The 288358-nt window shown below is 36.9% G+C and overlaps 3 protein-coding genes across 7 annotated transcripts; all 3 read right to left on the bottom strand.

The window, feature by feature from the left end:
• Positions 1-67279: 67279 nt before the first annotated feature.
• LOC115411738 (vasoactive intestinal polypeptide receptor 2-like) lies at positions 67280-129499 on the bottom strand. The gene is made up of 13 exons (XM_030123958.1): positions 129047-129499; positions 120362-120461; positions 113854-113961; positions 109196-109293; positions 85113-85210; positions 81941-82079; positions 80069-80219; positions 75525-75585; positions 72937-73006; positions 72391-72482; positions 71630-71768; positions 69749-69790; positions 67280-69673 (listed from the first exon to the last, which is right to left on the bottom strand). The coding sequence occupies exons 1-13, from the start codon at positions 129101-129103 to the stop codon at positions 69500-69502; spliced, it is 1329 nt and encodes a 442-aa protein (XP_029979818.1). The 5' UTR covers positions 129104-129499; the 3' UTR covers positions 67280-69499.
• Positions 129500-134732: 5233 nt separating this feature from the next.
• Positions 134733-218874, bottom strand: LOC115411281 (disco-interacting protein 2 homolog C-like). Of its 5 annotated transcripts, none has more exons than XM_030123354.1 (39): positions 218447-218874; positions 197338-197409; positions 196668-196772; positions 194546-194671; positions 191456-191752; positions 189961-190083; positions 186680-186826; positions 184460-184579; positions 183593-183790; positions 182761-182852; positions 179082-179192; positions 175629-175752; positions 173313-173422; positions 171919-172021; positions 171767-171831; positions 168838-168931; positions 168619-168738; positions 165162-165276; positions 162921-163060; positions 158911-159047; positions 155245-155453; positions 151279-151393; positions 150333-150534; positions 150153-150253; positions 149528-149608; positions 148414-148537; positions 148193-148314; positions 147980-148091; positions 146581-146690; positions 146118-146248; positions 144682-144850; positions 142235-142405; positions 141251-141312; positions 140513-140570; positions 139187-139261; positions 138520-138694; positions 138312-138435; positions 136562-136843; positions 134733-136531 (listed from the first exon to the last, which is right to left on the bottom strand). In XM_030123354.1, the coding sequence occupies exons 1-38, from the start codon at positions 218523-218525 to the stop codon at positions 136591-136593; spliced, it is 4872 nt and encodes a 1623-aa protein (XP_029979214.1). In that variant the 5' UTR covers positions 218526-218874; the 3' UTR covers positions 134733-136531; positions 136562-136590. The 5 variants fall into 5 exon arrangements, with proteins under 5 accessions (XP_029979214.1, XP_029979213.1, XP_029979211.1 ...); XM_030123353.1 differs by having other exon boundaries at positions 136566-136843; XM_030123351.1 differs by having other exon boundaries at positions 134733-136843.
• A 21990-nt stretch (positions 218875-240864) lies between these two features.
• On the bottom strand, positions 240865-287954 carry LOC115411628 (gamma-aminobutyric acid receptor subunit rho-3). Its single transcript, XM_030123825.1, has 10 exons — positions 287409-287954; positions 272701-272813; positions 249877-249944; positions 248416-248639; positions 247340-247422; positions 247052-247189; positions 245631-245783; positions 244905-244966; positions 243182-243313; positions 240865-242289 (listed from the first exon to the last, which is right to left on the bottom strand). The coding sequence occupies exons 1-10, from the start codon at positions 287543-287545 to the stop codon at positions 241987-241989; spliced, it is 1413 nt and encodes a 470-aa protein (XP_029979685.1). The 5' UTR covers positions 287546-287954; the 3' UTR covers positions 240865-241986.
• Positions 287955-288358: the final 404 nt, after the last annotated feature.

Below are 288358 nucleotides of genomic sequence, written 5' to 3'. Positions count from 1 at the left end.
TAATCATTACACCTGGTCAAAGGTGATTACTGATGTGTATAAATACGAATAAAAACAGGAATGTGTCTGAAAATAAAATTATTCCAACTGTTTGGACAAATGTATTATGAAAGTTCAGCTGTGTTGTTTCTAGTCATAACTGTGGTGATAGACGCCTGAAACTGCATTTATACAGGTCATAATGTTAGGTATGGATAAGTGTGATAAGAATATGGATATCTGGAATAGCTTTTCATGTTGTATATTTGATAGATATTTTATTTTTGATTGTACTTCTTCATAATGAGATTTCTAGATATCAAAAACGACCTTATGGACATTTAATATAGACAGATGGTTAGAAATATCATTTATCCCTGGAGGAATTATGTTGTGTTCAAGCCAATCTAACTAATGTACAGTATGTTAAGATGACAATACATGAGGGTATGAAACCCCCACCACGTCACAACAAACCTGAACATATATGGACATACAAGACACAAAACCTGCTACCTCCAGTGTCCAGAGTCTGTCATCACTATTTCCACTTGACACCAGGGGTTCCTCTTTTTCTCTGACCGTCCTGCATATAAATAAACCCACATCTCTCAGCTTCATTTATCTTTTGACTTTGTGGAGTTAATAACCGAACAAAGAAACCAGCTCAGCCCTCTGATCTGTTCTGTTTACTTCTGGAACTTTTGAAGATGTCGACTCTGTCTGCCAGTCGTTGGATTTTCCTGCTCAGCCTGGCTGTTGTGATGCTCTTCTCTGTATCACCAGGTAAAACCATTGGATTGTATGTTTCATCACCATTACACTATGTGACTCTTGTTTTTTAATCTTTATTAGGGAAAAAAAGATAGTTTAACATCTATAACAATGAGAGCCACCACTATTTAACTGACTGATAATTCATGTAGACCTGTTTTGGTGATCAATTATTCAATAATTATTAAGAAAAAAAAAGGCTTTTGCAATTTGCTGAATCCAGATAATTAAATGTAATTTAAAATTTTATGGTTTTGTTGTGCCGTTTAATTGTAAATTAAATATCACTATCATAGTTTTAGGCTCTAGAAAGTAATAAACAATGTTGTTAATTATATTTTATGGACAAATCAATTCATTACCAATGTGTAAAACAACCAGCATATTAATGAAGCAACTATAATACAGATATGATTATTTTGGGATTACTACACAGGTTCTATGAATAGGCTTGATTTTATTAATGAACTACCACCACTGATTGGGTTTTATGTAATGCTGATTAATTCATATCTTTTTGTTGTGTTGCAGTGCAGTCCTCTGTTCCTGGTGTTGATCTTTTCTGCTGTGGAGACGAAGAGCACCCAATTGTGAAGACAAAAATCCACCAAGACTTCATAAATGAGTGTTACGAGCAGAAAAGGCGTCCAGACTGTGAACACAAAGCCTTCGTGTAAGAATGAATGCTAAATCCTGATGAACCCACAACAGAATTGCACATATGTGCCCATTATTACAATCAGAATACAAAACATTTAGGTTTTTATTTTGTCTCTCCAGGATTATTACACCGAAGAAAACATGGTGCATCAGTCCTGAAGTAAAGTGGATCAAAAGCAGGCTAGCAAGTGTGAGTAATACAACATCCACAGTCCATCACATGAATAATGACTAAACATGTCTGGCTTTATCAACTCAGAATTAGTCTGAATTTAGCCACAGATAATTAATCTGTCATATAATGTTATAAAGAGGTCTTTGTAGATTCAAGCTGAGAGAAAAAGCTGTGATTTTCATGACGTATAATGAAGCAAAACACGAATGAAGCCTTTTCTCCCCTAATTTAGTCTAAAGGAAGCATAGATGTAAAAACAAAAAAAGGGAGGTCAAACTAAATCTGAGTGAGAACTGACAAACAAAAAATGAGTAAGAGGATGTTTGATAATTACCTCAGGTTCAAATGATGAATCTGTGAATGGAAATTTTAATATTAACTTTAACTGTGAGCTGCTGTTCAATATTCTACATGTTTTACTTAAGCTTTATTTTAAATGGATACTCGAACTAAAACTCACAATAATATGGGTGGGATGAGTACTTGAATAAGGTTTAATATATATACATCTTCAATTTCCCTGACTTTTATTAAACTTCACTTGTGATGATGTTCTTTTTTCTTTACAGGGAGATCTAGAGTGTCCTCCAGATATCCAGTGAATCCACTCCAGCAGCTCCACAAACCACGCCACCAAAGCAGCTACACAGTCTTTTCTCCTTATCTTCTATTTATTTATTTTATGTTAATATTTATTTAAGGTTTATTTAAAAATACTGTTATTTAGATTACATTATTTTTGTTTTCAAGTTTTATAGTTTCAAAATCATTTTCTGTCCTTACAAGTCCATTACAGTCAAACAGATGCTTTATTCTTGGAGATGATCCTGCAACTGAAAATAAACGTGTCATGGATGTAAAATGTGCTTGTTTTTTCTACATATACTGTGTTTTTTCAGTAATCAGTACAGGTAGTAACTGCTTAAAAACCTAGGCTATTTTTGTGGTGACTTCCAAATTATTTTTTCCTCTATATTTAAACTTTCTTGAGGGATTTACCACCATTTATTTTAACATTACTCTCTGCATTTAATATTTTTCAGTAAAAATGAGGTACTTTCCTTGATTTAATTTGATTGATTTTTACAATTCATTTCATTTAATTATGTAGATGTTCATTAAAGCTCTGTGTAAATTCAAAGGTTATTATATCAGAACAGAGGAAATTAAGTAAAAGTGGATTATTCAACAAAATATACCTTTAACTCAGCGGTTCTCAACCTGTTTTGTACAAACATCAGCAGCTCCTGCCTGTCACTGTTTTCCAGGCCTGTTAGTGATTATTGTGCTGTCATCCCAAGGCTAACATTTATAACAACAACAATCATCTAGATTCTAGACCTTCACCTGTACAAGGAACAAGTATCACACAACACCAGCTAAGATCCAACATCAGGGCTACTTGTTATGTAGTCGCTATTCAGACGACAGTGGCTAGTAGTAAAAACACACTCCTGAGGCAGACAAAGGCCAATCTAGGAAAGTGAACAAACATACACTTATGTGACACAAACAACTGCGATTACTAGTGAGTTTGCCCAGGGTGCGATTTGTCAAAAAAATAGAAGGATGTGTGTGTGTGTGTGTGTGTGTGTGTGTGTTTGTGTGTGTGTGCACACGTGTGTGTGTGTTGTTTTTTTTTAATCATGAAAAAACAAGCAATCAGCAGGCCTAATTCTTTTTTAAGCTAACGGTAGGCCCTATTACATGTCGAACAATTGGGCATTCCTCTTTAATGCAAACTAAAAATACATTGCAAATTGCACTTTTCTTGCTTGCCGCTTTGTTGTTTGATAGTTTTGATATTAAACTTTTTATATGTCACTGTGCTTGTGTACATTTTGATTGGATGTGGAATTTTAACCTGTGTATGGTTGTGCTGTCAACCATCAGGAGCCATCAACCCCTCTCTGCCCAAAGACTCTAGAGCTCAGGCAGCGCTGCATAGGAGTTTGTTTAGGGGTGTTTCTATGGAGATAAAATGCTGGTAGTAGGAAAACCAGAGCAATACACCCAGACTGTCCTTGTCACCGTTGTCTGTTGTCTCACTTACTCAGTAGCACAGTGAAACATCTGTCCCCCTCTGTGCTTTTACAAGTGCGTTCACCTAAAAGCCAGTTGAACTGAAAGAGTCAAACATCTTTCTTGAAGGGGTGGAATTGGATTTGGTCAAAGAGTTCAAGTACCTTGGACTAACCTTGGACCACCATTAACATTTAAGAAACACATAAAGTGACAGTAAAAGACAGTACATTTTTATGTGCAAAATTTTAAAAAGGTCAGACCTTTTTTTGGCCCTATATGCTGCTAAGATGTTTTTGCACTCTATTTTTTTCTCTCACATTAAATACTATGTAACTTCCTGGTCATGTGCAGCTGGCACAACACTCAAACCCATAGAATCACTTTTTTTTAAAAAGCCAAACAAAAATTTTGACAAAAAAACATTTAGTTTTCACCATTCCATTGTTTTCGATAAACATAAATTTCTTAATTTTAATAATTTTGTGAATTTCAAAAATGCTTGGCTGATATTTAAAGTCTTGCATGGACTCGCATCTCCTCCCTTGACAGATTTGATCAAATCTCGGTCTGTCAGTGGGAGGGGCCACAGCTCCAGGAGACTGTGAGGTGCCACGCAGGTGTGCTACTGTTGAACAAACTACACTTTCTTTCACTAGGACTGAATATTGGAACAGTTTACCACTCAGCATAAGAGACTCACAATCATATGCCTCCTTCAAATCCCAGCTTCAACATTGGATGAAGGAAATCCAAGCCTGTGACCATCAGTAGATTGTCTTCACTGTGTTGTTTTGTGTGTTTTTATGATGTGTTGTCTTTTGTCAGTTATCTTTCTTGTCACCTGCCTAGGGATTACAGATGGAAATTGGCACTGTTGCTACAGTCTGGCATATTTACAGCTGCAATTGTTTAAGATGTTCATTAATGTGCACTGTCCATAATAAATAAATAAATAAATAAATAAATGATCCATATCCTCAGTTAACCATTGGGGCACATACTATAAATCGTGATCAGTTAAAAAGCAGTTTAACAGTTTTCCTGCAGCATCAAATATGACCCATTTGGACGTTCAGAGGCTCTGTAGTGAATATGGAAACACTGTCGTCTTCTACAACATTGGTTCACCAGTAAAACTCATGTAGCCAGATAAAAACAAGTGTCTCCAACTACTGTGATTTATGTTCAGTTAAAGGTATATTTTGTTGAATTTTAATTAATCTAATTTAATTTAATTCAAATTAGTTAATTACTTAATTTTTACTGAAAAATGCAAAATGCAGATAAATGTTGGTAAATCCCCTCAGAAGAAGACAAAAAAATAATTTGGAAGTCACAACAAAAACTAGGTCTTTAAGTAGTTATCACCTGTACCAATTACTGAAAAAACACAACATATGTAGAAAAACAAGCACATTTTACATCCATGAAACATTTATTTTCAGCTGCAGGATCATCTCCAAGAATAAAACATCTGTTTGACCATAATAGACTTAATATTTAAGATAAGGACAGAAAATGGTTTTGAAACTATAAAATTTGAATACAAAAATAATGTAATCTAAATGACAGCATTTTTAAATAAAATTTAAATAAATAATAATGCCAAATAAATAATTAGAAGATAAGGAGAAAAGACTTTGTATAGCTGCTTTGGTGGTGTGGTTTGTGTCGCTGCTGGAATGGATTCACTGGATATCTGGAGGACACTCTAGATCTCCCTGCAAAGAAAAAAGAACATAATTAGAAGTGAAGTTTAAAAAAGTCAGTGAAACTGAATAAGCACATATATCAAACCTTATTCAAATACTCATCCCACCTATATTATTGTGAATTTTAATTCTAGTTTCCATTTAAAAATAAAGCTTAAGTAAAACGTGTAGAATATTAAACAGCAGCTCACAGTTAAAGTTAAATTTACATTCACAGATTCATTTCCAACTTAGTCATTTTAACTTTAAGTAATGATCAAACATCCTCTTACTCATTTTTTATTTGTCAGTTTTCATTCAGTTTCAGTTCGGCCCTCCTTTTGTTTACATTTATGCTTCCTTTAGACTAAATTAAAAGGAAAAAGCTTCATTTTGTTGTGTTCTGTTTCATTATACGTCATGAAAATCACAACTTTCTCTCTCAGCTTGAATCTGCACAGACCTGTAAATAACATTATATGATGGACTAATAATCTGTGGTATCTATAGCAAAATCCAGGCTAATTCTGAGTAAATAAGGCCAAACATGTTTAGTCGGTTTTTCATGTGACAGACTGTGGATGTTGTATTACTCACCCTTGCTAGCCTGCTTTTGATCCACTTTGCTTCGGGACTGATGCACAATGTTTTCTTTGGTGTAATAATCCTGGAGAGACAAAATAAACACCTAAATGTTTTGTATTCTGATTGTAATAATGGGTAAATATGTACAATTCTGTTGTGAGTTCATCAGGATTTAGCATTCATGCTTACACAAAGGCATCATGTTCGCAGTCCAACCGTTTTTTCTGCTCGTAACACTCATTTATGAAGCGTTGGGGGATTTTCGTCTTCACAATTGGGAGGTTTACACCACAGCAGAAAACCTCAGTAACAGGAGACAAGGACTGCACTGAAACACATCAACATTCAAAAAGAGATGGATTAATCAGCTTTACATAAAACCTGTTCCATGCAGTAATATTACTATAAAATGACCACCTCACTTTGGAAAGAGCATCATTATTTTCAGATTAGAGGTACCAGCGTGAGCAATTTCAATTAGTTTTATCATTATTAAACAGCCTTAATGTGAGATAATCATTAGATTTTAACTGTAGATATCACAATTTCTAAACAAAACCAAATAAAAATGCAAAAAAGAATATACCAGAAATACTCTACTTCTTGTTCAGTGGTGGTAGTTTATTAATAAAATCAAGAAAATTCATATTTTTTGAACCTGTGTAGTAATTCCAAGATAATCATATGTGTATTATATTTGCTTCATTAACATGCTGGATGTTTTACACATATTTGTCTATAAAATATCATTTTCAACATTGTTTATTGCTTTCTAGAGCCTAAAACTATGATAGTGATATTTAATTTATTATTAAACAGCACAATAAAAGCATAGAATCTGAAATTACATTTAATTATCTGGATTCAGCAAATGGCAAAAGCCTTTTTTTTCTTAATAGTTATTGAATAATTAATCACCAGAACAGGTCTACATGAATTATCAGTCAGTTAAATAGTGGTGGCTCTCATTGTTATAGATGTTAAACTATCTTTTTTTTTCCCTAATAAAGATCAAAAAACAAGAGTCACATAGTGTAATGGTGATGAAACATACAATCCAATGGTTTTACCTGGTGATACAGAGAAGAGCATCACAACAGCCAGGCTGAGCAGGAAAATCCAACGACTGGCAGACAGAGTCGACATCTTGAAAAGTTCCAGAAGTAAACAGAACAGATCAGAGGGCTGAGCTGGTTTCTTTGTTCGGTTATTAACTCCACAAAGTCAAAAGATAAATGAAGCTGAGAGATGTGGGTTTATTTATATGCAGGACGGTCAGAGAAAAAGAGGAACCCCTGGTGTCAAGTGGAAATAGTGATGACAGACTCTGGACACTGGAGGTAGCAGGTTTTGTGTCTTGTATGTCCATATATGTTCAGGTTTGTTGTGACGTGGTGGGGGTTTCATACCCTCATGTGTTGTCATCTTAACATACTGTATATTAGTTAGATTGGCTTGAACACAACATAATTCCTCCAGGGATAAATGATATTTCTATCAATCTGTCTGTATTAAGTGTCCATAAGGTCATTTTTGATATAAGTGCAATCAAAAATAAAATATCTATCAAATATACAACATGAAAAGCTATTCCAGATATCCATAATGTTATCACACTTATCCATACCTAACATTATGACCTGTATAAATGCAGTTTCAGGCGTCTATCACCACAGTTATGACTAGAAACAACACAGCTGAACTTTCATAATACATTTGTCAAAACAGTTGGAATAATTTTATTTTCAGACACATTCCTGTTTTTATTCATATTTTTACACGTCAGTAATCACCTTTGACCAGGTGTAATGATTACATACTGAGTCCCAGTAACACTTCATCAAGAACTAGAATCACTCGGAGAGCGCAGACCTCCGCCAAGGCTGATCAGTGGCCCCCCCCCGTGGGCCCCCCCACGCCAAGGAGGTTATGTTTTTGCCAGGGTTTGTTTGTCTGTCTGTTTGTTTGTTTGTCTGTCTGTTAGTGTGCAACATAACTCAAAAAGTTATGGACAGATTTTGATGAAATTTTCTGGTCTGCGCCCCCCCCGTGGGCCCCCCCACCCCCAATCACCACCAAAATTTAATCATTTCTTCCTTATCCCATTTCCAACAAACCCTGAAAATTTCATCAAAATCTGTTCATAACTTTTTGAGTTATGTTGCACACTAATGGACAGACAAACAAACAGACAAACAAACCCTGGCAAAAACATAACCTCCTTGGCAGAGGTAATAAATCACATTGTCACAATCATTTCATGCAAAAGGGTAAAAGTGTACATTTATGGATATCTATTAAAATATGGACACTTCTTTTTTTTTTTTCCTTGTTCATTTAATTTCTATGAATGGTGTATTTTGATAACCTTTCTGTGACCTCCATTAGAAGACATAAGGATCCTTTTTACAGAGTTTCTGTCCTGTTCAGTTTCATAAATTCAAATCTGTCCTTCAAGCACCTGACTTTCTACACATACCTACGTACGTCACTACTTTTTGACTCAGTGCAGCATCTACTTCCACTTTTTGTAGACTTTTGTTCTATGGATTTTTCGATTACTGAAATTTAGTTTTGACTGGTAGGATCAAAATTGTTCATATCTTGAAATAGATATTGTCCTTTATTTCCCATTCTCACTTGTAAGAATACATTGTTGACAAGGATCATATTTTTAAATGTAAACTTATTTTGAGATGATCAACTGTGATGAGGTTAACTTTTCTTACCCTCTAAGGAAAATTCAGTTCACCTCTAGTACAAGTAATTACTACTATATTTGCAGAATAGTCACTGTAACAAGTAGAATATATAGTAAAGTTGGAGAGGTGAAGCAGAGTTTTAATGCTGACATTATGGGCACCTCCTTATTCCAAAATTCCTGCAAATTTCATTGTGACATTGATCAAAACTCAGTAAATTGCTTTTTCCTGATCTAAGTGACCCCTGTCAATTTGTTTTACAAGTTTTGTCTTAAGCATTTTGTATGTTGTTTAATTACCTCCGCCAAGGAGGTTATGTTTTTGCCAGCGTTTGTTTGTTTGTCTGTTTGTTTGTTTGTCCGTTAGTGTGCAACATAACTCAAAAAGTTATGGACAGATTTGAATGAAATTTTCAGGGTTTGTTGGAAATGGGATAAGGAAGAAATGATTAAATTTTGGTGGTGATCGGGGTTGGGGGGGCCCACGGGGGGGGGGGGGGGCAGACCAGAAAATTTCATCAAAATCTGTCCATAACTTTTTGAGTTATGTTGCACACTAACGAACAGACAAACAGACAGACAGACAGACAGACAAACAAACAAACCCTGGCAAAAACATAACCTCCTTGGCGTGGGGGGGCCCACGGGGGGGGCGACTGATCAGCCTTGGCGGAGGTCTGTGCTCTCCGAGTGCTTTTCTAGTTATTATCTGCTCTTATTTTTTTTAATATACCCTTACTTTAGTACAGATATGGTAATAATAACAGTTCAAAATGATATGAAATATATCCTCTATTATGTTTCATTGAAAGGAACGACGCACATATTTTTGTTTGTTTTTTCTGTAGTTTCCAGATGATGCAGAATTAAGACTGTAATCTAGAGAAGGTATGTATGATAGCAGAAATATTTCTTCAGTTACTGCATGTCTGTGACATTATTGTTGTTTAATGTCTCAGACAGCAGCTTCTGCTTTTCTTATTATTATGTTTGAGCTGTAAGAGGGGAATCACCTGGACTCAGAGCTACACTAAGAATAAACCTTTGAGTATTTTTAGTGTCCGTTTCCATTTTTAACTAAGAATCATGACTCGTTCATGGTGGCGTGAGACGCTGCTGGAAACTGTAAAAGAGGAAATAACTTGTGGAATGCATGTGAACTAGTTAAACTTCAGTCATGTTTATTGGACATTTCAGTTTTTCTGGTAGGTTCCACTAATCCTAATATGCTGCTAATAATCAGAATAAAAACATGTATGTCAGAAGAGACTGGTCTGATCAGAAAAGTTTTCAGTTCCACTGAACTGGATAATGTTAGCAGCTAATGCATATGTAAACATTCTTGAAGTTTCTGTCTAGTTGGAGTAAATCTATTATTCTTTTGTTTGCCTCATGTGGCAGTAACATTAGATGACAAGTAGCAGGAACAACAGACACATGATGGTAGAAGAAAAATACTGCTATGTTTTGTTGTTTGGAGACCTTAAAAGATGTTAAGGTTTAATATAGTAGACTCATTTCCACTTATGTAAAGTTTGTGAGGGGGGACTGGTCATTTGTTGACTTTTTGTTCAGGTTACTCACTTTTTCAGTCTTCGTTAGAGTTTTCCCACAATTTATGCAAACAGAAAACACTGGTAAGGCACAGAATTACATGGAAAATAAAACATTATAGACAGAAAAGATGTTAAAGCTTAGCTAAGGATTAAGGCAACCGTGAAATAACTAAAAGATGTTCTTTCTTCCACAATTTCATGAAGCATTAACCAGTTACCGATAGAACAGTAGATGTATTGAGGCACCATTAATGGTGTAATATTTTATGAATTTATAAATCAGTGTACAGTCTGTTATTATGAATATAGGAAATGAGGCAGTTATTAGTTTAGGAGTGGAGTTAGAGTACTGCACAAATGTTTTATTTCACTTTTTAACTTAGTTATTTTAGCATGGATCTAATGAACATCTCAGTGTTTTTTCATCAGAAACACTAGATGTACTTGAACTCACACAAAAAAATCAAAACTGAATGCATTCTACAGGCTAGTGATCAGTGTGTTCAGGTGACAAAAAGTTGCCTAAACAACAGGGTTCCCCAAAAAAATGTATACACACTTTAAATAATTGTAAAGTAGGTGTTTATTAAAATTCATTTAATTTTCAAAATGTAACAGAATTTACAAACATCATTTTATTGTTTTGTCACCGCCTGTTCTCCAACTGGCGTCCCTTCTGGTCCAGACACTGCTGACAACGCAAAGCAATGGAATCGCACACATCACAATTCCCTTGTATTTGCATGCATTCACGTTCAATGGCTGCTCTCAATTCGACTGTTGAAGGTCTCATAGCGTAGACTTTGTCTTTTAGGTATCTCCATAAAAAAAAGTCTTGCAGTGTGAGGTCTGGTGAACTTGCCAAACAGGTGGATTGGACAGAGGGGTTTCGTTTAATACCCTCCACATTCACCAGACCTCACACCACTAGACTTTTTTTTTTTAAATTTATCTCCTACTTATATACAGAATATTTTCTATTTTATATATTCTACATATTCTTGTATAAATTCTTATTCCCTTATTTATTATTTATCACTGATTTTTATTTCAGAGTTGCTTTTATCAGAGTGCTTGTGATGAATGTGATTAATGCTGCTGTAACTCCTGTAATGGCTCATAAGTTATTAATGTCGATTGATCAGTTGCTTCATAATTAATCAGCAGTAGTGGTGTGTTTGGTTACTGAACAGACTATTCCTAGGTGAAAATGTGGGGTATTTTTATCCTCAGTGCTGCCAGAGTGGAAAGTCCCGGCTGGTGGTGGGTAATGGGGTGTGTCTGGAGTGGAAACAACACGAAGACACAACATCTAAAAAAAGAGGAGGAAGAAGGAGGATGGTGATGGTCATAAGGTCAAGAAAAGATGATTTCAGTGTGTGTGCATTATGCAAGTGTAACAGCTTTCCTTTCAGTGTCTTTGAGTGGGTGTGTTTTGTAGGTATTTTTACAAATAAACAGTGACAAGTAGTTTCCTATTGAGTGTGAGTAGCCATTGTCACATTCAAGAAATCAGTCTGAGGTGACATGAGCTTGGTGATATGATGCTGTAAGTTGCCATTACACCATTAGACTGCTGTTGACAATTAGATTTGACTCAGTGGGATGACTGACAACACACATATATTCTGATTATGGCTGCTGTGTACTTTTACAACAGCAATGCATACATTATGTGTGTGCTATTTCTGGGTTTTCTTGTTTAGAGGAGATTCTGTAGAAATAATTTTCCAGCTAGTTTGTGCATCCAATCAGACAATAATTATGAGGCATTTTGGCACATTTTTCCTCTTACCTGACTGGAAGAAGCTTCAGTGTGTCAATCAATAACATCCAGTCTGATTCAGCGGATCTACCGTGTGGTGTGCCCCAAGGCTCTGTCCTGGGGCCAGTCCTGATCTTGCTTTATGTCCTCCCCCTTGGCCACATTATACGACAGTATAGTGATGTCTCCTATTATCTGTTTGCGGATGACATCCAGATGTACTGTTCCTTTAAGTCTTCTGAGCCCCACAAACTGAGTTCCTTAACCAACTGCTTATCAGAGCTAAAGCAGTGGCTAAATGATAACAGCCTCCAGCTGAACTCCAGCAAAATGGAGACCCTCATTATTGCCCCAGACAGTGCTATTCCAGGGATTAAACAGCACCTTGGTGACCTGAGGGCTTCCGTGAAGACCAAACTGAGGAATATGGGTGTCATCTTTGACCAGGCCATGTCTTTAGACCACTACTCCAAACACCTGGTGAAGAACAGTTTTTTCCAACTTCACAACATCCCCAAACTCAGATCTGTGGTGTCCATCAATGAGCTTGAGATGATCAACCATGCATTTGTGTGTTTTCAATGGTACTTTAATGGTGTTTTATTTGTACTGTTTATTTGTACTCGCACTGTAAAGCCCTTTGTGACTCTGTCTGTGAAAAGTGCTCTATAAATAAAATTTACTTACTTACTTACAATAAACCTGGCAAAGTAACTGGAAAGCACTAGGAAAATGTTCATGTGGCAATGTGATGTCATGTGAAACTATAACATGAGCTGGATCAGATCAGTGTCTTGTGATCAGTAGTCTCTTAAATCCCCTTTTTGTGACTCAAACAAGGTGAAGAACAGGCAGCCAGGAACAGGTAAAAGTCAGCTGTAATGTCAGTTTACCATCCAGAACCTATTAATCATTCAGACAATGACTGGGTATGTCACATTTTATCTGAATTTTATCTTATTTATTGATTTTTTAATTTATTCAGTGAAATGTGAACCTGAGAAGAATGAAAAATCTATCCACAGTCAAAAAAGTTTATTAAGCTAGGAGGTAGTTAACACCACTGTGCTACACAAGGTGTACATAGCCTTTATTTATGTTATATCTGTGTAAACTACATTGTTCAACTTTTTCGTCAAGGAATTTCAATATGTTTGACTTAATTTCTGGAATTTTTTTTAGCCAATATGGAAATATATGAGGCTACATTTTCTTTGGAAAAGTTGACCAGTATAAAGCCAACTCTTTTATGTAATATTCTCCATCGTAGTGTTTTCAGGAAACTTGCTAATATTAAATTACTCATCATTTCAGCATAAACTACTGAAGAACTAGTCAATGTTGTATAAATACTGTGTGGATTACTATTTTCAAAAAGGAAGTTATTGTGCAACAAGAGAGTTCCACTGTAAGTGCTGAGTAAAAGTTTAATGTCATACTGTTGCACAATTTAGAAAATCCTAAAGAAGACTGGGTGTGCTGCTGCTGCTGGGAAACACTGAAGAATAACAGAAAACTGCAAGCCATGTGAAAATTGATAACGGTTGGTTTTGTGTTTTATTGCGAAAAGGAGTTGTTTTGTTTTATTTTTTAAGTTTAGGACATATTTAGAATATTTTCACTGCTTTTCCTTGCTTCAGGCAGTCCGTATGGATATTTATTCATTCATTTTCTGAACCCGCTTTATCCTCACTAGGGTCACGGGGGTTGCTTGGAGCCTATCCCAGCTACATAGGGGCGAAGGCGGGGTACACCCTGGACAAGTTGCCAGTTCATCGCAGGGCTGACATATAGAGACAAACAATCACTCTCACATTCACACCTATGGGCAATTTAGATTAACCAATTAACCTATTAGTGCATGTTTTTGGATTGTGGGAGGAAGCCGGAGTACCCGGAGAGAACCCACGCAGACACGGGGGAACATGCAAACTCCACACAGAAAGGTCCCACCCCCCGTCGACTGGTGTTGGAATCGAACCCAGGACCTTCTTGCTGTGAGGCACGAGTGCTAACCACTGCACCACTGTGTCGCCCCTGGATATTTATGGTTAAATTAAATTTAGTTTTTGTGAGACTTTAGCGTTTTAACATATTTGTTCAGATCCAAACTTATAAATTAATAGGGATATTCACAGTTTACCCTTGCAGCAAAGTTTAAATCTAAAAAACACAGACTTTCTGTCACTTATGTCTTTGTACTTCTGCTTTTTACAGGTTAGAGCCTTGATGTTTTGATATAGTTTAAATGGTCTTATGTAGAATTTCCAGTCTCAGAACACAGCTATGGCTACCAAAACCACCAACAAATTAATATTACATCTCTACAAAGTGTATCACTCATTGAATAAAGTGTAAAGATGATAGCAGCTGATTGTTTACATTATAGCTCTGTTAGCTTAGATCTGTTTTTAGACAGAAAATAACCACAGTAAAACCACAAACTACCTCCATTTGTGTATGGTTGTGAGTCAATAGCTTCACTAAAGATCTATTAGTTAATCCACAGGTTCAGATTAAAATGTGACAGTTCTGATCTTGTTTGGATGATTCAAACACCAAGGGTACTTCTAGATTTTATCACTTTGTTATTTACTTGACTGTAAAGGTCATTTCTTAGTGGTTTTCATCTCATGGTCCATTTCTGACACTTCTGACACCCTGTTGAGCCGCATTTAATGTGGCTTAACACACCCCCAACACGTCACAACAAACCTGAACATATAAGGACACGCAAGACACAAAACCTCCCACTTCCAGTGAGTCTGAGTCTCTCTCTTCACTGTTTTCACTCTGACACCAGGGCTTCCTCTTTTTCTCTGACCGTCCTGCATTCATCCATCATATGACTTTTAACCGAACAAAGAAACCAGCTCAGCCCTAGGATCTGTTCTGTTTACTTCTGGAACTTTTGAAGATGTCGACTCTGTCTGCCAGTCGTTGGATTTTCCTGCTCAGCCTGGCTGTTGTGATGCCCTTCTTTGTATCGCCAGGTAAAACCATTATATTGTATGTTTCATCACCATTACACTATGTGACTCTTTTTTTTTTTTAATCTTTATTTGGGGAAAAAAGAGTTTAACATTTATAACAATGAGAGCCACCAGTATTTAACTGACTGATAATTCATGTAGACCTGTGTTGGTTATAAATTATTCAATAACTATTAAGACAAAAAGGCTTTTGCCATTTGCTGATTCTAGATAATTAAATGTAATGTCAGATTTTATGCTTTTTTGTGCCATTTAATTATAAATTAAATATCTCTACCATAGTTTTAGGCTCTAGACAATAATAAACAATATCGTTAATTATATTTTATAGACAAATAAATTCATTACCAATGTGTAACACAACCAGCATATTAATGAAGCAAATATAATGCACATATGATTATCTTGGGGTTACTACACAGGTTCTATGAATATGAATTGGCTTGATTTTATTAATAAACTACCACCACTGATTGGATTTTATGTAATGCTGATTAATGTATATCTTTTTGATGCATTGCAGTGCGGCTCTCTGTTCCTGGTGTTAAACTTTTCTGCTGTGGAGACAAAGAGCACCCAATTGTGAGGACAAATATCCCTCAACGCTTCATAAATGAGTGTTACGAGCAGAAAAGGCGTCCAGACTGTGACCACGATGCCTTTGTGTAAGAATGAATGCTAAATTCTGCTGAACACACGACAGAATTGCGCATATTTTCCCAAAATTACCATCAGGATACAAAACATTTAGATTTTTATTTGGTCTCTCCAGGGTTATTACACCGAAGAGAACCTTTTGCATCAGTCCTGAAGCAAAGTGGATCAATGGGACGCTGGCAAGGGTGAGTAAAACAAAATCCACAGTTCGTCACATGAAAAATGACTAAACATGCTTGGCCTTATTTACTCAGAATTAGTCTGAAATTAGCTACAAATACCAGATTATTAGTCCATCATATAATGTTATTTACAGGTCATTGTAGATTCAAGCTGAGAGAGAAAGCTGTGATTTTCATGGCGTATAATGAAGCAAAACATGACAAAATGAAGCTTTTTCTTTCTAATTTAGTCCAAAGAAGCATAAGTGTAAACAGAAGGGTGGTTAAGCTGAAAGTGAGTGAAAACTTACAAATAAAAAATGAGTAAGAGGATGTTTGATAATTACTTCAAGATGAGAGGATTAAATTGGAAATGAATCTGTGAATGGAAAATTTAACTAGCTCAACTATGAGCTTTTTCTCCTATATTCTACATGTTTTCCTTAAGCTCCCTTTTAAATGGAAACTATAACTAAAACACAACAATATGGGTGGGATGAGTACTTAATTAAAGTTTTATATATATATATATATATATATATATATATATACACATACTTCTTGGATTTCACTGACTTTTATTGAATTAATTGTTCAATTTCTTTACAGGGAGATCTAGAGTGTCCTCCAGATATCCAGTGAATCCATTCCAGCAGCTACACAAACCACACCACCAAAGCAGCTACACAAAGTCTTTTCCACTTATCTTCTATTCTGTGTTAATATTAGTGTTGTCAAACAATTAAAATTTTTAATCGGATTAATCACAGGGTTGCTGTGGATTAATTTCGATTGATCAAAATTAAATATCATTTATTTTTAAACTATGTTAATCATGTTTCATTTTGCACGAGCAAATAGATTCAAGAAAGAAGGGAATATATATGCACCTAACGTGTTTGTAGCAAGCTGGGCGATGCGTTAGCCTAAGTGCTAGCAGAATCTCTGTCTAATGTATGTTTCATGTTCATGTGGTACTTGAAGCTGGAAGTGCTTTGATGAAAATAAAACTCCTTCCTGCAGAGTGTGTATAATACTTTATGTTGGTCAACTGTTACGTCTTGGTTTTTTTGTCCTCATATTTCCATCCAGAGGACCAACATGCTGTTTAACATCTTCCATCTTTATGGGTTGGTCCTGCTGCCTGTCACTACCACATTAACTGTCCATTTGCGCATGTGTGACGATTTCTTTAAAAATACTATTATTTAGATTACATTATTTTTGTATACAAATTTTATAGTTTCAAAACCATTTTCTGCCCTTATCTTGTCCATTATAATCAAACAGATGTTTTATTCTTGGAGTTGATCCTGCAGCTGAAAATAAATGTTTGATGGATGTAAAATGTGCTTGTTTTTTTTTTTTTTTTTTTTTTACATATGTTGTGTTTTTTCAGTAATTGGTACAGGTGATAACTGCTTAAACACTTTTTTGTGTGTTGACTTCCAAATGATTTTTTTCTTCTACAGTATATTTAAACTTTGTTAATGGATTTACTATAATTTATTGTAACATGCCTGTTTGTGACATGGTGTACAAGTTGTCGCTGTACTGTATTGCAGAGATATCTAGAACAGTCACAGAGCTCCATCCTGTCTTATGTTATTATATCACTTTGTAAAACTGATTTCATATCCAAAATGTAGAACCTGCAGATGTATCTTGTAATACTGTTGGCAGTCATTGAGGTTGTCTCCCAAAAACCCTCAATCCCACTGACTTACATTAAACTTCTGTCTAAAAATACTAAGTCAGTCATTCTGGTCTCATTCATGTTATTTGGATTGTCTAGTAAGTGGTCCATAGTTCATTTTTTTTGACCATTAATAAGATCTCAGGTGAAACCAGACTTTAATGTCTGCCGTGTCAGATTTGACTGACAGGCAAGTCAATGCAATTTGATTTATATAATACAATTCACACACGGTAATTCAAAGTGCTTTACAAAATGTTTCTGGTCTAGATTTGTTGTCCACTTGATGGCTCTACTGTGCATCAAGTGAAAAATAAATGAAACAAAGGCAGTGATTATATTGGCACCACGGCTTTGGTGTGTGAAGCTTTCAACAGAATTGTGCTTAAATGATGATGCCAATAAACAAATAACACACTCATTAATATAGTGTGTGTTTTACTGATACAGTGATGACAGAGGGGAAAGTAGAAACTATTCAGTCTAGGAGGGTTGTGAATGTGATTATGTAAATAGGGTGGTTTTGAAAACATGAGAAAGATTTATTCATTAATTGTACATATTAATATTTTTATTTATTGGGGCATTTTTTCATGGATGCTTTAGAAAAAAAAAATATGGAGAGATAGAAGGGTATATGATATGTAGAAAATGACAAAGGCAGACTCAAACCTGTGATCTCTTCTTTATGTGACATCTGCTGTACTTAATGCACTGGAAAATTGAACATTTTGAGCTGCTACATAGACATTACAACAGTGTTACACACTGCTTAACCTTGACCATTTATCCGGTAGACAAAGTGAGTATACAATTTATATGTTAGTATATGAAATGTGGTGACAGTGCCACACTATTAATATATGAAATGTAAACAGTCTAATGGCAGGCAGGGATCTGAGAGTCCAACTCCAAACCTTCCAGCTGTGAGGTGGAAGAGGAAATGCTAACCACTACACCACTGTGCCACCAGCATCTTAAACCATAAAGACCTAAACATCTAACACCAACCAAAACCATCTACTGATCTAAACTATTTAATGCCTGTTGATCCACTAATCCTATCAATACATGTAAATAATTGGTGTAATATACAGTTTGTCATCTTTTCATGGTCATCAGATATGACCCATTTGAATGTACAGAGGCTCCGTAGTTACCATCGAAACACCGTCATCTTCTACAACATTGATTCCCCAGCGAAACCCATGGAGTTGGATCAATGATAGTGGATGGAGACGCTTTGTTTATGTTCAGTTAATGATAGATTTGGCTGGAAGTCACTTTTTCTGCAGTTTTCTCTGCTTTTAATATAATAACCTTCAACTTTAATCTGGGCTTTTATGAACATCTACATGATCAGTAAATTAAATGCAAGAAAATACCTGATATATACTGATAAAATGCAAAGTACAGAGGCTAATATTATAAATGGTGATAAATCACTTTAGAAAGGTTAGATATAGAGAAAATTCATTTGGTAACTGACATAAAAGCCACACTGGGTCTTTATGGGATAATTTAAAGACACTTGATGAATCACTGCAAAACTACTAACAGTGTTTCAGTCAGAGGGCTTCATGTAGTGTAGCTCCAGCTTTAACTCATGGGTGGTGACCAAAACTTTGGTTGTGAGTCTTTTCTGAATGGGCAGCAGATCTGATGTCAGACCTTTCTGTTGACAAGTGCTCAGACTGACTGAAAATATGGTGATGCCAACATTTAAGTTAAAGGTGACAGGCTTAGTTTAGGTTTTATTTGTAGGATTAAACTGAATTGCAAATGTGACCATGATTGGCATAAACATGAATTTATGTCCCTATGATAAAAAAAAGGAACTGGAACACCCTAGTTTCTCAAACAGTTTCCACGTCTGTTTAGTTAAACCGGCCCAATTAGTAGACTTTCCTTATTTTACACGTAGACACAGTTACAGTCATTAGTTTATTCATAAAAGTCTTTTATGAAAAATCCAAACATCATCTTATATCTTCTAACCTTTACTTATCCTAAAAGTATTTTCATATATAATGCAATTATTACACTGCAAAATAAGTCCAATTTTTGGAGAAACATCAAGTGAGACCAGTTGAGAACCACTGACGTAGCTTGACTATTTCAGCAGTTTGCCAGTGGACACTAACACCTCCAGCCTCTGGTAAAATGCTGCCCCCCTCTGATGACAGTAGGAGATAGTTTATGAAGTTCAGTTTTATAACCTTAACCTTTAAATGATGAACTTTGTGTTTTTGTCACATAATTTCCAAGGAATGTTTTCTTGTTGGGATCTAGTTTTTAATAACAATGAAATTGACATTTTACACTTTTACGCCTGAGATAATTACACATGTAATTTAATTAAGGCCAAAACAATATGGTCTTTCTGCTATGAAGCAATAGACAGTGTTTAGGAACTGTTATGCTGCTCTACTTTCTTGAGACAAGGCTCTTTTCTAAAATACAGACATTTGGTTGAAAAAAAATGGATGCTCTGACATGTTTTTGTCATTTCATTCCAAGGTTAGGGTTAGGTTTAGTAACACTGCCACAAAAGCTGGATATCTGAACATAAAAAATGTATCATTAGAGTGTTTAGAATAAAGGGTCCTGATGTCAAAGAAACCAGTGCAATGAATTGAAGAGATATGAACCAAATATATTTAAACCCATGAACCACTGGAATTATGTGACCACTAGTTAACCTTTATAAAGTGTCAGAAAGAAATTAAAAGAATGGAATCTGATGCTGTAATGGTATTATGGTTTAATTATGAGGCTTATGAAGGTACAAAGTTAGCATGTGATGTTATTATCTTTACTAAGTTGCTGTTTGTTGACCCACTGTTGACTAAATAAATTATTTCTTTAAAAGACTAGGATCAATACTGGTAGTTGAGATAAGGACATGATTTACCTGAATTAAAATTAAATATGTATTCTCTTCTGTTGTATATGTAGCAATGATTACGTTGAAAATTTTGTTTGTTTCTTTTCTTGCAGAAACATTGTGTTAATTGTAAATAGGGTTGGGCAAAATAAGTCTTTACTTCAGCCTAAACCCTTTCGGTCGAATTGTATATGGAACAATGGATATGTTGTTTTGGTTTATTGTTTAAAGTAATTAACAACCAAATAAACTAAACTAAACTACTACTACTACTACTAAACTGTGACAGTTCTGACCCTGTTTGGACAATTCCAGACAGATCTTTAGTGTAGCTATTAACTCACAAACCATACAGAAAACAGAGGTAGTTTGTGGTTTTACTGTGTTAGTTTTCTGTCTGAAAGTCTGAATGATTTTTATAATAAACTTTGCTGCAATGGTAAATTGTACATATTTGGACACTACTTTTTCATCTATATATAATATCATAAAACAGAGCAAATTAGATAAACAAGAAAAGCACTCAGAGAGTGCAGACCTCCGCCAGCAGAGATCTGCCCCCCCCCCCCCCCCCCCCCCCCCCCCGATCACCACTAAAATCTAATCATTTCTTCCTTGTGCCAGTATCAACATTTCCTGAAAATTTCATGAAAATCCATCTATAACTTTTTGAGTTATCTTGCTAACAAACAAACAAACACGCACGTACACAAAGCAAAGCGATCACAATACCTCCTGGCGGAGGTAATCAGATGCTGGTCTAGAAATACAAAAGAAGTACAGAAAGTGTGTATAAGTAAGCCAGTGTTATTTCGTGAATGAATTAATATCTAGTCAGTTTCACGAAAATTAGAAAACCACATAAACTGGGCATCATTACTATGAAAAAGGATAGACCTTGATAGATGTGATAATCATTAGGAATCACCTTTAAAACATCTTATTACAGGTTAGTTTTTAAGATGAACATCTCTGCAAACAGCATCATCATGAGCAAAGAGGAAGAACCCAGAACCTGCATCAGCGATGTAAACGTGAACCTATGAGGACATTTCTAGTCTACCCACTGTACATGAGACTGTTCTTTTTCATCTCAGCAGTAGTTCCTCTTTAACAAAAAGCTAAAATATGCAAGATCACGCCTTGCTTCTTCATTTTGGGCTAAACAAGTCCAGAAGTTAGTAGCCTAACCGAATAAACTCAGTTTCAGAGTCCGTTTCTGAGCAGCATCTCAGGATGTGGACGACTGTCTCTGTCAGCTGTCGGATTTGTCTGGTGGCTTTGGTTCTTGGAATGCTCTTTGCTCCAACAGAAGGTACCATTCTTATTATTGTAATGTTTGTTGTTTGTTGTAATGTATTGTAGCTGCAAATTAATAACAAAACAAGAAAATATGGCACTTACTCCAGGGTTTCTTATTCCCTAGTTACTATGTACTCCAGGATATGAGGCAAGTACAATTCATATAACTCTAAATATGAAATGTCTTTACTATTATCATGCAAGAAACAAAGAAAACTAATTCAAAGATGAACGTCTTTATGGTCTAAAATCAGAAGAATCTTCATTTGGTGGAAGCTTATTCTCGCTGAAACATCTTCAAGCGTTTCATTTTCTCAATTATGATCTTAAGACTGTGTCAATACTACTACAAATAATTCAAGTCATAAAAGGGCCTCATATTTCTGCAAACAAATAAATAAATATTCAAAAGCCATCATCAAGGAGGGTGAGAGTTAAAGTTGTTGCAAGCTACAACTGCTAAATTACCGCAAAATACTACTAAATGTTACAAATTGAACCTTTAATCGCATTTTTACATTTCTGTTAAAGCTACGTCTCCTCAGCTTAGTCTTCCCTGCTGTAATAAACGCGCACGTCCAAAACTGATTGCGGATATAAAGGAGTGCTATGAGCAGACACACTGTAACCAACATGCCTACCTGTAAGTCTTCAAATGAAATACATTTAAAAAAATTCATTTTCTCTCACAATTAAACACAAATACATTTGTTTTCTTTCTACGTATCTGTCCTTTCCTTTTCTAGGGTTTTACGCAAAAACAGTAAAACCCAAACAGACGAGATGAAGTGTCTCGACCCGAGTATACCGTGGCTCAAAGAGCTTATCAACAAGGTAAGAAAAAAACAGCAACAGTCAATTTATTCCTCGACCTCTTTTGCTTTTATTTCCATCTTATTTTCTTTTTTCAGTAACTCATGTTCTTTCTTACTTTCTTTTTTCACAACAGAAACAGTTGGATTGTCCTCCAGAGATTTCAAAACGCATGCTCCAAATGCAAGACGATGACATGGAATAAGGCAAACTCTTTTGCAAAGCAGCTGCAGCAAAAGTATTCCCGTTGAGTCTCCTGCTGAAGTTTTTGAGCAATTTTTTCTACAGCTTTTTAAGTCATTTTGTGGCAGTGTTTTGCAAAATTATCAAATAAAGCATTTACAGAATAGACAAAGCTCCTCTCTGGAAAATTAATCTAACAACAAAACATTTAAAATGTGACTGAATTCTTGTTTTTTCATGTTTAATGTTGCATTCATTGCAGTGTTTGTTACTCATAGGGTATACAATTGTGTAGAAACAGTGAAACTAGTTTTTATTTACTAATTCACTTGTTTTCAAATTTTTAAATTTTAGTTTTAGTTACAAGTATGGGAAATTTTATGTTTACTCTGAGGAATTCACCAGCTTTAGTTGAGTATTATAAGCAAAGCCCTGAGGTATTGAGGTTGAAAAATGAAACATGACCTCAAATATAATTAACAAAGCTATTGTTTATTAAAGGTCCTGTTTTTTTCTCATATTGTTTGGCCATATAACCATTCAGTTGGTGAGGTGTTTTGTACAGAATGTTAAGGCCTTTTGAGACAAATCTCTGATCTTAGGTCCAATAAATATCAATGAATTAGAAAGTGTTTCCCTGTAAAATGTTTGGCTTTGTTTAATTTCACCTTCAAAATCTGAATATGTAGAGTTTACAAGTGTGGAGACAAGTTACATAATCACTTTATTTCTCATGTTAATGTATTTTAATTTTCAAATTGTTCCCAAATATAATACAAGAGGGTAGCACAGCGTTAAAGTGATGAACCTCATTTTGACATCTTTATTTGTGCTCCTTTAGAAAAAAGAGCAATAATGCAAAAACACATTAGAAAATAAATGCCTTGTTTACACTGATCAGTCATTACATTCTGACCACTGACTGACTGGCAAAGTGGTATAAATGTTGATTTTCTCAATAAAATGGGACTGTGAACATTTAGTCCTGGCACTTGGAGTAAAATTGTAAGAGTCTGGATCTGAGCAACTTTGAAAAAGGAGAAATTGTGATGGTCAAGTTACTGGATTAAAGCATGTCCCGATTATATTCATTCCCATTGTAAAGTGGTTTATACTGGCCAAAAGTATCAAACAAACAACCAGATCTCAACCAATCCAGCATCTAAATAATAATAATAATAATAATAATAATAATAATAATAATAATAATAATAATAATAATAATAATAATAATAATAAGCATTTATAAAGCATTTTTCATTTGGTGGAATCTCAAAGTGCTACAGAGAGAAGACAGACCAATAAAAAATAAAATGCTATATCAAGAATAAAAGACTAAACAAATAAAATAAAGCATCATGGTGGGCCATAAAAAGCTTGTCCAAACAAGAACGTCTTAAGTCCCTGTTTGAAAGGGTCCAGTGACTGTGAAGCTCTGAGGTGGTCAGATACGGGGGGCAGCAGAGGAAAAGGTCTGGTCTCCCATGGTCCAAAGTTTAGTTCTGGGGGGAGAAGGAGGTTGGTGCTGTGAGGCCGGAGGCTGCGGGAGGCAGTGTGAGGGGTGAGGAGGTCCTTGAGGTAATTGGTGGCATTTCCATGGATGCATTTGAAGGTAATGAGGGCTGTCTTATAATTGATTCTGAACAGGACTGGTAGCCAGTGGGCTCATAACATTATTACCATCTGTCTAATATTGTGCAGGTCCCTTTTTTCCACAAAAACAGCTCTGACCCGAGGATTAGACTCCACCAGACCACTGAAAGTGTGCTGGTATCTGAACCAAGACGCTAACAGCAAATCCCTGAAGTCCTGGAAGTAGAGAGGTGGGTCACCATGGACCGGATTTATTTGTCCAACACCTCCCATGGATGATCAAATGTCCTGATATTGCGATGTCCTTCCTTAGTCCATTTTTCATCAGTACTATCCATTGCAGACCAGGAACACCATACCTGCAGATGTAGAGATGCTCTGACCCAGTCATCACTGTTACAATATGGACCTGGTCATAGTCACTCATTTCCTTATGTTGCTTTTTTGCTGCTTCTAACACATCAGCTTCAAAGACTAAATGTTCACTTATTGCCTAATATATCCAACCCAGTAAAACAAGTCATTGTAATGATATAATCAATATTATTAGTCTACCACTTCTCCTGCCGGTGGTCAGAATGTTGTGGCTGATCAGTGTATATATCAAGACAATTATTCAACTGTGTGAAAAATAGTACAATATAATAGACACAGAACACTCGGTATATTAGAAAAAGAAAAACAGCTATGTTTACATTTGGATACATCTGTACATATTGATTGCTCTTTTTGCTAAATTAAACTTACCAGTCATATAAACCCATGTAAACCAGTAAAAAATTTAACTGAACGGATCATAAGTTTTGCAAATTTCCTGTAGAGATAATAGCAAGCCAGTTTGATCTAGGATCTGGTCTTTAATGTCAGCAGTTCAGTTTATCAAGTTATGTGTTATTTTTATTTAACCATAATCTAACCAAGCAAGTTGGTGGAAACCAATTCTCATTTCCAAATACGATCTGGCCAAGAGGCAGCAGCATGAGGAAAATTATACAAAAAAACCACAAGGATCCCTGTACAAACCCACTCATAAAAAAATCCAAAACAAGAAGACTACTCTAACACAATTCTGTTACGTCCCAGCCTAGGGGTTTACTGAGCCGTACATAATGCACTCTCTTGTCCCCTCCCGACTCCCAAACACATAGGTCAGTCCAAAACTAAAGTTCATATATTTATTATTAAATAACCAAGGGAGGGTTAGGGGAGGGCTCAGCTAAAACAACAAACAAAAAGTCTTCTTCAAGGTTCAAACTAAATTATCTAATCCAAAACAAAATGCAAGAAATAAAATACATTCTACTAACCTAAACTCCCTAACCAAAAACAGGAGAAAAGGTGAAAACAAAAGAGCCACCCTCCCCTACCAGAAAATAGGACTGATTCACAAAAATTCACTATTTACAACTATTTACAAAATTACACAGACACACTCAAATACACACGACGACTGACGGCCAAACACACACACAGGATCTGGGTTGTTGGGAGTTGGCAGGGAGCAAAAAAAGAGAGCGAGCTGGAGGATCCAGTGCCATTTTTAAAAGGGCCAGGTAATCTTACTCCCCCAATCAGCTTCCTGCATGAAACAAAACAGACACAAAAAGACACAGCACCCCTACAGGGCTGGGGGGAACACAATTGTTACAGAAAATATACACATAAATAGACAAATTATGACCCAGGGTCATAACAATACATTCACTGCATACAACAAGGAAATCCATTAACAATCAGAAGCAAGTATGCTGATCAGAAGCTATAGTTCAAAATGAGTCATTGACTGCCGATAATGGTATGACGGTATAAAGCTTTAATGTTTTTTGTAACTCATTCCAGTTGTTACAGTGAAACAAAAATGACATGCAGAACTGTTTGCATTGGGTCAGGTCAGTGAAGGATGTTGGATTAGTGAAGCTGTGAGTGCATTGCTGGGCACAAAACTAGTCCCTTTACCTATTCAGAATGTGAAAGTTCTGCTCTACTCGCTGTATAAAAAGGAAGACAATAATAATTCCTCTGTCCGTGTGTGATTGTGATGGTAACACAACTTTAAAATGGCAGCAACCCTCACACACACCTTTTTTCTCAATTTTTATGTTATAATTTAACACTTTACTCTCATATTGCACCTACATAACATAAATGATTACACATAGATCATAATTTCATACAATATTTTATTGTATTTATTGTTGCATACATTTGGTATATATTTATTGTGTTCATAGAGCTAAGTATGAAGTTTTATTTCAGGCCTTGCTGTGTTTTATTATTTAGCTGCTGTGACAGACTGAATTTCCACGACGGGATATATAACATTTCTAATCTTATCTATTTGTAAGCATGTACTTTAACTTTTGTAAAGTCATCTTTTATAGTTACTTCAATATAACATTAGTTCTAATCATATTAAGTAAATTTATGTTATGTCTATTTTTGCGACTTAAGTAGAAAGCAGTGAAACCTTCAAGGATTACATGTTACATTACTTCAGGACGGACCTCTGTTTAACCTGATCATCTGTGATAAGGTAAACCGTTAATGTTACCATGTGATACCATCTGTTAAGAAAAGCCACAGGATCACTTTGTCATGATGAGATGGTGTTTGAGGCAATTAAAAAGAGAAGATGTGGTTTTTAGGTAGGTTTTAGTTTAGTGTACCATGATGTGAACACACCCTGAGGCGGTAGATAAGGAAATTGTGTAATATTAACTGATGCATGAATGTACTTTTATACTGAAGTATCTGAAAAAATAAGCTGCATGATTTATGAAAGCAATGTTTTTTAATAGTTTAATTCTAATATTTTTCATTGTTTTTAATTACAATAGAAGCTGGGTGTAGCATTTGCAACACCTTAGTTCTCAGAAATGCCAAATGTACTTTCTAGGAACATTAACTTTCAGTATCCTTCCTTCAGTTTTAGATTTCAGTGTGAAAAAAGCTTTACTGTGTTTAAGAATTCCAACGCAGCAAGTACAGATAAGGTGGTATATTCTGTTCTTGATAATATGCACAATATTATTCTGGTGTTATTCCAAATATGATAATATTCTGAATTAGGTGTCATGTTAACAGCATAGCACATCATTTATTCTGATCTGCTTATTCCTTGTGAGGGTCACAGGATATTCCATTTACATATTCTGAAATAGGTATCTATGAGGATTCTTTAAAAATATATACACAGCAAGGAACAAAAGATGGAAGCTGAGTTGCCACAATGGAAAATACTGGAAAAAACACTTTTTTTTAAATCAACATGTAAATGGGAATTAAACAGGAATATTAACAAAATATCTATTCACCATGTAAACAGCTACTCAGATATTTTGTGCATGTAAATGAAGTCAGTGACAATGAACATGAGTATAATATAAGTTTTACTCAAAGGTCTCATTACTGTAAAAGAAAACCAATAGTGGCCAGAAATAATGTTGCACATACACTGATCAGTCATAATATTCTGACCACCGACAGGAGAAGTAACAATACTGATCATAGAATGGGACCTTTCAATGGGTTGGACATATTAGACAGCCAAGTTTAGTGAATAAACACAAGGAAAAATGATCTGATGAACATTCTGTGGCATATACTTAGTATAATATGAGCCAAAGGAAATGTGACTTGGAAGAGTATTAGCTTCAGATTTGTGCTCTGTTAAAGATGTATTATTGATATAGACCCTACTGCTCTAAAATTATCTCTTTTGTTATATTTGACACTGAATATTCGCACTAATAAACATTAAAAAAAACCAAACCAATGGATTTACGCAGGTTTCTCTTTACCCACTAGATAGCGGCAGAGTTTTGATGAACAGACATAGAACTATGACAGGTATAAGTGGAACGTTTCTGTTTTGAGTATGCCTGCAACACAACTTCAGAGAATTTGTAACAGGAAAAGATCATAAAATTAAACAGTTAAAAAAAAACCATCAGGTTTGTACCTCAAACATGTATGAAATTAGCTTTACTCATTTATTATTAAATATGTCTCAATCACAAATGACTCCTCTTAAATAGTTTTGAATGTGTGAGGTTATAGGCTTAAGTTTTCATCTATAAAAACAGAAGTAGCCTATCGGTATCATCTTCACATCACAACTGAACTGTGGAAAATAAAACGCAGAACAAACTCTGCTTGTAAAGTTAAGAAAAAAAAAAAAATGTTCAGAAGGGAATCAATGATAAGGTTGTGTTTCTGAGGCTAAATCTATTCTAATGATCCAAACTGGACCAATTAGAAAATTCCTTCTCATTTCCAGCAGCTATTTTTAGAAAAGCCCTTTCAGTAGATGACGTTGATACCCTTCCTTTTGGGAAAGTTCCTTTGTATCCTCTGGTACAATTAGAAGATAAAGCAGAATATTTTAACAGTCACATATGCACCATGTTTTCCTAGACTGATGAACACTTATGATTAGTTTTTGGTTTAGAGTTTTCAGCTTTTGTTAGTAGTGTTAAACAAATAAAAATGAACTCAACAAGACAGGAACATATACAACACATTATCTTCTCAATTCCTTGTTTTTTGCCTTTGTGTTACCTTTTGATCAGTTCATTTATTTGTTATTGTTGGGTTCAGCAGTTATTTTATACAAATGAAGCACTACAGATCAACTATGTTTAGTTAGATAGTTGTTTCTCTCGTTATTTTGTCATTTGGGTATTTTTCTGATCATTCACAGCCATCTCAACGCCCCTCTGGCAGTTCTCTGAGGCCCCCTAGTGGACCACAGCCATAGATCTGACCAATAGACATTCAACAGCCCCACAAGACATTTAGACTGCACGTTACCCAGAATGCAACACTCTGGGGCCACCGATGCTAGATATACACTCATCTGTAATCCAGAATATCTGAACCCGCTACCTCATTTCCAGGAAAACAAAACTGGGCAAGAAAACAAACAACAACAAACTAACAAACAGGAAAGATTTTGTGGTAATGTGGTTTCATTCTGATTCTCATCCTCTGTCACAATGAGGTGTGGACATGATGAATCGGGCTGTGTATAGTAATTATTTATACATTTAGTCACTGTGTCCTGGTGCAAAATTGCATTTTTAAGAAATAACTCAAGGAAGTCACTTTAAACAGACTAGTTTTACCCACACCTTGACTTTAATGACTGTATTTAATTGATTCTTTGTGATTTTGCTGTGTACTAAATCATATCACATGATCCTTAGGAGTGGTTAATGGAGTCATCAAGTCTGTTTCCATGACAACACAGGAAACCAACAATTGATTAACACCACATGATACAATCCAGTTGGTCAACTTATTGCATTCTCTGTCCTGTCTGTCGAAATGATCCACAAATTGCCCAAATATTTACTTCCCACAGGCGATCTACAGTATCTCAAGTAAAAAATACATGTTTGTTTAGGTTTCATAATTTAACAGATTTTCTGCTTTTAATTAAGTCCTGAAAATGTTTTTTTTTTTTTTTTGTTTTTTTTTTACAATTTCAAGCCATTTATCAAAAAACTATTATCTGATAAGTTAAGAAATACATGCCAATACAATGCTGTTGCACTAATTTGTGTTATGTGATTAACTTAGTTGGATAAAACAAGCAATTTGTAGACATCACCCAAGGGTATATTTGTCTTGGGTTAGATGCTGAACAACTGCAGAATAATATGTCCAGACAGCAAAATTAAACACATACATAAAAATTAATGGTGAACCACAATGAGAGCAAATACAACATATTTCACTAGATTATTGTCCCGAAAATATATAAAATAAATTATGATTAGGAAAACAAACAACTGAGCTCTGTTGATTTTTTTTAATCTACTCCTCCTCCTCCTACAACTACTACCACCACTTAACCTAATCACAGCAATATAATCCATAAAAACAACTTTAACCCATAAAGGTCCAAACATCCACTGGTGACCAAAACCATTCACTGATATGAAATGTTTAACACCTGTTGATCTACTAATCCTATCAAACCATGTTAATAATTGGTGTAAAATACAGTTTGTCATCTTTTCATGGTCATCAGATATGACCCATTTGGACATTCAGAGGCTCCGTAGCTACTGTAGAAACACCGTCATCTTCTACAGCATTGATTCACCAGTAAAACTCATGGTGTCGGATTAATGACAGCAGTTGGAGACAGTCAACAATATATTTAGCAGAAAAAACAATGTTTTCTTCAGTTTTCTCTCTGTTGGATGTAATAACCCTCAATCTTAATCTGAGCCTTAATGAACATCTAGATAATTACTGAATTAAATATAGTAAAATACCTGATTTTCACTTAAAAATGCTAAATACAGTGTATAGTATTAGAGTAAATGGTGATTAATCACTTGAGAAAGGTTAAAAATAGAGAAAAATTCATTTGAGAACTGTCACATAAATAGCACTGGGTATTTTAGAACAGAATAAAATGATCAAAAGTATTAAAAACAAAAACAAGTAGAGTTTGCTGATGGACATGGGAATAAAACAGAGCTTTATGTGATTAATTCTACATCTGCGAGGTTTCTATTGTTGACCTGAGTAGAGGGAAGCAGCTCATATTCAGAGAATAAGGTATGAAAAGAATGATCTAAGATCATTGGAGTCAAACGACTGTAGGGAGCTGCAGTGTCATCTACTCATTAACACTGTTTCTAATCAGCACTGAATCATGAGCTGTCACATCTCTCTGGTCAAATAATATTTCTTTTGTCTTTTTAACATTAAAAACAAGTTTATGCTTGTCTCACTATTCCTTGAAGTTATCAGTCTTATTCATGTATACATAGGGATAGTATACATCAGTGGTTCTTAAACTTTTACACACTCTTGTCTCTTCCGGTACCATCTTTAATAACATCATTATATACAATAGAACAGGCCGGAATTATTCAGCTGGGTCAAACAAGAGGCAAATTTATTTCCTCACAGATCCCATTGGCTGTGTTTTTGGGATTTTCATCATGTTACTACCCTCCACTTGTTCTCTTATCGCCACAGCTTCTCATTGATTAAAGCAGTGGTTCCCAACCTTTTTTGGTTTGACCCCATTTTAACATCACAAATTTCTGGCAAACCCAGACATTCAAAACAGAGACGTTTTTGCTAAAATTTATTTGTTTTTGATCATGTGATAGTTTGCTATACCATGTTGCAAATAAATGTTAATTTTAGATGACATTTAAACTATCTAATGTATTGATTGATGTATTTATTTCAAATATGAATGTCATAAAAGAAGAAATACACAAACAAAACTTTTAAACATAACACATACAATACATTTTCAAAAAGGAGTAAGAAGCACAACTCCTACCCCTTCTCCTCACATAATTAATAACAATAATAAGCTTCCTAGTCTAAACATATCTATACTTATACTATGCTTAATGTATATTATAATGGATGGAGGCAGAAAAGCCAGGTGTAGATTACTGCACAAAGTGAGAATTTTATTTTCTTTGGTCAGGATATGTACAGTCAGTCCAGCTTGGATTTACAAGGCTGGAAATTAATACTGAACAAACAATACCTCAAACTATGAATTTTGAAAGAGCTGCAGCTGTTTTTAATCAATTACCAGAAATTCCAGGTGACCCCATGTGGGGTCTCGACCCCAAGGTTGAAAAACACTGGATTAAAGACTGATATACAACAAAAAATATTGAAGAAAAGTTATTTTAGATCCGACATAAAGGATCTTATGATTGCAGTATTTTTATTCATGGTAGGATTTTCTTGTCATGCATTGATTTGATTTCATTTTCCTCATAAAACAAAAGAGGAAGTCTGAGCAAGAACTGCAAGTCTAGATCATATTTTTACAGACAGACATGGTTAATGAGGACATCTAAAGACTGGATGTGGTTAACCAGAAAAAATGATTAATGTGAAAGATAGCTGCTATGTAGGAAACCTATTAAACAGCCAAACAACCCAAAGCATCTACTGATCTAAAATGCTTAAGGTAAACTAATATAGGGTAAATAGTTCAGGTAAAATGTACTTTTACAGCCTTTAATGGTCACTAGATGTGACCCATTTGGACGTTCAGAAGCTCCATAGTGAAAATAGAAACACCATCATCTTCATTCAACATTTATTCACCAGTAAAATTAATGTGGTTTAACAAATGACAGTGGTTATAGATGCTTGTTTTATGTCAGTTAATGATATATTTAACAAAAAACTCTATCTGCAGTTTGCTCTGTTTTGATACAATTACCTTTGAATTTACTCTTTACTCTTGAGCTTTAATAAATATCTGCATTATTAGTAAATTACATACAGGAAAATATCAGATTTTCACCAAAAAATGCTAAATCATGAGGATAATATTCTAATAAATGGCAATGAATCAATTAGGAAAAGTTAATGTCAAGAAAAATTCATGGATTCAAAAAATTCAATGGAAGTCACCACAAAAGTAGTTCTAAGTCTTTAAGGATCATTACCATTACTATTTTTTACATTTATCTTTAATCTTTTACAGGATCATATTCCTAAACACTTGCTATGTCGACATACTGTTAACAAAAAACTAGCCATCATTTCATCAGATCCTGTAAGACTGAGTGTGACACTGTGTTTAGCGATGAATGAAAACCTTTTGTTCTCCAGAATATAAGTATTAGTAATGGCCCTGTTTGCTGATATCATCATTAACCTGCATGACACAGAGGTGTGATCGTTATGGCACATGATCCAGCCATCCTTCCTGTTCAAGAAGAGTTCAGAAGGTCTAACTCTGCATTATTACTTCCCCTTAAATCTGATACTAGACACAAGACAGGAAGCAATTGAGAAGTTTTAAGGAGATGGTCTTTCCTATCATGTAGAAACTATGAAGTCAGATTTTCCACTGAGTTAAAAACTAACATCCTTACCTACAATGTTGTTTGCTTAGCTGGGAAATACTTTTAAATGCAACTGTTATTCATCTGTACATAAAATTTGTAACTAAAGATTCCTCAGAAAACCAGAGCTCTGAGCCTGTAAAACTTCAATGAATCAGTGAATCAGAGGCTGTGTCATTTTACTGTCTTCTTCCTGTTTCCAAACTTCACATGATTAAACCCAAGTTAGAAAAAGTCGAGACGATACAGAAACTACAAGCAGTGATATTAAAATGACTTGTATTCCATTAACACAACGTCTTTCATGTTTTATCTGGTTGATGTGATTTCATCTGTAAATATACATTTCGTTGACAAATTCAAGACAGTTGACACAGGTACAGGAATTTAGGGCCATTCCCACCAGATCCCTCCAGCTGCCATTTTGTATTAAATACATTAAAGTTTCTACAACAAAACTTTTGTCAATAATAGGCATGCTATAACTTGTTGGAGAGCTTAGATTCTCTGCAATAGAGTCACTAAGTTTATTTCACAGTATTCCTGAGTACCAAAACATAATAAGAGAAAAAATAAAATCACTTGAATAGAGATAAAAACCTAATGGGTCTTCCAACCTGTTTCATGGTCATAAGGTCACATTATTGGTTTATTCCATGATTAATTATATTCCTATTTAACAATGGGAAAGAAAAAAAAAAAGAAGAAAATCCTGGTGGATGGATTTTTTTTTTTTGCTATTCTACTTCTATTCTACAGACTGTAAGGCTACTTAATTCCACTACTAATGTACTTACTCTATGTAAATAAAATGTTCAAAAGCAACAAAATGAGCTAAGTAAGAGTCAATGTAAATGACCAAAAAAGCAGTAACAAGAAACAGGCCTTCAAAGAAAAGGTGAGTTCAAGTTCTGCAGCTGAAACTGAAAACTGAGAAAATTTAATGGCCAATATTTTCAGTATATTGTCTGTGTTAAACATTTTTCACATTATTTTAATACAATGTGAAGTTCTGTTTGTGTTGCACAGAAACAGCCTGTAAAAATGTCAGCAACCAAGCCATTTCAGCCCCCACCTAAACCAAATACCTGTAAAATCGATATGAAGACCATCAAACTGACTAAAATTGCCTCACATCTAACAATTGCCAGAGCATAGGGGTTTTTCTTTTTTAGTTTTTTCCATGTTTTGGATTTCCCAGTTTCCCAATTTTGTGCAATTATGTGATTATAAAAGATACAATTATATATTTATAATTGAAAAATCTAAGATTTTCTTGTGGAAGGACCTTTAGTCTGTACCACTATGCATTTGAGTCTTCCACAAATACTGACAAACCACACACTTCCACAAGTTTTGAGTATATCAGAGCTTTAAATCAAAGTTTGCACTTTTTCACTTAAAGAAAGAGGTTAAAGGGTACCTGTAGTGAATTTTGATCGATAGCCATTTCAAAAGATCACGTATAATACCAGCAGTTCTGTCCAGTAATTTGCGTTATAACCTGTTGTCGAGTACGTGCGAGTCACTGCTCTGTCATATAACCTGTTGTCGAGTATGTGCGAGTCACTGCTCTGTCATATAACCTGTTGTCGAGTATGTGCGAGTCACTGCTCTGTCAGTCTGACATGGTCAGTGACATGTTGCCTCCTTCCCGGGCTGTTCCAGCTTGTGACGCAGACTCAACACATTATCGGCAAGTGCAAAGCTTATGACTGCATAAACAACAAGCACAAACACATGCTTTCCACTCAATCTGTCTCACTAGCTTGGTTTCCATTACCCTCAGAAATGCACAAAATGTAAAATGCGCAATAGAAAACTGGTAATGGAGACACAGAAATGGCGCAAAAACTGTCAAAGATCGCAAAAAAAAATTTTTCGCTCTCATGAGGCGGTTTTTCAGACGTTTTGATATGGAAGTATTGTGCAAAAGTGTAATGGAAACACATTTTGCAAATTTTCACTAGTCATGGGCATGACAAGTCTGGTGCCACAAGAGGTTCAATACGGGTCATTCGGAAATTCTGGATCCACAACTCGGTGAATTCTGCACAATTCTCTCCCAGAAATTCATTATGCGTGGCTGTTGCCATATATAAGGACTTTGCCTTGGGACAATCAGGCACATCTACAGAGTGAAATCATGAGGTACGCATGGATGGGGGGGGGCCCCACTACAACATATCACAAGAGGGGTAGATGGGACTTTACTAGAATAACGCATCAGAAGCCAAACACTCTTCAGTGGAAACACCTACAAGTAGTAATTATACTTTGTCAAAACTGTAGAAGTATCACTTTTATTTTGTGGGAAGCTGTAATGGAAACCCAGCTATAGACTGCTGCTTGTTTACTCGCGTTCGATCACCAGGAATCAACGTGGGTATGTCACTTGCGGTCGGCAATGGCTGCTCCCGTAGGTTCTGCCCCCGCCCATAATTCATGTAACAAAATGGTCCAGTGTGGTGCATTTATGGTGCATTTTTACTGAATTTGGGCATCCCTTGCTTTTAAGTGATGCACAAAACACAATTAATACTGTAAGCATGACCACTACAGGCAGACCTTAAAGCAGTTCTGCTACTTTTACCACAGTGCCTACACTTTTACGTGGTTGACAAAGTGCCACCTCTGCTTTAACCTTTCTGCCCACAACACCACCACTGACAAATCACTATCTTATAGTGAAAATACATACACAACTCTCTCAAGAATACTTTTATTTCATGTTTTCAACCACTTACATCTACAGCTTTAAGGAACTTTCCCACCCCCTAAATTACCACATTTTAAAGTACAGGGTCGACTACGTGTTTCTTCACAATAATACGTGCATCACCTCTGAGAGTATTAACACATTAGTGCGGAGAGTGCAGTACTTGACTTAATCTGATCACACAAGCGTCTGTTTTTGCATCACCTCTGCACAAATGGTTAACCACAAGATATGGAAACACATGAAATATGTGAAACATATCTGATAAGGAAGGAAATACTGTCTCTATTCAACGCATCAGTGTTGGTAAAGTATAAATATCACCATTAGATTCTGCAACGTAAGTGCAAGAACAGTGAAATTAACACAGTATGAACTGAGTTAATATACAGACGCACCCTTCAGTGATAATTCACGCTGAACTGATTGAATAAAATAAAGAGCATGGAAAAACCACAGATACCTAAAGCAATGTACAAATCCTGCACTTTGGGGCTCTTTGTAGTATTGATTGTCCAAGCGGGGAGACGTCAGGTACCAGAACACACCCAGGACTACAAAAACCACCAACAAATCAACACTATGTATCCACAGACTCTATCAGCCACTGAAAAACGTATAAAAATCATTGTTTTCTTCTTCAAACTGAAACTCTTAGCCCCTTATTTTCACAGTCCATCAAAATAACACTGTTTCTTATAATCAAATGTGTTGCATCAGCTGATAGTTTACATCATAACTCTGTTAGCTCACTTCTGTTTTTAGACAGAAAACAGCCACAGCAAAATAACAAATCACCTCTGTTTTCTGTTTGGTGTGTGTTGTCAGTAGCTGCACTAAAGATCTGTTTGGAATCAAACAAACAAGTCTTAGTCAACAGCAACTTAGTAAAGATAATAATGTCACGTAACTTTTTACCTTCATAAGCCTCATGATCAAACTCATCTGTGTAAAAGAAACGCTGCCATTTTGGCTTCAAACTCCTTCCATTTCATTTAGATTTGTGTCCAGTGGTGAAAACAACAGTGCTTCTAACTTTCTTTCTGTCTTTTTCTTTGACTCTAAAAGTTGTGTCTTAGAGGTTCCCATCCCATCTGGTCACTTTCTGATGCTTTGGTCAAAGGCCCTGTGCTATTAGCCATATTCTAGAATATAATCTAATATGCAGTTATGATTCTTTTAGATTTTATGTTTGTAGCATCACTGTTGTGTGAAAATTGTATCTAATAAATCAACTTTTCACAAGCTCAGAAAAATAGGCCTGTTTTCAGCTTTGTGATGGTACATTTTCCTCCCTATCCAAACAAGTTTAATTTAAAGAGTAAAACTATGAAACTCAACACATAGAAGTTACCACATCAACCTACAGTTTATCAGAAATATTTCATAACAAAAACATGGAGAAAAGTGACATACAGGAAATGGAAATCTGTAAACTAAAAAGAAACTAAAGAATGTAGAGGAGCAAAAAGTACAATATTTGCCTCTGAAATGTAGTGGAGTAGAAGAAAGGCGCTGATATAGAAATATTCAAGTATGTAAGAGCATATGTAGCCATATTTTCATTTTAAAGGCAACAAACATGAACACAGTGACTGTAGTGAGAGTTGTCCTTTGCAGACTTCATCCCACGATCTCACTCAGATCCAGATTAGCTGATGTCTGCATTCTTGTGTGTATAAAACAGTGTGGGAGTATGAAAGTTTTTAATGATACACATTCCTTCTCTGCTGTTCATATCAAGAATGTATGAATAGATTAGGCTGAAATACCAACTTATACGTAACATTGATGTAAGCGCACATTACTCAAAAACTCCTCTTGTTTTGTCAGCTCAATTTACCATTTGACATTAATTTGTTTCAACTTTAAGAAAATAATGTCACATATATGGATAGTTGAAGAAAAGTTTGCCAGTAGAAAGTGCCCATTCTGCATGTGAAGTCCTGTGAAAAACATCCGATGTGTTGCAACAGAATGAGAAGTGGAGCAGAAGGAAAGTAGGAAGGAAGTCTAGTTTATTTTAATCTTACCATCACTGTGAAGCTAAACCACATCCAGTGGGAAATTTATCAACGAGTGACTTGTCTTAACTTGTCATTTTCTCAACCTGTGCAGAGATTTTTGTCAATTAAGCACGTAAAAACACCAAATATTTAACATTTTTTCTTGTGAAGCTGTAAAAAGTTGATTTTGACCTACTTTGTCCAACAAAATGATTTATTTTTCATCTGCAACGCCAAAATATTTGCCATGCCGCCTCTTTAACCTTTAAAGACCTGAGGAATTAATGAATTTTTCTCTCTATTTTTCCCTTTTGAACTAAATTTTTATCGAAAATATATTTTTCTATATTTAATTGATAGATGTTCATAAAAGAGTAAATTCAGAGGGTGTTTTTTTTTATATCAGAACAGAGAAAACTGAAGAAAATGTGACTTCAGTGAAACAGAATTAACTGAACATAAAAAAAGCATCTACATCCACTGTCATTTGATAAATTACATGTGTTTTATTCATAAATCAGTGTTGCAGGAGATGACCATGTTTCTGTTTTCACTACAAAGCCTCTGATCATCCAAATGGGTCATATCTGAGGACAGTAAAAAGCTATAAAACAGCATTTTACTTGAATTATTTACATATATGAAAAGGATTAGTGATTCAATAGTTATTAAATATTTTAGATCAGTAGATACTTTTGGTGCGTTTGGTTGTTCAGGTCTTAGAGTTTTAATACATTTATTACATCGCAGCTATGTTTCACATTAATCAATTTCTTCTGGTTAACCACATCTGATCCTTAAATGTTCATATTAATCTTGTCTTTCTGTAAAATTATGACCTAGAGCTGCCGTTCTCACCAAGACTTCCTCCTTGTTTAATGAGGGAAATAAAATCAACTCAATGCATGACATGGACATACTAAAAAATAAAAATACTGCTATCATAAGATCCTTCAAGTCAGATCTAAACATACTTTTCTGTAATATTTTTTCTTATATGTCAGTCTTTAATCAATAATAAGATAAACTGAAGACAGGAAAATAAATGGAGGGCACATATATTGATAAGATTAGTGATTCAAAAGTTCTTAAACATTTTAGATCAGTAGATTCTTTTGGTTTACCAGGGGCTGTTTAAGTATTTGAGGGTTAATGATAACAAGATGTTTTCTAGCTTGTGTCAACACTAGTTAACCACGGTGTTATCAACCTCTGTAAGTGCAACACCTCCCACCCAACACTTGTTTCTCAGAAAATCTTATCTCAGCCCTCCACGTCGTGAAATGATGAACACAAATTAATTACTGTGTCTGAACTGAGTACCAGTAAAAGGTGAGGTCAGTCAGGTGACTCACAGGACACTGGCAGCTTAGAACCTGTTCCTCTGCTAATTCTGCAAAAACATACTATAATATAAGAACGATGCCGAGATTAACATACCAGCATGATTTCTAAATGCCAGGAATTTTAGACCCTTAAGTTTTGTTTTGTGGTCAAAAACGTTGCCAAAGGATGGTTTTACTTTTGTATTTGGTCTTATGACAAAACAGACTGAAAGTCTGCGTGGTAACAGTTCTGCTTTTAGTCTGAGGCAGTTCCGTGTCATTTCCTGCCCTCTTCCTTTAATCATTATATTTAAGCTGAATACGCAGTGGGTTTCCTTGTTAAGTGTGTTGTCAGTACTGGGTTTTGACTGAACATGTTTTAACTGCTGTCATTTTTTTTTTTTTTAGATGTATGAGAACAGATGATTTTTCCTCTTATTTAATCATAATAATCATACTTATAACTATATTTTGGCCTGTCATGTTTCTCCATTTTATTTTATGACTCCTTATTATTAAATATGAATATGATAATTTATATCAACCGATTTATATAGAGAGCTGTATGTACACCAGCTTCAGAGAATGGTATGCATTCATAGTGATCTCACAAATTAATTCATGAGCTAGATATAGTATTACTGCTTTCAAATATTAAAAAATGAACTAAAATTATGTTTATTTATAATAAATGTCAAAGACACCAATGAATTGGACTGTAGAGATGAGAACTTAATTTATTTCGACTGATAGACTACTAGATTTATGTGGCCACTAGAGGGAGTAGTGAGTCACTCTGCCGGTCTGAGTTGAAAACTAACACCACAGGGCCTCTGACCAAAGTACTAGAAAATGACCAGATGGGATGAGAACAACTAAGAAACAACTTTTGGAGTGGCATTTTTCCTCTTTCATTTAGATCATCTTTAGATTCTTCAGTGTTGAAGGTGCAGGAGACTTTCGTAACCAGTTTTTCATCAAATCTGTAAAACCTCAGTCATAGCCTAAGTATCATGAATCTGTAAGTCTTTCTGTGATTACTCACCTGAATCTCTTGCATTACGGTGAACAATTTCCAAGTGCCTTCCACCATAAACAAACCACGTGTTTACAAACGGAGCCGGGAGGTAACTCAGGAATCTTCAGAATTTTGTCGCGACATGCATTGTGGGAAAGGGAGGTTTGAAGCGCAAACATATATTATATGGATGAAACAAAACGCGGAAACGGCTGAAACAGCTGGAGGAATATGCATAGAGGGAAGGGAGCTCCTGCCGTTTCTGCGTCGTGTCTGTAGCAGGGATTAAAGCAAAAATTTTTCATCTGACTGAAAATTTTCTTCTGGTCAAAATCATTGGCCACTATTAAAAATGATGCAATACAATACTACTATAGCGTACAAGTTTATATAGTCAAATTTGGCAATACTGTAAAACCCACTGAATGGGGAGAGTGTACAGGTGTAGAATATTAGTAACATGGATAGAAAAAAATGTCATGAGTGGTATTGGTGGGGGGTCTGGGGGTCCTCCCCCAGAAAATGTTTAAAGCTTCAGGTCAATTTTGGTGCTCTCTGGTTAATTTTAAAGGGTATGAAAACCTTTGAAGCAAGTGAAAATAACTAGAAGAAAACCTTACTGCAAAAAATGAGTGAAAAACTTTTTATTTAACAATTTAGGAACTCCGAAAACATAACTCCAACTCCAACAGCACATGAATTTTGGGGGAAATGTCTGTAAATGTAACCCTAACCGGCTAATCTTCAGATACTCAGATTGATGGCGGATCAGGACTTTTTTTTACCATTGGAACCATACAGAATTTTCTTGTGGCAAACTCCGCACATGCACGCACCAGGCTGCTTCATTTTTTTGCACCATGATCTAATTGGAGTTCCATTGTCTCTTCTCATCCAGCCATGCCCACCTCCATCTATTTTTCACGCATCTCTCAATAGTTACCACTTCAGCACCTTCCTCTACAAACGTGTCCATGATGTCGTTTATGCTAGCCAAAATAATCTGTACCTCGTCAAACCTGCGTCCACCCCCCCCCCCCGCCGCCAATATCATGTTCTCTTTTGATTGGAAGAAATTACGTCAACTGAAACAGAAATTATATTCCGTTACAGATACTCTCTGAGGGTATTTAAAATACAGTGGCTTTGCAAATACCAAGGGTGTTACTCATTCATTCAGTTTTATCTTCGTACTGTACCACACAGATAGAAATAAGATGCTAAACGGGTCAAAATAAAGCACTTATGCAGTCGGGCGCGTAACCGCGTAAGGCCGCGGCGCGCACAGCCGCATGCACGGGGGGGGCACATACACACAAACTAGTCATATACCGGCAAGAGGAGATAAGCTATGAACCCAAACATGAAGGTACATGTAGATCAGTTCTGTCTTCTTCCCTTTTCGCTGTGGTTCTTTCATAATGAAAGCTACTTGTTAGCACTAAAGGTAGGCTGGAGGCTGAACTTCGGTAAAGCTGAACTTGTCCATGTGTTTCTGAGGCACACAATGAGCAGCGTTTCCTTCTAAAGAGAAATAGTCATCAATCTCTCCTCCCGACATAAAAATAAAGAAGTCATCTTATTATCATCACTGTTAAACCTATCAGCCCCCTGTGCCTGTGTTAAACACCTGCAGATTCAGGACAGCAGACCCAGGACAGGATCGTGGAGTCACGTGGGGAAGTTACTTCAATATGAGTCCCCCCCCCTCAATTTTTCCATTTGACGGAAATCCGTCGTGGTGACGGAGAACTTTAATCCCTGGTCTGTAGCCACTGCCGGTGTCAGGTGGCTGTGCGAACCTCTGTTTCCCACAATGCATGTCACGACAAAATTCCGAAGATGCCTGAGTGACCTCCCAGCTCTGTTTGTAAACACATGGTTTGTTTATGGTGGATGGCACGTTGAAATTGTTCACCGTAATGCAAGAGATTCAGGTGAGTAATCACAGAAAGACTTGCAGATTTGTGATACTTAGGCTATGACTGAGGTTTGACAGATTTGATGAAAAATTGGTCACGAAAGTCTCCCGCACCTTTAAAGATAAATGAAGACTAAGGCTACATTCAGACAGCAGGTCTTAATGCACAATTCAGATTTTTTGGTGAAATCCAACTTTTTCTATGCTCATTCATATTACACATTAAATGCAATTTCTATCAGTTTTGAGTATGAACTGAATGCGACCCTGAAGTGACCCGCAAGCGCAAAAGAGGTCCTAACATAATACGTGATCATGTAGGCATGCACTGTGTTTACGAAGTGCATATGTTTTTCCTGCCGCTCCTCTTCCTGGGACGCAGAATTGTGACGTTTATCACATTTCAGTGTCGTAAAGGTCAGATAAATGTGACGTGGCCATTGAGACTGAAGTTGCATTGCAAAATATAAGATACGTGTTAAGACTGGTGGTACATGAACTGAACCCAGATGCAAGACCCTCAGACAGGAATACAGTAAAAGGGTATTTATTAAATACAGTCAGAGTAATTGGTTCACACAGGAAAGTAATGGATAATCTTTCAGTGGGACTGTGCTGGGGAATCATTTCGGCTTCAGATTCCAAGTGAACCACTTTACAGCCCAGGTCGGGAGCACACGAGGGGAACCCGACTAGGAGAAAGCAAAGGAGAGTCAGGGGACAGACCAGGTCATACACGGGAGGACAGGCAGACAGGCAAACGTACACTGGGGTAAGGCAGGCTCACATACCGATAATCCAGGCAGAAGGTCGAAAACAGGCTAGGTCACTGAGGCGGATGAACAGACAGGGGTCAGGCGAATACTCAGGTGTGGAGGACAAACCAGGTTGAAGTCAGACGAGCAGGCAGACGAGGATCAGGCAGAGTCGGTGGTCGAAGGGCAAAACGGGTCACAACAGGCAGGCAGGCAGGCAGGCAGGCAGGCAGGCAGGCAGGCAGGCAGGCAGGCAGGCAGGCAGGCAGGCAGGCAGGCAGGCAGGCAGGCAGGCAGGCAGGCAGGCAGGCAGGCAGGCAGGCAGGCAGGCAGGCAGGCAGGCAGGCAGGCAGGCAGGCAGGCAGGCAGGCAGGCAGGCAGGCAGGCAGGCAGGCAGGCAGGCAGGCAGGCAGGCAGGCAGGCAGGCAGGCAGGCAGGCTCCAAAAACGCTGGTACGTAATCACACCAAAAAGGAGGAAAACGAACTGGCACAGAACAGGGGAAAACACAGGGTTTAAATACACAAGAGGGCGGGAAGACAATTGGACACAGGTGGAGACAATCAGGGAGGAGTCAGGTAATCAGAGCAGGTGGAAACAATCAGGGAAGGGAAGTAAAGATACCAGACATGACACATGAGGGAAACTTAACAAAATAAAACAGGAAACGACACACAAGACAGACAAAACAAGTAAAAGTCCGGGGACTGATGTGACAATACCTATCAGATTTAGGACCACATATGAAAGTGGCCTGGGTTGGATTTGAAAAAATCAGATTTGTGCTGTTCAAACTGTCTTTAACAGATTGGATACAGGTCACATATGGGCAAAAAAATCAGATTTGGGCCACATCTGCCTGCAGTCTGAACATAGCCTGAGATTCGTGTTATACTGGTCTGTAAGTAAAATGCCTCCAGAGTAAAGCTAGTGAAACTTTACAGAGTATGAGTCACTTATAAAGAAAAATTAAGTCAAAAATGTTCGTTGACTGTAGTTTCCATGAAGCACTCTTGGGTCAAAATGTGAAATTCTGATCATTAATGAGCGAAAAGGTTTAGTCAGAATGTTTCAAGCTACCAGATTTACTTCAGAACACTGTTTGCACTTGACAATAGATTCCCTGTACAGGTTTTTTTAGTGGAAGATTTATAAATCTACTGTATAAATGTACCGATAAACAATATATATGTAATAACACTTTATCATATATATTGAAAAAGTCAGCTAAACAGCAATTTTGTCATTTGTTTTCCAATTCATCTTATTGAAGTATATAAGATTTAGCACATTTAATCTCTGAGGCAGAAAAAAAAAGTCATTAAGTGTTATTAATGTAACAGTCAGATAAAGTCACCAGTTCTATAAACTGACAAAAAGAGGAGACACATACGCTATTATTTGTCATGAGAAGAAGTGGTCTCGAGTGTGATTAAAGACTTACCTACTAATAACTGAGACATTTTTTCTGATTTACTTCTGATTAGTTTTGACTTGTTGGGTGTAAAACTTCATTTAATTTCATCAGATCATTAAACAAAACCTGTTACTAGTTTTTCCACTGAACTGTGTCAGACTACATCTAAAGACATGACCCATATGTCAGGAGGCAGAGGTGTAAGTTGTGACATGTCCGTGTGTCACCGAGCAGAAATTCATTGCAAATCCATGTTACATTTTGTCCTGCCCATGAGGGTCACCACAACCTTCCCCATAAATGGCATGAAAGTGATGTCCACTAAATGAAAAATTGTTTGTTTGGCATAAATTCAACATGTAACTTCAACCTAAAACAAGGTGGTTTGCTAGAATTCATATAACTTTTTGTTAGTAACGTAAAATTCTTCTGGATTTACGACATCAAAATGACCTCTGGTCTCTGAGGGAATCCTACGACCCCCGCAATCTGGAAAAAGTTACTTAATTTTCCAAACAAACTACTATGTTGAAAGTGTTTCCTGTTCAGTCGTCACTTAACGGAATTCCCCATAAAGCAGCAACAAGAGAGCGTAAAAAAAAAAAAAAAGATAAGAAGATGACTAACCAAGTGAGTGACTACTTCTGTTTTTCGGGCTTTAAGTATCGCATGTGTCCAAGCATCTGTCAGTTCACTGAGCAGTTCAGGAGAAGAAGGACGAACAGCTGACTTTACTCCAAACTTATCTGCTAAACTCTTATTTATCATCTTTTGCTGAAAATGGTCAACTGTGGAAACCTGTTGAAGAGCGCGCTGGTCGCAGTCATGCTGGTGGCGGTGGCCCAGTACGGATCTGCAGGTAAGATGACATTTTAACACAAAAAAAATAATCTTTTCTTCTTATACTTTAGCTTTTAAAATGACATTATTAAACTCCAATTTGTTTCCATTGAACTGAAGCAGAGAAGCTGGCAACCTGCTGCAAGACGGTGACCAATAAGGAGTTACATGAACCCATTTTAGGATACTTGGTCCAGAGAGCAAACCCTCCATGTGTCCAGGCCGTCATGTGAGTATAAACTGCAACACTTTACTGTCTTTTATTAAACTACAACAACAAAACATAGGCCTGCGTTTTTGTTTGTTTGTTTTACATATATTTGCATCATTAGCTCCAATATTCAGAGTAGACTACAAGTAAATACAGTCAAACAAGCAGAGAAAATCAATCAAATCAACTGAATTTTACAGAAATCTGAAAATACGTCTTTTTCTCTACATTTAACATTTCCTAAGAGATTTATTAATATTTATTAATATATTAGTCTCTGCATTTTGCATTTTTCAGTGAAAATCTGGTATTTTCCTGTATTTAATTTATTGGTTGTGTAGATGTTCAGAGTAAATTCAAAGATTATTGTGTCAAAACAGAGACAAATGAAGAAAAACTGACATTTTAAGCAAATTATGGCATTAACTGAATATAAAACAAGTATCTTCAGCCACTGTCATTTGTCAAACTATATGGGTTTTATTGGTGAATCTGTGACGGTGTTTCCATGTTAACTACATAGTCTCAGAATGTCAAAATGGGTCGTATCTGATTATGATGAAAAGCTGCATTTTACCTTAATTATTTTCATGTATTGGCAGGATTATTGGTTCATAAGTTATTACACATTATAGATCAACAGATGCTTTCAGTTGCCTTTAACTTTTTAGGTCTTTGAGGGTTTATTTATTGAAGTTAGTGCTATTCACATATGATATTTTAAAGAAAATAGTGTGTGAAGTGCTTATGTGTTTATTTTTCCTGCAGCTTCCAGACTGAGTCCGGCCTTTACTGCAGTCAGCTGAATGCTCCATGGGTTCGCAGGAAGATTGTTGAATTCAGGTAAGGCTCATATTCATGTGTATTTACTTATGTTGTACTTTTAAACTAAAAATCATTCCTTTCATTTATATATGTTTTTCTCTTTTTATCTTTCAGGAAACAAAAAGCTCAGGCCACTACTCCTTCTTCATCCTCCTCCCGCCTCCTCTCTATCATCACATCCACTGTCTCCCCTCCTTCCTCCTCCTCCTTCCCCTCTTCCTCCTCCCCCTCCTCCTCCTTCCCCTCTTCTTCCTCCCCCTTCCCCTCCACTTTCCAAACGCCTGCCGAGGAAAGCGCTTCAGAAAAGAATGAGTAAACCCACATCTCCAGTCACCGAAAATGACTTCTGAAAACAACTCTTCACCTCTAAAACTGCACTTACAGAACCGTTATTACACCAAACTACCACTTATGTTGAATATTTAGTTTCTTTCAATTGCTTTTGTGTGAAAATATTTATTAGTTTAACTTAACAGAACAGAAATAATAAAAGTTTAAGTATTTATTTGCAAATATATTTAAGGAGTTAGACTTTATCTTGTAACTGTTCAGCTAACCTCAAAAATGTTGAATAATTCAGTCATGAGGAAGTGTTTTGAGCAACTTATTTATTTTACATTTTTTTTAAGAAGGCTGAAGGAGAAGTTGTAAAACCAAGAAGATGTTGAGAAATAAATGTTGCACTTCAACTCTTACATCCTGTGTTTGTGTGCTTTTATGTGCATCTTAGTTTTTGGTTTTTTTTTAGACTAAAGTAAAACAGTGTAAAATACAGACTGTTGGCAAATGAATAGAAACATCACAAGATTCACTTATTATTTTGACAAGAATGAAAATGAATGAATTACATGCACTTTGACTCTTTATATCATGAGAGGAGACCTGCTTCTTCTGGTTTTACCGTATTTCAGAAAATTACATTACAGTCAATGGCGAGACAAGATATTTTTTGTTGCCCTTTGAAATATGCATCATTTATACATAATGTCTGTCAATATATAAGATAATTCAAGTCAAGAATAATGCAGTTTGTTGTAAAACTGTTAAAATATGCAAATGTTAATAGTAGCTACACACCAGAAAATGTGGAGGACAGGTCATAGTAACTGTCTCTGTCCACAGTCTGTTTGGAATTGAGGTTGTCTCTGCAGCCTCAAAATGATCAGACTGTAGTGATTTCACCTCTTTAAACACTTTTTCACCTCACTCTCAAAGTTTGAAGGAAAATGCAGAATGTCAAGTCAGTGGCCGATAATTTGTCTCCTGTCTTTGTATGAGGTCTGCAGAGTTTTGGACCAAAAAGGTGCTATGTGACAGATACATTTGGAATAATAAATTAACCACAGGAGGAAAAAAAAAACAACAGGATATGCGCCGCACTTTTAATACCCCTCGGTCAAATATAGTGTAAGATTCAGTTGAAAGTTACTGCCTTATAATTTACATTAGATTGTCTTTGTGTAAAACTTATTACGTACATATTTATATTTGAAAGTACTCAGATATTATAACTGCACAAGGCACAAGGCCACTTGACCTTGAAAAAGAAGGTCAAGGTCACCTATTTTCAATAGGCTTCTGCTCCATGCCAAGATGCATCCACTGTATAAAAAATAATAATAAATATTTAATAAATAAATTTAAATTTAAATTTAAATTTAATAAATATTTAGTGCAGATACATCAATGTATTCTTTAGATAATGTGATTATGTTGTTGAATGGACAGACAGATGAACAGACAGACAACAAAATGATTACAATACTCCTCGGCTGAGGTATAAGAGCAGAAAAAAGCATCGGTAGTTTTCTTTCTATCATCACACCATCTCACTCATCTTCTGTTCTGGTCTACAGAGGCTGTCAACCTCCAGATATATCAGGTACAAGTAAGTGTGAACATTCTCCCACGTCAGTAGAGCTGATGACAGGTTTGTCATCAATTTTTCTTCACTCTACTTCATCAGCACACGCACACTAAGGTGAGGTACTTTGACACTGATGTAAATGTTGTAGTTTTATTAGAAATAAAGTGATCGAGATGTGATTGAATCATTTGTCCAATTAAATTTGAGCCTCTGAAAATAGAGGGACTTAAATGGTTGTAATGCCAAAATATTTAATAGAATATTTTTGTTAAAATCATTAAATCAAAGCTGAAAGTCCACACTTTAACTACATCTTGATTTCTTCCTTTCAACCCACTATGGATATGTACAGAGGTAAATCTACAACATTTATGTCACTGGCCAAATACTCTATGCAATATTTGACATTAATAAGGCCAGTCAGTTTCTCCTCTGTTTTGACTGCTATCAGTCATTTCAGCTGTTAGTCAATAATATCCAAAAATAAACTGAGTAGAAAAAACAACATGAACCCAAAAAGAGAGAAATCACCTTTAGGATACATCTGTGGCATGTGTATTTGTGCTGATATATGGGTGTTTTAGTTTAAATGAACAGTCAAATCATCCATGTATTATACAGACTGTATATAAAGTAGAAGAAAAATGATCATATGACATTTTTAATTCATAAACTGTACTGAGTTGCTTAATTTTTGTCAAATAAACATGATTATTTGATGTTTAAGAAGCTGGTAGAAGTCATAACCCCCCCCACACACACACATACACGCCTCATTATTCATGACCAGTTTCTCAGCTTCCTCCTCACTGTATGTAGTTTGTCCAGAAGTGGGTGTTTTCCACTTCCTTCTCTAATTAATGCTGACATCAGCCTGCTGAGTCACAGCCAAAGTATCTGTGTCATAAATGAATCCTGAGGCTTTTACAAACCAGGATGTGGCACACTCTGGTGGCAGCTGGGGATGATGGGATATGTGTTGTGGATGAGGTGTTTAAAGCCAATGGCAGCTTTTGTGGTCTCTTTAACTCCAAGATCAATATGATAACCCCAACTTTATGATTACTGATCATCGTAATAATATTTTCAAGCATGAAAAGCACAAATGCATATTATATATTTGATTCAGCGATGATGCTCTTAAGGTCACCTAATGCACAAGCACTTCAATTCACTCTGCAGGTCATTGTAAAGGTATTTAATGTAGCTATATATTCTATTTCTACTTTACAATGTTCAAAAATGACCAAAATGTATCATTTGTCTTGTTGTTACAGAAATCGGTATATTAAATTGCAGAGATATGAGATAATGTACACTTCACTGTGAATGTATGACCACTAAAGTCACTCTGCTGAACTCCCAAAAATTAAAAAAAAACAACAAAAAAAACAAAGGCCGAGAAGAGGTCACACCAAACAGTTTCTAATCAAAGAAAGTGACAAAGTGATCAAATCTAGAATCACTGTTGTTTTCTCCACTAGACACAGCTCTAAATGAAAAAATGGAGTTTGATGCTGAAATTGCAGCGTTTCTTCTACACAGGTGAGTTTGATTATGAGGCTTATGAAGGTATAAAGTTAATATGTGATGTTACTGTCTTTGTTAAGTTGCTGTTTGTTGATCCACGGTTCAGACTATCCAGACTTAAGATCTTTAGTTCAGCTACTGACAATACAAACTGTACAGAAAACAGAGGTGATTTGTGGTTTTACTGGGGCTGTTTTCTGACTAAAAACATAACTAAGCTAACAGAGCTATAATATAAACGATCAGATGTGAAGATTATAAAACAGTGTGATTTTGACTGACTGTCAGAATAAGTAGCTATGAGTTTTAGTTTGGAGTATTGATACTACTCCCTTTGAAGTGAAGCGGAGAGGTAATTTACAATGATAATCAAGTTTTAAAAAATATCTGCAAAATTAAATGTGAATTGAGACCACTTGAATTACCAGATGCTGAAACGTAGTTCTTGAATCTTTGCTCAGTGACATTAAAAAACAATCAAGTACCGCTGTTTTAATGCATATTTCCAACATTGCTTTTACACAACAAAAGAACTGCTCACTACAGATAAACAGATGTCAATGAAATGCAAACAGCCTTTTATCAAACCCTGAAAGTAGAGATACAAGAGGAAATGAGTGCAGACGGATGGGAATGACAAGCAGCAGGTGTCTGAAGTCAACCAGGGAAACCACAGCCTGTTCTTCTAATGTTTTAAGTAAATAAATGATCTGCAACAGGAAACAGCACTGGTAGACATCATTTTATAACCATTTAAAATGACAGATTGTCTGTTTTCTGGTCATCATGGTTTAAATGTGTCAAAGCACAGGCTCCTAGAATAGTAATGCTAGTTTTGTGCACATGCAGAAGTAATAATTTAATGATATGTCAAAGTTTTCCATCTAAGGTTTTCTGCAACATTTCGGTTTACCTCTGATTTACAGTTATTTTAATAATTACTGCAACATCATGACAAAGCATGTGGCATCAACCATGATGTGCAGTATTTTCACACTTTGCTCTCATCTTGTGTCATGTGCAAACTTGTTTCTCAGAAAAATGACGATGGTTCAAAGCCACAAAAAGGGCTAAAAAGATTTTCTGCTGAGGGGCGGAGGTGTGATGAGACCTCGGCCACAAACACGGAAAAAACAAGTCATCACCTCCGAGGCTGATCTAACTATCGCTTTCAATGGTAGGTGGTCGCTCTGAACTTACCCATAAATATCCAAACGTCTGTCAGTTTGTGTGTTTGCAGTCGATCAGTCAGCGAGTCCATCAGAAGGTCCATCGTCCAAAATGTCCAACAGGGTCCTGTCCATCACTCTGCTGCTGATCTCAGTGTGGATGTGCGTCCACTCAGTTGCAGGAAATTGTAAGTACAAGATAATACCATCACATTTAACTTTCAACTATAGTTAATCTTTATAATGCATTAATTTGATCTTTTTGCTCATGATGCCATACAATATGTTGCAATATACTATGTTGCATGTGTTTTGGGCTCAGCAGTGCTTAATGCATACAATATATTCATTACTATGAGTAGGGCTTCAATCATTAAGTTAAACAGTAAATAGAAAGTGTCAGTGAGAAGAATAACTAAACACACAGCCATCAATAAATAGAACTAATTCATAATGCACTGTTATGTAACACAATGCAATCTTACCTAGACTCCTAATGACACTGCACATGATTTAGTATCGTATATGGTCTATCTTGTATTAAGAAGCTTGATCTACTCTTTGTTGTCGGCTTCTATTAGCAACAAGTCAATTAGTTATGTTTTAGCTTTAAAAAAATCCCTGAAAACAGATACGTAAATGCTTTTTGATTGGACTAAAAATTCACAATTAATCGAGTACTTGCCAGTATGCTCTTGTATAGGAGATCTTTCAAAGAGTCTTTCATCATTAAATCAGTCAAGTCAACATGAATAACCAAGCTAAATATTAGACTGTCAGAAACAGATGATTATAACAGTTGCAGTTTTCACATTTTTTTTGCAAGTATTCACTGAAAATTATTTGGTTCTTACCCAGATTTAAAAAAAAAAATAAATAAATAAAATTAGATTTAGAAGTGTTAGATGATTTATATTGTTTAAAGAGTTAATCATACATCTGTCGACATGCTTATTTCTAGATTTAGCAATCTTAATTTAAGAAATCTTCTCAAGTGAAATTATCTTGCTGTATGGACAGATATTTCACTTGTTTTGAGTACCATTTACCTCAAATTTAGTGTTTTTATCTTGTTTTTGGACACCCCTTTTTTGCAGTGTTTTCCCTTAAAGTCGGTCATTCTAATTAAGAATTTAAAAATTCAGCCCGATTACAAAACACTAATATTTTGTAAAACATCCGATCTGCACTGTAATACTGTCAGAAACAAACAGTTAAACTTAACATCTAAAGCCCTATTTTCATATGACCCGCATTATTTTAGCAAATATAGGTATTCTGTGATAAATGTAATCCAGTTGCATATTTTCCAACATAACTCTGGTATTTGTTATCAGGGTAAAGAATTAAAAAAAAAAAAGTTTCCTCTGGATGCTGAAGCTTCTGCCATATAGATGTACATATTAAACAGGGTTTTAATGGTTGTTCTTTAGGCATCAGCTGTTGCTCTACTTGGACATAAATGCATGAAGGTGGGATGCTCACATCACCAAAGAAAAAAAAACTTCCAGTTGTCAAAAAGGCTCATGAAAATAATTTCATCAGGTCAAAGCACAGACGCCTTCATCTTTATTTCAGACACAGTCGTATAAAGACATCATTGAATTACGTCCAGGTCTGAGGTGTCTCCTTATTAAATTATGTTGTATTATATATGTAGCTCACAGTCTAATCTCCATATTAAATCCTCTTGTGGTTTGGATAATGGCCTGATGATACCTTATGGGAGAGCCATCTTTTTTTGACACGACGTATGCTGCATATTTGAAAAACTTGGAAATGTTGCAGTGTTTCTGAAGAAAATTTGGCTTATGATCAGTTATTTTTACATTTTTCTCTTATCAGATTTAATCAACTGGAGATTATTTCATCAGGCCAGAAAACAAAAACTGAATCCATGCATGAATACACATCAGAAAGAAGGAGATGCTTCTATAAGTTGATAAACACTTTAACAGGCAAAGTTTAGTTTGTTGATGAAAGCTCTGGTGCTTTTTTTAAAAAAAACCCAGATATTTCAGACCGTTATGCAGATACATATTTGACTGACATCGGACATGACTCTGCTGATTTCACTTCACTTTACAAACCTTCAAAGTCATACACATACACACACACTTATTTATTATCAGTTATTTTAACATGTAATATTATCACATGTATTTCAGTATAATCAGCCACTGAAAACCCATATCTATCTATCTATCTATCTATCTATCTATCTATCTATCTATCTATCTATCTATCTATCTATCTATCTATCTATCTATCTATCTATCTATCTATCTGATATAAATCCTTCTTACTCTGCCTTTACATTAAATCCAAACAACATTTTCCTTGATATTACAATATTTTTCATAATAACCGCAACAAGATTTTTTTTTTTCCAAATCACACAACTGTAGCACAGACAACCTTAATCTACTGACCGCATCAAGGTCAAGGTAAATTTATATTGCACATTTAAAACAACGCAAAGTGCCCACAATGCATCAGAACATCTCAATGTTCCTCAACTCATTATTTTAACCCTTTAAAACCAAATACTGACTACAGTAATTCTGTCACGGTATGTGATGTTGGAAAAATGTCAACAGTTTCTGAAAGGTGAAACATTGCACTTTATAGGTATTAAGGTGCCATTACAAAAGGTTCACTCACGCCTCTACCTCTATCCCATTTATTATACTGTTTTTTTTTGTGCATTTTTCGTTCATCTTATGACATGCAGTAAATTGTAAGTGACATTGAAACTTTCATGCATTTTGGAGAAATGGGCAAAAGCACATAGAGGACATTTTCTGACCTTTTCTTCCTTTCAGTCCATCATCATATTATCCCTGAATGAAGACAAACATACACATTTATTAATAAACTTTGGATATATAGTTACACTACAGATAACTATGTGCCAATCTGTCAATGAATATACATCTTCTATGATAAGTTCTGGCAGATCTACAGTATCGGTATAATTGATAAACTTTATCCCTCCATCCAATGTCATGCTTCAGCAACATTTAGCCGAATGATGTATCACGCAGACAGTGGAAAGGATGCTTAAAAACTGGACTGATATTTATTTGGGTAATGCCATTATCTTAGCACTCCTCTTTGCTAGTTCTGGCCTGTTCATGTTATTTTGGCCAACGTAGGCAAATCCTGGCTTTTAACAGTGATATGCTGTTGCATCTCTAGGAACTAGTGAAACTAGATTCAAGCTCATAATCAAATCAGTCTTTTAATTAACCTACATCATCCATTTCCTCCAGACCGTCACCACCATAAAAGGTTTCCACCTCCTTGTTGCACTGCCGTCGTCTCTGAAAACAGCACCAGTCAGGTGATTGGGAACACCTATCGCCAACCAAAAGTGACAGCTCCCTGTGTGGATGCTGTAATGTAAGTTTATACCAGCTGATCCACCAATAACCACACAAACACAAGCAAAAAGATGATTTTCTCTTGTTTTTCTCAGTTTCGACACAGCAAAAGGACCGGCCTGTTTTGATCCAACTGCTCTCTGGGTCCAAACATGTAAGTCTTCAAACAGACGCACAACATATGACACACAAAAACAGGGATACTCACTCTTGTTTTCTCTCTGACTTCTAGTAACTGGCAAAATGAAGAAGAACTGAATAATGACCGGCTGTCTGAGAACAATTTCTTGCTGCTGAATAACTGAATGCAAAATCTATTCTATGTCTTTATCTGTTTGTGTTTTTATGTTTAATTCATAATCAAATGAGATTATATTTTGTCACTGACTTACAATTATTTCATTTTCTCTACGCATGTTGCTGAGCTTTTTCTTTTGTACTTATATTTGATTAAATTATATAAAATCAGTACTTCCAGAGTACTTTCAGAGTATTTTTTAAAATAATATTTACATATATTCAGCCTGAGTGAAGAACATGTGCCATTTCAGACCATGTCAGGCCATCACAGTTCATGGAAGTGTTAATAAAGTTAATGCCATACTATTTTTGTTGCAACACAGCCTTCAAATATTTATTCTCAAAGATCTGCCTGGTATTTACATCTATAAGGGGATTCCCTGCTGCATAATTCTATATTTGCACATACAATGGGGGCTTGTGACCCAAGGGTTGCTGGTTCAATTCTACGGACTAGCAGAAAAAGTTGTTGGCTAATGGGGCCCTTGAGCAAGGCACTTAACCCCCCTATTTGTGTTACTGCATGTTCTAGTGATGGGTTAAAAGCAGATGTTAAATTTCAGTGTGTGGTACATGTACTGTATACTGATAATAAAGGATCTTAATTTTCATCTAATCAATTGTCAGATCAGTAAAACACAAGAACACTGACACTGATGAGTCAAAATTTAATTATCTGCTGAACAATAGTGCCATCTAGTGGTGATTTCTGGGACCAAAACTTCAGCGTCAAAATAAAGCACATCTTAACGTATAAAGGCTTTAACCATTGCGCGTTTCCAAGTTATAACAGCAAACTAATAAAAAAAAAACATTACTTAAGGAGTAAAATTACAAGCTGCAGTTGCATGTTTGGTTTAGTTCAGTACTTCTGATGTACATGTAACCGATGTATAATTGTAATAGAAAAATCATGAAATTTCCAAATTTTTCCATGAGGTTACCCTTATTTTTACGTTTTTAGAGGAGCTGTGACGTTATTGCAGGTAGATTCACATATCTCCCTCACTTGGTTTCTGGATTGTGCGAGGAGAGAAAAGGTTAATGAATGTTCCGCTAACGATATGCTCGCTTATTTCAAAAAAATTGCAAAATTCCGCAAAAACAAAAAAAAAAAAGTGCATATTTCACTTAGTAAAGTTCACTCATGTTGTGGGTAGATTAATTTGGTTGATATTAATTAAAAAAAAAAAAAAGGTAGAGGATTTTTTTGTTATATGCTAATAGTCTGAGCGTTAACTAAGCTAATGTAACTTAACAGCAGTTTTTCACTCAGTTTGCTGTATTGTTCCCCTACTTTTTAAAGTGTGCTTGTGGAAAACTGGTCATAAGAAGTTCCTGTAGTGATTTTTATGTGTTTTATACAGAATAAATTCCCCTGTTGGCAAGGCAGCAATTGTCCTCGTCTCATTCCCCACTATCCACAAACACAACGTAGAGTGTCAGCCAAGTTCACACCAGCTCCACACTAGTTGTTTTCAATCATTGCAGAACTTTTAACCTTAATGTTTACATGAGTAGTTTTAGATGTCCTCCTCAGGCTACCATTAACCCTCAAAGACTAACAGCCACCGGTGACAAAATGAATCTACTGATCAAAACTATTCAGTAACCTATGAACCTCTAAGTATGATCTCAAGTGGTTTAGGGAAATAACAGTGAAAAAATGCATATTACATTATGATAATGTTTACATCTACAGTTTCCTTAAAAATGTGAACAACTTGAAAAGTCTTAAGATAAGACATAACAATATTATGCCTCGGTTTGTCATTTACACATGCATTACAACTTACAATTACACAAAACATTTAGTAACAGGCAGAATACTGGTAAAATTGCACTTAAGACATTTCAGGTAGTTCATTTTCAGGTTATTCACATTTTTTCTTAAAGGATAATTGTTGGATGCTTAAACATTCTCATGATTATTTTTACTTTTTTACACTAAAACAAAGAGAAAATTTATGGTTGTCATTTTTGTGGGTTATTATGATAATATTTTACTGGTCTGACCCATTTGAGATCTAATTGGTCTGTATGTGGAACCTGAATTAAAATGATTTTGACACCATTGATTATTAATATCTTCAGTGTAATTGTTGCATTTCACAAATTCATCCCACCGGCCAGATTGGACCCTATGGCAGACCAGTTTAGGCCCACGAGCCGCATGTTTAACACCTGTGACACAGAGACTATGTACAGTCACTGTATATAGAGACTATGACCTTTGAAGAACAAAACCAAGTATGCAGCTTGGTGTGGAGCCAATGACATGACAAAAACAGAAAGAAAACTGTCATCTTAAATGTCAGACTGTATATGTAAGTATGTGAAAACACAGTGACCCAATCCATCATCAACACACGGTGTAGACAGACGGTGAACAGTTAAAAATGTACCTCAGAGCAGACAGATGTTGACCCTCTGACACAATGCAATTTATTCACTCATTCAATGACATTTTAACTTGAAGCCTCTCTGTGCATCTCTGCATTTTTATTCAGTAAACACAGGCATAAACATGATCCCAGCATGTATGAGGTGGTAAGAGTGTAGACCCAGAAAGAATAAACAATGAAAATGATGCAGAAGTAATTAAACTAGAAATTACCTGGTGTTTTTTTATTAGCTTACTGGCCCACAGGCCGTAAGCTATTGTCGGCATGCGGCGCCCGTGTCATCTGTCGTCTGTCGTTGTCGTCCGTTACAAAAATTTCAATCGTCGTCTTCTCCGAAACTACAATTCCGATTGACTTCAAATTTGGTATACAGCTTCTTTATGATGATGTCAACAAAAGTCAGTGAAATGATTTGGATCCGGATCTGATTCTGAATTTGGTGCGACTTTGAGAAATTTCCCCTTTATAAGAGATAGGAAGTGGATCATTGGAATAACTCAGTAAATATAAATGATATCAAGTTGAAATTTCTGCAGTACAGCCCTGATGGGGAGATGACCAAAACATAATGGCCACATGCTGATCAGGATCTTCCTCTGGATCCGGGAACTTACGGAAAATTTAACATGGGCTTTTATGGGGAAAACATTTCAATCGTCTTTTTCTCCGAAACTACAGTTCTGATTGACTTCAAACTTGGTATACAGCCTCTTTATGGTGATGTCACCACAAGGTATTGAAATTATTTCGATCAGGATCTGATTCTGGATTTGGTGCGACTTTGAAAAATTTTCCCATTATAAGAGATAGGAAGTGGATTGATACAATAAATCAGTAAGTATCAATGATATCAAGTTGGAATTTGAATTTTTGACAGATCTGAACAGAATATGACCAAAACATGGGCTATTTCTGTGATATAATACATACACATAACTGGGTGATAATAAATGGCATCTGGATACATTTCCCAAAGCTTTTAATTTGGCCAGTAAGCTACAGGCCTATTGGTCCTATTTTTTTAAAAAATTGTTTTAGATGAGTAAATACTCCTCGATGTCTGTGATTCTATCTTTGTCAGGACCACATGTCTGTTCATTGTCTCTTTGACTATGCTCTCCATATACAGTACTGTATGTAACCCTGTGTACATTTTCTGTATATATGACTCTGTATGTGCAAATTCTACATACAATACCTGTTCTGTGTCCAGGAACTGTAGAGCTTGACAAACATTAATCCTGACACCATAGGGTTCCATCAGTTAAAGACGATAGTTCTTGAAGTGTCAGCCTGAGGGATTGGAGATCACAGCGTTCAGATTAAGCTTGTACCTTTTACACATTCAAATACATTCAGTTATATACATTACATCATACATTAATTCTGTTCTACACTTCAGGCCAAAATATCCACATATCTCACATACCTGTCCACAAACTAGCGATACTCAGACTATCTTTGCTCCTGAAGGACTACACCAGGGGTACTCAAATCCAGTCCTCGAGGGCCGGTATCCTGCATGTTCTAGATAGTTCCCTTTTCCAACACACCTGGTTCAATTAATGTTCAGTTCATTATCAAGCTCTGCAGAAGCCTGATAACGATGTAATGGCTTCCAGGTGTGGTGGAAGAGGAAAATGTCTAAAACCCTCAAGGACCGGATTTCAACACCCCTGGACTAGACCCTTCATGGCTCCATCCTTTAATTGTAGCCTATTATTAGCCTTAAAATTTCTCTCGTCTCAGATTATCCGTGGGGAATGAATGCATTTACAAATAAAATGATGCTGATCTCACAAAACATCAGCTATTTCGTGTTCATACTGTAAAACTCCTTGACATACAAAATGGTGGACTCAAAAGCACAACTCTCTGAAAACTGAAGATTTAGACAAAAGTATTTTAATATTGAAAAAGTGATTTAACAAAATGCACTCCCAAGGAGGATATAAAAAAAAACTACTCAAAAAAAATCTCTATGATAAACAAAAACCCTTACAGAAAAACTGAAGCAAAAACTGACACACATGAAAAAACCTGGTTGGCCACTTGGCATGAACACACTGGCAAATTCAGACAAACTGGCACAAGACAAAGAGAGACAGGACTATTTATACATGAGGTAGGGGAACACAGGTGACACTAATCAGGGGTGGGGCTAACAATCACACTGGCGGGAAAACACACAAAGGGGGTTAGTCAGGGTCTGAAAGGAGAGGGAAGAGATGTGTACAAAATGAAGCAGGAAGTGCAAGACAGGACCAAATGTGAACAACTCTAACTTAACATAAAGTGCCTAATGAAACAAAGTCAAAACACTGAAAATCTAAGACGAGACATGAAAAACTAAACATTAACATGATTAACACATCTGACGAGACATGACACATACTGTTTACAATGAAATATGAAAAGTAAAAAGTCAAAAGACATTTTAACATCACAGCTCTATATTTAAATTTGCATTTTCTAAACTTAAATTTCTTATCTGAGGTTGTAAAATTGATTTATATTGGTCTTTTGTCACAGTTTTAGGTTAAATTCATTGCTAGTCTTTCAATAGGATTAATGGTAGTTTAACCCTTTCATGCATAGTGGTCACTACAGTGGACAGCTATTCTACAGCTGTTCTCTTAAATATTCATGGATTTTGTTGTTTTAGTTCCATATCAGCCAACACAGTGGACGCTTTTGCATCATCTCATACACTGCAATTTATACCATTACTGTAACTTTACAGTTCTTGATAAACCTGATCTAGAGTAACATGTTTAAGTGTAAATCAATTGCTTTTATTGTTATTAGTCTGTAATTAGCAGGTTTTTTTTAAACAAAAGTTGTTGGTTTTTTTGCATTACATCTTCATGAATTGAGTGATGATTGGTATTAGAGTGTTAAAATGTGAGAAAACATTACATTAGCAGCGTTACAAATGTCTGGTAAAGGTTCATACTGTCTTCCACACAAGGGAGTAGGTCTGATTCTGACATTGGTGGGGACACAAAAGTGCTCCAAGGCAGCACTCCTGAAAGTTGATGTTTTTTGCATTTGTGATCATAATTTCACGTCATGTAGAGCTGATCAAACAAACAAACAATCATAGTCAGTCGGTTCTAGCCATTTCGGCACCCTAGGCAAGATATGAATTTGGTGCCCGCCCCTTAAAAAACACATACATGCGCACAAACACACACACATACATATGGGGGGGCACGAAGAGGAGATACATGAAGCATGAGAGGAGATGCACAAAGCAGCCAGCAGTAAACCACATAGAAACATATATCAAACAGCCAACTAGCAGTAAACCATATAGAAACATAAATAAATCAGATAGAAACATTTATAAACCAGCCAACTAGCAGTAAACCATATAGAAACATAAATAAATCAGATAGAAACATTTATAAACCAGCCAACTAGCAGTAAACCATATAGAAACATAAATAAATCAGATAGAAACATTTATAAACCAGCCAACTAGCAGTAAACCACATAGAAACATAAATAAATCAGACAGCAACATTTATAAACCAGCCAACTAGCAGTAAACCATATAAAGCATATATAAACCACATAGAAATATATATAAACAACATAAACATATAGAAACCGGCCAACCAGCAGTAAACCATATAGAAACATATATAAACCACATAGAAAAATTTATAAACCACATAGAAACATTTATAAACCACATAAACATATATAAACCAGCCAACCAGCAGTAAACCATATAGAAACATATATAAACCACATAGAAACATTTATAAACCACATAGAAACATATATAAACCATTTAGAAACAAATATAAACCACATAGAAACATGTATAAACCAGTTCATCAGCAGTAACCCAAACACCTTAGCAGATATCTCATATCTTAATCATCTACAGTTCCATTACTAGCCAACTTTGCTTCATTTCAGTTCAGCTAGCTGTTGCTAGTACCATCAGACGTTTTTTTAACATGATAAAAGATAACAACCCTCTATAATTGGATTATTTTTCTGTCTCCTCTTCTCTCCTCTTCTAAACTGTGCAGCTAAGGCCTTGGAAGGCCTTTTCATGGTGATGAACTCTCCATCCTTTACCTGAATGTTTAGCTCTACATCTCTCTGACTGTCATTCAGCTCAGCTCTGTCTCTGTTACTCACACACACAGTGAGCACCGCTCTGGGAGAGCTCACCTGAGAAATTACTGGGGGAGTTGTTGTTTTGTTTTTTCCCCCCTCTCATTTCTTTATTTTTAAGACAATTAATTAGAAATGATCATGTTATCAGTTATCAGCCTATTCCACAAACCGGCCCTGCACGCACGGACACACATACGCACGCGCATGCAGGCAAACAGACACATGTACAAATGTAAATGTAAATGACACCTCTGATATTCAAATCCGTCTAGCTGACGTGACCCAGGCAGAACAAATGCAGACATGTTGACAACTTACGCTAAGCGGTTGGAGATATGAACTGCCTCCTGTCCGGTCCAACGTTTTTTGTTTTTTGTTTTTTGTTTTTTTTGTTTTTCCTGTCCTGTCCAACGAGCGGTAACGGTAGCTTTTACAAGTAGATGGAGTAACAGCGGGGACGGCCAATCATATCTACGATAGCAAAACCGCAGAGCCAATTGGAGAGTCACAATTAGGTTAGAGGCGGGACTTCTAGCAGAGACCTACTATTAACCCTTTGTGTGCCAGAATCATTGACTAAACACTACAGACAGCGATTGGATTGGTAGGGACAAAATAGTAGTGACTGAATATTGGTAGGGATGTGTCCCTAGCATCCCTATGCAATTCTACGCCCCTGCTTCCACATATAATTTTTGTAGATAGTTCATTTATCGGACAAACTAGTAAAGCAGGTAAACAAAGAACTACCCCTATCTGATAAATGAATTACCTACAATAAGCATTAAAACGTTTTTATTTCATAGTTTTCACAAAATATATCAGTAAATACATGTTTCTTTGCACCAAAAATTAAACATGTGATGTCCAGCTGAGTGGACATTTTTGCAGCTCCATGAAACATAGGTTCATAAGAAAATTTTCTTTAGGCATGTTTTTTTTTTCATGCCTAAAGAGGAATAAAAAAACGCAGGAAAAACAATCGATTGAGGGTCTCATAATTCATGCATGAAAGGGTTAATAGCATTAACCTTTCACAACTGTTTATAATGATGAAAGGTAGTGTGAGTAATACTGACAGTGTAAGGAGAAGGCTCTGGTCTTTCCATCATGGGCATCAACACAACTCTGTCCTGTAAAGAAAATGTCACCATTCGACTTACAGTTGTGCAGAAGGTGTGTGGCTTTCCCCTTTTTCAGTTCTGTCACTTCTTTATTCTTCTTGTTGACCCATTCCTCTCCTTTCCTGACCTTGTTTTGAAGGCAGACATGTGCCTGTCAGCCTCCAACATCTGCCCATGGATAGACATGTCCATGGGGAGAGGGAGTGACAGAGATTACTTATCTCCGCCTCCACTTCCCCCTTCTGCTGATGGAGAGCATTTTTCATCTCCATCAGCTTCATGTTTTTCTTTGCAGACTCTCTCCAAGATCAGAGCCTCTTCCAGGAACAAGGCTGAGCAGCCAGTTTTTCTCCTTCCATCGCTTTAAATCCACAGAGTTGAATCCACAGAGTTACATCCGGTACCACGTTTGTAGTAGAGACTGCAGCTCTGGACTCAGTTTTTTGAAGGGAGGATTTCAGATGGCTTCTTAGGATCCTGCTCCACCGATCAAACATTTGGGTTTTTCAGTTTTGTGACCTCAAAAACTATCAGCTCTTTTAACAGCAGTGGATCATCAAAATCACAGTGATCATCACAGGGTTTTCATTTACTCATGGTTTCTGGTTGTGCACATACATGCTAGTATTATCATTATTACCAATACTGTTTTTATTACTAAAGAACAAAACAACCCAACCATTAAAAAAAAATATATCGATGGAGTAACTAAATCACTGACCAACACTGACTCAAAGCTTTACTGACAAACTGTGTGATTGGCTAATCTGAACACAGGATTTATGTTTAAAGAAAAAAAAAATCTTACAACAGGAAAGCTTTATTTACATAAAAATATTTCTTAATATTTATTTCGCAGCTGCTCCAGGCAATGAAATTCTTCCATATACAGCGCCAAAAAATACAGATAAAGGTAACATAGAAAGGTCAAGAATGAGTGTTCAGCCAACTCAAAATCCTGATTTATTTCGTCTTAATCCAGGAACATGATGAATCAATCAGCCTGAGACAAATAATTCCAGTTAAGGCTGTATTAAAGATTATTAAAAACTTTCCCCTCTCACTCAGACAATAGGATATGATCTGAACTTGTGATTTTCCAGACCTTAATCATAATTAAACATGAGCTCATGATAAAGCCAGGTTTTGTGAGGCTAGATGAGATTATTCAATTGTTGGTACCATTCTGCTGTTATTATCCCACCGTGTTTCTAATTGGTAAGCCTCTTAAAATTAAATATGCTTTTCTCCAGATTTTCTCTGCTATTAATGTCTGCCTTGCAGGTATTTATACCTTTATGTTTACTTCCCTATGAGATAATGTCTACCTCTCAGAAAAGTCTATCTAAGTGCACTCAGCTGAAAAATATGAAGTAAATACAAGCACCTACTGGAGAAAATCATCAGTCGTCTAAATGGTAAGAGCTTCATAAAAAGTTAAGTAGATTTATTTTTAGTTCTTGAAAGGGTTTCACCTCTCATCTAACTGCTTCCTCACTCCTAATTGAATGGTAAGGAATGGATTTTACCTCTACAGGTTCATTGACGCTGTTAATTATGTATGATTTTCAATTTAACTTAAATATAGCAATTAAGCTTCCATTCAGTTGTTCTGAATGAGGAAATTAGCAACGGAGACAAAAAACGCTTTTGGTTCCAGACTGTGAACATACTTATTTCTGCATTCAGGTTAGGCATTTTAAAGCCATGGGAGCTGGGATCAGCGGTAAAAAAAAAAAAAAAAAAAAAAAAAGAAATACACATCTTCCTTCTGCAGCACTTATTTCAGTTGAAATCAAAAGACTCAATATAAACACAACCTGACACTTTTTAACACTGCTGCAGAAAAGTGAAGCCAGTTTTCTAAGCTTCCATGTCAAACCACACAGTAGAGCAGTTAGTTAACATTTACTGAACATCATGTATTTAACCTCCCTGCCTGTGAGAACACCTATGAGCGTCCGAACCTCCCAACATGGGGTAGGTTTTCTATAGCATGAGTTCCGTCAGATTACTTGAATATACAGTTGCAGAAAAAAATTATTAGACCACCCTTGTTTTCTTCAATCTCTTGTTCATTTTAATGCCTGGTACAACTAAAGGTACATTTGTCTGGACAAATATAATGATAACAACAAAAATAGCTCATAAGAGTTTAATTTCAGAGCTGCTATCTAGCCATTTTCCATGGTTTTCTTGATAATAACCAAAATCACTTAAGTTCTTACATCAATAGCTATAACATTGTACTGACAAAAACAGTGCTTTTAGGCATTCCATGTTTTCTTTTCTGTTTGTTTTAGTCACATGACACACACAGGAGTTAGTACTTGATTGCATAACCATTGTTTTTGATTGCCTTTGATGGTCTAATAATTTTTTCAGTGACTGTAGAGATGCACTGGTGTATCAGCCAGACTTTTGTATCACCTGATGTTTGCTGCCATTAGCCAACGTTGCTATCAGCATATAAGAAGTTTTTACACTGATGGCAGAGGCAGATATGCATCTGTTTTGTTATACTGAAGGTTATAATGAAATTTATTTTGGTTAGGGAGAGAATAAAAAACAAAAAGCTAAATACAGAAACCTAAAATACAATTGATATTGGCATCAGCTTTCAGCATCCTGGTGTATCCCTACTTGAATATACAGAGTTATTCGAAAAGAATGAACCAATTTCATGACACATTGCTTCAGTTCTCAAGCATCGTCATAGAATGAGTCAGTGACCATTTGAAAGAGGAGTTTTCTAAGTTTATGTTCCACCGCTACCCACTAACCTTGATGACCTAAAAACATCGAATAACAACAGCAATCAACTCAGTGGATCATGATATGCTGATACGCGTCTGGGACGAATTCTCTTAACGCATTGATGTTGTCCGTGCTGCAGGTGGTGGCCACATTGAACACTTGTAAGACAGCCCTTAAAAGTTGATTATGAGTAGAATACTTGTGATTTGGCTGGAGTTTTCTATTGCTTTTCCTTATTAAAATATTGCGTAACTAGAAGCACTCGGAGAGCGCAGACCTCCGCCAAGGCTGATCAGTGGCCCCCCCCACCCCTGATCACCACCAAAATTTAATCATTTCTTCCTTATCCCATTTCCAACAAACCCTGAAAATTTCATCAAAATCTGTCCATAACTTTTTGAGTTAGTTGCACACTAACGGACAGACAAACAAACAAACAAACAAACAAACAAACAAACAAACAGACAAACAAACAAACCCTGGCAAAAACATAACCTCCTTGGCGGAGGTAATGAAATCGGTTCATTCTTCTTGACTAACCCTGTATTTAGCCCTCAAAAATGATCTGTTGGAAGCAATAAAATGGACAAGAAAAAGGATCTAAATTATCTTGACATTTGTGAAATCATGTTGGGTAGACAGCTGGGTCAGAGTATCTCCAAAACTGCAGATCTGGTTGGGTGTTCCTGGTCTGCAGTGATTAGTAACATAAAAAAAAAAAGAAGTCTGAAGAAGGACAACCCAATTTCAGCTCAACTGAGTATCTGTAAGATGTGCTGCACAACAAATCTGATCCATGAAGAGCACATAAACATCTGCTTCTACCATCATAGGAGCAGATATTAGACCTTCAGAGGTCTTGTGGAGTCCATGCCTCCTATCAAAAGGGGGATCTACATCAGGTAGGGGGTCCTTCATTAGACCCCTTTTGGTAGGTACTAAACACACCCAACAAGATATTGAAGGATCTCAATGTGTTGGGTCTTAACACCTGGCATTAGAACTTTTTCTTAATAGATCACGCAGGTTAATGAGGGTTTGAACAGGATCTGAGAAACTTACCTACATTTTCTCTCTAAACACAACATCCAAGAGCATCTAGCAGCATTCAGTCACACAGGTCCACCCTGGAGATAAAACACACAAACACAAGCTGAGCAGTGATTTACATGCAATCCACTTTAGTAAGGAGTATAAATCCCACTCCACAAGTGCATGGTACAACACAGGAGAACCAGCACCTCAGACCAAAACTCAGCAGAGGAATGAAGGAAGAAATAAACTGGAATGACAGGGGATTTGGTCTGGAGCACCACCTTTCACCCACCTCTAGTGCAGCCCAGACGTCCCTCCTGAAACAGATCAACATTTATTCACACTTTGATTCATACAAGTTTCAGGCAGTAACAACCCTTTAATGACCCTAGAGGTATCGGCAACCCCACAGAGGTTAAATACCTGGAATTCCCCACCGTTCAGCCAGACCTGAGGAAGAACTTTCGACAAGATGTGAAACCTCCAGTCCAGCTACCTTCTACCTAAGTACTCAGGATTTCTCACTCAAGTTTGTTTTACCATTAGAGAAACAAGCTGTGACCTCTGACAGGTCGGCGTCCACTGCTAAACACAGCAGGGAGGGCGTTTACTGTTGGCCAGTGGAAACATAAACACAAGGACAGCATTGGTAGAGATGGAGAAGACCTTCAAACCAGAGATTTTCTTTGGCTGAAACACATAAGAGTTCCATCTGTCCTGTCAAGACAAGCAGCCACGCAGCAAATAGTCTCCAAAATAAATGATATTCAATAAATATACATGAAGTTCTGTGCCAAATAGGCTGAAATAGAAACATTTCTCACAGTGAAATTCAACAGCTACAAACTACAACTTCCAGAATGACAAAAGAGCCACATTAAAACCCAACTGTCAAAAAAAACAAACATTATAACTTGCATGAGTGTAAAATGGTTAATGCATGGTAGTTGTATTGAAAATAACCCGGAAGCAGATGGAAAAAGGTAGCTAACTTTAACACAAATGGCAGCTTTCTTTTATCTTTTCATAGTTCATCCTGAGCTGAGATGCAGTGGTAGTATTTAGTACAACATTATCATATTCATTAATATAAAATGTCAAAGAGCAGCAAAGCTATGAGGGTGCTCTGAGTTACATTCAAGTTCAAGTAAACCAACGAAACACTAAAAACATTTTTGCTGACCGAAATAAAACAATGCACAAAAGACAATGATTGAAATTGTATTGCGTGGTAAGACTAAAATAATTAAACTCTAGAGAAAAGATCTGGGTTTTCAGATCCATATAATCATGCTGATATGAGTTTTATGCTAGTTTGCTGTTGCAGATGGAAGTGCGACACATGTATCCACATCTGGTGTCATGGTGTCTAAAGGCAGGAAAACATGACAAAAACCCAACTGATAAGTACAAACATAAAGCATATTATAGAATAAAAAATACTCAGACTGAACTTTAATCAAAAAATTACTGGAATTGAGCACAAAAAGTGAAAATGAAAAAAATAAGAACCAACGCAAAAGAAAAGAAACCTATTTTATGGTTTACATAAGTGTCACTTTAATCAGTACTGTTGCTATAGTTACCTTGTGTTTAACTCAAGTATGGTATAAGATGGTTATTTTCTTGTATTTACTAATTATTTTAGGACACATGATAATCTGCAATTACATAACACAGAATATCAGACCAAGGAAATTAGATCATAGTAAAACAACATACTAGTCCTCTATTAAATCTGCTAATTCCAAATAGTTTATGAATCAAACACACGTTTTCGGAGGAAAAAAACAAAGAGGGTAGGAAATCATGATAAAAGCTTTTATACATGAAACATATGTGGAGTCACATGTTCATAAATGACTGATATTGAGTGTTTAAAGTACATACAGTAAACAACCATGAATATATTTTACTGTGTATAAAAAAAAACATGACATAAAATCTAAAACAGTAAATCTATATACAAGGCATGTGTGTTTTATTTTTGGCTGTTAGGACTGCTTATTTTCAGGTTTTCACACAACAAAAGGTTGATGAAACATAATATTCTATCCCTGACATTCACATTTTGCCATTTACTGATCCATTTTGGCTTTAAATTTAGTAATTTATGTTATTTAGATTCAGAAAGTTTGGCCACTGAATATATGTGAAACTAGAGGAATTTAAAATGACAAGATACGATGGTGTAAAATAGCTTTTTCCACCTCAAGAACTAAGTACAGGATACATTAATATATAAGGCAGATAAATAGAAAAAAAAAAACAAATGTCAGAGGACAAATTCTGACTTTGGCACTGACTACATAAAAATAAACATGAGCTACAGTGATCTGTAACAAGGGATTATATTTTGACATTTTATGGGGTCATACTTATAAAGATCACAGGGTATTTATTTCCCGGTGGGTTGTTCCCTGATATATCGAACATGAAATAAACACAGGGCTCAGGTCAGCTTACGTTTGCATAGTTTGAAGAGCAGAAAAGACTGGATCTTTAGGGTGTTTAGTTATTCAATTAAGGCTTGTGCAGCATTTCTGCAATAAATATCTAAAAGCAACGAGGCCTATGTTTCATGTTTTCTTGACTTGGGTACATCCAACAATGTCCAAATACAGAGATCTGTAATTATTTACTTGGGCGGTACCTTACCTTACACCTTTACTAAAATTAACATTTGATGTAGCTTGCAACTATTTCAATAGAATGAAACATTTATACTGTATATGTGCTTGATACACTAGAGCTTTAATGTGAATTATAATCCACTTATTAAAGTGACGTCTTGATGTGGTCAAACTCATTCCCTTTGTGAGAGGCTTCTGGAGACCTAAAATCCAAGTCTTCTCACTCATCTGGAAAGATAATGAGATGGTTGACATGCATGGAAACATGTAAAACGGAACCTTATGATAAGCATTAATGTCAATTATTTGAATTTCAGATAAAACACAGATATTATTGATCCTGTACAAATATCTCACATAAAACATAGATGTGGAGGTCACTTCTAAATCACATACAGCCTCTTGGAAATATCAGTCCAAAGCGAATAAGCTCAGCTTAAATGTTGTGAAAATACAAATAAACCACATAGAGACACTGAACAAGTGAAAGACACTCAGCATGAAATACTGATCTTTTTTGCAGAGTGTCACTTGGTGTTAGATATGTTATATTTTTGGGTAGAATGATATCTTAAGTTACATATTGTATTACATACATATAAATGTCAGGGAAGCCACTTCCTGGCCACAGGTCAGTGTTCATGGACCACTCTATCTTTGGTAACTTACAGGAATCACTGCTGAGCCCGACTGTCTTTAACTGAAGCCGATAATCCTTCATTTTCACAGTTTATTCCAACTAAAAGCATGTTGCAGTCCAACCGAAGGCGTGTATTCCAGTGGAAAAGTCATGTCAGTGCATACCCTCTATTTGTTCATGGCTGGTTGCAGTTCCTCATTGTTACTGTTTCCTGTGCATCTGGTTTTGAGTTAACAGAGTTTAAGATCAATGTGGTGACAGCAGTTTGGTAGCAGGTCATTTACTTCACAGGTTCAGTCCCTGCAGCACAGAACGATACGTCCATAGAAGAGTTAGACCTTGCACCGTACCCGTCACTCACTATGGATCACTCTGCACTAGTTATGAAAGTCTTCACAAAACCTCTGCTCCTCTGTCTCCCAGTCAGAGCACAGTGGTCTCAGTCTGCAGGATGGACTGGGCTCGGCAGTTCCTGGGAAGCTGAGCTGAGTTTTCGGTGCCATTTCGGCTGACGGACATGGCATGCAGCCTGTAGTCCCGGCCCACATAACGCTTCAGAGACAAACTTCTCCATGTCCTCCTCAGCTCACTCTGGACCTGAAATAAACTACTGTTTAATGTTGGCACAAAAAAACCTGTGTTAAAATGTGTCGTCTGTGTGTCGCTTCTCACCTCGCTGTTGAGGAAACAGTAGAGGACAGCCACAATCAGACCCTAAAATACAGACATATATGACTGTTACTGATTTAACTCCATGTTAATGTTTATCAGAGGTGGATCTTACATTTTTCAGGCTTGAAACTCAGCTTTGGTATCTGGATGTTAGCCTTCTTTCCAGCCATATGGAGTCAGATTTTTATCTGTTGTATTTAATTAAATATTAAATTTTAATACATTTATAAATATATATAGTTCTGTGCAAAAGTGTTGCAGTGTTGAAAAAAGTGTACATATTTATTTCTCATTCTCTTTTCTTACAACAAGAACATTTAGGAAATATGTGCACAGCCTTAAAAGACACAAAATACTGAACTGACCAGGTTGTAAAGGTTAAAGTCAGTATTTAGTGTGACCTCTGACCCCATGGCAAGAAGTGGCACAAACAGTTACAAACATCTGACATGTGTTGAATGAAACCCAGTATAAAACATCAGAAAAATAATGTAATAAATCCCCTGTTGTCTGAACAAAAGGGTAAAAGACATGTTAAGTGCAAAGGAATGTCCCACTAAATACTATCACTTCGGTTTATAGAAGCTGTTTTTACCCTGACACTTTATTGCTGTACATACTTTACATATATCCAGATTGGACCTTAATACAGAGACTGAGAGATGCATATGTGGCCATTAGAACTTGGCTAAACCAACAAATCTAATGTTGGACAGGGACTTTTACACAGAACTGTATATATAATGACGATTACTGTGTGTGTCCCAGGCACAAAAGATGGGATGAAAACAACAAAAACAAAACATAAACAGATATCAAAACCAGTATCAATATCAGCTATCAGCCAAAATGTCCTGATTATGAATATATCATTGCATTTTTTTTTTATTTATTTTTTTTTTATTTACTTTATTTATTAGGGACCATGTAAAATTTTAAACATAAATGTTGCCATTTGATGCATTGTACCAGAGTTATCTTTGGCTAATTTACATCTGCAGTTTTGTTGCTGTGTGTTTATTTAGTGAATCCTTGAAAACACACCTATGTAGTAACTGTATTGTAAATGCAATAGTCCATGCAAAGTTGTGATTTTACACTGATCTCACATCAGCTAAGGGGCTCAGTGATGCAGAGTAAAACATCGTCTTCTGAGGCTTTTGCATCCAACTTAACAAATAACCCTTACAGATTCACAAGGAATTAAAGATAATTCCTTCCTTAAAATATGGTGCAGTTGAAATCTTTCTCATGGTGATGCATGAACTGATGTAATGACTGCATGAGGTGGAAAAACAGTTTTGGACACCTCATGCATTTGTGCATTAAGAATCACTCCTAAGTCACTGAACTCTGCCAAGTAGTCTTCCATTCTCCAAACCCACATGCTCCCTTCTGCACAGGATTATGAAACATATTCAGTGCATGAAATGTTGAAACTATCAAGAATTTAGTTTTGTTATTTTTTCTTGTTAACTGTAAAAATACAAAAATCATTTGTATTTGTTTGTGTCTTCCTGATGCAGCCACACCTTTTGTTAACAGAATGATTTTCTGCAAATATTTCATGATAGTATTTGCGATTGTGTAAAATTTTAAGGATGTCCAAAACCTTTTTTCCACTCCTGTGGTGGGAGTAACAGGGAATGCAACAAAATTTGAAACCATGTGATCAGCAGAAGACATGTGACAGACCACAGGGAACAGAGTCCATGCTTTATCACAGAAACACATATTAAAGCCAAAAATAAATGTGGTCTTAGAGTCTGTACTGTATTAAATATAACTGTCCTTACCAGTATCTGAAATCTGAAAACCAAATCAAAGTACCAGACGAGTGCATCAGATGGAAACAGACTCTCACAAAGCATCAAGCATTACCTGGAAGGATCCGAGGCCAAGTTCGAAGAAGATTTTGATCTGTTTTAAAGTTTGATCAGCCGGGTCCATCAGATAAACAAACACCATATAATTCACCCCAAACAGAGGGATCAGCAGGAGGGTGGACTTTGCCAAACGCCTGGAAAACACAACAGAACCACACAGGTTAACATTCAGACCAAGGTCAAAACCCACATCACTTACACTATAAACCCGTTATCACAGTAACTGCAGATAATTACTACATAACTAATCAAATACTCTGTACAGCTCTAGCTTCAGTATGTATTTAGTTATTTTTCAGACAAATGTGCTGTTTTCTTTTTTGCCTTTGTCAAAATAAACCGGAATTTGTGCTCTGTAAAATAACTTTTTTCATGATTTTTTAAATTGATTCATCTGTAAAATAACCTGCAGATTAATTAAAATAAGTGAATTTAATCTGCAAAATTTCTGGTTTTAGTTAATTTTTTTTTTTTTTACTGTACTAAGAACAGACCATAAACCTGAAGAGGAAGGAAGCTGATTCTTATTTATTCACTCTGGTAGTTGCTGCAGCTTTAATCTGTAAATGTATATACAAGTAGTAGCTCTCACTTTGGACAAATTGCTAGTGCTCAAATCAGCTAAAATACACAAAAACGTAACATCTCAAGCTCAAAATGCAGCTGCCAAAGGATGCATCACATCACTGGAAACCCCAACAAAAAGTACAAATATCTGAAACTGCAGTTTCAGTGCGCTGTGGGTTTTGTATTTACCTGTATTGTGATTGTTCATTTCCTCCGACATCACTGCAGCGAAGTTTCTGCACCAGGATGTGGATGATACTGATGAAAAACAGGAAGTTGATCTGTGGAAGACAGGACAGACAAATGGATTATTGATGTTTGAACAATGTCAACATTAGCTACTAAAACTAATATGATATTACTGTCATTTTTCGGTCAATCTGGACATATTATATTTGTGTTTGTAACATCTTATGGTGAAGTAACCTGTAGGTTCTAAACATGTCTGGGAAAATACATTATTTCTGGGTGAAGAAAATCATAGCTGAACCCTGATTAAGATTGTTTGAGGTAGAATCAGTACATTTGACAAGAACATTACATGCAAAGAGTCCTTCAGCTCATGATATTGTGCATTTAAACAAATTAACATGTCAAATAAACAGGGAGAGCTGAACACGTGACATTAAACAGCATCTGAATGAACATTTATAATCAGAATACAGTCACAAAACAGAAGGCTCCTCTTGTATGATGTTAATTTTCTCATATGATATTTTATCTTCATTCACTCACAATAACAGACGCCATGATGGGCCAGTTCATGAGTCTGTTAGGAACAGGGTCTTCATTGATCTCCCAGCACCTGAAGACAAGAAAATACACAAATAAGATGAAAGTGTTAACAATAAAGCTCAGTATATGTGTAAGACGCTTTAATTTTTTAATTCTCTCTGTCATATCAGTCCCCGGACTTCAACCTGTTTTGTCTGTCTTGTCTGTCTTGTCTGTCATTTCCTGTTTTATTTTGTTAAATTCTCCTCTTGTGTCATGTCTGGTGTCTTTGCTTCCCTTCCCTGATTGTTTCACCTGTGTCTGATTACCTGTCCCCGCCCTGATTTGTTCCACCTGTGTCTCATTGTCTTCCCCCCCTTTTGTGTATATAAGCCCTGTGTTTTCCCCTGTTTGTCGCCAGTTCGTATTTGCCCTTGTGTGTCTACTTACCAGCGCTTCTTCGGATCCTGTTTGTCTGCCTGCCTGTCTGTTTCTGACCTGGATTGTTTCCTCGACGCCAGAGTTTTTACCTGTCCCCTGTCTGTGCTTCTGCCTCAGTGTCCACTCCTGTGTTCGACCTTTTTGTCCGGATTAACGGTACGTGAGTCTGCCTTTCCCCAATGTCCCGTTGCCTGTCTGCTTGCCTCTCTGTGTATGACCTGGTCTGTCTCCTGACTCTCCTTTGTTTTCCCCTAGTCGGGTTCCCCTCGTGTGCTCCCGACCCGGACCGTGGGCTTTCACATTCGGGTTCGGACTCCGTGACGAATCCACACAGCAGTTTCACTGAAGATTCATCCATTACCTTTATGTGTGAACTGTATTTTCTGACTGTGTTTAATAAACACAATTACAGTGTATTTTTGTCTGTGGGTCTTGCATTTGGGTTCAGTCCTCGTACTACCAGTCCTAACACTCTCAGATCTATGTTGTGTCATCATCTAATTTTCATACTATTAGAATAGAATAGAGCGTTATTGTCACCGTCACAGGAACAATGAAAATCTGTTTAGCAGCAAAAAACACAATAAAAAAATAATTAAAGATAATAAAAATATCACACAAAAATACTGAAAAATGTAGGCATGTGCAAAAGCTACAGGATAAAATATTAAATATACATATATTACAACAGTACTACTGAAATATACAAAAACTAACTATACAACAGATGAGAAGTATGTACAACAAATAAGGATATATACAGGTAAGATTAAGAAAACTAAGTATTATTGTAAAGAATAAAGCTGGATCACGTGTAATAAACGAGACAAATCGGATCATGCTGCTGATCTTATTGTACTGTAGCTTTTGTCTTTAAGAAAAACATCTTATAATTTAGGCAAAACTGCTATCTATTGATGTGTTTATGTCATGGCAAACATCTAGAGTAGCAAGAAATATGTGCTTCTTGACTTAAATGAATTGAGAAGAAAACAGGTTTTAGCAAATCCATTACTAGATTTGAAAATGGAGGTGATTTGTGGTTTTATTGTGGCTGTTTTCTGTCTAAAAACAGAGCTAAGCTAACAGGGCTATAATGTAAACTATCAGCTGATGCAGCCCATGGAGATTATAAACACAGTGTTATTTTGACCAGCTGTTAAAATAAGTGTCTATGAGTATTAGTTTAAAGAAGAAAACTTGATGATACCATAATACAGATGTGTGTAAACAATGAGGTTTATACTTCAGTCACTGAGTGATATAGTGTTATTTCCTTGGTGGCTTTGGCCCTAAGTATGTTCTGGTACTAGACCTCCCTTTAGTGGTGAGAGTTTGTAATATCAATACTTTAAGGCTTCTGATTGGACTGTGTTGTCTAATTGAGGTGGTCACAATGAATGCATTTTCTAATTGGACTAAAAGTTAAATAGAGGTCATGTAAACACTGCTATATTTATAAAAATCTAAAAACATATTTTGGTGAAAAAGCACATTAACCCATAAAGACCCAATGTTACTTTTGTGACAGTTCCAAAATATTATTTTCTCTAAATTTAACTTTTCTTAAGAGATGCATCACCACTTATTTATAATATTTACCTGTGTATTTCACATTTTTACAGGGAAAATCATGTATTTTCTTAAATTTAATTTAATGATCATGTAGATGTTCATAAAAGCTTAGATTAAACTCGAGGGTTATTACACTGAAAAAAAAAAAAGTGACTTTTACAGCAAAGATATCATTAACTGAACATAAACCCAGTGTGTCCATCCATTGTCATTGATCCAACTCCATGGGTTTTACTGGTGAATTAATGTTGTAGAAGATGATGATGTTTCCACATTCACTACGGAGCCTCTGAACGTCCAAATGGGTCATATCTGATGACCATTAAAAGACGACAAACTGTACTTTACACCAATTATTTATATGTATTGATAGGATTAGTGGATCAACAGGTATTAAACATTTTAGATCAGTAAATGGTTTTGGTTGCAGGTGGATGTTTGGGTCTTTATGGGTTAAAGTCAATGTCCACTGGTTTGTTTTAAACTCCATCTAAGAATCAGTATTTAAGTGAAAGTTATAAAATTACTTATTGTGCAGCCTCTATGGTTTAGTGTTCATTAATCCTGGTTGTAGGGCTGTGGTCCAGACTCACCATGTGTCATCCAGGTTTATCCTACATATAATCCACGCCACCATGAACACAAAAGGGATTCCTAAGAGAAAGGGAGAGGAAAGGAGAAAGAGAGGGAGTGAAGGTCTGTTTAGATTCTCATATGCCAGACACAGAACATCCTCATGAGGTGCCACGCAGGAAATATGAGGCCTGCACCCATGTACATTAAACAGCTGGGGCTAAATGGTGATGCATTAGGGAGGAAGTGTTGGTAAAGTGGTGATGGATGGTGATAGGAGGTGTTGCAAAGCAGCAGCTGAGACAGAACGGAAACAGAGGCCAGGGGATTGACTGTCAACGGCCTGAGGTGTCATTTAACACCCTGATCCACCTTAGCAGCACCATCAGTGGATGTGTATGTGTAGACCAGACCAGGAGGACTGAGACGCAAGTCTGGCGTAGTGGGTAAATGACACAACTGCTATTTCCTGAAGTGGTCACACATTTTTAATACTTTAGAGCAGTGGTTCTCAACTGGTCTGGCTTCAGGAACCACTATCAACCCTCAATGATAAGTCACGACCCAAATTAACACTTTCATGCATGAATTATGAGAACCTTAAGATTTTTTTTTTGTCCTGTTTTTGTTACTCTTTAGACATGAACAAAATAATGCTATTGAAATTTTTTTTATGAACCTACTTTTCATGGAGTTGCAAAAATGTCCACTCAGCTGGACACCTTGCGTTTAATTTTTGAAGCAAAGAAATGTGTATTTACTGACATACTGTGCGAAAACTATGAAATAAAACATTTTTAATGCTGTTAATCTGATGTTTTCTCATATTTTAACAGACACTAATAGTTATTACTCACTTCATGGAGATAATATGCAAAAAAAAAAAAATGTGAAAAATTAAACAAAACTGTTAATTACAGTCTAATAACAATTAGCAATTGATTGACACTCAAACATGTTAGTGCAGATGACGTTTATGAAGAATAGCAAAGTTACGGTAATGGTATGAATTACAGTGTATGAGATGATGCATAAGAGTCCATTGTGTTGGCTGATATGGAACTAAAACAACAAAACCTATGAATATACCAGAGAACAGCTGTAGAATAACTATCCACTGTAGCGACCAGTATGCATGAAAGGGTTAATAAAAGTTAAACTGCTCAAATTTATTTAACCCTTTAAACCCTAAGCCTAAAATGGTCTGCCTGGAGTTTTTTTTCTTCTTATTTTGACCATAAAAAGTTTAGAAAATATGCTGTCCGTGAGTCCGTTTGCCCATTTTTCCAGAGCACCTTTTCTCCCCAGATCTTTCAGAATCTAGCAATCATTTACAATTTACTGCATATTGTAATTCTGCTAAAATGGCTTATCTCCAGCTTCTAGTACATGCGTGAGTGAAGTTACCATAATGACCCAATAAAACCTATGAAGCGCAACATCTCAGGTTTCAGAAACTGTTGGAATTTTCCCAATTGCACAAGCAGTGAAAGAGTTACAGCCATCCAAGCTGCATATGCACAGGATGTGTCAGCGATAACACATCAGGTTTTAAAGAGTTAATAAAAAGATGGTGTGTTTTGAACCTGAGATAATACAAAATATCACAGCATGCCAACACAGAAGACAAGTTTAATGATACACTAAACTGACCAGCTGGTGGTGATGCTAAATATGGAAATATTTCCTTTAACACTAAATTAGGTACATTTTAGCAAAAACCAAAAAAGTGCACTGAGTTGAAAATTAAAAGTGCATTCAGTCACTTATTCAAGAATAAAACACACTGAGGTTTTTGTCCTCAATGTAGGTGAAACCAGATCTGATGTACTCATTGTCATACCTGAGTTTCACAGGGATTTGAAATTTGTGGTTCTTCTTTTATACTGTGAAATGCCTGGTGTTAATTAGCATTACAGCACATTATTACCACCTACTGTTGGGGAGTGTGAATGGACAGGGCTGAGTTCCATAAAAAATATAGCACAGGATTGGTTTCTTAACATTATTTTTGCCCAGACAAAGGCCTGTGACCCACTGACAAGAGGCTTCCAACCCAATTTTGCATCCCGACCCACCAGCTGAGAATCACTGCTTTAGAGGCTAAATGATGTTGCACATTTAGTTTGACAGACGTGCACTGACTGAAAAATGAGTGAATGCTATGGGTATTTCACTACCATTTTCTTCCTCTGTTTTATTGTTTTCTTTTTAATTCTGTCTACACAACCTTGCAAAGTATCAACACAAAAATACAAAAACTCTCCCAGAAACCATAGAAACCATTTATGTTAGACTTCGGATTGTAGACACAATCCGACTGGATAATACTGGACGAAGCAGATGCAGAAGCTTTTATCTACCTTGAAGTATGAGCAGCAGCAACAAGTTCAGTTAAAAAATTAATTGTCATCTTAAGTTTATTCTTTACATGATGTGGATTCTTCCAAGTCTCTAAAAGGTATCTGTGTTGACTTTGATCTTCTGCAGGTCATACACTGATTTATACACCTGGATTTGATGTTTCAGGTGAAGCTTCGTCACACAAAGCAAAAACAGACACGAGCAAAATGTGTGTGACTCCATTGTTTCCCAATGTGTTCATTTTCCCTGAACACATGGATACATATAATAATGCACGAGGGACCCAAACATAGAGATAAATGTCAGTTTTTGTAAAATATCTACATTAGTGTGGATGGGGCATAACTTTACACTGCCATTCATAGTAAATATGTACATAGTGCAAATATATGGGTTAAATGCAGACTTACAAACAGCGACAATAAAAAAGGACTGAAACCCCAAAAATATTAAAACTCAATTGTCATTTAGAATCAAAACATACACTAAAAGCCTAATTAAAGTCATGTGAAGAAAATATGTGAATACACTAGTGCTTTTGCCACCTTTAGCCTTGTTTTTGTAGAGTTGTAACAAACATGCATCTTTATTTATCAGTGTCTTCTTTAAGATTCAACAAGGTAATGCAGGAAACATGTAAACAGTATTAAAACACACAAAAACATCAAAACTAAATAACTTCCATAAGGTTTAAGTATTCAGTGTGATCTTTATGTGAATTTAACACATACTTTGGTTGTCATTCTTTTTTCTCTTATGATAATCCCATGTAGATTTTCTCATACCATATGTTTTTCTGAAATATATTTTGGTTTTTACTGCTGTTTGTATATTTTCTGTGTATTCCAGCTGTACCTAAAGCGATGCAGAAATGCCTATAAATGATCATTCCAACCTTGCTAAAAACAACAAATCCAACAGCAGCCGAGGATTTTTGCAGAGAGTTGTATGTTAATTAAAGAACATTTATGTGTGAGCCTACATTTGATGTACATGTTTACTGAGTTTCTGGTCTATAAAAGTGTGTTGTGAGTTGATGGTCATGGGAAAATGTGGGTAAGAACCACCGCCATAGACTGATGACGCCACACACTACAAGACTCTTCAAAGACTTAAACCTCTCACATTTAACGACAATGTGTCGTAAGTCACTGAGTTTATAGTCAGGCATCTCCAACTCCACCAAATGACAGGAAGTCATGTATCTTAAAAGCAGAATTTGACTTAAATCAGCTAATTCTGGCATAAAACACCGAGTCATGCTGCATAAAAATCTGAAACTACTGTATCGAAGGTATTTTATGGCATTACTGATGCTCAGCGAATGTGGTTTCAGTTCCTGTGTACGTGTGTGTGTGGAGCGTTTATTGTAAGGAGTAGAAATGTGGAAGTGGTTTTGTAACATGCAGTTATGATGAGAAGGAACATGAAAGCTGTTTCTAAAAGCCTTCACAGACCAGGCACCGATCAGTTCATCCATAAATGAAATAGTCCAGTGAGGGATGAAAAGGTTCCAGTAGAAAACTAATAAATATACTGACAAGAGCAATAATAAAGATGAAACATTTATGAAACATGAAACAAACTTAGTTTAACTTCATCAAATGTTGACACTTTTGATTCCAATTAAAACGTTTTCCTGTTCATGCGCCTATGATTGAATTCATAATTATTTCTTATGGCAGTGTATGACCTTAATCCTGGAGTAGATTGAACTTTCACATTTTACATCCATAAAAACCTATAAAGGTCTTTGTATCCATTCATTCAGATTATGCATTCATGAATCTGTCAAAAAGAATCTGAAAATAAAAATGAAGGTGTCTTATATTATGTATACTATACTAGAATAATATTTCAATCTTTTATTTTTAGTATCAAAATTTTTACTTCATTATTGTGGAGTGTTGCATGTAGGTTGATTAGAAAATATTACCTGAATCCATTTTTTTTATGCTTGAGAAGATACAGAAACCCTCTGATCACCATGTAAACCGTATTCTGGACATTATGTGTATGTCCAGAAACTTCTAAAATCCTAACATTTGGGCATTTTATATTTAAAGAGCCATGTCTCTAATAAAAATCTAGATTCCTTCCATAAATATAACTCGATTAAATCAAGTTAGCAGTTGATTTATACTAGTTTTATTTCAGACGCTGCCTGTGTAGAGGATAATTGCATTGTGCTGCAGCCTACCCCATCCGATGAGCATGTAGATGGACAGGCGGATGGTGTAGGTGTGGATGACCAGCAGCAGCGTGTGCAGGTACAGACCCTCCACCAGCAGCCAGAAGAAGTTAGCCATGACGAAGTAGTTGAAGAAAACCACACTGGCTTTACAGCCCACCTGAAACCACCACAACAGAGATTCAATGTCTCATATCAGACACCCACACCTACACTCCTAATGGATCATAGTTAATTTCTTTTGTTAATAACCTAATTGTTATCATTAGGTTTGGAATATACTAGTGGAATATTGTGCATGTGATGCTTTAGATGGTTTAGTAACAGACAAAGGGTTTGTAATGAACGAACAAAAGTTGCACAGATCAACTTTTAAAGCTTCAGTTAGTTCCATTCTGGCAGAAAACCTCTTAACTGTGACCTCTTAACCCCTTACATGCTCCCAGACACTGAAATTTATGTGAGGCTATTTTGGAACAAATATGACAGAATGATTAAATGCCAGAGGTTAACTAATGTAGATTTTATTGGCCAGAGAACCACTAAAGGGTATCATCTGCACATTTACTGCAGGAAGTAGTACATTGCATTCCCTATGCTAAGAAACATGCAATGATTAGGTAAAGCAGTGCAATATATCACATTAATTCCATTAATGCTTTCTGAAAGTATTTGCTACCATGCACCATGGTTCTGGAATAATCTTCAAAAAACTGTTGAATTACATATATTCTTCTCTGTTAATGATTTTAAAAGTATCATGGAGAATGCAGTGAAGGTGGAGTGTCACTGTTTTTCTTGAGTGCATTATTGTTGATTGATTGTTATTCTGTTACATTGTTCAGCATACAGCACATACTGTGTGCACTGTCCCTGCACTGGACTGTACATACTGTATTTTACATTTCTTTCTATATACATTGTACATAATCTTAATACACTAATTCTTTAGTATCTCTCATATTGATGTACATATTCATGAGTGTTTTTATATTATATTTCTCTTGTTATGTGTATATAGCTGAGATCTACCTGTGCAAATAATGACAATAAACATTCTTGAATCTTGTTCATTGTGTATCATGTGTTTTAGTCTAGACTTTGTATGGCTGCTACCTTGGCCAGGTTTCCCTTGCAAAAGAGATTTATAATCTCAATGGGACTTCCTGGTTAAATAAAAGTATATAAATAAAAAATAAATAATAAAATTGTGAAAAATGCCCAAATTGCAAAACTGAGATTGTTCCCCTACTGACACCTGTCTTGCTCAACAACTGTAAAAATACCATTTTTTTTTTTGTAATATTTTAACTGTGAATGTGTTTCTCCAGTTGTACATGGCATACAGCTTTAGTGAAGAATTATTTCATGTTTCAATTGTGTTTTGTTTTCAATTCTTATAAACAGAAAACAATACATTAAAATTATAAATTGTCCATAACATTGAAAAAAAACAAACTTTTTTCTATATTGCTCAGCTGTAACTGTTGGTCAAAAAACATACAGAAACTAGTTCGCATCAGATGAAAAAAGAAAAGGAATATTTTTTTGAACTATAGAAGGTGAAAGTTCCTATTCAACAACTGAGTCACCATCCATATTAAGGACAAAAACCTGATTATTTTGTGCATGTATCAGTATTTGTAATCACTCTAGCCTATCTCATTTTAACTCGTTAGCTTAGTTAAATAGGAATCCTATATGTGTGTCACATTTTTCCCACAGGAGTAGAAATGCATTTGTAATCTGAAGTGACATATTACCTCAGATCTGGACGAAGATCTGAATCTGCGCTGGTACTTATTGGTTACTTGTGACTGTGACGGTCCAGACAAATACAGTACAATAAATATTTGTGTCGGTGTAAGAGTATGAGGTCACCAGCGAGGGTTGCGTGCTGCAGTCTGTGTTTTCACCACTGGAGAAGAGCAGGGCGTCTTTGGTCAGGACGGCCACAGCTCGAAGCATGAACGACACAAACAAGTTCAGATGGATGTAGTTCCTGGTACAGTGGAGCCTCCTGCACACACACAAACATACACACACATATACACACACACAGAGGGCTGTAGAGAAGTGTGTTTACAGTGGGCGTCAGGGTGTGAAAGCAGTGAGGGATGTGGTATCTAAACACGCCGATAGCAGACGAGTGAACAGCTGGAGCCGATCCAGGCCGAGCTGCAGCCGTCATCAGTCTCACACATGTCTAAAACAGGCCGACAACACTGTGTGTGTGTGTTGGGACGCGTGTTTGAAAGTAAGCGTTTAACAGTGTGTGTGTTTATCTTATATAACTGGATCATCCTAAATATAACCCAAGTTAAGGTCTTTGCTCACTGGGTCAGTAACGTCTGCATGGCTAAGACTGCACGATAAAATGATAAGAATATTTGTCATGCTGTAAATCAGCGGTGTCAAACATAAGGCCTGCGGGCCAAAATTGGCCGGCCAAAGGTTCCAATGCGGTCCACAGGATGAATTTTTAAAGTGCAAAAATTACACTGAAGATATTAACCCGTTATAGGTCACTCACAGAAATACCCTGGAATTCAAATTTTCAACTTTAGTGTGTTACTGGAGCACATAACAAGACTTGAATTTTTTTGAATTTTTTGACTTGAATTTTTTTATTGTCATGTAGAAAATCAAGGTTAGGGAAGTTACCATATTTGGTTTCTTGCCCGTAAGAGTCCAAAAAAAAAAAAAAAAAAATCCAATAAGTGTATATATAAAAAATACCAGAAAAACACATCAGGTGAGAGGAATGTGTTATAATGTTATAAAAGTCAAGTTCTGATGTTCTAAAATAAGTGCTGATCCAGACCCCTGTTCACATCCACATTATCCCTTTGAACATCATTCCTTACATTAGTACCATTACTTCATGGTACCTAACACAGCAGGTACAATCACTGTTTATGCAGAGGTGGACCTTACAGACCCTGTAGACCACATTGGACCTGAGATTGGTGACTCACTGTCCTCACTTTAACTGTTGATGTCACTGTCTTGTAATGTGTACAGAAATGACCAAAAACAGTCACTTGCCCCATAAAGGATTAACAGTCAAGGGCGTCAAACTCATTTTAGTTCCAAATTCCACATTTTTCACAATATTATGCCTGCTGATACATTTTGTGCCTTTGCAGATTCGATCTGTAATGCACATCTATAAATGATAAGCTGAGGCATAATATTGTTAAAACTGTACTTATTTTTCTTAAGAAATTTCATTAATTCAGCTTATTCTAAGTTTTATATACTAAGACTAAAAACATTATTTTCTCAAGTATGAAGCAAATCTGAAATGGTCATTTTCTGAAATTTGAGGTGATTTATTTTGTGTTTTTACTTGTTGTTACTTAAAATAAGTTGTAATGCACATGTATAAATGATGAACTGAGGTATAATATTGTTAAAATTGCACTTATTTTTCTTAATTAGTTTCAGATTGTTTATGTTATTCATTATTTTTAAGGAAACGTTGTACATGAGAAGGTTTTCATGATATAATTTTACTTTTTGTTTTTTTTTTACAGTTATTATTTTACTGGTTCAGCCCACTAGAGATCATATTGGAAGGATGGATGCATGTGGCCCCTGAACTAAAATGAGTTTGACACCCCTGATCTACAAGGTCTACATGGATGATATGGATGGATGATTATTGTAGATGTGAAAATGTATATATCTATGCCACTGTGTAAGTGTAACTGAAGATGAAACACAGTAAAATCTCCTAAAAAAAAAAGATTAGGTTATATTAAAAACCCTGTTTATAATAATGCTGTTACAGCCTTAGAACCCAAGAAAGAATAAGAATGAAATCTGAGTGTCACCTGTGCAAAGACTGGTGCTAATAAAAGAAATCAGATCAAAATTATAAAACTTTTAGTAGAGAAATTTCTAGACACAATCTAATATTTTCATGTAAACCCAGCCTCCTAAACATGGCATTTTTAATATATCACTGTTATTGTTATGAAAGTTTTACCTCTATATTTGTGAATTGTTCAATTGCTCGTCATGTTTTCACCATAAGAAACAGTTTAAAACCACAAATAACAATCAACACCAACAATCAGCCTTTAAACTTGAAGGAATTTAATTATCTAAAGTTCAGTGTAAATATATTAGTGACTCTAATTGTAAACCCAAACCACCATTTTTCTGTCAGAGCAGAGGGTTTTGACTTGAATTCCAAAGTTATTAAAATAAAATAAGGAAGTGATTTATTATAGGTCTTTAACTCAGTAATCATATTTTGGTAAATCCAAATCAAATCACCACATTCCTGAAAATGTTTCTGCCTGACCATCTCAGATTTACCTTATACATTAGAAAGTATTGCTTTTAGTTCAGTACATATTGGGATACTAGGGCTTTGAAAATAGAGCTTGATGCTGAGATTTTGCAAGTAGTTCAAAGTCTTTATTTTTAACTATTCATGATAGATGCATGAAATTTTGAGAAGGTGTTCTAAGGTACAAGATGTGCTCCACTTCTGTAAAGGAAGATCCGCCGTTCCTTTTTTGCCAAATTATAACTTACTGAAAAATGTATGAAAAAAAAAGTATTGCTTATGCTTCAGAGCAATTTTGGTCCAGTGTTTTCACATTGAAATAAATCAAATCCTCCAAGTTTTAATATTTACTCCTCCTATTTTCTTAAAAGCAACAGATATTTCTAGTTTATGATGTATTAAAAATAAAAATAAAAATTACACTTATACTTCAAATGCATATTGCTCACAAGGTATACTGTAAAAAGAACTATAACACAGGAAACAGCATGTCTGCCATTATACACTGTTGTACATAAAGTTGGAATAGAATATTTTTATATTTTCTCATGAAATGATAATGACAATGTGATTTATTCTAAAATGTAACTAGGACGAAGTATGTAATCATTGCACTTGGTCAAAGGTAATTACTGATAGTATCTTAGTATCTGTAACCAAACTAAATTTAATGGGGTAGTCAGAATAAATATGTGTAACTGAATGCTTAACATACTAACTGGTTGAACTGGTGAGTGTGTGTTTGTTTACCTGAACAAACAGATGATGATGGTACTGGTCAGCAGCGTGATGAGTGACAAACTGTGGCCCACAGTGGACAGTCTCCACACCACCTCATAGAAGATCAGCTGAAAACAAACAGAAAAACACATTAGTTGACCTAAATTTAGTATAAATTAACTGTAGAAGGATGGACCTCTGGAAAAAAAAAAAAAAAAAAAAAAAAAGATACAAATGCAAGTCTCCAACCTGAGGAATGTTATTGATGGTGGAGGTCATGGTCAAAAGCTGTGAGTGAAAATCAGGATTATGTAACTAAATATTGATTTTAGCACCAGTTCCAATAATGATTCTGTTTTCCAGGCTTTAGGCTGATACTGAATACTGATCCAATACCAGGGTTTAATTACTTAACATCTGGTCATCAGCTTCATGTTTCCAGCCCCCTGAAATATACCATTGTAATGAATAGTTAATATTACTACGTCTCCTGTACAGATATTTGTAGATTTATACAATTTTCTGTTCATTTATTTTGTTTGTTGTTTTATTTCCTAATAAATTGATTAAATACTGATAGAACAGGTAGTAATGGGCTTAGTAATTCAATATTAACAGTGATTATTAGGATTTTTATGGTTTTGGACAACTTTTGGGTAAATAAACACGCAGCGGGTCATTCATATCCTGAGAAACAAACATAACAGGAGGGTTAATTAACATCAGGTCATCAGCTTCATGGATCCAACCCAGTCAAAGGTACCATTGTAATGAATAGTCAGTATAATTACCACTTCTCCTGCACAAATTTTTGTAGATTTGTACATTTTTCTGTTTGTTATTGCCAGTGTTCATGTTTCATCATAATTACATTTACATATAAATGCACAGATTATCTATGTACTGCTTAGTAGAGTGTTTAAACGAAGATGTAGGTGTTAAATACCATGAATTCCTGTCTAGTCATAACGGTTACGTGACGACATCTTTCCAGACTTTCCGTTTTTGCTGAATGCTGAGTGATTAATGATCTGTGATGTTTACATTTTTTCTGATGTAATAAAATCTGACTGTTTCCACAAAGAGAAAAAGACTTCACCCTGACTTAAGAGCTCTTCAGTTCAGTAACTTCCAGGCCCGTTTTCCCACAGCATCCAACATCGACCAGACTCGCTCTTATGAAACATGGACCAGATATTATCAGCAGCACTCGTGAAGCTTCTGCCGCCACCTGTTTCTTTTTACAGACTGAAGGAGCTCCTTCAGAATAAGAGCGAGGTCAGGACGAGGATCTGGTCCATTTCAAAACTACCTCTGCTCAAACTCTTTGGTCCGTGGAGCTGGTTTATGCTGCCCTCTGTGTGCTTCTGAGCCTGGTATAAACAACATTCCCCATGTCTGACCCAACATCTGCAAACATGCACACACAGGATGCATACATTTAGACATGCACAGTCACAACCATAAACATTTCAATACGCTCAGACATACCAGCAGAGTGTGCACTTCACTTATGGACACTAATCCATTCACACTGATTTAATGAATATCATAAAAAACCTTATCTTCAATATGATTTAATACACTGATATTTTACTTAAAGAATTCCATTATGGAGACATATTACATTTTTCTTCATTTAAATTTTTTATTGTTCTCTGCTCTATCTTTATTGAGATCCATCTTTCTTTCATTTTTCCACTTTAAAGTTTTGGTTAAAATCAGCGACCAAACAACTTGCAGCAGCATTTAAGCATTTAAGCATAAGCTTAAACCAAAACTATTGAATAAATTAAATATGCAAAAGCTTTATTTTCCATAAACAACTTTTTATATTCTACAAACTAGTTTTTTTTTTGCACAAAATTAGAGAAGAATATTTATTAGATTTTTCGGCATTTTTTTCCTCTGTGGCACAAAATTTACTTAAAGGAGTGATATTTTGCTTTTTTAAATGGAATTATGTATTTTAAAACATTCCCCTGTGGTCTGCATAAACTGTAAATGCTATGCTTGGGTCTGAATTCTTCATTAAGTCAACTCCACAGGTCCATCTTCAACCCAATTTCTGCGTAATGACACCAGAAAGGTTGTTATGAGCGCTGGCCCTTTAAATGCAAATGAGCCACTTCACACCCCACCTCCTCCAGGTTGTTTACCATGCTGCTCTGTCCCGTTCAGCCACTTGTGCTCATTAATACAATGAACAACTGAACATTTTAGGTAATCGGCTCAAAGTTTGGACATATTTTCAGTATGGACTACAACCGCTGTTGCTGACAAACAGTTATGGTGTACTTGGAGAAATGTTCGTTGAAGTCTTGACCTTCTGTGTGCAAGTATTGTGTTGTAACTAGTTATAAAACATAACATATTAAGAAGGAATTAAAACAGGTTGTAGAAATCCACTCAATTTTGGCCGGAAAGAATATAAAGATAGCTTTGCAGCACCTGGAGGGTTCAAATTCAAACTTTTTGAACTATTAGGGTCCAAATACACAAATAAATGAACCAAAGACTAATAAATAGGGTTTAGCAAAAATATGAGCCCTTTAAAGCTACAGTAAGTGACTATTTTGGCTACATGTGATCTGTTTGTAATAGTCTTTCAAGATAATTCTAAGACATATTTGCAGCTCCTGACCTGAAGAACTCAACCTCTTTGCTGAGGTAAGCTGAGAAAAAAAGATACCATATGAGACAGAATATTAAATGATTTTCTGAAAATATTAGTGTGTGAAGTCTATTGATCTGGTACCAGTGTAACAACAAAACATCTGACAGAACGTTACCTTATGGGTAGTTTATAGCATTAATGGTGCTGAGCTAATGAGTGTATTTAAGTTTATATACGTATGTACATACATATGAGTTATTGTATTATGTGTTTATGTAAACTATATTTGTTTGTAATAATATAAAGCCAGAAACAAAATGATTTAACAGTAAGTATCAGGCATTAGAGTATAAATATGTTCAGACTAGGAAGGTTAATATTGTTATTAATCATTTAAGGAGAAGGGGTGGGAGTTTATGGTTATATTTCTTCTTACTCCTTTTTGAATATGTATTATATGTCTTATGTTTAAATGTTTTATTGGTTTATTTATTGTTTTTCTTTTTTTAAATTCATATTCAAAATAAATACATCAATCAATCAATCAATCAATCAATTATTTATGCTGATTCCTTAAAGTTTGTTATCACTAAAAGTGTTTGGTGTTTGGTCCACTGGTTTTTCATAGGTATATTTCCTTAAACGTATTTAATGCACATTATGAAATTTCACACTTCAAAATTTAAAAAAAAATCTCAAATTTTACAAAGTTTTTTGCTTGAGGTGGTTTTTGCAAAAGCATAAATGTGCATAGATGAAATGAAACACCTTTTTTCTAATAAATTCTCACACAGTAAACATTCAACTCATATGATTGATCAGTTATTTGCTGCGTGTTCCCAGATACTCAGATCAAGTGTGAAAACATGTCTGGTACAACAGGCTATTGGGATCTAAACTATTCTTTAGTCTCATTCATTAAAAAAAGGCATTTTAGCCATTTTACAAAAAACACCAACAAATTTATCTTCATGTTCGACTCATTTTTATCAGAGACATGTATGTAATGTAACCTACAGCACCAACTTAGATGACTGACTTCATACAGTTTATGGAAACACATATAATCTGCATTTTTATTTTTACAACTTCAGGTCATGATGACTAAAACCTAGACCAGATCGAGAAAAAAATGAAAAATGTCACAAGTCAGAAAAAACTGGACTGTCAAAAAATAATCTATTCATCAGGTCACCATAGTAACTCAGTGAGCTGCTGATGGCTGCAGATGTACAACTGTGTGGTAATCATGGCTTTACAGCTCAGAAAATATGCTCAATACTAGCGTGTTGAGCAAGTCATATTAATACTGATATCTAGGGACTGAAGTTAGTAAATGCATCATTCCTGTTTTTAACTTCATTTCCCATCATACAGCCTGGTACTGCAATTCTGTTCAACCAAGTAATGTTATTGTAAGACTATTTTATTCCAAAATGACTAATATCTCCCAAAAATATTGGTCCTATCAACTTGTCAAGATATTTAATGCGGAGATGAGACTATTTTTCAACAGTAGGTACCAAACTGGTCAGTTAAAAAGGTCTCAATTTCTCAGAACTGTGCAGATACACACACACACACACACACACACACACACTCTGAGACCTTCCAGTATAATGATATAGATTGTTTACTTCATTGATGAGCAGATTGGTTAATCGAAAAGGCAAATTAGGTTTTCATCATATATGAACCAAAACACCTGTCATACCACTTTAAATAGAATACACACAGTGTAATTTGGTGTTATCTCAAAGATAACAATATCTTTGGTCATGGTTCTAAGTCCTACTGTGTGAGAGATTATAAAGACGGCCGTTGTGTTGAAACCAAAGACCGCCTGGGACAAATTCTGAGAGAAATGTAGGACGACCACCTTATGTACAGCCAGCATGAGCTACATTTACTAACCAGTCAACAGCAACCATTCTGATCAACACATACTGTGTGTTTATTTATGCTAGAAGTGCTTATCCTTGTGCTGTTTTTGCTAAATTATGCTTCTATCTATTTGCACACCAACAGCTACTCTATGAAGGAAGACTGACATTCAACTGGAGTCATGTCTCTGGTTATTTGGTAAAAATAAGTGTTAAAAAATCCAATACACTCACTCTTAGCTTTGAGTTTTTTCTCCACCAAGTGAGAAAAATAAAAGAAAAAGCTTTCTGAACTTTTTCCACTTGGTCTAAATACTCACACAAGTGAAATATGTGATGATATACAGACAGTCGCAGCCTGGCATCAGCGTCTCATTCCTAAGTTTGATTCTCAGGACTTCTGGCTGAGAGCTGATGACCTGCTGGCTCTGGTCTGCTGCAGCCACACTGCCTTCTATGTCCAAACACATCTCCATCCATAAACTCTGGCTCACTTGCCCCCATTTTGTCTTTATGACAAAAGAGAATTGCAGCAACGCTGAACTTTAGGCTGAATGGCTTCCTGGCCATGATAGGAGTCTGGATCCTGTGGACTGTTAAACATCAGTACCAAGGCGAGAATCTACCAGGTTCTCTCTTCTTAGGTCTGGACCACTGGTTTGTTCTGGTGATCAGATGCACTGAGTAAGATTTAGGGAGCAGTTCAGTGAGAATGCTAAGTTTTATATTTAATTTTCTCTGGAAAATATATGAAAAAATATGTGATTGTTGGAGTCTGTACCAACCAAGCTAGAACAGGGCCCACAAACAGCCTAATTTGATCCAAAGCAGCCCTGACCAGTTAAATTAAAGCATAATAACCTGTAAATAATACCTCCAAATGTGTTTCTTTGTTTTAGTGCAAAAAAGTAAAAGTGCAATTTCAACAATGTTATGCTTCAGCTTCTCATTTACACATGTGCATTACGACTTACAGATCAGAGTGGATCTACAAATGCACAAAACATTTAGTAACAGATATGATATGGCTAATATTCCACTTTTTTCCTTAAGAAACTTATGGTTGCTTATGGTTGTGTAGATTATTCACATATTTTTGTGAAAGGATAGTTGTGTAAAACACTTTCATCATGTAATTGTACTTTTTTCACATTAAAACAAAAAAAGAGAAACATTTGCTACTGAAAGTTGTGCTATTATCTTATTTGTCTGACTGTTAATATGACTGTTTTATGACTGTTGACTCTTAATATCTTCAATGTAATTTTTGCATTCCACAAATTCATCCCATGGGCTGGACTGGACCCTTTTGAGGGCCAGTTTTGGCCGGAGAACCAGAAGTTTGATACCCCTAAGCAAGAGGATATGATTAGTTTCTAGGGCACTATAATGTTGTAGTTCTAACAGTATATTACCTTTAACTGTGGGTACTGTACTTGACCATACTGTGTCCGATGCTCATGTTTTTTGTGGATGTATGTGTTTGTGTCTAATGACTCTGAGCCCCTTTCAGATGAACTGTGCCTCATGGAAAGAAGTTGAGGCAGGAAACAGCAGTTAAAAGTCATCTATTAAATCCAGAGTTCAGCATCTGAGGCTTACAGACCACATTCATGGACAAATTATGACCACAAGGTCTTCGTTATCTGCAGACAGATTTTATGCTGTACTCTGAAGCTCTGTGTTTACATTAAGTGTCAGAGGACTGTTCCCTTGGCTTGAAAAGAGGCTCAGTTCTGGGTTTCACTGCCAGCAGAGGGGTCAAGATATTTTAGAAAATAGCCCCATGAAATAATCAACAACATATGGATGAAGCTCCCATGAAGCTGAAACCAGATGACTGACGGCAAATAGAATAGAGACCTGAAGCTCCGCCCCTTCTGGTTGTATTTCATGGGACCTTGTGTAGGAAAAAAAACTGCATTACAGTCAATATGGAGAATGACAAGTAAATTTTCATCCCCTTTGAATGATGCTTTTATTTTCACGTGTGATGTTTGTCAGGTCACAACATAGTATTACAAGTCAAGAAAGACACAGTTTGAGGTAAAACTGTTGAAATATCAGTGAAAATACAGACATATAAAAACTATACACCAAAAGTCATGGTAGTGATCTACTTGTAACCGTCTCTCTCCTCTGTTTTGTCACTGTTGATGTCACTGCAGCTTCAATGTGACCATCCTGCAGTGATTTTCATTTCATTTATATTGACAAATATGTGTGAATGGTGATACAATCCATATGGGATTTAAGAATCACTTGGCCACAGTTGATGTCTTTTTGAAGTTTCATGGGATACAAGAACGGATGGGAAACACTTTAATATGCAACTGATACACTGCAACAAGTCACTCTGGAAGCAGAATGATGTCTGGCAGACAGATGGATATACTTACTCTGTCATTAACCTGCTTTGTATACTTTATTAAGATACACTGTTGCCCGTAAAGTTAATAATTATAGTACTAATAATGAATAATAATTTTGTTTTCAGACACATTTTTTACACCTAGTTATACACATTGTTAATTACCTTGGAACAGGGGCAATGATTACATCCCAGTTACAGCTTCCATTTTCACAGTCATTTTATGAGAAGAGGTAAAAATATCTTTGTCCAGCTTTGTGGACAACAGTATACAAATAAATTGCATGTGCCAATACTCATTTTAAACGCCGTGTCATTCAACATTATTGCTGTTTAGTAGTTTGTTTTGTTTGTCTGATATGTTGTGTTGCCTTTTTAATGTGGAGATTCCTGTTTTTTGGGTTTTTCTTATTTATATAAGATGCCTGCCAGCTGAAACAGAGTCAATCAAAGTCCAATACATTTAAGAGTTTAATGCAAAATAAATGTATCTGGAACTTTTCAAATAAAGAAAAAAGAAGAAACTACCATGAACAGGTTCATTTTGGGTTGTAAACTTACTTCAACATTGAAATTGTTCTATTTATTTATCAGTTTATTACAAAAAGTTATTTGATGAAATTAAAAGGGGGTGTGGCTCAACATGATTGACAGCGTTAATAACCAACAGCTCCATAAACCAGTTGCAGAAGCTGATTAGACTTCCAACAGTCATGCATTTCCAATCATGCATTTCTGTGCACTGTGCAACTAAAACTCATGTGATGCTTCAGTCTGATCAAAATGACGATGAGGAGAATCAGCAGAATGTGTGTGAGTGTGTGTCTGTTGTGTGTCTACGTCTGAGTTTTGGCGATGACGTCTGGTCTTGGCTGAAGGTTTTCCAGACGGAAAACCTCGGTCTGTTCAACAGGAAACAAATAGAGGTTTCACTAAGAGTCAGAGAGTGGGAATCCCACACCTGAGGATCTGCAGAGGATCACAAACTCAGAGTGTGTTTCACTGCCGTACAGTCACAGATCACTTAGTCAAACTGTTTGTATTTCTTGTGTTTTTTTTGTGTCAGCTACACACAAACAAGCAAAAAAACCCTACCATTGTATTGACTAAATAAACCACGTCAACACAGACAGATTCCACTAAATGAAATCATCTGATAAAATGTTTGTTTGCATGCACTGACACATTTAATCACATTTGATAAGTGGTTTCTCCTGCTGTGAAAAATCTAATTTGCAGTAATCATTAAAAAAAATCACTTTTTTCCAGTTTTTCCAGGTGTTCTTCATTTAGACAGTGCTTCCATGGATTAGACCAGGGGTGTCAAACTAATTTTGGTTCAGGGGCCATATTTAGCCCACTTTGATCTCAAGCAGGCCAGACCAGTAAAATAATGACTTATTAACATATAAATAATGACAAATCCAAGTTTTTCTTGTTGTTTTAGTACAAAAAACCCAATTAAATTATGAAAATATTTACATTTTACAAAAAAGATGTGAATAACCTGAAAAAACAGAAATTTCATTTGAAAAATTAGTGCAATTTTAACAATATTATGCCTCGACTTATTATTTATACATGTACATTACACACAGTGTTACATAAACATTTGGTAACAGGCAGAATATTGTTAAAATCTTGGAGTTTGGAACTAAAATTTGAACAATTTCTACAATTTTCCGTCTCTTATTATTAACACAACTACAGATCACAGTGGATCCATAAATGCACAAAACATTTAGTAACAGGCAGAATATTGTTCAAATTGCACATTTCGCGTTGTTCATCTTTGTTTTTATTAATGTACTTATTTGTATTTTATTCTGAAATTATAGTTTTGTAAATGTTAATATTTTCACAGTGTAATTTATTTTTTTTCACTTAAATTTTTTCCACATAATTTTTCACAAAGAAAATTTGTAGTGGTCATTAATTATGGGTTATTGTGTTGTTATTTTGATGGTAGATCACATTGGTCTGTATGTGGAACCTGAACCAGAATGATTTGGACAACCTTGACTGTTCAGGTTCATTTTTGCACTTTCATCCCGCAGGCCAGAATGGAACTTTTGGTGGGCCAGATTTGGCCCCCGGGCCGCATGTTTGACACCTGTGGATTAGACTTTGTTCAACTCTTTATACACTTGCTGTTTCGAGCCTCTTTCAGTCATGTTGTAAGATAAAAGCAATAATGTATGCATTGAATAATCTAAGTTTAGGATGTTTTTTCAGTAAAAACACTTCACTGACCTGGTCCTACATCTCCATAATACTTTATGAAACTCTACATATCCAAATACTTATGAAGGAATCTTTTTCCCCCTGATTTTATCCCATTACAGTGAAATCCAGGATCCATTAATGACAAGGTCTTGTAGATCTTCATTTTCACCATGTCTTGACCTACTTTTTAAAGATGTTTTGTCTCACATGCAGCTGTGTACCAGGTTCAACAGGTATCTATGGGAGGAAAAACAGGCTAAACAGTGATTGTTTCTTGTTGTCGGTGACTGATAATGGCTACAGTTTGTTTAAATGGTGCCATATGAAGCTTTCAAGCTGTAAGATGTTTATGTTAAAGCTAAAACTGCACACATTGTATTGTATTTATAACTTAAAACTTCTAAAAAGTACATAAATCTCATCAAACCTTCTTGGAAATAGTTCAGCTTCACATGCAAGTGTGCAGTTTGACCTTTCTGCACTGACTGATTATAGTTGATATGAAAAAGTCAGTCTGTTTTCGTTGCACAATAGTCAAATAGAAACCACGCTCAGCAGTTTCATCTTTCGGTCAGGAAGATGATGTAGGTCAGACTGAGACACAGCAATTACAATTATACAGTATAAACCAGAATAAGAAGCGGAGATTTTTAAAACAAGATTACAGACCGCACGTGTCCCATTATCAAAGCAAGGGACGGAAATCTGTGATAAACATCAGAGGAAGGTTTTGCTGGTGTGAAATGATTATATGAGAACAAGTTCACACATAATCTAACCATAGGAAAATAATGAAACACAGAAGGACGTGGCAGAAATACTTCAAACAAAGATAAATCCTAAAGGAAACAGTACTAATATGTGTGACAAGAGTCAGGGTTTGTGAAAGGCTGCTGCATTCTTTAGGCCATAAACACAACATTTGTCCTTATGAGTGAGGGTCATTCTGGCAGACAGATATAAAGATGCACTGAAGCAGATATATGTAGTATTTCTATTTAAAATACTAAAAAAAAAACTAAAATTATCATTACAGTGTTGAGAATAAAGCTCTATGATGTTCTGCTAAAGATGCCAATGTACTGGATTATAGAGATATGAACTGAACTTATATACGCTGATGGATTTATGTGACCACTAGAGGGAGTAGTGAGTCACTCTGCCAGTCTCCTGTGGTGAGAAAAACTAACACCATGGAGCCTTTGACTGAAATTTAAGTGACCAGATGGGATGGGAACCACTAAGAAACAACTTTTAGAGTCAAAGTAAGTGACAAAGTGCTGATAATTAGAAGCCCTGTTGTTTTATCCACTGGACACAGCTGTAAATGAAAAGAATGGAGTTGGATGATGAAATGGCAGCGTTTCTTCTACATCAGTTTGATTATGAGGCTTATGGAGGTATAACATTATTATATGATCTTATTATTATCTTTGCCAAGTTACTGTTTGTTTTCCATGGTTCAGACTAAACTATGACAGTTCTGACCCTGTTTGTTGGATTCCAAACTGATCTTTAGTGCAGCTATTGACAACACAAACCGTAGAGAAAACAGAGGTGATTTGTGGTTTTACTCTAAAAACAGAGCTAAGCCAACAGAGCTTTAATGGGAACTGTCAGCAATCGCAGCACATGAAGATTACAAGACTCATATCCAGTTATTTTGACAGTTGGTCAAAATAATTGGATATGAGTTCTAGTTTAACCCATAAAGACCCAGTGCTATTTTTGTGTCAGTTCCTAAATTAATTTTTCTCTCTAACTTTTCTTAAATAATATATCAACATTTATTATAATATTATCCTCTGTATTTTGTGTTTTTTCAACGAAAATCTGGCATTTTCCATTATTTAATTTGTCGTTCATGAAAATTTTCATAAAAGCTTAGATTCAACTTGAGGTGTCTTACATCAAAAACAAGGAAAACTGAAGAAAAAGTGACTTTTTCAGTAAAATATCATTAACTGAACATAAACCAAGCATGTCCATCCACTGTCATTGATCCAACTCCATGGGTTTTACTGGTGAATCAATGTTGTAGAAGATGACGGTGTTTCCATGGTAACTACAGAGCCTCTGAACGTCCAAATGGCTCATATCTGATGACCATGAAAACACGACAAACTATATTTCACACCAATTGTTTACATGTATAGACAGAATTAGTGGATCAACAGGTAGTAAACATTTTAGCTCAGTAGATGGTTTTGGTCACCAGTTTGGGTCTTTATGGGTTAAAGAAGAAAACTTGAGGATACCATAATACAGATGCGTGTAAACAATGAGCTTTATACTTTATTCAGTGAGTGATACAGTCTGTGGATACATAGCATTGATTCATTGGTGGTTTTGATAGTCTTGTGTGTTCTGGGATGTGACTTCTGCTATTGATAGTTTGGAATATCAATGATACATAATAATAATAATAATAATAATGATAATAATAATAATAATCTTTATTTATATAGCACTTTTCATACATTAAAAACTGTAGTACAAAGTGCTTTACATATCAGTTTAAAAATCAGTACCGCCCCCCACCCACACCCACCCACTCACCCGCACACACACATACACACACACATACACACACACATATATGCAAACCCACAAGCTCACACATACTTAAGAAGACTGGCTGAGCACGGGTAGACCAGAACAAAAATATAAAAGTAAAAGTAAAAGAGGAGGCGCTGTCTTAGGGAGCCGTCCGCACCAGGAGGCAGCCGCCGACCCCGGCAACCAGGCACCAGCAACACAGCCCCGCATCCCAACCAGTGGGAGAGGGCCAACTGGGGCCCCACACCCACCAGAAAGGAGCGGACCTCAGTGAGAGAAGACCTACAGTATAATGGTAAACTTCTCAGATTACAGGCTAAAGTCATTTATGCTGCAAGTGTCTTTTCCATTATGCTTTCCAACAGAACAAATTATAGTTGTGCAGAGTTAAGAGGTAGCAAAAACACAGACATGAAAAAAGTTAATGTCATGTCCACACTCATTTACATAATTTACTAAACAAGTATTTTCCATTTCCATTTTTAATAGATGTACTGGTGTGGCAATCTGTGCACACTAGAATGCATTATAACTACAAACACTCAAATTACAGTTTATGTTAGACTTTAAACTGTGGTCCTTCAGATAATATTAGTCATAAACTTGAGCAGCAAAAACTATTATACACTTAAATTAGCATGTTGGTTCAGGTTTTTGAAGTGCATTCTTTATATTTTCTATATTTACATTTGCATTACATTTACATTTATGGATTTAGCAGACACTTTTTTCCAAAGCGACTTACAGGGGAAGATTAACAATTAAGTGCTTTCTCTCTACTTCTTTTGTAAAGCACCAAAATAAAAGAATAAAATACAAGAATAGATTAAAAACATAAAACAGCTGTACAATTAAAAACCGTATCATATAGAAGAATAAAAAAGCAAAGTGATAGAATAAAATACAAGAATAGATTAAAGACATATTTCACTGCTGACATATATTTGTTTCACATGTATGTTCAAGTGCATATTAAGGCGTGACCCCATTGTTTTCTAATCTCTTCATTTTCTACATGGCTACACTCAAACTGGACTCTAACAGTCCTTACTCAGGAAAAAAAAGGAAAAATCTCAGTGGTAGTGGATGTGTGGAGAAGATGCCCAAACAGAGAAAAATACTTGTTTTGCAAAATATCCAAGTTAGTGTGGACAGGGCATCAAATTAAGCACAGTAGTCGATGAAAACCTGATGTCAACAGTATTATGTCATGTTTGGTGTGAGCTCTGGAGTATCATTTTCAGTGTGTTTTTTCTGACACTTGTCGCAGAAATCAAAGTACATTTTCGACACTGCACTGACAAAAACTAATATTTTTGCAGCTTTTGATCCATAAAAACTGAAGCAAATAATTCTTAGATGTTTGTTTTTTGTGTTGTTTCAGGACTGTGTGTATTTAACTTGAGTTTTTCTATTTTTTGCTTCATTATACTTCAACTCCATTGCATCTCAGACTCACTCTAGGTACTTCTTACTCCATTACATTACATTATATCACTTATTATTGCATGTTGTGAATTACTGTGTTCTATGGATACAATAATAGATCTGGATATTCTCTTTAAGCTGATGTTAGTTGTTTATTTAAAGCTCAGAGTAAACCAAAGGGTCTTGGAATGCAGCCACTACCACAAGCAATAACTGGAAAATTCAGAAAATAAGCTCTGTAGCATCACACAGGACGCCTCAGGGGGACGGAGGTTAAGCCTTACAAACACACATGTGCACGGTAAATTTCAGCAGACAGATAACAGCAGCCAACGGGGCCTGCAGGGTCACCTCTCGGACCAAAGACTAGAGGTTTTCTTTTTCTACATTCCCGGGGTCAAATATTCAGCTACTTTATAATCCTCTAAAGAGGCGGCTAATGGGGGGGAAATCTGCGGTTCACCCTTCATCTCGTGAAGACGCAGATATGGGAACAGACGAGGGCAGATTAGCGGGCGGAGAGCACCAAGACCGGGACCTGAACCTGAACAACGCTGCAGGGGGAGCTGGAGGTTTAAGCCGACGTCTCGCCACACAACACACACACTGCACGGTGTATGATGTATACCATGCAATGTGCAAGACTGTGGAAACAAGTGCAACAAGTGTAAGGACTGAAGGCTGGTTGGAAGCTGAGGTCTTTAACAGTAAAGTTCGTTATAGTTCCGACTTGTGTTCTGACAGATTCAGAAAAAAGAGAGAGGGTGGTCAAGCGAGCATTAAACTGAATGGAAAGAGCGAGTACAGCAAGAATAAAAGACATGAAATAAAAACAATACAATATTATTTACTGATTCTGTCACAGTGATTATATTATAATAAAACACATAAAAACACACAGACTTTTGCAACATTCTGAAACTGTGTTTCCCAACTTAGAAATGGAGTTGTTTTTATTGGGTCAATAAATGATAAACGAAAATATAGAGCAATAATAGGATATGCAAATTCATTTTCTGAATTAAAACAGAAAGAAGGGTGTTATTTGGAACAGTTTATACAGGTTAACCTCAATAAAACCATGTAACATGGAGAGAAGAGGTGTCAGATGTAAAATATGCCATAAGTCTGAAAATGGGGATTTTTAGGGGCATATTGATGATCATTTTTCAACTGATTTTTTGAACTATTGTCTTTATACTATTTTGTTGTTAGATCTTGTTGTTTTCTACATTGTTTTTCAATTATATGCTTTTTTACTTTTATTCTTTATTCAATTTACTCTACAGTATGTGAAAGTTAAGGATAAACTGGAGTCAAAGTCCTTGTTTATGTGCACAAACTTGGCCAACAAAGCTGATTCAGTTTCAGATGTAAAACGTTTCAGTTTTGGTTCCTGTTGCAAAATTAATCCAGATGTTTTAATTCAATATAAAAAAAAAAGAAGCTTTTAAAGGTAGACTACATGTTGATATGCATTTGTTGCACACTTTTATTGATTTGATTAGTCAGTGACTGTATTCCAACATTTGTAAAGAAATAACAGACCACTCTTTGGTTTGAGTTCTAAGTAGACTAGGAGATGGAAAACGTATTTTGTCAAACTTCTCTTGTAAGCAGACTGACTTACCGCACATTAACCCTTTCTCATATCATTGCTTCCCTATATACCTTTACATGCTCCTAAATTTTTACATTCAGAATCATATTTTTCTGCAGGATCAAATATCACCTACTCATGACATATTAACACAGTACAGAATGAATATTTTGACACAAGCAAGTGAAAACTATTAGACATACTACACATTATTCATGTATTTAATTTGATTTTAGTACTATTTACATGAATACAAGGTGCAAATTATCATTAAGTTTTATTCATTCATTAGGAATTTCAATTCAGAGAATAAATGAAATGAAATGAAATGAAGGTCCAATCTTCCAACATCCAGAACTAAAAAAGGACTTGGACTGAAGCTTTCACATCTCTAGGGTCTCATGATCAGGTTTTTAAAGTAAATCCAGTCGATGAAGTGTGCAGTTCTAGGTGAGTTGGTGTGGAATGACCCGAATGTAAACATGGTAGGACTCAAAGCACATAACTTATTTTTCTAACACCATCATCTGGTAGTAAGTGTAGAAACATACTCTTCATGCATAAACACACAAACTCAACTCAGGCCCGATGAAAGAAAAGTCAGATTTCATGGTGGTCTGAGTTATTTGTGAGAGACTGACTGATCGGCTGGAGGTCAGAGATCTGTCATCCAATAACCTCATCCTGCTCTCTCCTCACATCTGATGTCTGCTTTCAGCTCTGACCTTCCTCTTCGTTTATCACTGTCACTGCATCATCTCTGAACTGATAAACACGCACAAAGCTGACATGCAAAACTGACACCAAACCAACATCTTATTCTTGGTATTAGTTAGAGTTGTATGAGCTGATCTGAGAACTGATTGGACAATGAGCAGAACAAACTCCAGACAAACTAAAACAATTTCTCACCAAGTTCAACACACAACACCGTCAAAAACATAATATATGGCTGTTGTGAGTCTGGTTGAGCTGTGATATTACACATCTGTAAATATTTGTGTGTTTTGTAAACAGTTTTGGAGTATGTCACAATGGGCCGCGCTTTCGTTTTACACTGGATGTTTTCAGCAGAAGGTCAGTAGGCGGCCGTTTGGAGGACTAGTTCTTGTCTTCATCTGCAAGAAATGATCTAATTTCAACAGATTTGTCATGGATCACCAAATAAATCATGGATATTAGAGGAGTTCTGGAGAATCTGTCTTTGTCTTAGTGCATGTACATAGCTAAGCCTGATTTCAGTAATCAGTACAAGATTTTATCCCAGTTTTGAGGCTGTTTACTTCACATCTTATCCTTCAGAGGTGTTGCACCTGACTTACTCGACCTTTTAATATCAATAATATACCATCATACCATGCATCACAAACAGGTAAGCAAGAATAAATACCATAACTAAAGCAGAAACCCAATGAACACACCTCAGTAAGTCTACTTTCACTGCATCACTTACATCATCTGAAACTCAATCATCAATATTTAGAAACAGAATCAGCTTTATCGGCCAAGTATGTGAACACATATAAGGAATTTGGCTTTGGTTTTTCTTTGCTCACAATGTACAATTTCAACATGAACCCAAACACACTTAAACACAGACCTAATATAAACTAGACAAGTAAAAGCGCAGCCCTCCACCAAGACAGACTCCCCCCCAATCACCACCAAAATGTAATCATTTGTTCCTTGTGCCAGTATCAACATTTCCTGAAAATTTCATCAAAATCCATCCATAACTTTTTAAGTTATCTTGTTAACAGGCAGACAAACACACAGAGAAACTCCAATGAAAACATAACCCACAACCTCCTTGGTGGAGGTAACAAACATTCAACAGGAGACAAGGATTCAGTTTAATGGGCTGAGATTTACAGTGGATTTATATTGTAATATGTACAGAATGCAAATTGGAGTTTTATACAGTGAGTGGATGTGCAGAGTGTGTGTCCATTTACTGAATAAAATGACAAAAAAATACAAATGTTAATAAAAATACATTATATAGTAACCTACAACAGTGCTTATTTTTTTAGTAAATCTGTGACTAAATCCATTTCTTCTCCTCTGTCAGCCATTGTGTGTTGGGAAAACAGCTATTAAATCTAAATTAATATATTTTAGCTTATGCAAATCCCTACAGATAAGGTTTCTATCAAATTATGTGAAAATACCAACGTTATTATCAAATGCCGGCTAGATTGCCCCCATGTGGCCAACATGCAATCTGAATGGTTAAAGCTAGTTCAGTCACAGTGGGGAACATCACAGTGGGCTCATCCTATATGGTGGTAGTGACAAAATAACAGCTGGACATGTTTACCTGTTGATCTGATCTCCCATTACTGACAGTAGATCAACACCATTAAAATAAATCCAGAACACAGTGTTATCGTTTAATAGAACAAAGTATGCTTTAAGACCAAAGTGGTTTCATTTTCTACGGCATCAGTGACTTTAACATTAACCGGCAGCTACTGAAATATCAGGTTAAAGTATCACCAGTACTCATTACACAATACTGAGAATGGCGTATTCATGTTGTACATTTACTCTCCACACTCACATAAACACAGGTTTTAAGTCTTAACATCCTGCTGGTGTCGGTCATTACCACAAAGATTTTAATCACCTTGTTTCTTATTTCACACCTCTTGAGTAATTTTCAACAAACTAGTGTAAAACTGATTTTTTTTTTTTTTCTTTTTTTTTAACATTAACTAATTATTTATTATTATTATTTCACCAATATACTGTGTAACAGCAGTAAAAATGAAAAATCCAAGTGATACATTTTAGAGTGACTCAGAATTTTGTTGAATTGCCTCTACGCTTTAAATAAGTAAGTTAGAATTCAGGATTTCAGCTATATTTGCTGTCATTTTTCACATTAAACTGCAGGGATTTATGCACTGGAAGTTACTACACAATTTAGTAGAGTATATAAATATCAATCCCTCCATGATCACGTCAGAGAACATCAACCAATCAGAGTGCAGTGTCACAAAACGTCAGCCAATCAGAGTGCAGCGTCACAGAATGTCAGCCAATGAGAACGCAGCATCACAGAACACCAGCCAATGAGAGCATAGCATCACACAACATCAGCCAATGAGAGTGCAGCATCACACAACGTCAGCCAATGAGAATGCAGCATCACAGAACACCAGCCATTGAGAGCGCAGCATCACAGAACATCAACCAATCAGACCACAGCGTTACAGAACGCCAGCCAATCAGAGTGGAGCGTCACGGAATGTCAGCCAATGAGAGCACAGCATCACAGAACATCAACCAATCAGAGCACAGCATCACAGAACACCAGCCAATCAGAGCAGAGCTTCACAGAACGTCAGCCAATGCGAGCAGAGCGTCACAGAACGTAAGCCAATGAGAATGCAGTGTCACAGAACGCAAGCCAATCAGAGCGCAGCGTCACAGAACGTCAGCCAATGAGAGCGCAGCGTCACAGAACATCAACCAATCAGAGCGCAGCGTCACAGAACATCAACCAATCAGAGCGGAGCGTCACAGAACGTCAGCCAATGAGAGCGGAGCATCACACAACGTAAGCCAATGAGAACGCAGCGTCACTGAACACAAGCCAATGAGAGCATAGTGCCACAGAGCGTCAGCCAATCAGAGCGCAGCGTCACAGAACGCCAGCCAATCAGAGTGCAGCGTCACGGAACGTCAGCCAATGAGAGTGCAGCGTCACAGAACATCAACCAATCAGAACACAGCGTCATAGAACATCAGCCAATGAGAGTGCAGTGTCACAGAACATCAACCAATCAGAGCGCAGCGTCACGGAACACCAGCCAATGAGAGCATAGCATCACAGAACATCAGCCAATGAGAGCACAGCGTCACAGAACATCAGCCAATGAGAGTGCTGCGTCACAGAACACAAGCTAATCAGAGCGAAGCGTCACAGAACGTTAGCCAATGAGAGTGCAGCGTCACGGAATGCCAGCCAATGAGAGCACAGCGTCACGGAACGCCAGCCAATAAGAGCATAGCGTCACAGAACGTCAGCCAATGAGAGCACAGCATCACAGAACGCCAGCCAATGAGAGTGGAGTGTCACAGAACGTCAGCCAATGAAAGCGCAGCATCACGGAACGCCAGCCAATGAGAGTGCAGCGTCACAGAACATCAGCCAATGAGAGCGCAGTGTCACACAATGTCAGCCAATGAGAACGTAGCATCACAGAACGCCAGCCAATGAGAGCATAGCATCACAGAACGTCAGCCAATCAGAGCAGAGCGTCACAGAACGTCAGCCAATGAGAGCAGAGCGTCACACAACGTAAACCAATGTGAACGCAGTGTCACTGAACATCAGCCAATGAGAGCGCTGCGTCACAGAACACAAGCCAATCAGAGCGGAGCGTTACAGAACGTTAGCCAATGAGAGTGCAGCGTCACGGAACGCCAGCCAATGAGAGTGGAGTGTCACAGAACATCAGCCAATGAAAGCGCAGCATCACGGAATGCCAGCCAATGAGAGCGCAGCATCACAGAACATCAGCCAATGAGAGCGCAGTGTCACACAACGTCAGCCAATGAGAACGTAGCGTCACAGAACGGCAGCCAATGAGAGCATAGCATCACAGAACATCAGCCAATGAAAGCACAGAGTCACAGAACATCAGCCAATGAGAGTGCAACGTCACAGAACATCAGCCAATAAGAGTGAAGCGTCACAGAACGTCAACCAATCAGAGCGCAGCGTCACAGAAATTCAGCCAATGAGAGCGCAGAATCACAGAACTTTAGCTAATGCGAGCAGAGCATCACAAAACACTAGCCAATGAGAGCATAGGGACACAGAACCTGAGAGCTTGATCCTTAGTTTTTCTCTTTCCTCTTGTGCTGTTACACAGTTATAACAAACATTTTTTGTCATAAATAACTTATATATACAAATGCAACGTAGAACAACATCACTTTCATCCAAATACATGCAGTACGTTATTAATCAGTCCCTCCAGGATTTCGTGGGATTTTTTAAAAAATTATTATTGTGGCCTAAAATGCCTGATTTTGCAGCAGCTTTTCCAAAAAGTTGCAGTGAAAGTTGCGATGATTAGAGGCTTCTTTCATTCAAGTCACAGGAACATGGGCATTTGCAAATGACCTAGAACAGACTTTTTGGAGTTTTTAGCCTTAAAAAGCACCAGGAAGCCATGATTTTAAATAAAACAGGCTTTTTTCATTTATTCATTCATTTGTTTTGAGCAGAAGAAAAATTTAAACATTTTTTGTGTACAAGGAACTAATATCAGAGCAAATACATTAATAAAGATGATGAAGACAAAATAACAATTGCCATGTACACTAGTAATAACAAAATATATATATATATATATATATATATATATATATATATATGTGTGTGTATATGTATATATATATATATATATATATATATATATATATATATATATATATATATATATACATATATATATATATATATATATATATATATATATATATATATATATATATATATATATATATATACACATATATATATATATATATGTATATTTAGGGCTAGGGTTAGATGGTTTACATGCACACACACACACACACACACACAGGTCAGCCAAACTTGGGTTGCTTTCTGTTTAACACATAAGAGTAAACATTAATATTAACACAAGTTTAAGGACTATTTTCATTTGTGAGCTCATTTTTTAACTCCACACACAGGCTTGCGCTCGCACTCCCTCATGCGCACACACACACACACACACACACACACAAAATACACAGAAAGGAAAGCATGCCTCCACAGGTTCTTTCTTCTTCTCTTCTATTGCCTTCTAGAGTATATCTGCACTAACCTTGACCCTTTCAGCTCCTGCTGTTGTTCTGGGTCCCACAGCCTGTGTCAGTGGGACTTGTCTCATCTTTCCTCTTCCAGTTTCAGCCGTTCTCCTGCATGTTTTGCTGTTGAAAAGTGTCTGTGGAGCGGCCACTTTCGTTCGTGTTCCACCACAATATTCCAGGCAGTGCAGAACAGTATACTTCCGCTTTTGTGTAACACATCTGGAAACTGACTTGCACAAACTTTGGCAGTGATATTTGTCGGTAAATATGAGTGTTTTGAATCGCACATGTCTTCATCTTCTCAACTGTCAACAAGGAAGTGAATGTGATGACGTACATGTCACGTAGACAGGGGTGGGCGAAAGGGGGCTAAGGTGATTAGTCAAATTTGCAGAAAATTCGCGGTGATTGGACGAAATTGTAGCGCCGCGCAGAATTCGTGGTGATTGGTTGAATTTGCGTTAATAGTTGCGATCACAACATTACGAATTCCTGGAGGGACTGAAATATGAACTACTAGTAAATAAATGAATGACCCTTTATCATTATATGTGTAACTTACAGAAGAAAACCACAAAAATTGAATTAAAAGACCTGCTGGGGTATAATTGTCTGAGATATACAAAGTAGGAGTTCAGAGAAACACTTGTGAATTCATTATGTCTGTGATAAAAAGTTACTTAAAAGCTGCATGAGACAAAGAAAGGTTTCCTCTCCGCACCAGAATGAAACCACCGGTCCCTATTGAAACTGAATCTGTGGTAATTTTGCTGAACAGAGTTATCAAACCGGAGCCTCATGACCCTCGAAACACTGAACACTCAGCCAGTTGCACTTTCTGCATCTTCTCCTCGGCATCATAAACGGAAACCACAAGTATCAAATCCTGCACAGTGTTTCTACAGTTTCACCTTCAGACCTGAGCATTTTTTATTAAGGACAACAGGTTGAAAGTGTAGAAATGTCATCAACACCAATGGAAACTGGAAAGAGGAAGGTCTGTCCTTGTGTTAATTAAATTCTAATTAAAGGAGTGATATTTAGCTTTTTTTAAATGGAATTATGCATTTTAAAACATTGCCCTGTGGTCTACATAAACTGTAAATGCTCTGCTTGGGTTTGAATTCTTCATTAATTTAACTCCACAGGTCCAACTTCAACAATATTTCTGAGTAATGACACCAGCAAGGTCGTTTTGAGCGCTGGCCCTTTAAATGCACATGAGCCACTTCAAGCCCCACCCCCTCCAGGTTTTTGACTGTGCTGCTCTGTCCTATTTAACCACTTGTGTTCGTTAATGCAACCAACAACTGAACATTTTAGGTAATCGGCTCAAAGTTTGGACATATTTTCAGTATGGACTACAACCGCTGCTGCTGATAAACTGTTATGTCGTACTCAGAGAAATGTTCGTCGGAAGTCTTGACCTTATATGTGCAAATGTTATGACGTAACTATTTATAAAATGTAACAAATTAAGACGGAATTCAAACAGGTTGTAGAAATCCATTTGATTTTTGACAAAATGAATATAAAGATAGCTTTGCAGCACCTGGAGGGTTCACATTCAAAATTTTTAAACTATTAGGGTCCAAATACACAAATAAATGAACCAAAGACTAATAAAAGTGGGTTTAGCAGAATATGACCCCTTTAAGTCTAAAAGACTCAGTATATCCTTATTTGTGAAACATAAACTAAAGAATAATATAAGATGCTGTGCATTTCTCATTTTAATGACAGTTCCTCTGATATTCTCCCTTCTTTATGAGTTTATTCTCATAAGATTATGACTGTTTTCTCCAAATGTTATAACTTCTTTCTCAAATGATCTTTTTTTTTTTCCTTCAAGTCTTGGTTCATGTACATGACTATATGAGTCCTCTTTATATTATTAATAGTGAAACATCAGTGCTGGAGCAGGTTGTTCCTGTTGTTTCTGCTGTTTCTCCTGTTGGGTCAAAACACAGTATTCAAAATCTCTCTGACAGGACATTTCAGAGACAATTTGACAGATTAGTGTTGCTATATGACCCACATTTTTACTTTTAAATAAATTTTTGCTTTAGTTGGACCATAAGGGACTATTCAAAACAAGGAGCTACTTTATATTGAAATAAAGGTTGGAATGGAAATCAGTTAAAGTTCACTGTTGGACAGGACATTACTGTGTTTTGACCCTGTTGTTTTCTGTGACATACTGCATGACTTGAACATTGAACTGTGTTAGATGTTTAGAAAGAAAAATTCTCTTTTGGATGAGTTACCAATGTGAGCCGACTACCCACTGGTTTGACCTTTAACAATGCGCTGCATTCTAAAGACTGATCATGTTATCTATTTGGTCAAATTTTATCTAAAGAAGTAAAGCTTTCACAGAAATGCAGCCAAATAAAAAGTACAATATCTGACTGTTTTAGAGTAGAAGTAAAATGGAAATTCTTTAGTATAAATACCTCAGTTCAACACTAGACTGAATGTGCTTAGTTACTTTCCATCACAGATAAAGTCCTGTGTAAAAGTCTTCAGCCAACATTATGTTTCTTGGTTTAGTAAAGTAATAATAACCACATATATGCATTTCTCAGTCTCTGTATTAACATCCAGGGTTTTATGTTAAAAACAGCTTCTATAATCTAAAATGGTAGTATTTAAAGGAGTGATATTTTGCATTTGTAAATGGAACTATGCATTTTAAAACATTTCCCTGTGGTCTACATAAACTGTAAATGCTATATTTGGGTCTGAATTCTTCATTAATTCAACTCCACAGGTACATCTTCAACCTTGTTTCTGAGTAATGACACCAGAAAGGTCATTTTGAGCGCTGGCCCTTTAAATGCAAATGAGCCACTTCACACCCCACCCCTTCAGGTTGTTGGCTGTGCTGCTCTGTCCTGTTCAACCAACAACTGAACATTTTAGGCAACTGGCTTGGAGTTTGGACATATTTTCAGTATGGTCTACAACCGCTGCTGCTGACAAACAATTATGTCGTACTCTGAGAAATGTTCTTCAGAAGTCTTGGCCTTATATGTGCAAATGTCATGATGTAACTAGTTATAAAACATAACAAATTAAGAAGGAATTAGAACAGGTTGTAGAAATCCACTTGATTTTTCCCAAAATGAATATATAGATAGCTTTGCAGCACCTGGAGGGTTCAAATTCAAACTTCATGAACTATTAGGGTCCAAATACACAAATAAATGAACCAAAGAATAATACAAGTGGGTTTAGCAAAATATGAGCCCTTTAACGTGACCTCCAACTAGTACTTAACATGTCAATATTAGATTAATTACATTAATTTTGTGATGTTTTATACCAGGTTTCATTCAACACTTGTCAGATGCTTCTAATTGTTTGTGTTCTCTCTTATCATGGGGTCAAAGGTCACAATAAATAGTCACTTTAACCTTTACAGCCCATTTAGTTCAGTTTTTTCTGTGGATTTTAAGGCTGTGCCCATATTTTCTTGCTGTATCTGAAGGAAAGCGAATGGGAAATAAATATGTATGTTCATTTCAACCCTGTAAAACCAACAACCCCAGATGTGGACTACATGGGGTTAACATGCTGCCTCACCTGACTGGGTTCATCTGTGATGTTTGAGCTGCAGGCGGTGTCGATGATGGGATAGACCTTGGACCACCCTCCGTCCGTGCAGTTCCTGCTGAGGTTACCTGAGACACAAACACTTACTTCAGAGAAGAAAAACAATCTGCAGCATGGAAATAAATTTGATCTAGCATCTTGAAGTGTAGCATTTTTTTTCAAGGTGGTTCTACTGACACAAACACATCATCTAAACATACAGGTACATAGATGCTGATAACTGCACAAGTCGCCCACTCACATCCCCAGATCTTAGTCACTGTGCAAGAAAAACGACCAAAACCCGAAGATACATCAACAATATCAGCACAGAGAGGAAATGAAGGAGTTTATCTTCAGATTACATCACAGATACACACACACTCAAAGTACATGCAAATACATGGACGTGATGTTTTAAGATAATGACCCAAGTAGAGGAAAGAGATCTTAGATATATATATTAAAAAAAATAATAAAATAAAAAATTCCTTGATCAGGATGCTTTTGACATTGATAACAGATGGTTACCCAGTACTGATGTTTTCTGCTTTTATTAGGTTTCTTTCAGCTGTTTGCGATGTGTTGAAGTGGACTTTTTACTGTTCAATCATTCACATTCTCTGTATTAAAGAGGGAAAAAGAATAAGAATAAGAATAAGAATAAGAATAAGAATAAGAGCAACAACATTGAGGATGTTATCATGAGAGAACATTTATTTAACACAGTGGTGTTTCATTGCCGTTTCAATCTACATATTACACACAATTTAACCCATAAAGACCTGGTGCTACTTTTGTGCCAGTTCCCAAATGAACTTTTCTCTTTATTTTAACCTTTCTTCAGTGATTTATCACCATTTATTTTAATATTATCCTCTGTCTTTTGTGCTTTTTTGTGATAATCATTTATTTTCCTATGTTTAATTTAATGATCATGTAAAGGCTAATAAAAGCTCAGAGTAAAGTTGAGGGTTATTATATCAAAACAGAGAAAACTGAAGAAAAAGTGACTTTTTCAACAAACTCTCTCATTAACTGAACATAAACCAAGTGTCTCCATCCACTGTCATTGATCCAACTCTGTGGGTTTTACTAGTGAATCAATGTTGTAGAAGATGATTGTGTTTCCATGGTAACTACAGAGCCTCTGAACTAGACTGGACTAGACCAGTGACACCATTCACTGTCTAATTAAAATGACAGTAATAAAATGACAGTAACTGAGCCCTGACAGTTTCAGGTGGTGTCAGTTGTTGCTCTGATGCTTTGTGGCAGTGATTTCACACCTCATCCATTAACCCATCTCATATGTCATTATGCAGGGGGCGATGACGTGGTCGACCAGGCTGATGACAGACGCCGCAGAGGGAACTCATCATCATCATCATCATCATCATCATCATCATCATGACAGAGAAAAACAAAAGAGGGCCTGGTGTTTGAGCTGACTGATGAATGATGGAAGTCATTAACCCATAAAGACCCAAACAGCCTCTGACGACCTAAACTACTGATCTAAACTGTTTAATACCTGTTGATCCACTAATCCTATCAATACATGTAAACAATTGGTGCAAAATGCAGCTTGTTCTCTCACAAAGTGAGAAAGAGTTTATATTTTGCACACAAAATTTACTTATAAATGTGTTATTTTTTTTTATATATTAAAGTTAAATGTATGTCGTTAAGATACCAAACTGGAAGAAAAACTCCAAGGAACTCTCTTAATTCTTTAGTTTTTTTCCAGTTTGGTATCTACTGTACGAATCCCTTTTTCCAAAGAGCACCTCAAACAAACTCTTTTTTGATCCTGGAACCATTCCTTCCCATGAATTTTTGAAGTACATGTTGTTTATTTACAAAGTTTTGAAAATATAAATAGACACTTTTGGCACAGGAACAAATTTTGCTTAATTTTTTCAATCAAAAATGCTGAAGCGAGAGTTGGTGGTACTTGGCTAAAAAAAGTATATTTCAGGGGGTATCCCACTGTAAAAAGTTTGAGAACCACTGCACTAATGTATGTATATAGAAAGATAAAAAGAAAATGATCCAGACACCAAAAGGTGAAGGTGAGGGTTAAAGATGTTACTGATCGGAGAGGAAAGGGAAGGAGGGATGAGAGGCTCCTGACCCGACAGGATGGAGACGATCAAAGGCAGACACATGACCACCGATCGACATGATGGATGGAGCACGAAGACTTCAATGAAGGACGGGAATTTGTTAAAAATGAACTGTGAAACAAACGGCTGGGAGGAAGGAAACCACACACAACAGACGATGTTTACCCTGAAGGTTCGGTCCAAGATACACTGATATGAAACAACCGACGACCAGTGGGAACACCCTAAACACCTGAACAGGAAGTCACCGCAGCCACTGGGTCATGTTTTATCAGCAAATCTCACATTAAACCACGTTGTTGTTTACTGGTTTTATGTCCACTGCTATTAAACGTCTTTATTTAGCTTCACCACTAAATATCACATACTGAACCTTTAAACCCATTACATTATGGGATCATTTGTACAGATCATCAGTTCAGCCTCAACTCCAGAACATATATATAGGTACACCGATCAGAAATACCATTCTGACCACCGACAGAAGAAGTAATAATACTGATTATTTCAATAGAATGAATGAATGAATCAAAAAAAACAAAAAAACATCACAGATCATTAATTACTGGAGTCATCACATTTTGTTCTGACTACATTGGAATTCAGGATATTTAACACCTAAAGCTGTGCACAGTATGATGGTTTCACATAATTGTGCTGAAACACATCAATTCCGGTGATAATACACAAAATAATTCACAAATATATGAAAATCTGCACAGGAGAAAAGGTAATAATATTGATCATTTCATTACAGTGGTGCTTTTCACTGGGTTGGATATATTAGATAGGTGAACATTTAGTCCTCAAAGCTGATGTGTTGGAAGCAGTAAAATAAACAACGGAAGAAACCGAGTGACTTTGACAAGGACCATATTGTAATGGTGATAACTGGGTCAGAGCATCTTCACAACTGCAGGTCTTGTTGCGTGTTCCTGGTCTGCAGGCGTTAGAAACAACCAAGCATGGACTAAAGGACATTCCAATATGAGGACTACTGATCATCTGTGGGTGGTGTTGGACAAATAAATCTGATCCATGTAGGCCCAGCTTTCTACTTCTGGACTTCAGGGATCTGCCGCTAACATCTTGATCCAGATTCCACAGTACACAATCAGAGGTCTTGTGGTTTAGGCCTCAGGTCAGAGCTGTTTTTGTGGAAAAAAGGGAACCTACGCACTATTAGACAGATGGTAATAATGTTATGATCCCATAGATGCTGGATTGGTTGAGACCCGATTGTTGTTCTTCAGACACTTTTAGTCGGTACTAACCACTTTACACTGGGAGTGAACAAGATCTGGAGATGTTCTGACCCAGTAACTTGATCATCACAGTTACTCAGATCCCTGCTCTTACCCATTTTGCTGTTTCAAACATATCAACTTCAGCGTTCACTTGCTGTCTTACCCACTGACAGGTCCCATTATACAGTAATGAAATCATCAATATTAATACCAGTTTGCTTGTCAATGGTCAGAGTGTCATGGCTGATAAGAGTATAGGTGAAAACAAGTCACTTCCTGTTTATAATATATTCAGCCTTCCCACCTTGATAAACAATCAGAGAGGAATATTTAGTACGACTCTAAATCATGAAATTTGTATGAAAAAAAATAAACTAAGTGTAACCACTTTTAATGACAGGTGTTCAGTCCATCTGTCTGTCAGTCAAACCTCCTCATTCGGTCCAGGTTGAGCCATTTTATTGCTTTTTATTTCAGCTACACATGCTTGTCTATTTAAAATTAATGTAACAATTCAAGACAGCTGTAGTTTGTGGTAAACAATCAACACAGTGCAACACCACAACAGCCATTCCGTCATCATATTTACCTCCGCCCAGGAGGTTATGTTTTTGCCGGTGTTGGTCTGTCTGTCTGTCTGACTGTCTGTCTGTCTGTCTGTGTGCAAGATAACTCAAAAAGTTATGGATGGATTTGGATGAAAATTTCAGAAAATGTTGATACTGGTACAAGGAACAAATAATTACATTTTGGTGGTGATTGGGGAGGGGGGGGGGGGGGGGGGGGGGGGGGCAAGTGGGGCCCACTGATCTGCCTTGGCGGAGGTAACTAGAAGTACTCGGAGAGTGCAGACCTCCGCCAAGGCAGATCAATGGGCCCCCCCACCCCCCCGATCACCACCAAAATAGACATGTCCTACACTGGAAAAAAAAAAATCCCCCTTTAAAAACAAGTTTAAAAAAAAATGCTTCAATTAAGCATAAAAATCTGCCAATGGAACGAGTGAAAATAATCTTGCTAGGATTTCTTGAAATAAGATTTTTAAGATCTATTGTCTAAAAATAAGTTCTTGTATCTCACTGAAAAGCTACTCTTCAGGTGATTATGTCTTATTTTAAGTGTGATGAGATATTTTGACAAGAAATGACAAAAATACATTCAATAACACTTAGATTTTTTCCAGTGTACATTAAACCTACAGTGAATTTTACATTTCTTCAGTTTTATACTCAGGTGCAGGAGATAAAACGTGTCACTGTGCGATGCAGCTCACCGTTTTTTCCAAACAAACGCAGCAGTGGGGAGGGGCAGGACAGCGTTATCACCTCGCCGACCGTCGCACTCTGCCAGCACAAGAAGTTGTCCCACTCGCCATGACATCCTGGACACACAGACACAATGAGTAGAACTTCAGAACTTCCTGTTTGGCTGAGCTTCAATGATCCGATGCGTGCAGCTGTAAAACTATAAATCACAGTGACGTAAAAACACTCCTGGATTTCTGACGTTTTACTTTGTTGGAACAGATGGTGAATGGAGAACCTTAGCTTACTTTAACAAACCTCAAAATACATGATTTCACTGACATTAATCTCCCCACAACCAGTGATGCATTTTGTCCTCTGTAAGGGACAAGACTTTCACAGCTTTATTTAAAAAAAAAAAAGATGAAAAAAAGATGTCCATTGCAAAGGACATTCCATAAAAAAATACAAAATGTAATGTAAAAGATGTAAAACTCTTCTGTGTCAGGAGGTTAATCTCTACTACATTATATTAGATTTTTAATAAACATCTTAGAGGAGCTTTAGTCTGTTCCTGTAATATTAATTCTGATCTTTAAAACTTAATTTATGGAGTATTTAAGTCCTGTTAAAGCATATTATGAGAAACTTATGGCCTGGGTATGACTGTCAGAGTGGAGGACATGTTTAATATTTCCTGTTTGAGACTTTAATTTACACATTTGGGCCTGTCCAAGTGAAAGTGAACATCAGGGTCAATTTCTCTTTTCTCTAAAGCAATATTTTTGATTACTCAACATGAAAGACATATATCTCTTGTTTCTAAAACTGTGTTTATTTAATTTGTACCTGAATTACAACTGGATATATAAGAAAATATATGAGCATACAGTGTAAATTAAGAACAGTAAAGATTGTAAATGAATGTATTCAGCATAAATTCAGAATGTAAATAGCAATGTGTAAATAAATATGTTCAAAATATATGCCTGTGTCTAATCTTATATTTCATATTAATACTATACTATAATACTATAATGATTTTGAATGTTACTTATTATAATAAAAAAAAAACAGCAGAAAGGTGTGTATTAAATATATTAATGAATGTCACCTAAGACTGATAATTTCATCAGTATCTTTTTTTTTTACTTTATTTTTATTGTTTGATTTCAGTACAATACAAAACAAACATGAGGGACATTTGGGATACATTGACCATAATAAACCTTTGTGACTAACAATTGGTTTTAGTAATGTAATATTGAAATGAAAATTGTCCATTTCTTCCATTTATCATGACACTGCTCTTCTTGAGTCCTCAATCTATGGGTCAGAATCTCCATCTCAAATATTCCATTCACAATTTGTAGCCAGTTGTTAGTTGTAGGTGGTTCTAATCTGCACCATTTTCTAATTTCATCAGTATCTTAATAAAATCTTTGATTATTATTATGGTGCATCACTCTGAACAAACACCTCCGTTACTTTTTTGGATTCTTACTCCATTACCATGAATTAATGTCTTTTAAACCTAAAATAAAAACGACATCAGTTTAATTTTTGGATATAATATACTGCCACATTTTAAGAAAAGTGTGGTCTGCTAAATATTTCCACTGTCCTTGAGGAACAGCACTTTTTAGCATTTTTTCCAAACCTTGAAAAACTGCTGTATATTAAACCCTCACTCTGTTACTTTGTCAATGATGATAAATTCATGTTTTTATTAAATATTTGGTTATTATTCCTTAATGGCATGTTAGCGTACTTGCTTAGACCTACAATTTGAGCTATTATGGTTGGTGCTAAATTAATTTTTAAAAACAGATATGGAATGATTAGTATTGATGCCAAGTGTTTTCTCACTCCGTTACTCGCTTGGCCTCACCCATTTGTACAATATAATATCTATGGAACTATATGTGCAACTTATGGATGTTTGCCCTCTACAGACCATGTGTTGCATTTACTGACAGCCAAAAAAATCTGTGCACTTATCGACTTTTGATAAAATTTGATCCTTGCATGTTGTAGATTTTTACTTTTCTGCTACAATTTATTATTATTACAACATATTAATGACTTGAAGCTATAAATTGTTCAAATATAAAACCTCGGGCCTTGTGTAATCTACTTGGAATGTGCGACGGTGATTTGTCCTCTAAGATATGACGCCTGTGAATGTAATGCTGAGATAAAAACAACCATGTATGGAGAGGCGTGGGAAAAACCCACAGTCCACAGGCTGCAAACCGCACAGATAAGATGCTTTTTCACTATCACACGCATGACTGTTGAAAAAGAGCAGGACAGCTGTACATGCATGTGTGTTTATGTGACTGGAGGATCAGACCCCAGAGGTAAATAAATGATTGATAGTGCGAATGTTGAAACGGCGTCCAGACACGCCTTCCTCCTCCACGGTCAACACGCTAAGTGAACAGAGACACGTCCCCTACGCCTTTTCAACACTCAGTTTTATTATTTCAAGACGTTTTCTGACAGAATGGTGATAACACAAGTGTTGTTTATGTGGGAAAAGTGTGTGAATGTAAGATTTATATTTCATAATTCTACTTAGTTGTTGTCTTCTGTAATTTTTAGCCCTCGTTTACAGTCATAGAGACATACTTCTACTATTAATCAGTCTGGAGGAGGCAAAAACTCTATATTGTTTGTATAGTTTGCATTTCTTAAAGAGAATTGCTCATCCTGTTTGTAATGACCTTTAAAAAAATAGTGCCAGGAAGTACTTGTTTTGGTGAATTGACCACATTGACCAAGTGAAAATGCCACATAAGTTTTCAGAGTCGTTGCAGCTCAGAGGTTGTTTTCCTTCCATGTTTTAATGTGGACAATGTGCAGAGAACCATTAGTCACTGAACTCATTTGCATGCACACTAAAACTCTGATCAGTATCTGATTGTCAGATTATTGAACTGATCATATAAACAGCATAATCTGATCTGCTTTATTAGATAATAAAAAATATTATGAGAAATCAGATAAACACACCTGGATATCTTCCTAATACTCTGATGTCTTTATGCATGTATACCCATTAAACTGATTTGTTTTGTTCTTTTATATCTGCAAATCTGTCAAACAGAGAAATTACACAAAATTGAAGTGACATAGTCAAACAATAATAGGAAGTCTGAGTCTACCATCAAGAAATCCGATAATGGACTGAAACATCGAAAATAGAGTCTTTCAGTGAAGCGCATGTAAACACACTGAATATCTGATTATTACAACTATCTGATTCCTAGTAATTGGATGTTTTTTTTTTTAAATAATCCTTTTATTAGGACACATTTTCAGTATACATATCCTCTTAGCAAAGGTATAAGCATGTCCAGTTTTCCGCTTTTCCAAAAACCAACTAACAACAAAAAAAAACTTAAACTAAAAAAAATACTAATAAAAAAGGGGGAATATAGTCCCATCCCCCCCACCACCACCACCACCCACCCACATTGGTCCACATTCACTTAGTTACAAGTGTTATAGCTGTTATTGCATTTTTATGGTCATGTAAATGGCTATTTATGGTGAAATAATCTCAGACATGGATGATGCAAAACAGAAAGACAAAAATTATTTGACATATTTGACAATGACCCGCTGAGTGTTTGGTCCAAAACTTAACCCTAGTAATAGTAAAGGTCTATTATACCAGAGATATTCTGAATACATCTCTGGGAGTAACATGTCAAAGCCTCAGGGTCTTCAAAAGGAGGATGATCTACTGAATGGATTCCTATGGGAGAAGTGGCTCAGTTCTCTGAATAAATATTTTGTGAAAACTGTCGGTTCCATAACAATCAGACGACCTCTGTGATGATCTTTAATGTCTTATCCATAGATTAGCAAAGTACAAAGCAACCTGATATAATCTAAAACTAACTAAATGATCATTTTGTGTGAATAGTGACAGCTTGAGCCCATTTAAAAGTAGATCATGTTGTCAAACCATAAACCAAACATGCTTTTTTATACCCATTTTCTCTTTTGTATTATCAAAAACAAAAGGTAAAACTAAGAAGATTCAACAAAACTATCCCTAATCGTTCCCATCATGGCTCTGTTAAACCATAAGACTAGCAGATTTTAACATTAGGAGAAAATAAAGACGTTTGAGGACTGATACCATTGGCTCCCACTGATACACATTTCCAAATCTGAAGCAAATGAGCAGCAGTTTAGTCATGTTTACATCAGTGGTGAAATGACCAACACTGGAATATTTAGTCCTGTTAGTATACACTGGGTTATACAGAAATAACACACTGTTACTGACCAATCAGAGTGAAGTATTCAGCAACACTGTGCAATAAACAGCACTAACATACAGATAGTAGAAAGAGACTAATGATAGAGGCTTTAATCCCATCAGTAGAGCTGGGAATCATGACCTAAAGATCATATGACAATCTTTAGAAGTAAAATAACGATCCATGAATCTGAATCACAATCTTCTCACCTCTTATAAAACATGGCTGAGTTACAAACTACAACACGGTAATAACCTTGTACATACGTTTCACAGGTTGTAACAAAGGTTTCTCTAATTTTCTCTGGTTTCTTCAGGCCTGGGACAAGGTTATAATAGTTTTGGATTTTTCATTATAGTTTAGTTTTATTTAGTTTTGACTTTTTTTTCTCTAATTCAGTTAGTTTTAATTAGTTTTTAGAGCAGGTTTGCTTGTTTTTATTAGTTTTTGTTATTTTCTAAATGCTTAGTTTTAGTTTAGTTTAGTTTTATTCATATCTTTTATCTTCTTCACCGTCATATTCAAATAAATCCCAGACAGGACTCTACTGCTTTCTCCCAACTTTAGTCTCCAGGTAGAGTGGGGACCAGAAGACGACTCTAAACCACAAGCGACGAGAAGTGACGAACCATTAAATATCATATGGTGCCAGCAGCTAAAATTGCGAAATAAATTGATTTCGTATCAATCCGACAGTGACAAAGATGAAAACGAAGGGAATTTTATCCATAATTTTTATCCGTTTTAGTTAGTTTTGTAAGCACAAAATACAGTTTCAGTTAGTTATCTTTTTTTTTTCCTTTAAATTCTAGTTTTTATTTATTTCAGTTAACGAAAATGTTTTTACAACTCTAGTTTTCGTCATTTTGTTAGTTTTCGTTAATGATAATAACCTTAGTCTGGGATGAGTGTGACGACTTTGTGTTGTTTTTATCTGACTAGAAACTCTGCATTTTTGTATCTTTTTCACTGACTACAGTATATCTAGATAAAGTAAACACTTTCCATTAAGTATCTAGATTGTGTTGGACTACTTTCTCCTGCTGGACTTATATAATGACCTGAAAGTGTTATCACTCCAACATAACTCTTCGTCATCTGTGTAAATCAGACTCAGTGCACGTTGGAGTTCATAAACTGAACCCACAGCTGACACTTACGGTAAGTCTTCGTCATCAAACACTGGAATTGACTGGATTTCATTGCAGAGACCTGCAGTTTGTCTCCTGAAGAGACCCAACCTCCCATAAAGTGACAGACATGACAGCACAGACCACCACACTTAGAAAAAGTCTATGAGGTGTAAGTGGAAACTTTTAACTTCCTTTCAGACCTCAGAGCAATGAGTCCAGATGACCTGGTAGCTGCAGAAAATAATGGTGCACAAAGAAGCTAATGATCAACAAGACCAAGACTTAGAGCAGTTAGGACAGAAAGAGAAGAATGGGAAAGATATTAAGACACCAACCTCTGAGGAAAAAGAAAAACTATTTTTTCAGTTGCATCTAAAATAAAACATTGTCACTTCTCACAGTTTTTAATAAAGGAAAAACACAAAAACAAAACAAAAAAACACCTGTTTGTCACTGTGTATTTCTGTATGTGAATCAGTGTCTTCAGATTCAAATTCAATTCATGTTATTACACAAGTACAAGCATACAGCCATGAAATACAGTTAGCATCTAGACAGAAGTGCAAGAAGCACAAAATGCAGTAAGTACAGATTATACAGTATTAACAATATTTATACTATGTATAATGGAATGAGTGCAAAGAACATGAGAGTAAGTTAACAGGTCAGAGTGAGATGGTGCAAAAGATTCAGCTCATGAATGAATGTAATGGATCAAAGTACTCAGTCCTGTGTGTAAGACGCAGTTCAATGTTCTGCAGTGTTTCTGTGTGTGTTTCATTGTATTTTAGTGTGTGTGAGGGGGGGTTGTGTTGTGTTTCAGTGTGTTTCATTGTATGTCAGTGTGTGTTTCAGTGTGTTTTATTGTATTTCAGTGCATGTTTCAGCGTGTTTTATTGTATTTCAGTGCATGTTTCAGTGTGTTTTATTGTATTTCAGTGCATGTTTCAGTGTGTTTTATTGTATTTCAGTGTGTGTTTCAATGTGTGTTATTGCATTTCAGTGCATATTTCAGTGTGTTTTACCATATTTCATTGTGTTTTATTGTATTTCAGTGTGTTTTATTGTATTTCAGTATGTGTTTCAGTGTGTTTTATTGTGTTTTAGTGTGTGTTTGTGTGTACCTGTACTAGCCGGCGTCTGCAGCTTCAGGATTGCCTGACACTCTCCTTTGGCTTTCTGCAGTTCCCAGTAAAACTGGCAGTGAGGAAACTTTCCATTAACCTGTCGGGATGGGAGGAAATAAATATTATGAATATTATCTCCAACGTGAACAAACGCTGTGCGTCAGTCAAAAGTTCAGCCTCTGCTTCTCCGTGTCTCCATCTGCTTCATCTGTTTGATGAACGTGCTTCAGTTTTCTGGACTAAAGTTCATGTTTCTGTAATCTATTCACCCCCAACATGCTCCCACTACACTTTAAGGAATGTTTTGATAAATTTTTCCTTCAGATAAGAACTTATTATTGACCTTTTGTGCTAAAATTTCTATTCTGTGCACTTTACTGCTGCAAGGTTTCTTTCCTGCAGCTGATTTGTACAACTTCCACCTCTTGATAAACGGCGTCTTCAGGGAAATTTCTGTCAAGCTCTGAATTCTGTCATTGGTAAGTGCAGTTGTTTCATTATTTACACGTATCACATGGATGTGATCATAGCCAGGACTGAGCACTGTGAAAAATGCACAACTGCTTGAGGGGAAGAAAAGAACTGCAATTTCCACACACTCGACTGAAATGACACAAGTTAAACCAGGTTACAGTATCACATTAAAACAGTATGGCAACCAGTTTTATGTCTTTATCAAACAAACACTGTCAGTACATATACCAAAGGTGCTCTGTATGTCACGTATTTAATGATTACCTCACTATTTCCACATCTGTTCTTCAGACAGAAAGCATCATTAGACTAGATTCAATGTATTGTCATTACACACATATAAGAACTCACAAATGAAATGTAGTTTATCACTGAAACTGAGGCTCAAGATAGTGCATGTTTTGGTCTTGAAGAGGAATTAGTGTGATAAATTCTTAAGCTCACAGCAGTAAGGACTAAAATCTTCCCCTTCAACGTCCGTTATCTTTTATTACTGTTTGGTAGCAAAGGATTCTGCATCTTTGATGCTGCACCTGCACATGATGTAAATTCACAGAATGCAATGCATGTTAGAAAATCTGTTTTTTCATGGGGACCCTGAGTTTTGTCAAGAGCTGAAGATGACAAAAAAAAAAATTTGACAGCAGTGGTCACCTTATAATTCTTAATGTAGGACAAAATGACCTGCTTTACAGTGGTCTGTCTACCAGTGGAGAGGACCTGGAGCAAAATATTTAAATGATCTATTTTGGTCAAAAACACAACTTCCTGGGTCAATTTTTGTCTTTTCTGAAGCATTAATCTATAAAGGTTAATCATCCATAGGGTCTGTTCTTATCCAGCGAGCTGAGCAAGCTGAGTAAAGTAATATGTATGAGTAGTGACTCATACATATTCACATAAAAGTCATAAACACAATATTTGGGTTTGAATTGTTTTCTTCTGAAGACATTGTGGTTTATATTCAGATGAGTGGTTTCCTGACATTTTGTATTTGCATGCTGCAAAATGATGGTTTGTACAAAAGGTTGAAGCATCAACTGTTTTTTTAAACAACCCCAATATAGCAGATTTGTAAAAAAAATTTAAAAAAAAAGATAAAAAAATAAAAAAAAATAGATTGCACATCCAACATCTATGAAGCAACAATTATTGAATTAATACGTTTTTCATGTTACATGTTGAACATTCACTTCATTAGCTGTCTGTCTGAAACCCCTAAGGCAGATATTGATAAACCATGTGAACCTGATTGTTGTTAACAATATTTTGTAAACTTCTGCTGATCATCAGGTGGTGTACAATAGGTTTTAGAGCTTTTTTCTGTACCGTTTTGACTGCAACTACAGAAAACACAGCACGGTCTATGCTCAAGATGTGTTGCAATTGAGATCAAATGATATTTCCTCCTCTAGTTTGGAGATAACGTGGTTGAGTTAAATAAGATTAGGATCATATTATGCCAAACATTTCTATAAAATGACATCATCAGTCTCTATTGTGTCCAACAAACAGTGAAGTTTTCATTCCTTTAGGGAAAATATTAACATCCTGAGGGATAAATGAGCCAACACTTCAGGATGATGGTACAGGGATTTTTGTTTTGTTTTTTTACACATCATCTGAGTAATTGATTAACCTGTCATTTGCTAAGGATGACAAATCACTCAAATCTTCAGCATCTGACTTTAGTTGCACCATATTTCCTCAAATAAGGTCCATTACAAACCAGTCAGGGTCAAAGAAAAACAAGCCCATCCTCAAATACAGACTGGGTAAAAAATAGTATGAGTAAAGTTGTGCTGTCAGTTAAGGACAGTGTTCACTCATACAACTTTAACTTAATAAATATGATCATTTAATCCAGTGTTTTTCAACCTTGGGGCCTGGAATTCAAATGGAATCGCCTGAAATTTCTAGTAATTGATTAAAAATAAAAATAAAAACTTACTAAGAAAAAATACATGGTGAGTTGACAGAGACAATCACAATATATAAAAGACATGACAGACTCTGAAGCTGAAACTGAAGCACTGTGGTTCTGTTTATCTGTCAAATGTTCATTGTGGTTGGTTTCAGATGCTGCAGCTCTTTCATAATTCATAGTTTGAGGTATTGTTTGTTCAGTATTAATTGTCAGCCTTGTAAATCCAAGCTGGACTGACTGTACATATCCTGACCAAGGAAAATAAAATTCTCACTTTGTGCAGTAATCTACACCTGGCTTTTCTGCCTCCGTCCACAATAATATACATTATATAGACTGAATGTCGTCTAAAATTAACATTTATTTACAACATCATATAGCAAACTATTACATGAGCTAAAACAAATTAATTTTAGCAAAAAAATTTCTCCGTTTTGAATGTCTGGGGTCGCCCGAAATTTGTGATGTTAAAATGGGGTCATGAGCCAAAAAATGTTGGGAACCACTGATTTAATCCATGATTTTCAACCCTTTGTTGTTCTAGATCACTCATTCGAAGTGTTATCAGCTGGTTTCAGTCTGTGCAGTGAATGTGCCACAGGAAGACGTTTGCACAATAAAACATTACAGGTGTTTGAACAGTTTCTGCCTCTGGATCAACTACTATGTCACTGAACTGTATAGAAACGTAATTTCCCAGAGACAGGATCATGTCGGCGCCGCCTCCGCCAAACTTTCACGCCTCTGATTAATGATGAAGTTACTCTGCCACCGCTGGCTCCAAGGCCGGAGGATGGTACAGCTGACTGTAACCATGGAGACGCACTTAAACAGACTGTAAACAAAGAGGAGGAACGAGAAGAGAAACACTCTCAAACAGAGCGAGTCCATGTGTCGACTGGACTTCATTGATATACTGAAAGTGTGTGTGTGTGGTAGGTCTGTTTACACTGAGCTATGATGCCACGTTCAGCAGCATCTCAACCCTGTCAGCCTGTTTACATCACACATACAGCGTTCAGCCTGTCGTCTTATCACAGAGACCAATCAAATATCGATTATATCTTCATCAGGAGGAGGAAGATGGGTTTAAACATGACGACATCAGCTGCTGGTTTATTAAAAACAGATATTCCTTTCAATCTTTTAATCAGAGGTTACTGCCTATTTTATGCCTACGACTATTTTATTCTGTCTACAAGTGTTTTATGTGTGTGTTTTTAGAGACCGATGCGTCGTCATTTCGTTTTTACATTACATCTATGATGGGAATGTTTAAAAGACTGAATTTATTTATGAATGAAATAAAGAATCTGAATCTGAACTGCACCTGTCAATGCCCAACCCAGATCTGAAAACCCAGATACTTCTTGTTAATGGAGTTTCAAACCAATTTATTTTCTCAATTATTAATAACTTCTGAACCATTCATCAAATAAATACATTGAAATAATTCAAGTAAAATGCAGTTTCTCAGCTTTTTATGGTCATCAGATATGACCCAATGGATGTTTTATTGATTCACCAGTAAAAACCCATGTAGTTTGATAAATGACAGTGATTGTAGATGCTTGTTTAATGTTCAGTTAATGATATATTTTACTGAAAAACTCACTTTTTCCTCAGTTTTGATATAATAACCTCTGAATTTACATCTACAGCAGGGGTGTCATACTCATTTTAGTTCAGGGGCTACATTCAGCTAAATTTGATCTGCAGTGGGCCGAACCAGTAAAATAATAACATAATAATATATAAATAATGTCAACTCCAAACTTTTCTCTGTTTTAGAGCGAAAAAAGTACATTTACATTTTGAAAAGGTTTACATCTACAAACTATCCTTTCAAACAATATGAATAACATGAACGAACTGAAAAAATAAGTGTAATTTTAACAATATTCTGCCTCAGTTTATCATTTCCACATGTACATTATAACTTATAGATCACAGTGGATCTACAAACACACAAAACATTTAACAACAGGCAGAATATTGTTAAAATTGTACTTACTTCTCTTAAGACATTTCAGGTTGTTCATATTTGTTCAGGTTACTCACATTTTTTATGAAACTATACTTTGTTTTAGTGTAAATACATGAATATATTTATATTTACAAAGAGAAAAATTTGGAGTCGTCATTATTTATATGTTATTATGACAGTATTTTACTGGTCCCGCCCACTTGAGATTGAATTGGTCTGAATGTGGAACCTGAACTAAAAGGATTGTTAATATCTTAGTGTAATATTTGTATTTCACAAATTCATCCCAAGGGCCGGACTGGACCCCTTGGCGGGCCAGATTTGGCCCCTGGGCCACATGTTTGACACCTGTGATCTACAGGATCACTAAAGGAAAGTACCTGATTTTCACACAAAAATGCAAAATGACAAGGATGATATTATAATAAATGGTGATAATCACTTAGTAATGGTTAAAGAGAGGGAAACCTTCATTTAGACATCACCACAGCAATAGTTTGAGGTCATAAAGGGTTAAAACATGTCATGCATCCCTAAGGAGGCAGCCACGTTGAAGCATAGTTTGAAAAAAAAGGGGAGGGGGAAAATAAAAGAGGTTGTTCTGATTTCCTCTGAAGGACACGTAGGTCTGATTTGACGAAGGTGAAACAGATTTTTATAGAAACTTTACAACAGGAAGTGACATGTGAGGCTGATTTCTATGCACATCAGTATATTATCAGCTATAATGCATTTCATCACAGTTAAGTCATATAATTCTGTTTATGGTTTAGTGTTTAGCATCTGTTTAACAACTCATACTACACTTCTGCTTAAGCATGAGACCTGTATACTTCTGTCATCACAGTACATTTTATTTCACTGATCTGATTTAGCTCCAACAGTTATTTTCCTTCTCAGTCTTGAAAGATGTAAATAATTCGTATAATAATGCACATCTTATGCATACTAATCTAGGCTCTTGATAGATTAATGCTGAGTTATTTCCTGCTGGGGGCGCTGTAGTTTCACTTGTTTTCTGCATCAGTGTAAATTTCAGACTTTGATTTTATCTCATGTCTTGCCATTTTCTGCTTTCCAAAACAGAAACTAAAAATAGAGAAAAGCAAAGGTCAGAGAATCAACAATCTTTGACCCTATTTAATCCACTGCCGCCTAATAAAAACAATAATCTCAGTCATCTAATGAGCTCAAATACACACAAATACACACAGAAGTACACAGATCCATTACAAGGTAGTGGATAAAATGCTCCAGATTAAACTAAACAAGGGACTGTTTTGTATTTTTGTTTTTTCCAGTTTACAATCCTGAGCCCAGTTTGACCTCGACTCCATTCAGAGAATAATATGAGCATCAAAGTGACATCCCACTGCAGAATGAAAAAATACAGTTTTTGGGAGGGCAATCAAATCAGTTTACTGTATATTGGTCTTACTTTTTTTTTTTTTTTTTTTTTTTTTTGTATTTTTGCTCCCTTATAACTATGAATCGCTTAAACAAGGGGAAAAAATGCTCTTATAACAACTTCAACATGGCCAAAAATTTAAATGTCATTTTTTTCCTATGGTATGGACTGTTTTGTGTCCACAGCCTCCTGAATCAGATGTTTCTGTTTATCTCTGACATTTTTTACACATCTGTGATTCCCTTATGTTTGCAGAAGAAGCATGATGACTGGACTCTTGCACTTGAAAAGCTTTAATACTTTACCTTTAGCACAAGTACATACACACTCAGCGCTGACACATGCTAACGTAAACACAGTTGATATGTTTCTTTTGTGGTGCACTGAAGACGGAACGAAGACGCGTTATACGAGGAACCATTTAAGCATTAAATCTGATATTTTTGACATGTGGGATTATGCTATAGTGCACTTAAACACTGGGATATCTTTGTTCTGGGGGCTTTAAAACGATCAGGTCTGCAAAATGAAGTTTACAATAAGGAAATCCACATAATAAATGAATCTCTGGATCTCCACAAGGCAGACATCTAAATGAAAACAAGAAGGTACACCTTCTAAAATTGGAGTTTAAAGTTTTGCTGCAACTAAATTTAGATTAATCTATTTTGGAGTGAAAACTGAAAAATCTTTCTGTCTGTTTTGGGGGTAAAATATTGAATCTCATCATCTAAAAGTCAAAACACAAACCTGGAACCTGTTGATTGTGATTCATTAAGTTATTTTAGACATTTCCAAAGCTTGAAAACGTCTCCTGTGGCTTCTTGCACCACTGATGCATTTGCAAATTTGCCTTTTAGTGAATGTATGATGCAAAGACAGACACAAAGTCACATCCAAGTCTACTGGGACAGTCCTGGATTTTAGCTCTTCTAACAAGTCATTTGTAAGTTACATAAATAAAGCACTGGCCCAGGCCACAAAGTCTAAATATAGGCATGAACATGATGTAAAACAGGCCTGAATGTTAAAAAATTAACCACCGGTAGCCTGAAAGTGAATGCATAATTCATGCATTCACACTGTTGAACAATAAAAAGTGGTCTGTTGAAGATGAAACTGCTGCACAGTTTCATCCAGACACTACATGTAAAGTTTTATCTTTGTCTGTTTAGAAGTGAAAAGATCCACGACACTGCTGAGGTTATTTACAGCCTCAATCAGCGTTAAATTGACACCACTTCAACCAGCAGTGAGGAGATTTAGGTTAGGACATGAAAATATGATGCACAGAGTCACAAAAAAACATAGAGCTGCAAAACAGCAACAAAATAGGATGCATGAATTTAAAGAAAACTAAATCATACACAAAAAAAACAATGACATTCATACTGTCACTGTCTCTGTCACATCATGTACAGAGTAAAAGTACTTAACATGTAGATTATACTTTACTGTAACTCTTTCAAGCATGAATTATGAGAACCTTAGTCAAGGCTGTTTTCCTGAGTGTTTTTATTCCTCTTTAGGCATGAAAAAACAATGAGATTGATTTTTTTTTTTTTTTTTTTAAATTAACCTTTTTTTCATGGAGTTACAAAAATGTCCACTCATTTGGACACCATGGGTTTAATTTTTGAAGCAAAGAAACACGTATTTAAAATACAATATCAGTGAAAGTGATAAACTGTGTGAAAACTATGAAACAAAAACATTTTTGATGCAGCTAATCTGTTTTCCTACCTTTTATCATACTCTAAAACTAGTTCTTACTCACTTCATGGAGTTACAAAAAAAACTTTTTGTTTAAGAGAACTGTTAATTACAGTCTAATAACAATTAGCAATTGATTTACACTCAATCATATTACTGCAGATCAGGTTTATCAAGAACACAAAGTTACAGTAGTTGTATGAATTACAGTGTATGGGATGGTGCATAAGTGTCCACTGTGTTGGCTGATATGGAACTAAAACAACAAAACCCATGAATATACAAGAGAACAGCTGGAGAAGAACTGTCCACTGTAGTGACCACTATGCATGAAAGGGTTAAGTTAAAGTTCTGCAGTTTTCTACTATTATCTACTATTATCATAATTGTTCTACTATTATCAGCAAAATGTGCTTGAAGTGTGATGAGTCAAAGCAGACATGGTGCAGTGAAATGGTCCCTGTGTTTTATAAAAGATGTTTAATTGTCTTACTGTTGCATCCATATGTATGTTTCCTTCTACTGCTGTATATGTTTAAGGTTGAGCTCATTTGAACCAGTTTATAGACTGTTAGTAGTTTAATCTATACAAGTACAACATATTCTAGAAATTATTGTAATTTCACTGAATTGAGGATCTCAAAACAATTGTTGTTGTTTTTTTAGTTTTGGGACAATTTTACAGTGAATTCAAGGTGGTTTCAAGATTATCTCCAGTTTATAGGTTAAAGTTGTGAAGAATTTCAATCTCAACACTTATAAGAACTCTTTATCCTTAATTTTTTTTTTTTTTACCACTGAATCATATTAGGATTCATTTGTGTGTGCATGGTTTTCACTGGAAAAAGTACTAAAGCTGTCAGAAAAATGTAGTGTGAATACAGAACAATACTTGCCCTTGAGGTGCAGTGGGTGTATAAAGTTATAAATATGCAAATACTCAAGTAAAGTACCTCCAATTAGAATTAAAAGTACTTGGCTGAATTCCACCTCTGGTTTTTTGAATAATAAATCAAATACGATGAAGAAATTCTGTAGAAACACTAAACACAACAAAAGAGAAATGCCACTTCAGCCTAAATCTGAATACTTACAGTTCTTACACATTGTTTCCCTGGTATCTAAAAGTTTACAAGCAAATTGAAAGAAAATGTGAATAAATAAAGGACTGACCTGGTGCGTAAAAGTGAAGCTGAGCAGAAGCAGAGTGAGCCGGTGCGTAAAGGACATGGTGACATCTCATCCAGGGGAGGGTTGACGCACCTGAACAGCAGCTCAGCTCTCACCTGACTGTCATCACAACACGGAAACACGTGTGCAAATGTTGGACCTAATGCAGTCTGGGAAATTAGGCGTGTAAACAGACAGGACGTTTTACAGAGCAGACACTGCGTAAAAGGCGAGTGCGTCACTGTTGATGGATTTACGCACGGTTTCATTCACCGTAACTCAAGTGAGCTACAGAAAAAAAAAAAAGGTTAAAGTTGTTAAAAGAGTGCAGATTTTTGTAAAACGTTCACTCCAGCTGCAGGAAAATGAATCAAAACAATGAATCCACAGTGAAACCATCCAGTTGTCGTTGGAGTAAAACCCTGGACAGACGCTGAGGCGGTGGTCTCCGCACCCTACAAGTTCTTTCTGTCCAAAGTGCGTCCTCCTCTCACGGTTCTACTGATGCGCGCCCCCACCACCTGAACAGACCCATTAGAAACACAGACAGCGACACCTGGTGGACACAGTCAGTAAAGCAGGAAGGCTGCTCATGGGTTTAAGGATGCGTCTAAAGCAGGGGCGTCAGACTCATTTAAGTTCAGGGGCCACATGGACCCAGTTCCAGCTCAAGTGGGTCGGACCAGGAAAATAATAATAATAACATAATAACCTTTGTTTTGGGTAAAAAAGTAAAATTACATTCATGGACATATCCTTAAAATAAATAACTATAATCCTACTGTATAATGCATGTTTTGGCTTCGCCCCTGCGCACCTTTGCCCGACATGTGTTGCAGCATGGGAGGGCATACAGGTGCAATGCTGCTGTTGCACCACGGGAGGGCGGTATCGTATGGGTACAATGCCGCTAGTATAAACAACCTGAAATTTATCAAGAGAAATAAGTGGAATTTTAACAATATTATGCTTCAGTGGATCTACAAAGGCACAAGACATTGAGTAACAGGCATAAAATTGTTAAACTCAGTTGTTCCTTAATGTTTTGTGCCTTTGTAGATCCACTGAAGCATAATAGTGTTAAAATTCCACTTGTTTTTCTTTTCTGTGAAGACTTTTCAGGTTGTTCATACAACGTTCCACATACATTTGGAAAAATTTTGTTTTCAGACACATTTGTCTTTCTATTCCTGTTTATGTACATGAGTAATCATCTTTAACTAAGTACAATGATTACATACTGAGTCCCAGGTACACTTTATCAAGAATAAATCGCATTGTCACAATCATTTTATAGGAGGTAAAATATTTTATTCCAACTTTATGGGCAACTGTATGTGTTCATGTTATTCACATTTTTGTGAAAGGATAATTTGTAAATGTAAAAATTTTTATCATGTAATGTACTTTTTCACACTAAAACAAAGATTAAAGTTTGAAGTTGTCATTAATTATTGATTAATTATGCCATTAATTAATTATTATTGTCAATTTTTATAGTATTTTTCTGGTCCATCCCACTTGAGACTGAATTAGGCTGTATGTGGACTGTAAACATTTTGGACACTGTTGTTAATATCTTCAGTTAATTTTTGGATTTCATATTGTAAACACACAGCAAACAGTAAATCTCAAAAACCACAATTTATTTCGGTTAATGAACTACTGCCCCAGTTTCTTTTAACTTTAAACCACCTTGGTACCAAAAATCTCCGGTTATCTGGACAAAAGGCTGCGTTGCGTGTTCTAGAGATTCTGGGACCAACGGTGGCTCTGGACTACTCCTTTTAGGCTGCTTACCAGAGGGGGGTTCATAAGTTAAATTAACTCACCAGTTATGTTTCGGATGGACGGACCAAACCAGGAGAAATGGAAGAACTCACCAAAAAGAAGGTTTGAGGTTTTAAAAAGTTAAAACAATAGCTTGATTTATTCCTTAAAAAGTTACAAAAGAATCTAGCGTCAAACACACATTTCATCACAGAGAGAAAAAGAAAAAGCCCCCCGCCAAAAAAGAGTTTTCTTTATGACCTTTTTATAGTCTTCAATGACTCTTGGAGACTCCCATTATTCAATGACATCATTCTTCATCTGCTTATTGTTGGTTAATGGTAGTTACTGGGCAGAACATGTCAGTCACTCCATAAGCTAATTCTAAGAAAAGCACATGCTTTTGCATGTGCACAGTTTTTGCTTAACACCTGCACTGTTAGGCTAGCATGTCTGGACCACGAAAATCCTCTTAGTTCATAATCTGGTTTTTCTGCTCGACTCTCTTTACCACTACTACTTTCTAAAGCTATAAAATTAGATCTTTTAGGTCGAATCTGACCTCTTCTCTTAAGTTCACACAGACAGGTGTGAGTTCATCAAAACCACACACACACGAATCAAACCTGACTCTTCAGTACCTCTAAAATAAAAACAATATTACTATTATGTAAGAATATTACTCAGAATATTACTTAGACTTGCAAAAATAAAAAGACTCTTCAAGCAAAACAACTTTGTAATGTAAAGATTAAGCAGACAACTTTAAACATGACATTTCCTCTTCTCCATTTCAGTTCATGATGTATGATGTCCATCTGACATTTTAGAATTAGTCAAAGTCACATTCATTCATCTTCCATTCAACACGATCCGTACCACAATATATTTCATACATTCATCCCAAAGGTTGTTTTTGACACCACAGGTCTGAAGTATGTGGGCCTCAGATGAAGGATTTACCTGTAGTTTTAATCAAGATACTGTTGTTTTTGGATCGTTTTAATGTGCATTTAAAAGGCCATAAATGAAGAGAGGCTTCAAAACAACTTCATGTTCTGTTTTCATCTATTTTATTGTTTCCCTTCATGCAACAAAGTAAAACTGTGGTCACTTACAAATAAAACAAGAGATGGTATAAATGTACAAATACACTCTGTTGGTCTTAATAGTGTCAGTTCAGTAGGAAATGTTTCATTCAGTGCAGGAACACCAGGCATGACCATTTATTTAGTTGTTTTATGATCCAGGTGCAAAAATAACTTGTCAGGAATGCTTTTACCAGTCTGATCAGATAGACCAGAGGACAGAAAATTAGACACAGAAGCCTCACGATCCTGGTTCCAAATGTCATGAAGGTCATAGTGGAAATATCAGAAGGACAGTGAACTTCAATGAAAGGACCTGACACGACAAATAGAGATGGATCAGAGAAAGTTTGTAGAGTAGATAAAACAAAAGGTGTCATCACTGTTTTTAACCCATAAAAGACCCAGTACTACTTTTATACCAGTTCCCAAATGAATTTTTCCCAATATTTAACCTTTCTTAAGTGATTATCACCATTTATTGTAATATTATCCTGTGTATTTTTGCATTTTTCACTGCAAATCATGTATTTTCCTATATTTAATTTAGATGTTCATGAGTACTTAAAGAATATCCAAAGGTTATTATATCAGAACAGAGAAAACTGAAGAAAAAGTGACTTTTTCCTGTAAAATCTCTCATTAACTGAACATAAATCAAGTGTGTCCATCCACTGTCATTGTTCCAACTCCATGGGTTTTACTGGTGAATCAATGTCGTAGAAGATGACAGTGTTTCCACGGTAACTCTGCACATCCAAATCATATCTGATGACCATGAAAAGATGACAAACTGTATTTTACACCAATTATTTACATGTATTGATAGAATTAGTGGATCAAACATTTACATCAGGGGATGGGTTGAGTTGGTGCTGGAGGTTTGGGCCTTTATGGGCTAAAGGAGCTCATGAAAAGTGATGGTTATGCTCCACCAGTGAAAATTTAACTGGATGTTCTGATGCACCAATACCTTTAACACCTCAGAGGGACCAAAAATTAAATATGGACCCCGAGCATTAACAGATATATAAAAAAGTGGTTTGTTAAAAATGTAAAGAAATGACTGAAAAGTAAAGATTAGTCTCTAAACATAAAACTTTCTTTTTCTTTAGGAAACTGTGGAAAATCTTCAAGTGTCAGATTAAACACAATGGAGGACGCATCATACAACCTCCCATCAGTTCACATCCCTCTCCCACACATCAGTCTGAAAAGACAATGACAGATGTGACAAAAATTTCCAATTAAATGTCAAAATGTAAAAAAACTAAACTAAACTTGACAAGTGGTGCCAGGCACAACAAACCCCACCCCTTGTACATATTGTCGCTTATTTTGGCATCGATCCAGCTGATGTCATCATGTCTATGTGTGTGCTGATGTCAGAATATCAACTGCCTCTACATATGTGCCAAGTCTGAAGTAAACTGATGTTTTTATAGACATGAGAAGTGTTGCCCATTTTAAGTGAAAGAGAGACGAAAAAAGATTGAAAAAATGTATTAAAAATTTGAACTTTGACCTACAGGGTGGGGAAGCAAAATTTACAATGAACATTTAGTTGTTTTTTCTCAGCAGGCACTACGTTAATTGTTTTGAAATCAAACATATATTGATGTCATAATCATACCTAACACTATTATCCATACCTTTTCAGAAACTTTTGCCCATATGAGTAATCAGGAAAGCAAACGTCAAAGAGTGTGTGATTTGCTGAATGCACTCGTCACACCAAAGGAGATTTCAAAAATAGTTGGAGTGTCCATAAAGACTGTTTATAATGGAAAGAAGAGAATGACTATGAGCAAAACTATTACGAGAAAGTCTGGAAGATACTATTAAAAAAGAATGGGAGAAGTTGTCACCCGAATATTTGAGGAACACTTGCGCAAGTTTCAGGAAGCGTGTGAAGGCAGTTATTGAGAAAGAAGGAGGACACATAGAATAAAAACATTTTCTATTATGTCAATTTTCTTGTGGCAAATAAATTCTCATGACTTTCAATAAACTAATTGGTCATACACTGTCTTTCAATTCCTGCCTCAAAATATTGTAAATTTTGCTTCCCCACCCTGTACTTTTCCCAAAATGTAATGAGATCTATTCTGGGTCACCTGCAATCTATAAACCAAATTTGGTATGAATTGAACCAATAGTTTTGCTACTGGAGTGTTAACAATCAAAGACACCAACCCAACCAAAAACAATACCCCTTGCCTTCCCTTCGGGGTAATAACGACAACAAACAGTCTGAGTTTTAGCCAATCAAAGCACTTTATTGCACTGTATAGTGTGACGGTGAGCCGATAGCAGGCTCTTATAAAAGTGTCATTTAATCTTTTTATCATGTGTACAAAACAAGTCACACACACTTTTACCGTACAAAATCAACACTATTTACATACAATACACTCACACTCATACACACACACACACACACACACACCATGCAGTCTCCCTCCCATCCAGCCCTGAACACACATATGAGTCCTCTGGGTTTCTGATGGGTTTTCCTTCTTATCCACCATCCTCCACCACACACACACACATACACACACATACACGCACACACTCAGGGACTGAAACATGACCGCTACGCTGCTACCGACAAACCCGAATGTTAGCCAAACAAGCGCTAAGCAACTTCTGATATGCATCAAGATTTGTTTTTCTTCTGATAAAAACGATGACAAAATACAAGACAGAATCAACAAGAAAATAAATTCATGATGACGCTCTGTTTATAAATCTGATAATCAGTACATCACCAGGGGTATTTTGACATGTCATCATATATATTTTATTTTATATATTCTCATTTAAGGATCTTTTTTATCTTCAATTCTCTTTCGCATCCTTGGATTCCCTTTCAACACTAATATTCCCTCTTTTTACATCCACACAGTGCACTCTGCTTCATGGAAAAAAGATGATCTGACAGTTTTTCACAGGTTAAAATACAAATTAACTGAGAAAGATGCTGATATTTAGCTGTTTGGAAGCATTAAATGAACTGAACTGATGGGTATTGCACATTGCACATGTATTCTAATTGGCCCAAATAAAGGTCAAAAAGATTCAGAGTTTGTAAAATGATTTCTTAGCGTGTTTGGAAGTATTTATCACAAGATTACATTATTTATTCATCTCATCTGGAGATAATAAAGTTCATTTTTCTTGTTATATCAAGAAAACAAAAGGCCTAGTTCTCAACATAGGGAGTTAACTGATCTACAGAAAATGTCCTGTTTTGTCAAGATCACAAAGACATTTACGAGGCGTCAAAAATATGTCTGGTTTATTCCTTCAGCGTCTCAGGAAGGATCAGAACTCAACAGTAATTCAAGACATAGATGTGCACTTTATTTTCTACACTTAGAAAATGTTCTTTTATTAAATCTAAAGTCAAGAAGTGCTTGAATATTTGTTCTTTTGAGATACATTAACAAGATAAATTAACCTGTTATCAAAGAAATTAGTTTCTTATACTGAGATAAAAACATGCTGTTTCTTTGTTTCTGTATAGAAAAAAAATCCTGTTGGGGAGAACTTTAATTGTACTTATTTGGTCTTTGCTACACAGTGTGGAAGCTTTAAATGCTTTGACTATAAACAGAAAGCACACACCGTTTTCTGCTTCACTCACACACAAATGCATATTTCTCTGTTTTCTGTGTAAATTCACAGTCAATAAATCTAGACTTTTGTCCTCTTTCTACAACTGAAATTCTCCCAGACGTTCACTTTACAAGCTCTAAATCATATTGGCACCTTTTTGAGCCTTAGTGTTTTGCCTTAAAATGGATCAAAAGTCACAAATATCACAAGAAAAAGGCTTTTTTTTTTAAAATTCTCTGGCTTTTTAAAACTAAAGCAGAGAATTCAGAGAATATGCATTGTTGTTTTTTTTTTTTCCACTGAATTGATATGGAGGTTTTATTGAGTTTCTGTCTGCAGATTAAACACATCTAAGACTCTTATTTGATCAGGATAAAATCTGTTTTAAAAAATCGCATTAAAATGACACAAAATGTCCCTGTCACACATAAGCACAGACAGATGAACACACTCTGCAGACACACAGGGTGCGGGTGGAGAGAGCTGCATATAGGGGCTACTACACCTCATTGTGTTTTAGGTTCCTCTCCATATAGATTATTATGTCTATGTACAATATTTATATTTTTACAATAATCTGGCGGCCCCTGCTCTAACTGAAATAATACCACAAATCTGGGAATTTGGATTCGACCAGTAAAATGATGATGACACACAGTCTCTAGTGTTTTTTCTCTACTTTTACCTCTTAACCTCTGAAAAACGACAGGCGCTCGGCCTGTGCACAGTGTTCCCCTAAGGCTTTCTACAGCGACGATGCCCTGTTACGGTCATGAGATTAAAAGGGGTGCAAAATGGTCATATCACCACCACTGAGCAATCAATCAGTCAGTCAATCAATCAGCCAATCAATCGGCACAGCACGACTTTAAAGAAAACAGACGATTTAAGACCACACCATACGCAGGTTCAAAAATACAGTACATCCTGATTTTGGGAAATAAAGGAACAACAACGGCAATATGCACGGCATACAAACGCATGCTCGCTCACCCTCTCTCTCTCTCACATACACTCACACACACACACACACACACACACACACACACACACACACACACACACAGGCTACATGTTGTAGGCCACATAGATGGGGTCTAGCTGGTCTTGTAAGAAGCCGTCACGCAGGTGCATGCGCTGCTTCTCGCCGCGTGAATTGATGGGGATGACGCCAATGTCGGTCACTACGACCACGCCCACGATCAGGTAGTGCTCCTCGAGCACTGCCTTGGTCACCATGGGAACCAGGTCCAGGGCCTCCTGCTCTGAGCCCTCCAGCTCCACCACGACCACCAGCAGGTTGGTCCACGGGAAGACGGCACTGAGGGCGAGACATTCAGCCAATCAGGTTTCATCTGAGACTCAGAGGTGAGAGAATCCACACACTCTGAACTCCAGCAGGTGTGAAGACAACGATACAACGAGTAAAGACGATATATTAGACTAGTATTCAGCTAATTAACTAATACTTACATGTATCACTGTGAGCCAATCATGTCCCTAAATGTTATCCTACTGTTTATGATAGTCTGAAGTGTGGATAGTGGATTTCTTAGATGTGATAGAACAGAGCAGTGACAGACCTTTAGTTTTGACAAACTGAGGTAGAAACATAAAAATACATGTGTTTGGTCCAAAACTGTAGAGCTGCTGTAAATGGGCCTCACCTGTTGCAAAACCTCACACTGTCACTTGCCTCAAAAAATGACCATCATGTTGATGTTAGATCTTCTCAGGTTGTGTTGTAATTTACTGGTCTATGGATAAGATTCTAGACATCATCACAGAGGTTATCTGATTGTTATGGACCCAACAGTTTACACAAAATAGTTTATTCAGTTAAATGAGGCCATCATAGACACCTTCATTCTAACAGAAAAGCCTCTGGTTTCCCCTCAAAGACTCTGCGGCTGTTACCTGGTTACACCTGAAGATTTGAGTCTTGCCCCTTTAATCTATATATCTATGGTACAGATACTACCTGCAGCTCTACAAGTTCTCATTCATCTGCTTTAATGCAGTAAAAATGAAAGAAGTACAGGTTTTATAAAAGTAAAAATGAGTCTGAAGGACATTTCTACTGAGTCTTTACAAAGGTAACTGAACCCATTTCATAATATAATAATGCAAAGACTGTTTAAATATTCTAACATTAAATAAAATAATGAAAAGAGGCTTAAATCATGAACGTGAACTTCTCTCCAATGTGTAAATCAGTTTCAATGTCTTTTTTCTTTCACTGTCCAGTCTCTTTTTGCTGTCTATTTGGCCCTGCTGCATTTCTAAGCCATTCACATATCAATATTTTTGTCAAATTATTGGTTTCTTCAGTGAATAGACATGTAAGAAGTGGAATAAACATGTATCATTCTGTCACAGTGTATCAGCCAAGACTGAACTTTTTTATTTTATTCAATGATTTATAAAAGTCTGATCTGCTGGTTCTGGATTTCTTTCATTCTAAGATCTATAACTGACAACAAGCAAACATTTTTGGAACTTCATGATAAAACACAGGTCAGTAATGTTTTCTCTCATTCTCTCAGTAAGACTTCAACAAATTTCAAAAGCTTTTTGTGTAAATAGAATCTGAATGAAAATTAACTGCAGTATTTCCCTTCCTGGAACACAAGGTACTTGACATTATTTGACTATAACTGCCCAGAAGTAAAACAATTTGTACAGGTCACCAGAGGTACATGGATTTTTGATATTCATGTGGGAAACATATTAATATACATAAATATAAAAAGATTATATAAAAGCTGTAACACATAAGTGTAACATACCACTCCATGATGCTCTTGTGGGCACGGATGACAGAGGTCTCGATGTCGATGGGATGGTATCTCATCCCTCGTAGCTCCATGGCCTCCTCCAGGGCGCCGACCACGAATAGAGCATCATGTCTCTCTGTTCATAAACATTTATAGACGACATGTTGGTGGAACAGAAGAAACAGACAAAATGTAGCAAAGAAAAGAGGAAAAAACCAACCTCCGTTAGCATCTGTGAGCTCGGTGCGTCTCAGGAAGCCAAGGTACCCGGTCCTGGCCCAAACCGTTTGAGTGTCTCCAAAACTGAGCCTGGAATTAAAGTGATCGGACTGAAGAACCTCCTCGCCATAACCGCTGTAGTAACCGCTGCCGTTATGAGCACTGTGCACCCAGATCTGCACGAATGACACAACAGCAAACACTTAGATCCAAGAAGACTTCAGAACGACAGACATCAGATGTGAGAACAGATTTAGGTCAATTAAAATCACAAAGTATGCAAATAAAACAGTGACAAAATCAGAGATAATACAAAAGAAATTAGAGTACAAGACAAAACAAGGGGATCGGAAACGAAAAGGAAACAAAAGGAAGATAAAGCAAAGACCAAAATGAAACAGAAGGACAAAAAAGTACGAAGATCAAACAAAAAAGGAAAGAAAAATACAGAGAAAGGACAAGAAAACATACAGGTTAGCAGAAATGTAAGAAAATCAAGGGTGTAAAAAAGGGAGGGAGAGAAAGAAAAGGCAACTGAAAAACTGAAAACAATAAAAAGAGGGAGAAGACAAAATGAACAAAACCTGCTAAGGAAAAAGTCAAGAGATGGAACAAAGAGAAAAGAAAAAAAAGGAAAACTACAACTGAGAATCTGCAGTCGTGCTGACCTCCCCAAGGTGCGAGTCTCCCAGTGGGCCTTTGGTTTCCGGGTTGGCAATGATAATGCGGACTCCGGGCAGGATCTTAAAACGAAAAATAGAATCAGTCACCATGGTTACCGCTTCTTTCTGAGTCACATCTTTATATAAAACTTTCCATATGACCAGTAAACATGAACACACATCCATCTCCATGTGTCCGAAGACGTTTACTGATGATGCCTCACTGATGACAGTTCTTTTGAAAATAGACAAATTAATTGTCATGTTGAAGCGATGCTGCCCAGCAGTTCATCTGCGAATGTTTGTCATTATTTCTCCAGTTAATGTGCCAGTAAACTGAACATGTTTGGATTTTTTTGAACATCTGAAGACGTCACTTTGAGATTCAGGAAGGTTTACTTGGCAGGTTCGACTACTTGCTTAGAAAAAACTAAAGAAAACTGGCAAAAAATATGATTATTCTTAAAGATTAGTATGATAAGAATAAAAAAGTACAACAAGCATGTGTAGAATCAGTGTTCTAACATCAATGAGCTCAAGAAAAATGTGATAGTGAAGCAAAAAAATAATCAAAACAAATTCAAAACACTTTACTTTTAAATCATACTCTATAATACATTCTAGGGTCATCACAATAATACATTATCTTATTTTCCTACTTTCTCTTATTTTTCTCAGATCTTATAGCTTAAGTCTGCTGAAGATGGTGTTACTGAACAACAGAGCAAAACACAGACTGAAGAAAACATGTTGTGTACTGTTCCTGTCCTATCGATGTACATTTTATTTTCATTCCGTGTCTGAATTTGACGTGAAGCTGCTAAAGCCTCGATCCATCCAGACAAACACTGTCATGCCTACACAGTCTGTATTTCTATCAATAAACCAGCCGGCACTGTGAGTAATTATCACAGAGATGTTCTGTGATGCTCTCCTCACCCACATATCCACAGACGAACTGGAAAGGGCGGACGTTTCAGGGCTCAAACCTGCTCAGTGTTTTGACTCAGTGGATGTGGGAGGATGAGCAGAGAGAGTCCTCTGACATTTGATGTACTGCCATTTCTGTTTTTGTTTTTATGAGCCTGTTTTAGCTGTGATGCACCACTAGATTTCACTTTAAACACTCACAGTTGATTTTTCTGATACATAAAAACATTAACTTCATATTATGTAGCTAGCACTGGATGTTAACTACTTGACTTTTAGGTGAAGAACATCCTATCAAATAGTAATAGGTTGGACTTCTAACAGAATGTGAATGGCGCTTAAATTTTTACTGAGGTACTATGTATTTTTTCATGATTTACTTCAGCTGTAAATCACACTCACCTTTCCAGACTCCATTAATGGCAGACTGTGAGGAGAACCTCTCTCCACCAGTCGAACTCTGAAACACGTAAACAGCACATGTTAAGGCCAGACGATAAAACCATAACAACAGAAGAATATCAACATAACAAATGTTCGATGTAATGTAAATGCTCTAGTTGCACGCAGAATCCAGATCTACAACACTTCACCACTAGAGGGCAGTAAGACACCAGTGTAACATAAATAGTTTGTCTAATTCACACAGATGAACAAGGTGTAAAAGACAGAAAGGAAATGTGACAAAGAATAGAGTTGTAACAAAATTAATACCGGCATAAAAGGAAAAAAACTATGCAGATGTAATGAATGTAAACAAGCTCATCAGGTGTAAGAATCTTCATTAACACGACCAAATGTTGATGAAATTTGATGATTAATTTGAAAAACTCAAATTGGTTCATTTAGATTCATGAATTTATTTTATAGCTGCCACACATAGACATAATTCTGACTTAAAGACCATATTTTGTCTTTTTATATTTATGCTCCAATGGCTGATGGTTTATTCTACCTAACATAACATGAATATTCCACTTTTTGACATGTGGTTTCCTCTTTATTCAGGAACATACATCAGCCTTTGAGCTTAAAAGAAATAAAGACTTGACAATTATTGCAATTATGTCTTATTTCCCAATCTCAGGAAACGTCCACATTTTGTGCAGTAAAATAAAAGACAGGCAAAAGTGACGGTACCTGTCGTGTCGCAGCGCTCTCATGTCGACATACACAGTAGTGGGGTCGGGTCCTGAAGTGCCCTGCAGCCAATCACAGAACAGAACCAGTGATCATCTGACCAACACCAGACTCGTAGAAGTTAATTCAAAAGAACTGCTTATCATTAAAAACATCCACTAAATAAAGACACAGATACCAACAAAGACCAGAACATTCTGTAACTAGAAGCACTCGGAGAGCGCAGACCTCCGCCAAGGCTGATCAGTGGCCCCCCCCGTGGGCCCCCCCCACCCCCGATCACCACCAAAATTTAATCATTTCTTCCTTATCCCATTTCCAACAAACCCTGAAAATTTCATCCAAATCTGTCCAGAACTTTTTGAGTTATGTTGCACACTAACGATCAGTGCCCCCCCCCCCCCCCCGATCACCACCAAAATTTAATCATTTCTTCCTTATCCCATTTCCAACAAACCCTGAAAATTTCATCCAAATCTGTCCTTAACTTTTTGAGTTATGTTGCACACTAACGGACAGACAAACAGACAGACAAACAAACAAACCCTGGCAAAAACATAACCTCCTTGGCGGAGGTAAAAATGTTGTTTATCACACCTTGATAGGAAATATATGCAGTGTACAACACATTATTATTTTCTAATTTTTTCTGAATATTACTTGGATCAAACACAATACTTAAGATGTAATTGTTACAAAGAAAAACAGTAAAAATCTACCTTGATAATGTCATCAAACTTATCAATCGCATCATTACTGTTGTATTTATATTGGAAAACAACAGAATCATCTATAAATACACACTGCTTCTTAAAATATAAAAGAACTAGACACTAGATACAATAATAATGAAGAAGAAATGAGTAAATTGGTCAAAACACAAAATTACTAAACCACAGTCTTCAAAGAGTTGCTGGTGTTTGTGGATGTTATGGTTCTGAGTATGAACCGGGCTGGTCTTCACTGCAGTGTCATGTGTCGTACCTGCAGACAGATGGCCAGGTTGACTCTGCAGCCGAACGCCGTGCTGACTGATCGAGGGTGAAGGCCGAGGTCTTTGAAGAGTTTGGAGAAGGAGTGTGTGAGCGACATCCTGGGCCTCTCCTCCGCCACCACGACACAGGCTCGAACCCGGGACAGATCCAGACCCCGAGCCTGGAGAGAAGACAACAACACAAGTAAGCCAGAGGTCAAAGGGGCTTTAGATCACCTGTCACACTGTTTATGACGGAGGTTAGTAACAGACAGGAATATTTCTGGTGGGTTAGATTTAATCAGTTAAAGCCAAAATAAAGGTTTGTTGAATATCACAGCATAAGGAAAAGATTGTCTTCCTCATTTTAAGAGTGAGATGATTCATATCATAAGTAAATTTCATAATGCCAAAAATAAATAAGTACAGTGCATTTTGACATTTTTCTAGTTTTAAGGTCCATGATGTTTCTTTTATTCTATCCAACCCTTAAAGACCTAACACTACTTCAGCTGTTATATAATCCTGTGCATTTTCACAATGCAGCTGAAAAGCTGAGAAACTGCATTTTATCTGAATACTTTACCCATAATGACAGAACAACCAATTCAAGTTACTAAACTTGTTAGGGTTACAAACATGTTTTTAGACTCCTGCAGGTGTTGAGGTCTTTGGAGTTTAAAACATCTGAGAGTAACATCTTATACCTAGTAATATCTAGACACCGAAACCAAAAGTTGTAAAAATGATTTAAAACAAGGACTTGCAACTTTATCTGCCTTTCTTCTCAAGAGGAGAATGACTTCTGATTGATTTGTTTGATTAAAGTAAAAAACTCCAAACCAGAATCTAAACATTCTTTCAGGGTTTTACAGTTTAGAGAGGAATTAAAATTAATGTGGAATAGTTTGGTAATATAGAGATAATTATTAAGACACAGAACAATGTGTTTACAGGTATTTCAAATAGATTTAATGACCTTTTTAAGATACAATTTTAATCAAAGTGCTATTATGTATGGACATAATGCAAGTTATATATGTAAGTTATGCTTGTTTTATGGAGAATATGATTATCAGAGTGAGTTAGTATAAAATACAGTGGCATTAACTTTAGCTTTAGGTTTAAAACTTCATAACATCAGAAATATGGACTTCACATTGAATGACTTGTCTCCTTGGTGACAAAGTGTTACCAGGTTATCATCATAATAATGACACTGAGTAGAAACCTGTTACATACACACAGATACCCTCATTGTTAGTACTAAAATACTGGGTGTTTTAAGACCAGTGTTTCTGTGTTTTATAAAGAAAAAAAATCTGAAAAGTACAGAACATGTCTACTTTTACTTGGCTTCCAGTCTCCATGGAGACATACAGAAAGGTAATCACTAAAATTAACTCAGCAGCATCCATCAGTGACCAATCAGAGCCAGACGTGGCCTCAGGCTGAGCAGACGGACACAGATGGAGACAGTCCGACTTTATTACCACCGAGCTCGAGGACGGATGTCTTCTGAGTGAAGTTGCTTCAGACTCTGTGAGTTCATTACTGTTGTCTGTTCTCATGGTTGCTGCATCAGATTAGACTCAGAAATTCTTCAGGTGTTGTGATCGAGGGACATGACAGAAAACACTGACCATCTTGGGAACTTAAACTTGTAACTGCTACAAGTCTGAGGATGTAGATCTACTTTGGTACAATTTGTCTTTGTGGTTGTGTGCAACAAAAGTTTTGCAGTTCATGAGATGATAAGAAAACTTAAGTTTGGCAGCAACTGACAGATCAAAATATAAAAATAAAATGCAAACTGGCTCCATGGTGATAAACCTGGTGGACATGCGATTATAACGCACTGTCTTAATTAACATGTACATCCTAAAGTATATATGTGTACCATATCCAGTAAGTGATTCCAAAGACTGGTCCTTTGTGATGGACATATAATGTGTGTGTTTATCTGAGCTCAGAGTCTTGTGATAAGTTATTTTTAAGTTGCTACGATGCACTGTTGCCATAGGATTTCTGTTGCTGTAAGTGTAAGATGAGTTTCTGTTGATGTGATGGTTGATCAGTGGGTCTTTGTCTTGTGTCTTATAAAAAATACATCCTCTCATCTCACCTTTGAGCAGATTAAAAGAGGTGTTCTGTCACCACATTACACAATATATTTGTTTTATTAGCCATCAGCAATCACTTTTGTGTGCTTTTTTTATTAAGTTTATGACAGGCAGCTTTCTGCCACACTAGTCTTTCTACATCCCAGATTCATTCCACTACAACAAAAATGATAAAACGACTGGTTTTTCTGCTTGATGCTGCTCTTCTGTCTGAACCTGATGCTGAATCCTGGTGTCAAAATTGAGCTAAAGGTGTTTTTATCATCTGAGTCTGATACAGCCGTTTTCACATGTTGATCAAATGTTAGACTGTTTTGTGTCGGTGTCTCGCTGACCTTGAGTGCTTCGGTCTGCAGGCCGAGTCCTTTGGTGCAGAGCTCCATGACGCTGTAGGAGCAGAAGGTGTCTCGCACCCTCAGCTGGCTGACGGCCAGCAGCCACAGCGCCGGGTTGGACTCCAGTTCCACCGGGGGAATCAGAATGGACTGATGGCCTGAATACACGCTGCACAAAAACAGAAACACACCACAGGATGTGTTTGGCATTACAAGTGATTTTAAGGGCTATTTTTAGTGAAGCACAGACATATTGCCTAAATACTGCATTGGCAAACATGGGCTATGTTTACTGACATCAGCTACGTCACCAAAGTTCAGTTGTGTTGTTATATAGTTGTTGAATAAATTTGTGCACATTCAAAGATTTCCTTGTTTCACTTGTACAAAAGGAGAATAAATACCCCCCAAAAAACTACATCTACAATTGACTAAACTGATATAAACATTGGTATTGCTGTAGCTGCAGGTTTTAACCTCATTATAAATCCATTTTAAGACCCATTTCACTCCCAAACTGAAAACAGAATCACACATGACTTTTTACCGTTCATTTTTTGACTGATGACTTTGTACCAAAAGGTCATAATTTTTGCTTTGTCTTGCCAAATTTACATCAGGATTCAAATGAGATAATGGCACTTATTACAATAATCATCATGTTTTTTTGGAATTACTTTCTTTTCACTGTCATCTAAAACACAGGTGTTTTGTTTATGTTGCAGCACCAACCTGGGTTGTGACACTTCCTGTAATTTAGTGCATGTGATAGAGAATTTCTGGTGAACATGTTTAGGTAAATACACCAGACATCTGAACACTCTGACGATCCTCAAAGGACATTCATTGGCAATACAGGCTTAAAGAACTCAATAAAGGATATTGACAATTCCAGTTCTTGAATGTTTCTCATTGTCTACTGCTTAAAATACTATTACTGCAAAAATCCATCATTGGTCCAAATTCTGAGTTAGAGTCTATATGTGACTTTTCAACTGAGTGCAGAATTCTAAACATTTACTCTTCATTTATCAAGTCAAACCTGATTCTAAGCAGTAAAAGGCTACAACTCACCTCAAACTCCATGTTATCTACATGTTTTTGCTACGTCAGAACAAGATGACAAATAAATTAGCCTGATCCTGACTTTTTTTGTGCTCTGAAGAACTAAGTAAGATAAGATAAGATAAGATAAGATAAGATAAGATAAGATAAGATAAGATAAGATAAGATAAGATAAGCCTTTATTAGTTTGACAAGGGGAAATTCCAGAAAAGTCATGTGTACTCCCCGTCGGGGAACTGAACTCCGATTTCCCGCGTAACAGGCAGGGATACTCACCACTATACTAACGAGGAGATAAATAACTAATAACTAAATGACTAAAACATCTAAAATTCAGTTGATTTGAACTTCTTAAAAGAAACTGCACTGACCTGCAGAGACACCAGAGGACAAAGCCGAGGCCGCAGTATGGATCCAGACAGATGGCCACTTCTCTGGACGGGTACAGCTCACACTGCAGCTTCACTGACCGGCAGAAGGCTCCAACGGCATTATGGGACATCTGATGAAAGAGACAGAGGGGAGGACAGAGAGACAACAACACACAAACAAGGAACAAGATCGAGACATGGAAAGTTAATGAATGAGTTTTTCAAGGTGCACTTCAGCTGGTTAGTTCTGCTGCGTGTTGTTCATCCATTGTTTACTTTTTTCCCCTAAACTCAACAAACACGACCATTTTATTGTGTCATTGTTACTGTATGTTCTGTAGTACACATCATCGGTTGTTACTTGTCTTTCTGGACTGAATGTAGTGAATTAATAAATCAAATAAGGAGTGAAAACTGCTCGCCATGCAGTTTGCTGAGTGATGAGGATTAACGCTGAGCTGACCTGAACTCCGGCCAACATGCCGGTTGTTGACACGCTGAAGTCCAGATAGGCCAGGCCATCAGGGTTGGTGGGCTTATACAGGGCTGGAGGCTTCTTCTTTGGCAGGTCATCTGCAGCACACAGACACACAGACACACACACATATACATGCATTTTGTAACAGCAAGACACTACATTCATTTCAACACTGACCTTAAGCTGAACCCACTATTTAATGACAGCAGTTTGAAAAAGAACCAGAATATGAGATATGAGATATTTACTTTATTCAAAACTTCTTTAAAAACACTGTGAAATGTGACTTTTAACACAGATATTCCTCTTTATTTTTATCTTTTTCACAGGTGAAATGACAATATACATACAAAAAAGGTAAAGCTAAGGTGTATTTTAAACTGGAAACAAACCTAAAGACTCTGAAACTACACAAATGTAGTGTTTCCACTGACTGGGGCAGATTTTAGTTTTTGCCACTAAACTACAAGCCACAACACAACACTAAGTAATGACTAAAATCTCACCCGAGCTGTCAAAAGTCACTATTGTCACTAATTCTGGTACCAAATCAAACATGGACGTGAATGATTTCTAAATGAATTTTTCTCCAAATTCCACCTTTCCTAAGTGATTTGTCACCATTTATTATAATATCATCCTCTTCATTTTGCATTTTTCTGTAAAGATCAGGTATTTTCCTATATCTAATTTATTGATTATGTAGCTTTCCATTAAAGTTCAGAGTAAATTTAAAGGTTATTATATCAAAACACAGAAAAGTAAATAAAAAGCTAAATATATATTTAACAGAACGTAAAAACAAGAATCTTCAACCACTGTCATTTGTCAAACTACATGGGTTTTATTGGTGAATTAATGTTGCAGAAGATGTTTCCATGTTCGCTACAGAGCCTCTGAACATCCAAATGGGTCATACCTGATGACGATGAAAAGCTAAATACTGCATTTTATCTGAATTATTTCAATATACTGACAGGATTAGATTACAATTTAGATCAGTAAATGCTTTTGGTCGCCAGTGGCTGTTTAGGTCTTTGAGGGCAAAGTGCAGAGTTTGTTGAGATCCTGGATGAAAAAGTGTCGGGACTGAGTGTCCAGAAGGAACAGAAGGAGACTAAACTAATTTCAGGTAAAGCTGTCCATCCTAATAGCAAAATTTTATTAGTTGTACGTGTGTCTACTGCGTCATGTTGTATAACGTGGCTTTTCATTTCACACCACCGACCTCTTCAGTCCACCATCCAAAGACTTCTGTGGTGTTCTCTCTTCACAAACCAAAGCAGTTTAATATTAAATGTACATGAGTATGATGTTGGACCCTAGCCATAGGGTTTTTAATGAAGCTCTACTGTGTCTGTGTGTTTGAGGGAATCTGCTGTACCAGTGTCCAGGACCGGCGGCCAGTTCCTGATGTCCACTGTGGCCATGGCCTCCTTGGAGCGCAGCAGCTTACAGATGACGGCTGTGGTCATCACACAGGCTGAATGACTCACCTGCAGATGGAGAGGTCAAGGGTGACATATTTCACATTAACATTTCCCTGAAGACCTTGACACTGATACAAATCTTTGATGAAACGTCTAAAACCTCTGACCTCAACGATCATCTTGACAGTGGGCAGCGTGGTGGAGATGTTCTGAGGGTGAGGTGGTCTCACTGTTATAGGAACGCAGCCAGCGTACAGGCAGCCGTAGAAGGCTGCGATCAGGTCGATACCTGTAGCACGTGGACATAATCGATGTGTGAGTGTTAAGATCAAGTCCGGATTTAAATGATGATCTAAATCTGATCTTTTTGAGATACATCAGCTCTGACCTGGTGGGTAGACCAGAGCGACGTGATCTCCTTCCTGCAGACCTCCTCTCTCCATCAGCAGAGCAGACACCCGCTCTGCTCTCTTATGCAGCTGCAGGCAGGTGAGGGAGTTGGACACCGCCCCCTGCAGGACAGGAGAGGAAGGAGAAGTTAGCTAGTGTGCACAGTCAAGAGTTGATTTTCTGTGTCATAAGTATAGTAGCAGGAAAAAAAATTTCAACACCATCTTGCTCATCTGTCAGTGATAATGAAAACCAGCAGTGAAACCAAGATAAAATGATCCACATAATATTTTAACATTTATGTAAAATGATGGCTCTGCAATAAGGATGACTCATGTTGTTAAAAGCCTGTTTCTTCTCTCTTCCTCCTCCAACTTGACTCCTCTGCTCACATCTCAGGTGGGAGGGACTAAGATGTCAGAATAAGAATGGAGGAGCTACAAATTGGGAAATGAGAGGAGGGCTGTGTCTCTGCCCTGAGGATGTGGAATGGTTTAAAAAGCACATGGGCGAAGTTTGCCTTTAGGGGTTTCAGCATGCTGTTAAAAATGATTTATTATCTGACAACTCCCAAACACTAACCTTGGTTTAAACCATGTTTTTTGGCTTAATGAAACTTCAACTAAAAAGTGAAATAGTACGTTAAAGTCTCCCTCAGTTACCCCAGTCTACAGCATGACAGTCTGTGTTCAACTTCTCTACCTGTGAAAGTTTTTACACTGAAGAAACTGTGATTTTGTTTTGTTACTGTATTTAGTAACTTGTCTCCAGAGAAAACACAGGCTATATGAAAGAGTATGAACAGATGAACCTTTCATAACCGTTCAGCAAAACATGAACTGATGGAGTAACCAAACTGAATTAACATCACCATGCTACTGTGTCTGAAGCCTCCATATTTAAGATCCGCTGTTCCATAATTAGCGTAAAGCTCATTTCCTTGCTACTTTTCAGAATGTAGGTTTTTAAAATCTGTTTGAGGATTATTTTTGACTTGAAACAAAATAAGAAGCTATGGTCTAATACTGCACTTGATGATCGAATAACATATCATCAAGTATATGATATATACCACATGTCTTAATAATAAAGTGTAATGTGTGTATTGTTACCCGGGAGCTGAGCAGTGTGTAAAGGACGTGGTCTGGTGTGGTCTGGGCCCTCCACTGCAAAACCTCTGACAGGAACAGGAACTGGGAAGACAGGGAGGAAAACATGAATGAATTTTGGTTTGTCAGCTCTAAGTGTATTTGTGTGAAGTATGTGTAAAGTAAACCCTGATACATTCCTGCTGTAATCTGGTTTTTTGAATCAATAAACCACATGAAAACACAATCAGAAGAAGCTCATTGGGACTATGTTTAGTCTACTGCTGCATAGACTGGAAACAGAATGAAACACTTCTAAGACTTTTTTTTCCCAGTTAATACAGAGAACAATTACCAGACATATGTTTTAACAGCCAAACCATTGCCCACATGTAAACAGCAGTAAGTGTTCTCATAAATGGTGCAGAACTTTTGATCACTTCCATCCACTTTTTCATGTCTATACCATTTAAACTCTTCTCTTGTTTAGATTTGAAAACATGAAACATGGATGATATCTAACAACTGGTGACCTAATAAAAACTGCTCTGTGACCTACTTAGATCCATTTTCCTGTGTTTGAGACAAGTAGCTGTACATGTTTGTTCAGTGTTTGTTTTGCTGTTTTGTTTTTGCGATTGTGTATCACCTGGTCGTTGTCGTCGGTCTGTCCCAGATCTCTGCCACTGGCCTGAGCGATCCTCTTCCCTGACACCAGATTGCCCACCATCACCGAGGCAGGTCCGATCTCTGAAACACAAACACACACATCAGCCGACAAGATGATGGAACACACATCTGTGAGCAGTGATTGGCCGGTCGCTCCCACCTGGCTGTTTCTGCCGCGGTTTGGGCAGGTTGGTAACACAAGTGTGGGGGCACATGAGGACATTGCACGGGTGCAGCCCCCCCTCCAGGTACAGCTGTTTGATCTCTGACAGGTGGATGCCGCCCAGAGGAGTCTTGGGAAGGGTGTTGGCCGGGACCAGAGCCAGGCAGAAGACGCCAACTCCGTGGATACTGTCTATGGCCTGAGAGGACAGAGTGGATTGTGAAGTTAAAGCATCAATTTTAGCAATAAACTTATTCGACCACCAACAAAGCAATGCAGAGTTAAAAAAATTCATAGCAGTGTCAGCCAAATTGGGAAATTGTGGGCCAGAACTGATGTTTAGCATCCCTATTGATCACGTTATGGTAAATGACTGCAATTCATTCGATAGATACAGTATGTAATTTCTGTACATAATTTTGTACATTAATATGTATTGTGTTGAGGTCACACTTGTAAAGTGTTTTGAGGAATTGGAAAAAAACTACATTTTTTTGTGCAATAACAACAACATTTTATCCTGTATAGCCTCTTGTACCTGGCTGCCCCTGGGACCTCAATTCTGCCTGTGTTGCTATGGTAATGCTACATCCATGTAACCAAAAGAATGTCAGCTAAAAGTTTAACAATATCAGTGTTCAGAAAACAGAACACAAGTCAAACAAGCAGCACTTAAATGTTCAAATATCAAAAACAAACTAACTGTCCAAGACAAGTATTATTTCTCTACTGCGGAAACTCACTGGACCAGGGTTTAACAGATTAATGTGAAGTAAGTTACACATAATGCTAATAGTAGAGGCCTGGGTATTTATTACATTGCTTCTGGATAGAAATACAAAGAATCTGTTTTGACAGGTTCTTCCTAGTTTCATGTTTTGCTGTGTTTTCAGTGGTGGTCTATAAGTTAGAGAATGTCCTCAGAGTGCGTCCACTATTGTACCTGGAGGACGCGGCTCATCCACTGGAAGCTGTCCTCCTCTGTGGAGTCGGGTCTCTGCTCAGCCACCACCACGATCCTCTCATCCCTTAGTACCGTCACAGAAAACACAGCTATCCTGCAGAGACAGAGGAGGAAAAACAGCATTTACCACCTGATATTTCTCTGAAGCTGCAGCTGTTACTAAGCAACACACTAAACTCTCAATTTTAGATGAATGTGAGAAAAGTCTGACACTGCACAGAGGAGAAAGAACCTAAAAAACAGGTCAGTACTGAAGGAAATGATGTCCATTCATAATCCAATAACAGTGTATTCCATAGTTTTCATGTTGTTCTTTGATTAAAAACTATGTACTGTCAGTTTTTGAGCTATATTATTATAATATTAAGAAAATGGTCCAAAGAAACCTGAAATAAATCCTGATTACACAAGTAACAGACTCAGCTTTTTGATATTTCTATTCCATTCTACATTTCTTCGAGTTAATGTACTGTTATCTTCTCTCAGCTTTAGCTTCTGTGATGAAAGACGATAAAAAAAAAAACTCCCGCCATAAAGCATATTACTTATATTCAAAGTAACAGGGTGAAGAAGATAATGATAAAGAACTTCTTTGAAGTGTTTGACTAATCAGTCCACTAATGATGGGAATAATAACCCTGTCAGAAAAAAAGCTTCATGTAATTACTTCAATCAGAACAGACCGGACTGACCAGCCAGATTTTTTGGTTTGATTATCTTGTCGATATTGGTACATAATAATGATGTCAACACTCAATTTGATCGTTTGTCTTCGGTTGGGATAAATCTATCATTTCACCATGTTTTGACATTAGGTAATGTAATGAGTTTACAAAAGAGAAAGGAATATGGTCTAAATAAGATTTTGAATTCAATAAAACTTCAAGGTGCTGTCTTTTCATCAACTGAAGTATTATTATTATTATCAAAGTACGGACAGGAAATCAAGTTTGATGAAGGGTGATGATTTTCTTTACTGACTTACTACTGAAAAAATGTCATCAGAACAGAAACATGTCAGTGATTTAGAATAAAAAACTTATTTCTGCTTGCTTAAGGTTGTTTTGCTGCTTTTGCTTTATATGCCCATAAAGAGGGAGCTGAGTATATAAACGATATGGAAACACTTTTTCTGAATAAATTCTGGTGTATTGAACATTTAACTCATGTCACTGGTCAGGTGACTAAACACGGCTGGTACAACAGTAGCGTGGACTGACGAGGAGGCTCAATTATTCCTCTCTCATCCTTATAAGTAGACATCACAGGTATGTTAAATGAAAAAAAAAAAACAGAATGATCTGCTTCTGCTGTTTATTAGAGCCACGTGTATCGTAGCCTACAGCGCCACCTGTTGACAACACAATCCTGCCTATGTTATTCGCTCCAAATCAGTATATGGAAAACCATATCATTTGCATCTTCATTTTCAAGTCTTTTCAAAAGCTTGCTTCACATTCCCTTGACACTCTATGAAAACTCTCTGAATCTTGGCAGCGCTCTTACCCAAAGATTTAAGGATTGCTGAAGGCTTCAATAGTTGAAAGGCTTGAAACAACAAGTTTGAAAATATGAATGTAGCTGAAATTTTCTTTATATTGTCAGAAGAAAAAAACTTCCCCTTCCTCTATTTCCAGGAGATTAGATGCTTCATAGCAGAAGGAAACACTTGCACATGAATTTCTGTTTTCGGAATACTTCTGGACATGTAACAAGTATTTTAATCAAGCTGAAGAAAAACTGTTTCAGACTCACATGTTTGAATTCTACTCTGAGCTTTTAAATGTCAGTGTTAATTGTGTAAAACCATCTGTATTTTTGCGTTTGACTCCAATAAACCTGAGAGCAGATGACGAAAAAGCAGTGAAGACAACAGATGAAGATCCACAACATCTGCTGAATGAGAATCTGTTAAACTGAGCTTCATTCACTTTCAGGAGAAGGCTCCACTGCAGAGGGATTAAAGACCATTTGACGCCCGATTCGCTTCATTGTACTTTTTATTGATGCTGCTTTTATGTGAATGTTTGCAGACATTCAGGATACAGAACAGGCAACAACAAAGCTGCATGTGAACACAAGGAAGGAAGGATGTATTACACATCAAACAGTCCTTCTGCAAACACTGGGCCAGTTCTATCGCAGAATATTATCAGCACACAAACAGCAGCGGCAGACAAAAAACATTAAACTGACACAGAGACAAAGAAACCACACAACTCCTAGGGATCCAGTGCATGATCAAATCCATTAAAATTACATAATTATCTTAGTTAGGACTGAAACTAGTGAATATTTTTACACTAAGTGCATATGATAAATATTTTGTCTGCACCTGGTTAACTGTGTGGGGTATAAACTGTACTAGAATACACTGTAGCTATAAAACACAAGCTGTTTGTTTAATAAAGAGCAAAAGAAACTAAAGCTGACCATAATTAATGCCAAAGAAAATTGATTGTCAGATTCCATTTGCATTGTTTATTTTTTATATTTAAGCTTAACTAAAGGCTCAAACTGGCCACTGACTCCAGTCCTATGATTTAGTGTTTGTTGTCTGCTTTTATTATTGTCCTTTGACAATGTTTATGGTTGTCCTTTAATCTTCAAGACCTAAACAGCCACAAGTGGCCAAAAGTATCTATTGATCAAAAATGTTGAACTTTTCAACCATGAATCCTAACAATACACGGAAATAATTCAGGTAAAATGCAGTTTCTCATGTTCATCAGATATGGTGGATTTGAATGTTCAGAAGCTCCATAGTGAACATGGAAATACCATCATCTTCAGCAACATTGATTCACCAATAAAACCCATGTTTGACAAATGACAGTGGATGGAGATGCTTGTTTTTGTGTTCAGTTACTCACTGACCCTTTTAGTGATTATTGATCCAGTGTTTTTTAAGGTTTGTTGTTGTGTTTATTTTCTTTTTACCATTTTATGATTTTATTCTTGTGAAACACTCTTTACATTATTGCTTTTAATTGCATTGCGTGATGTTGCGATTTCATTCTATTTACTCATTTTTAGTCCTTTTTCTGTTTTTGTGTTTATTTAACTGATTTTCTCACATCTCTGTCTTACATCTTGTGCCTTTCATCTTCTTGTTTTTAATCTTATTTCTTCTCATCTTTTACTTGTTTGGCCTTTAGATTTGGTGTTTTCTGTTCAATAATTTCTTCAGTTTCCTGTTTCTGATTGTCCATCAAAGCAAACGTTGCCATATAAATATTATTAGTTTATAACCTTATTCTGTAAAAAGTGCACCAAACAAACTACTATTGCTGTTATTTCCTTAAACTGTCTAAAATCCAATTCTACAATATATTTCTCTAACAAATGAAAAATAACTATTTCTTACATTTGACAACCTTAAGCCTGTGAAATCTGAGTAATTTAGCTTTAAAAATAACTTGTGGCATAAACAGTTGTTTCTCAATTTTCCTTCCAGTCATGGTTTTATTTCAGCATGTTTCCATGTTTCCAGCTGCTCCATCATCTCCAGCAGCGTAAATCGCTCAGAAAACGTCACTGGGGCCTGTCAGGTAAAAGATGAATTTCCTCCTCAGGGGCCAGGAACACAATTAAACTTCACTCTATGCGATTATGGTTAGAAGTGTCCTGATATGATCTCTAACATAAGGAGAGGTAAGGCTGTTAAACCCAAACTGAGATGTGCTTCTATAGTTCACCTTTTCCTCTGCTTATTTTTGATGTACAGATTTGTTTGTGTCAAGTTGTTAAATGTTCCTAATTCATCTTCTCTGATACAGTTTGTTTCCTCATATTTTACTGTTGCTCATGGTGGATGTGACTTATTAAAAACATGATTAAAAAAATGTTGTAGCTGTAGGTTGACAGGTTTTCTGGTCTGTTTTATATATAACCTGTACAGTCTCTCTTTCTCTGCACACACAAACCCCTCCCCTACACACTCACCTTCCCCTGTAGACGAATTTCATCGGCTCCACTGCCAGTGCTGTGGCAACAATATCGTCGGCGTTGTGTCTGCGCCCGCTCACCATGATGAGTCCATCCATCTTGCCGGTGATGAAGACGAGGCCACCAGGGCCGATGAAGCCAAGGAGTCCGGTCCTCACAAAGGCGTACTCGCTGATCAGCGCTCCGGTGGAGCTCACGGGGTAAACCTGGGTAAACCACACAGGCGGTCAGCTGCACTGTCACCATGGCAACCAGTCAGTGGTACAGATGTGCGACGGAACTGAATTCAGACAGTGCAGTATGTTTAATATTCACAGTGGTAATGTCACGCTAAAGGATAAAATACATGATATGTAGTGATAAAATACCACAGATAATCAAGTTTGAGTGATCTGTGATAGTTTACATTGCACATTATTTAATTTACTTTCAACCACTTGGTCACTGTTGTGGGAAATAAAATGCTGGTCAAATAAATCACAATCATCCATTCTGCTCCAAATCCCAAAGTCCTACAAACCCTTCTATAATATCAGACATTTTAGGACATGATCAGATTAAGGCTTCACAATTATTTAAATTACAAAATCTGAATATTAGCCTGTGGCTAATATTACAATACTGCAAAAGGGTACAATTTAAGAGCCCAGACTCAGGATCACTGAACTGCAGAACTTCAAAAAACATAAATAAATAGGACCTGTGTCTGTTAATGGCATTCTGGATTTAGTGACATTGAGCAGAGAGAGCTTCAGTGTAAAATAAAAAAAATTACAATGTACACTGTACAGTTTTTGTAAGGCAGCTACAGTTTATGTTTCACTTGGAAATACATCAAAAATTTAATTTCCATTTCCTTATTTCTTCATAATCCACAAAGTAGCCTCAAGTCAAAATCATAACCATAATACTGTCTGACATACACATGACATGACTGCTTCATCAAATCATGCAGCCCTAATTAACATCTTCAATATAAAATCTACATTTGAGATGTTCCTACTGCAGCAATAAGAGAACTCCAAAAGTTGCATTCAGTGTTAACACAAACCTATAAACAAAATCCACTTTTGGCTCTGTTTATGGTTTCCTGAAGGAAATATCTGACTACATCATCCACCTGAGGTCTATCCTTTCATGCTGTTTACGTGGTTTTACTGTCTGTATTTTTGTTCACTGATTTTCGAAGATGCAGGTTCATCTTCTGAGTGATCGTCTTTGCCTCCTGATCAACTTTTGATGTCGCTTTTATATTTTCTAACAGATGGTATTTGGCATATTTCCTGCATGTCTGCATGGCTTCTCAATATGGAAACTGTCTCCTCTTCATGGCTAAGTGTCAGGTTGTGGTTTGGCACTACCTGCTTTTGTTAAACATGGCGTTAGAACATCCTCAATGTCAATATGGCAAAAAATAAGGGATCAATCATGATATTAAGTCAAACAAGGTCCAACCAAAAGCTAGGACTCTGTATAGAAAAATTATCCACCTGTGATTTTCAACATGGCCTCTTGAAACTCTCTTCTTGGGATGTTAATTAGGGTTAACCTAACTAACCTAGCTAACCCTAACCCTACCCTATTTATAGCTTATGTTTCATCTGATCCCCTAAATCTAAAAAAAAAAAATAAAAATAATAAAAGTTTTTTGTCATTAATATAAAAACATACATTTCAAGTCTCATTCTGCAGATTGTCACATTTGCACAGATAAATCTCTGATGACTTTACTCATTTATACCACATGACCTTTCACGTGGTCTAATAATTGTTTCCAAAGCTATAATTTCCCATAAACAGCTTCCAAGTCTTAACTCTGTTTATTCCATTTTGTCTAACTTTTATCATTTAATTGTAAAAAGGCTTCTGGTTTTTGTATAGAGGTTTAATGAGTTGTCTGAAGAACAAAAAAAATCTAAATGGTATTGTAAAACTTTGCTCCAAGATAAGTGGAGTCTAGTAAAGAGATCTGCGCTCCCTTTGAAAGAAACAGCTTCCAAAGCAAAGGAATTATCAGCCAATCTGACATGTTTTGTCCAATGAATTCAGGCCCCTGTTTCGCTGCACCTTTAGCAGAATAAACTCCACGACCTTTACTCTCTCTTCTATCAACCTGTTCAACATTGACAATAGTTGTTTTATTTGATTTAATGCTTGTTGTTCCCTCTACCTAGTCATTTTTGAGCATAAGGACAGGGTTAGATGCAAATGAATAGCCCTTCTTTAGACCAATAAAGATGTCTCAATCTGAATGTGAAAACTGTGAATCTGGATCAGCACATTACTGTAAAAAGTATTGATTAGTTTAAATGTTATAGATCAAAAGTAGACATTTTGACACAAACTTTGCCTTAAATGTGATTATTTCTTTTTGACTGTAATATATGTATTCTGAGAGTTTATGTAAGGTGAGCTTTCAGAAGGTGCACATACAATAAAGAAAAACAGAATCTGTCTGTGGTCTGTGTTTGGAGACTTTTGCAAATTTAAGGTCTGTCTTGATTTGAAAAGATGAACAAAGCTGGAAACCACCATCAAAAACTCAAACAATCAGAAAAGATCCAAACCTTCTTCTGTCTTATTTCCAGTAAATTCGACTCTTAAAGGCAGGGGAAACACTTAGCACATGTCAGAAAGTTCTTCTCAGATTAAATATACACCTTATTAGACCACTTCACTTAATCTAATGACAACTGGTCAAATAGCCTTTACTAAGTAGAAACATCGTCATCAGTCATCCACTACAATTCGACCACTGACAGGTGGAGTGGTAATAATATTGATTATTCCAGTACAATGGCACTTTTCAGTGGGTGGGATATATTAAGTATAAGTGACCATTTTGTCCTTGAAGATGATGCGTGAAGCACCCAAATGGGCGGCATAAGGACCTGAGACTTTCATGAGAGCTAAATTGTGATGGTGAGGGCTGGGTTAGAGCACTTCCAAACTTGCAGGTGTTCCCTGTCTGCAGTGGTTAGTACCGACCAAAAATGGACCCACATGATGTAAATGCAGAGTGTAACCAAATTTGCCCTTGTTGCACATCATGAAAAGAGAGGTCACTTACATGAGGTCAATTACATGAAAATGTTTACATTTATCAACTATGATGTCACACAATTGTGAATAACCTGAACAAATATGTTCAGGTTGTATGTAATGTATGTAATTTTAACAATATTCTGCCTGTTACTAAATGTCATGTGTCTTTGTAGATTCACTGTGATCTGTAAGTTGTAATGTGTAATGATAAACTGAGGCACAATATTGTTAAAATTGAACTTATTTTTCTTGAGAAATTTCATTTTTCTTGAGAAATTTCAGGTTGTTTGCACCCGTTCATGTTTATTCACTTTTTTTTTTTTTTTTTTTTTACAAAGGATACTTTGTAGATGTTAACATTTTCACAATACATTTTTTACTTTCTTCATTGTTATTACTTTACTAGTCCAGCCCACTTGTGATCACATTGTGCTGTATACGGCCCCTGAACTAAAATGTGTTCGACACTGCTGATTTACAGCCTAAAATATCCCACCCCTTAAAATATGCCATTGTTACAGGATAATAACCTTGATTACCACTTCATCTGTCAGTGGTCATCATGCGTACATATCCTTATAGGTACAGAAAAATTAATCTGCATGCACTTCATCTTACCTCAAAGGTGTTCTTGGTCATGCCGGTGAGGCCATAGTAGGAGGTTCCGGTGGCGATGGAGCAGACGCAGAACTCACCGATCTCATCAGTCTGACAGAGCTGAGGGACGCCTTCAGGCTTCACCACACAGACCAGACCTGGACGGGCAAGAAACCCAGAGACAAACAGAGAGAGAGGGTGGGGGGGGGCACAGGGTTATGAGAAGCAGGAGGAACAGTGCTCTCTGTACCTGCACCTGTTTTGGAAGTTAAACCAACACATTTTAGTCACAGTTTCAAAATAAGAGTCTGAGCTTAAAGTAGGTTGTTCCGACCCAATTATGATGTCTACTCATCTGCATCTGTGCCGACCCAAAACTAGTAAGTAGGTTAAGACAAAGACAACAGGAGTTTAGGATAGTCTATTCCTAATAACTGGCTGTTAATGATCTATTAGCAATGACTAAAAGAACATCTATAGATCACACTTCAGGACTTTAATTCTGCCACCTCAGTGTTTTTGGGAGGAATCTTCCTAGGATTTAGTAAAGCTCCATAATACTGGCATTCTTTACTTGACTCTCTGTGGAGGCAGGTGTAGTTCTCATGGAAGACACTAGATGGGGTGCGTTCATGGTGTTGCATGGGGAAATCTTTTTCTATCATTGGTGTTTAATCAGCACAGTTTATATGTTCTCCTCCGCAGATCACAGCATTCTTTGCGGAGTTTTTTTTTTTTTTAATGAAATGAAAAAGAAAAAGTATAATGTTAAATTCATGGGGATGAGTTTGATTTTTATTTAACAAGAGAACAGAGAATATGAAAATAACAATCTGAAAACATTAATTAACATTACACATCAGATGCATCAGGTTGTTATTCTGTCACCTACCCAGATGATTTTAGACTGAAAGGACTGTTGTTACAGAAAAAGTTCAATTATTTTTGACTTTCATAAGACTCATTATGAGTGAGCATGGTCTGACTAGTCGATTGGTGGCATTTGTTGTATCTGTCTGCTGTCCACCTTAAAACGTTACTTAATTCAAAGGAACACCATGTAAAATAGTAATTATACAAGCATTCTGAGTTTCTCGTTCCATAGAAAATATGTTATTAACCACCCAGCCAAAATTTATTGATAAAAAAAAAAAAAACCCAAATTAGGTTTCAAACTAAATGAAAAAATAAGCAGTATTCAATGCTCTGAAATCATGTCTAACTACATTTTGCAAATGTCCAACACGACTACAAATGGTCAAATGGATGCTCGCTCTCATTTCAACAACAGGATAGATTTAGAAGAAGACTAATAAAGTCTCAGAAGAAAGTACTGAAGATTAACTGTGGCTGACACTCTGAGATATGGAACATAAACATGATCAACAATGAGAGGTCAAATTTGTTTTGGTTCAAGTGGATCATGGGTAATTTCTGCATTATCTCAATGGTGGAGATGGGCAGGAGCTGAGGCTGAGAACAGAGAAACAGAACCACTGTCTCACAGAACTTACATGGAGACCACAAGAAAATCAAAAACGAGATTGGCCTAAAAAAGTTTGGTGCAGAAAAGGAAATGATGAAGCACGCTGGGAGGATGCTAGTGTTTGTACTAAAGACAGACCTAGTTGATGGAAGAGTGTTGTGGCCTTAAGCACAACGGAGCGTGAAGAGGCAAGGTGAGGTTAGATCCAGCAGCTTTACTGGATCTCTACATTCACACATGGCTGCACAACCAAAGTCAAAATCCAGTTCAGAGTGAAAGGACAGCGACCCAATGAGAATCAACCCCATTTCTCTGAGTCTGCTACTGAATGGGTTTTGTTTTCTCAGTTGTATAAGTTAGAAAACTTTATTACTGATTAGCAAAGCCCAGCTGTGATCAAGCACGAGCACTACTGCTAATTTGCTCACATTTAAATATTACAGTCTTATGGATTAAGGCTAATTACGTCTCTAGTGCATGAAGGTGTCACTATTTCTAACCTGCTCAAAAAAACTCAAAACACACAAATAAGCAAGTTTAACACCACAGATTAGTGTGACAGCTCACAGTCTTAGCAGGTATTTTCTAACATGCATAATGTGTTAAGAAACAAATCTCTCAGTTTCTTTTACACAGACTTTACATTTTAGATAGGACATCCTTCAGATTGATGTCAAGTTCTGTATATGTGTACAATGCCTATAAAAAGTATTACATCTTGAATCCCTTTTTATTGCTTTTATAAATAGAGTCAGTCTATATAATTCGGCGTTTTTCCAGTTACTTGGACAGTTTTTTGTATCCATCCCCCAACATGCACTTTTCAATAACCTTTTCTCAGAGCTACTGGATGGGTTCTTTTGTCTTCTTAGTGTGATTGTACCCAGGAACAGGTGATCAGGTGATCTCCATCTAACTAGTTGTGAATCTTCTAGCACCAATCGGCTGGATCTCTGTTGAATTATATCAGTTACTTTCAATAGAATAGAATAAAATTCCCCTCATTGTCATTATACTAAATGTACAATGAGATTGGAGAGCTTCCCCTTTTTCAGTGCAAACAGGTAATTATAGATAAAATATAAGGTGCAAAATATATAATATATAAGATAAAGTCCTACATGACAGACCAGTTACCTCTATATACAAATATGAAGATAAAAAAGGATAAAAATTGAGAATTTAAAAAATGCAAAAAACTATTGCACAGAATGGTTGAATATTTATAGAATAATTATAATGCACAGGGTGATTAATACTCACAGATGAATAAGTATTACATATGATTATTATTCCCAGAGTGATTGTATTGCACAGATGAATGAATATTGAGGTATTAATATTCAAGGGGCTAAATATTTATGAAATCACTATATTTCTTTGTAGAAATTTGACATTACAGATTTATTTTGTTAATTCATGTCAAAAAGCTAAATTATATTGACCATGATTCCATTTGTAACATCCAACGGGTGAATATTTTTATTGACATCCATTAAATTGTGTGGCAAGCTACTGTGTACAAAGGGATGAGATAAATTACGTTTCATTGTATTCTACTGTATCAGCTGTTTGTTATCAAATTGGGGTGTCAAATATAGGTGGATCACTTGTGTTGAATTCTAAGAAAGAAGCTCTTAGTTTAATGCAGGGTTTGAAGAAGCCAAATTCATGACTTTTTAAGACATTGTTCGAGGTGATTTTGATCAAATTTAAGACCTTACATTTATATTAATAACAGTACAACAGACCTCACCTTTATTGTCTTGAAACAGTCTTGAACCAGTCTTAACCATATTTCAATCCAGGTAATGTTACATTTCCATTTATCCATCATTAATGTTTCTGACACTGACGTTCAAGCTGCTAAAGCTCACACCTGGACCCCTCCACCTATGAATGATTGTTGGAGGCTCCACTAATTCTCATCTCTGTTATGATAAAATGATCATCAACTACAAATTTGACAAATTCATTACAATGATTTCCATAGCAAATATACCAATATCATTTATTGTGTCCGTGGAAGTTTTAAGACCTTTGAGGGTCAGATTTAAGGATTAATTATCAGTTTTAAGGTTAGCTACAGCCCTAATTTAGGACGATCAAATTTAAGACTTTTTAAGGATCCATGGACATCCTTTAACTCAATGTGGAAGCTGCGAGATAATCAATCAAAAATCAATTGAACCTACTTTACTGTCCCCAAGAGGAAATTTGTCTTAGGCAAAGTGTTAAACAACTGCAGAAAAATATGCACAAACAAAACAATTACACACATGCATAAAAACAGATGGTGAGCCACAGTATGAGTGCAAATGCAACATATTGCACTAGATTATTGCACCTGTCCCAACAATTTAGAAAATAAATCATGATTAGCTGACCAAAAATGTGATCATCACATACATAAAATCCATAAAATAACCCTAATCATTTGTTATATTGTAAGACTTGACTAAACTTTGTGTTGCTAAACTGTCTGATGTTACTTCTTTAACATTAGACCCTTAAAGTTCATAAAGGTGACCCAGACAGGGCATACCTCCTGGTGTGACGGTGCCCACGTCCTGCACAGTGAGCACAGACAGACGTTCTTCTGTGTCAACCCGCACGACCCCATAGGTCAGACCCTGCATGGACAGGACGCCTCGGCCCGGAGGCTGGCTGCTGTCCTCGACTGGCCTGGACACACAAACAACAACATAATTACACAAACCAAACACATGGACAAACTGGAGACTTAACATCTTGTGCACTGTGAGAATGCTGAGTGTACATGTAGTGCATAAGAAATGTGATTTGTCTCCTGCTATTGATCATCTTCATACATACATTAAGTGTTTGAACAGCAGGGAAGGCCTTTTTTCATTTTTGAGGGCAAGACTAAACACCTGCTGTTTCTACATCACGAAATTGTCTAAGTATCATAAAATGTACGAAACTAACTTTCTGGAGTACTACAGGCTTTACTAATTCATCATTTTACATAGATTATCCTTTTTATCAACCACTCACTCCACTTGCTTTCCACATACGCATGAAGCTCATTAGAAACCAATTATGAGTAAATTAAAGGTCATTCCACCCACATCCACATGATTCCACAGACATGGCAGAATGAAATAGTTCCTCGCAGGAGCATCTAATGAAAAGTGCTGCCAACTATCTGTCTCCGGATTCCATTAGACTTAATTTGCATGTTCATGGGTAACTATTTACATAAATTTAGAAGATGTTCAAGTCAAACTAACCATAAATAACTAGATTTATCATACCATAAGGTTTAATTTAGTTTTGCTATGGCTATTATCTAAATCTACCATTAATGTCTAAATCTTTTACAGCAGAAAATGATGAACAAAAAGGATTCAGACACAAAAAAGAGAATCAGAGATTGATCTTTAATGTCTACAATCTAATTATTTGCATAACAGAACTGGAGAGAAATGTCATATTTGATCATTATTTCCATGTTGCTTTGAATTTTTTAATGGTGTCACTTTGTTGTTCTATGGTTTATTGACATCTGAGTTGAGAATTAGCTTTAGTACCATGAAGGCCTGACTACATTTCAGTGGGCATATATTGATATAAACATGATGAATTTGGTTGCAGCGCCATTCTTTATAATGTGTATATGTATCATTAAAGCAGTAGACCAACGGTAGCCTATATTATACAAGTGATATAAAACAGAAAAAAACAATAGAATTACCAATAGTAATTGTGTTAATGACAACTGTCACCAAAATTTGTCATTCACTCACTATCTGGTAGCTGATTGGTCATCTAGATGAGTTATGGTCTAATAATTTCTGTGGATTCTGTTGGGTTTCTGTAAATTGACTTAGTCTGGTTTTGACCAACTCTATATATAAAATGTCAAGAGATAACTTTTTTTTGTGATCTGGCGCTATATAAATAAAATTTTGATTGATTGAGTGATTTAATTGGTTTTCCCCTGTAAGTCGCTTTGGAAAAAAGCGTCTGCCAAATGCGTAAACATAAACATAAACATAATACACAGAGAAACACCTGTTGGTGTGAAATCTACACAGACAAAGTAGCAAAATGTCATTAACACACTTTGTCTACCTGTGCCATTGATTTGTAAATTACGTTAAGCTAAAGACTGTGCTGTTATAAAAGTATTTAAATGTAGAGTAAAACTTCTAACTTAAGATTTTTCAGACTGTTGAGCTTAGTAGCCTATGTTTAGTTACATAAAGTTGTCTTGCGTTGATTAATGTGTTATTTCATGCTGTCTTCTAACTGGTAGTTAAACAAATGTAGGTCATAGCAGCCTAAATTTCTGATACTGTCAGAATTGTGTCCCAGGCTGTGATTGATAACAGACCAGGTCAATGGCCATCTGTGATCCTTCCTCCCCAATGAACCACCGTTCTTCAGCCAAAACCAATGATATTGCCATGTTTTATCATCTTATTACACAGTGTATGCCTGCCTCAAGGGATGGGAGTTGAGATGTTCCCTAGAAGTCATTCAATTTGTCATTGTGTAAAAGTTGCTAAATATAGCGAAAAACCATTGGTGACACAGATAAATTCAGCTAATGTAAAAACCAGTGGAGCCAGTGTGTGTAAATGATTGTGTGTATCATTATTGTGTATGTGTGTGTGTATAAATGTGAGATGATCACATGAAATAGTTATCAGTTCAACCTCTTCTTCAGAGTTGGCTTCCTTTTGACTCCCCTCTGCACAGGTTTGCATCCTCTGTGTGTGTAAAGCAACCTCCAGAGTGTGTATGTTTGTGAATTTACCGCCTGATGGCGACTGTCAGGGCCTCAGGGGAGCTGGCGCAGGGACAGATGACCTCACCTCTCAGACCTTTAGTCTGAAATACATTGAGGAAGGCATCGCAGGACGAGATAGACCCTGACAAACAGAGACAGGAACAGAGTGAGAGCCCTGCTTGGATTACACCTGCTGCAGCATTGTGTGATGTGATGTACAGTCTACAGGTGGAGGAAACACTTTCATATGTGCTCCAACAAACACTGACAACCTCAAGTACCTAAAAACCACATTTATAATTACTCAATGAGAAGTAAAAACTGAATCTACAGACTGTGTTTTAATGGTAAGCAAAATAAAACATTTAAATGTTCAACACATATTCATGCAGATTCTCTTGTTTTTTTCCTTTTGGTACTGAGTTGTGGAAAACAGAGCCCATGTAAACACTTGAGAAGAGAGTGTATCAATGACTTTAACAACAAATGGAGAAGATTCAGGTAATTACAATAAAAAATACACAGCATACTCAAGCACAGCACTCAAACACAGCTCTTAGAGATAATTAATTTACAAATATAGAGGATGTTGACTCAGGCCTTCGCATTAAAAAAAGGTGAGGAAATTTCTCCATTCAAAGATGCATCGAGATCCCATAACTAAAGCATGAAACCAGTGAATATTCACACCCCTACTTATAGCATTTACATACTGAGATGGATCATGCACATAATGGAACAGAAAAAATTCATCTATTTATATTATAGACTGTGGGAGTGTATAGACATGGACAGTATTATAGAAACTTGCCTATACATTGAAATGCACTGAGAATCCTAAGCCCAGATAAGACCAAAAATTCACAAAACAAGTGCAACCTACAACAGCTGTCAATGCTCTGATCTGCAGGGTTCACTTCTACTAAGGAGAAGAAACATGGACCATTGAGACAGGATTTACCGGGGAACAGCTGATGCTAACACTGCACTTTGCCGTTAAAAGGTGAGCTAAAGCCCATAAATACTGACAAAAACACATTTAATGGTGCAACATTGTGAAACCTGTCTCTGGTGATGTGACAAAATGAGTCATGCCATCAGCGGCTTTGAGCCCAGTTCACACAAATGCAACCTTTACCTGCAACATTCTAAAACAGCTCCACCTTTATCTGAACTGGGCTTTCAACAAATCGATTTGTGAAGCCAGAGAGGGTTTACCTCAAGCATTGATAACAAATGAATTTTTGGTGATCTGATCCCCAGAGGACAGCTCAGGCATTAGAGTCTGTCTTCACATCTAAAGTGAACACTCATGATCAGATCTCAGCTCTACTGAACCACACTCTCATTTCCTGCATTTTGGAGGTACTACATGCTTATCAAATCTTATTTGCACAGGGACAGTATTACCTGGGAACCTCTGGTAATGTGTAATAATTGTGGAGATTGTCTGTGATCTTAATCCTGTGTGAATCTGCAATTTCTGTAATTTGTAAAGTAAAAATTCCATAACAAATTACTCACCCTGTTTCAACAAACAGAGGTTCTGTGATAATATTAACCCATGCAAATTGTGCAAACCAGCATTTATTCAGCCTAATTCTAGGCTGAGGACTATGAAGGTTGCTCTGATAATCATAAATGAATGTTTTAAAAGTGTTTTAGGTGGAAATCCAGGAGGCTAATGTCATGATATAACAAGGATGTTCACTGAAATAGCAAACTTAACTCTTTTAATGGTTCAAGTACACATATCAGTCTATACAAATAGGACTTTAGTAGCATTTCTTGTAACATTCAGAAGCGTGAATGATGAACAAAACATTATTTTATTGCATGATTATCTTTACTAGATACTATTATTGGATCTATTTCTGTTTTTCAGAATATGAGGATATGTGAATCAGTCAGTAAACTTTAAAGGATAATTTTGGCCCTAAAATTTGTTTTTATTGGCTGCCTTGCATGGTAAATTCTTCAGTGATGAAAGGTTTTTCAAATGCAAATTTCAACCAGAAGATGTATTATGTCTGTCAGAAATTGTCTTTCTCTTTATTAGAAACTGGGTAGCTGTAAATCCCCTATAATAAATCTCAGGGGAAGGGAGTTTTATCTCTTAAGATATTATTTTGCATCAAAGTCATTATTTCCATTTGAGAAGCCTGATATTAGCTGTCAGCTACTATCAGAACCAACTGAGATTGTGCCGCTATAGTTTTATACAGTGAAGTTAAACTAATGATTGCGCGATTGCTAAAGTGAAAGAAAAACCTCCAAAGCCAATGTGAGAGAGAAGACTGAGCAGGAATGGTCTGTTGAGTTTTGCCTAAATTTAGCCACATAAACTTGTATGTTATGTTGATCAATGTGTCATTTCATGTTGACTTCCTGTTCAATTTTAAGTAGACATAGGTTGCAGCAGCTTCTCTGATAGTAAGATAATCCTAAATTTCTGACACTGCCAGACTTCTGCCTAGACTGTCTTTACCCACAAGACCAAGTCAATAGCTGCTTGAACCTTCCTCAACATAGGACCATCATGTTTTAGCCATGACCAAAGTTAGCTACATTTTATCAAAGTGTAAAAGTTGCCAAATATAGCAAGGACATTGTTGGTGACACAGATAAATTCAATTAATGTAAACCCAGTGGAGCCGGTGCATGTAAATGAGTGTGTATATTATTACATGTGTGTGAAATAGTGTTTATGTCTGTGTCTGTCTTTCACTTTATTAGAGGGGGAAACTTTTAACAACCCAAAAAAATCTAAATGGGAGCAAGTTTTTCTTTTAAGCTAATATTTTCCCCAAAGTTAGTATTTCTTAATATTTGCTATCGGCCATTTTCACAACAAACTTCTCCAGATACTGATGACTTAAAAAACATATCAGCTGCACTACATAGTAGCCATATGAATTAACATGCACCTCCCTTATGCAGAGGATGTCAGATGAGTAAGCAGACCTTAAATATTAGCCAGGACATGTACACATTCACATATGTGCAACTTATGATCCGATTGCCTAAGACAATTGTTAAAAGCCAGCAGCGGAGAAGGCTATACTCGGCTCAGCATTGGACTTGCTGCAAGTTTCTACATGTACTGGATCATATTTTTATGGGAAATATTAAACAAATGTCTGCAGAGTGATACTAAAATAAAAACCTGTCTTGAGCCAACAGTGATGTAAACAATATACAGTTTCTTCTTGTTGGTCTAAAATCCATCAGTTTGGACCAGAAACTTTTATCACCTGCTGTTTTTTAAAATTATTTTATTTTAGTCTCCAGTCAGGCTGAAAACCATTTATTGTGCCAAATGTGCGTTGTCGGACACATTCTGCTCTATTCCTGTAGAGTGACCCAGTTTCCTGTCTTCCCTGGAGAGTTTTTCTATTCTCTGACATCCTCTATCTCGAATACACCTCACTAAACTCGTCTGTTAGTGAAAGAGCTCGGCAGTGGAGGTGCAGCGTGACCTTACAGGGGTTTGATCCGTCGGCCACCAGCAGCATGCGCAGTGAGCTCAGGTTGATATCCTTCTGGTCTTTGTGGGCCACCAGTGCCCAGTGCATGTCTCTGGACTTCACACAGGCCACTTTAGCTGCAGAAACAGACAGAAAATCTGCATTTAATCTCTGTGACAGACAGGTGAGTGGAGCGAAGGCAATGAGCTGAGAGATAGGAGATGTGAGGTTCTGACCTTTGTACTGGCAGACTTTCTGGATCCACGACAGAGGGTTGACCTTCATGAGCGAGTACGGCACGCTGATCACATGCATCATGTTCATCACACTCTGCACAAACACGACAAAATGAGACCAGATTTAAAAAGGTACTGCACACTTTAACATTTTTTGAGCTGTAAACTAAATAACATGACTGTGATGAGAGCACAGGAAAACCTTGCCGCACACTCAAAATCTCTTTATTCTGATATATATATGATATATATATATATATACCTTAACCCCTTCTTTGTAACTCTTTCTTTCTTTCTTTCTTTTTTTTAAATGCCACATCAGTATGTTACAGAATAATCAGTAACATCCACAGAATCACAGTTCATTTGGTTACGGGGCTGATTGACACATATAAGAGTTCAAACCCTCCCTCATTTTAGCCCCCAACTTCCTCTAACTATTGGAAAAAAGGTTAATATCAAAGTATTACTAAACACTAAAATACACTGTACATATTATTTTACTAAATTATGACATTTGGCTTAAAAAATTCTGTTAATTCAAGTCCACCTGTCCTTCGTCCGAATTCTTAAAAAACCTCTGAAGCTGTTTTATCCCTCTATTCTGAAACACTAGAGCCATACAAATGCAGTTATCTTGCTTTGTGATCGATCACTTAATTTGTTTCTAAGTTTCATTGCAAACTAACGCATTAGGACATCACAGTGACACAACAGAGGCTGCAGAACTGTTCTTTTTGTTGGGAAGCCTGGTAGGCTTAAGTGGCTTCACGGCTTTAGATCTTTGTCGGAAAAACTGTATGATGGCAAGAAAAAGAGAGGAAAATTATCCAAATATTTTTGCACACTTAAACAGATGTTGATTTTGAAAAAACTAAAAAATACAACCCTCAAACTAACCCTTTTAGAGCCTCATATGGTTCTGCTGAACTACTCCTGTCTCACATCCACACCTGGACGTTCAGACACTGATCACCATCATCTCGTGTTCCAGACTTTGCAGCCAATTCCAGAATCATGCAGTGGGTGGAGTTCAGAACTCAGAAAAGTTACACTTGAAAGAAAAATACCATATAACCTACTTTACAGACACATGTTAGGGTTGCTTTGGACAAAGAACTGTAACTTGGTTGTCTTTTTTGGGCTCCATTCTGGGTTCCTCTAGTAATGGATGCTTCCCTCATTTGAATGTCATTAAAAAATGTAAACAATCAGCGAAAACTACTGTGTGTGTGAAGCCTATGAGCTCATTTCACATTTTCTGTTTATAATGTTCATTCAGTCAGATGACCTGAAAATAATGAAATCAGATAACATGATAACATGTTTCTATAATCAAAAGTGTTCATCAACAGAACCTATTAAGCCCTGGTTTTGTCATTTTCAACCACATAAAGAGAGTGTCTATTGAGTTAATCCAACTGTAATACAGATACAGATAGAGATACAGATTAACTTTATTGTATTATGTTTATTGCAATATCAGTGTTAATGAGCTTTTCTGTGTCTGACAAAATGACTGAAATAGAACAACAAACAATTAGCTTATCTGAAGAAAAAAAACAAAAAAAAACAACTGGCAATGGGTTTGGTTATTTTTACAACAGAAGTTAATACTGATGCTTCATTTTGTCATCTTCCTTTTATTTGATAATGCAGGGCTGCAACTAACAGTGTCTGATTATCTGTTCTTTCTCTTTTACGTCCACTCACATACTTTCATCAATAGAACAAGGGACAGTGATTTAAATAGCAATTTCTTTATATCAAAAACATTCAGTTTGTGAATATTTGATAAAGAAAAGCATCAAATATTCACATCTGAAAGCTGCAAACATCACAATTTTTGGTTTGTGATTAAAAATGCATTAAAACTAATCAGTAATTTTTTTTTTCAACAGGCTAAGTGATGCTGCTCTAAAGAAAACTGAATATATTTGGGTTTTGGATTTCTGATGGAATAAACAGAGTTACATTTTATAGATAAAACATTAATCTGAATAAGCATTAAACTGAAAAATTGTTGCTGCAGAAATTTGAAGTACATGGTCTATGTTTACACAGAAGAAATGTGAAAAATGAATGTATTCTAATATGCAGACAGTATTTTGAAGCTCAGAAACAAGCATAAAATCCATTATCTCCTTAATCAATAGAACTTCACATTGTGACCCTTTACTGTTCCATGAAAACTAATAGCAAATAGTACTTGTGACTTAATATGTCTTCATTACCATCCAAATTTGGTAAAGTTTCAATACTTTTATTTTGAAAACATTTTGGTTGTAAACCACTGTGATTAGTTTGAGTCATTTTTGAGAAAAGAAGGAAGAGAAGTTCCCAGATTTCAAGTTCTTAAGTGAAAATATTTTCTGGTTTCTTTCCTATTCTGTGACAGTAAACTCAATATCTTTGGGCTGTGACCAAAATAGGTACTTGAGAATGCCATGTCATGTCACGTCATGACACTTTTCACCATTGTCATCTTCTGTGTTGTGTCTTTCCAACTGAGGCCTCTTTTCTACTTTCTTTATTGAGGTAAATTTTTAGAGACTCTTCCTGAAAACACTCTTCTTTGATCTTAATTAGGACAATGAATTGTCAGAACAATGTATATATGTGTACATATATTGTGTACTTTCCTTTACTAGTTGGTGACCCAGTAACAACGGCTCAACAGGCTATTTTGAAAGCCTAAGTTTGACCCTAAGTTAAAGCAGGACAACATTTTACCGTGTGTGTGTTGTAAATGTCTGAGAGCTGTTAAAACAAATGCCCCCTTGGTGAGATTATTATAGTCTGAATCTGATTTATTTATTTATCAACTGAAAACACACTGGTCATTATAACCCAGCTCTGAGAGGAAAAGGGTGAGAAACCGACAGGAAGTAGGGGTCATGACCTCTGACCTCTGCAGGGCGGGTCTTACCGTCAGGATGCCGTGCCACAGGCCAACGTCCTTCTTAAAGTCTAAGACGTTCACAATGGTCTCAGCTAAGGAAAGAAACAGAAATCATAAACTCTATTATTCTTGTACATGTGTGTGTTTATCTGTGTGTATTTGTGTGTGATTGTGCGTACCCTCAGTGTAGCTGCAGGACTGTGTGAGGGCCTGGCAGTGTGTGAGCAGCGCGATCCTTGTCACCGTGACTCCCAACACACTGCCGTCCTTACAGGTTTTATACTGCCGCACAGAAGCAGATGTTAGCAGGACTCAATGTTTTCATCAATAAAATAAATACAAGAAGAGTGAACATGTCGCCAACATGTTGACACAGATTTTCAGAATAATTAATGTTAAGTGTATTCAACCAAGCTAAGACTTTTTAACACATTTTTAATGGGACATCAAGTAAATCTACCACCAAACTTGACAAATTATATTAAAACTAGAAGAATTTCAGTAGCATTTTGTAGTAGCAGAAAAAGACAGAAGGAAATATTTAACCCTCAAAGACCTAAACAGCCGATGGTGACCAAACGCATCTACTGACCTAAAACGGTTAATAACTTAGGATCACTAATCCTATCAATACATTGAAATAATTCAGGTAAAATGCAACGTCTCAGCTTTTCAGGTGATTCAGATATGACTCATTTGGACGTTCAGAGGCTCTATAGTGAACGTGAAAACACTGTCATCTTCTGCAACATTGATTGACCAATAAAACCCATGCATTTCAACAAATGACAGTGGATGCTTGTTTTTAAGTTCAGTTAATGATATATTTTGCTGAAAAGTCACTTTTCCCTCAATTTTATGTTTTATTATAATAACCTTTGAATTTCCTCTGAGCTTTTATGAACAACTACACGATCAAGAAATTCAATACAGGAAAATACCTGATATTCAAAATGCAAACCATAACATAAGAATAAATGGTGATAAATCCCTTAGGAAAAGTTACATTTAGAGAAAAATTAATTTGGAGGTTGCCACAAAAATAGTTTTAGGTCTTTCAGGGTTAAATAATTACATTATATTCTGTACCAAGTAAGCAACAGAAAAACAGCAACTCCCTTTGGAAGTAAACACCACAATAGTAGAATTTGGAATGTAAAACCCTTTGAATCCACATTTTACTAAACATTTGTATTTATTTATTTCCACTGGATATTGCAAATATATTTATGTTACTCAAATCTGCAAATCAAATTCTGACCAAAAATTCAGTTATATTGGTTTGTTTTGAGACAAATTCGGCTTTGTAGCCTTTCAATCCCAGATGTTTATATGATTAATATCAATATAATTAATAGAATTTTTTTTCTTTTTAAGTTTTATGATTAAACGGGAGTAGCATAAATAGTAGGACAGACAGAAGGGGAAAACAGAATATAACTTAGGAAAATATACAGGCAGACGTTTAATTTGTCCCATCTTATAGCAGGAAATAATTCAAGCATTCAAGCATTACGTGTTACCAAGTAAGTTGACCAGATGATTAGGTTTGTGTGTTTGTGTCTTAACTGACCTCTATGTACGCAGTGTCGTTGTTTGCATCTTTAATGTGGGGAAACCAGTCTCGGGGAGGTTTGGAAAGGTGCTTCGACTCTGTTACAAACCACAACAACTTGGGCCAACCTGAAGAAAGAGAGAGACCGGACAAGAAGAAAGATGAGAGGATATTTCAGTAAAATAGTGAACACTATAATTATCTCCTTATCGCTCGGCACGAATCACTAATGTTCAGTTCACCTCCATGAACTGGGATGAGGTTTCAATAAATCAACTCAAATCTGGAAAAATAACATGGTTTTATATAAGATGAAGAATTAACTCAGGCACAGACTTAAGAGCAGCACCAAAGCTGAAAAAATGAACAAGAAAAACTCTTCTACCATTGAAAAAACATACAATGAACAGAATCTGGTAATAAGCTTTTTAAAATGAGGGGTTGTCTATTATGTGTGAAATTGAAAATGCATGTTTCTTTTCATTTGTTGCTTTATTTGACAGGGACAGCGCTCATTAATCAGGTGAAACATAAAAAGCTTTAAATGAGCCAGAGTTCACAGACAGGGCTAATTTTCATCTACTGTCCCTGGACTGATGATGAAAGGCAAGAAAAAAACACAGAAAGAAAAAATCACCAGTATATGAATTTATAATAAAACAAGGGGGGAAATTCAAGTATGGTAAGTGTTGATTTCTCTAATGTTGACTGGTAATAAATTCCATGTTCTGGATTGCTGATATCAAAAAGCAGTTTTTTTTTCTTCTTCTTCTGGATGATGATAGTGAGAGAAGGAGCAGTGTCATGTAGAATTTTAGAAACTAAAGATTAAAATATAGATATGAAGGCTGTTTGCCTTCTGATCGACAAGTTTTAAAACATGTTAATAAAAAAAGTTCTCAGTGGATAAAAAATATTATAAAAATATGTATTTCTTTTAAAAAAATATACAGATTATAGTCAAATAACAGAAAAAAGGCAATTACAGCATCTACACCCCTCAAAAAAGATGGGCTATCAGACAGACAGATAGATAGACAGACAGATAACATCCTCAACTCATACATCACTGTTAACTGCTATGATTTGTCAGTGTATACCAGAATACCATCACAACAATATGAAAAATGGACCACAATAAACAGACAAAAGAGAGGTTTCACTGTAGAAAACTACTAGATTAAACACGCTGCCAGTGGGAAGCTAATTATGTTTTAAGTCATAATGTGGTGTTGACAAGTTCACTTTCTTTTGGACAAATGTGTATTTGCTGATGGTGCAGACAGTGTGAGCTGTTGGAAAAGTAGAATGAGGGGAATGAAATCGATCATGGGTAGCATCGTTCTAGCAGAAAGAAAAAAAAAAAACTGAATAATGAAGATTAATGAATCACTAAATATACTCTGGCACCTTTTAATAGACAGTAATAAGTAAAGCCTGTGTTAGGAATAAAGAGCTTCAGCAGCTAAAAATTTAAAACTAATCTGTTATTTACCTACTATTTAAGTCTGGATAGGGTATGATTAAGATAATACATATGATTAAGTATGCATTTAGTAATTATCCATAAATAGAGTAGGTGATAGGGAAAAAATAAATCTTTATTTTTTTCTAAGTAATGGACAATTTACAATTTTTCAGTTGTTTTCTGGTTCAAAAGTACTCTTTCGGTACTTAAATTATATGTCATTTACAGCTGAAGAAACACATTCATAATTAATATATTACAAGAAGAAAAGACACTGAATTCTAATAATCTTGATTTTGCAATTTAAATATTTTTCATGGTTTTCACAAAATAAAACCTCAATAAATCGAATTAATTCAATATATTGGCATACCTTAAAGGAAAAGAGGTATTTTTGTTATCAACTAAATATTGGACCAGTTTTTCTTAAAATATTCTGATAAGAACAGGAATTGATAAAATACATTATGTGCAAACCTAATAATGTCTAATATTCACAAAAGAACATGGACTGGAGACTGCCTCCAGAACCATTACAGCTTTAAAATGCAGGAAATAAAAGTCCTTCTTTTAGCAACTTTATACTTTTCCAGTTGTTTCAGTTCTCATTCTTTGTGTAATCAAATTATTTCAAGTCTAAATGACAAAATGTTGCCTCCATCTAAGGTCAGATGATCAATAAATCACAACCATTCATAATCCTGCTCTATTAACAAAGAGCAATAGGCGTCTTAACCTGTTTTTATCTGTGTTATTGATCGTTTCCTCTGAGCTGTGGATGATCCCGACCCGCTCTGTTAACCCACCAAGCCACCCCTCCCCCACAGTTCTTCACAATCCACATGATTAATGATATTCGTCCTCACCTTTGAACTGTGGGATCTCTCCTGTTGCGCTCTTGGGCAGACCTTTATGACAGGCATCGCTGGTCAGTGCCACGGTAACGCCACAGCTGCCCAACAGGAAGCCAATCTGTTGGCTGCCGGCATCCTATTGGACAAGACAAGAGAGGGACAAGGATGGTTTATTAAAAACATAATGGTAGAATTTATTTATGTGGGCAGAATATTATATGAAGTGTTCTGCAAAGTTAACTTGAATCAATAGAAATATGCAGTAGAATGTTAAGCTACCTACGCCGTTTGCCACTTGATTGATTTACAGGGTGTCCAGTCTGAAATCTTTTCACTTATAACACAGGGATCAACTGCAAAGCTCCAGCTAGCTAAGTGAAATAACTAATGAACTAATCCTTCCAATTTACTTCTACTAAGGAATAGTGAAGGACCTGGACCAAGTAAGAAACTAAAAACTTACCATTTCTATGCGGAATGGGAGGAAGACCTTTTTTTCACTATGTCATCTTGCAGTTATTCACGGTAAGTCTATTATATTGTATATATGAAGGCTACTCAGTATATAAATAAATATATAGCAATTTTTAAATAGAGGTAGGTCATTTTGACTTGGTCATTTTTAAAGTAGGTCATAAGCTGAAAAGGTGTGGGCACCTCTGCTTTATATGTAGATTTTCCTTAAACATGTGCTGGTGCGGACAGCAATCTAATAGGTAACACACTGACTTATACAACTAAGGATATAAGAAATGAAGGATAATCACAGCTCAGGTGTAAGTCTACATCATAACTTTATTAGTATTTATGACTGTCGTCTGTTTATTTTTTATAGAACGAATAATAAAACATTTTTGGCCAATCTTTTACAGCACTAACGAAGACCAGAAAATTTGTTATTGTTATATGTACGCTTTCCTGTTGTGGTTTATCCACTTCTGAAAAAAATAAAGGAACGTAAAGTTGATATCTGTAGTTAAGAGGTTCTAGTAAAAGAATATCAAGTTTACAAAAACAGAGGTATTAAATATATAATCTAAAAGAGTCAATAAAAACCTCAAGCTGCTGGAGTAAACAATATTTTAAAAATTCCAGTTGGTATAAGTGGATTTTATTGTGGCACTGACTCAGCTGAACAGTTTATACCGCAGTGTTGGAGAAAGCATGAAAATAAAGCTGAAACCATGAGAGTAAAACAGTTGAGATACAAAGCATCTGCTGGTGATTCTGTTTGACTTTATGTGTCTAACCCTTTGAGTTTCATGTAAATCTGCTCACATTTAGGCTTTAAAGTTGTATTATTTTAAAGGGAATGTGTTGATGAATAGAAGATGTTAACTGTCTGGACTTTATTTACCCACACATACAGTACTGGTGTAAGAAGCATAGTTTCAGAGTCTTTATGTTAAATCCTGCAGCATAAATGCAGAACAGGGGGAAAGGGTTCAAGGGAGACTGCCAATGTGGAGCAAAAGGCATTTTCTGCTGCAGCAGTTATCACTCAGAGGCTTCAAAACAAGAAAACTGACCACAATAAAGCTTAAGACTCCATAACTGAGATGATACATGGGATATGTGTGTATCTACAGGTGTTTATGAGAAACATGTCTGCCAAAGTTTTCATAAGAATAGTCCACATTCATACGGAGGCAGAAGCATTGTGCATTAATGGAAACCAAATCATCGGCAGATATTAGGGTAAAGTTGTCCATTAGACACTAAAATAGAACATTAACTGGAAAGAACGAATAAAATCTGTCATCCAAGGGGTAACTTTAGAAGTATCCCACACTCTGTGCTGTAAAAGTTTGTCTTTTGACACTCACATAGGGACTTTAATGTAGCATCGCCTTTAGCGGTCTGTTAGTATACCCTGGTGTTCATTCACATGTGAAAATGTTCCACCAAACACTGTCCTGTGAAAGGACTGTCAATATATCCATTACCATAGTAATAAACAGGGCCAGACCTGTGTCCAGCACTGGCAGAGCATAAATGAAGTGAGGAGATCTGAATGGTAACTGTATTCTACATGTTATTTTAAAATATCAATCACTGCGGTAAATAGGAGGGCTGGGTTTAAAGAACATATGTTTTTACAAATTGGTCTTCGCTGAAATGATTTGATGTCAATGAAAAAAATGGAGATCATTTTTTTAATATGGATGAGTAAAGCTTGAGGTTTAATATCATTAGTTACTTCAGCACTAATGAAAGCACTTACTTGTTGGTCACGTTAAATAAAAAATTGAATGTAGCGTTAGTTCAAGCAGGTCATGAAGTCAATATCAGCCACATATCAGCACATGATTGACAACAGTTGATCTCATGCCAGCCCACATCAGCTGATTCTCTTCTGTGCATCCTATTAGCTACTATTTAACTGCTCCTTTTTACAGACAAAGCATATACCTCAATACTTCATGCTTTGTCTGAGAAAAGGAACAGTTAAATAGTATCAAAAAGAAAACAAATTGAACCTAAACTAACTATCCTACAGGTTAATTTTAATCAGGGTGCCATATTTAAGCTCCTTAGCTATCATTGCTACCTCAGCTCCAGCTGCACTCTTCTGTTCCCTATAGGAGGGTCTTGTTGGACTCTTGGTTTGTACTTCTTGCTGAGGCTTTCAGTATTTGCACATGGAAGGACTGAGTACTCCCATGGAGCATGCAGATGAAATAATTTGCTTTTAATGAAACTGTTCCTGACAAAGCAGGACATTAATGTAACTGCTTTGATGTCAATATCCAATGCAAACACTACTATTTTTCCTAAAGTATCAGGTTAGGGAGCTCTTTGTACAATTTTCTGTTTTATTTCTCTGAGGATCTTTTTCATATTCAGAGCACAACTGGTAATTGAATTAAATTAGAAATAGGAAAAGGTTACGAAGTTTGGTTTTCTGAAACATCTGTGGTATTTTCCAACCCAAAATACATGAAAAAAAAAAGAAAAAAAAAAAAAAAAACCAAAACATTTCAAATGTATCATTACTATCTCTGTATTGTCATCTTGTTTATGTTGTTTCCATTTCTATCAGTCACAAAAAAAAATCACTATGAATCTAAATTTACCCTGGTATGAATCATTTTGGGCTTTGCTATATTTGTTGTTACATGAAAAGAAGAGGTATCCTTGGTTGTTGTGTTTCTGTTTTCAGCAGCATTAGCGTCTGCCTGAAGGTGTAAAAACAATGTTTCGGCAGTAGGCAGTGTCACTCAGATGTCCACACAAACACAAGCGAAATAAAAACACAGCAGGTGTTTGGAGCTGAAATGTGCGCCTGGGTACGACGAGTTCGAACCAGATGGGATTAACATCACACTGCAACACTGTAAAAAATTAAATTACCTGACCTCCCAGAGAGAAGCTAATCCTGTATGAAGTGAGGTGAGGGATGGGACAGATAGGAGAGAGGAAACGATGGCTAAAGAAAAACAGCAGTGAGGGAGGGTACTGTACCTTCCGGCTAAGGGGGACCTCTATGGGAACGGGGACCACCTCGGCAAGCAGACAGCCGTAGAAGGCCACCATGAACGCCACAGGGTCGTTGTTGGGAAACACCAGCGCCACCTGAGGGAGGTCAGAAAATGTTTATTAGACATACACCTTGTACAAACAATTTTGGATGAAATAAACATGAACTAAAACTGCTGAATCTTCACTTAGCCCTGTTCAAATACACTTAACAATACAAGAAAGGCAAAAAAATGTCAGAATTGTATAACTGTTACAATATCTTTGGTACTGGGGTTTTGGGAATAGTCAATTCATACAGTTGGGAAAAAAGTTTTTGGACATCCTTAAAATTTTGCATCTTAAATATTATTGGAAAATATTTGTGGAAAAGTCATTTTTGTGTTTCAAAAGGTGTGGCTGCATCAGAGGCAAATGTGTTTTTGTTTATTGTTAACAAGAAAAAATAACAAAACTAAATTGATAGGTTCAACATGTCATGTCCTGGATGTGTTTCATTGTCTTACTGAAACATCCAGTTATGACCTCAATGGTACAGAGCATGTGCAGAAGGGAGCATACGGGTTTGGAGAATGGCACAATGCTTGGCAGAGTTCAATGACTTAAGGGTGATTCTGAATGCAAATATATCACAAACGTATGGGGTGTCCAAAAACATGTTTCTACCACTGTAAATGCCTCTGCATGTTCCACACTGTCAAAACGTCAGCCGGCGGCCAATGGCTAGTTCACAGTTTTCCATAAGAAGAAGCATGTTATAGTTGTCAACAAATGAATATTTCATGGTCTGCTTTTATAGGCCCAACTCACACAAACAGAATGACACTCCCTATTTGTTTACACCAGTGTGTTTCTGCTCCAAACCCTCCAGACATATGTTATTCTTGACACATGCAGAAGCATGTACTGATGCATGTCTGCTAACAAATACCTGCATACATGTAAAATCATGATTTGTTGAACCTTGCGATGGCTGCTGAATATAAGTATATATTTAAAACTACAAAACCTTAAAGTACATGTAAACTCTGTAAACACTATAAACTTCACCACAGTGATCATAACAGTTGTTACCTGCTTTGTGACAGGAAAACTTACACAATCCAAAAAAGCACAGGGTACCTAGAAAACAAAAACTAGAAAATTTGCCTTTTTCAGATTTAGGTTTTAGATCGTGAACTATGAAAAAACACCCTGTTAGGACATGACTCATGACTAGAATCATAAAACAATCAAAAAGTAATATTTAAAGTCCTGTGTATACCCTGTGTAGCTGCCACCCTATATTGTAACCATTGTACTTGGAGACTTGACCTGGATCCTTGATTTTAATAGTGGTTTAACTGCAGTGGTTGACTTGGTACTTAATGACACTGGAGTACATTACCCTGTGAGTTAGGGCTGGGTTACATGATCGATCTCACTTTGCCATATGATCTACTTTTCAGAGGGATTGTACAAATTATGTCATTAAAAAAATATAACATTCCTTCTCAGCTACCATTCATTTTCACTGGCCAATTTATCAGTGTTATTATGGTATTTCCAGAGAGTGCTGGAAAAAAAATCATTAGTGAGTTCATTTCTGTCTGTTTATAGCTATCGGTTTCAGTCCAGATTCATCTATAGTTTGTGTAATATGTTGTTTTGCCACTGCATAAGAAACACTAATATATAATATGGTAAATAATAAAATTTTAGTCTGTGAGCTACGAGTTCTGCTTCTGATTTAAACAGACGCTTTAGAGTAAAGTTAGGGTGAAAACATTTTTTAAAAATTAATATAAACATCCTGCTGGACAAATTAGGCCACAATTTAGGTAAATGCAGTTGTATGTACACAAAAATGTGGGGAGTTTGTTTACATCATATAGATATTGTCAATATAATAATCCCAAATGCTGGAACAAGTACAGTTTTTACTCAAATACAACATTACACTGTCTAAGCCTCAAGAAACTACAGAAAAAGGTGTACTTTGGTTAGTAAGGCACCTACATTTTAGAATAGGAGGGCAAATTGTGATTCCGATCATGGGTCAATACCCTTCTTCAAAAGATCAACATATGACCTTTTGGCCAGATCGCTCTGCCCTAATATAAATCAATATATTGTAATAATAGTGTGTGATATTGCATGTTTTAAAACACATTTTATGTTCAAACGGGACCAAAAGTGATAGCCTCAGCTTGGCATTATAGCAATGTGTAAAATTGTGTCTGGTTGGGAGATGAACAGTTTTCTAAACCTATGCCAGACGTATAACTTAGACAGAACAGATTTCTACTGCTACCTCCAGCTCTGCAGTTACTTCTGGAAAGAGATAAAAGGACCAAGCTCAACTGAACCATCAGCACTCACTAGAGTCTTTACTAATGCTTATAAATCAGGGAATAACAAGGGCATTATAAGCAAGCTATACTCAATTATCTCACCTCTGAACAAACATTCAACAATACACATTAAATAAAAGTGGGAGAAAGAGATTAATATAGATATAACAGAGGAAATGTGGAACACAATATGGAAAATGCAAATCTCCTCCACAAACTCACTAACTTGGAGAGACTTTAGCTGGAAAAACATTACTTGTTATTTCATAACCCCTAAACAGAAATCCAGACAAATGGGGACCTCACTGCCATGCTGGGGGTGGGGTAGAATAATGGTGGACCATGCTCATATATTTTGGGCTAGTGCCTTTATCAGGCTGTTTTGGGTTAGAAGTGTCCAAAACAGTCTCTAAAACACTAGGCTTTGAGGTTAATATGTCTTTTCCTACACCATACCTTGGACTTCCCCCAGGGGATTTAAACAAGAATGATTCTTATTTACTAAAGATTTTTATGGCACCCAGTAAGAAAGCTATCACAAGATGCTGGCTTCAAAAACACGGCCCTTCTGTGGACACCTTTATAAATATTGTGAATCAGTTACATAATATGGAGCAGATCACTTATAATCTGAGTCTACAAAAGGATGTAGGAGAAGGACATTGGGAAAGTGGGCCCTCTTCTTAGCTCAGTAACTTCAAAAATGCTACCTGCTTAAGCATGTGTAATCTATATGCATACACATTTACACTGTGTGAGAATGCATATTTATTTATGTATTCATTTATTAATAATTTTTCCTATGTAAGTTGTGACCCCCTGATCCTGTTGTTTTTGTTATGTATGTTTTACCATGTTTGTAGTAAAATAAAAAAAAAAAAATAATAAAGTTTAAAAAAAAAAAAGGGGGGACCAAAAGTCTAGTATTTATCCTTCTCTACTGTTACACCTGCACCGTCACTGTATAATCTATGTAACACGTCTGTACTATGATTGGACTGAATATCTATTAGGTAAAACAAATATGTAGTTTTCAGTTGTTAAGCTTACATTAATCTAGAGACAGATATATAGTCCATAAATACAGGTATACATAGCTCAATACATAAATATATGTAATTACTTAAAAATTTTCAATTAAGGTGAAATCATAAAACCCAGATTAGTGTTTCCTCTTTTGACAAAGTTATTGGAAATCGAGAGGAAAATTTGAACAAATATAGCAGTGATATAGGATTTTAAAATCTTGCTAACTGCTGTGAAATTAAAAGGACCACAATCCTCTTCTTTACTAGTACATAATGTTCATGTCTCTGAACTCTGTGACTCACCCGATCACCCGGTCGCACCATGGGCTCCTGTTTGCTGCCCAGTTTGTGGAGGATGTTGTAGGCCAGTTTGATGCTGCGAGACCACAGCTTTCCTGCAGAGAGGAAGGTGTGAGAGAAACAGAGGGGGAGTTCACAGGATATGAGTTTATTTTATTTTCAGGACAATAAGAGAAAACAATTTTGTCTGTAACCAAGGATTACTTTAAGGCACTATTCTGCTGATTAGTAGAAAAATATAAGAAACAGACATTGTTTTCCACCCGATCTTAATATTGTATGCGTGTGACAGAAAAAAATTAAAAACACAATGTATGCCTTTTAAAAGTTCCTAGGATTTGTGTGACTTTAAAAAGCTGTTGATATTACATTTTTATGTCATTTAAATTCAGTGATTCTAAAAATGTATTTATTGTTTTCTTGATTTTTCAGGACACAATTAAGTATTAGAATATTTATTAAAATGGTCTCAAAAATGTAATTTCCCCAAGACAAATCATTTTATATTTTATTATTGTTCATTTAGCTGGGACAATGAACAATAAATATATTGTACCAGAAATAGCTAAGCTAGTTTTCATCTGTAATACGTGGAGAGGGGCCAGGTGACAAGCATGACCTACATGACATTCATGACAAGACAAATGCACGGTAATATACTACACAAATGGCTATGATGTAGAACATATATATATAAAACAAACCGAACATATAACAATTCCTATCGCAGTGCCTGCAACTTGAATTAATGCTACATTCCAAACAGGAAATCCACCATTAACAATTCATAAAATCCAAATAAACCCAATGCTAAGAGAAAACTGCAGTACTCTACCGTATGTGAGGACGTAGAGGGGCTTCCCTGCTGTGTCCAGGCTGGTGAGGCAAGGGGCTTTAGGGGAAATGGTTCCCCAGCGTTGGAGCGCCGCTTCCAGGGAAGGGGGCCAGTTTGTGACCACCCCCAGAGCCTCGCCTCGCACCAGCAGCATCTCAGCCCCCTCCGGCCGCGGCTGGTTGGGGTCTGGCTGCTGGACTGGAGATGAGGAGACAGATCATGTTAACAGCTCCCAAGGCTTTATTGTCACTGTCTGTTTGTCACAGGTCGATAATGAATTAGTTTCTGACTTTACAGTGGAGGAGCTTAACCACCGCATCAACCCTAAGATCGACCTTACTGTCCATGACAAAAACTCTATAATGCACAAGTGACGCAGTGACAAGCTACAAACCTCCAGGACAGGTTTCAAACAAATTCATAGTTCATAAAAGAGACTTTCATAGAATCAAGAGAATTTATGATTATTTGGTATTTGACCACACAGATAAGTGAGCGTGGTTTAGGTGTTAACAAGTTGTGTGTTGTTACCCTGGAATTACTCAACATCTCAAGGAGGATTAAACATTTTTGAGATGTGTTTTATCTAAATTTAAGACTGATGTGCAAAGTTTTTCTGATAAAAGCTTCATAAATGGTACAAGTGATACAAGGAGGTACAAGGTCATTTTTATACAAGAATATGGGTATCAGACTGAGTTAAATTTCATTCATTTTGCCAACTGCTGTAGATATGAAGTAAAAAGACAGGTGCATCATGGCTATACATACTTTCCTGAAGTACTATGGTGGATAAACATCTAATTCTGCTTGGTAAGGATACCCACAATGCATACAGCTGCCAAACACTGAAAGTAGCCTTCTAACCTTCTAGAAGTTCATCAAAGTCATCAACAAAGAACTCCCGTAGTGGAGGTCTGCGAGGCTGCTTCAGCGTGTTCACAAGCTGCTGAATCTTAGCCGACACACGACTGCTGACTGGTACACCTGAAAAAAAAAGAGCACACACGTATATTATTTCCCAAGCAGATGATCTGAACAGATCTTTCCTGAATGCGGACATTTTGCCTTGTAAAAGCAGCAAAGCACAGGTGTTACTGATGACTTAACAGTGACTCTGCTCCATTTAGGAGACTTTCACAACTTCCTTGTTTGGTTTAAACTTTCAAGTTTGAGTTGGGCCAAATCAGCAGGTGTGAAACTTCCACTGGACCAAGATGAGGACCAAAGAGGTGGTCTCAGTCCACATCACAATGAACCATGGTGAGATGAAAATAGTTTTTGCATAGCTCCAAGTTTTGGACCAATTACAAAACAGTAGACAATGCTATTGAAGCCAAAAAGAAGAAAGAAGGAAAAAATTATAAAGGAGTGGGGCAGTCAATAATAAAATTTAAAGGCAAATGCAGCACCCATAGATGATGACAGCAGAGTGTATTAGCCCACTAACAAAACTGCAGTGTGAAAGCAAAACTAGGTGAATCAAATTTATGCAATGTACCAAAAACTTGAACCCTAGCTTGAACTTTCAGGTGTGAAAATGCCTTAAGCTGCCATCTGGCATGTGCTGTTCCATGACAAAACTGATGCTTTTACATGGGATACAGCCATTATTAACAGCTGCATTCAGTATCACATACTGGATATACATGTATACTGTATACTGCTACTTCCTATGGCAGTACACAGTGCAGAACATCATACTACAGAGTCATATGACCAGTTACCTGACAGCTGTTGGCAGATGTATACAGACATTTACAAAATTTGAGTGAAATTGTTTAATAAGGTTGTTTTTATCATTTGCTGGTTGATACTTAGTGTTTGCTTGCATTTCAACATTTTAAACTGTAAGACTGCTATTTTTGCCTCAACTAATCATGTGTAAGAAAATACATCACAGCCATTTGCAGATAAGTGGTTTTATGTGCATACATTTACAAACACTCGTCTTCCTCACAGCTCATAACTGTTTGTATATAAGTCTCCTGAGCTGTATATTCAGTATCCTCCATACAGCTGTATATCTGGGGCTGCATGGTGGCTCAGTGGCTAACACGGTCATCTCACACTAAAAAGGCTTATGTTCAACCCCTGGTTGGACCTGGGTCCTTCTGTGTGGAATCTGCATGTTCTCCCCATGTTGATTTCAAAACCATTTATGCTAGGTTAATTCTGCTGTCAGTGCCCCTCTGATTTAGACCTTAAGTTGAGAGGCAGCCCAATGCGCCTGGTGTTACAAGATATACTAAATGCAGAGGCTGAATTTCCATATGGTGAAGTAAGCCAATTTGATCTTTATTTTATGAGGAAAACAGGACTGTGGGATACAGGATATCATACAGATAGTTTGAGTGATGCGATGAGAAATTTTCCCAGTGTCGGATACATAGATGCTAGGTACTATGTGTGTATTAGGATGGGTAAAATGAGAATGTCCCTACAGTAATAATAAAGCGAGTTAACATTAGTGTTAATCTTACATCTTCGTATGTTTTCAGTTTTGTCACAAGCTACTTTTAGTCAAAATCAGAATTAGTAGTTATAACATAGGTACAATATTTGAACAAGGCCAATAATACCACTAAAACCTCTGTGTTTTCTGTGTGAACAAGTCAAAACTTGCTGTGAAAAAGTTCTATCCTCCACTCCCAGAGGGCAGCCCTATTTCTTTTGAGGAGGGAGATTTCAACCAGGCAGAGCCTTCAGTGGACCACTGAGACCAGAATCTGACATGTGGTTCAAATCTGTAAATGCTTTTACAGTGTCCAGAAAACAAACGAATGCGGGTCAGTGTATTTCCTGGAGGAGTGTTTGGAGCCTCAGTTTTCTCTTCTCATGGGGAGAGTGCGAAGCGGCCCACACACTGGTCAGACTAGGACTTGCTGTGGTCTGATTGTGTGATTGTTAAGGCTGCTGGCAACAAACAGAGATGCTCACTCAGCTTCCTTTAAGAAGTAAAAAAAGACCAGTCTGTTCATCTGGGGGGCTGACATCAACAAGCACAGTTCAGTCCTCCAAGGCAGTGGTCCAGTTTGAACACCTCCTGATTAAAGATGCTATTTCTATCAGAGGGACAACTCTTACCATCACCCGTCTCCATGCGCTCTGCATTTCCATACTTCTGTGTGTTCCTGGCGATGGTTCCCATGTTGGCCATGTGGTGACGCTCAGTGTGGGAGTGGGATGAGTCCGACGAGTAGCCCGTCACATCCGGGGGAGCTGAGTGATTCTCTGAAAGGCACACAGATGGAGAGGGAACAGAGGGAGGGGTGGACAGCGGTGACTCACTGATCACATTCAGAGTTTTTAAGAGCCTGTTTTTACAGCAGCATCACCAGGCACTTAGGAAGAAAATGGGCATTATCCTGCATTTAACCTGTGTGGTAACAGACACAAGTATTTGTTACTGTTGTTTAGAATGTGAAGAGGCAGCAAGATGGACCCCATTTGAGTACAATCCATTTAAACACAGGAGATTTTACCAACTATCACTTTGTCTGTTTGCCTCATGATATAACAAACAACAGACTGGATACCCATACTGATACTGATACCTTGGCTTTGGCTTTACAGAAGATTCTTTATTAATACTATATTTCTTTCTATTTATGTTTCATTTGGACTAAAAGAAAGATTTAAAAAATGCATTACAAATCTTTTGTTTTGGTTTTAACTCCATATGCATTTTTATTGCAGTTCCATAAGATTAAATATAGAAACCCGTTTACCACAGTAGGTGGTAACTTGTAAGTCAGATAACACTTGTCCACCATGACTTCACTATGGGAACAAAAGAATCTAATTTTATTTCAAATGAGATACAAAAACAAGAAATAACAAGAAAAAAATACATTACACTAGACAACTAATAACAAAAAACTTTTCATCTGCTACTGAAGGAAATACATTTAGTTCTTGATTAAATCAGGTGCACTGTATTTTTCATTATGCACAAGTCATATATAGATATTAACAGCATATCACACTAGAGTTTTAGTTCTATAGATTCTTAGTGATCTAAATTCATAAGCTTTCGAAATCTAAAAGAAAATTTTGGTGAAGTTCAAAGTGATGCAAAGTTGAAAGCTAGAATTTTCACTACAATCTAGATTGGAGAACTCAGTAGGTGATCCAGTATTCCTCTCAAAGCTCAACTCTCTACAATTAAATGCTTGGGATTTGTTTGTGCAAGTGGTGCAAAGTTTTCCGAGTGACCATGGAGTCTCAGATTATGATCAACAAGTTGAGGATATGAATGGATGGGTTGCAGAAAGTCAGATAGTCCAACCAAATTACTGGGTTGAAGGCTAGTAACTGACCATGATTTCACACAAATCAACCTACAAATACAAATCATACCATCTGAAACATTTTTGAAAGAGTTAGAGCTTTTCTGCTTGGGTTTATTCTGGTGAGTTTTGCTTTATTTTTAGGCTTATTCTTCACTTGCCTTGATGTTCATATCTATAGGTAAATTTGACCAATTTATAATGAATTGAATTTCCCCTTTGGGGGGGATCAGTAAAGTACTGTAAATTCCGGACTATAAGCCACTACTTTTTTCCCATTTTTAAACACTGCGGCTTATACTCCGACGTGGCTTATAAGACGATTTTACCTTATTGCCTGCCACACCCCAGGGAAGAATCTGTCTATTGTTACCAGTTATGCAGGAATGGATAAGATTAACAACTTAACCTTTGTAAAGTTAATATTAACACACACAAAAGGGGAACTTTTAAGGAAAAATAGTAAACCTTCAAACGTTAATATTGTTTCACAAATATACAAAACAAAACTCTGAATGAAAACACCCAATAAAGCTCTCCAGAGACCATCATAAATTTAAAGCATCTCAGAATTAATGCGCACGTCGTGCGTAATCAGTAAAGTACCATAAATTCCGGACTATAAGCCGCTACTTTTTTCCCACGCTTTAAACGTGAAAATCCGTGAAAACGCGCCCATGGGATGAATTTGCAAAGTGTAAAAGTTGCAGTAAAATGATAGTAAGTGAAAATGATATTACAACAGACGTAATTACTTGTTTTTAATCTTTATATTTTAAAAATAAATCAAAAGTCCTATTCCAACGAAAAACAAAAATTTGTTCACTTTCAAGTGTCTTTCAAGTCATTTTAAGTCCGTGAATCCACAGCCGGCGCAAAAGCAAGTCAATCCCATATTGGCACGAATCCAAAGGAAACCCCGATAAGTCCACCGACAAAAAAAAAAAGAAAGAGAAAATGAGAAAATGTGCTTTTATTACTATCCTTTTATTGCCTCGTTTTTTGTCTTTTGTTTTTTAATCATCATATTAACAACGAATCAACCTATAGATATGACAGCAAGCTCACACATATCATTACATTTACATACAGGGAATAATTTCATTTGAACTCAAAGAAAACCTTTGTCCAATTACCGTCCAGTTTTGACGTAATGAAAAAAAAAAGGTTCCACTCGGTCCCATAGACTCCCATAGAAGCCAGGCTTCAACGGGGAAATGCACTGACCATAGATCGTATGAGGAAACAGTGCAACGGGAATGTATGAGAAGTGAACAACATCGAGTCTGATGATTTGTGATAAAGCTGATTCTGAACAAACTCGTCTGTGAGATGAACGTGTTTTAACACGTGTAGTCAATGAAATGTCAACACAACCAAACATATTTAACCATTTAATTTTCGTAATGATAGGGGAAGCCGGGTTTCTCTTGCAGTCTATGAGAAATCGCCACTGGTGGACGGCTGCGGCTTATAAACTGGCGCAGTTTATACGTGTACAAAATTGATTTTCTTTCTAAAATTAGGGTCTGCGGCTTATATTCAGGTGCGGTCTATAGTCCAGAATTTATGGTACATCTTATCTTATCTTATGAGTAATCCTCAAATTGTGAATATATAGTATATAATACATAGTAGAGGAATTCTGATTTCAGACTTGGAATTAGTATGTTGGATATAGTCAAGATCATTTGTTTTCCCTCCAAGAAGAGAAGAAAGTTCTTTTAGTTGTCTTGTGTAATAAAAACTTTTTTCTAGTAGTTGGGTAGTCTAGTAGTGGGGTAATTTAATAACAAAATTTGATTGTTTTCAGCTGATTTCTTTAACACACACAAAAATAATGTTTCTTGCAATAGCAAAACACAGTGTTTCTGAATATTTTTCATGCCCTTAAATAAAAAAGAAAATCAAGTACAGCAGGTTCTCTGTTTGATCAAAACTGATCTTGTGAATCATATTTACCCATGGAGTAAATCATAAAGCGACACTCGTGCAGTTGCATCAGGAACAAATTCAACTGTGACTGAAATTGAAGATGTTCTTTGAAGCACGTTTTTTTCCCTGTTTGTTACCTACCATCTGACTCCAGCGGAGGTGGCCACAGCATGTCGGATCCAAACTCACAGGATCGTCGCAGAGATCCTCCATTTTCTGCAACACTCAGAGCGCCCTTCCTCTTCAGAGAAAGGTGTCCAATACCTGGAGAAACACACTCAGAATGTATTTACACATGCACAGCCTACAAAACATTACTGTAGTAAATCGAAATGATAATAACCGAACACAAATGAACACAGGCTGGCAACAGCCCGTGCAACATTGTTTTTTCTCTGAAAAAAATCAAAATAAAAAAAATTGTAATATATTTATATTTGTTGTTTTGGACACAACCAGTCATAATGTGATCATTTTATAGATTGTTGCACATGATAGAACTGCTAATAATAAGAGAATTTAATTAAATCAAACAAATTATTATTTTCATTATCCTTTTTTTTTAAGTTTGGAAAACACATACTAATGACGCAATTTTGCTCAAAGGCATTAGTAATAGGCAACTAGAAAAGTATTAGGACTAGAGCTTTAGGATTTAGCATGGCACTATGACTTTAAAAAGCAGTAATGACATGAATGTTTTCATGAAAATCCAAGACATAAGATGACAAAAGTTCTGAAATTCAGGTGATCTCAAATGGAATAACCCATTATTGATTGGTTGATTGATTGATTGTTGACATCCATGATTAATTTAGTACATTCTAAAATGCCAGAAAACAGTAAATCAACCAACCAATGTGGAGATGATACCAGTTTATATAAAACAGAAAAAAGCATCAACTCTTCATATGTCAGAAGCAGAAACCAGGCTAATAGTTCTTTAATTAGTTAGTTAATTCATAATCAAAATAATTGAGCATTGCTTTTTCAGTTGATAAGCCTTTTAATAAAGTAATTTTTTGCAGAAAACAATGAAGATTTACAGGATTAACACAAATGTATTAAAGTAAAGAAGCTCTATGAAAGGAAAGGTGTACAAATATGGTAATTTATGGTAAATATCACAGAAAGTAAAGGTTAAAAACTAAAACAGTATCCTCTTTTGGCAAATAACAAGGTTTCCCTTGGTGAACGGAGGGTTTAGATGCTGTGGTTACAGCCACGGTCATAAGGCTTGAGCGTGATGTTATTTAACTAAAACCTGAGCATTTTCACATTTTTCACATATTTGATAAAAATACACCATGCTAGGATTTTCATCTTACTCTCAGACACCAGAATGAAAAAAGTGAAATAAATATGCTCATGGATAAAGCCACCCTTCACATTTTTGTGCAGTATAAAAATTGTAATCACAAAATAACACTGGTAATGAAGAGTATGATGCATAATTCAGCAGACACTGTGTTTAAGTGTTATAATGATGGAGAAACTCTGAAATATGTCATGGACTTTACATCCAGTAACAACTTAATGTTTACTAGCCAAGTAGTAACCAGCAAAGAATCAGAAAAAAATGAAAAGTGCCAGAGAAGATCCAGTAAAGACCCAGACTGGAGCCATGAGGTCTTACCATGGTGCGACTGGGACAAGAGGCTCTGCTGGTGGTGCGACTGGCCCAGGTGTGTGTGCGCCAGGTGTGTGTGCGCCAGGTGCGACAGGTGTGTGTGTGCCAGCGAGTCAGCCAGCCGCCCGGCGTTCCCGCTGCCTCCGCTCTGCGTGGACGAGGACGAGGAGGAGGTGGAGCCCAGGTGGGCGGGGCCTAACTGTGAAGGGCGGCTCATCCAGTGCTCCATGCCCGACATGTCGTCACCTGGCCCCGCCTCCTCCTCCGAGCCCGACGACGAGTCTGAGCACAGGGGGGACAGGCCTGGTGAGAGTTAGTGACCACCATTATATGTTAAAAAAAAAACACTTTACACAACATTTACACAATGTACAACAAATCTAAACATAAAGATTCAGCAGTGGTTTGATTTAAGGCTTTTTATGACCATTCTGAAGGATATTTAGGACCTATTTTATGTTCATACTGGCAAAAAAAAGTAGAATATGAAGTTCCAAATATTCTGATTTGATATTTTCTTTTCTGAAGTGTGGCATCTGCATTCATTACTTTCAACAAAACACTAAATGTGCTGTTGTTGGGACACATCTTATTTAACTTTTGCATCAACCGACTGGACAATGGTAATAATAATTAAGTTTCTATGATAATTATGTTTCTAAAAATGAGAATTGTTGTTTTCATTCACTTATTATGAGCTGTTTTAAATGTTAAGGTACATCACTATGTTTGAGAGTGGATCAGAATTAATAGTCCCTATAATGTAAAGAAAGAAAACAGAGACATGCCACATGGCTTCACATGAGCTAGATTCGAAGCAGCTGCACAGGTTGCATTAGTTCTCATGGGCTCCATGGTAGGTCCATTTTGTAGTCTTATAACAGCATTATTATCACACGCTTTTCACAACAACACATTTAGAAGAGACTAAGTCAAAGCAACTTAATAAGCCCTAAGCCATAAAATTTAGATTAATGTATATTAGACTTTTTAAGAACCTGTACAAACCCTGATGTGACTGTGAATACGATAATTCTGCAATTTTCTTGACTTCGTCGCTCGTAACAAATCCTACAAACACTGCTTCCCTTGTATGAGTAAAATTAATCTCATCTATCTGTGCTGTAGAGCTTCACTGTTGTCTAAAAACAATTAAAAACACACCACTGAGCCTTGTCGTTGCACAAGGTGATGTGTTTCTTCTTTAGGAGACACAAGTTAGATAAATAATAATTAGATAAGAAAAGCACTCCACAGTCTAAAATGAGTGGCACTTGTAGATTAGAGATGAGTCCCACAGACTGGACTTTGGAGACATTTCATTAAAAACTAGTGTTTCCTAAATAAGATACAAGTCCCTCAGTGCAACATCGAGGCTCTGTGATGTGTTTTTTGTCTTTTTCTGACAGTGGGGCTTGACAGTACAGATGAATTAACCAATAAACCATAAATCTGGTTACAGATACACAGAGGATGCTGTTTGTAGTCATTCATTAGGATGTGTTGACAATAACAAAGGTATAGAGAATCGCCTTCATGAATTAAATTATGAATTATGTGTACCAGGTTGAATTGTTGAGATATAACTTAAAGGGGGTGTTACTTTTAAGGCGAGTTAAATAGGCACAGAGAGAAGAACAGGATAAAACATCTCAAAATCGAGATAAAAATCATTTAACAGAACTGGAGGAACATTGAAGATCAGACTGAATTTGCTCCTAGATGTAAACAGAAGTGTCGATATAAATGTATCTGTGACAGAAAATGCAAAAACAGATTTTTCTTGCATTCTCTGGTCATTAATGAGCCTTTAGAGATGTCAGGTTTGTTTAAACTTATTCTCAAAGGTTAAAAAGCCAATTAGAAGCAAAAAGTTATTACATTTCCCCCATTAAAATTCAATCAACACTGGAATGAAGCTTTCAGCTGTGATTATGTTCGACCTAATGAGCTCATGTTGTCGCCAAAGGTCAGCTTCACTCTCCACTCTCAGCCATGTTTTTGTCGTTACAGGCACAAACGGTTAATAATTGGTATTTTTCCTTTTGCTGATGGCAGACGGATCGCAGCATTTCTGTGTGTGTGTGGTTTGTTTTCACTCTCAGTCTGTCAGTGGGTTTCCATGCCTCTGAAAATGTGCATGTTTGCAGTTTTTGGGTGAAATGAGAGTGTTTTGTGTCAGAACTAAAACGTCTGAGAACCAGAGAGACAGTATTACAACATAATCCTGTCTAGGGACGGGGTGGCCTCTGTGGGGTCACATTTTAGGCTTAATACAAACCACTTCTGCTGAGATAATGTGTGTGTGTGCATTCTGTCTTTTTCCACAAGTTTTTTTTAATCAAAAATTATTTCATACTCACAGGAAAAATATTAATCTGAAAATACACTCTAATTAAAATCTACTTTGCAATAAAACTACTAAGCATGTCATATGATCTGCTTCTAAAGTCTACACAGAAGCAGACCGTTTTCTTTTAGTTTTTATGCACTATTTTTGCAGGTACAACTAAAACCCCTCCAATAATCTTGACGTTACATTGAACTGATTAAAAAAAAAAAACATTAAAACTTCACCAATAACAAAAGGAAGGACAAGCTGTAGAGACAGATGTGAAGACGTGTGACTTTGTGAAACTGGTTGTGGCTGCTCATCAGAACCTACAATAAATTGCTTTTGGAACCTAATGATTCCTTTGTGTCTGAGGGTGTTTAAATTATGTCTGAAATGTTATGTTTGATTCCCTCTGGGTGTATTAAGAACTATAATATCATCTACGCTTTCAGAAAAGAAAAGAAAAGAAAAGAAAAGAAAAGAAAAGAAAAGAAAAGAAAAGAAAAGAAAAGAAAAGAAAAGAAAAGAAAAGAAAGAGAAGAAAAAGAAGAGGCCAATAATTCTTCTCATGTTTTAGGAGACAAGTATGAATTTTCCTCTGTGAGTGTAGCATAACTGATCAGAAAAGCATTTCCTTTCATTTAACTTTTAATTTCTTCAGTTTTTTACTGTGTCCTATGAAAATGTGTGTTTACACCTGTGTGTGTGTGTGTGTGTGTGTGTGTGTGTGTGTGTGTGTGTGTGTGTGTGTGTGTTGTCACCTGGAGGTGTGTATGCATCCATGGAGGTCTGCACCACCAGTGAGCGTCTTTTGGACGGCATGGGCACTGCCACCTTCCTCTCCACGTGTCGTGCCAACACGGCCTGCACTGCCTCGGTGTGGACATCTGACAGCAAAAGAGTCACACTGAAAAATACGTCCTCTACTGGTTGGGTGAATTCTGTTTTTGTCAGGATATTTGATATTTCTCAAGTATTATTTTGCTTTGGAAAAAAGGCTGACTATTGTTTTTCCAGTTACAGTATGAGCATGACTCGCTTTCAGCACCATTGTATTGCATTTCAACTTTAACACAACACAGGGTTAAATACTGTGATGCTGTCTTCAGTGCAATTGAAGCTGTAGGTTATAATTTCTTAAATAAAACAAGGGAAGATTTTTTAGGCAAGTATATTGTTGTTTGGACTCGAATCGGTGGTAAATTTATCAAGATAGAAAACTTAGACTCAGAAAACTTACTCCAGTGTTTTCAGAGATTTCCTGTTAGTTTGGCTCAGGACACCACATTGTGACATGATGGTACACACGCATTGCATCTACATTGAACTATTACCTGTATGATTTTAAGCCATTTTAACATCACTTCACCTCACACACCTCAGAGAAGGTGATACTAGAAATAGTTCCTGACAGTATCTGGTGGTCCCTGCTCTCACACTAAAAAGCCATGGCAAATTGCATCAAGTCAACCTGAGTCCATCAGTGGAAAAGTGACAAATAATGGTGTCTTTTTTCATCTTTGAACTACCTTAAACTTCAACATTCTTTCAATTTTATAACTGATCTTTCTTCTTCTTGACTTCTTTTCAGTATTCTTTTGCCCTTAAATTCTGTGATAACCTTTCACCATATTGTACTTTAAGCAGTCTGAGCAGAGAGATGACTTTTGTACCTCCTCCTGACTCGTCACAGAGATAGCAAATACAGTTTCTCTAGTGTAAAACATCTAAGTGGACTGGATCTTTCTTCTCATGAGATAACACTGACTAAAACCAAAATGGTAATGTCACATCAACACATTTTAACTCCTTCTTTATAAAGAACTGAAAACCTATTAAAAGAGGTAAAAATCACAACATGTCTTGTCATGTTGATGCTGGAGAGACATCTTCAGCAGATTGTGAAGAGACAAAGTTAAGATGGTGTCACTTATGTGAGTTTTAGGTATATTTTCAGTCTTATACAATAATTTTATGGCAAAATATAACTTTCTTAGCTTTCAACAATAGCCTTTAACCCATAGACCCAAACAGCCACTGGCAACCAAAACCATCTACTGATCTACAATGTTTAATAACTAATGAACAACTAAACCTGTTAATACGCTGAAATAATTGGTGTAAAATGCAGTTTGTAATTTTTTCATAGTCATCAGATATGACCCATTTGAACATTCAGAGGCTTCGTAGTGAATGTGGAAACATTGTAATCTTCTACAACACTGACTCATCAGTAAAACTCATGAAGTTGGATCAATTACAGTGGATGGAGACACTTGTTTTACATTAACTTTTTGATAACTTTGCTGAAAAAGTCAGCTTTTTCTGTTTTTGATATAATATCTCTCAACCTTAAACTGAGCTTTTATGAACATCTATATGATCTGTGAATTAATTATAGGAAAATATCTGACTTTCACTGAAAAAACACAACATAAAGAGGATAATATTATGATAAATGTTGATACATTGCTTAGGAAAGGTTAAATATAGAGAAAAATTTATTAGGGAAATGCCACAAAAGTAGCACTGGGCCTTTATGGGTTAAAATGACAAATATAAAATGTGTTACTGATAAGTAACAGTTGGTCCACAAGAAAGGAGAGGGTTTAAATTCTCTACAACAATGGATGATTGACAGCTGAACCGACCAATCACTGTCTTTACTAAAATCTGTGGCTTCCAAAAACATTGCAACAAGTCAGCTGCCATAACCATGATATTTTAACCTCACTTGACTTCATGCAACAGCATCATGTTCTCTATGCTCATGCATAGTCTAAGCTTAGGTAGGAGAGAGCTCATTTCTGCCTACAGGAGCTTTCATTTCACACATTTCGTACCTGAAAATGTCTGACTGTCATTTTAACTATGTTTCAGTACCTGATCGGTAGCGCTCGTCTCTTGTACCGGAGGTTCGCCGCCGGTGGAAACGGGCAGCTGATGGAGGGCCGAGCGGGGCCCGGTGGGACATGGGCCCCTCCATACCTATAGAGGCAAGCAGACAAGCAAGCAGACACACACACACACATATACACAAACACACACAGTCACACACAGAGGTGCAGACGCGTTGACAAAAGCAGTAGATAGAGTGCCCAAAAGGAAGAAACACAAATATGGAGATGAACTGACAGAGCAGAAAAATCAGATTTTTCTGACTTCATAAAAGAAAATAATTAAGAAATTAACTGAAATTATAATCACGTGGCAGAATCAGAACATCCCTCAGTTTTCAACGACCTATAAAGCCCACCTACATCTGTGTGATATGGAGATAGGGCAGACTGTGTGATGGATGCGTGTGTGTTTTAGTAGCAGCGAGGCCTGTGGGGGGGTTGGAGGGGGGCTGCGGTGCCTTCAGATGATTCAGATAGAGGAGCAGGCCCAAGCTGAGCTCTAGGGAGACTTAACCTACATACACTGACGGAGTACAGTATCACTGCTACTGTATTTGTCATGAAACCTGATCAATACTGCAGTAGTGATGTGGGAATATTTGATCTGAGGGGGTGTATATGTGTGGAGGGGGCGTCAGAGGTTGCTAAATTACCTCCAGCATGAGGAACATATGCCCTGATCAGCTTGGACCTCTTCTTCTCATAACCCTTCTGAGTGATGTCCCCTGCAAACAGATAGAGATACATAAAGAGTGAGAGAGCCAGCGGCGGCTGTGGCGGCTTCTGCTCTGGCGTTTTGTCGCTGTCGCCGCCTTTATATGAGCTGACCTGCCAACCTCCTCTGTCTCTCTCAGTCTTTTAATGTCTGGACCGTTAATTAAAGATAAAAATTAATGATTAAATTAAGAAAAAACACGATGAATGATGATAATAATGAATGATGGTGAACAGTACAAAGTAAAATAAAGAATAACAGATGACTTTGGACAATGGTTTGGAGGTTATCAGCTGTACAGAATATTAGTATTATTATATGGCATATGGCACTTCTTGTTATTACAAATACAAAATAATGGAGCATCAACATGTAAACTGTCCGTCAACTTTCAGATTTACAGGACAATACATTACTGGTTATGATAAGATTCTTTAAGAGCTCCATTTTTGAGTCTCTGTGTGTAAACATCATATCACACTTTTAGAAACCTGGATAAGTCCATATTTTGAGAAACCCAATGATGCTTGCAGGACTATTCTTAAAGAAACAGGGATACTGTCTCAGTTATGTTGTTGATGCCTACCTGTACAAGCACAGCTTCAGCCAAGTGACAAAACAGAAATATAACAGCAAGAATGAAAACATTTCACGTCTGGTGTGAAACACTTAAATACACTTGGTCATTCAGATGAGGGAAGCACCACAATGCTAATTTACTCATGTCTGAGGTAAAACCTACACAGAGGCAGTGACAGTTTGACACTGGTCAAAGTGCAGGACATGTTTAATATTTCATGTGGCTCATCTCCACTGCTAGTAATGAGGTGAATATGTCAAATCCACAACACAATGAAGGTATTTAAAAGTGCACAGACCATTATAAGACAAACTAAGCTCATTCTCTATAGCCACAGTCAAATTAAATTAACATTATGTCAGTAGTTACAAAACTGTCAGATTAAACTGCAGTTTGTCCCGTTAACATCACCGCCTGTGCAAAAAAGCACATCAGCACAGCATGGGATACTAGCATTTATCATCTAAATTCAATGTGAAGATCCAGATTTCATTGTGTTCCATAAAGCCATACATTGACTATGACAGCAGCAGGAGGATGTCAAGACCTACCCGTAACACATAACCTTGTCCTGGGGGTTTCAAGGATCCTAGTTGCTCTAAGGCCAGCTGGGAGATTTAGCCCGAGGCCTGTAAGAGATCCTAATCAGGTGTTCCAACCACTTCCACTGGTTCTTCTTGATGTGGAGGAGCAGCAGATGTACTCTAAACCTTTCTCAACTCCTCACCTGACCTCAGAGAGTAAAACCAGCCAAACTGTGATCTCATTCTTTTGGCAATTATTGATGACTGCAGGTGAAGCTACTGACATAGACCGACTGGTAAATCGTCATCATAAATAAAGCAAAGTCCAATATCAAAATCACAACAGTTGCAGCCTTTTGATAGAAATAATGTCACAACAAACCCATATGAACCAAGCCCTAAAACCTGCAAAGCATAGTTTCAAGGTGTAAGAGAACATGTTTGCTAAAAATCCCAGCAAAAATCACATTGAAATTTTGTATAGCTTTTCTGCAGATTAAATATAATGAAAATAACCATATTACAACACTAATATATATCAAAGTAGGAGCTGCATCCAACATGGAGTCAATGTCACAATCCCTTTTCCCATCACTCATGAACAAGATCTTCCATGACAGAACTATGGGCACTCATTTAGAGGTTCTGATCCACAGTCAGTTCAAAGCAGGTCAAAAGCAGCACAAAAACTGAAATCCTGTTTTATAACCAGCATATACTATTAACTACCTATATTCTGAATGTTGATTAATGTGTAATTACACCATTGGCAACACCATCAATGGGCTCAAAGACCAGAGGGCATAAAGCCAGAGGTCATTCAGCTTTCTTATAACCCCTGTGGGTGGTTTTTACTGCCTAGGCGACCACTGACACCCCCCTTCACTTTCACCACTACCACCTGTCAATCACAGCACCCTGGGGTCCTCGCAGCAGGGCTAATGTGAGCTAATACCGCCTTGTTTGGCCCATTAAAAGCTGTTAAACTGGACTGCACCAGTTCACTCATTATTGATCCTTACGGGAGTGCTACAGAGACGTTTAACACTCCAACAACAAGAGCACAAATCCACTCTGATGGTGAATAAATCAGAAGAATGAACAGTAGGTACTTGCATTTTAGTGATACATGGAAAAAGAGGATTGTGTTTCAGATATTTTTAAGATGCAAACATCTGTGAATTCTTAGGAATAAAGCCTGTGTTTACGTGTGATTTTCGTATTGTCAATAATTGATCCCATTACGAGTCCAAAATCACTATGTCAATATGTCTATATTTTGGAATGTGTTGTGTCCTATTTTCAGCAGCAGAATAATCCATATGAGGTGCTTCAATGAGTATTTGTGCTAAAATGAAATGTGTTCAATATTGCTGGTGCAACGGGTGCTAAGTGGTATAAAAATTATACCACTTTCCACCATTATTTTTACGATTCCAGTGGTGTCATGGTATATCACGACATTTATTGCATCTGTCCCTTAAAAGTCAATGATGTGAGTCATCCATCAGATGAGTCAGCTGAGGTCTGTGAACCCCACTGTTTGTTTTTTCCTACCTTACTTGAACACAGCGTGATAGCTCTGTAACAGGCAACCCCCTAGTCTATCATTTACCAAGCAGTGAAACGTCATTAAGATCCACTAATATGGACAGCTTAGAACTCTGACGTATGAGCAAGTGATGTAAGTTATGAACCTTATTTTCTGAACTGACCTTGTCTCTTATATACATGTGCTTATTTTAGATGAGAAGGCACAGGCTTGATCAATAAAGGGAGTCATACATGTATCATGTTGCAACATTAACTCATGAGACGCTGAACTTTGAACAAATGACTTGAGAAGTAAGGCCTGAATACACTCACTGTTCTGCTGTCTACAGTGAAACTACACCTGTCGAAACACAGGTGTCCTAAGCCGAGTTCACAAGACCATGTCCCTGCATGGAGCTGAACCCTCTTAGATATAGCGATACTGGGGCTCTGCAGATTTTAATAAAGTTAATTGGCTGGGGTTAGAGGGCTTTGCTAATTCGCGACAGTGACAATGATTTGTTAAAACTTACAACACCTGACAAGTACAGCACTACGACATATCCTGATATAGTTCTGTAACTCTATAACTAACATATAATACTCAAACAATATGGCATACCATGAACCCAGTGTTTTAGTCATTTATCTGAATCTGTCTGTCTCGACTGCCTGGACTGGGACCACATCATGTCCTATGCGACTGGTACTTCATTTGTAGTGTGGGTGATTAATTGCAGGTAACAACTTTTTAGTTGTTAAAAAGTAGGCTACAAATAGCGTATGTGTCTCCTCTCAATAGACTCTGCACAGATACTCAGTGTTACGGCTGTTGTTCAGTTATGCTACAATTTCACAGTTTTAAAAAAAAATCACACTCTTTAGAAATTTAACATTGATATAGCAGTATACCGCCCAGCAGCTAATGTAAATCGGCTGTTATTTCATCTGGAATAAGTGAAATTAGCCCACCTGAGTGGAGACACTGCTACTCAATTTGCCAAAAAGCCAAATCAGCCATCTGCAAACAGATTGTTTTTTGTTTGCATGGCTTGAGGGCACAGTTGCATTAGTGAGTTTGTGCCCAAACAAATTTGAGTTGCAAACAAATATTGGCTTATTTCCTTATAGAACTGTCAACATGAAGGTTCCAAAAGAGTCACCTTCACACAGATAATGAAAATCAGCCTCTCATTTAGATATCTGTTATCACAAAAAAAAAAAAAAGGTGCTAACATAAAGAATCAAAATAGACAGAAACCGCAAAAAGTACCTATTTCTACAGCCCACAGTGAATTCCTCATTTTACTCTGGAAAAATAAATAGCAAACATAAAATGAATCCAATGCAATGAGACAAGTTAACCATAAACATTCATACTATTACACAAAACTCTTTTACAGTGGTTGTAAACTAGTTGCTAAGTTAAGCCTGGTTAAAATGCAGTCACACAGGACTAGATTATTTTAAAGATGTAGAAGTAAGTAATTCCAACATCTTGCCTCCACCAGTGAGGTTATACAGCACAGCCTGCTGTGTTTCAGTTTGATCTACCCTCTTCTCATCATAAACCCAAAATACTGAAGTGGAGGAGGGCTTATTCTATACAGATACAGCAAAACAGCTTACATCCTTTTCCACACAGCTTCTATTACTTTCACACCATATTTTTGCGAAGACAGGGCTCATCTTCAGCCTGATCCCACTGCACTTACTTATGGAGTCATAGCTTTAATAATCCAATACAAAGGTAAATAACATCTAACATAATAACCTGAGCAGTAAACATAAAACAGATCCCCGGAGAACTTGTTCATGTCCATATAGCCACCACATGCAAACAACACATTATGCAGGCATCTGTGGATTAATGTGACCTGACACACTAAAGAATCACTGTAAAAGGACATAAATCATAAATAAACTCTGGAGTCTAGTAATAGCAATGCTACAATCTTTCTGCACAAAGCCCCAACCCCCTCATGCAAAAATCTCTGAGGAAAACACAGTAAGATTATCATGTCTGAAGTAGGAGAATACCACCTCATGTGATCTCACGTCACATGATCTCACAGGAGAAAAAGCAGATGCTACATGAGTCTGGATGATGAAAAGGTTGAGGAGACATGATCAACAAACTGAAGGAGAAATATTTACTGTCAGTAGTATTTGTGTAAAACAGTATGCTAACTAACATTAGCCTCATTAATCTCAAAGGTTACTCAACATACAAAAATTTTCTCATTTTATTTTTTCAGAATCTTTTAATTTATTTGATCGTTTGCAACTTCCTTATGCTCATGATCCATTTCAAGTACTTTGTAACATAGTACTATAAATAATTATTAATTAGCAGTAATATTAAATTTGTTTGACAGATAGATAGATAACAGTCTTCCTTCTACAGTCTGACAGAAGAGAAAGGCCAGAACATCTGGGTCCAATCTGCTCATCTGTGCTGTTCCACTGTGTGTTTTATATCTGTGTGAGGCCTTTTCTCAGATCGACCACAGCATAACAACATTCCTGCTTCTTCTTCCTCTTCTCTCTCTCTCTCTCACACACACACATCATCACGCACGGTCCATGGGGAGACGCCATCTTCCACTCGCAGCGCAGCTGAGTAGGGAGGGAGTTGCCTAGCAACAGTTCTCCAGGAGAAGGCCTGAGACGGCCATCTTGGATTTGGAGCGTCAGATGTGAGAAGTGGGCTAATGATACCTGCTAGGGTGAGTGCATATGTTTGTGTGTGATGTGTGTGTGGTACCAGGCTGTATTGGCAGCCTAATTACTCTCCTTCTCCTCCTTGCTCCCTCTCCTCGCTGCTCCCTGACACTTGCCTCTTCTAATGCCACACAGCTGAGAGGGAATCGATAGTGGCCAATCTCAGACTGGAGTTTTTGTACCGGCTGAGATTGTGCAGCCAAAACGTTCCAGCTTTCAACGGCACTAAAAGGTCTCTAAAAACTCATTTTGGCAGCTTCACCACAAACCTGTGATGTTGCCTGGAGTAAAAACATCATCCCTGAATTTTCAGATTTTCCTCTCAGCTTGACTTGATACAACAGTTTTTCCAGAATGACTGAAAAACCACCAACTGACTGTAGCACAAACTAAATATATAAGTACACAGCAGGTTCTGTAGACACTTACCATCCATAACTCTCACTAACACTAACACTAAAAAGCCAAAAAGGGCATGACCAGAACAGAAACTATTCCACAGACTGTTCCTGTCTTTATACAACACTTAACATCTGACAACCTAATAATAATAATAATAATAATAATAATAATAATAATGATAATAATAATAATAATAATAATAATAATAATAATAATAATAATAATAATAATAATAATAATAGTGACACCAATTCACTCAGTAACTAAATGTTTAAAACGAACTATTAATATCTATAGGCCATAATTTGGGCTGAACATGTATCATCAGGGAGAATCAAACTACTCTATCACGAGGATCTAAATAATACGCATATGTGAACTATGAACTACTCACATACGACAGCTACAGCTCTATAAATGTGTCCAGGGTGCACTTTGTAGTCTTAAAATTCCAGACTGTTTTAGTCATAATAATATAAACAAATGCACCAGTAAATTAATGTTATTAAGTCAGTAATGTGATAAATAAGTAGTTTAATAAAGATTAGCGCAAACTTAATACAGTTTGGACACAGTGTCTAATTTAGACTAGAGGTTATGCACTACAAATATCATAAGAATTGAACCAGCTGAAACAGACTGGGTGTAGCGGTATATGATACACCTCATAGGTGAAAAAACAGCTGTTGTTTTTTGACATGACAAGAACAATGAAAAATAATATCACAAAAATCCCTCTCCAACTGAAAGCTTATCTAAATATAAAGGGTCTCAGCACAACAAAAGGATAAGTGGAGTGTATTCCATAGTCTGGGAGCCACAGACTGGAGGGTCCGAACACCTGTGCTCTAAAATAAAAGATCCCTGACACAGGAGGGTAGCTCCTGCAAACACCTAAAAGTCAGAAGCATAACTTTGTACTGGGTTCTAAAATTAAGTGGAGGTGGGACAAAACTGGAATAGCATGTGCTCTTCCAGTTGTTCTAATTTAAAACCTTAAAAGGTGGGAAGGGAAGAGTATGATGAAAAGAGCAGAGATACAGAGGATTACTGATATTACAGCCTCCTGGTTGCACACTTGTAACACAACAAGACGAAACCCTGTAAGTGTAGACAAACATCATCCTATTCTAGGAGTGCAACACCGATAGCTTAACTAAATGTCACATTAGACATTAACGTTATTGTATTAGAAAGAGAACAGAACACAAATGAACAGCCACAGATATAACAGTTTGCCATAGTAGGCCCTCACTATGTGCTTGGGGTTCTATTAGCCTGCGTTATTGTTGTTGTAGTTGACAGTTTCACAGCTCAGTGTCACTGTTACAAGCTTTAGATTAAGGTCGTGTAGTTATCACCTTATAATGCTTTGCTCTATTTACACCCCATTTTGTTGTTGTTTGTAAGGTAATTTTAATGTACTTACTCTTCACAGAGTTAACACATTAAGAAAGAGTGTAGAAGCAGTGTTAAATTCCTTAATGGTGCCATAAACACTGCATTAAGAATAGGCCCATTTACAGATTAGCAGCAGGAAGAAGGAAGTCATATAAATACAGATATCAATCAATCAATCAATCAATCAATCAATCAATCTATCTATCTATCTATCTATCTATCTATCTATCTATCTATCTATCTATCTATCTATCTATCTATCTATCTATCTATCTATCTATCTATCCCTCTCCATCTTGTTGCTGGATTTCTCCTCCCATGTATTTTTACTCAACATCCTGCTTTTATTTGATCTCTTTCTCTTATCACATCATCACAAACAGACAGTCCACCCACAAAGCCACCATGGTAACCAAATCTACCTCCAGCAGACATGCTCACACACTACTGTTCTGTTCCAATGTGTTTTGGGGACATTACATTGACAATTCATTACTTGAAAACATACCCTTACTTTAACCTTAAAACAACTCTTAATTACCAAATGTAATTTACATTTACATTACGAGGCCCTGTGTCTGGTCAGATGTATGTCCTCGTAACATAAGTAAAACATGACTATACACACGGAGGGCTAAAGTGTGCGTCATGTGTTGGGACCTCTGGCTGTCACACTCACATGCGAGGACCCGTGTGGACCATGGAGTGTCCACAGGCAGCATGCGTTCACAGCAGAGCCAGAGGTCACACACACACAAACACACATAAACACACACAGAGGCAGTGGCGGCCAAGTGTCACGTCCACATTGCCAGAAAAACAACAAACCAGGGCATCCTGGTGAATCAGTGGGTTAAGATGTCACCAGTATAAATACAGTACGACATCAGGGGATGTGTGTCACATGTAGAGCAGCAACTCATTACACTGGACTCAAACCAGGGCTGCATATGGGTGAAAATATTCATTACCTATGGTTTAATTGATCCAGTAGTAGTAGCAGTTTCCCTGATCTTGGCTTGTTTGTAGCAGCAGAAGGCAGAGGACACTGTCAGGTGATTACATACATCTGTGTGTTTGGTGCCATAAGTATGTAAATAGTATGCACTTCCAAAAGTTGCAGTGACATCATTGTAAATGTATCTGTCCATGATCTGTTCAGACTCACTGAAGACGTCCCTGCAGCCTCAGCATGATTTGCAAATATGTAGTGATTTTTGTCTCTTTTTCTCAAAAAATGAGGTGAAATGTTTGGAGGGATGCAGTCCACTTAGCTGTGTCCCACTAAGCAATGATTCATTACAATCATTACCACAATCTCCATATTTTGTGAACTGCACAGTTATATTTTCCATATACAAAAGCATATTGTAAATGCTGACACAGTTAAAATGAGATAAAAAAAAATAAGTGACTCTCCCCATTGACCCCCATTCAGTTTTTCAGATGTAGAGATACAATAGATCTGGTTATGCATGACTAGAATTTAGGGCTGTTTTTTAGATAGGTAGGTGGCAAAACTGTGGAACCATGAGTTAAGATATGCACAAGCTATGCTCAGACAAACCATTATTTCTGACGGATGTTAAACTGTGGACACTGTGGACCCTCAGACGATATTCAACACAGCAGATGTTGGGCAGCAATAAAACCATCATCACCAATTGTGTCTGCACTGACCATGATACACTGCAAAAAAAACACTAACACATCCACAGATTTAAGAAACACTCGATAATCACAGCACAGTTAACTTAGTGCTTCCATTCTACACTGAATCTGTCAAGTGCAGGTACAGACGTATACGTGTTTATATTAGCATTTATGATTGGTTGTATTGGTTTGCTGTTTTGTGGACAACACGCACAGAAATAAATGTTCAGATGTTCAGTTCAAACCTCGAAAAACACACACATCAAGAAATTACTGATAACAGGTAACGATACAAGTTAAATACTTTATGATAAACAGATAGAGGCATTAACTCTCCACTCACTTGTAATTTAACCACAAAAGAAGACAGAGGAGGAACATTAACATTATCAAAAGACTACCAAGTCTCAAAACATAGAAAATAATGTAGTAAAAGTGACAACATATGACATTCTGTTAAAATTATCTAGCTTTGTTAATTGGTTGAATCGAGGCAATAAGCTATGTAGTAAGAAGATCATGTAATAGTTGGGTTATTGGGGGTTTTAGTTGCATTCCTTGGACATTTACACAGCAGAATATGAATCTCAAGTAAGGTTTTTTGGTTATTTTGCACCAAATGGTGCTGTGTTGTAAGAAAACCAACTCGTTAACAGTTTTTCAGGCTTGAGTAGAGACACAGGGCCAGAAGAAAAGCCCACATTTCTGGTCGGACGGACAAACACACCTACTTTAAATATTATCAAAAACATCAGTATTAGCCACAGCCCATAACCAAAAACCTGTTGAAGTTTTATTGAGTTCCCTAAAGGGGATCGATGAAGTTAATCTGAATCTCAATATCACTACATCAATGGTGGTTAAAGGAATGAAACAGGGTCAAACAAGTCTATCAGATTTTCAGTGAACATTTTGTGCATGTAAATGCTGTCATTGAGTTCTGTTGTTGCACCGGCTGAAATTCTCTCAATAAAACAGAAGGGAACACTACATTTTATACAACGGGGTGAAAAAATGTAATCTTGGCTTCTTCCTTCACCATTTTAGACACAAAGCGCTATTAATGTGCCACATTGAAATAATTGCACATTTTGTATGGCATGCCGTTTTGTTCGGACTTGGTTCGTTGCTCTCTGTATTCTGTAATGTTCGGTTGAAATTTGTGGGGGGTTTTTTCCTTTCCTTTGGTTTACTGTAATGATTGTCCTTTCTTGTGTTCAAAAATAAAGTTTATCATCATTATCATCATTTTAATAAAATTGTCCAATGTCTAATAATGATTGTCAATTTTTACAGCACCGCATCCTCCCAAAGACAAAAAGTGATGGTTTCCTCTCCATGGCAACAGCAGCCAAGACTCACGGACATAGTAATAACTTGACCTGTCCACCATGCAAAAATTTACATAAAACCACACCACTTTCAGATTGCTGTTAAACATCGCTGGGTTACAATATTTTTAAGCATTTTCTCTATACTTTAGTCCCTTTCACATGCCTCACCGTCACTAAAAGCATCCACCATGATCAAAACTACAATATAAAACCCATGATATATAACCGTGTAGGAGCCCTTCTGGTGTTTTTTATTAAATGTATCGTTATCTAAGTGATGTAAAATCATAATATTGATTTTCAGCTGGAGGCGGAGCCCTCCTCCACATCAGTTTTACCGTCACATCAAACAAAAAACACCCACAGATGTAGCCTACACTTTTAATTGTGTTCATTGTGGTCGGCAGAGGCTTGGACGGAGACGGACGTCATTTCAGAACGGCTGCGCGACAAATGACTGATGGCTGATCTATTGTGATAATGCACCAACACGCCACACACTGAGCTGTCACTTGTTATCAGGTTTAAAACAGGAAAACACTTCTGCAAATTTAATCTACATTTGCTGACCAACGGGCCTGAGTAAACACAATTATCTGGTGTCGACTAAAATAATAACACAGTTCATTCAAAGTTACAATGTCTTATAAGGTTCATACTTTTTATATGTTTTATGATCAGATATTCAATCATGTTTATTATATCCTCAAACTGTATTTTTTCAAGCTAAGATTGATGTAAGTTTTACAGAATGGGTTTGCCCAATTTCATCAATGTGCACAACACTTTTGTACATGTCACTGTTATTTTTACACATATTTGTTCTTATACTGTCCTAGGGAGGAAAATGGCTCAGATTTGGTGTAATGGCTCATAAACTTTAATAAAGAAAGGTTTGGTGCTTCGGGTGTAAGACCCCAACTCTGGGACTCTGAGACAAAATTACAACTACCGCTAAAAATAACCCAAAATGTACATTTAAATACATGCATGTATACTAAATTGAAGGCTTTATATCCTTGATAAGGGATCTAAGGTTTATCAGATTAAAAGCTGTGAGGTAATGAATGTAAATGGCATGATAGCGACAGCCGTAAAGCATCATAATCATGAATCAGCTTTAAAGTGATAACATCACTATATATTTGTGTGTCTATATGTTTGGTGTGTATTTTTGTAGGTTATGTATGCATTTTTATTTTTTTTTGTGTGTGTAATTAACCTTATTTGCCTTTCTTTTCTTTTATTATCATCATACTATCACTGTGTTATATGGTATCCCATGATACGTTCTTATGTCTTGGGCCCACTAGTATTCTTGCTCTGAGAATCCATTCCAGTAATATTGTATCGACTGAAATACCTCTGTTGGACTTCATTTGTTAAATGGAAATAAAAATGAAATTAAAAATTTGATCGCAAAAAAAGTGACAACATCACTGCTAGTATATTGCAGAAGCTTAACCTTAAGTCAATCATCTTTTCTCTTTTAAAAAAATAAATAAATAACTGAATAAAGAGCTCAAAAATGCCCAGACTAGTATCACTAATTTACTGTGATATAAAACAAAGAAAGCTCTAAACATTACATTTCTGTTGTTGGTTATTAATTTACTTCCCATTACCTCGTTATTTATGCATGAGCCACTACACTACAAACCCCTTACTTTCAGCACAGGATTGCAAGCACTTAAAGTCACATTTCAGCCAGAATATTTCATGTTTCAGTCAAGAGTCCTCCAGCTCACTAGAAACTGTTCTTTAAAATCTCCACAATATCATTACAGTTAATGGTATTCATCCTTTGAGCTTTTTCAACTGAAGGACACAATGTAGGATAATTAATCCCAGATTATTTATGAGCATCCAGGTCACTTTTTGCAGTGTGAGGCACCGCAGACAGAAAAACAAGGCATCGTTGACCTGAGATGCACTGCTGTAGGCACAGATGCTACACTGTTGTATGTACAGAAAACTAGGCCTGCATGGTTAATTAAGAAAATACAGAAAGTCCAATAGTATTTCAACAACCCCTAAGTGTGAAAAAAATGGGGGGAAAGGCAGCACAGTCACCCTCACTTACTCTTTAATAAATATTCAATCCAACAGAGACAAGCTTTGATATGGTGTGAAATATTTAGCAGCAGAGAAAAGTTTCACACCTGAGTAGCACTTTATGGATTAAATATGTATGTGTGGACAATCCCTCATTTTCAATCAGTTTCTCTTTGTTTCTGCCGGTCAGACAGTTTAATATTTAACACCTCTAACACATCTCACACAAACTCTGCTTCAGCTTATTTTTACAGAGACCAAATATCCCCCGAGGACAGCAAACACACAATGCATCAACAGATTTGTTACATGATACTTATTTTAGGGTTTTACCTACAGGAGTACTGTCACACAAGATAAATGGTGTACTGCTGTATATAAAAGTATGCTATATTTAGAATATTTATACCACTTTATTTTGCAGTCACGAGAACTGGAGTCAGTATATTATTCTTTTTAAAGCCACCAGACTCCAGTGACAAAAACAGTAGTTTTACTGGTTGATAAGATAGTTTTATTTATTTATTTATTTAATTTTATTTTTTATTTCGACTATTTAAAAAAAAAAAAAACAAGGGGGAAAAAGTACAAAAAAAAAAAAAAAAAAAATTGAAAAGGAGCAGGAAAAAGTACAACTTATACACTCCTGCCCCCTTACCCCATTTTTTTCTACTGATCACAAAGTCCCATGACAGTTCCTCAAAGTACCTTAACAAATATTACACGTCAAAATAAATTCTAAACAATCCTGCACAAAACACAAAAAAATATTATGCATATTAAAATAAACTCTTAAATAAACTCTCCATTTCATAGCCATATTACAGATATAGATAGACTTCACTTCAAATATATTGTGTGACATTGGTGATCTAAACTAATGTCAACACACAAGTCATATAATACTTAAACCAGCATGCTTGGAAATCACAGCATAACTAAAGACAATGATGGTATTATTATATTATGATAAATACTTAAAGATGCAGTGCTTGATAGTTTTTTAGTCTTACATGGCAAAAATGTTGTAATTCAAGTGGTCTGAGAGAACATGAGACTTCAGTATCTACTCCTTGCCTGTGTTGGTGTAGAAAATCTACCTCATGGTGTTCTGATCTTGTATAATCACAGGTGTTTTCAAACAGAAATGGGGTTAAATTTGTGACTGACTTATGGAAATATCACCGATCAGCTTCTGTCAAATGCCATCTGGACATGACTCTACTGCTCTGCTCTGCTCATCCTTTTTTTTTCATCAAGTCTTGTCATTTGGACAGAGAGGAGAGAGCTGTAGAAAGGTGAGTATTTTCAAAAGCCAGCAATCATCTACCCACTGCATTTAATCATGGTGTCAGTTTCACAGAAGTTGCAAACCGACATTTTCATAGTGTTAGCCTTCATATCCATGTGTGCCATCACTGCTACAATACAAGAAGTAGTGACTGTCATTGGTCAAATGGATAAGAAATATGTTTAAAGTGTGTCAATGCTTTACTAAAAAGAGCAATATTTGACACTAGAACTGAGAAACATACCTAGCTAATTCAGTTGAGTTTTTCTAGTTTTAAATGAGTGTTAATCATAATCATAAAATCAAGCCTCAACAGCATTGTTTTGCTCAACACAAACTGAAAATGTGACCTGTTTGTTGCTGTTGTAATATATTCATTGTGAACATGTTCCTCAAGTTATTGCCTATCAGTAGTACTTTTACTATGTTTTAACAAATAACACACAGTGACACCTTTTCCAGTGTTGTTGCTTTTGCTATTGTTGTTGTTTATCGCATGTATACATATATACAGTTAATAAAAACACTACTACAACTGGAAGGACAGAACTACTTTAAATTGTGAGTCTTCTGCAACACTAAAAAACTATATATATATATATATATATATATATATATATATATACACACACACACACACACACACACACACATACATACATATATATAATTTTATTTTATTTATTTATTTATTTTAATTGTTTTGCCATATTTCAAGCTTTACTTGGCACCAGCATATTGGTAATATATCACTGATGTAAGTACCATGATATATTGCTGTTATAGAGTGACCCATAGTGGATTTTTTAATGATAATGTGGAGCAGGAAAAAGCCAACTGACAGTTGACTGGCAGATATTGCAACTATCAGCCTTAAAAATTTGCTTCAAAATCGCTTTATTTATTATTACTGTTAAGAGTGTACTGAGTGATTTTTGGCTGATACTGATGTTATTTTACATTTCTTTATTTTCTTTTTGTTGTTACTTATCCCCCCTTAATACAGAAATCTTCATTATAAACATAACAACTGTCATATAATGTTGACATGAAAAACCTATCAGTAAAAAATCTAGTTGGGAGCATTGTTTTTCTTATTGCACCAGTTCTCCATTGAGTAATGAAAATATCCTAAATATAATGTACACTTCAACTGATATTGTTTATTTAAGTGGCTAAAATCATAGACTGTATAGGAGAAGTAGACAGAGCCACCATGACTACAGCCATTGTTTTCTGATCTGCCATTCTAGAGTGGAACTGGAGAGGACAAGGGGTGATGGAGAAACATTTCATTAACAGATATATAATTTACAAAAGTACAATCAGGATGCTTATTAGAAGGTCCAGAGATGAGAATTACTCCTGGATAAAAGTGACTGCCTTTAGGTTCAATGTACATCTGTGATGCCTATTTGAAGCCAAATTCTAGTGGCCGCCAGTGGTATTACACTTGAACGTTTCTTGGCTCAAGCATGTTTCACTGATGCCTCTGTCCACAGACTGTTTCTCCTCTGTGCTGATACTCATCTACTGTAGGTAATACACTGACAGACTGCAGATAAGCACCTCATACAACCACACTTGAAAAAATCTGTGCTAACCCTTGAAGGCCTTCTGTGGCTCTTTGTCAAGCTGCAGCCAAACTGAACGTCCTGTTTACATCCATCTGCAGCTTCACGCCATCTGCACACTGCTCACTCACTGTAAGTCACTGCACATTTGAACGCCAACTAAATGCTCCAAAACGCCGGAGAACAGCGCCTTAATGCCTAGAGGTCACAGTAATACGGCGGAGATGATGTGATTTAGGCGACACTAAGCGAGGCAGAGGCAGAGAGGCTTATCTGGCGGAGCTCAGCTGATTGCTGACTTTATCTAATAAACAGGTGGAGCGCCGGCTCGTCTTCCCAAAGACGAAGAATAAAAGTTTCATCCTGCAGCACTACCCATCAAAAGTGACAGGAAATTGTTGCCCGGGTTCATTACTCTGCATTTCAATAACAGTGATGGCTGTGTCCTCAAACACAGTGTTGTCTGAAAGCAGAGGTGTTTGTGGATTGAAAACTTTGTTAATCCTTCTGAGTACTTGTTTTACTTCCCTGCCAGCAGGCGTTTAGCAAAAGAAAGTCGACTTTCTATCCAGCTGAGGGACATTTTAGACATTGAAAGCCACTAATGAACTGATTGTACAAGAGTCGAGTCATTTAAATCATCAGTCACTGTCAGCAGCTGAAGGAAAACAATCATTTTCATCATCGATTAATCATTTTGTCGTCTATCAAAACTCTCAGCTGCAGGATTTCTTCCTAACTTTCAACATCTTCATCAAGTTTTTAAGAAAGGGATGATTTATTGAGTCTCCTCCAGTATATTTACTTCAGGTTTAGTTATGAGTTACTTTGAACAAAATATGACATAAAGCCTTCACATTGAAATAAAATATGAGATTAAATATTAAATCATCAAGCCCTTAGAACCTTCTTTATTCATCATTCTTTTTTTTCACTTTTCAATAAAATATGGTGGATTCCCTCCCACTGTAGATAAACACAACTCATTCTAAGAAAAACAACCGTTCTTATTTTCAGGGTGTTCTTCCTTTATGAAAACACAATTAGCCTATATAAACCATAAATCTTACATACAGAACTATTAAATCTCTTACAAAACACAAGATGTCACAAAACTAAGGTCCTGTTCTCTGAAATATTGTAGGCTATATGATGAAATGTTTTTGTAAAATGTTGAACTTGAGGTGTAGCACCCAAGTTATTTTTAGCACTACTTACACCAAAATGATGTGAAATAAATGTAGAAAACATCAGAAATAACTTAAGCACTTGTTGCAGATCCCTTTTCTTAGCAAGTTTTATTTCTAAGTTTTTTGGTTGAGGTTTATGATCTTCCCTAACTTAATGCTCAGATTTTTTTCATATACAGTATATAGTAATAATACACTGCTGCCCATGAAGTTGCAATAATTTTGTTTTCAGACACATTCCTCTTTTTATTCCTATTTATACACATCAGTAATCACCTTTGACCAGGTGTAATGATTACATATTAAGTCCCAGTTACACTTATCTATCAAGAATAAATCACATTGGTGCAATCATTTCATGAGGAGTGAAATATTTTAGCCCAACTTTATGAGCAGCAGTGTAATTCCAAATGATATCCATCCATCCATCCATCTTCTGAACCACTTAGTCCTTGTGAGGGTTGCGGAGGTGTCATGGCCTATCCTGGCTACCAACAAGTGAACGTAGGGTACACTCTGGATGTGTCGCCAGTTCTCCAAAAACACATAATATTTCATGGATAAATGTACACTTTTCTTGCTAGGTGACCTGCAAACCTCACACCTGTAGTCGAAAATCATCCACAAAATTAAGGAAAATACTAAAATAGTGTAAAATCATGTTAAAATTAATGCAAAAATAAGGTATTCTTTTAGCAGAATTCCTAAATCCAACATTTATCTGTAACCAGAGCATCTAAGCCCCCCAGAAAACAAAAATATATATATATCCCTTAAGGTCAAGTTTTATTAAATGCTGAGTGGTTTCCTGAATATGTTCAGTGTAATGTCATATTAAAACGTTGTATTTTGTGAAATGTTGTGTTCTGTAAAGTTTCCATGTTTTGAACCTTGTGAATACCATACGACTTGAAAAGCTTGAATAGTTAGAAAAGTACTCGGAGAGCGCAGATCTCCACCAAGGCAGATCAGTGCCCCCCCCCCCAATGTTTGTTTGTCTGTCTGTCTGTCAATGTGCAAGATAACTCAAAAAGTTATGGACAGATTTGGATGACAATTTCAGGAAATGTTGATACTGGCACAAAGAACAAATGATTAAATTTTGGTGGTGATCGGGGGTGGGGGCCATGGGGGCCCACTGATCTGCCTTGGAGGAGGTCTGCGCTCTCTTTTCTAGAAAAGCACTCGGAGAGCACAGACCTCCGCCAAGGCAGATCAGTGGGCTCCCGTGCCCCCCCACCCCCACCCCCGATCACCATCAAAATTTAATCATTTGTTCCTTGTGCCAGTATCAACATTTCCTGAAAATTTCAAACAAATCCGTCCATATATTTTTAAGTTATCTTGCAAACGGACAGACAGACAGATAAACAGACAAACCAACGCTGGCAAAAACATAACCTCCTTGGCGGAGGTAATAACACTTCTGCTTTGTAGCGACCACAATAGTGCTGCAATAAGGGATGACATTATTTCTAATTACTTATGTAGTTACTCATCTATAAAAAGTCAGATGTTCACAAAGCCTGAATTGATGTCTTTAAATGTAAGAAACAGAGAGATATTCACTGATTTAAAGCCTCACACTCCAGCAGAACCCCCCCACACTAACAGATAAACACATAAACCAACAACAGACGCACATTCTCACCTTCTGTTTGACTGAGCAGCAGCAACAGACACACACCCCGCAACATGTCTACCACTCTGTAAAGAGGCCTGTCAGGCTTCACCCCACTGTGATCAACCAATAACCTGTCAGTCCTCTAAAAACACCCACACCTGCACGTTGGGAGTATTTCACACTGTCGAGGTTCGGCCGTGACTTTTCCACTTCCTCCTGCCGCTTCCATCATTAATAACATCTGCCAGCAGCAGGTTCTGCTCTGATAAACACTCTCGGCAGGATTAGGAGCTCCAATAGGCCTGCAGCTGCCACAGTTTTACCTCAGTGTGTGTCTCCATGAGTGTGTGTGTCGCTGCAGTGGGGAAAATAAAGGCTTTTATGAATGATGAAGCAGATCAGAAGGAGACAGGACGGTTTGATGTATCGATGTTCAACTGCTTTAGGGGTTTTCAAACACCAGTACTGATGTTTTTGGATTAAAGATGCAGATTCCTGATTCTCTGAAAGCCAAAGAATTCAGATTTTCCTCCATTTCCAGCATCTGCACCATCACTAGTGCTAAAATGTATTCACTAAATCCAGCTGTGTTTTATTTCAGATTATATGTATGTTTTGATATGTTGCTAATCACAGTCTTTACTGCAGCAGTTTTCAACATTTAGAAGACAGTACAGATCTAGGGAGTGCCAGTTTGCTTATTATATTTTGATTTTTTATTATTGTGATGCTTTAACTCAGAGTAGTCTACTCAAAGTGATGAGACACTTTGGGACACTTTTCAAACCCACTAAACCAAACTTATTGATTATAATTGATTATATGGAAAATATCAACTCCAAAACTAAATATGTAATGTACAATCCCTACATTTCTTATGATTTAATGTTAAATTCCAGATTTATTGCTTGATTTCTTTGAGTGTGATGTTACCATAGTATGCATTTCTTTGGTTTAGATGTCCAGTTCACCAGTTATTCAGTTAAAGATAGTTCAGACTGGACAATTAATCAGCTTTTTCCTGCTCCAAACTACTATTATATCAATCTTCATAATCCACTATGAGCTGAACTCTACTCTAATGTGTTGCATATTTACATTTGGTAATGTGTGATATCATTGCTAAATTGCGATGACAGTATGAATTACAACACACAAACAAAGTAATCTCACAGCTGTCATCAAATTGCCAACAATTTATCTGAGGTGAACTGACTTGCTGGGGTTTCGTGTGATTGGCCAAATCTTCACATTGCTAAGTGTGACTGCATGAGGTGTGAATAAAACATTCTCATTAATCACAATACAGGTTTTTGGAGTATGTTCCTATGGCAAAAAAGGTGAAAGTATGATTTATCACTTAATTAGCTTCAACTAAAATAATACATTATATCACTGTAAATGCAAATAGTAACAGTTTGATACGCAGGAATAACAGACAAATATCATCACAGTCAAAACTGAGTATTCACATAGATGAGAAATAAATATTAATATTGTTGTTAGGTATGTTTTGTTTTGATATTTTTGACCCAATGTCATGTTTGCAAGTTTGGTTAAAAAGAGTTTCCTTGTTATATTTTATGCACTCATATCCCATGTTTTCTAGCATGATTACCTAAAAATTTGCGCAAGCATCCTATATAAAAAGAGAAAAAAAATCTAAGATGAGTAACTGTGTCTTGATAGCAAGAGTTTTCAACATTTACATGACAATACAAATGTAGGGACTGCCTTGTTTACATATTATATATACTGATTTATTATTTTGATGCTTAAACTCAAAAGCAGAAACAAACTGATGGGACATTTTATAAACCCATTAATTATACCAAAATTATTGATTATTATTGATTAAAGGGAAAATAATAATGTTATGACCTAACAAAAGGAGAAAAATAATCTAATATGAGTAACTATGTTTTATTTGTCAAGTTCAAAGTTCAATATGTAGATAGATAGGTCCACTTTGTGATATGCCCGTGGATGTGAAATGATACCGGAGTAGAGTTCGGTCATATTGCACAGCCCTGCTCTGATATGATTTATCTGCACATTCCTGCAGGTGAGACAGGTTTCACTGCAGCTTTTGACTGACAAAAGTAAACCACTTATACCATCCAATATCAGATTTTTACTGCAAAGCAAAGCAGAGTATCTGTTCCCTAGTGTTCAGTGACAGAACACCGTTAAACAAATCTGTACTTATCTCACACACACTGGCACAAAGAATATATATATGGACAATAAATGGACATTTCAGGCAACAAGGTGGCTCACATCCTCCATGTATCTAGGCTTCCTCCTTCACAATGTAGGCCTTCCCAAGCCTGTATGAATAAAATATGCCGTCTCCATTATATAAGGCAGAAATGCCCTGTTCCTATCTGAGATGGGTTGTGTTGAAACAACAGCAGGGTGGATTGCTGTGATTGAGATTCAATGGCCCAGAGAGGAAAAGAGAGTGTTTGTTGTATCTGTGTATGGGGGGGGGGGGGGGGGGGGGGTGAAAAATATTCCCAGGCATCCTCCTCATCCTCAGCTGCTCTGCAGGCCCCGAAAACACAGAAGCAGGAGGCTGAGATCACGGGCATCAAAGCCAAACTGGCCCACTGTGATGCTCTGTCACGCAGCGTTGCATCGCAATGCTATTAGTAACACACACACACGCACACACACACACACACACACACACACACACACACACACACATTAGGACATACACAGACACACACAGGTAGGCTCCAGCATCTCAAGGTCAAACAACAGGCTGGATTTCGGACCCAAAACCGCCCAAAGGTTCGGTTTGATTCCCTTTAAAGGCACCGCGGGGGAGACAAAGAGGAGCGGACGGTTCCCGCAGTGTGTTCCCGCTCTGCCCCCATCCTCTGCCGGCTACGCGGAGCTGGCCAGGCCGGTCCCTGGCTGACAAGCATCTGGATGGGAGGTGCGGGAGGGGACGAGGGGAGAGGAGAGGAGGAGGGGGCCGCAGGAATGAATGCTTAGATTCCGTTAGTAGGCAGACGACTCCCGGTGCTGACGGTGATGGTGGTGGTGGCGATGAGATAACGGAATAACGAAGGAAAACAGGAGGAGGAGGAGGAGGAAGAGGAGGAGGGGAAGGAGGCTTGCGCTTTTCGCCCCATTTTATTAATTCCTTACCTTCTGACAGTTCCAGCTCCAGCTCCGCCAGCCGGGCTCGGATCTCCAACGGTATCGGCGACGCCTCTCGGTCCGCCATTCAGCCCGTACCGTAGAAAACACCTCCCCGGTTCAACCGCCGCCGCCGCCGCCGCTGCTGCTCCTACCTCCTCCTTCTCCTCCTCCGCTCCGAAAGGGAGAGCTTCTCCAGCGGCCCCTCCTCGGCGGAGGCGCGTAAAGACTGGGCGTCGAGGGAGAACAAAGAGGATAAATGTGGGTCTGGTTTTAACGGGGGCCCGCCATGGCGCCCGGCTCCTCGAATCGTTGAAGTGCCCGGTTGCTCGGTCGGCTGTCTACGCTGCCGTTGCGGTGGTTGTGGTGGTAGTGATGATGATGATGATGATGATGATGATGAGGCTCGCGCAGCCCCAGAGTCAGCGCCGTTTGCAGCTCCTGCCGCTGGAGTCACGTGACTCTACGGAGGAAAAAAAAAAAAAAGGGGGGGAGGAGGCAGTGCGCGTCATCACCGATAGGGGGCGCAGTGAGCAACCACACCTACAGCACAGATTACACCTGAATCATACAAATCATTTAAATCACATTTTGACCATTTTCCATTTTCTTTTCAGTTTTATTCATTTGTATGATAGTTTTGTTATTTAACGATCCACACTCGATCATTCCTTAGCTTTATTATTTATTGCACATAGTTCTTATTTTTACATTATTTTCCTTTTACTTTATTTCCTTTGGTTGTATATATGTGTAATCATGCTGCTCATACGTGACTTTAAATTGCTCCCTGGGGACCATTAAAGTTTTCTGGAATTAACTAACCTGGAGATGCATTCAACCACAGTGAAATAATAAACATGCGCAGTGTTTGGTAAATGTATTAGACCACCTTTTCCTATTTATCTCAGGGACCATCCAGCATTATCTAGTGCTCTAATGAAAAATCTTTCATTTTCATTGAGCTCTCAATGTTTCACCATTTTGAACAGGAATGAGGAGTTTCAACCTGAATTCATCTTTTTTTTTTTCCCCAAACCTGAGCCAGTTCACTGGGCTTCTCACAGTCACAAAAAAATGATAACTAAGCACAACATTCAACCACTAAAAACAACATTTTCTCTCGGGAATGCAAGTACACAACTGTAATTTGATATCTTAAGAAATAATTATGTGCTTTACAATGTAATAATAATGTGCATCACTATGTACATTTTTGTTCATTTAGGCAAATTTTTCCTATTCATATGGGCATCATTTAGACTGTTATGGCACAATGTTTTGTAACAAAGTCTCTCTTAACAAAGTATACAATTCAAATTTTTATTTTGAGACATAATTTTTTTTCTGCTTTTGTCTTCTCAAAATTATCAAACATTCAATCATTTTAAGGATTTTAACCCTTTAAATGTCAGTTTGATTACTTGAAGTCACTGTTATATTCACGAAAAATACACAAAAAATGTTGCATGGCTAGGGTGTTGTTTTTTTTGTTGTTTTTTTTTTTTTATCTTGAATACATTGAAGATTAGCCAAAATATTGGCTTTACCTGTTGCCTCCTACTGGTACAAGCTGCTCATCACATCTTCATATACATATATATGTGTGTGTGTGTGTGTACACATATACATATATATATATATATATATATGTATATATATAATACAAGGCCAAGATGATTATAAAATATTTACTGAATAACAATACTGCTTCTTACTTTCACCTATCTGTCTGCCAGTTGAGCATCTTAAATAGATCACTCACATATTTTTTATATATTTTTTTAAGTCAAGTTTCTAGATTCTTCTCCCCTCTTTCAATGTTTCAGGTCAGTTTCACAATAGGCCCTTTCCCACCAAAAGGCCCAGGAACTTATTTACCAGGAACCTTTTGGGGTAAAAGAGTTCCTGGTAACTGCGTTTCCACCACACCCAAAAGCTCAGGGTAATTTATTCATTGTATGAGGGAGCAGTAATAGAAACTGTAGTCCAGTTCATGTACATTCACAAACTAACCTCTAGTTCAATAAAATGACAAACTACTTTAAGAGGACGGGTTGGGTTTAACATTTTACTGGTTGTTGAATCACTTAATCCATCTGGAATACATTTTAAATGAAGTTAACCATCATTACATATCCTTAATTTGTATTTAAAAATGGATGTATTTTCAACTTCTCATTCCTTAAACTAAATCACATCTAACTTTCAGTGTGATGGATGGTTCTGTTTCATTTCTGTTGTTTACAGATATAGTCCAGGTTCAATCCTAAAGTCAGACAGATTTACTCAAATGCCTGCATTTACTTCAACTGCATATTACTGATAAAAGTACTTATACTCATATTTTGATGCCTTGTAAATAAACAGACAGTATTAGGTAAGATTTTTTTTTTTTTTATTAAAAATTGAAACAAAACAAAGGTGCCTTGAGATTAAAAGGGAAATAAACACGTGAGAGGTTCAGGCTTTTGGACCAGTGTGTGATCCACCTTGATTAAGACTTCCTGTAGATCTAACAAACAGACTCTAAATGTATCTGTTGCACATAACTATTGAGTAACTGAGCTCATGGAATGCATTTAAATATGAGTTTGACACACTTCTACCTGTAGTATTTCCATTATTTTGCAACTTTAAACTTCTCCTCCCCTATATCCCAGGCAAATGTTGTAATTTTACTCCACTCCATTTGTCTGACAGTTTAATTCCCTTTTGGATACACTTTTTCATCCCCTTCCTGTCCAAAACTACAGGATTAAATGTTCCTTTTTGGGTTGAGTAAGATTCTCTTCTTTCTAAAGATAAATAAACTCTCTACAAATGTCTTGGATTCATTGGAAACTGCATCATCACAAAGACGAAAATAGTCCTGCTTTTCTGAGCCTATGAAAAGTTGACTTTTTGGAAGTATGTGGCTGTGAAAGGACAGGAACACCACAAAAATATGATGATCTAATGGAAAAAGATGCACTGTTGTAGATTAAACCACCAACAGTTTATGGAGTTATTCAGATGACCTCAACCTTTAACATTTACAGCCGGGAAATATGAGATATACATGAATACAGCAGTAAAATTAGTCAAAAACATCACATATAACTGTAAAGCACTGACTCTGAAATGCTTTTGTTGATAATGCTTATATATTTATGTAAGAAGAACCTATATATTTACATTCTGCTACTAGTAATTAGTACACCTTAATCTGCCTCTGCTACACAGACAGCACTCACTTCTTTGACTTTAAACTGATACTGAACATATTTGTGATGTGAAAACATATGACTTTATCCCACCATGGGGAAATTTCCGTTAAACAGCAGTAACATACAACAAGCAAGTACAGAGAAACAATAGGTAGAAATCAAACAAAAATGAAACATAAAGTTAAAAAAAAAAGAAATCTGGTATTTATCTAAAAATTAAAATAAATTTCTAATTACATTTTAAGAATTTAGAGACAGACGAAATCAAACAGGAGAACAATTTTCCATATTATTTCTTCCTTAACTTGTTATGACAGGTTTAGTTGATATCTATGGCTAAATAAAATAATTTCACAAAACAAAGCCCAGTTGCCAAAATATTGTCATATAAAAAAGATGAATTGTAAAAAACATGAGAAACTCTAAATTTGAATGGATTTACGCCATGTATGGTTGGTGATGTGTTGTATTTTACAGATCGCCTGTCATCTCCTCTGCTCTGCTCATTAGCTTTTAATGTAGTCATTCTTTATTCGACATCTGCATGTGGAAATTGAGCCTATACTGAATAATGGGATTAATATCAAAAGGTCAAGCAGCCTTTAATTAAGTCCAGTATGAGTGAACAGGCCTAATGTAGCAGTGACACATAAATGAGCATCAATTGTGCTCCTAATCCTCTGTATTTCATTAGTATTATTCATCCCATTCATTAGGCCTACTGGGAATCAAATCATCTTCATTGTAAACAAGTGGACAGGTCACAGAATGAAGGGGAACTATGAGCCTCAGCTGCCACCTGCTGGTTAAACACAGGAACTACAGCCAAAGGTCTAACCAGATACACACTACACATGTACGCTTTAAGTCTGGAATAAAAACAGAGACAATTATTTCTAGATTGAAAGGCACTTCTTTAATATTTCTTCAATTTTATGTACATCTGTACAGACAAAGTAACATGTGCCACAACCATGTCTGCTTTATTCCTGCAAGACAACTGCTATACAATTAAAAGTTTGTATTTTAAACAAAACAACAATGGATCAGTGCGTTGTTTTTGGACACTCGGTAACTGCCAACCCAAAAGAAGGCCTGAAACTAGAGTCTAACAGAGCTGATATGGATGGGATTCTCAAATACATCATCTGGACTTACAGTGTACAGTCACTGAAGCGCCAACATAAAGAGCACTTATATTCAACATAAATACAAGTAACACAAATAAAATCTCAACATGAAATTAAAAAAAAAAAAACATCATGCAGAGATGTACAGTGTTTTTTCAAGAGGAACATCCTGAATCAGTGAATCAGATAATCAAAAACATCAAAAACACACTGGACCTCGCTTCACTGCTGGCCTTAACATATTAACATCTGAAAGGCTAAATAAACAATATTTAATTTAGAGAGAAAGCATCACATGTAGCCACAGCAGCTCGGCAAACTGAAGAATAACGTAGATCTATGGGTAAAAAAAACCAAACAACCCAAATTGCAACATCAAATACAGCAAAAACATCCAACACACACAAAAATGGCTGGAAAAGAGCCCGAGGTATCGGTGAAAACAAGACAAATCCACAATGAACCTGGACTTTCAGTCTGAGAAACAAACCAAAAATAAAACAAACCTAAAGCTGCACATCAACATTTAAACACTCACATTTCCAGCTTCAACGATAAAAGAAAGGAAAAGTTACCACTGACAATCTGAGCGGTTAGCATCCAGTCCCACTACAACTCAGCCTGTCCTGAACCAGCTACCGGTCAGACCCCCACCCTCCCCTAACCCAAAAAGCCCTTCAGTAAAATGTGGGCAGTATTTATCAGGAGCTCAGGTTTCTATTTAGTTACTTGCTACGGTATCAACATCACCAGAATACTGGAGAATGTGCAGTACAGTGTAGTGCAGTGCAACCAGGGAACAACATAAAAAGTAGAGAGTGCCATTTTCTCCATGCCATCTCTTCACCGTGGTAATAGAGCTACATCAGACACAGAACCTGGATATGTTGGGATGTCCTCTACTTCTGAGAGGGTGTGGTCAGTGGGCGCTGTGGTCTCATTGGACTGTGGTCTCTGGCAGATCTCAGCATAGCTCGGCTTCTTGGACTCCTGGAACAGTCAAAGACAAGGGTCAGTTTCCTGTCACACCTGTCCTGATCTGATCTCACATGACCTGCACAAAACTGAAATATGTCCTTTCAAATACTGTGATAAACACAGGGGGAACATCAACGAGTCTTACTGGTACTGGTTCTTGTGTGAGCTCAGCTGGTTTGGCCTCACTGGGGGTCTCAGCATTCTCCTGTTCATTTCTACAGAGACGGATAAATCATCTATCAATACAATCCTCCACAGTACACTTGGTAGGATATTTTACTTGATGATCACGGTTTCCAATTAATTGCACAAGCCAGTGGTATCGAACATATGGCCCGTGGGCAAAGTGAAGATATTAACAGTCAATTCAGGGGCCAAATACAGCCCAATTTGATTTCAAACAAGCTGGACCAGTAAAATATTAGCACAAAAACCTATAAATAATGACAAACACAAAATGTTCTCTTTGTTTTAGTGCTAAGATAGATGAGATTTGTTAATTTGTCACATGCATTTATACATAGCATAATGCATAGTGAAATGTAGTTTTGTACTTGCCGCTAATAATAAAATAGAAAAAAAAAAAGACATGCGGCATGCAAGATAAAAAAAGTATATATATATATATATATATATATATACACATATATATAAATGCATAAATAAAAAAAGTAGCTCTAGTATGTACAAATGATTTACAGTATTGCAGATTTACAAATTAATTTAGTTTACATTTACAAACTCCTTTAAAAAATAGGAATAACTTCAACAACCTGAAATTTCTGAAGAAAAGTGCAATTTTAACAATATCATGCCTGTTACTAAATGTTTTGTGCAGATTGATCAGGTTGTTCCCATTTTTTGTGAAAATATATTTTGTATATACATATATATGAACATTTTCACGATGTAATTTTGTTTTTGCATTAAACTAAGACAAAAAGTTGGAGTTGTCATCATTTATAGGTTTTTTTGCTATTATTTTACTGGTTTGGCCTGCTTGAGATCAAATAGACTTTAGCCAAACAGCAAAGACTTGTAACAAACCGAAAACACTGTAGTGACAGCTTGTATCTCTATTGTACAGAGCATCTCACCCCACCTGTGCTCACACCAGGTTCATCAGAAGCCCCATCACAAAACATACACTGGTGTCACTGGTGTATTAACTGATCATAAGGGTAAATAATACAAACTGTGAGAAACTGAATGGTAAATATGATGAGCAGGACATGGAACATCTTAACACAGTGAGCTCAAAGACATCCTGACTGTTATGGTGGCAGAAATGACTCGCTACTTCCACTCAGTATCTCACTGTATGTAAAGCAGTTTCCGACTCTTACTCCATGTGCCACAGTGCAGTAAAAAATAACCTTATAACTGGAAACTCTGCAGAACATAAAAGGACACTGACAGAGCTTAGACAGTCACATAAAGCAGCATAGAGTGAGTTACCATGGATACCCGGATGCTATGAATCTCAATTTCCAAAAACAGGCTTCTACTATGTCAGTGCAGAATCATGAATACTTAAAAGAGCAAAATCTAGTATAAGAAAAGGTATTTTATTTATTTATTTATTTGCTTGCAGCATTATACAGGGTTGCAAATATGTCCTCATCTGATTATCTTATTGGATTCATTTACACAGGAAAAATTAAAATAAAAAGGTTTGATCATTAGTCAGTTGCTGCTTGATGAAGATTTATTTCTTAAAGGCCACTTTGAATGATATGAAGTACTGAAAATGTAGAAAGACCATAGACTTGCGATGGTTTATACTCATTATCAAATGACTTAGATTGTTTTGGACAATTCTGGGAAAATGGTGAAACAATTTATTGAAAAACCCTGATACTAATGTTGAGTAACAGACCGGTGCATCCCTAATGTCTCAATATGAAACATCTTTAGTGTAAGAGGAAACAAAAATAACATCACTCAGTAGATTCAAACATGTCATAAGTAAACCAATGAAGAAACAGAGTAATGTGATAAATAATGTAAAAACAGGCCTCCTTGTAGCAGGTTGAGTCAAATGATCAGAGAGCTTACTGCTGGGAGGTGGACTGAGCATCTGGAGACATCACTGGACTGCTGCTTTTTACTGGACCCTGCGTGAGCAGAAAACACTTCAGTCATCAGGGCTGTGCAGTGTGTGTTGGTGTATGAAGGGCAGACACCCTGCTGAGTTTCAGATGTGCAAGTTTCACAGAGAGTGAGTCTTGGTTACCTTGACACTGCAGTTTTCTGCAGGTGCCGTTGCTATGGCAGTGCTTGCCTGAGGAAGAGGAGGGAAGCTCGTCAGACCGAGCTCTAGAGGTGGTGACGGCTGACGTGTGGGTGGATCCTGAACGAACACACATAAAGTCACTGCGGATTGAAGAACATGTCACTACTGTATGACATCATTACTCATTATTACTTACATGACTGTTTGCTGCAGATTTGTCCCATGACCTTGTATTTTCTCTCCTCCTCTGACTGAAGTTTCCTCTCCTTCAGAGCAGACACACAGCAAATCAAAGATGTGACTCCAGCTAGTCATTCTTACGCACTACAGAACAACTGCAGGAATTTTACAAATGCACTTCAGTCTACTTTCACTTAACTACTCAAAAGGAGAAACAGCCATTTAAAGCCTAAGAAAATACATCTGCTGACATCAGTTGAGGACACAGTAAAGGACTAGATCAATTTTTTAGTTAATGATGGTTTCTGATCTCATGCACTCTTTAATCCTTCCCTCAGCTTCAATTAATAAAGGTATTCCTCATAATACATAAAAAACTAAAACTAGAACTACATAAAAACTAAACTTTATCTAGTAAATGACTAAAAACACACTACTAAAACTACTTGTTCTTGTCATAAGAAAATTAAACAAAGACACAGAATGACTGAATAAAAATACAAGTGAATGAAAGTTTCAGAACTAGAACTCTGAGCAGTCATTCCTGATGTACTGAATCATTACCTGCCCCGTTCAGTTGAGACTGGCATCCCTGTGTTGTTGGACTCCACCCTTCCACCTCTGCCCTGATGGCGAGTGTTACCCCGTGACCGCCCTCGACCTGACTTTAGAGCAGAGAGGTTGCGCTCTGTTTCCTGCTCCGTCTCATTAGAGGAGTCATTCTGCTGAACTCTACGGTCTCCAGAGCTTGCCCACCTCGAGCCTCGCCTGCAACAAATGAGCATCAACCAAATTAATGAAATTAACTGAAAGACATTCTATTTATGTTGACAAAAAACACTACAGCAAAAGAAGTTAATTTCCTTCAGACTTCAGTAGGGTTGGGTATCAAAATACTGGTTCCAAGGACTGTGGATTCAATAAGGCATGGGCTTTAATTCTAACTATTTTTAAGCTTTTTAGGAATGCAATTTAAGACATTTATTTCACATCCTGTTACACTGGAGCTGGACTTTGTGAAGTGAATTTAGAACACTGTGTAATGTCTGGTGTTGGCAGGTGGTTTTTACAGCAGCTTTACAGCATTTAAACCAACTCTAATGACATTACACTGAAGTTCAGAACTTGAGTGTTTTTTTTGCACAACCACTAATGGCCTCCACATTCATTATTTTCATTTTTAACAGCAATCAAAAAAGCACCGACTCAAATCAATTTGGTAAGACCTGTCAAAGCCATACTTAAGACATTTTAAAGCTGTAATATCTAACATTCATCATGAAAATATCTAAGAAAAAAAAGCCAACTCAGCCTATGCCATATTTTTTCCTTTTATACTACAAATGTTTCCAACAATGTTCAGTAAAATGTGTAATTTTATTCATTTTAATGATCCTTTTCATTTGGTCACATTTGGTCAATGGGGACATATTTTCTTCACTTACTACCACTTAACTGTGGTGAAAACATTACCTCCCGTGATCCCATGATACTTAAAAACAGCTACTATTAAGTATTTTGTTTTTATTTTATTCAAGTCAAATTTATTTTGCTTAGCTTCCACAAAAGAAATCAATGGTTAGTGATGATTTTTGATGATTATTTCTTGGGAGAAAAATTAATATTCTTATTTACTACCAATCCTTTCAGCTGCTCCCCTTAGGGATTTGCACCAGCAAATCATCTGCTTCCACCTGACTCTGTCCCCTACATCTTTGCATATTCATTTTTGCCAAAGTTGTCAGTACACTGATTATTGTCTAAATGTACATAAAGGCATGCTAATATTCCTAAAATGTTTGTTTATTTTGGAACTGGATTCAATAAGCAGAAACACAATCAAAAAAAGTGAAATGACACCCACACCCTGACAGGAGCTGGAATAATAATAATAAAATACCTCTGCCTGTTCGGGTTGAATGGTTTGAAGTTGGAGGCTGCACTGAACTCATTCATGAAGTCATTCATCAGCTGAGAAGGCTGTTGGCAAAAACAACACCATGTTTGAAACGACAGCATATTTTAAAAGCTATTAGATGACAGAGGGTGAGAAGGAACCATGGGGCTTCAGTTCACACATCTAGTGAGCCATTAACAGAATTAAAGAAACAGAAAACATTAGTCTTATGGTGTCTGTTCTGTCATACACTGAGGGAATAATAAGCTCCTCACCTCAGCACATCCCGGGTATCCTGTCACAGATGGAGCCCACGCATCGGTGAAGTCGTATAGCGGCTGCGTGGCAATGTGGGTGTGGCAAGGCTGCTGATAGGCGGGGGGATAGTAGGAGTACTGACTGCCACAGTGGTCAAGCTGCGAGGGTCTGAAGCCATTTTTTGGAGCATAAGAAGTGACTGCCATGGTTTTGGCCTTTATCCTCACCATGAGAGGCTTCCCCTTAAACACCCTGACCTCTTCTCGCAGGTATTGGTAGGCCTAATGAAGCATGTATACAATGGACACAAAAAAGAACTGCTGCAGATTCCAATGAAGCTTTTTAAGCCACATGCAATAAAAACTTATTTTAATGGATTATAGATATAGGATTGAGCGGGGTCAGATGTTTAATACCTGTTGTGCATCATCTTCTGATTTGAATGTGATGAACCAGTTATCGTTGCTCACAAACTCACAGCTCAGGAACTTGGGCAGGTTTTCAGTATCAAAGAGGGCCTCCACTTCCTGTAGGATATTGTACACTGTCAAAACCTTTTCCACCAGCATGAACCTGGTGCTAGTACTGGTCCAATGTTATTTCAATTATTGGTTTGGAAATACCACAGCAGGCGGTTTACAGAGTGAAGTTTTACATTTTTTTCCATTCACGTAAACTTGAAAATTCGCAGACAAATCAAACCATAATCCCTTGGACATGTTTGAAGATAACCCAACATGTCTGGCCTACTGCAATGCAGCTGGGTGGTCAACACTCATGGTACTCACTCAACAAAAGGGTCCATCTTATTTTTTTTGTGTGCAAATTTTACTATATCCATAAACATTTTTTAAAACATTGGCTCATAACTAACCTTGGAACTTTCTTAGTGGGAAAGGGGTGAGTTACAAGACATGAAGTCCTTTTCACAAGAAACATGCTGACATAGATTAAGGTTCTCAATAAATATAAATACAAAGGCTGACTAAATGATGGAAACAAGGAGAACTGTTGTCTTGCAAAAACTAAAAGTGTGATGGTATTCTTGCCTCAGCAGGTGTAGTTTTGGGGATTTCACGCAGGATGACAACACATCGACTCTGGCTGGGCCGGACCTTCTGTCCGCAATGGGCCACCTCGACCAGTGGGAGAGCTGCAGGAAATAGTATTTCACTCTTGGTTAATTCAGCACCTACAATAAAAAGCTGAGACTAAATGTCAGGCTGACACACTTGTGGAAATGACCACTGACATTTCAAGATGTCTGCGATGGTGTCCACGTCTGTGCACAGAGTCTTGATCTTGTCGAGGCTGGCCAGAGTTGAGATGGAGAGGTACTGGTCGCTGTCCATCTGAGACTTGAGGTACAGGTCGTTACCAAGATGTTCCCTGTGAATAAACAGAAAAGCAGATACAGAAATAAGGATATTTAAAGTAAAATGTATGAAGAGACGACCAAAATAACACCATAACAAAAGGACAAATCTAATGACAACAAAAGGAAAAAACATCACAACTGTCTGTCAACTTTCAATGTTCTTTCAATGAACTCATTTTAAGTATGTGTTCTAAGTCATTACCTGGTTAGAGAGGACTCCAGAATCCCCTTCAGCTGCTCTCTGATCTCATCTACAAGTCACAGGTCATACATTATACACTGAGCATCATAAGAGCCAAAGACTCATAAGGTCAGAGAAAAGTTGTACTTTGAGACAGACCTGAGACAGGTGGTTCACTGGCCTCTCCATTAACTAAGGGAACTTCAGTGGTCGGTGTCTGGTAATCCAGTGTAGTGGGATCAGCCTCAGTAAGGCCCATGCTCTCCAGCTGGAACTCTGGTACATAGCCTGAAAATGTCAACCCCACAGCGTCTAAGTTCAGTAGTGTAACTAATTATGCTGGGAGGAAGTATGTATGTAGACAGTTTTATTTTCCTTTATGTTTACTGGTTTTCACTCTTACTTGATTCTGTGGAAAATCAAATGTCAAGGAAAAATGAGTCTTTATCCTTTTTGCCAAACAAAACATCACACTGCTTTTGTGCCTTTGTACATTTACTTACTTTACTTCTTTACAACACGTGTTCATCTCGATATTGAGTGATTGGTTTCAATTCACATTAGGTACCAGTGTAGTGTAGACATTTATTCACAGTATTACGTGCAATTAATAGAAAGACAATGTTGAAGTAATCCAAAGTATTTAAAATATGTTGCATTACTTTTGAATTTATTTGGATACTATATGTTAAAAGTTATATTTAAGGCCACATAGCTGAAAATCTGTAAAAAAAAACATATGTTAAAATGAAACCCTTCCGAAACAGATTTACCATGATCTACATGTAGAGAAGCAGTTTTTTGTCCCACTTAAAGAAAAATCACAAACTAAGTCCTGGAACATCATAAAAGAATGCAATCACACACTGAAAGCACCACAATCATTAAAAATCAGTTCAGCTTACCTTCCTGACCACTCTGATCATCACCGAACTGCAACCATGGCTGCTGAGTCTCTGGAAAAGCAGGATCAGGAACATTAAAGGTGTGATTGGTCCATACCTCAGCTTCAGGGTTAAGGCCGGGGGTAACAGGTGTGACAGGCTCCTGACATGACGGGACAAAGAATGAAAAGTTGGTTCAGATACAGTTATTTAAAAAAAAAAAAAAAAGATAACCAAGAAAGTAGAAATTAATTGATTCCAAGAGACAAAGAATGCTAACAGAAATAATATCAAACAACCACTTTAGAGTGGTTTCATCCACACATGATCAGTGTTATTAACTTTCAATCCACCAGAGCAGTTATTTTCAATGACAACTGTGTAATAATATTTTCTGCTCTTTTACTTCTAATTAATTTGATCGATTAGAAAATTGTGCAACTGCAACTTTCTACCAAGATCTTACAGCACTTACAACACCGCACATTTCACAATAACATTTTAGAAGCTGTATAGCCCTTTGTATCAACCTGCATTGATTTTTGGCAAACATAGTTAGTCTGATCAGGAATTAAATCTATAAACTTGTCACCCTTGTATCACCATGTGGCTATGTAGTAGAAGGTGCTGGTATTAAACTACTTTGGCAATGACATGGTGGTATTTTTTCATATAATTTGAAACAAGGGCCACACTCAGCAACTAAAAATAAAAATATGTTCATTTTTATCCATTTTTAATAAAACCTAATTGAGGCCATGCTGTGATTGTTTTTTCCAGTTAAGTGAACAACAGCTGTGTTGGATTTGAGATAACACAATCCTTTTCATATGCACAGAGAAAGGACATACAGCAAACATATGGAGGTGTAGTAATGGATATATTCCAAATGAGAAGCAGAACCCAAATCACAGGAGCAGAAATCTTTTGATGAAGGTACAATAAGTTACAACACAATGGTGTGATATACCTAGATGATACCAGTGCACTGGTTTTAGCTTCCTGTATTTTTAGATACAGCTAAAACAACAGCAGTAACACATCAATGGCAGTGTAGCTGTGCACTGATAGGAGACCGAGAAGGCTCCTAATGACTGTGTCAATCCTTGAAAGTAACAATTATCACAACTATTAACATCATGCATGTGGTGTTTTAGAAAGGAAGCTTTTTCTTATATGCAGTTTGCACATCTTACTATAATGGACGTTTCTGTGTCCGGCGCATGTTTGTCCAACGCGTGTGTGCCCGACTGATGTCCTGATGTTGCAGCACAGAAGGGCATTCGGGTGCAATGCCACTGTTGCACCACAGGAGGGCGCTATCGTACAATGGCACCACGGGTACAATCTCCCTAGTTAAATATAATTTAGATTCATGCATACTCATCACGTAAAACAGTATATTCCCTATATGAACCAAACCTTGCATTATGCATTATACATGACGTAATTTTTTTTTTTTTTTCCGTGGACTAATGATACTATGGTAAGCTTAAAACCTGTATTAAAAAGCAGGATATTCAATGATAAAAAATGGGAATACCTAGCACTATGATATGTCATTATAAAGGATGCATTGTGCTGCTACAAAGAGGCTTGTTTGGTACACACTCCAGCAAATGATGATTTTGATCTTTTTTGAGTAAAAATGGAATGGAAGCATGACTGTTCTCAGCAAAACTACAAATTATAAGGCATTCAAATATCCATCAAAATAATTAAAACTTGATTTTTTTTTCATTATGGAATACACCATATTTTCTACCGAAACAGTCCTAAAGCCTTAATTGGGTGTATTAAAACTAAATTACCACTGGTGCACATGTCAAATGAACACTTACAGACTGAGTACAATCTGTGTGCCAGTCCCACACACAGGCTCCCTGTGGCATCACAGTGCTGTAAGGATAGGCTCCCAGCAGAGCCATAGTGGGCTGCAGCTCTGACACCGAGGCCGGGATCTGCTCTGTGTCCACCTCAGCATCACCCTGGCTGGGCTCAGCATCAGACACCCCCTGGGCCCAACCCCCGCAGCTCTCCTCCAGTCCAAGTTTAATCCAGGGGTGGGGGTACAGGCGACAGACCGAGGAGCGGGCGTCCTCCCCCAGCAGCTCAGACACCATCTCCCTCATTCCTCCTTCCCTCTCCCCCTCCTCAGCACCTCCAGGGGGGTCATGATCCAAGAGGTGGATCTCATATGATGGAGTGGAGGCATAAACATCAATCTGACCTGGGTCAACGTCCATCATAGCGTGCCCCTCCTGAAAGTCCAACATTGAGGTGAAGTCATTGGAAATTGTGTATGCGTCAGATGGGGTGATTCTATGTGAAATACTGCGATTTTCTAAACAGATATCACTCTGTGAAGGCAAATCCTCCTGCTGACAATTTACCTCATTAGGATGAGGTAAACTGTCAGGACTGTCACGGTCCAGCTCTTTGGATTCAACGTCAGGCTGAGGATTGTGGGAGTGATGCTCCACTGTGTCTACAGATTCAAGCTGTATCTCATGCACATGATAGTTAAAATTTTGCTCCAAATCCCTTTCCTGTTGGTCTGTCGTTTCTGCAAATTCTGGCTCAACAGATGTCTCTTGTGTTTTATCTTGTTCTTCTTCTTCACACTTGATTAACACTTCTGGTGAATTTACCATCACTTGGACTTGGTTGCACCCACTCTGAACAGGTTCAGCTTTAGTCTTCTCACCCTTCTCAAATGATGTGCAGGGAGATGAAGAACAATGAAGTATGAATGGAGTACTCACAGAATGGTCTGTTTCAGTGGGACATGGGCCCATAAAAGGACTGCTGCTAGTGCTGTCACAGTGCTCAGACATCAGGTCACATTTTTCATCACTTATCTGTTTTTGAGCAGTGTTTTCACTGGTATCAGGCAAACTGACAACTTCACCTCCATCATGCTGTTTGCTGTTTAGAACAACGTCTGGTTTTGTCATTGTTTCGACTGTCTGTCTGTCGTCCTGGACATGGTGAAAAAGGACATCCTGAAAAACCTCATCTTTTTCATCACAGTCATTACACCTGGTGTCTTGGACATCAGGAGTTTCAGCCTCTTGCAGAGAAGGCTGAATGTTGCTTAAATCAACATTTAGTTCATTGGAAATAAAGTCTATTTTATCAGATTTGATGGAGTCACCTTGGTGAGATGTAGCTGTAGAAACATCTGAGAGTGGTATCAGGTTTGTGTGGTCAGGGGAAGCGGTCAGCTCACTGGATAGTGATGACACAGCTGAGATGACTGAGACTGACGACACCTCTGTCAGAGTTGTGCCTGCTATGCTGCTGTGGCCAGCATCAGCCTCCTCACCCTGGCTTTTGCACATGCTTACAGAAATAGCCTCACTCTGTAGAAATGATTTCTCCATCTTTGTTTGTCCTCCGAGCAGAGGAGCAATGTCTTCCTCCTGTTTGTGGAACACTCTAAGGTGTGAAGAACCAGAATTGTCAGCTCCTGGTGCTTCAGAGACAGGTTGTGAACTTTGAACCTCATGGCAATCCAAAAATGAGGTGAAGCTATTGGGAATCATATATGTGGCAGCTGTAAGTGGAACATCTTTGTGTGAAAAACTGTGACTTTCTGCGGAGATAGTACTATGTAAAACAGACTGAGGTAAACTGTCAGCACTGTCATAGTCCAGGTTTTGGGATTCAGAGGATGGCTGAGGATTGTGGGAGCAATCTTCTGCAGTGTTTTCAGATTCAAGCTGCATCTCAGGAACGTGATGCACTCTTTGCTGCAGGTCTTCTTCTTGCTGGTTGTCTGGGCCATTACTGGCACCCTCTGCTGTTGTGTCCATATTCTGTTCCATTGCAACCGTTTCATCCTTACCTCCTTCCTCCTTCGCTGTCTCATCTTCATTTTCTTCCACACATACTTTTCTGTGTGGATGAAAAGTGCCTGTGTGAGACAGAGTTAACATGTCCTCAGTGGGTCCATGTGCATCTTCTCCAGCTGACTGCTGAGGCTCCACATTGTGTGAGTGGCTGCTGGACAAGGGCAGGAGGTCACTGACGGTCTCTGTAATCAGTGGAGGTTCTACAGGTTTAATTGCTGTGAGTGTCTGGGAAAGGACAGTGGAGCACTTTTCTACAGTTTGTGATGTATTGGGCATTTCAGGTTCCCTAGCATCCGGCTGCTCACAGGCTGCAGATTCTTGTGTGTGTGATTGGTTGCCAACTGTAGCAGCTGTTTGTACTTCAGCTGTGTCCTCTGTTTGCGCTGTCTTTGCTGTCTGGGGCTCGTGGTGGTCATGTTCGAGGTCATCTGCGTCTATTGAGCATATACTGTAGAAGCTTTGGGTCCTTTTTTCAAAATCCTGACCAAGTGTTGTCATGACTACACAGGCTTCCTCACCGCCATTTTCCTCGTGCTGAGATGTGGGTGACTCCTGTTGTGGAACTGACTCCTTGCTGAGCCTTGAGTTGTCAGGGCAGTTCACAGAGGTCAGCCTGGAGGGAGATGACCATGGTTTGTTCTGTGGTTGCTGCCCCTCTGGACGCTCACTGAACCATAAAGCCCTTAGAGTGGCGTTCTCCAAAATCTTCTGTCTGACTGGACTCTGGCTGGACACCTCCATATAGGGAGCCGGTTCGCAGCTGGGACTGGCAGTGTGTGTCACGCCTGCTGCTGCGTTGGTGTTTGTATGTATGTTGTAGATAATAATAGCTGGCTCCTCCTCGTGAGAGCTTGCTGGTTTAAGATCCGTTTCGCTCCGCGTGGTGCTGTCCACGCTGTCAGATGCCTTTTCACAAACTTTGTTCGGGTAAACTTGCCCTGTGTGTCTTCCCTCATCCTTCGGTCCATCCGGCACATGTGTTTCCTCTTCCTCCAAGTACACATGCTGAGCGAGAGCTGAAGCATGTTGTCTGACCTGCTCTGTCATGTCATTAAGCCCATCGTGGCGTGGAGGCTGTAACAGACTGCTCCTCTCATTCTGCGGGCCGGGGTTGAGCTCCTTACTAAAGCAACACCCCATCTTCTGTGGCCTAGAGTGGGAATAAAACACAAGACTGCTTTGACCCACACAAAGAGAGCCTACACAACATGAAAGTAAACCATGAGCAGCTCTTCACGGTGTTCCAGCCACATGCGGAAAGAAAAAAGACCCTCGACTCCCCCTGCTTCATCCCCTCCTTTTCCCGCCCCCCTTTTTCCCCTCCCCTGCCCAGAATAGCAGACATGAAGGAACTCACATGTCCCTGCCACTCATCCTAGTGCTGCACTCACTTCATGTGTGAGTATATGAATGTATATGTGAAGCCGAGTTAGGCTACAGTTTAAGAGGGGTCAGCACATGGCCCAGCGATCACCAATCATAGAGCAGCAATGTGGCCATGTCCACTCCTCCACCTTCTTTTTTTTTATTCGATCATGCCATTTTCTCTCCCTAACACAGATACCTCTCTCTTTCACTTACATCATTTTTGGTCCACACTGTTTAGCCCCCCTCCCAACATACCACTGCCCCCCACCCCCCACCCTAGACATGCCTGAGTGGCATTTGGGACCCCAACAATTTGAACAAGGCTGAAGACCACAAACACTCAAACATGCCTACTGATGGTTTGTTTTGATAATATTTTAATACGAATATAACTTTTTAAAAAAAACTTCTAATCACATAACACAGAGCATTACTTCAATATTCCAATATTTTTGCACACTTTTTTTTTAATCCAATATGACAATAATATACGTAATGTGGATATTCTGAGTACAGTCTTATTCTGTATACAGCATTTTCCATTTAAGATGTAGTTATATTATTATTTGAGTTTTAGGAGTATTTGAACATGTATACAATACATTCAGAATGTGACAATGTTTGCGACAGAGTACAAATCACAGTTTTTAGAGTTAGTCAAGACTAAGCCTAACATCTAAACTATCAGAAGGAATAAAATTTGTGAAGAAACTGAAATTTTTTTTTACAATGTTAGTTTTGATAATAAATAACTGAAAACTAAACAGTATGCACAGTACACAAGTATGCTGAACAACACATAGTAAAAGAAACAGCTTTGTTTTTTTCAAATGACACATAGAGTATATATGAATGTTATGTTTTGTCTTTGGAGGTACATCATATCAGAGTTTAAGAAAAATCGAATCCAGTTATTATTGTAGTAGTATCATCTTATGAAACAAGGATGAAAACATATATTTTAGTATTCCATCCATGTAAACATAGTAATTGAGACTTCATGTTCCATTACCTGGTGGTAGTGGTAGCAGTAGTAGTATCCAGGAAACAGTACTCCATCCAACTCCCCCTGTAGATAAGCTGGACACAGTGGATTCTGGCCTGACGTCATGTGACACGGGCTGATGGGTAAGCGTGCGGGACAAGTACGGCCGCTGCAAGCGGTCACCATGGAGACCAGGAGGGCGAGCGGTGGAGACAGAGAAATGACTCACAACACCAGCTGGCATGATGGACATACTTAACAGATCTAACTCAAATGGTCTCAGTAAAAACTACAGGACCCATAAAGAGTCATAATTTTGTATTTATGATGAGCAACCAGCCATGAACTAATATGACTTTTCATTATTGATTAATTAATAACTTGTCACTAGAAAAGACTAGAAGAAAAGCAAACAGCAAAAAAGGGAGAAAGAAATCTCAGCTTCAGCTACAACATCACCAACTTGTTTGAGCTAGCTACCTTTCTGCTCAATATATATCAATTTGTTTCTAGACAACAAATTCATTATAATAGATGGGGTTAAATTCAGTTAAAGTGACATTGGTGTCCTCCTTCATCCGTACAAACAGAGGTCAAGAGAATCGAGCAAAAGTTATTGTATTTTGACAAGGAGACTTTTCCAGAAGCCAAAGATGTATTTCAGAGGCATGATCATGAAGTTCACATTCCTTAAATTTTAGAGGCATATAAAATGCATATGATGCATATAAAATTCCTACCTATCTTGATGACACAAGTTTAACATTAACAAACTATTTAACTCAAGGTGACGCATATTTGTCAGAAAACGACCATGTTTATGTATTTATCATCAATGGATCAAACCTCATAAAAAGTAGGTGTTTAATAGTTTAATTTACTTAGATTGTTTCTGGGCTTGGCCAAGCGAGTAAAGGAGTGAGAAAGCACTGTGCAGCAAAACTAATCATTCCATATCTATTTTTTAAAATTAATTCAGCAGCAACCCTAATAGCTCAAATTGTGGGTCTAAGCAAGTGCTTTAATATAAGGAATAATAACAAAATATCTAATAAAAACATTAACTTATCATCCTTGACAAAGTAACGGAGTGAGGAAAAATATACAGCAGTTTTTCAAGGTATGGAAAAAATGCCAAAAAGTGCTGTTCCTCAAGGAAAGTGCAAATATTTAGCATACCACACTTTTCTTAATATATATGAGAGTATATTATATCCAAAAATGAAACTGATATCATTTTAGTTTTAGAATACATTAGTTAATTTATGGTAACAGAGTGAGACTCAAAAAAGCAACAGAGTGAGGTGTTTGTTCAGTGTGATGCTCCACAATAATAATCAAAGTTTTTATTTAGATACTGATAACATTATCAGTCTTTGGCAACATATGTTTCATTAATAAATTTAATACACATCTTTCTGCTGTTTTTTTTTTTATTTTTTATAATAAATAGCATTTAAAATCCTTATAGTATTTGATTATTATGAAATATAAGATTAGAGACAGGCATATATTTTGAACATATTTCTTTACACATTACTATTTACATTCTGAATTTATGCTGTATACATTCATTTACAACGTTTACTGTTCTTAATTTACACTGTAATTTCATATATTTTCCTATAGTATATCCAGTTGTAATTCAGGTACAAATTAACTTAAATAAACAGTTTTAGAAACCAGAGATATATGTCTTTCATGCTGAGTAATCAAAAATATTGCCATAGAGAAAAAAGAAATTGACCCGGATGATCACATTTGCTGAACATTATACTGTATTCATGTTATTTAAGCAGGAAATACACTTTTAATTAGTTTGTTAAAAAAAAGTAGGTAGCCTTTATCCGTATTAGAAAAGTCTGTTATCGAAAGCTTGAATATTTAACTTTAGTCACCGTTAAAACCTGTTAGGCCTGCGGGTATTGTACCGGTCACACTAACCTGAACCACTTCTATGACTTTACCTACTTTCATTGTTATCCATCTTAGGCAATTTAGTCTGATATGATGTGAAATACTACACAGCATTTTATAAAGGTAAATGTGAGCACCTGTAAGGTAGCAAGTACAGAAATACAGGGTGGGGAAGCAAAATTCACAATATTTTGAGGCAGGGATTGAAAGACAGTGTATGACCAATTAGTTTATTGAAAGTTATGAGAATTTATTTGCCACGAGAAAATTTACATTATAGAAAATGTTTTTATTCTATGTGTCCTCCTTCTTTCTCAATAACTGCCTTCACACACTTCCTGAAACTTGCGCAAGTGTTCCTCAAATATTCGGGTGACAACTTCTCCCATTCTTCTTTAATAGTATCTTCCAGACTTTCTCGTAATAGTTTTGCTCATAGTCATTCTCTTCTTTACATTATAAACAGTCTTTATGGACACTCCAACTATTTTTGAAATCTCCTTTGGTGTGACGAGTGCATTCAGCAAATCACACACTCTTTGATGTTTGCTTTCCTGATTACTCATAAGGGCAAAAGTTTCTGAAAAGGTATGGATAATAGTGTTAGGTATGATTATGACATCAATATGGGTTTGGTTTCAAAACAACTGACGTAGTGCCTGCTGAGAAAAAACAACTAAATGTTCATTGTAAATTTTGCTTCCCCACCCTGTATTAGTGTTACTTTTTTGACTGTGGTTTTAAAGACATTTTAGTCCATTTGGATTACTAAAAACCATAACCATTTTAAACAGGTTATGTAATCCAAATGGACTAAAATGTCTTAAAAACCACCGTCAAAAAAGTAACACAAATATTTCTGTACTTGCTACCTTTCAGGTGCTCACATTTACCTTTATAAAATGCTGTACAGTATTTCACATCATATCAGATTAAATTAGCTAAAATAGCTAACAATGAAATTAGGTAAAATCATAGAACTGGTTCAGGTTAGTGTGACCGGTACAATACCCACAGGCCTAACAGGTTTTAACGGTGACTAACGTTAACTATTCAAGCTTTCGATAACAGACTTTGCTAAAACGGATAAAGGCAACCTTTTTTTTTTTTTTTTTTTTTTTTTTTTTTAACAAACTAATTAAAAGTGTATTTCCTGCTTAAATAACATTCTGAATACAGTATAATGTTCATAACTGGATTTCCTTTCTGTAGGTGAAGTAGCTAACTAACGTACTGTGTTGGTATTTACCTTGATACGGACTCTGTAATGTTAAGACAACTCCAACTGTCTTTCAGCTTAAACCGTAATATTTAAATGAAGAAAAACTTCAAAACATACTCCTGTAGGTTTAAGTCACCTTAACTGAGCAACTATCGTGTTTTTTTTTTTTTCTTGTAGCTTGTGAACAGCATTTCAGGGTAAAAGCAAATGCTAACGCTATCAGTAATCACTGTTAGCTAATTAACGGTAGTTCGCTCCAGAAATCACACAACAGCGATATCGTTCACAGCTAACACCACTATCTATTAACATATTTCACTTCTTATGTTCATTTTTAACACATCCAGAAACTCACCTGTCACTTTTTTTTTTGTCTGTCCTGCTGAACTCGGGTGGATTTTCTGCCTTTTTCTCAGTGTTTGTTGGAAGTGTGTGACTTCACCTGTGCGTCCAAAAACCACCCGTTTACGTTACTTTGCAAGTACAGTAGTTGCACTCGGAGCAAAAAACTTAAGGAAATAAATGCTAAATGAAATAAATAAATAAAATTATTCTTAAGAAGCCTACATAACCTAAAAAAATCTGAATTTGAAAATACTTTAATAATTAACAAACTAATGTTGCTCTGATCGTAATAGATCATCTTTTCCTTATATATTTTCCAAATTACATTTTAAATACTTGAAATGGGTTTTGTTTTTGTTCACTTAATTTCAATTCTTTCTTTTTTTAAAATTTGCATTATTCTTTAGGTTAATATTTTACTTATTCTGCTTCCTGGTGCATTGGATCTTTATTTCTTGATTGTGATGTAATTAGAATGACGCCTATAACACATTGTATTTCCACATTGAATGAATGAATGAATTTCAATAAAGGTAGAACATGAACAGTTAGTAAGAGCTGAAAATACGTGTTGCATGTTACATAAGGATTGTAATAATTAAGAAAAAATAATCACAACATGTATAAGGAAGATATGTTTTTGATTTGTTGCAAAGTAATAATACTTCAAGTAGGCCTTTTTGACATTAGTGAGGTCTGCTTTTCCCTTGTCATGTTGAATGCAGAATTTGGTTGCAAAAGACATTACCTTTGGAGGACATTCCAGGCAGATGACCTGCTTACTGGTATTCCATGTGGAAAACAGGAGGCCTTGTTTTGTATTATTTATTATATTTTCATAATTTGAGTGTTTATTTCAGGTTTGTGTTTTAATAACGTCCCTGTCTACTGCTCAAATACAGGAATATCTTTTTTTTCTTCTCTGTTGTGAAGGTGTTTACAGTTTGGTCACTGTTACATGTTATCTATAAAAATGCTGAAATGAATTGAATTGAAGTGTTTTTATTGTTACATTAAGTTCCTGCAGGATCCAAAAATGCCCCAAACTCACACATATAGTCACATTTTACACCTTTGTGAACATGATGAAAATATAATGAAACAATAAAATCAATGGTTAGCTTCACTTACATCAATCATTCATTAAAGGGAAAGATTTTTAAAAGCACATTTTCGCATCTTACTCTTTCCCTGTTGCTATGGGAACTGATAAAAGAACAACAACCTTCACATGCTTTCACAGTATCGTGATGCAGTCACATTTACGAAAGACAGAAAGAAAGAAAGAAAGAAAGAAATCAGGTTCTGTCACTTTCAAGTGATATCTGAGGTTTGAATCCAGCCCCCTGAGACAGACAGAAAGGTACAATTACTCCGTTGCAGAGTAAAGTGCTCTTTTATCTTCATCTCTCCTGCAAAGAGGATGATTAGTGAAGTAAGTGTAGAGGCCTCTTGGATCAAGAGTTAATTCTCTCTGGACTCCTTGAAGCTGCTCCATGTTTCAAGAGCCTTTGTCGATCTGAATCAGGAGTACAGGCTCCAGTAGATGGTGTTGAAGAGCAAGTAGGACAGCGGGAATGCCAGACGAGAGTACGAGTCGATCATGTAGCTGTTGCTGACCAGCAGGTCCACGTTCTCTCGGACCGACCGCTGCCGGCGCAAGCGGGTTCCCTCCCTGGGCCGGATGTCTTGGTTTTGGGTCGGGTTGGTGAGCGGGTCAGGGGTCAGCGACGGTGCCATCCGAGGGAATGGGGTCAGCTCAATGTCATTGTCATGGAAACAGCCATCGAACGCCATAGCCTGGCTGGCGTTGTAGGTAGACGGGAGCTGAAAATCAGAATGTGCAGAACTGTTTACACTGTATTCTACAGACTGTATGATATGTTTATGTCCTCAGTTACTTGTCCTTGTGTTACGTATTCCACCTAAGGGTAGTTTAGCATTGTTTTACTGCATAACGACTCACTGTAGCAATTACTCATTAAGCAGTAATTCTCAACAGGTTTTGTGACCCACATCTTCCTGCTTTGACCCATATGAATGAGGCAACACCAGATATCCTGGTCTGGATCAGGGTTACTGTGCTTGAAATACTGGACAATATTTCTGCGGTTTATTTTCTAATACCTTAGTTAACATAAGACACTGCAATAAAACATGTCATTCACTTGGATTTATCAGAAAACTAGATTGTTTTCCTTTCTGTCACCAGCAGGGGGCAGCCATCTTGAAACTGTTGTCTTGTTCACCAGTAGGAGTCACTGAAGTAAGCACATGATTATTGAGATCCCTGTAGGTCATAAACTCATATTGTTAGTCATTATAACCTTCTCATAATAATACAGCAATACTACATTAAATATGATCATTGTTAATATGGTTCACATTATCTAGATTCATGGCAGCCACTCCAAAAATGTATCCAGCAACATGTGTCAAATTTGAAAAGAATCGGATGAAAAGTGTCTGATAAAATAAGTTGGAAAAAATTTTGGGACCGAAGACCAGATGGAATTCCTTGTATATCTATTTTTTCCTTTTTTGTCTTCTTATAAAACATAAGACTGCATACTAGTGATGTTTTATCTTCCTATTTGTTTTCTCATTTTAAGATCCACAGGTTTTGGTGTTAGATATGCTTTTTGTCAATTGGCCACTAGAGGGAGACACTGTGCAAACTATGAGCTTTTCCCTCCCTGTTTCCTCAGTTTAGACCCACCTTCCCCCTCTTCATCTTCCTCATCTCCTCCAGAGTGGTGCAGTAGTTCACAGCAGCGTATTCGATAACAGACAAGAAGACAAACAGGAAACTGGTCCACAGGTAAATGTCCACTGCTTTCACATATGACACCTGGACAAAAGACACACACCAGTAACAGTCACATGGCATCTTTTTTTCATTTCTGAATTTTTTCAGTTAAAACCAATAAGCTTGAGAAAACATGCAATATAGAAAGAAAATAAAAAATACATAAAACCCTACAATTATTGCGCGACAGTTATATTACCATGAATCACTCAAGATGCAGTTTACATGCTGAAGATTCACTACGACTTCACTACTTATTACATGTTGTGTATTTGATTAGATTTAAAACAATTATCCTTTCTTTTGCACATTTAGCCTATTTGCTGGTCGAGAACCATTGCAGTTGGCGGGTGATGATAAATTAAAGTGTTTTGAGTGTTACAATGTAGCATGAATATTCATGAAAGAGCAAACTTGAATCTTTCAGATGAGCGATGTCTCAAAGATGAGGAGTTGGATGACATAAATGACAGCTACAGTAAACATTTTTCCCCAGATGTCTACAAGCGGTAGCTTATTAATAGTGGAATTTCATATCAGATCCAAGTAATTGTCAGTAAATTTGAGCAAAAAACACACTATGCATAGAGGTTTTGTGTGTAAATCACTGGTTACACTAGTCCTGTGCAAATAGGGCTTATGTTGTCTGTATTAAAGAAAAAAAAAAGATAACGTGACACTGATTTTTTTTCTGTTTAAACACATGGCACAAAAAAAGATGCTAAATTCAACACGGTGTTACATTTCATCTCATGATGCAACGTTCAAGATATCAAAGATGTCAAACACTGATATCCTATTAAATATAGTTTGGTTAAGGGTACCAAATTCATCATTTGTGCATATATTAATGCTGACAAACTATGTGATGTTAAAGTGATATAATTGTTTTTACGGTAAATGCAATATGCATTTAAACTATAGGAGATATTTATATGTAATTAATATTTAATGCCTCATAACTTTTATTCAAGAAATACTGCTACTGCAATTGTGATACTACATGAAAAATAAATACCACATTATAAAAATCAGTTGTGCTTCGATTTAGAGGTATACCACAGCAACTTGCTCTGAAGCACCGTTTCTTTAGTATTTTCAGCATGAAATAATTTGGCTTTTACATAAAGACCTTTTGTACCTTTGAACACCTGCTGAAAATTTGATGCGTCTTTCATGAATACTTCAGAAATAACCTCTTGATCTCAATCATTTTTACAGTAAAATCAGCTTCATGCCCCATTTTCAGACCCTATTCTCAAAAACAAAGGAAGATATAAGGTTGAAATTTCATATGGTGTTTACTAGGAATAATAATGTCATTTTCTTAAAGTATGAAGCTTATTACTCGCAGTCAACCATGAACATTTTCTGAAGTCTGGTGGTTTGAGGTGGTTACCCTTATGTGGTCTGAAGCAGCTGTGCAACCTTTCTTCATGTATGTTCTTTGAAATTCTTACACCTGCATAGAACTATTTTTATTTAACTATCAATCAGATGTATTAAATTTCAAAGGTAACCTGAACATTACTGTTAACAAACATAGTGAAAAGTTGTGACCTGACACTGAACCAGAATAACAACAGAAATGTTGACCCGGTGACACCTGAGCTTAAACAAACCCAGCTCTTACCTGAGGCATTGAGGAGGACACTCCTGTGATGATGGTGGACATTGTGAGCACTGTGGTTATACCTGCACAGGACAACAATGACAGGTGTGTCTATGTCACAGAACAGTCTGTTAATACCGTAACCACTGTCCAACTTAACACAATCACTACTTTCTATTTTCTATATATTCTTCAGTTTGATTTTTACCAATGGAGCAGATATAAAACAATTGAATTAGAAAAACAAATTGTAATGCTTTTTTTCAGCTGTTACTTCTATAAAATCTTCTTATGGTATTAAAAATTTGTGACCAACTTGACACAACTGCAGGTATTTAAAGCCACGTTATTTTGTTATCCTAATTTTTTTCATTATTATTTATAATGGCCTAATTTAGCTTTTTAAACAACATTCAAGTATTGTAGATGAGAAAAACAATCAGACAGGATAAAAAGCTTCGAATGAAAAGAGCAGCATGCACGATTCAAAAAATACAATGCACACAACGTAAAACCACATTACATAACAAATTAAACTCTGACTCACAGAAAATTTTCTATCGTGGTATAAAACTATTAAAAATGATACTGCTGATTGAATTTACACCTGCATGTCTCAGTATAAAAGATGAAATACTGACCATTAACACTCACCACCCAAAATGTATGCAAGTGAGTTTCTGATCACAGAGAGCTTGAGTTCCTGCCTAGTGTTAAAATGTGGATATATCATATACTGCATCTTACCAAGAGAAACACGGGCTGGAACGGCCCTGCGGTCAATCCAGAATGAGACCCAGGAGAGAACAACCATCAGCATGGTGGGAAAGTATGTCTGGAGCATGAAGAAGAAGATGTGCCTCCTCAGGATGAAGTTAATGAACAGACGATTGTACCAACCTGGTTAAAACAGAAAGACACAGTGTGTTATTATGAAGACCTTTAGTGGCGTACTGAGGGTATAAATACTGTATATGATGATATGACGATAAAAGCTGTGAAGTACACTGGGTATGTACTAAAATACATGTGATAGTTAATCAGTAGTAATAAGTATATTTACCCCTCGAGTACTGCTCAAGTTCAAGGTGTTTAAAGTGTACATAAAAATATACACTTCAGAAATATCTAAATATATACTCCTAGGCACTTTAGTAGTAGCAGAAAAAATTATAGTAGTAGTAGTAGAAGTAGTATTCATAGTAGCAGCAGCGACAGCAGTAGTAGTAGTAATTATAGTAGCAGTAAAAGTAATAATAGTGGTAGTAGTTGTAGTAGTAGAAGCAGTAGCAGTATTCATAGTAGCAGCAGCAGCAGCAGTAGTAGTAGTAGTAGCAGTAATTATAGTAGCAGTAAAAGTAATAATAGTGGTAGTAGTAGTAGTAGAAGCAGTAGCAGAATTCATAGTAGCAGCAGCAGCAGTAGTACTAGTAATTATACTATCAGTAAACATAATAATAGTGGCAGTAGTAGTAGTAGAAATAGTAGAAGTATTCAGGATAGCAGCAGCAGCAGCAGTAGTAGTAGTAGTAGTAAGTATAGTAGCAATAAAAGTAATACTAGTGGCAGTAGTAGCAGCAGCACCAATAGTAATAGTAAGATTACACACACCTGTCTACCTACTAGTAGTACTAACGGTAGAAGTACTAGTAGTAGCAGCAGTAGTGGGTCTAACAGTAGTAGTGGTGGTAATAGTAGTAGCAGTACCACCAGTAGTATCGTCAGCAGCAGTAATAGAAGTGGTGGTGTAGTAGTAGTAGTAGTAGTAGTAGCAGTAGTAGTAGTAGTAGTAGTAGTAGTAGTAGTAGTGGCGGTAGTAACAGTAGCAGCAGTAGTAATAGAAGTAGTAGAAAATATAGCTGGAGAAGCAAATAGTAATCATAGTAGTGGTAGTAGTAGTAGTACACTGGCCATTTTATTATGTACATGTGGCCACTTTATTAGATACACCCCTGGCCCAAAAAATATACATGTAAAATAGTGAAGACAATATGAACAGCAAGAAAGAAATCTTGCTGAAGGTGACTGATATTGATCAAAACAAATACAACATTAAAAAAAGTACCAATCCTTTGTGTGGCCTTTATGTGACTTTTCATCAGTGAACCACTCGGCAATTATTTATTAACAGGAAACCTCAGTCATTATTTTATTTAAAACACACAAACCGGTGCTGCTGTAGAACGCCAGTCCACTGGAGGCATGGAAATGTTCAATGAAGAACTGAGACAGGACGATCTCATCCGTTCTCAGAGAGTCGTTGCCGTTTTTCCAGTAAAGCATCAAATCATTCTCGTTATAGGCATCTATGAAGAGAGAGGTGTTCACTGACGGGGAAAAATTACAACTGACGACGACTAAGAGATTGTTTCATTACCAGCTGCCTTGGTTTTCTATTTTGTTTGTTACATCATAATGTAAGAAAACAGTGCTGTTGGGTTTCTGATCGGTCTTACAGCTCTCCAGCTCCAGTGAACAGTTCTGTGTGTCCAGTGGGAAGCTGCTGAAGTCCATTGAACACAGCGCCGTCACCGTCACCCTAAAAACACACATCATACAACTTTTACTACACATATTCCCTCAGTGTAGATAGCATTCATTATGTTATGTCCTGATCAGACCTTTCTTATTCACAGTGGAATCCAGCTCTCCCCTTTTTTCTTTCACTTCCATAATTATTTAATGATCTAAATCTCTTATATTTAGGTATTACATATGAGTATAAAAAGCTCTACTTGAATAAACTTAATTTACTTTAGTGCCTCTTCTTTTATCACTTATTTTTATAATTTTATTTATTGGCCTGGCACATGAAATATTCAATTGAGGCCAAGATATATGTGATGAAAACAGTAAATAAAGGAAAAACAGAGAGTATATTACTACATTCTGATATTACTGTTGTATATTTTTTACTTTGGAGAGCATCAGGTAAAATTAATGACATTATAATGGTAACAGTTACTCTAACTAGAAGCACCAACTGACAAAAAGAAGGGTCATAATTTGCGGTTTGTTGGTGAAAACCAGCAGTTTGTCAATGGAAATAAGAAAACACAGTAGTTTTTAAAAACATAAAAGCAAAAAACACAATAAACTATGCAATAACAACTAAAAACAACAGTTGAAGTTGCACAAGAATAAAATACAACACTGGATGTAAACTATCATTTTGTAAATTATTTCATATCATGCCAAGTTTTGCAGCTTTTATAAATACCTCATAATATCTAAAAAGCTAAACTGAAATAAAAAGAAAATGAAGATCTGAGTAAAATAAACATAACAAAGATGCCAAAGGTATAGTGGTGGTGCTTGATAAAAACTGTTTTTTTTGTTTGAATTTCTGAAACTACAAACTAGAAGCTTTAAAAAAAGTGGAAATATTGATTCCTAAATAGAAAAATATTTCCTATCACTTCCTGTTTGCACCACAGCAACACAGAGATGTAATGTCACATTATCCATGAGTCCATGAGCTGCAGGTTCGGCGTCTGACTTGAGTTTTGTCCTGTGTGTCTAAATCTTGTACCTGACACTGTAGAGGATGTTTCCATCGGGGTACACGCGCAGCATGATGTTCTCCATGGTGGTGTCGTGGATGAAGGAGCGTTTGGAGTGAACAAAGAAGACGTCAGGGACCCAGATCTTCTTCACCAGGCGTGAGTCAAACGTCCTGCTCTGGTTGTTACGAGACGGAAACGACAGACGCTCGTCTTTCCAGTAGTGACGCAGATACAGAGTCATGGTGAAATCCTGGAGAGAGAGGAAAATAACAGTCGTGTCAGGTATTTATTTATAATAATTTCTATTTTTGCTTTTTGCTTTTCTTCTTTGTAGCTTCGTTCATGTCTTTCTATTTTCCTTTTTCATTATAAAGTTTCATTGACTTTTTATAGCATGTTAAACTTTGTGCTATTAAAACAAAGTCAGTATTTTCATGATAAGGATTTTTCATCAAACACTAATGAAGAAAAGACTATTAATGGTTTATTTAACATTAGCTGTATCTGAATGCACCCTAATATTCCACTAAGAATGATAATCCACCATTTAGAATAAAAATGTCTAAGGGAACCAATTCAGTCAGAAGGCAATTTTCAGGATTTTTGAAATGTGTTCAGTTGGAAAATATTAGCACTTTACTATGTTGTCAACATTTAATCTGAATATTTGTCCCTGGGTGGAATAAATCTAACATAAACGTGAAATGATGGACACTAACTCTGAGAAATAAAAACAAAACTTATGAGCTGTTCATACTACTTTGGTGGCTCATCAGGACCAGACATGGCTTTCTCTGCCTAAAGAATCAGAATCACTGATCTACATCTACACCCTATGTTTTATATTTGTTCCAGGAAGCTGTATTAAATGATTCCCAATAATCTATTCTCTTTATTTCATAGCTTTTCTCTTGGTCACACTGCTTCCAGTAGTGCATGTGTTTGTTGGAGTGTTTGTCCAATCATATTTCACTTAGATTTCATTTAGATTTAGTAGTTGTTTTCAACCCACAATGGCTGACTGAGAATACATGGATTTGTTTGCAGATATACTAAAAATTATCAGTAGTTTTCGAGAGTGTAATGTATTTTATTAATATTTCTATGTTTTTGTCATTTTATTAAGTAAACAGCTGTGGCTGTAGTTAAAGGAGACCTGCTGAGTTGTGTTCATTACGCTTCTTGATTTAGTGACAGCGTAAGATACCTGTCTGTTACATTGCATTTTTGTATAGTATTGACACTAAAAGGTAAAATACACACAGCACTTAGCATTAGCATTAGCACATAACACTTTAGGAGCAGTAAGCTGCCATTAAAGGCGCTCAGGTACGAACTCCATATATTCATGGTCATGAGCACTGACAGGAGAATTAACTGATGTACATCTGTTTTTGATGGAGGGTGGAGAGAACAGGTAAACTTAGCACAGAAAAGCCCCAGTAATGTTATGTAATATAATGTAACTGCAGCTCATAAATACTCACCATGTTGACCTCTGAGATGCTGTCGATGCTTTCCACTTGTACGTCAATACCAACAGGGATGGCAGAACCTAAGAAAAAGAAAAAAAAAAACAGCAAAAGAAACATCATTGATTCAGATGAGTCAATAAAACAAACTGTGAACACAAAACAAATAGAAAACTGTCGAGTTTTTCTTCCATTTTTCTCATTGAACTGCAAAACCACAACATGAAGCTATATACAATTACATAATAAAACATAGCAAATATAACATATTTTATACATGATTCAATAAAGAGTGGGACAGGATTAACCTATAAAGACCCAGTGCTATTTTTGTGGCAGTTCCCAAATGATTTTTTTCTGTATATTTAACATTTCTTAAGTGATTTGTCAACATTTATTATGAGATAATCCTCTGTATTTTGCATTTTTCTAGAAAAATCAGGTATTTTCCAATAATTAATGCACTGATCAGTAAGATGTTCATAAAAGCTGAGATTGAACTTCGGGGTTATTATGTCAAAAACAGAGAAAATATGACTTTTTCAGTAAAATATATCAATAACTGAACATAAAACAAGTCTACGACCACTGTTATTGATCCAACTTGATGGGTTTTACTTGTGAATCAATGTTGTAGAAGATGGCGGTGTTTCCACGTTTCCTACGGAGCCTCTGAACATCCAAATGGGTCATATCTGATGACCATGAAAAGATAACAAACTACACTGTACACTAATTATTTACATGTATGGATAGAATTAGTAGATCAACAGGTATTATATATTTTAGATCAGTAGATGGTTTTGGTTGCTGGTGGATGGTTGGGTCATTATGGGTTAATTTGGTTTTGCACTGGGGTATAAATGTCCCATGATTGATACTCATAGAACAAACGGCATACGTGTAATTAACTCACAATACCTGATAACTACTTCACCTATATGACCCTTTAAACTCATTTGTGTTAGACAGCCAAAGCCACGTCCATTTTCCTCGCCATCATCCTGACATTTGTCTTCCCTCCGTCCCCCTTCATCTGCCTCATTAGCAGCTTAAGCTTGTTTCACAGCTAAACCTGAACAACCTGATTTGTGCACACAGAGCAGAAATAGCACAAATCCCCAAAAACATGCTCCAATCACAGCCACTTGCTCTTTGTTTTCGTCATGTTTGTCTAACCCTTAACCATGTTGGCTTATTTTATAAAAATCAACTAATTTTAGGATTTCCTCACCACTGCAGCCTGCAGGATAAAAAGCTCATTCCAGACGTGACCACAAACATCAGCAGAGGAGGTTTCAGCATTCTTACCAAACCGAGTCTGCTGCAAAGCCAGCTCCTCAGCTTTCCATTTACTCAGCTTGTTTTGGTTATTAAAAATGTTCAGATTATGCGCTAAATTCAGTAAATATAAAAAGGTGGTAACATAAACACATGCTTATCTAAATGGCTATTTGGATGCTAATAAAATATGGCCAATTTAATTCTCAGTTATTTAAATCATGGGCATAAAATTTGGTTGTGAAAATGATCTGTCTTAAAATAAGGAAAATAATCTTGTTCATCTCCTGCAGTGGTTCATAAATTTCTTCATCTCAAAACCCAAAAGAGAAACTTTATATCCCCTTAGGACCAAAACAAACAAAAAAACTGGATGAACTGCATAAGATTTAGATTTTTATTCACTCTTCTATCGTCAAGCGTCATGTTCTTTTTTATATATCACTTTTTGTTTGATGAACTGTTTAGTCTTGTTTTATATTATGTTCATCTTGCTCTCCTCTTCTTTTACATGACTATTTTGGGGGTCAACGGTAATAGACTCTCCAAGAAAACACTCTTCTGTTTTAATAAAGAACATTAACTCACATATCATACTTTTGCTCTGGTATTTTCCTCTGCCAATCAGTGACCCCATGAAACCAACTGTGACCAATTTTGAGTCCTGACCCTGAGTTTGGGACACATAGCTCTCCTGGGATATGATGCAAAGTATTTTATAAATTTAGATTTATTTTCTTAAAAGCTGATTACTTTCCACTGACAATCTTTTATATGATTATTTTTCTTTTCTAAAAAACAAAAAAAGAAAAATTTCCCGTAATCCAGACTCCATCTAGTGTATTGTTTCTTGAAATTCTTCTTTTATAGGACAGGTATAAAAAAAAGTCTACAGGTAAACATTTTTAAAAAAGCAGAACAAGGTGGAAGAGGAAGAAAAATAGGAAAGGGAACAACATGAATGAATCATTTCAGGAGACCCTTTACCCACCAGATTAGACAAAGATGTCAAAGAGGTAGTTCTTATACTTTGTGGTTTTGAGACCCTTAATGCCAACAAAACATTACATTAACAAATACAATATATATGCCTATATGTTATTTACTGCTTTTCTGTGGTGAAACTGGCTTTAGAGACCCACTTTAACCCATAAAGACCCAGTGCTACTTTTGTGGCAGTTCCCAAATTAATCTTTCTCTATATTTAACCTTTGTTACATAATTTATCCCCATCATTGTAATATTATCCTCTTTCTTTTGTGTTTTTCCAGTAAAAATCAGGTATTTTCCTTTATTTAATTCACTGATCATGTAGATGTTCATAAAAGCTCAGATAAAAGTTGACTGTTATTATTTTAGAAATAGAGAAAACGGCAGAAAAAGTGACTTTTTCAGCAGAGATATAAACAACTGAACATAAAACAAGTGTCTCCATCCACTGTCATCGATCAAACTTCATGGGATTTGTATTAAACAGTTTAGATCAGTAAATGGTTTCAGGTGACAGTGGATGCTTGGGTCTTTATGGGTTAAATAACAATTTGGTGTCAACACTGGGGTCGTAATGAAACAGTTCAATTTTTCTGCAAACTGAAATCCCTCTTTGTCAGTCTTGTCATTCTGTAAAAGAAACAGCATGTAAAGTATTATGTTCTTCAATGTGAAAAAAACACATAATTCTTTGGACTGCCTTCAGCTTTGATTATGGCACACATTCTCCACGGCATTATTTAGATAAGCTTATGCAGTTTGAAAGTGTTTATTTACATCATTTTTTGGATACATAATGATGCTGAATCTATACCTGACCAACTAAGTCAACCCTAGACTATAACACTGCCCCCACAGGCTTGTACTGTAGGCATTAGGCATGATGGACAATCACTTCATCCACCTCTATTTTCACCCTGATGTACCCATCAGTCGGGAACAGCGTCAATCTGGATGCATCCGACCACATGACTTTTTATCACTGAGTCCAATCTTTAATCTCTACAAACTGATGGTTGTTTAAGAAATGAGAAGTTACTCAATGCATCCATGAGAGTTAAAGAACCCCTTGCAGCGGAAAATATTAATTACTGCAAAATCTGAATCTGAACTGAGTTAAATTAAGCCATAAAGACCCAAACATCTACCATCGACCAAAGGCATCTACTGATCTAAACTGCTGATCCACTAATCCTATCAGTTCATGTAAATTATTGATGTAAAATGCAGTTCATCATCTTTTCATGGTCATCAGATATGACCCATTTGGACGTTCAGAGGCCCTGTAGTGAACGTGGAAACACCGTCATCTTCTACAACCTTGATTCACGAGTAAAACCCATGGAGTTGGATCAATGACAGTGTATGGATTCAGTTTATGTTCAGTTAGTGACATATTTTTCTGAAAAAGTCACCTTTTCTTCATTTTTTTCTGTTTTGATACAATAACCTTTGACTTTACTCTGAGCTTTTATGAACATCTTCATGATCAGTAAATTAAACATAGGAAAATAGATGATTTTCACTGGAAAAAATGCAACATTCAGAGGATAATATTATAATAAATGCTGATAAATCACTTAGAAAAGGTTAAATGGAGAGAAAAATTCATTAGGGAACATTCAAAAAAGTCACACTGGGTCCTTTTGGGTTAAGGTGTGAACTTTGGTTTTGGCCAGGTTGTGTATTTGTATGAAAAGCTGCATAATGAGACAACCTTAATACACATTTTCACATGCATTGTTTGGCATGTTCTTATGGGAGTGACTGGAAACCTATTCTGTTGTTAAGCCATGAAGATGTGTCAACCTGTCAACCTGTAGTTTAATAAGCTCTAGTTCTGTTAATAATCACTGGTGGTTGATTTTGACGCCATCCATAGCTGTGTGTGTGTGTGTGTGTGTGTGTGTGTGTGTGTGTGTGTGCGGATGCGTGCGTGCGTGTGTGTGTCACAGACATACTTGTGTTACCTCTGCAAATACTTTTTGACCTGCAAATCATTTCTGGCTTAGTGTGCATTCTGCACTGGTTACACTGGTCTGGGCTGCTGTGACCTCTGTCTGGACGTGGTTTACCCGCTTACATTCCTGTTTTCACCCGCGATGATGATGAGAGCAAAAGTGTGTGTCTGTGTAAAAGTGTGCTATTTGAGTTTAGAGTGGTGGGATGTAAAGTGTGTTAATTTCACTTGAGTGGCAGCAGCCCGGCAGCTCAATAAACACTTTATTTAATGAAGTTCCTCTGACAGCCCGGACCATAAAGCTCCCATTGCAGCCCCACTTTGTCCCCGCCTCCCTCATAAACAACCACCAACATTTAATGTAGCCCCGACGACGACCGCTGTTGGTGGGAAAAACCTAAAACATAAGGTCACTCACTGGGCTTTGCTCTCTTTCCTTTACAACTTTCCTTTTCCCACGTCACACCCACTCAGAGTATGTTTAAAAGATGAGGAGGCACTTTATAGAGACACGTGCACAATGTTTTTGTTTGACTAACTAGATTTTTATAAAGACATAAAAAAAAATATTATTCACAAGCGCTTGGTCTATTTTTACCCTTATGTTTATTTGTGTTTTTTCTGTTTCAGGGCTTGGCTATAGCCTAGGGAAGATCCATTAAATCGTTGATGAGTCATTTATTACTTAAATTACTCACTGCTGCAGGCATATCTGAAGAGTATCGAGATGGGTTCTTTTAAAACATATTCCCTGTAAAATTACAGAATACATTTCTTAAATATAATGTGTAAGATATTCTATCCGAACATTTTCCGTCTGCACTGATGCAAATATTTTGCAAAACAGATATTTTTCTCTACATTTGGGCCTCGTGGTCACAGGTACAGTATACAGCATTTTAGTTCACAAAACTGAGATCTTGAAAAACTGCTGTTTGTGTGTATCTGTGTGTTCAGGGAAAACAAAGTGATTAGAAAACAACAGCGTCAGACCCCTTTTTGCTCATGTCTGTTATTACTTCGTGTAATGACGCTGCACATCGAGGTCAGCACAGATGAGACAGACCGGACCAGTGTTATGGACAAATCCACATCATATAAAGAATACACCTCAACAACAACCAACACTTCAGGAAACTGAAGTTCAGAATTGAACATGTTGTTGCTGCTCATGTTCATAACAGATTAAATCTTCAGCATCTGATATGTACAGTATTATCCACATTGTCCACAGGTTGAACAACACTAACTATAGTTTGTCTGTTTGGAGCAGTTTGTAGTCATGTTTGTGTGGACAGATATATTTTGTAAAATCATGTCAATCATGATTTTTTAATCATGTTTTTTTCTAAAATACAAATTAAAAACAAACAAACAAACAAAAAAACAGTGGGAGAAAATATCAGTTTAGAAAAATTTATTTGTCAGTGTGGACAGGTCTTATTACCTCCGCCAAGGAGGTTATGTTTTTGCCAGGGTTTGTTTGTTTGTTTGTCTGTCTGTCTGTTTGTCTGTCCGTTAGTGTGCAACATAACTCAAAAAGTTATGGACAGATTTTGATGAAATTTTCAGGGTTTGTTGGAAATGGGATAAGGAAGAAATGATTAAATTTTGGTGGTGATCGGGGGTAGGGGGGCCCACGGGGGGGCCCATTTCCAACAAACCCTGAAAATTTCATCAAAATCTGTCCATAACTTTTTGAGTTATGTTGCACACTAACGGACAGACAAACAGACAGACAAACAAACAAACAAACAAACAAACAAACCCTGGCAAAAACATAACCTCCTTGGCATGGGGGGGGCCCACGGGGGGGGGGCACTGATCAGCCTTGGCGGAGGTCTGCGCTCTCCGAGTGCTTCTAGTTACATATTGTTTTGTTAATCTAATAATAATGTGAGACCATCCATTTCCAATCAATCCAATGTGAACTGCCAACCATGTTTACATGCACAAAATATTTCAGTTTTGACCTTATTCTGAAAAAGGCATAACTCAAGGTAAGCTGTTTACATAGCTAATGAAAATGATTTCACTGTTAGTAATGCTTTTAACATGCAGCCACACATGCTTCAATTATAAAAAGGGTTTCCCACTGGTGACAGATGTTCCATTGCCTTTTCTGTTCCTTCAAACACCTTAAAACAAAAAGATAATTCTTTCCATATTTGGCCATGTCCATAAACCTATTTAGATCCTCTCTTATAATATTAAACAAGAGGTGAGTTTCTTTTTCTGACCAGAAATGTGTACTTTTCTTTGGATCTTTGTCTTTACCCCAGCTAACTGTAAATACAGGCCATGTGTCACAATCAGCAGTAAAACAAGCAAAGGAGACTAGTTTTCCGAAGAATCTTCATAAACCAGTATAATGTCAGCAATATCACACATGTCCGAATCAGAAAATGCTTCATTCAGAAAAAAGTACAATTCAGAATATCCAAACAGAGTATGCTGTTCAACCAACACCAACAAATTCAGAGTAATATTGTGTGTGTAAACCTACTCATTGTTGTATTTTAGAGCTGGACAATTAATCAAATCACTACTGCAGTCTACTGTAAGCCAGTGGAATTACATAAGGCTATGATAAAAGATTCAGTGTCTGATGATATTCTGGTTTTGACATTTTTATACGTTTCATACCAGTTAAAATTTTTATATTTGAGCTGGAAATGATCTCCAATTCAAAATAATCAGCAATCAGTGTATTTCCCCTGATAACCAACCCACTGGACTCAAATCACCATCACAATACTGTCCACAATAATACTACTAATACTTTTTCACCATATTGTGCAGCCATAATGCATATGAGCAGCTGCTGTAAAGATTTAAGCTACTGGAAACACAAATGGAGTGTGATGACCCAATTTTTTCTTGACCTTTTATTTCCTACTACATGAAATTAGAGTGACAGTAATGAAGAAAATATAGGAATTAACAGTTCTATAGTTTAATATTTTGCTTTTGCTCAAACACTGAAATGAAACAAATCATAAAATTAAAAAAAAAAAAAAAAAAAAAAAACAGTTTATACCTTTTCTTGGTGGAATATAAACAACAATAACATAAACCTACTGTTGAATAAAACATGCTGCTTGTATTCTTACTGAACTCCATCCTCCATTTAACAGTGATTACCATTATGCCAATATATGTCTAATTCTGTTTACAAACTGTCTTAAGCTAAAATACTTAAATTCATTATTCATTATTTTGTTGTTTTACTTCATTTTACTCATGCATATTTTTGTGTTAATGTCTACAGAAAACCAGTGCTTATTACCTCCGCCAAGGAGGTTATGTTTTTGCCAGGGTTTGTTTGTCTGTCTGTTAGTGTGCAACATAACTCAAAAAGTTATGGACAGATTTTGATGAAATTTTCAGGGTTTGTTGGAAATGGGATAAGGAAGAAATGATTAAATTTTGGTGGTGATCGGGGGTGAGGGGGCCCACGGGGGGGGGCGCAGACCAGAAAATTTCATCAAAATCTGTCCATAATTTTTTGAGTTATGTTGCACACTAACGGACAGACAAACAAACAGACAGACAGACAAACAAACCCTGGCAAAAACATAACCTCCTTGGCGTGGGGGGGCCCACGGGGGGGGCCACTGATCAGCCTTGGCGGAGGTCTGCGCTCTCCGAGTGCTTCTAGTTCTTGTTTCATTTTTGTTTTTCTCTTTCTTTCCCCATTCCTTTTCTAACCTGAACCAAGCTGTTTTGTTCTGTTTTACATCCAATCAAACCTTAGCTGTATGAGTTAGATGTGATTCAGTTTTTTCCCATTTTATTTATATTTTCAAGACATCAAAAAAATAAAACTTTAAGTCCTTGCACTTGACAGAGGTAGAAAAGTTGGAGTATCAAGAAAAATGATGTAATTTCCACTGAATTAATATCTGAAATGAACTAAAATCACTACAAAGAGCACTGAAACTTCACCATTTATGAAGAGCTGCAGAGGGAAGGTTTGGACGGACTGTGGAAGAGTCTGAAACAACGCTCTGATCCAGATCAGCGGTTTGGTTTTGGAAACACTGTTTGTCATCTTCTGACCACGAAGAATACTTTGAAACCACATATAACCATCTGGTGTCTTCAGGTTTCACTCAAGACCAAAAATCAGTCTTTAAACTTGAATGAAATTATGATTTAACAGTTATGATAATTATAATCTGACGTGGACATTTTTGGCCGGATTGACGTCGACCAATGGAACCACAATTTTAAACAATGGGGCTGTCGCTGCTTCTAGATGGAACATTGGAAGAAATGTTCATCAAGGTAATGCAACAACAACCCTGCTTTTCAATTTACACTCGACAGCCATTATCGTACACACCGCTTTGGTTGTAACTGTTTATTTACATTCTTGCTTCCTGACGTCTTTTGCTGTCACCGCCTTCCAGTGATATCCAACACAAAGAGGATAGAGGTAAAGAGATGAAACTATGGGGTGTTTCTGACAACCACCGTTCCCACGAGTTTGATGTATGGTGCAAAACACTGCACAACACAAATACTTTGAACGAGTGTTAAGACCACACCTCGGATGAAGAAATCTCATATATTTAGAATAAAGGCACTCTAATTTGAAAACAAAGTCATAATATGGCAAGAATAATGCAATATTTTAATAAAAAATAAAAATGTATTATGAAAGTCCAATGGTTATGTAATGTTCACTCAAAATATGAGAATAAAGCAATTAATTATTGAGTCAAAATTAGTAGCCATCGCAGCTGTCTATATCTGCAGCAGATTTGATTTAATAACAGGCTGGTTTCTTTATTTCAATTAAGAGATGCAGACCAATGAAAATGCATTGTTTTTGGATTATTATGATGTTTTGGTTGTTTTTTTTTACCCAAAATGATGACTTGGTTTTTGTAGTATGGTTTATTTTTGCTAAGAATATTAAAACATCATTCTTGCAATGCCAGATTATGTTTCGTCATCAGTGCGGCCCTAATATTATGCAAAGTTTTGCATCTTTAATGTCATTGTTAATCTAAGTGCAAATGAGAAACTGACAGTCATGCAGTCCAAAGTATTGACAGGGATGTGACTATTAGTGCAGCTTTAGCCTTTTTTTTTTTTTTTTTGCTCTTTTGCTCTTTTGCTTTTATTAGAGACAGGAAAGATGGGGACAGAAAGGGGAATGCATGCAACAATGTTCCTGGGCCAACCTTAGTAATAAAGTCACATTTTTTACCATGTACCACATTTATATTCTGCATTAAACAAAACGGAAAAAATGTACCGCATGCCCTTTTTTGCAGTCCATCTTTATGATATTATAGTTTAACTATTTAACACCAGAGTGCAGATAGCAGAGTGCACCTAGATTCTCTCAGGTCTGCAGTATGTTTTCTTAAGTCTTTATGAATTGTTCTTTCCATCGTTCCTTTACCTCATGACATTTCACATTGCAGTCAAGGTGAAGTGGTTAGAAAAAGTAAATAGGAAGTAAGTTTTTCTACGTTTTGGATGTACGTTGTTCTTTTGTTCTGCATACCATGAAAAACAGCCATGACTGGTCAGGGAGCACTGTGTAATGTCATATCTCTCTTGCTGCGATGAGAATTTATGACTCTGTAACACATAAAATGCTGTTGAACTGTTATTTCTTTTTCTCATAGTTCTGCTTCATCATCGAACTTCTGCACATCCAGCTCAGCCTGTTTCACAGACAGAGGACACCTGTAAACAGCCTGAGGTGCTGCTACACACCTGTCTCTGCTCGTTTGTCAAAATCTACAAACTCATATTGTTCAGAACATTCTCTGCAGAACACAAACAGCATCAGCAGGTTTTGTTTCTTGTCGTCTGCTGCACAGATTGTCCAGCTTGTCCCTAAATCCAGCTCTCACTGAAATATTGTAGATTTAGCTTAAAAACACTTTTTTACATGAGAATGTTGGCGGGTAAAGCTTTAAGGTCATATTTTTCTGGTCCCAAATGTTGTGTGCTCAGCGTTTCAGAATGACTCGTTTAATCCCTGAACACAACGCTGCAGATGGATCGGTTCATGCAGTTTTAAGCGGCATAATGCAGCTTTTGTCCAGCCGCTGTCAGTACTCTGCAGGGTTTGATCTGAATCTCAATCAACTGAGGGACAACAGTGAGAGGTGGAGGAGGATTAAGAGGTGAGTCTCTGGGCGGCTTTTGGAGGACACGGACGTCACACTCCTACACAATCCATACCAACGCACTATAATTAAAGTTCTGCTCCGTCAACAGGCTCAAGCAGCTGTAGGTTCCCAGCCTAAACACACATGCAGCCTCTACTTACTGGACCTTTAACACACCGCACATGTGGTTTGCATTTTTTAAGCTCATAATATATGCATCATCGCTAACCTTTCTGCCATCCCGTTGCTTCCTCTGAACCACAATGACAATGTATATGTAGTTCAGACCAAATTCAGCCTGTGACACAGATACTGGACTCCCTTAACAGAGGGTTGTGATGCAAAGAAGGGGTGTTGGTGGTTCAGAAGAGGTCATAGACAATAAAACAACAACAATATATAGTTCATTACGAAGCAGTTTAGCAAGAATGTGAAACTGTTAGTCAATGAAACTATAAATAAATAAATAGAGGAAATCCTGAGAAATACATTACAAAACTCCAGACTGCATGTTTTAAGTAAGAAATATCCCAAGAACAAGAAATATCAGTGATTAAAATTAATAAACCACAGTGTTTTCATTCTGCGACGTCTCTTTTGTGTCATTTACATTAATCATTATTATGCAATCTGTACTTGGTGCTACAGAGGCTGAAGTGTGCAGCTGAAGTGGATAATTACAGTTTTGAGAACTAAACAACCCTTTCTAACCCAAAAATGTTTTTATTCTCCAACTGAAAGCAACTCAAAAACAACAGCAATAAAACCACTGGAACAGTTACATTCTGGAAAGGGAAGTGAATACTTCTCAGAAAACAAACTAGAATATTATCTGGCTGAATGGGATATTTGTTAGAGTTTCAAAAGCATTGCAACCACTAAACACAACAAAAAAAGGATTGAAAGAAAGCAAAAAAAACAAAAAAAAAAATAGGACCAATGGTCCTGTAGCTTACCAGCCAAATTAAAAGCTTTGGGAAATGTATCCAGATGCCATTTATTATTACCCAGTTATGTGTATTTATTATATTACAGAAATAGCCCATGTTTTGGTCATATTCCAATCAGATCTGTAAAAAATTCAAATTCCAACTTGATATCATTGATACTTACTGATTTATTGGATCAATCTACTTCCTATCTGTTATAATGGAAAAAAATTTTCAAAGTCGCACCAAATCCAGAATCAGATCCGGATCGAAATAATTTCAATACCTTGTGTTGTCATCATCATACAGAAGCTGTATACCAAGTTTGAAGTCAATCAGAACTGTAGTTTCGGAGAAGAAGACGACTGAAATTTTTTCCCCAGAAGACCCCATGTTAAATTTTCTGTAAGTTCCCAGATCCAGAAGAAGATCCTGATCAGCATGTGGACATTATGTTTTGGTCATCTCCCCATCAGGGCTGGACTGTAGAAATTTACACTTGATATCATTTATATTTACTGAGTTATTGCATCGATCCACTTCCTATGTCTTATAATGGAGAAATTTTTCAAAGTCACACCAAATCCAGAATCAGATCCGGATCCAAATGATTTCACTAACTTTTGTTGACATCATCATAAAGAAGCTGTATACCAAGTTTGAAGTCAATCGGAATTGTAGTTTCGGAGAAGAAGACGATTGAAAGTTTTGTAACAGACGACGACAGACGACGACGACAACAACAGACACCGCATGACGACAATAGTTTATGGCCGGTAAGCTAAAAAAAAAAAAGAAAAAAAAAAAGATTTTTTGGAAATTAATCTTGTATATTGTTTCACCTTTGGGAAATACACATAACTTTGTCTTAATAAGATATTGTAGCTAAAATTGTGCTGCATTTAATGAGTAACAACCTAAAACAATAGAAACAAAAGTTGGACAGCATCTCAGTTTAAGAATTTCTACATCAGTCTTAAATGACTGCTTTTTTCTATTCTATTTATAAAAAATCCAATCAAGCAAAATCTACCTACCCTAGACAAATAAATAAAGAGAATTAGGCTTTATTTTAGAATATACCACTTCCTTCCAAGGCTGTTTTTGCAGTCTAAACATCTACTCAAAAGACCTAAAAACAGAGTCAGAAATTACAAGGAATTAGTACACATACTTGTAAAACAAAAGAAAAAATCAAATTCTTACAGTGATAAAAATTATAAGTACAGGTTCTAAAAATATAAGTGTGCTTGTACCTGCAGTTTCTGTGCAAATACAACTGAACTTTGCATCATATCAAGATAATATGAGGACTATTTACCTGTTCTAACTGTAGATAAAATAAAAGATATACTGAAAATAAGGATTAACTTCCTGCACATCCCAGTGTTGTTGAATGAGAACTAACTTCCTTTATTTTCATTCAATTAAAAAAAGAAAACAACACAAGAACAAAAATTAATGAAATCAAAAACTATAGGTGTGTTTTGTCTTGTAAAACCTTTATGTCTTTTATATCACTTTTATCTCTTTATGTCATTCTCATATAATTAGGTACTTTGTCATATGTTATCTATGTGGCATTATCTCATCCATTTAGACTGAAATCCATCTTGATCTCATGGTGCACAATTAAGCACCGTATAAAAGATCAATAAACCCCAGTAGAATCAGGACTAAGGTTTGCTACCTGAAACTGAGAACAGTCAAGGTCACATGAGGGAAAAAAGCTGCAGCCAAATTCTCCCATCTGTGTCCAAGCCTTGCCAGTAAATGACATCCAGGATTCTGACGTGTTACTCCAGCGTGGACAGACACACATGTGGGCTGATGTCAAGTTTATGGGGATTAATTTCAGTTTATAGGCATCCTTTAAAGGTAGATGTGGATTTGGAATCACGTGCAGGAGGAAAAACAAGGAATGTCACATGGAGTTTTCAGGACGGGTGGGGGAATGATTTTGATTCTCAGCTCCTCCGGCCTCGACCCCATAGGCTTATCTTAGCTGAGATTTCCCTGCATGTCGGTATAAAATTATAGTGGGTGGAAATGCCACAGGGCCGTAGGGCAGACAGTGGTGCTTTTGTTGTCCCCACCCTGAATGACAGGCAGGACCACAGAGATGTCTGACCGACCGTATAGACTGAGCCGAGTAGGATCACAAACATTTACACAAACAGAAGACTGGGCAACATGAGCAAAAGTGTTAACAAGATAAAAACCTGCAAATCAGACCAGATCAGTATTACTGGGTATTGGTCAAAAACTTCTGATAGTGGTACCTTCACTTTGATACCAGTTCTTAAACTGTACAATTCTCAACTTTAACAAAATTACACTACACTTGCCTCTCTCAAACTCAGGTCAGAACCCCAATTGGACCTGTTTTTACTGGGTCATCAGAGCAAAACACACAAAACAATGGGTGAGTCCATGTGAAATCACCAGTGGTCTCCCAGCTGACCCTAGAACTACCTTTAAATTTTGTGCATATTTTAATGCAAACATGTTGTTCCAAGTAATATCATTATTTTAACAGTATACCTTATTATACATGAGAAAAATGCATTTTAAATATAGATGTGAAAGGATTGTTTTCATATTTAATCCCTCATCAATCCATCATGAAAACCCACCACAATAGTACTACAACATGAGAATACATACCAAAATCAATGTGGAGACAAAAGTACTCTGACGTGCATTGAGTTTTGTTTTTTTTAAATAACAGTTTGTAGTAAGAAAATTTGGTCAAATCTAGTTTTTATGCCTTTTATGCCTACCATTTAACTTTTTTTTCTTTTCATTTTCCTGTGGTTAGCTCTTCTGTGGAATTGCGTTTGCACTTTGTTATGTTTGTCGTGTGATATGCACTGATGGATATACCATAGAATTGTATTTTTTCCTTTTTTTCTGATAGTTTTCAGCTAGTTCAAATATGGTCATCTGGTCAAATATGTAAACAGAAATTGAAGACTGCTTTTATCTTAGAAAAGTTGAATGAATCTGTTATGAATTGCTCAAAAGTAATGATTTATTGAGCTTTACATCTTTTTCTGAAGCACTCATTACACTACAACAAATTCCATTACATTCTGAAAGTATGAAGCAAAGTGGAAACAGTTCAGAAATTTTTCAGAAACCTGGTGATTTGATGTGGATTTACCAGGATATGAAACTTAACTTCAAATTTATTGTGTGAAAATTAATTTTCTGACTTAAAATAGATGAGTGTCGAGTAAAAGATAAGGTGAAAATGACACAACATGACAGGAAGATGAAAGTTAGGAAGATAGGAGGAATTTTTGTTTCAGGACAATACCTACATCAAACAATCAACATCAGTTATCACACGTCTGTTTAGTCTCCTCCACCTCTGGGTTTTACACTGGGACTTCAATTTAACGGAGTGTGACGCAAAACACCACTTGACTCTTTGTCTACATGGTAATGTAGGGCTGCTGCGTCTGAGCTGCTTATTTGTGGTGAAGAGGTTAAGTCTACAGGGATGCCACCTATAGAAAACAAGGACTGAAATCCTGTGATACGCAGGAAAGTTTCACTCACACTGAAACATTGTACAGAATCTGCAAAGAAATGTGCAGGTGCCACTGTACTTAGATTTAATCTTTTGTCTCAATTGCTCACCCCCACTTGCAGGAGTTGAACATCCCAAAATCAATCTAAAGAAATCTGAAGAAAGCATTTTATAATATGTGTAAATCCAACAGTCATTGTGGTGGAGGTTGCACTGCATCAAAAAATACTAGCGTTTTAATAAAGCATCTATGTATCACATGAAAGAACATGGTAACAGCAGATATGAACATTCAGAAGCTGGAAATTCAGTGCATCTGTAGTCTGACTGTAAAGCAACCACATACACTTGACAGTAAAATGAAGTTAAGTATAAAGTAAAATCTTTTCCATACAGACTATCTTTATGACAACTGTCCAAATACACAAATATATATTTTATTCTACAGATAAAATCATTAAATCACTAATCAATCAAGCTGATTATTTTTGCCAATTACTCCACTAGATCTGTAAAGAAAAAATAAACCCAGACACATTTGGTTTGTCATCGTGGTGGCAGGCTGCGTCTTATTTTCTATTTATTTATTTCTTATTTTCTGTACAGTAAATACACTGTAGACAGAGCAGAACAGATCTACTTAAGAAAGCAGCGACAGCACAGATATTAATGTATAATATCTGTAATATACAGAATAATGCTGTCATGTAATTTTTATTTGAGTTCAGTAAGTTTGTGACTGTCATTAAATTGTATGTTATCAGATTTAACTGCATGTCAGCTCTCATATCCTGTGCTCTCGGAGTAATCGTCCTTAAACCCATGTCAGTCTAACACCACTTTATTCCACACATTCCTACAGTTTTACTCCAATAAAATGAGATCATACACCATAAAGCACCATTGTTTGAAAATTGTGTCTGTGTGTGTGTATTGTTGTGTGTTTGACGGTGATGATCTTCATTGCAGACGTCAGTTTATTTCCCACCCCTCCATCTGCTCCAGACCTGGAATATAATCCAGATTAATGCACACGAATCCCCCCGACTCACACAATACATACACACACAGACACACAACCCTATCTGAGTGAGCACACAGATTGCTACTGTATCTCAAATGCATTACTGCTCACACACGACACACACACTGCAGACACACAATGGTGTAATCTGGGTCAGCGCTGGTGATTTTGGATTGACACATCCCTTGTCTGAGTGACCCAGTGCCCATCATCACATCATCAGACCGACTGAGCATCATCAAACCACTGTGTACGCACCATCCTCCTCATCATCATCATCAGCAGCAGCGTGGGAAGAGTGTTTTTTGTGTTCGATGAAGTGTGACTAAGTGGATTAAATCATCAGGGATCAGGGATTAAAGGAGGTGTGACTGTGTGTGTGTATGTGAGGTATTCCTTCTATTATGAGGACCTTTCTATGAGTTTTCAATTGTTACCAAAATAATTTATTTCACTGTAGGTTATAGTTTTAATCTTCTTCCCTGTCCACATTATATAGATATTTGACAAACAGATTTTTCTCTTTACATTTGGGCCTCTCATCCACACATAAATAATGTTTAAGAATTTTAAAGAGGATTTCCTAAGTATACATTTTTATAAACTTCGGTTTGTGTGAATCGGTGTGAACAGGGAACATGGAAAGATCAGAAAATCAACGATGGCCTCACACGTTTGTGTAATGATTGAACCTGCACCTGAATCATCAACTCCAGGTGTATAAATCAGTGTGAGACCTGCAGTAGATCAAGGTCAGTGAGGATACAAATCCACATCAAATATATATCATATAAAGAATACACCTACATCTAGAACCAACACTGAGGTACCTTGAATTTATTTAAATTAAGCTGTTGCTGCTGCAGGAGATATTTGTAAAATGAGTTTTAGAAGATGTTCATTTAGAAAAACATCTGTGTTAATGTGGTTATCAGTAGTTCTTCACTTGCATGTCGGCAACGCAGCCTTTTTCAGTGTGACCTTAACCTTCTCATAAATTTGTGTCTTTCATTTCAGAGTTCTTCTTGCTAATTTACAACTTTATGATTTCAAACCTTTATATTTTTCTCATAAATGTACTATTTTAATCCCAAATAATATCCTGTTTTTGCACACACAGTAATGTAAGACTTTAATCTCAGGTGTTTTTTTTTTTTTCCAGAACATCATTCCCTCCTCCATATTTCTTTTCACCTACATTGGCCCTAATATATTATGATACATTTCAGACGATCCTCATAAGCATAATCATCATCCTCTCAACCTTTTCTTGTTTATTTTTCACTTATCAAATGTCAGCACGCTCCCTTGTAGTGTCTTCATTAATAACCAACAGACAATACAGGAAAAAAAAAGGAACAGTATAGTTTTTGTTAACTTTCAACCACAAGGCATGAAATCAAGTAATATGTATGATTTAGTAGGTATACATCATGAGTCACTTCAGCTCTATTTCCAGTTAAGGTAAATATTAACTCATATTTTAATGTTGTTTATATCCTGATGGAGTTTGCATGACCTCCCAGTGTCCGCATAGGTTCTCTCCAGGTACTCCGGCTACCTCCCACCATCCAAAAGACATGCACTAATAGGTTAGTTGGTTAATCTAAATTGCCCATAGGTGTGAAAGTGAGGGTGATTGGTTGTTCGTCTCTATATGTCAGCAATGTGATGAACTGGTGACACATCAAGTGTGTACCCCGCCTTTGCCCATAGGTAGTTGGGATATGTTCCAGCACCCCCACGACCCTTTCGAGGACAAAGCGGTTCGGAGGATGAAAGAATGAATGTATCCTGATGAACTGCATTAGGCAAATGGCAACGGCAGTGAATCATATATTTTATTAAACACCAACTTTACTTCAGTTTCATCCATTCTAATACAGTAACCACTGAATTTACTCCAAGCATTTATGAACACATATATGATCAGTAAGTCAAATATGGAGAAATATCTGATTTTCACTTAAAAATTAAGAGGGTAAAATAATAATAATAATAATAATAATAATAATAATAATAATAATAAGTTCAGAAGCCCTTATGAAAAAGAAACATCTAAAAAACGTGACGTCGCCCGGTACGGCGCAGCCGGGGCCCCACCCTGGAGCCAGGCCTGGGGTTGGGGCTCGTATGCGAGCGCCTGGTGGTCGGGCCTATGCCCACGGGGTCCGGCCGGGCCCAGCCCGAAAGAGCGACGTGGGCCCACCCTCCGACGGACTCACCACCCATCGAGGGAATCATAGGGGCCGGGTGCAGTGTGGATTGGGTGACAGTCGAAGGCAGGGAGCCCGACAACCCGATCCCCGGACACGGAGTCTAGCTCTTGGGACATGGAATGTCACTTCGCTGGGGGGGAAGGAGCCAGAGCTTGTGAGGGAGGTTGAGAGATACCGTCTAGATATAGTCGGGCTCACCTCCACACATAGCTTGGGCTCTGGAACCCAACCCCTCGAAAGGGGCTGGACTCTCCACTTCTCTGGCGTTGCCCGCGGTGAGAGGCGGCGGGCTGGTGTGGGCTTACTCATAGCCCCTCAGCTCAGCCGCCATGTGTTGGAGTTCACCCCGGTGAACGAGAGGGTCGCGTCCCTACGCCTTCGGGTTGGGGACAGGTGCCTCACTGTTGTTTCGGCCTACGGGCCGAACAGCAGTGCAGAGTACCCGGCCTTCTTGGAGTCTCTGGGAGGGGTGCTGGATGGTGCTCCGACTGGGGACTCCATTGTTCTCCTGGGCGACTTCAATGCCCACGTGGGCAATGACAGTGAGACCTGGAGGGGGGTGATGGGGAGGAACGGCCTCCCTGATCTGAACCCGAGTGGTGTTCTGTTATTGGACTTCTGTGCTAGTCACAGTTTGTCCATAACAAACACCATGTTCCAACACAGGGATGTCCATAAGTGCACTTGGCACCAGGACACCCTAGGCCGGAGGTCGATGATCGACTTCATTGTCGTATCATCAGACCTCCGGCCGCGTGTTTTGGACACTCGGGTGAAGAGAGGGGCAGAGCTGTCAACCGATCACCACCTGGTGGTGAGTTGGATCCGCTGGCGAAGGAGGAAACCGGACCGACTCGGCAGGCCCAAACGTGTTGTGAGGGTCTGTTGGGAACGTCTGGCGGAACCCGATGTCAGTGTGGTCTTCAACTCCCACCTCCGGGAGAGCTTCTCCCAGATCCCGGGGGAGGTTGGGGACATTGAGTCCGAGTGGACCATGTTCTCCACCTCCATTGTCGAAGCGGCTGCTCGGAGCTGTGGTCGCAAGGTCTCCGGTGCCTGTCGTGGCGGCAATCCCCGAACCCGGTGGTGGACCCCGGAAGTAAGGGATGCCGTCAAGCTGAAGAAGGAGTCTTATCGGGCCTTGTTGGCCCGTGGGACTCCCGAGGCAGCTGATGGGTACCGGAAGGCCAAGCGTGCTGCAGCCCAGGCGGTTGTGGAGGCAAAAACTCGGGTCTGGGTGGAGTTTGGGGAGGCCATGGAGGAGGACTATCGGTCGGCCTCGAGGAAATTCTGGCAAACCATCCGGCGCCTCAGGAGGGGAAAGCAGTGCGCCACCAACACTGTTTACAGTGGAAGTGGGGAGCTGCTGACCTCGACTGGGGATGTTGTCGGGCGGTGGAAGGAATACTTCGAGGATCTCCTCAATCCCACTGCCACGTCTTCCATAGAAGAAGTAGAGGCTGAGGTCTCAGAGGTGGACTCGTCCATCACCCAAGCTGAAGTCACCGAGGTGGTTGGCAAGCTCCTCGGTGGCAGGGCACCGGGGGTGGATGAGATTCGCCCTGAGTACCTTAAGTCTCTGGATGTGCAGGGACTGTCTTGGTTGACACGTCTCTGTAACATTGCGTGGCGGTCGGGGACAGTACCTCTGGATTGGCAGACCGGGGTGGTGGTTCCCCTTTTTAAGAAAGGGGACCGGAGGATGTGCTCCAACTATAGGGGGATCACACTCCTCAGCCTCCCGGGGAAAGTCTATTCCAGGGTACTGGAGAGGAGGATCCGACCGATAGTCGAACCTCGGATCCAGGAGGAACAATGCGGTTTTCGTCCTGGTCGTGGAACGCTGGACCAGCTCTATACTCTCCATCGGGTGCTCGAGGGTTCATGGGAGTTCGCCCAACCAGTCCACATGTGTTTTGTGGATCTGGAGAAGGCGTTCGACCGTGTCCCTCGTGGTATCTTGTGGGGGGTGCTTCGGGAGTATGGGGTCCGGGGCCCTTTGCTAAGGGCAGTCCGGTCCTTGTATGACCGAAGCAGGAGCCTGGTTCGCATTGCCGGCAGTAAGTCAGACCTGTTCCAGGTGCATGTTGGACTCCGGCAGGGCTGCCCTTTGTCACCGGTTCTGTTCATAATTTTTATGGACAGAATTTCTAGGCGCAGCCAAGGGCCGGAGGGGGTCCGGTTTGGGGACCACAGGATTTCATCTCTGCTTTTTGCAGATGATGTTGTCCTGTTGGCCTCATCGAACCTGGACCTTCAGCGTGCACTGGGGCGGTTTGCAGCCGAGTGTGAAGCGAGCGGGATGAGGATCAGCACCTCCAAATCCGAGGCCATGGTTCTCGACCGGAAAAAGGTGGTTTGCCCTCTCCGGGTCGGTGGGGAGTCTTTGCCCCAAGTGGAGGAGTTTAAGTATCTCGGGGTCTTGTTCACGAGTGAGGGAAGGATGGAGCGTGAGATTGACAGACGGATTGGTGCAGCGTCTGCAGTGATGCAGTCGCTGTACCGGTCGGTTGTGGTAAAGAAGGAGCTGAGCCGAGAGGCGAAGCTCTCGATTTACCGGTCAATCTACGTTCCTACCCTCACCTATGGTCATGAGCTTTGGGTCATGACCGAAAGGACAAGATCCCGGATACAAGCGGTCGAAATGAGTTTCCTCCGTCGGGTGGCTGGGCGCACCCTTAGGGATAGGGTGAGGAGCTCAGTCACCAGGGAGGAGCTCGGAGTAGAGCCGCTGCTCCTCCGCGTCGAGAGGGGCCAGCTGAGGTGGCTCGGGCATCTGTTTCGGATGCCTCCTGGACGCCTCCCTGGGGAGGTGTTCCGGGCATGTCCCACCGGGAGGAGACCTCGGGGAAGACCCAGGACACGTTGGAGAGACTATGTCTCTCGGCTGGCCTGGGAACGCCTCGGGATCCCCCCGGAAGAGCTGGAGGAGGTGTCTGGGGAGAGGGAAGTCTGGGCATCCCTGCTTAGACTGTTACCCCCGCGACCCGGCCCCGGATAAGCGGAAGAGAATGGATGGATGGATGGATAATAATAAGTTGTCATAAATAAAAAGTGGTTTTTGGTTTGTTTGTTTATTTGTTTGATTTTCCCTTTGTTTATGTGTTGTTGTTGTTTTTCTGTCCACAATGTATTGCTAACTATCACTATTAAAAAAAAAACAGGGTAAAATAATAAATGGTAGTAAATCAATTAGGAAAGGTTAGATGCAGACAAAAATACTTGTAGATGTTAAAGGGTTAAAGGCCATTTTTAAGTTCCGCTTTTGCAAATTCAAGCCACAATATGCTCAGCAGGTTGATCAAAAATCAATCAATCGAATTTTATTTGTATAGCACTTTTCATATATATTACGTGTATGTAGCACAAAGTGCATTACGCCAAACCCCCCACTGTCCCACAGTTTCAAATAAAAATAAAATAAAATCAACAGAGTAAAGCAATGTAAAAAAAGTAAAAGTTTAACTAAAAGTTAAGCTGAAAAGACAGGTTTTAAGTTTACTTTTAAAATATGAACACTCGCAGCAGACCTCAGATAGACTGTTCCACAGTTGGGGGCATAAAAGCTGAATGAAGGTTGTAATGATATACAGAATCAGGTTTGAGCTGCCCAGTCACATCTTTGATTTAATGGTCTTCTGTTGCCTGATAATGAGTGTATGTTGCTCTTTATCAGGAAATTAAAAAGAAATAACTCTAACTAAAAACAAATTGATGATAGTAATTGGGTATCCCTAGCTGTACACAATTGCAAAATGGAGGGGGTCACACTTTGAGGTACATTTCTAAACACAGCATTTTATTTCACTGCTGCATTATTAACAAATACCCACAAACGCAGAACCACCTCCACCTCTTCCCTCAGCCAATGGTAAACCGTCTTTACAACACGTGAGCCTCCTGCTGTTGGCTGCAGTTGAGTGAGGAAAGAGTGAATTAGAGCGGAGGAACGACTGCGGTAAAGAGTGAAATAGATGAAAACCCTAGTGGTGGTGGTGAGAGTCACCCAACTAAACTTGTACCCAATAACAGTTCACATTCAGCGGAGTTAATCTCATGTCGGTCGTCTTTTCTGTCGTCCAGATCCAAGTGTGTTTTCAATTTCACTTCTCTGACTTCTGTGCTGTTCTTATTCTCCTTCTCTTTTCGTTGCTGGTGACGATAACTCGGCCTTTAACCAAGAATCAAAAGACTCGCCCTCTCTAAAAATTTTATATTACAAATATTCGACTGTGCCGGCTGGGAAGTTTCTTTGCAAACTTTCACAGATCAGCTGACGTCACTTAACAACCGGGACCATAAGTGCAGGGAAAAGGTAAATGAACATAAAGTTTCACTTTCACTTCTGTGGAGGGGATGGACTGCATCACCCCGTACCCCCATAGTATTAGTAGGATGGAAACCGACACACACGCGGGTAACCGGCTGAAACGCATACGCGTGCAACCCCCACTGAACCGTGCGCGTGCCCCCCCCATTACACACCACACCAACAGATCAATTCCACAGCAAACACTGCATAAGTGACCGGACTACTTGCAGAGTGATATGAAAGACGTGAATCAGAGGTAAAAGAACCCATTTTCCTTGACAGCATTATACAATGAAAAAAAAAGAAGAGGTCACTTTAGGCCTGCTTTATAAATATGGCAGCGCAACATGGAAATTCCTGTAATTATTTCCCCTAAATCTCTGGAACATTAAGACTTGGTTTTAGGGCTGAGGTTAGAATTAAGTGAACAGTGGAAGTGGTCTGACCTCCGAAACCCGGTCTCATAGCAAAGTCGTGCTCCTCAATCCTCAGCAGCTGTTCACTTTTTATCAGCAGAGTCTTTGTGCTGTCCTGCCTCTTCAGTTTGTAGTCAATACGTCTGCAGAAAACACACACACACAAGCACACAAAACAGAGACTGATTAGTCAGTTTATTAACCCTGTAATTACACACTGATTAAACAACAGTTTGTGGTTTCCTACATGTCTCTCTCTCTGGTTTCCCCCTCCCTCTGCAGCTCACTCTAAATCTGCCAAAACCATAACCTTAATCAAAGGCGTGGCACAGCTCCACTAAACAAACAGACACACGTGCACGCATACACACGTGTGCACATGTTCTCGGGATCACATACAAAGCACTTCATGAAGCTCAAAAACAATCCTGAACGCTTGGTTGATAAACCAGTCACTGGGAGAGCAGACAAAACAGGCAATATAGGATACAATCACACTACCTTAGTGCCTTAATGTTCAGAACTGATTGTTTTGAATTTTTGTTCATATAACTTTAAAGGGGTCATATTTTGTAAAACCCACTTTTTTTGTACATTTTTTGTGTATTTGGGGACCCTAATAGTTTAAAAAGCTTAAATTTGAAACCTCCAGGTGCTGCAAAGCTGTCTTCATTTTCATTTTGGCAAAAATTGAGTGGATTTCTACAATCCATCTTAATTCCTTCTAAATTTGTTGCGTCTATAACTAGTTACGTCACGACATTTGCACACGTAAGGTAAAGACTTCCAACGAACATTCCTCTGAAAACTCTATAATTGTTTGTCAGCAGTTGTAGTCCATACTGAAAATATGCCCAAAGTTCGAGCTGATTACCTAGAATGTTCAGTTGTTGGTTGTATTAACAAACACAAGTGGTTGAACGGGACAGAAACCACAGTCAACAACCTGGAGGGGGTGGGGCGTGAAGTGGCTCATTTGCATTTAAAGGGCCAGCGCTCAAAACGACCTTTCTGGTGTCAATACGCAGAAATAGGGTTGAATACAGGCCTGTGGAGTTTAATTAATGAAGAATTCAGACCCAAGCATAGCATTTACAGTTAATGTAGACCACAGGGAAATGTTTTAAAATGCATAATTCCATTTAAAAAAGTAAAATATCACTCCTTTAATAAAATATGGCCTCTATCGCATTCCAGTGTGATCTGGTTACAGTCCTGAACTGAGCCACAAACACAAAACCAGTGGAGTTAGAAGTGTTCAATTCAGAAAAAATGACCAATATACCAAAGTGAAAATACTCTATTCCTTCTTACTTTTAACCAAAATATGTAAGCGTGATCAATACTCATTGTACAGTGAAAATCTCTCTTCTATATGTTTTGGATTCATTTTACCTCTGTGTTCATGCATATGTTGCATTTTAAGTACTGTATAGCATGCTACATACAGAGCAAAACTTCATATTTAAAGTGACATACAAGTAGCACGAAATCTGATCTGGCTGTTTTAACTGAAGTCACATTGAAAAACATCAGGTTTGTATCTGATTCAGGACCACATGTTTCACAGAACTGAAAAGTTATGATTCAGATTGATTTGTGCTGTTCACACTGTTCACACAAAAGACACCACTCCGACACATAAGTGGTACATTTCAGCAAGTTTGGAAGAAAAATATTCACCAAACAAAATAGTAACTGAAATAGATAAATGTAGTCGCAGACATGCAGATATGCTGATGGTTTATCTGCCTACCTTGAGTGGATTTCTACAGATTGACACTAACATTTACTTGGACTCAAGGATGAACTGAGGTCAAATGTCAATCTGACTTCATTAAACACACACACACACATACACACACACACACACACACACACACACACATCTGTTGTTTTTGTTGGGTTGTAATGGCCATGTGTGTTTATTTCTTCTCCATTTGGGTTCAGTAAATCTTCAGCTCTCTTGGGTCAACTGTCTGGATGTTTTCTTATATAATCTTGTGTTATATTACACACCTTCAGAATGTCCCAGAGGCTTTAGTTACTTTTTCTGTCCAGATGATCCCATATGGTATCTACAATACTCATATTTTTACATTGCGGTTGTTCATATACTAGAAAGACTGGGAAATACATATGTATGCGGTCATGCCTTCCAGAAAAAAACATGATCATTGTAGAAGTAACAGCCCGAGAGAGAAGATTTACTGAAGCCAAGTAGTCATACTAAATACTGACTTTACCTGCAGAAGCTGTTTGGTTCAAATTTTTTCAATAGTGTGCATATATTTCCTATATATTTCTTATTAAAAATAAAAACACATGCTCATTACAACCCTGCAAAAATAAGAAAGCAAAATGCTGCCTAAGAATTTTGGACAGCACTGTATGTTTTGCAGATAACGTGAGATTACATGATTGTTAGGAAAAAAATCACTCAAAACCAGGATGTGCAAAACCAGGATGTGAATTAAGTTAGACGATTTAGTCTTCCAAGAGGGTGGAAATAGTGGTGAATAATATAGCAATGATCAACAAATCAAACTCAAAAGGCTGTCTTCTTGTGGTTTGCGCTCATACTTGTGGAAAAATGCAAGGTCTGTGTGGATGATAGATATGTCTCCCATCCTGGGAACAGTGGTACTTCAGCTTAGAGTGTATGTCTAACAAGGGTGTAATGGTTATTTTGTTTAAATGACAAGAGATTATCACATGGCCAAGGCCTTCGTACTTCTACAAGGACACACATGACTGAACATTGTGTCTAACTAAAGTCATTAAAATACCATATAATTTCTACAACTTCTACACACACATTGAAAGGTCTGTTAAAGTAGATTGTGAGAATAATATGTGAAGGATCTCTGTGAAACATATGAGGATAGTGTATATAGTATTTCCCACAATGACTTCTGTCCATAAATTATTAAATTCTCATCATCAGAGCCCAAACATACCAATTCATAGGAATAACACATACCAATTATTAATTATGGTTTCATTATTATGCAATTTGTAAAAACAAAAATGTAAATTGACCAAATAATCCATGTAGTAATTTTCGAGTGCAGCCAAGTCCAAAAGTGTGGAGTAAGTTTAGCAAAGTGCCGTGGCAGCATGAAAGAGTTAAAGTGCTTTTAAATATCTGAAAGCTATGTCAGAGCAACTATGTTTACAACAATACAACCACGGCAAAAAAAGCAAAGTATGTTTTCTTGCTTCAGTGCTTTTGTCCTCAAGAGGAAGAAAAACGTAAAACAAACACACTGTGCACGAACATAAACTATAAACTACTATATATGTCTGACATTCAACCAGGGAAACCCAAACTTGACGACATTCAGGATGTAGAAGGTGTAATTATAGCCTCAACACAAGCCTCTCAGCTGTGTGTGTGTGTGCGTTTGTGTGTGTGTGTGTGTGTGTGTGTGTGTGTGTGTGTGTGTGTGTAGCATAGGGTAAACATACACATGCATTGCATAGGTGAACACAGTTTTAGAAGTGATAAAAGCTGTTGACATTTCCTCAGCTGATAGAAATACCTCTTTGAAAGTCACTGACACACAATCGTTTCTATCTTTAGTAGGACATTCACTGACATAATCAGAGGTTGGAAATAATAATGCAAACACACACACATGCACTCAACTTTATCACAGTACGTAAATAGATTTTTCATGCATCTGTACTTTAAAGTTTTATTCTTCTGACAACTTTTCCATTCATATTTTAACATAACTATCTGCACCCACATCACTAACGTTTGTGTCTACTTATAGGTTTGTTATAGTTAATAATTACTTCCATAAATTTGTTTTTGGTTGGGATTCAGTTAATTTGGAAAGATTTTTCAGAGCTTTGACCTTACAATGTCACTATGGTGCAATTATAAACACTTTCTATTAGTAAATAAACTTGCATAAAAATAGTGAAATTGTTGCATTTGCATGACATAATAGTTATCAAAACTGATGTTCTGTTACAATTAATTAATAGAATCATTTATACTGGAGTAATATTCCTCAGTCTTCTGCTGTCATATCGCTGTTATTTTCGTGAGTTTTTATTCTTATATTTGGCTAAAAATGGCACAAATATAGTCTCAAATAACATGAATTCAATGTAAATAAAAGATGTATATTTTAACAATCCCAATGCATACTTTTTAAGCTTTTAAACGACTCTTAAATTGCTCATCTCACTCATAGATCCATTTTCTACACATTTTCAAAATAGGCGCATTATTTATTTATTTTTTTTATCACTGCATGCCTTCCAAACATCAAGACCAGTTTCACCTTAAAAGCCTGGAACAATACAACAGAAAAAAGACAATCCCGTGCTGTATGCATTGACGTAACAAGATAAAAACCAAGTGAACTGCACAGGAAACTTATCATTGTTTTAGTAATTCTACTTTAACCAATTACTTTAGCCATCTCTTGGGTCAGGTCGTCCTCTACCCTGCACTCTGTCCTCCCTCTGTATCTACTTTAACTAAGTGTCTTTTTACTCGCATCTGTACCGGACCAGGCCTAATCCTACTCTTATATCTAAATCCTCAAAAAGCCATTTAAAACTATGAAATGTCCTCACAGTCTTCCAAAAGTACCAAAAATTGTCCACATAATTATAAATGAACACATGCAAACACACACCTTTCTGATGTTGTGTTATTGTGAGATCGGATAATTAATTCCAGCTAAATCCTATTTCCATAATCCCTGAAATTAACCTCAAACCAAACACTAAAATCCTCCAAATTAAACAAAGAAAACTCACAAATGTCAAAGCACGTATTTATTGTGACAAAGTCAAGCACCACAAAAAGCACACTGGCAATGTATGTTCACATAGTTTGTAGTGATTCATTACTTTATATATGACCACATATTCCTATTTAATAAGTTAAAATATTCAACGAAAGTGATGAAAAATTACAGTTATTGTCAAAAGTAGCTGATTAACCTGTTTATTACATGACAGTGCTATGGTGAGGTTTACTTAAGGTTAAAATACATCAAAATAAGTATTTCATTTAGGTTAGACGTCCTCTGTCGTCATGGTTACAGTATGCTGGCAATGGGTATGAACCAGGAACAAAACACCTGCTGCAAAGATTAAAGAGGTTTAAAAAGGTGAAAGTGGTGGTTTTATGACAATGGGTTTCAGTCCAAAATGAGGTCACCCTTGCACAAAAGAATTAGGTTTCAATTCTTATATGTACAAACCGTATTACAGATTATAGACGTAGACATTTCAGTTAGTAATGACCTAAAAGTGGCTCTGCTCTGTTGCAATGGATCAAAACAGAGTAACAGACATTTCCTGGGAAGATAAATTCTTTGTCAACACACTGACCTCCACCCATTTTGTTTCTATGACAACCACACAACTTTCTGTCTTTACTCACTTAAATGTGTTGTGGTTAATTTTCTGTAGGATAGTGTACTCCTTGATACAGTTCTACGTTTACCTCAATTTTGGGCAAAGATTTATAGATTTTTGAACATCACAAACAAAGTAGTCATACCGGATGAGTACATTTTTAGTGTATTTGATTTTGAGTTAAGTTTTTCTTTTCCTTCCCGGTGTTTACTTTGATAATAACCACCAAACAAAAGTCAGTAGAAGTAACCTGCTTATGATGTGTGGAATAAAGGTTTAAGTGTTTTTTCCAAATTTAACATGGATATCAAAGGGACGATTATAAGTTGGACAAATGTTGATCACATTATCTGCAGTTAAACGAAAGATGTCACTAAACAACAAAATATAACTGAGTTGCAATAAATTACTTTACGCATCTATATCTATAGGCTCATTTTTGCACAACACCAGAATTTCTGCAGCACAAATATCTAATTTTCCAACAAAAAAATGTGTGAAGCCAAAATTTCACAGCCTTAATTTTAGTTTTCTTTTAATGTTTGTTGCTCTGCTGTGTGATTTTTCTGCAATGCATTTCCCAAAGATCACCTGTCAGTAAAACGTACAGGTGGATTAAAGTTTTAAAAGTCATAAAACATGTTTGTTTTAAGTGACACAGAGCGAAAATTGATTGATGTGTCTCTGGAATGATGCCAGAGTTCAGATATTATCTCACGTAGCAAACATAGTTTAGTTTATTGCAGGGAATAAATGATTGTGTAACACGTTATTACTATATTATTATTATTATTATTATTACAATGCCTGAGTCAAAAGGTCTATTGTGTAAAACAATGTGTGCTGTTTTGCAATTTGCTGCAGGCTATAAATATGATTTTTATGACAGATCTGAATTCCATTACAGTTAAACTTGTCATTTCTCAATTTGTTCCATATTTAGTCACAGATGACACCTAAAGCTTAAGTTATGAATATCCATGTTTTGTGCAAATGAAACCCCTAAGTTTAGATTTTACTGAAGAAGATTTTTTATGAGTGCAAGATTTAAGAATGTTACCTTTCCTGAATGTTTTTTAATGCCAACAACACATACATAAATTATCCATGACAGTTATGTGTAAGGGTGTGGTCGAAACTGCAAAGACGTAGATACATCAACCACACTTAAGAGAAGAAAAAGTTTAATAGCATATATCTGTTGCACTACATTTTATAGGTTAGCGATTAAAAAGCTATGCATTAAAATAAAACAGACTTATAGTTAAAAAAAAATTACAGGGGTAGTGGCCAAATAAAATTATTTTACACGCATATTTTCCTCTTGATAAGAAACTGATCATGACATGTTTGATACAAAGGAAACATAGGCTGTATAACAGTGGATGTATAACAAATATCGGTATTATATCTCATTTTAAAACAAATATAGATATTGTTGATGATAAAAACATACACTGCAGTAATTTAAACAGATGTAAAGATATTAATTAAGGAGTAATAACCAAAAACTGAACTAAATTCTGCCTCTTTGATAAAAGGTCATCATGAAAACCTTGAAATAAGCAGCCAATCACAGAGCCTGTACATGCCGTTTTTGGTCAACATATGTTTCAGATTATGACTCCTCGTTTGCTTTCATTTTCAGCAGTTTCTAATTTACCTGGAAGCCTAGACGCACAAGAAATACCAGGAACTTCCTCCTAATTGCGTGGTTTTTACAGAAAAAAAGAGAAGTAAAGTGAAGAAGCCGTGGGAACTTCCCTGTGACATGTTATTTAGAAGTGACGTTACAGCAAGGGCACAGGGTTAATCTCAACTGTGATGGGAATATCGTGTTTTCTTTTCACTTTACTTACTGGAACATATGAATAAATACTGGTTAGCAAAAACCTGAAATATTCTTCTCTGTTTTTTTTTCTGCCCACATCATTACATGCTTCCACTTGTCAAAACTATACAGTTTAATTTTTACTTTCCTGAGTTGCTACTTATGGGATGCTGTCTTATAAAGAGACATTAAGTGAAAGCACTTTATATCAAACATGAGCTTTTAATGTCTCTGACAACATCCCATAAGTAGCTACTGAGCAAAGTAAAAACTAAACTGTGTAGTTTTGGCAAGCGGTATCTAGAGCTGGGCAATATGGACAATAAATTAAATCTTTTTTTTGTTTGTTTTTTTCAATGTTGAATGGATGATATCCAACTACATTTGATTGTTTTCTGATTGCATGACGTGAAAACAAAACTTGCTTCTACATTTGAATGAAGAAACACATTAGGTAGCAAACAAGAGTTTCATTTCATTTTTTGGTGGGCAAGGGAGGTCTCAACTTTGCAATGTAGGGATTTTTCTCAAGATTTTCAGAAAGGAAAACAATAATTTAAATTAATTCCATATATGCCCTCAATAACTGTATCTAAAAAGTGGACAAAGCCAAATGTCACCTATTTGTTTGTGGATGACCATTTTGAAGCCATCTTGAAAGCCGATTTTTGGCAAAAGTGTAAAGCTGAGAAAGATAACTATAGACTGTATATAAACACTTCAGTCACCCATTAGTTTGTGAACAACTTTGAAGCCTCAAAATGTGTAACGTGTCCATCACTGTGTTGGTTTTATGGAAGTAAGAGGGTAAAGAGCAACAGATGAAACCGGGATTTAATGAAAACACTGACTACATTGACTAATAGTGTGAGTTTAACACCATCAAGTAATTTTAGCTACTTAGTCAATGAGTGACAACAGATGTGAAAGTCATGAAAAGTACAAACACTAATAGCAACTACCTGAGCTAATTAACAGGCTAACAGACCATATAATTACCTCCGCCAAGGAGGTTATGTTTTTGCCAGGGTTTGTTTGTTTGTTTGTTTGTTTGTTTGTTTGTTTGTCTGTCTGTTTGTTTGTCTGTCCGTTAGTGTGCAACATAACTCAAAAAGTTATGGACAGATTTGGATGAAATTTTCAGGGTTTGTTGGAAATGGGATGAGGAAGAAATGATTAAATTTTGGTGGTGATCGGGGGTGGGGGGGCCCACAGGGTGGGCCACTGATCGTTAGTGTGCAACATAACTCAAAAAGTTATGGACAGATTTGGATGAAATTTTCAGGGTTTGTTGGAAATGGGATAAGGAAGAAATGATTAAATTTTGGTGGTATTCGGGGGCGGGGGGGCCCACGGGGGGGCCCACTGATCAGCCTTGGCGGAGGTCTGCACTCTCCGAGTGCTTCTAGTTCAATATGTGTTAATGCTAACATCAGCGAATGCAGCTAAGTCCTGTTGTTTTTTATTGTATTTAAATACCAGTAACTCCATGAACACAGCTGCTTTTTTTTTAAATAAAGTTTTGACATTTTATTCAGTGAACAACAGTTATTAATGTTTATCTCAGTAACCAAGTTAATCTTTGTAAAACCCCACACAACAACCCACATATCTGTGAATCACAGCAGCAGAACTTTTCTACTTTGGATAAACAGATGAGATGTATAACAATTATGTCTTGTACTGCTATCATAGGGTAAAATTAACCCTAGAGACTGCACCAAACTGTAAATATCATTATTTCAGCAATAAAATTGGACATTTTAACATTAGATTGAATTGCTTTTAGAGCCTCAAGTGACCTTTTAAGGAACTGCAGTTTTTGGCATTTCTTCTGAGAAGTCGTCTCTTTGCTGTGCTGTTGTTTTTTGGTTTCTTTTTGCTAATTCAGTGTTTGATTTTATTTAGACATTATGTGTTCTAATTACTCTGATCACATCTTCCCTTATTTATGTCCATTTTTATCTCTAATTTGCTTGTGTGTGGATACATTTTCCTCAATTTATTTTACACATTCTATATAAATAAATGGACGTGACTAATTTTGCTGATCATTATCTGTTCCTTTATCACCAACATGAGCTTCATTCATTCATTTATGGCTCTGAATAAAACTGACATTACATTACATACACACCCTCAGGTTGAATTTCATTTTGTTGTTCCCTTAACCTCTTATCTAAACCCACAATCTACCCTAAATGTAATTAAATACTGTGATTTATGACTAAATACGGCAAATCTAATGTCATTCCCTTCAGCTGTACTTTGTCCTAATACACTCGATAAAACATGGAGCAGTTCACATCAGTTCACTCTCTGGTTCTGGGTCAGTCATGGTGTAGCAATAAGTTGCCAGTATCATAAAAGCAGCTATTATTTTGTGTCACCTCAGCTGCACTTCAACACCAATCAAACACAACAACAATGTGACTCTTCAGAATTCTTGGCTATGGTTGGCCGGGTTTTATTCTTCTATCACTGAACAACAGCAGCATTCTGAATGTGTTCTAGGACACATTCGCCATTATCTCCACACTTTCAGCAAATTCTCAAACTAGGCTATATGAAAACAATGAGAATAGCTGAAAAAACTCCAAAAATGACAGTCAGAATTAACTAGAAAAGCACTCGGAGAGCGCAGACCTCCACCAAGGCAGATCAGTGGGCCCCCGTGGCCCTACCACCACCAAAATTTAATCATTTGTTCCTTGTGCCAGTATCAACATTTCCTGAAATTTTCATTCAAATCCGTCCATAACTTTTTGAGTCATCTTGCACAGACAAACAGACAAACCAACGCCGGCAAAAACATAACTTCCTTGGTGGAGGTAATTAGCTACTATTACATTCACAGCTACTTTTTCAGTCTGATCAAAACAGGACCAGATGAGATGCTCACAGTCCGGATTATACTGAATCATGGTTCAATACACAGAGAAGTGGTAATAATTTTGATTATTTCATTACAATGACTCCTTTCAGTGGGTTGGCTATATTAGGCAGCAACTGAACATTTAGTCCTTGAAGCTGATGTGTTAGAAGCAGCAACATGAGTAACATAAGGAACTGAGTGACTTTGACCAGGTGTATACTGTAACAGTGATGACTGGGTCAGAGCATCTCCACAACTGCAGGTCTTGTTGGGTGTTTATGCTCTATAATAGTTTTTAGTACTGACCAAAAAGGGACAGAACATCCTAATCTCAAGACAGTTGATCATCTGTGGGTGGTGCTGGACAAATAAATCTGATCTATGGAAGTCCACCTCTCTACTTCCAGGACTTCAGGGATCTTCTACTAACATCTTGGTCCAGATACCACAGCACACCTTCAGAGGTCTGGTGGAGTCTAGGCCTGGGGTCAGAGCTGTTTCTGTGCAAAAAGGGGGACCTACACAATATAGACAGGTATAATAATGTTATGATCCCATAGAGACTTGAATAGTTGTTATTTAGATACTTTTGGTGGGTTCTAACCACTTTACACTGGAATGAACAAGATCTGAAGAGGTTTTGACCCAGTGATTCAATCATCACAATTTCTCCCTTGTCAAAGTAGCTCAGATCCTTATTCTTGCAAATTTAGCTGTTATTAACACCAATTTTGGTCCAAATGTTCACTTGCTGTCTAATATATCCCACCCACTGATGGGTCCCATTGGAACGAGATATTCCAACATTAAAATCCCTTTGCCTGTCAGCGATCAGAATCTTATGGCTGACCGTTGTATATTTAGTCTAAACACACTTTGTGGATGATTGAGACTTTTGGACTTACCAAAGGAAGACAAGGTAAAAGTAGAGAAAAAAAGATTAAAATAGGCCAAATGAACAACACGCCAAGTATACAGAGATAAGACACACACACAACGCTGATAAAAATAGTAACTTTGCCTGATGTTGAAATGGTCCTGGTCTCCTCATTTCTGGTTTAGTTCTTGTTTTTCATCAGAGTTTGACACTGATGCAATGATCCTGAAATTCTGGTCCAATACTAATGCTTTAAACTCATATTGCTTTTGTAATAAAAACCATGCTAACTGCTAGCATTGCAAACATCTACCAATACGATGTTGAGCCAGAATCTTAAAACACTAATTTGCTCCCATTCACAAAACCTGCTTGATGAGGCCTGGCCCCATCACTATATTGTATGTTGTATGGGGTCAGAGGTCAAGCCTATGTGTAGATCACTTCAGTGTTTCGAAAGCTGGTCTGTTCTTTATACATATACAATTCATGGCTGTGATTCTTTGTTGAAATATGAGTGTCATTTCACCAAGTAAGATGTGAGTCGTGGAATACACACAATATGCTGGCAGGTTTCTGAGGTGATTAATGGGTTGTTTCTCAAATGAAGGAAATCAGATATAGATACTGGTTTCTTAGGGGATAGGTAAGACATTAATTCTGTCTTTTTGACAGTGTTAGATTACATTTTATTCCAGTATTTCATTTCAGAGTTGTTGGATGGGTTTGAAATTAGGGCTCTGTTGAGGCCAGTTCTGTTTCCTTACAGATCTGGCTCTGTACAACACCATTGTCATGTTGAAACAGGACAATAATTACACCAGAATGTTGAAAGTGTTTTGGTGTCAATAACTCGAGGAGCCAAACCAGAAAAAATATCTGTGCACCAAAGACAAAAACTGTGCAGATGAGCTTTGGATTTCAGATTTGGTTAAAGAGCACCATTAGAGAAACTGAACCTGATGATGAAAACATAAATCTATCATTAACTAATATTAGGAAACATTTAGTGGCGGAAGGAGCTTTCAGATCCTTCAGCTCAGTAACAGATCTAATAGAAAACACTCCACTACCAGTAAAAGCTCTGCATTAAAACCTTGCAATGTATTTCCCATTAAATGAGTCTGTATCATAAGTAAAAATGGATGAGACTCACATATGCTTTAGGGTAAAGACTGCAATATAAAGTACTATGCATAGGCTTTTCAGCTTTGTACTTTTTGCAGGATTGTAATGAGCATACATATTTATTTCCTAGTCTATTTAGAAATTTTACTGAACAGGGATCATCCACAAAAACATTAACCTAATAAGATAAGATGCACTGAACCAGATTTAGCTACTACCTAGTTTCCATCTGCAGTCCCACGACAGGTACACATAGCAGTAGATAAAAAACAAAGGCATAAGTGGGCTGATATCATCAAACATACATTACATACATGTATACCCTGACAATACTATATGCTCACACCCAAATACTCTCACATAGACATCGTAAATAGAAATACATTATATAGACAGTATACCCAATCCCCAGGTACAACTAACAAATACAGGAAATATGTGCAGAGTATTAAAAAGAAACACAAAAAAGACAGAACTAAAAGGCTTAGTGTGACCTCTCTGTTCCCTCAAGAAAAAGTAGATGAGACAATAAGAAATGCTAGACATGAATGAAACCAGGTGTAATCCATCCACAGATTAAAACAGTAAATCTCATGTTGTCTGAGTTCAAGACATCTTAAAGTGCACAGGGAGGTCAGATTTAATACTTGCCACTTTGGTTTGTAGCTTTTTTTTTAATACCATTTACATAATTATATACTTATATGCATAAGTACAGTTATTAATACCTTAAAAAAACAAATATAATGCTGGGCTAAGACTTATGGACAGGACTGTATTCTTGTGTCTATAAAAGTTTTTTCTGTTACTCTATTTATTGTTTTTCAACATCAGCGTTTTGAGCAAGTATTGAGCTATTTTCAGGTATACTAGATGTAGTAGATTAGACATAATATGCATATCTTCAACTTTTTTTTCCTACAAATTCAAGCCTCAGCCCTAAGCGGGTTATTTATTCCTGATGACGCTAATGAAGACCACTGGCTGAAACACGCTGATCTAACCGTAGTTAAATAAAGTTATTCTATACGACATGTACTACTAGAGTTTTTGACCATAATTTTAGTTTTTCTCCTTTTCCATGTACTTTGGAAGTAGATGACTTTGTGCCCTAATCTTATACTTTAAGGTATGCTTGGGAGACATCTCATATTACCACTATAAAAATGTTCATGTCAAATTGTTATCAGTAATTATGAAAAGTGTCAAGTCAAGATTTATTTATTTATCTATTTATTTTATAATTTATTTAACATTAATTTATTTTACAGTTGATTTTTATTTATTGGCAGGTCGGAAGAAATAACATTATAATGACAACAATGACAAATAACAAATACAAAAATTTAACAACACAATAGAAGAACTGGACAATTGGCAGACACTAATGACAGTAACAAAGAACACTGAGAAGACAGAGAAGCATAAAATTAGTGCCGACAGATCTGGTTTCTTTTTAGCCGCATTTTCAGATTGTCTTTAAAAGTGTTAAATGTGGTACAGTCCCTTATTGGGGCTGGAATCTCATTCCAAACCTTAGTTTAAAGTCTGATTCTTCTTCCTGAATGAAAGTTAATGAAACTAGGCTCCTACATGTGACTTAAAAGGATTATGTATTGCCACAACGTGACAAATATTTAGAAATCTAGAGGTAAAACATGTAAAACAATTATAAAGATTTTAAAAAATCTGTGTTGAGGAAAATTAAGTAAAAACTAACTCTCAGGTATTCTGTAGCACAGATGACGATAATATATCTGTAAAAAAGATTAATTTCAATATTTATTGCAACATATACTTACATCATGACATTTGTTATTATTGTTTTGTAGCCTGAATGAAACACTTGAATTCAGTGTGTCCAAATACTTTTGTCCATGTAGTGTGCATCAGTATAAATAATAATAGCAACACATTGTGAAAATACACCACTACTAAATAGCAATTTTAAGTAACAGCAATTTCAGTCACGATGATCAGCAAAATGTAATTTATGTATGAAAAGTATAAGTCAAATTGGTGTTTTACTACTATATATGATATTTTTTATTCATTTTATATCTGCATTAATGCATGTAGAATTTTACTGCTGTAGATATTAAAGTTTTGAGCAACTTCATATAATGATGGTAGTTAAAGCAGTTGGTAGTTTTCTAAATTCATCATCTGTTTGTAGTGTCACTGTCCTGCAGTAAACGTTTCATGAGCTCAGAAACACAGGTTTGTTTTCAGGTCTGTGACGATGCATTTTCCAGTGAATCCAGGAAGGTTTTTAAAGAGTTAATTTAGTTTAAGATGGAGGAGACTTACGCTCAATCCATGAAGGAATCACTTCATCCTTCAGGTTATGACTAACATTAAAAGTCAACACATTTGGAGAAACATGGAGGGGGATGAAAACTGTAATCTGAAAATGAACTAAAGCTGTCAGACAAATGTACAATAAATGCCTCTGAGATGTAATGAATTTTAAGTATAAATATGTAAAAAACGCAAATACTCAAATTACAGTAAATGAGTAAAAGTACTTAGAGATACTTTCCACTGCTGCATTTAAGGATCAAACTCTGAAAGTAGATTTTAAAGTTCACTGACTGAACCTCTGAGCATAAAACACAAAGTAAACTGTGTCTCACCCTCCAAACTTGAACTTGCTGTTTTCCCCGAGAAACACCTCCTTGTGTTTTCTGCGTCCGGAGTTGCGACCGCCTGTCACCATGGCGACGAGGCTGGCCGCAGCGAGGGCCAGACAAGTCAGCACATCCACCTTCATGTCTCACAGGTTTCCCCTCTGCAGCGGACACGACGCCAGCATCCCGGCCTCCTCCACCTCCACGTCTTGCCGACTAAGGCTGGTGGTCCTGGTTGAACATCCTGCGGCTGCGGCTGGAGGTTTCCTCACCCACAGAGCTCCGTGACAGACCATGAATGTGTACATCCAGCGCATGCATTAAGTGTCTTTACATGCATGCATCCTCAGTCTCCAGCTGAACATCCTATTAAAACAGGTCAATAATCTCCAGGAATCTTTGTCCCGGGCTTCCTGTGCTCCTCTCCTCCTACAGTCTGTTTTATCTGTGATTTTTGTGGATCTTTCTATCTCTGATTAAAATCGATATGAATCTATTCCTCCCGGCGATAGAGGAATGACACTAATTCCACCCTAATCCTCTTATCTACAGCCACAGCAATCTTTCACTAACCTACAAACAGACACACACACATCCAGCAATAATCAGGATTTTCTCAGCAGGACAATGAAAAAATAGGCACCTGGTGTGATTATATGAGGTTAGCGCACACCTCCACCTCGTACAGAGGTTTTTGAGCAAGAGAGTGAATACCTAGCGGGTTTTGAAGCGGCTAAAACAACAAAAAGTCGTTAAAATCGGCTGAGGTTTAATCCGAGCTGGAGCGGAGTGAACAGAGTCTAATCCAGACTCACCTAGAGCCTTCCCCAGTTTACACCTCGTTCTGAAAGACATAATCCAGCACTCACACAAAATCAAACATCAAAAAGCAAGAAAGAATTTCATCATTACATCTGAAATGCCAAATAAATAGAGCTTTTGCATGTGTCAGTGAT

Source organism: Sphaeramia orbicularis, chromosome 20 (genome assembly GCF_902148855.1).
Source record: "Sphaeramia orbicularis chromosome 20, fSphaOr1.1, whole genome shotgun sequence".
Taxonomy (NCBI): domain Eukaryota; kingdom Metazoa; phylum Chordata; class Actinopteri; order Kurtiformes; family Apogonidae; genus Sphaeramia; species Sphaeramia orbicularis.
This window is presented reverse-complemented; position numbering and strand designations above follow the sequence as displayed.

What these genes read in the sequence shown, in the direction of transcription:
- LOC115411738 (XM_030123958.1), bottom strand. Translation starts at nt 129,103, where the DNA reads ATGTCCTTTACGCACCGGCTCACTCTGCTTCTGCTCAGCTTCACTTTT. An exon ending in GCAGACGCCGGCTAGTACAG is followed by an intron (nt 113,962 to 120,361) that starts GTACACACAAAC and finishes CTGTGTGTCCAG; the next exon opens with GATGTCATGGCGAGTGGGAC. An exon ending in CCATCATGGCGTCTGTTATT is followed by an intron (nt 72,483 to 72,936) that starts GTGAGTGAATGA and finishes TGTCTTCCACAG; the next exon opens with ATCAACTTCCTGTTTTTCAT.
- LOC115411281 (XM_030123351.1), bottom strand. Translation starts at nt 218,525, where the DNA reads ATGGCGGACCGAGAGGCGTCGCCGATACCGTTGGAGATCCGAGCCCGG. An exon ending in GTCCTGCAGCTACACTGAGG is followed by an intron (nt 171,832 to 171,918) that starts GTACGCACAATC and finishes TTCTTTCCTTAG; the next exon opens with CTGAGACCATTGTGAACGTC. An exon ending in ACCGCGGCAGAAACAGCCAG is followed by an intron (nt 150,254 to 150,332) that starts GTGGGAGCGACC and finishes TTTGTGTTTCAG; the next exon opens with AGATCGGACCTGCCTCGGTG.
- LOC115411628 (XM_030123825.1), bottom strand. Translation starts at nt 287,545, where the DNA reads ATGAAGGTGGATGTGCTGACTTGTCTGGCCCTCGCTGCGGCCAGCCTC. An exon ending in TCCAGCCCGTGTTTCTCTTG is followed by an intron (nt 244,967 to 245,630) that starts GTAAGATGCAGT and finishes TGTCCTGTGCAG; the next exon opens with GTATAACCACAGTGCTCACA. An exon ending in TGTCCTCCTCAATGCCTCAG is followed by an intron (nt 243,314 to 244,904) that starts GTAAGAGCTGGG and finishes TCTTTTGTCCAG; the next exon opens with GTGTCATATGTGAAAGCAGT.